Here is a 288,358-nt window from a genome sequence, read left to right as displayed (position 1 = left end):
GTAAAACAATGTCTCCTCCAGGAGGTCATCCAGGCAAGCAAGGACAAAGGTTTGAAGTGGGGAGAGACCAGAGGGAGTTCTGTGAATGCTAGATATAGGATTCAGGTTATTCCTCATGTTTTCCAGCTGTTCGTGTCTCCTTTACTTCACTGCCTTTCTTCTTCCTGATAGCCTACCATGTAACTTGAGATTCAGAGGAAGATACAGAAGAAACGGCCAAAGTAAGACTATTACTAAAGTTCCTGCCATACTTAAGTCATATCCCTAGAACAAATTCCTTGTTCTGCGTGATTCCCAGTGATTCAGCTGCTCTGATTGAACCCTTACTAATAGAGGAGATAATTTTGCCAGTCATGACTTGGAAAGAAAAAAATTTTTTTTTTTATTTTGAGAAGTACTGAATTTTGTATCCTTAGATTAAGAGAGAATCTGAGATCATAGTAGGCAAAACTTGTGCTTTCAAATGTTACTGAAGAGTAACAATATACTAAAATTAGTATCTTATCCTGGATTCCTGAAAAACACAGAGTCTCAGATAAGGAGTGAGATGCTAGACTGTGTGTGTGTGTGGTAGGGTGTGACTGGATGAGGTAGGAATTAGGGAATGATCTTAGGTATAATATTTGTATTTGGAGAGTGGCGTCTCTCCCTGCTTCGTGATCAAAATGTAAACTGCTTCCCTCTGTCATATTCTTCTGTCAAGATGTCCTGCCTCACCTTGAGCCTGGAGGAATGAGTCAGCTGTCCATGGATGTAGACCTCTGAAACCATAAGCCTCCAAATAAACTCTTCCTCCTCTACAATTGTTTTGATCAGATATTTTACTCACAGTGGCAAAAAACTGACTAAAACACCAGAATTCCCTGGATTCAGCTGCATTGTGGAGGCTAGGGGTGAAGAAGCAGTACCGCAGGACATGTGATCAGTTAGCTTCAGCAGTGATGGAGCTGCATCTTCAGAAGAAAAAAGCAATTGAGGGAACCTGATAGGGCCAGTGACTCCACGTCTATAAAGAAAGTTAAGGTATGTGCTTCTTCCTGATGAACGGCATTGGATAAGCCCAGTAAGCAGTTCCTTGGGTAGCACTGGAAAGAAGTTAAAGAAGTGGGAGCTAATTAAATGTTTAAATACCTTGTGCTTAATAATAATAGTAATAATAATAATAATGATAAAAACACTAAAGTTTACCTGAAAAAGTCAGGATTAAGGCAAAGATAGCTACTAGAATAATGATTACTTAACATTTCTCTACAGAAACTAGTCAGTATATTTATAAGAGAAATTATCAGTATAAAAATTGGATGTGATAGAGTATCACTGTTTTTAGGTAGTGTAATTGTATCTTGGGAAATGTAGTAGAATTACTGAACTATCACAAATAAGAGATTACAGGGAGATGGATAGATACATAATTAATAAGAACAAATCATTGTTTTTTCTTTATTCAAAAAAATTATAGGTTGAATCTACACTATGAAATGAACAAGAGCTATAGAACGAAAACTTTAAAAGTCTACTTCAGACAGGAAAAATAACATACAGAAAAACAGAACAGCTTCATAGGATCTGGATAGGGAGATTCAATATCACAATGTTTCCAACTCTTACCAATTTAATTTATAAATATAGCACAATCCTAAGAAGAATTAAAATGAGGTTTGTAAACTAGACAAATTGATTTTAAAGTTTTTTATAACAAAAAAAATAAACAAAAGTAGACAAATTGTGAAGAAAAACAATATTAAGAGGGACCAGTTCCATTAAATATTCAATTATATTATAAAGCTGAGGATGTAGCTCAATGGTAGAGTGCTTGCTTAGCTTGTGTAAGACCCTGGGTTCAATCCCCAAGACTGTAAATAAATAGATAAATAAAACTATATGAGTAAAAAGAGTGTAACATACTGGTTCATGAATATCAGAAGGCATTTTAAAGTTCAAAAACAGACTCAAATATATATTTTTGAATTCAATATATGGTGAAGGTTGAATTATAAGTCAGTGTGAAGAGATTTATAACTAAATGAGAGAAACATTGGAGGAGAGATACCTACTCTTCTCACTGAAGTAAATGCCACTCAGATCACAAATTTAAATATAAAAAGAAAATTGGAACTCTGAAAATATGAAAAAAATCTGTACCATCCTTGTTAATCTCAAAATGAAGGAGGCCTTCCGAGAAGGAAAATTGACATAGGGTTACAGAAGGCCACCCACTGCCTCAAGGTGGGATGAACTCCACCTGGTTTGTGCTCCAGAGATTCTACAGGACCCCTCTTCCTATCCAGACTGTTGCTCTATCCCCATCTCCTTTTCTTGAGAGCATTTCCTAATAAATCATGTAGACAAGAATCTCCATCTAGGACATACTCCCAAGGAATCTGAGCTAAACCACTGCTGAGTTTACTGTCTGTTAGAAAATTTTTTTAAAATAAAAGTTAAAATAAAATAAAACCTATGTTCTGAACCAAGCTACAGGTTATTTTACTGTTGAGCATATCATGGTTATTTGTTTAATTTGTTGAGATCCAATGTAAGTCATGTGAATTCCCTCATAAAAACAAGCCAGTTAACTTAAAATGGGCCTCAAGCATGGTCAAGTTCTGGTCCACAAATCCTTTATTAACATAATCAAATCACTGCTATTTGAGGAGAAACTCCAAAATGGTGAAAATCTCTTCTATGGTATCAAAACCAAGAGACTAATGAGTGGGGAGAAAGGGTTCCATCAGTTTTAACATTCCATTAGTTCTAACTTTTGATGTTTGGAACCATGGACCAATGAGACTGGAGACCATAAAATCAGGAGACTTCAATATTAAGAGATTTTAACTACAAAATCTATGTTTGCTTTCCTGTACAAATCCCTTATCCCTGCTTTCTCAGCAAAATTATGTAAAACTTTTGAGCAGATAGGATTATATTTGCATTTGGGGATCCACTAGGTTTAAATGAACATGCCAGCCCACAATTGTTGAAAGTTTGACTGATTTTTCCTCATCCCAGTATAGACAGCTATTCCCTGGTATAAAACCAACCTCCATCCTTTAATCCTCCACTAAGGGTTCTTCCTATTGGTGTTCAGTTATTTCCATTTTCTTTTTATCTATAACTCTTCAATAGTTTTGAAAAAGAATATGTGCATTAGGTTTATCTGGCAATTTCTTGTTGTTACAATGTTATATATTTCCTTTATATCTTTCCACATTCTAACAAGCAGTAGTACCCCAGCCTACTTCAAATTATGTCTAACATTATTCTAGAAGTGTATACAATACAAGCATAAATAAAAAGCATAAATAGGTAAACAGAAACATGAAAAGGATAAAGCAAACTATTATTTAAATATTATCTGAATGAATACCAGACACTTAAGACAATCACATAAAGTGACAATTAATTGAATTTGAAGCTAGTTGAAAGACAAGATAAGTATTAAAAAATATTTTAAGGACTATGGTTGTGGCTCAGTGGTAAAGCACTTACTTAGCATGTATGACACACTGGGTTCAATCCTCAGCACCACATAAAAATAAACAAATAAAGGTATTGTGTCCATTTTCAGCTAAAATTCTTTTTAAAAGAGAAGAAGCCTTGACAATGTTTTTTAAAAAAATTTTACTCTATGACACAAGCAACATAAAAGAAAATACAACAAAGTAGCTAATCAATAGCAATTCCTATGGCATAAACAAATATATGAGAATAAACTTAAAATATGAGTGATATCTTTATGAAGACGACCCCAAGTAATATTAAAGATTTGAATAAATGTAGACGCATACCTCCTTGCTAGACAGGGAAGTTTAATAATGTTTCAATATTTCCATTTTTAAGGAATTACTTTATAAATTCAATACATTTTCAATCAAAACTGAGTATGCTTGTAATTTCAGATAAGGTGATCAAGGAAGATATCACTGAGAGAAAATACTTGAGCCAAGAACTAAAGAAAGTGAGGAGGCAACGAAGAAGAGATCTAGAGAGAAGCATTCCAGCTGGAAGAGACATGGAGGCCCTGAAATATGCAGAAGCCCTGAGAGATTGAAGGAACAGTGCAGCTGGAATTCAGCAAATGAGGGAGAGGGGCATAATGGGAGGGTAATAGGAATGAGATCTGAGAGGAAATGGGGTCAGTTCACATAGTCCAGTGTCAGGCCTTTGCTGTGAGTGAATTGGCAAATCCATGGAGAGTTTGAAGCAAAAGAGTGATGTGGAATGAGCTGCATTTTAATAGGATCCATTTCATTGCTGAGTTGAAAATGGTCTGGTGAGTGACAAGGATAAAAGAGGGAAGAACAACTAAAAAACTGTTATGAAACTATAATAAAATTAAAAAGCATTAACACACACAATTAGAAAGGAATAATGTGACTATATATAACTAATAAAGATGTTATATATAAAAGACAGAGGCAATCTTTAAAAATTAAATAGAATACAAGCTCTTTGACAATAAAGGATATATATGACAAAATCCACAGCTAACATCATACTTAATGGCAATAATTTCTGCTAAGATCAGTAATAAGACAAGAATAGGAATAAGATCACTCTCTTCTAAACATTCCATCCAGAGCAATTAGGCAAGAGAAAGAAGTAAGAGGCATCTAGCTGTGTGCAGAGGCATGTACCTGTAGTCTTAGTTACTTGGGAGGCTGAGTTAAGAGTACTGGTTGACCCCAGTAGTTCAAATTCAGCTGAACAATGTACTAGGACCCACATCTCTTAAAAAATTTAATTAATTTCATCCAAGCTACTCAGGAGACTAAGGCAGGAGGATCGAAAGTTCAAGGCCAGTCTCAGCAACTTAGCAAGACCCTGTCTCAAAATAAAATTGAAAAGAGCTGGGGCCATAGGCCAGTGTCAGATCACTTGCCAAACATACATTTAGATTCGATCCCCAACACTAAAAAATGGCATCCAAACTGGGAGGAAAGAAGTTAAATTATAACTGTTTGAAGATGACTTGATTGTATAGATACAAAACCCTAAAGGCTCCACCAGAAAACTGTTAGAACTAATAAGTGAATTAAGTGAAGTTATAGGATACAATAAGTTGTATTTCTCTACATCAACAGTGAACTATCAAAAACAGAAATCAAGAAAATAATCTCATTCAATAGCTACAAAAACAAAACAAAAATGCTTATGAGTAAATTTCAGTAAGGAGGTAAAGAACCCTATGCACTGAAAACTATAAAACATTCATGAAAGATGTTGAAAATTACATACAAGTAGAAAGATATGTCACATTCATGGATCTGGAAGAATTAATATTGTTGAAATGTCTATACTACCAAAGCAATATCCATATTTAATACAACCCCTATCAAAATGCTAATCACAGAAACAGAAAGAACAGTTCTTAAATGTGTGTGGAATCACAAAAGACACCAAATAGCCTAAGCAATCTTGAGCAAAAGGAACAAAAACTAGAGACATCACAGTATATAATTTCAAAATTCACTTCAAAACTATTGTAGTCAAAACAGCATCATACTGGCATGAAAACAGACACATAGATCAATGGAACAAAAGAGACTAAAAATAAATCCACATCTTTATGAACAATTGATTTTTGACAAATGTGCCAAGAACAAACAATAAAGCAAGAATTTTTTTTAAATAAATGGAAATGGTACAAAGGGATATCCACATGCAGAAGAATGAAATTAGATCTTTTTCTCAAATCATGTACTAAAATCAATTCAAAATGGGTTAAAGTTCTAAATATAAGAACTAAAATTACGAAACTACTAAAAGCAAACATAGGGGAAACACTTCAGGACATTGGAATGGGCAATGAAGTTTTAGAAATAACCCCTAAAGTACAGGTCACAAAAGCAATGATAGACAAATAGGATTAGAAGAAACAAAACCTTTTTTGCACAGCAAAGGAAACAATTCATGTAATGAAGAGACAACCTATGGAATAGAAGCAAGTATATGAAAAGCATACATTAGATAAGGAGTTAATATAAAAATATCTAAAGAACTCAAAATCTTAATAGCAAGAAAACAACCAAATTTTGATATGGGCCAAAGACTTAAATAGACATTTTTGAAAAGAAGACATACAAACAACCAACAGGTATGTGAGAAAAGGCTCACTCAGTATCAGGGAAATACAAATTATACCCACAAAGAGATAACCCTCTCAGAGTTACTTTAGATTAGGAGTGAAGGGAGAAGAAGAGGTATGGAAGGATAGTAGAATAAAACAGACATTATCACCTCATGTACATGTATGATTGCATGACCGATGTGATCCTACAACATGTACAATCAGAAAAATAAGAAATTATACTCCATTTATGTATGATTTACCAAAATGTATAAAAGCATTCTACTTTCATGTATAACTAATCAAAAAAATTTTAAATTTTGCAAAAAAAGAGATACCCTCTGTTTCAAATTGTAAGGTCAATTTTCAAAGTGACAAAATAAAACAAGTATTAGCAGAGGGGTGGAGAAAAGGGAACTCTTACTGTTTGTGAGAATATAAATTAGAATAATCATCATGAAGAAAAGGATGGAGGTTCCTCAAAAAATTAAAAAGAAAATTATCATATGATCCAGTAATTGCACTTCTAGGTAAACACCCAAAACAAATGAAATCAGTATCTCAAAGAGTTATCTGCACTCCTATTCATTCGCAATAACAAAGAAGTAGAAACAATCTGTGTCTATCACAGATGAGTGGATAAAGAAAATGTGGTGCATATGCAAAATGGAATATTAGTCAACCACAAAAGAGTGAAATCTGTCCTTTGTGACAACATGGGGGGAACTGGAGATTATTACTTTAAGTGAAATAAGTCAGGCACAGGAAGAGAAGTGCCATCTGATCTCACTCCTATGTGAAATCTAAAGAAGTCGATGTTGTTCTCAGAAGTTGAGAGTAGAGGAGTGATGGTTAACAGAGGTTGGGGCCTAAGGGGATAAGAGGGAGCCAGGGATGGAGAGGGATGAGTTGATCAGTGGGTCCTTATAACAGTTAAATAGACCAAGAAGTTCTGGAGTGCTATTGCACAGTGGGGTGACTGCAGATAGCAAAATGTACTATACATTTCAAAATGCTAGATGGAAGGATTTTGAAAGTTTCACCATAAAGAAATTATAAATGAAGAGACAGACATCTTTAACCTGATGTAAACACTTACACTATGTGTCTGTGTATTGAAATATTTCATAGCACATGACCAATATATATAATTTTTGTATTTTTATATATTAGTAAAAATAAATTTTGAAAACATTAACCCTGTAGTAATATAAAAGGATAAAAGAAAGTCTACCTCTGTAGGGATACATGGTAACATTTCATTTTTTATAAAGTGCATTAAACTGCATTGCATATTGATGTTCATAATTAACTGTTTAACCTACACTTCTGATGTGTTATATTTTTATAATAGCTATGCTGTCAAATTTTCTCTGAAATGTAGTACAATGTTGCAGAAGAGCAGGCAGGGACTTTTGCCTCTTTTGCCTTCTTTCAAAGCAGATTATTAATATTGGAACTTATACTGAAAAGTCTGCATCAGCCTTCAGTCTTTTTTTAGTGTTTCATTTTATACTTAATTGACAAATAAGTGTATATGTTTGTGAAGTAAAATATGAAGTTATGATTAAGTCAGACTGATTAACATCATCAACTACCATGTATTTTCATCTCTTCTTTGTGGTAAGAACATTTAAAATCCACCCTTCTAGCAATTATTGCTTTCTGGTGTGCACGTTTATTTTAACTTCCCTGTCCTCTCTGTAGAATACCAAGGACTGGTCGTGGGAATAGACTTCTCCAGGTGTAGCAGATAAGGGATATATTGTCTATAGTTATTTCAAAACAGCAATAAGGCCTCTTCAGAGTCTGGCTGCTTTTTATTATTACCCTGCTACAGCAATCCTAAACAATGTTAGTGACAAATTTACTCCTACTCCAACATATTTTGTATATGCCCTAAATAAAGGTTGCAGCTATGACTGAGTTTCAACAATTTACATGTAACTTCAAATTAACACAATTTTATACTTAAATAAATATTATATGTCCTTAGATTTTAATTCAGTGACTTCTCACTTACACAGTTGCTTCCCAGGCATGTGTGAACTCAGACGCAGGCATTTGTTGGGAGAGTCATTTCCAGAGGCTACAGACCTCTGCCTTGCTTCCAGCACCATTGGTCATCATCCTCCGAGATAACTCATATTCCTGCTTTCAAAGAGTAGACTTAAAATAAATGAAGACAATGAGTGATTGTAAAGACCAAGAAACAAAACTTGAATTATTCCAATTTTATCATTCTGTACAACCACATTGAGTTTTTATGCAGTCTTAAAAAGTTTAAAACTGAAATGGCAAGGCATAATTTGTTCAGTACAAATTTATAGACATGAAAAATATGTAAGTATGTATGAAATATGTCTATTTTATCTTATGATCATTATCAGAAATAATTGTGTCAAAAAAAGGAGGGAAGATATTTTATAAGTCTCTACTCTGGGGTCAAGAACTACACATACCATGCTCACTACCACCTTCTTTCCTTGCTAAATCCTTTTAATCAACATGTATGTTATAGTTCAGATTTCCATTACTAGATATTCTGAAAAGACACACATACAACCCAGATTATTTTTGTTACAGAACAAAGCATCAAATTAACATTTAACTTAGGACACAGAACTAATTTTAGAAAGAATTATAACTATATAAGTAAATTATAACTGTATAAGTAAACTTTTTGAGTAAATATGTGTACATATATGTAAAACACAAATATTTGTAAATGTTTATATACGTATTATATATCTTCTTGGAAAAATAATAACATCCCTTTGAATAACTCTTAGGTGAAGAAGAAATTGAAAGTCAAAATATGTAATGTTTAGAAATGAGTAACGGTATGATGTACATATTCAAATTTGTGAAATATGAACAAGGAAGATTTAAAAGGAAAATTCAGAAACTTAAATGTCTTTATTAGAAAACGTAGCATGTTGATAACAAATGAATCAAACTTTTAATTCAAAAAGATAGAAGGACTAGTAACTATATTAAAAAGAAAGTAGCAATTGATAAAATAGAAAATATTTTCATGAAGATAAAAAAAATTCTAAGATTTAGTAATAATTTATAACTACCCTACAAATTGATAAAGAAATAATAATTTAAGTGGATTAGTAATGTGAAAAGGCAAGAAATGTTTAAGTAAACTTATTTGAAATCAATGAATTTCAAACTAAAATAAGAATTTTTGAACATCCAATGATAGAAAATCTGTGGAAAATGTGATTTCTAACACATTGCTGATGGAGTTTGAATTGGTACAGCCTTTTGGAAGAAAATTTATCAGTACTTGTAAGCATTACAAGTGACCATACCCTGTTGATCCAACAGTTCAATCCAAAGCAATAAGTTTTACAGAAAGACTTCTTTATATATTCACAAAGATATTTGTAGAAGCAGATTTATTGCATCATTCTTTTTATAGTAAAAGCAAATGAAAGAAATTACCTAGAAGTGAGCCATTTCCAGCTTAGGAGTATTATGCCTCCATTAAATAGAATAATGCAGACTCGTACGTAGCAAAATAAAAAACCCTTATCCCCTTATGTTCCTAAGCATAATATTAAGTGACTAAAGTCAAGTCGTGGGGAAAAAAAATCCATACACTCTGATTTTATTTTTGAACTTAAATTTTTGAAATGCAAATAAATATGTATATTATAATAATTATATGGAAAGCAATCTAGTAGAGCACACAGCAGTTTCCTCTTGGGATAGCATTGGAATTGGGGTAGGAGGATAATAAAGAATTTCCATTTTTCATTTAATATATTTCTATATTATTCATAATTCTTACAAGAATTATTGATAAATAACTGCAATTATGAAATATATATTTCTAATTTAAAGGCTAATGTAAGAGCAATCAATGGAAGGCAGTCCTAAAGATAATATAAAAAACAAGATAATAGTAACCATTTCTAGAAGCAGCTTAACTGAGTTCAAGTCCTGCTATTGTGCAATCTTGGAAGGTAAACAACTTCTTTTGTCTCTATTTCCTCAGCAGTGAAAGAGGGGTAGTTATGATATCTCTCATAGGATCCTTTTGAGCATTATTTGAGTTAATGTGTAAAATTCTCAGACTAGTGTCCAGCAGATATAGAGCACTTAATGCATATATGAAAATAGTGCTAGTTATTAAAGTCAAGGGAGGAGCATTTTTCCACAAAAATGTTTAATTTGTCAAATTGGGATTGGAGGAGATGAAACAACTGAGGTATTCTTTTCACATTAAAGAGGACTGAAATCAAAGGAATAATTACAGTTGAGTCCCCAAATTAATAAGTTAAAAATAGGTACACCAAAAAACATTGATACCTTAAAAAAGTATACAAGAAAAAAAATGTGATGGGAATGTAGATTAATTTGTGGGAGCAGGAGTGAAGGAAATGTCTTTAGAATAAGAATGTTCAGTATGTTCATTGCAAAAGGAATCAGTGGAATGTAGGAAAAGGAATCAGTAGACAAAAACCTAAAAGGATGTTGTGAGGTAAAAGTGATTGATGGAAAATGGTCCCAGAAGCAACAGAAGGGAGATGAATGAGTAGCACAGTAAGAGGTTATTGAGAAGTTTTATTTCCAATTAGGAATTAAGGCATGGTTCAACATTCAAAAACGCCAAAGCTATCATAGCATTATAACTCTATAGTTTGAAATCTTTTCATTATGCTAAGAATACTTACATTGCCAATATGGAGACGGGCTGGTACCACAGTAGCTTAGGAGATGACTGGTTTATCACACTGAATGACAAATTAGGACATTAGAAGGACAGGAGAAAAATGCAGAGGCTCAGAACTATTGATGAAAGTTTAAAAGAATTGTGGAGTTATGAAGAAAAGTTATGGAAGCTTAAGAAAGAGTGTGCTAAATCAATCAGTCACAAGAAAAGAAAGTTTCCAAACCCTTCTCCAGTACAGGGTTGAAATTGGTGAAATGAATTATTTATATAAATGTCCAATGAATGTAGACATTATTTTTAGTTCTATCATGTCTTTTAGTGTTTTTGTAGTATAAAACATATGTGTATTTTGTAGTATTAAATACTACAAAATATTATTTGTATTTAACATGTATTTAACTTATTAAATTGTATTCGATCATAACATAATGCATTTGCTACTGTTTTTAAAATAAAGACATTTAATATATTTGTGGATTCCTACATTTTAGAGTCTAATTTGTTTTGAAGATTAGAAAATAGAGCAAAACTTACAGGCAAAGTTTCCCCAACACTATACAGCTAATACTATTTGTGTCTGTTGTGTTCTAAATCCTAGGCAAAAGATGATGTATAAGGAAAGGCAAGACCAGAGTGAAGAGTAAGCCTGGGGAACCTGGGGTCGGGGGAATATGGGGCATTTGCTCCTCCACCTGTTCTGACCTGCCTTTCCCAGGAGTACGACTGTTCTAATGAAACCTATCCCCTTTTGAGGAGATATTTGGGAAGGAGTCAGATGAAGAAAATGGACAGACACAAGGGGGAAATAAAAAATAGTATTATATTACTTGGTGACAAAGAAATGTACTTATCTGGGTATCTGTATGGATCCTTGAAGCTCATATGGATGTATCTCATTTCAAGTAAACTTGGAATACTAAAATAATGTTTAATATGTGCAAAATGTAAACCAAAAAGTTATTATTCACTATTTTCTTTCAATTGGCAAGAGACCTTAGGGTACTCAACCTTAAACTCCATCTACATATAATGCATTCAAATGTCTCAAATTCTGCCCAAATTCCAAAAGAAAAAAACAAAGCAATACTAAATACAGGTCAGTTATAATATACCTGCACTTCTAAAGATCTAATGTAGGCAAGAATGAATGACAGTTTTACAAGTTTAATTACCTTTCTGGTGGGTAGAGTGGTTTTTCTGAGTTATTTAAAAAGTATAATTGGGAGATTAAAGGGAGAGGAAGTTTCTGCTCAACAAGTGGGTTGGTAGAAATTCAAAGTATTTTCTTGCTTTGTCACCTCTAAAATTCAGAAAATGCCTTATAATATACATTTGAATATCTATGTCCTTTTCCTGTTGTTAGATCTCTAACATTTAGCGTGGAAACTTTGCCAAGCTTTATCCCTTTTTGATATCTAATTAAACCTGATTTAGTGGAGAATTTATCAGTGTGCCTTTTCCCTCATATTTCATTTATGGATATGGACAGCCACCCATTTTTACCATGCGTTGTATGTTGAAAGATCAAATACATCAGCATAATTTAGATAAAACTGAGCCCTATAAATTCCCACTGGATACAAGACCACAAATGGAAACAAGAGTAAGGGCATGTTCAATGACATTAAAATACAACTAATTTAAAACACAAAGGAAATACGTTTCTATGGAGTGCCTAATAAATCTACAGCACTCATTTCCACAGAATTTTAGTGAGCCGAATACCTCAGCAACTTTCAAGAAAAAAAAAAAAAAAAAAAAACACATTCACAGCCTAGGAACAAAATATTTGTGGCTCTAAGACTCCACAGACTACCAATTAAAATGCTTTGTTTTGGAGTCAAAAAAGACTCCAAGCAACTTTCTAGATTAATAAAAACTCCTTGATAATTAGAGAATGTGCTATAGAAAAATATCTTTATATTTGGAGTCTTTGTTTATTGAGTTAATTTATTTCTGGGCTTATTTTAAATGGCAGTGAAGTCACAGATATGGTCAAAATGTTTCTTGATTATCTTTGAATTGATTACATGAGTGTATCATCAATATAATAAAAGTAATGACTGAAGACTGAATGATATATAAAACAATATTTTTTATGATAGAGCAAATATATTTGTATGAGAGTATTAATGGAAGAGAAGGAAAAGAAGATAAAAACAAGAGGATGAGAGCTGGAGGGGAGAAAGAAAGAAACAGAACAGGACTGGATGTGATAGTATGGCTAGAGCCACAGAGTGGTTCAGGACCAAATCAAAGAAATCAAGTTTTTCTAATTAAAAAACAAAAACTTTATTTTTCCTCCATTATTACTGTTGTTTCTTATTGCATGCTCTTCCACATAATGTGGATCCCAATATGTATTTTATATGTATATGTTTTTTGTGGGTTTTTTTGGTACCAAGGATTGAACTCAGGGGCACTTAACCAATGAGCCACATCCCTAGCCCTTTTTTTGTATTTTATTTAGAAACAGGGTCTCACTGAGTTGCTTAGCACCTCATTGAGTTGCTTAGTTCCTCACATAAGTTGCTGATGCTGGCCTTGAACTCGCAATCCTCCTGCCTCAGCCTCCCTGGCCACTGAGATTACAGGCAATGTGCCACCGTGCCTGGCTCCAATATTTTTCTTTTAATTCCTCCTCCTATGCTAGCAATTACCAAAGGAAGGAGACTTATGTGAGCTTACCTTTATCCAGATACCTTCTTAAAAGTACCCCTGAGGTTAAGAAAGCTAACTGTCCCTTCCTGAGAGCCTAAGATTCTGAATGCCATTAGTGAACTCTATACAATTACAGGCCTATGATCATTTCATTAATTAAAACATTAAGTGAACAATCTACTATATCACCAGCACTTCAAAGGGCTCTAGAAATAAAACAATGAATTGTCTAAAATCTCCATTTTCATGGCACTTATACTTTACTGAGAATAGAAAGGAATGAGAGAGAAGGTAGATTATTAAAAAATAAAGTTGGTAATACTATAGAAAGATGGTTGTAAATGCAATAGAGAAAAATGAATAAGGAAATGTGAGTAGAGTATATTTGTAAGACTGGGGCAGGCAAGGGTGCAGTTTTAAGTAGAATAGTCAGGAAAATTCTCACTGAAAAGTTTCACTTTGAACACTACACAAAATAAGAGAATGTCATTGGACTAGCTTGAAAAGAGCATTCAAAGCAGAAGGGAGACACGGAATGCAAATCCCACAGGCAGAAGCTTGTCCGGCATGTTTGAGAAGAACAAGGTCAATGTAGCTTGATCTGGAAAAGCAGTAGGACATGCTTTGGGAGACATCATGGGGAAAGGAGATAAGGTACAGAATGTGCCTTGTGGACCCAGATTACAACTCTGGATTTAATTTGAGAAAGATGGAGGTCTTTGGAGGATATTGACAGGTTGTATTATAATCCAACTTGTGTTTTAACAAGATCATTTATTCTTACTTCCTATGTAAATGAATCTGAAGCTCTGAGTAAGTAGATGTACGGTAGAAGATATAGAAATGAAAGTTTTGGTAACAGATGCAGAAGTTAAAACCATGAAGGTTGATGGAAATTTACAAAGAAACCGTAAGAGAAGAACAATAAGATAGAGTATATGGGAGCTTGTTGAAAAGTAATTTGTAAGGGGTGGAAAGAAATAAACTAATGGAATCCAAGCAAGAACTGCTCAGAAAAATATGAAAAGAAACATAAATACAAGAGGTAAAGAATGTCAAGCTTCACTAAGAACACAGATAACCTTAACTACCATGAATTTGGACCAATAAAATTATATGGTTGTTGCATTCATTCAGCAGTTCTTCTAGTAGCAGCATAGAAATTAGATTACAGAATTAATTTAGGGCTGTTGTTTGGCTAAGCAGGTGTAATAAAAAATAAGAATATCAGTTAATTGAGATAGTGTAGATATTGGTGAGAGTGTAGATATTCAGTTATGTGGTTCTGTACTGGTAATAGCAAATAAATAAATAAACAATGAGGAAATGTAGGAATCAAGAACTTGAAGAGCAGATTTAGTAAGAATGAGGTTGAAACTGAGGAGAGTGAAAAGTCATTATAGAGTAGGATTTTGATGTTTAAAATTCTTAGTGTGGAACACAATATAAAGTAATATAATTATGCAAAAAAAGCAATCAAATTAAAATTTGATGTCTTTGTTTAGTGGATCTTAGGCTATAGAGAGTTTCACTTCATAATACAGATCAGATCTCACTGAATTTGTTTTGTTGTTGTCATAAAATCTCAAGTTAAAGTACTCCTTTCCAGGTGCTTTAGTTAGAGATATATGTTCCAGCATATGCCATCTGACCACTGTACACAAAATTGAGAAGCCCAGTGTGGGAAAACTACCCCTAGTTAACAGCATCCTCTTTTACAAACTCATTTCAGACTGGATGTTAACATTTTATTCAAACTTGCATCACTCAAGGAAGTTCATAAAAGTTTTGACTGTGATTAGTTCTCCAAATACTATTTGAGTGTTTCTCGCTCAAAACAGTCTGAGTTAAAAACATTCATACCTATTTAGTAAAACCAAGAAAATCAGACATAAATAAACATGTGTTTGCTACCAAATATAATTATAAAGATGGATAGATATAGGTAATCAACTTTTAATTTTAAACTTAAGCAGCATATCTCTCTTGGAAAATACTAACACAGTTGTTTAGGTCTGCTCATGCTTTTCTGACTTTTCTGTATCTTTTTTCCTAAATTGGCAGAGCAAGTTCTGCAGGTATAATTTCTTTTAGGGTGAATGCTGAAGCAAATTGCTTCACTTTCTCTTAGGCCGAATGCACTACTTTGAGTTTGTGTCTAGCCCCTTTAAATTCCAGTCACTAAGTGTGAACTTAAATTTTCTGCTTCACACCAGTTTTACAGGTATTTAAGTCTTTCTTGCTGTCAGTGAATGTTCACTACTTTAAAGCTCTGCATAAAATCATGACATAATGACCCAAAAGATTTCTTTTGGTCATTAGTCTCCAAGTGTCTCTCTCTCTAATGTAAACCTACAAAGGAAGAGTTTGTACCTCCCTATAATTAGAGTGAAATCAAGATTTTATGGTCCTCAAAGCCAATACTCCCTAAAGTAAATCTAGCAGCATAAACTTCTCCTTTTTCACTTTAAAACAAATATCCATTTTCTGCAGCAAATAGAGAATTCATCAAGAGAAAGAAATTCTCATAAAAGCTTAATTAGATGTTAAGAGAAATAAGCTAAAAGAATTAATAAAAGGGAAGATAATTTGGGCATAAATTGGTGAATAATGTCAGTAGAGTGTTAAAATAGGGAGTAAAGTTATGCAAAAAGGAAAAAAAAAAAGGCAGAGAAGAGAAAAAGAAGCAAAGTCCTAGAGATGTAGAAAGAGAAAATGAAGGAAAAAAAGAAGACAAAGTGCAGTAAATTTTGTAGAAATAATAGAAATCTTCTACCATTGTAGCACAGTATTATTTTAATAATAATATTTTAAATATTAAATAGCGGGATAATACAGAATGTTTTCTTATTAAAGTTCTGTTTACATCCCATTGCATTCTTTTTGTCTGATGTGCTGCCATTTTAGTAAAATTGCCTATAAGACTCTTCCTTATATCATTGAATAGATTATTTCATATAGATAAGTTCATATGAAAACAGAGTAATCATATAATATCTCAAATACAGTGTGCATTAATCAGAATACTCAACTTTACTTGGGTAAACACAGTTACCATGCCAAAGTTTTATATTTTATGAATGCTTGACTGTTTGATCAATGTTATAGGATTACCCACTCATTTAAAGTATTGAGATATCCTTCCAAAATCTAAAGATTTTTTCCTTATAACTGTATGCTCAGAATTATGCAAATAGAAAAAATTTAGGCAGCATCTTTAAAAATAAATAAATAAAGTATCTGATTGTGATTGCTGTTTTGTAGGTTCAGACATTTTAATGCATTCTTTCTTGGAAAAAAAAATAGCAATAACCAGGGACAATAATTACAGGCAAAACTTTGCAACAGCAATTGCCTTGAAAAGGAAACAAATATTTCCCTCCCCACACGCAAGAAAAAATACTGTCCATTCCTGTCAGCCTTTTCAACCTCTTTTGTGTTCCAAGAAATTGCGAGTAATGAAAACAGGGCAGAGCCAATCAAATGGGTGTGTATACTAGTGCACTGTGAGAGTTGAAAGCTCTGCATTTAAAATAAGGTTTATGCATAATTCATAGGCTATGCATGTTTATGTAAATTACCAAAGGCGGAAGTGTATACGAAACCAGAATCTGAGGTAAAATGACGATGTTATAATATACTGCTGGACTTGCATCTTACCAATTCAACAAACCCCGTTATACTATTCTTGAAAATTACATCATATGCCAGTTCACACTAGGAAACCTAATATAACTTCGAGGCTTACACACATTGTATATTTCTCAACATTTCTTTCAAATTCAATATATCATTAAATGCTAAAACTGAACCATACATATTTCAGAGGGCACAGAAATAAGATGTACACATAGATTCCTGTAAATGAGTGTTATATAAGTAGAGGGAAATAGAAACAGTGCCTAGAAATTTAGTTTAAAAATAACACAGTTTTTAATGTATGGGGATTTCCAGTAATGGGGAGGAGAACAAAATGAGCCCTTCCTTCTTCAGAAATAAAGCCAGTGGATCTTGGGCCTAATATCATAATTGCAAGGCCACCTCCCACCTAATATGGAACACAGGAGTGGTCTCTGGCTGGCAACATTTAGCTCAGACTCATCTTCTGGGTTACAGTGTTCTTTTGAATCAGTCATTGTGGGCTGCCAGCAGAGAAGACTAGCTCATTTGCATGAACTCTCCACCTCCTGGTCACCCCTGAAAATCTTGCCAGCTTAGCACTGAATTGGCAAAGCAGCATTTTTTAAAAAAAGAAATTAATAAATAAGGGCTTCCAAAGAAAACATTGTCACTGAATTAAGTCCAATGCACCTGAAATGCATTGCTCTGTTATCTTTTCAATTGTTACAAATATAGCAGACATTTTAAAGTCATTTCTGTTTATTCCCTTCCTAATGTACTCTGTGAACCATTTTTCACATATGTTAACGTACTATATGCAAATGGCGTTTAATGTGTTTTACTCACAGAATGCATTTACAAATCATTTTGTGTGTGAGGGAAAGCAGTTGCTTCACTTCTGCATGTAAAACTGAAAAAGGAGAAGTGTATATATCACTATGTTTCTAAAATGAGAGAATATTTAAATGGAATGAAGAAAGCTCACAGATGCTGTAATAGAAATTGTCTGTGTACCTAATTCACCTATTAGCACCTTTTTCTCACTTCCTAAACCTTCGAAATCTAGTTGCTGAATTCTCTCTAAGAATTTTAAGCTCCTGTCATTTAAAATAATTATCCTTTCCATTATTTATGCATAGGTCCACATGCACCATTCCTCTTAGAAAATCAAAAGAAAAGCTAAGAAAGAGCAAACACTTCTAGGTGAAACAAAAAATTAACTAAAACATTTGTGCTTCATATAATATAGCAGTAACTGGGAATAATTTTACACACATCTAATCATCATGTATATTTTATTCATGGCATTTAAAGACTTTCAATTAATTTGCAACATAATTTGTTTTATTTTAAATAGTTCTCATACCCTAAATAATATAAAATCACCAGGTATTAAAGTGTAGAATAGGTTAAATACAGAAGATGTATTAAAATTCAATTTTATATAATATATAACCCAAAATGAACATCTCTAATTATTACAAAATTATGTGCAGAATGTGTACAGCATAATGCTTTTATTCTTCTAATTTATAAAAATAAGTTCCCTAACTGGTTATTATTTTTCTTCCACATATAGAATGACTGGGAAAAATGCTGGCAATTACTCTGTGAATGGTGTTCCACCCTGGCATGAAGCTATGACTAATTTGCATATAGCATTGTTGGAAATGAAGCCTGTGACATACAGATCATCATCAACATTGGGAATGCACACTGCCAACTGTACCTCCTCATACAAATAGATACTGCCACTTATGGATCAAAGGGAGTGTTGCGACTGCAGTCCTTAGCTATTAAAACACATCACGCTGCAGGAATTTTAAATGTGGTTTATAAGTGGGGCCCTTATCATTAGAAGGATATTTTTCCTTTGTTATGTAAACAAAAGGAATTTTCTTATAAAGTTATTCCATGAAAATATTGATTTTTTTACCTGCATTGTCATATTTTCCCTTAAAGAAAAAAGCTAACAGTACAAAAATAAAAATTTGTAATTATTTGATATGTTAGTAAACAGTGCTTTGTAGTTTTTCATAATAGAAAGACAGTAAAGTCTTCTTTAAATTTTAGAATGAGAAAAAACAAATTGTGGTTACAATCCACTAATCTTTAAGCAATGGCTTAGTAGTTTCCATGGTGACATGAATCTACAAACATAAACTCAAGTGAGGCAACTTTTACCCCATGTACCAGAAAGAAAAAAGGCAAGAGAGAATTTTATTTTCAATTACCTGCATAATTATCTTCATTTTGCATTTACATCACTGATTGGCTTATCTTCTGCTACTCATCTTTGTATTTAAAAAATCTAAACATTTTTGTTCTGCAAATTTTAGAAGTCTAGATATTTTTATTTGTTCTTTTTAGTTATACATGACAGTAGAACTCCAGATATTTTGAGTACAACATAATATGCACTTATTATTTCTTGATATTAAATAAAAGTTTTTTGATAACAAAACAGTGAAATGGTTATAGAACTTGAAGAGATTTAAGCTCTCAGCAGTAAGATATTTCTCTACCAAAATTTTTGAAAGAGGGTCCATGAATGCATTAGAGATTTTATATCTGCCTTCTGGGACTATCTACAGCAGATTGTTTCTTTATGTTATGTGTCAAGACTTGCATGTTGAGGCATACACAGTTGGTATGCACTAGAGTACAGTTTAAAAAGTATGCTTACGAGATATTTCTAAAATGTCCTCACCTACCTTTTTGTGGTCCTCTAATTTTCATGAAGCTTCATTGTGCATTTTTTTTTATTTATTTAATGAAGAAACTGGGTGATTGGTAATGTTCGATAAGAGGAAAATCAGTCAAATGTGGACAAGGCTGGCCTGGTAAGACTGAAATGAAGTATGCTTTTGGATGGGTAATAATTTCCAGCTGTGTTCTAGTTTAAGAAAATGTCCAACATTACACTCCGTAGCTTTACTCTGCCACACATTTCATACAGGTAGTATTTTTCAGATGACACCAAGTTAGAAGGGGTTGCTAACACCTCAGAATCAAAGATCAGAATTAAAAGTGACCTCGATAAATTGAAGAAACAGCATGAACCAGCTGAAAATACTGGTTAGCCACAGTTCCTACAGGGGAAAAACTTCTAAGCTAGAATTCATCATTCATTTATTTATTCATTCATCAAATAGTTATTGAATAATTATTGTAGGCTCCAAACTGAATATCATTTAGTATAAACACATTTCAAGTTTGAAAGTCTACCCTTCCTTCATTTAATGATTGGCTCCTTTTAGAAAATCAGTGCCTTTCAAAATTGTGGGTTCATATGTCATGCAGAACTGATAGTCTTGAGAAGAAAAACATAAGGAGGTCGAGAAATACAGCATCACATGGATATGTAGATATACAAATATACACCCCTCCTCATTATTTTTGAAGATAAAATAAGTCATACTTAATGTTTAACTTTGGGTTACTACAGGGTTATAATTAAAAAGATATCGTACTGGTTCAATCTTTCGATGCCAAAGTTCAGGAATATTCAGTGCATATTTAAGAATCTGATTCCACTAGTGTCTTACCTGTGTTTCCACCCTATCTATGTGGAAGAAGGTAATCATCTATACCAGTTTCAATAGGGCAGTTTACCCCTGCTGCCTCAGAATAATAATTAGTCTTTCATTTACAGACGTGGTCAATTCAAATAACAAATAATGTGCCTTTCATGCATTGAGGTGTCTCTACAACTGTACTTAAGTTGAGTCTTTTTTGTGTTTATTTTTTATTAATGCATATTAATTATATAAAATAATGGGTTTCATTGTGACATATTTATACACATATATAACATACTCTGATCATATTCATTCTCCTATTACCTCCCCTTTCCCTCTCCTTCTGATTAAAAAAAAATCTGGGAATATAACTCTATGGTATAGTTTACTTGGGTTCAATCCCCAGTTCCAAACAAACAAACAAACAAAAAAGACAAGCATCACATGTTTTTTTTTTTTCTCCTATATGAATTCTTAAAAAAAAAAAAAGGTGGACATGAAAGAAAGGAGAGGATATGAAAAAGCTGAGCCTTTTGATGATGTCAAATAAGATGCCATTCCCACACTCTTGACAGGTCACTGAATACTGGGGGAGACATAAATATCAACAGAGTCTTTCAGGGGAAATCAGGACCTAAAGGAAAAGAAACCTTCATACAAAGTTATAGATAAAAGGGGGTTAGTATTCAAGAATCCATTAAAGCTGTCAAATTTGAGAACACAGGATATCAAAGCCTAATTAACAACTTATCAGACACAGTTCACCTTTGTACAAAAACCACTTTAGATAGGTATAAGTAACTTCAAAACCATGTTCCAGAGCCTGTGACAAAATAGGCAGAAATGATAATGGTATATGTACCAGTAATACCATTAAATAAATCATACATATACATATGGTATACACACAAATGTAAATATTGAAAAAAATAACACTCTTCCAGTCCCTTATTTTATCCATCCTTGAAATAAACAATGTGTATGTTTTTATGGTAACAAATATTTTATAACTGTTCTCATAATGTTTATCTCCTCTTATTTTTATAACCTTAGGTATGAGGAAATAAAGAGTTAAAATTTTAAACAGTCACTGATATGCTCTCTAAAGCAATTATTCCTTCTGTCACCAAGAGATAAATGTACTACCACAAGACATTACAAATGTGCTCTTCCAGACTCTAATACAAATTACTGTCAGACCACACCACTTAAAGTCTTCCCCCTCTTATTTAGTAAAGACAATCTCTTGTGAAATTTTTTTGCAAGAGAAGAAAATATCTTGCTTTGATGATTGTTGAACACATTTTTAACAATTTTTAACCTACTTTAAATAACATTAACTGCTTATTATTAACACCTAAAACCATTCAATACTGAGACTCACAGACATTCAGGAACAAGTTTGTGAAGAAGAGAGGTTCTAGTGCCAGGTGAGTTTTCTATCATCTGTTACTGTAGAAAAAGCAACGAGATCAATGAAAGGAATTCCAATGTTAGCTCTAATCCTAAACAAGCCTCTGAAAGAAGAATTTATTGCAAAAATTATCCTAAAGTTTTACCTCAATTACAGTCTCCTCCCCAGAAGGAATTATCTTAGCATCATTCAGAGCCTATCCATGAGACCATGAATATACAACTTATAATAATAATAATAATAATAATAATAATAATAATGTGATCCTTAATGAAATATTTCTTCATCTACCTTCCCATGCAGGAATGGGAACGTATCACAGTTCTATATTTCCTCCTGACTCTCTGTGTGGTTACTGATGAATGACTAGATCTTTCTGCTCTCATCTGTTCACCCATTAAAAGCAAGAACTGTGTTTTGTGGAGAGTTTGTGTTGAACCAAAGTCAATAAAAACTTTGAATAACAGTCACATGCACCTTCTTGATGTGAAATTATTCCTCTCCATCTGCATCCCAACTCATAGCCTGCTCCTACGATCACAACGTGAAATGTTACATCCCAGACCTCATGTCACTTCTATGGTCACACCCTGTGAGTTGCTCCTAGTTGTGCTGGGTGATGATGTCAATCTTTTTCATCACAATTAGGACCTGCTTGACCAAGTGTCTTTGCCTAATTTCTCTCATCCCATGCCTTGCTAACATTCATCCCATGCCTTGCTAACATTCAACCTCTACTCTAGTTGCAGAGGGCTTAGGTCAGTTTTTAAAAACACCTAACCCTTTCCCAGAGAAAGGCTGTGCACACATTGTTCCCTCTTCCTGGAAAGTACTTCTCCCCAACCTTCACCAGGGCTGCCACTTCACCCTGCTTATCTCTGTTTAACAGTCACCTCCTCATGGATACCTTTCCTGATCCTTATATACACTATCTCTTTTTATTGATCACCTCAGTAATCTGTATTTTTTAATAGTATTAATTTATTTTGTGTTAACCTTATTTGTCCACTACACTAATGACCCTCCAAAGGCAGGAACCACATCCGTATTGTGGGTCTGGTGCTTGTATTACCTGCACTAAGCCCAATGTCTGGCACACAATCATTTGAAACTCTTTCTCCTAAAAGCAGATGGAAAAATAGTAAATGGCATAATAAGCAAGGGAGAAAGCTGGCATTCCACATGCATGGACATGCACAATCACAGACAGACAATGGAAATTATGCATTAAAGAAGATAAAATTATGCTTTAACATCTAAAGAGGAAGAGAAAGAGTAACCCAGCTCTTGAGAATACCATGCTCTCCAGAACACCCTAAAACCTTTCTACTTTGGGTTTCCAAAACTCTGGAAGCCAGTAATTAAATGGCAGGCAGAAGACCACCAGATCCCACATCAGGGAAACTGATTAACCAAAGAGAAAAACACCCACAGAAACAGACAGTTGAGAATCATGCAGCCAGGTCTCTGTCTAATCACCACATAATGATGCTCATAATTTCACTACTCCTTTCTGTGCATCAGAGTTTTCAATCATTTGCTTGCTTCTATTAAATATAAACAGGCAATCTATGGTTTGAATAAATGTGAAGAAAACCTCTATAATAACAGCTAAAAGAAACAAAGCAGAAGGGAGTTGGGCATATAGCTTGTTGGGAGACCTGCCTAGCATGTGCAAGGCCCTGGGCTCAATTTCCAGCACCTAAAAATAAAAAGAAAGGAGGAAAATAAAGAAAATGGGGTGAGGGGAAGGACTCAGAAAAAAAATTCATTCACTAAAGGAAACATTAAAATCTTTCCCTCAGAAAATGTTATACCTCTTAAAAGAAGAAAAAGGAGAAGCAAGGGGAGGAGAAGGAGAAACTGCAGCAGCAGTGGCAACCTCAATGAAACTGTCATTATAAGTAACGAAATGCTATTAAAATTAACATATAATAAAAATGAAATACTCAACACAAAAGTTGGTTGACAAAACTGCCAAAGGTAGAAGAAAAGCATATAGGATGGAAAAGAGGGAATAATAAATTTTGAGGACAAGGTAAAGGTCAATATAAAAAAAACAAGAGTTTGAGAGCAAGAACAGAGAGAGTAAAAGTAAGATTATCAACGAACTGATACAACAAAAGTACCTATGAAAAAAATGACAAATACCTCCAAATTGAAAGAGCTCTTCAAGTATCCAGCAATAATAGATGAACATGAACTGCATCAATGCAACTAAACATGAAATTTCATCACCCTGGCAAAAATGCCTCAAAAGCTTCCCAAAATAATAGGTTTTAAAAATAGGATCAGAATCAGAATTACATCAGACTTCTGAAAAGGAATCCAGAGAAGCAGTGGACCCATGCCTTTAAAATGTGTTGGACAGAAGCTCTTCAACATCAAATGTTTTAACCAGCCATATCATCACTCAATTATTCAAGTAGAATAAAGACATCTTCAGATGTACAAAAACTCAAAAATTAGGTTCCATGCACCTTTTCTCCAAAGTCTACTATGGGATGTAAACTATCAAAGAAAAGATAGTCAATCAAGAAAGAGGAATGTGTGGAAGCAAGGACATGGGAGACTAACATTGCAAAAGTCAAAGGGAAGTCCCAGTATATAATTGTACAGAAGCCTCAGAGAGCAGCAGTACAGATGGGAGCAGCAAGGCTGGAGGACTAGAGAAGAACATCTTAGAACCTCATGAAACCAGTAGACTTTCTTATGTATAGGAAAGAATTGAAATGAAATTTATACTTTGGTCACAGAGTTTGCGATAAGTGAAACCTGGAAACCATGGAAAGTTTAGCAATGAAAGATGAATTTTTCATCTATAGGAACTAACAAAAAGTTGGCCAACATAAGAAGTGTGATCAAAAGTTCCTTATACTGCAAAACTACAAGTAGTATTTGCATAGTAGTGACATAAACAAAAATTCCAAATACAGAAGCTGCTAAAAAAATGAACTCAGCTATTTTTGTCTCATGGGATGGCAGGGCCTACATTGACAGATCTTGTCACCTTTTAAATAACATGCAACCCAAACCAAACATGCTTGCAGGCACCTAAAGTCCACTTGGTGCCAATTTAGGACTTCTGGCTATTCTGATTGACCCAGAAACTAGCATGGTCACGTTAGCATACACAAATGAAAGCTAAAATAAGGCTATAAAATCAACAATGGAAAACAAAGATTCTTTTCACTCATGCCCACCTGGAGGAAGCCAGATTTCTTCTCCATTTTAGCTTGTATATTAGGAGAACAGCATGGGATTCTTATAACCACTCCAAAGAAGAAGTGATCATCTTCCATTTTGTATTACCTCTGTATCAAGTATTTGTCACATTTTTAATATTAATCATTCTCCAATAAAAAATACATATTTTTATGTATGCTTTACCCAAAGTCTATAACCACTTTGAATGCAGGAATTATTTTTTAAATTGTGTATCCTCAATAATAATTTATTATATTCATTGATCATTTGCTGTTTACCAGGCTTCTCTTATACTAACTTCATATCATTTAATATCCATGGTATCCTATAAGATGGTAACTATAAGACTGTTACCATCACCATTTTACTAAAGCATAGTGCTTAGCTTCTAAATAATCATTTAAACAGTGCTGTTGAGTGAATGTATGAACAAATGTATTTGGATAGGACATCTAGATTAGATATTCAGAAAATCTGAAAAGATACATCACTTTTTAGGTTATCTATCAAAGTAACAACAGTAAGGTTCTTTCTTCACCTGTGACTCTGCACATGCCCATAGACAAGGGCAGGCAAATATTCATGTGGGAGCCCCTTGGCAGGAGACACAGCTCATCATATGTGACTAGAGACTTAAAGTAGTTCCCCCAAAGTGGTACAACATAGTGGTCTTGACTGGTAAATTTGGAGAAAGCATGAGAATATATGTTAACTAGTGGTTATTTTGAAAGTACAATGGAGTTTAAAAGTAAAGAAATTATATTGCTAAATGATTCAACATTTTAAGATCATCTTGTGAAAACTTGACACATGCTGTTTTAGTCTGATTTAACCCCAGAAGCACAGTCTGAGACAAAGGTTTGATGTAGATCAGTAGTTTGGAGAAATGATTCAAGGAAGAGGAATGGGAATGCCAGAAATAGAAAATACACATGAGAAAAAGACCATGCAAAGTTTAGGTGGTTTTAGAGTAGCCAGTCACGAGGGCTCAGTCTTCCTGAGGAAAGATGTAGTGAATCTCAGAATCATATATCCAAGACATAACAGAGAGATGTATTTGTTCACCACCTCCCATTGGTCAAGAATTGTGCCCACAGGATGTTAACTCTTTTGTACTTTTACATGCCTCAGAATGAACAACCAAGCCCTGTAGGCATTCCACAAGGCCATAGCAGAGAAATCCTATACTGAAAATAAGAGGCAAATGGGGCAGCTAAATAGGATGTCGTCAGACTATACATCCAAACAAAACAAGTGCACCTAAAAGATGTGATGGTCTGGTAAAGTTTTATGGATGTGCCAACCTCATACTATTCTCATAAACTAAAAATTTCAGAGATTTAAAAAAATGTTAATGCATGTTTTTAGTTAATTAGTTAATTTAAAAAATCTATAAAGTCTACATTCTATATGAAGCATTAAACCTGGAGTTAGGAGGAATGTTAGAACAAATAAATACTACAGATCCTGTATTCATGTATTTTTAAATTAAAATGAGCATAAACATGAATGTATGTGAATAAAAATGGAAAATACAAATAGAAGTAATTAAAATGCTGAAATTTGTTTATTTCAGATTGTATAGATTCCCAGAGTTTAGAGGAAAAAGGGGTCAAAATGCCAAGATTGTTAAGCAAGGCATTGCAAAAGAAGTTATGTCTGCACAGACCTCCTAGCATGAGCACCTTTTCATGAATGGAAAGATAATTTAAACTTACTCGTGATAGTAATACTGCTACCCACCCACATTTTCTTGTGGGAGAACAAATCTAACTGTGAACACTGAAGAAAACATAGTAGGTTTTTTACCAGTTGATGCCATATTGCCCAGTATTCAGACCAAAAATTTGTTTATCTAAGATGACCAAAGAAGTGTGTGCATGGAAGAGAGAAAGGAGAGTTGGGGGGAGACCCAGAGAGAGAGAGAGAGAGAGAGAGAGAGGCAGCTTTGACGGACCTATCCAAAATATTGTGATTTGAAATTACTGGATCAATCTAATTTAATTTGTGCACACATATAAGTTTGTGAATTTATACTATAATTTTAATTCTTTGGACTTTCGGTCTTATTCTGGTCCTGCAGCAGGAGATTTGTTTCTTTCTAGACACAACAGTGACAACCAGGAGTAGGCATCTGACTCAAGGCCCACTAATGAGCACCAGCAACCATCTGTGACATGGTCTTCTGTGAAAAGACAAGCAAGTCCATTCAACAACTCATTCCCAAAATACTAAAATTAAAAACTCAACCACTTGCCACTTGTAAGTCATGAAAAAAGTACCATGAGTTAGGCTAGGAAAGCAATGTAGTGAAAAAATATTGACTGTTTAGCAGAGGACTTCAATCAGTGGAGTGGAGCATAATGTGGATCCGCAGTTTGACAAAAGCTCAAGAGGCTGAACGAGCTTAGATGCTGACCCAGGACAGCCCAACACCCACTCTAACTCTCAGCCCTCTCTAATTAATATCTTTTAAGTGTTTCTTCAACTAAGGGGAAAAGTGAAGAATTAAATGTATAAATAAAGAAAGTATGGGACAGAGATCATCTTGTGTCCAGAGCAGAGATTTTGTGTTGAAACTAAGAGGAAGTAGGTTAAATGCTATGTCAAGAACTTGGGAAGTCTGGCTTTGGGACCATTAATCATGAAAAAATCTTTTCCATATTTGGTTTGAAAATTTTTCACAAAGTTTAGAACAGGGGATCACGGGGCCTTGACCTTTCCTACCAAGATATTTACACAAAACACAACAGCAGAAGAAAAGAGGCTTAGAATAGTCTAAAGAGTCACACTTTCTGGGGAAATCATGTCTACTTTCTATTTCATAATAGTTCTATTGGTTATCAAAGAAAACCATTCCTTATTGTTCTAAATAAGAACAGTCACGTTTGGATAGTCTTTTAATAATCACATCCCAAAGAGGTTTCTATCATCTCAACAGATCACTTACTTGGAGTTTGGTTATAGGTTGAAAAGTCCTGTGAGGTAGTTCCTCATAAGATCAAGTGAGTTCTAACTTATTAGAATTGAATCAACCCCCCCCCCCAAAAAAAAAAAACCAGCCAATACCCAAAACTCAATATATATACTACATATATATACTACTTTACTTAACTCTTACCTTCACACTTAAAATTCCTCCAAACTATACATTTATAATGGTTAAAATAGTAAACTTTACATTACTCAAATATTAGTATTTTAAAGATAAACGGGCTTTGTTCAAAAAAAAAACTTGAGTTGTTTCCTTCTCTTACAATCTGAGTTTTGGAACCCACTGATTGTGAAAATGACTAATTAATTAATTAGGACCTGTTCGAAGAAAAAAGACATCTTTGACCTAGGTTTTCTAAAATTAATAGGTAGGATAAGGCTACAATAAGACAGACATTGAGAATTCTGTTAGTATTACCTTAGGAATGTATTTTAAATAAAATAAGCTTAGCCTTCAACACATCTTTATTTTTTGAGGTCTTTATTACCATTATGAAGAGAGATAAAACAAATAACCGAGTAAAACGTAGAGGAGACAGGTGATAATTAAGAGTGGAAAAAAATTAACTGGGTTCAATTCTAAGTACAAAAAAGAGAGAGAGAGAGAGAGAGAGAAGGAGAGGAAAGAGGACAAGAAGGGGAGAGAGAGGGGTGGGGAGGGGAAGGAAGAAGAATAAGTAGAAGGAAAATGAGGAGCGGGGAGAGGAAGAAAAGAAGAAGAAAAGGTAGATGCCAGAACACTACAATGGGGAGGGAAACCTCTAAAACTTGGTGCTATATTGGAAGAGACAACAAGTGAGTTAAATATCAATGACAAAGAACAAGATTCTACGCTACGTTTAAGGAGACGCAAATGTGATGCGGTAAATAAAAAGTTCTGGAAAAATACACTTCTAATCAACAGTAACAATGAAATGGTATGAAAAGGAAATTTTCACATTTCAACTTGTACACAACTATATTGTTTTAATTTTTACAAGATTTTAGAGAATTGCTTTTGTAACTTTTAGAAAAGACTATAATCTTTTAAAATTGACTTCTGGGCTAGAGATGTAGCTCAGTGGTAGAGCAACTGCTTAACATTATGTGGAGCCCTGAGTTTGATACCCAGCACTGCAAAAAATAAACAAATGAATGAATAAAAATGAATAAAAATTGACTTCTCATAAACAAATGCCAATATATATGTAAATGTGTGTATGTGTATATTATACATGCCAAAGGGAGTACTGTATACACTCTGCACCTAATATATATTAAAAATCCCTCTAAGTCAACTGGTGCAGATATGAGTGGTTATAATAGCTACATAACATTGCATCATACACATGTGCAGAAATTGTTCATTTTCTATTGATAAACATTTGTTTCACATGTCTTTTGGCCATTATACATTTTTGTTCATGATAGATAGATACTTCTCAACTTACACCTGGTAAACTCATCATAAGCTTAAGTCAGAAATGCACTAACACAACTAACCCCCAAACATCCTAGCTTGGCAATGCAGCACATGTCTAGTATCAGTTGATTACCCTCATTATGACATGACTGCCTGAAAGATGCAGCTCATTGCTGCTCTCCAGCAACACAAGACACAAGACAGTACCAAATGGCATATCACTAGCCTGGGAAAAGATCAAAATTCAAAATTTGAAGTTCAATTTATATTAAATGTCAATCTCCTTTGCACTATCAAAAAATGGAAAAGTCTTAAGTTGAACCATGGTGGGTCAGGGATCATCTATGTATGAATATATATATATTTCCTTATAGGCATGTACTTCCATCCTAGTGCTTCTGTCCTTGGCATAGATTGATAAAAGTGAGCTTTGGGGACCAAAGTTCATGAGCTATTCTCAATTTTAATGGCTATTGACATAATTTTTCTCAGGATAATTCATTTTCTACCAGCAAACATCCTCCTAAATTCCAGCCACCAGTAGGTATCATGTCTCTGTAAGTTTTGCCAGATACAAGTAACTTGTTTTTTATATTATTTTGCATTCTCTTACATTAAAAAAGTTGAATATATATAAATATTTGATTATTGGACACCTTGAAATTACCTATCTGTGATAATGGCCTTCGTAGTCTTTTTTTTTCAATTCATCTACCTTATATCATTTTGTTAATAATTTATGTCATATTACAGACACATTTATTTATATTATATTATTTATCTTATAGATAAGTTTAAATTATAGATCATTTGTAATTTGCAATATTTTCAGTTTTGCTTTTGATTTTACTTTGGTTTTGGTATCTTGCCATTTTTACAAATTTTATGCAATTCAATGTGCATAGTTTGGGAATTCTTGAATTCCTGTCTTGATTAAAAGAGTATCTACTAAATTTGTATTGCTTTTATACTCAGGTGTCACTTGGTGTGAATTTATATTCTGTATTTTACATAAATGAAGGGATACTCTATCTTCTCCCAAAGGAATAGCCCATTGTGCCACTTATTAAAAATGTACCATTTCCCCATAGAATAGTAAACCTTTTTCATATATTAAAGTGCCATATCGTTATAGTTTAATTCATGGCATGAACAATTGGGAGACTTTAATGCATAGCTATTTGGGAGACACTTGTCCAAATGATTGGTGCCCAATGTGGCATATTTGGGAGGTGGTAGTACCTTTTGGAAATATAGAAGGTCCTTGGATCATTGGGAGCATCCTTTGCAGGAGATCGTAGGATGATGAGCCCTTTCTCCTCTTTTTTGTTTGCCAGATGATGATGTTAGTGGTTTTGCTCAGCTACTCATTCCCACTATGATATGGGCATAAACTAATAAGGTCACCTAATCTTCAACTGGAACCTCCATAACGTAAATCAGAATAAACCTTTTCTCAAGTTAATTGCCTTGGTATTTCATTACAGTGAAGGAAAAGTGAACTAATACACATGTGTATTAGAATTTCTATTCTCACTCATTTTCTTGATTTGCTATATATTCACTAGGATTTTTAAAACAAGTTGAATTATGATTGTGAATATTACTATTATTTTTAATGTTTAACTTTTTTCCATTTACCATAATGTTTGCTGTTGATTTTTAAAGTGTAGTTTCTTCAGTTTTATGGTTGAAAAAGTTTCCTTTGAGACTTTTGTACAAACTTGACTAGCAGGGCTAAACACAATTTGATATGGGCCAGAAATCTTATACAAGAAAAAAACATTCTCTTGAAACAACAGATACTTCTGTTTTTTATATGCTTCGCCATAAATAGTCTCTTTCTGTCCTGAAAGATATAAAATTTTTACAAGTTCATGAACTTGAAAGAAAGCCTTATTATTGACTAGTCAGATTTAAATAACTGTCCCAAATGATGAAATTTGACTATTCTCTGTTCTCAGTTATTAAGTATGGATCCTCTATATTTCCTGACATCAGGATCAGCTGCTTAATTTGTGGGGCTAAGTGCAAAATTAAAATATGGGGTCCCTTGTTCAAAAAGCAGGAAAATGTATCATGAACATTACTAAAACACAAAATATTTGCCTTTTCCCACTTTATCTTCTTTGACCTGTTAAGATTTTTTAATTTACTCTTCAAGGTCATACTCTTTGGGGCATAGCAATTTTCTTGGTGCAGAAAGACACAGGTACCCAAGAACTGGGCTTTGATTTGACCTCCATGGGGGCCTTTTGGTTGCCATTCTCTCAGCCAGTCAGGGGCCAGATAGAAGCACCATGTCCCATGTAGGGGCAAGAAAGTCAAGCCAGGGGTCTCCCTTTTACATGAGGTCCACTGCTACAGCTCACAGCAGAAGGTTAAACCCCCAAAGAATAAAACACTTTACCAGATTTTATTCAGTACTCGATGGAGGTGTATGTAGGCCTTGCCCCCAGGAGATATGGGCCAAAAAGCATTGTGGCATTGACACTTGTCTCCTAGAACTTTCCCAAAGTGCCATGAGGCCCAGGCACTTCTTGACCTTTGTCCAGGCCCAGGCCAGAGAGAAGATTAGTAGTATCCAGATTAGTATCCAGATAAGGATAGAGAGGTGGATCTAGGAGCAGAAACACAGGAAGCTGAGAATTCCACTAAGGAGAAAGAGGAGGTGTAAAAAGGCAGTGTCAGGCAGGAGTTCCACGTGACCACAGACTTCAAGTCCTTTGCTCTCCCCTTCCTGTCACGTATATTCTGTTATCCTATTGGCCTTTACTTCAAAAACACAAATTCAAAGAAAAAATTATCAAATGAAAAACATTGAACCCCAAACTTGTGACCCTTCTGAGTGTGAGACACTATACAACTACAGTAGTCCTGTGCCCATGAGGCTGACCCTGCATGGCAAAATATTTTTTAAAAATTAAAAAATAAAAACGGTACCACAGTCAGTAAGATACCAAGTAATTTTACAACAGAGCTTATCATCACTCCAATAACAAGTCCTTTATGAAATCTGAACCTTATAAAAAGTGTTTTAGATAATACCATGGAATCCTAAAATCTTATATCAGGAATGTCAGGAGTTCATAAAATATACTCTGTTAATAGTCACTTGAATTGTACATACCACCTTTATTTGGGATAATTATCTTTCTTTTTTTTTTTTTAATGTGCTTTCTTACCTCTGGGATAAAAAAAGGATTTTAGTCAGCTTGTGATATCAAATGAGCTTTAAAAGTATCTCTGAAAAAATGAAAAAAAAATTTGAATAGACATTTCTCAGAAAACATTAACAAAAATGAAAAATGCTCAACTAATCACTGAAACCACAATGAGGTGTCATCTCATTCCAGTTAGAATGGCTATAATAATAATAAAAAAAAAATGCTGGTGAGGTTAAAAGAAAGGGAAACTCTTATATACCACAGATGTGAAGGTAAATTAGTACAGCCACTATGAAGAACAACATGGAAGTTCTTCAAAAAGTTAAAACTAGAACTACCATGTATGATCCAGCAACCCCACTACTAGGCATATAACCAAAGGAAACTGAATCTGTATGTGAAAGACACCCACATTCCTATGTTTATTGCAGCACTATTCACAAGAGCCATGATATAGGATTAACTGAAGAGCCCAATAGGAGAACAGATAAAGAAAGTGTAGTATATATACAGAAATGGAATATTATTCAGCTGCAAAAATGAAGTAAAATACTGTCATCAGTAGCAACATGAACAGAACTGAAGGACATTTTGCTAAATGAAATAAGTCAGATAGGAAAGACAAATACTGCACTGATACGTAGAAGCTAAAACAATCTATTTAATAGTAGAGAGTAGAAGCGTGACCTTTATAGACTAGAAGAGGAAGAGAGAGGAGGACAAAGATACCAAAATAGAGCTCTGTAGCACAGTAGGGCAACTGTAGTTTACAACAATTTATTATATATTTTATAAGAAATAGAAGAAAGGAATTCAAAAGTTCCCAACCTTAAGAATAGATATTTAAGAGGGTGGAAATGCTAATAGCCCTGATATGATTATTACACATTATATGAATGGGTCAAATGGTCACTCTGTACCTCATGAAGCTGTACAGTTAAAAAAGTGAATAATATTGAATGGGAAAATATTTCTCTGTCAGTCTTCTGAACAAAACCAAAACAAATCTTCATTTCTACCACATTTTCTCCACATTTATATTTCTATTTTACTGTTTTTATTAGGAATGGCTGCTAGATTTTATCAAATGCTTTTCAGCATCTCATATTTTTCTTCCTGTAATTGGTGATTAATTGGTTATTTTCTCACACTTTCCTGACATTGTCCTATCCTTGCATTGCTGGAATGCACCCTACTTGGTTATGACATGTTTGTCTTTGAAAATCTACTGGATTCTAATCTAAAGGATTCTTCATGCTGTTGTTCAGAATATTTTGCATTTGTATTCATACGTGTGATTGGTTTGTAGTTTTCTTCCTTAGTATAATTTTCAGGCTGGATTAAGTTTTACACTTGATTTATAAAATAAATGGAAAGTTTAAAGAGCATTTCAGTATCTATTATTTAAATGTAGAGACCTCAGTTATGCAGGCATTTTGTAGTGGTAGGTCTTTAATCACCTTTTCCACCTCTTCTGTGATTATTGATCTATTAGTAACAGTGTTACTTCCATTTGGATAAGTCTGGAGATATAGATTCTAGAATTTCACATTTGTTTCAACAGAATCACACATATTATCTTCTTTTTAATCTCTTCTGAGTATATATCTTACTCTCTTCCTCTCTTTAAAACTTTCCTAATTAAATGGTATAAAAGTTCACACACACACACACACACACACACACACACAAACACACACTCAAGGTGAGTGTATTGTTCAATTCCTCTATGACCTTGCTGACTTTAATATGCTAGATCATCATTTTTAGATATAGTGAAGTGCATTCATTTCCTTATTCTGGTATTATAATTGAACTATGGCTCTATTATATAAATTTAGTTATTTACTAATATATGATAGATACGTTGTCTGGCCATAGAGTTTTGTGGGGGTTTTTTTGGTACCAGAGATTGAATCCAGAAATGCTTAACCACTGAACCACATCCCCAGTCCTTTTTCAACCCTTTTAAAGCATTTTATATTTGGTGTAATGTTGTGTAAGTTCTTTATAAATTTTGGAGATTAGTGTGCTATCTGAAGCGCATGTAGAAAAGTTTTCTCCCACTCTGTAGTCTCTCTTTTCACATTATTGATTGTTTCCTTTGCTGAGAAAAACTTTTTAGTTTGATTCTATCCCATCTATTGATTCTTACTTTGATTTCTTGCACTTTGGAAGTCTTGTTAAGGAAGTCTGGTCCTAAGCCAACATGATGAGGATTTGGGCCTATTTTTTCTTCTATTTGGTGCAGGGTCTCTGGTCTAATTCATAAGTCCTTGATCCATTTTGAGTTGAGTTTTGTGTAGGGTGAGAGATAGGGGTTAATTTCATTTTACTACATATGAATTTCCAGTTTTCCCAGCACCATTTGTTGGACAGACTATCTTTTCTCCATTGTATGTTTTGTATGTATTTGTTGGACAGGCTATCTTTTCTCCATTATATGTTCCTTTGTCTAGTATGAGGTGACTGTATTTATGTAGGTTTGTCTCTGTGTCTCCTATTCTGTAACATTGGTCCACCTGTCTATTTTGGTGACAATACCATGAAATTTTTGTTACTGTTCCTCTGTAGAATAGTTTAAGGTCTGGTATTCTGATACCTTCTGCTTCACTTTTCCTGCTCAGGACTGCTTTGGATATTCCAGGTCTCTTATTCTTCCAGAATTTCATGATTGTCTTCTCTATTTCTATGAGGAAAGTCATTGGAATCTTAATTGGAATTGCATTAAATCTGTATAGCACCTTTAGTAGTATGGTCATTTTGACTATATTAATTCTGCCTATCCTGGAACATGGGAGATCTTTCCAATCAATAAATGGACCAAGGAACTGGACAGACACTTTACAGAATAAGATATACAGGTGATTAACAAATATATGAAAAAGTGTTCAACATCTCTAGTAATTAGAGAAACAAATTAAAACAACTCTAACATTTCATCTTACTCCAATTAGAATGGCCATTATTAAGAACACAAGCAACAATATGTGTTGGTGTGGATGTGGGGAAAAAGACACACTTGTACATTGCTGGTGGAGTTGCAAATTGGTGCAGCCACTCTGGAAAGCAGTATGGAGATTCCTCAGAAAACTTGGAAAGGACCCACTTTTTGACCCAGTTATCCCACTCCTCAGTTTATACCCAGAGGACTTAAAATTAGCATACTACAATAACACAGCCACATCATTGTTTATAGCAGCTCAATTCACAATAGCTAGATTGGGGAACCAACTAGATACCCTTAAACAGATGAATGGATAAAGAAACTGTGGTATGTATACACAATGGAATATCATTCACCCATAAAGAAAAATAAAATTATGGCATTTGCAGGTAAATGGATGGAATTGGAGAATATCATACTAAGTGAAATAAGCCAATTCCAAAAAAAACCAAAGGTCAAATGTTTTCCCTGATAAGTGAATGATGATACATAATGAGGGTGGAGAGGTCAGAGAGGAATGGAGGAACTTTACATTATGTAGAGGGAAATGACAGGGGGTGGCAGTTGGGGTATGAAAAATGGTGGAATGAGACAGACGTCATTACCCTACATACATGTATGATTACACAAATGGTGTGAATCTACATCATGTACAACCATGGAAATGAAAAATTAAACCCCATTTGTGTATAGTAAATCAAAATGCAGTCTGTAAAAATAAAATTAATTACTTAATTAATTACTTTAAAAAATAAAATAAAATAAAATAAAATATTTTATTCATAGACAAGTCTCACTGGGTTGCTAAGTGCCTTGCTAAATTACTGAGGCTGGCTTTGAACTCACCATTCTCCTGCCCCAGCCTCCTGAGTCACTGGGATTACAGGCATGTGTGCCACTATGCCTGGTTTGTCCATAGAGCCTTATAACAGTATCTTTTTAAACTAAGTTTTTTATCATTTACTAATGTATCTCTTCTCCAACTTAATGCTTATAATCCTAAATTCCACTTTCTTTAATGTTAATATCACTGGTATGCTTTCCATTTGATAATTCTGGAATATCTTTTTCATTTTTTTATCTTCAACTTTTCTTTGTATTTTAAGTGTGTCTCTTATAAATAATTTAGAGTGGATTCTGATTTTTAACTTAGTCTAAGAGTTTGTGATTTAAATAACTGTATATAACATATTGATACTGCATATAACATGCAACTATATTTCATCCATCTTACTTTATATTCATCTCTATATTATTATTTTTTACTTCTTTTTCCTAATTTTTTCTGTTTTCACAGTTTCTGTCTATTCTCTGTTACTCTTTTAGTATGGAAGTCCCACAGGGTTTTTCTAGACCACAAACGATTACCCTCCTTTCCTCACAAATACTTATTTCTCTACTATTATGTCCAATAAGATGTGGCCTTAGATTCAGTGTTCTTCCCACTTCTCATACCTTTGAGAGCTTTGGTTATTTTTACTTCTCAACCTCTTCCTTTTCTCAAGCTTCTTCTCAAGGGCTAACTCTTGCTGAATTAATTTAATAATTTAATCCCTGATAATCATTTACAGTGTATTATTTTTATTTAAGTTAGTTTTTAACATTTAGATTGCACATTCCTAGTCACTCTTTCATGAACCACTTAACTTATAATTTCATATAGCACAAATGTAAATATGTGAATTTAATACACATTATAATCTGTTTTATATCATATATAGCACATATTACACATGTAATCTATTTACCACTTTTTCTCATTTTTTTCCCATATTTTGAAGTTTGTTGTGACTTATTAATGCTGGTTAGAACCTGTGTATTTTCTTCATAAAGGTATGTTGATACTCTAAATTCTTGCATATTTTCAAACACTTTATTTTACTTGGTCAAATGAGCAATAGCCAGGCTGGGTTTAGAGTTCTCTGGTTGCAATTCTTTTCTTCCTGCAGTCCTTTAGAATGCTTGTAGTATCCACTCGAGGATACTGGATATGTAAAAAGCTTTTTGTCAGTTTGATTCTTTCTACATGGCTTCTTCTGTTTGGAAACTTGTATAATTTTCTCTTTATCTTCACATTTGAGAATTTTATCAGTTTATATGTGTACCGTTGCTCCATTCTGCCTGGAAATAGACTTTCCAAAATAAAACTTCAATACTTTTTTCAATGTAGTTTTTTTCCATCATTTGTTGAATTATTGAATGCCCTTTATCCTTTTTCTTTCAGCCTTTATCTTTTTCTTTTTTTTTTTTTTTTTCTTCTTCTGGGCCTCTTTTTCTCTTCTGATTTCTGCTCTCTAGTATTTCTATTCTCTGTGTTTTGAAATATTATTTCCACTTTATATTGAAGGTCACTGTAATTGCATTAATGAGCATCATTTTCTCATTCAATTCATTTACCAATTTTTTTTGTTACAAAAATTTTAGAGTTTTTACCTTAGTTTCAATTTGATAAAAATAAAGTGACTATGTGTTGGACTCTCTTTAGGTACTGTGCTTATCTTGTGTTTGTGTAATGATTTATAGAGTTGAGAGTTACATAAAAATTAATCTTTTTAAAAACTGAACAATTAAGTGATAATTAGCTCATTCACAATGTTATTGTAACCACCTCTTTCTAATTCTAGCACATTTCCTTCACTCCAGGGTAAAATCCTTTACCCATTCAGCACTTTCTCCTCAGGAAACCACTTACATGTTTTCTCTCTCTGGACTTATCTGATCTGGATATTTCATATAAATGGAATCATACAATATGTGATCTTTTGTATCTGAATCATTTACTTAATATAATGTTTTCAGGGTTTTTCCATGTGTAACCTATATCAGTACCTTACATTCTTTTTAATAACTGAATGATATTCAATTTTAAGCAGACATCAAAATTTGTTTACCCATTCATTCGTAGATGAACATTTACACTATTTTCACGTTTTGACTTTTGTAAATATCAAACATGTAATTTACAAATATTTTCCCCATATTGGGCTTTCTTTTTCACTGTCTTAATAATGTCCTTTGATGCAGAAAAGTTCTAATTTTGTTAAAGCCCAATTTATTCTGTTTTTTATTGCTTATACTTCAGATGTCATAACAAAGAATTAATTGCTAAATCTAATATGATGAAGATTTTCCTGTTTTATTCTGAGTTTTGCTGTTTAAAATCTCTTATTTAGTCTGTTGATCTATTTTTGAGTTAATGTTGTTAATGCTGTGAGATTATTACTAACATTATTCCTTTACATGTGGAAATCCAATTCTCTGATCAGCATTTATTAAAGAGACTATTCTTTCCATATTTAATGGTCTTGGAAAGACCATTGGAAGTTGATTGGTCATAGTCATATGACTTTATTTCTGAACTGTCAATTCTACTCAATTGATCTATGTGTCTATTCTTAAAATCAATATCACATTCTCATGATTATTACAGCTTTATAGGAAGTTTTGCAATCAAGTACAAGTCATTTAACTTTGTTTTTTCCTTTTTAACATTGTTATGAAATTCCATATGATTTTGAGGAATGACTTTCCCCTTTTTCAAAAGGTCACAGAATTTTAATAGGGATTGCTTTGAATATACAGATTATCTTTGAGTAGTGTGATATCATACCAATATTACATCTTCCAATTAATTAACACTAAGATATTGCTACTTATTTACTCCTTCTTAAACTTATTTGAGTAATGTTTTATGGTTCAGCATACAAATCTTTCACCTCTACAGTTAGCAGTCTCTATAGATGCAAAACCATTAGGATATATCTGTAAAAAATATCCATTCATGAAAGGTAGTCTAAATAATCTACTTGTTGCTTCAGGACGCTTTGCTACCTATACACAAGCTATTGTCCATGCCGGGGAAGAATTTTTCAACATACTCCATCTGGATCTGGAAGAGTTTAAAATTTCTTAGGGCTGCATCTCTCCTCTCCTGTGCCTGCCAACATAGCAGAGTTGACTCAGGAAAGGTAGTTATCTGAACTGGAATTAGAAACACACTTAGGGCAATAGTTATTTCAGCTGTCATCTCCCGACTCATATAAATCTATTTATCTATATACACACATATATAGATATCTATCTATATGGATATAGATATACATATATATGTATATGTATATGTAATTTTTTCGTAATTCTAAAGGACAGTTTTGTAATGTACTGTATCCATCCTTTTTACATTGATATGTACCTTAGAGTTTTAAGTGGGAAATATGATCAATTTAGAGAAACAATATACATGGATATCTTTTCATCCATTCATCTCAACTCTTTGCTTACCTTAAATAAATAATACAATCAGGGGTTTCAAGATGGCAGACTAGAGGGTGGCTGCATTTCATGTTGCTCCAGGACTCAGGATTTAAGAAGAGGAGATATTGAGAGACTTGGGACCAACTCAAAGCCACCAGGTGAGTCTCTCCCAGTGGGGAGGTGTCCCAGATGGGGCGGTAGTCCCGGAATGCAGGGAACTTTGTGAAGTAGAGTTGCCCAACGAGACACCCCTTCCCCTGCTGGAGCAGTGAACTTGGACAACTGGGAGCATTGTAGAGGAGGCCTCTCAGCATGATGCTGGGACTCAGAGCAACCCACCGGGGCTCCGGGAAACTGCCCAAAGGAGGAGGCATGAGGAACCGCTCCTGAACACCCGGGGGGCTACCTGGAGGAGGAGGAGGAGCGTGGTGGGTCGCTTGGACTCGGACCTACAACACTGGAACACCAGGCAGCTGCTTGAAGGAGAATCCTTGCAGTGAGTTGCTTGGATTCGGAGTGACTATACCGGAACACCAGGAGGCTGCCCTGAGGAGGAGGAGTGCGGAGGGTCACTTGGACTAGGAGTGACTGCATCGGTGCTCCAGGTGGCTGCTCAGAGGAGGGGCCACAGAGCCAGGCGATTAGGTGCAGAGCATGGTCCCAGGACCTAGGTGGCTTCTTGGTGGAAGAACCGCACAGAGACAACCTGAGGGGCGGAGAAAAGGTTACAGGACGGTGGGCAGCTTCTCTGATGAGGGGCAGCCTAAGGAGACTCTTCTGTGCAGGGTGAGGCTCCCAGTCCCAGGAGGTAGGTCCAGGCCCCAGGGAACATTGCAGAGGAAGGCTGCCCAGCCCAGGCGAGAGTTGTGGATTGAGAGGAAACTCTAGGAGGGGAACTGACCAGTGAGACCCCCCCACCAGGTGAGTCTTCCCTGCCAGGTGAGATTTTCCCACAAGGATGGTAAAACCAGAGACATAGGCCCAAAAAGGCCTTGCCTCAACCCACAGCCTAGTTCCCTTTTGGATGACCACTGTGCAACAAGTGGAGGCACCTCTGCCCACTAGCAGGGAATATACCCCACCTGAAGGCCACTACTCCTAGAGAGGCAGCTTCCTTGTGGAGCACTGCATTATCAACTTCCTCCAAGACTTCAGGCTACTAAAGGATAAGAGGGGATATACTAGAAATCTTCAGGGACACTATAAGTCAATAGAGGAAATCTGCAATATCTCAGTGATCCACTGATACCTGAACAATATGAGAAAACAAGGGAAGAAAATGCCCCAAACAAATCTAGATGTTACATCAATAAAATCCAACGACAGCATGGCAGAAGAAATGACAGAAAGGGAGCTCAGAATGTACATAATTAAAATGATCAGGGAAGCAAACGATGAGATGAAAGAGTAAATGCAGGCATTGAATGATGAGATGAAAGAGCAAATGCAGAAATTAAATGATTGCACCAATCAACAGTTAAAAGAGCAAATACAGGAGGCAAAACATCATTTCAATAAAGAGTTAGAGATTTTGAAAAAAAAACAAACAGAAATCCTTGAAATGAAGGAAACAATAAACCAAATTAAGAACTCCATAGAAAGCATAACCAATAGGATAGAACACCTGGAAGACAGAACCTCAGATATTGAAGACAAAACATCTAATCTTGAAAACAAAGTTGACCAAACAGAGAAGATGGTAAGATATCATGAACAGAATCTACAAGAATTATGGGATGTCATGAAAAGGCCAAATTTAAGAATTACTGGGATTGAGGAAGGCTTAGAGAAACAAACCAAAGGAATGAACAATCTATTCAATGAAATCATATCAGAAAATTTCCCAAATCTGAAGAATGAAATGGAAAGCCAAGTACAAGAGGCTTATAGGACTCCAAATACACAAAATTACAACAGACCCACACCAAGTCACATTATAATGAAAATACCTAACACACAAAATAAAGACAGAATTTTAAAGGCTATGAGAGAAAAGAACAAAATTACATTCGGGGAAAACCATTACGGATATCAGCAGATTTTTCAATACAGACCCTAAAAGCTAGAAGGGCCTGGAGTAACATTTTTCAAGCCCTGAAAGAAAATGGATGCCAACCAAGAATCTTATAACCAGCAAAACTTACCTTCAGATTTGACGATGAAATAAAATCATTCCATGATAAACAAAAGCAAAAAGAATTACAAAAAGAAAGCCAGCATTACAGAACATTCTCAGCAAAATATTCCATGAGGAAGAGATGAAAAACAAAATTGCAAATCAGCAAATGGAGGAACTATCCTAAAGGAATTGTCAAATAAAAGAGAAACCAAATCATGTCAAAAAAAAAAAAATGAGCCAAATAACTGGGAATACAAATCAATCTCAATAATAACCCTGAATATAAATGGCCTGAACTCATCAATCAAAAGACATAGACTGGCAGATTGGATTAAAAAGAAAGATCCAACAATATGTTGCCTGCAAGAGACTCACCTCATAGAAAGAGATACCCATAGACTAAAGGTGAAAGGATGGGGAAAAACATACCATGCACATGGACTCAGCAAAAAAGCGGGGGGATCCATCCTCATTTCAGATAATGTGGACTTCAAGCCAAAGTTAGTCAGAAGGGATAAAGAAGGACATTTCATACTGCTTAAGGGAAGCATAAATCAGCAAGACATAAAAATCATAAATATCTATGCCCCAAACAGTGGCTCATCCATGTATGTCAAACAAATCCTTTTCAATTTCAGAAACCAAATGGACCATAACACAATAATACTAGGTGATTTTAACATGCCTCTCTCACCACTGGACAGATCTTCCAAACAAAAATTGAACAAAGAAACCATAAATCTCAATAACACAATCAATAATTTAGACTTAACGGGCACTTATAGAATATACCATTCAACAAAGACTGAATACACTTTCTTCTCAACAGCACATGGATCCTTCTCTAAAATGGACCATATATTATGCCACAAAGCTAATGTTAGCAGATACAAGAAGATAGAGACACTACCTTGTTTTCTATCAGATCATAATGGATTGAAATTAGAAACAAATGAAAGAGTAAAAAAATAGAAACTACTCCAACACATGGAGACTAAACAACATGCTATTATATGATGAATGGATAACGAAGATAACAGGAAGGAAATTAAAAAATTCTTAGAGGTAAATGAGAACAAAGAAACATCATATCAAAATCTCTGGGCCACTATGAAAGTAGTACTTAAAGGAAAATTTATTTCATGTAGCGCATTCAACAAAAGAAGAAAAAATCAACAAATAAACGACCTAACACTACAGCTCAAAGCCCTAGAAAAAGAACAGACCAACACCAAAAGTAGTAGAAGAAGGAAATAGTTAAAATCAGAGCTGAAATCAACAAAATTGAAACAAAAGAAACAATAAAAAAATTGACAAAATAAATAGTTGGTTCTTTGAAAAAATAAATAAAATTGATAAACCCTTAGCCACACTAACAAAGAGAAGAGAGAAAACCCAAATTACTAAAATCTGGAATGAACAAGGAAATATCGCAACAGACACGACTGAAATACAAAACATAATTAGAAGCTATTTAGAAAATCTATACTCCAAAAAAATAGAAAATTTCGAAGACATCAAGAGGTTTCTAGAGACATGTGAATTACCTAAACAGAACGAGGAAGACATACACAATTTAAATAGACCAATTTCAAGTAATGAAATAGAAGAAGTCATCAAAAGCCTACAAACAAAGAGAAGTCCAGGACCAGATGGGTTCTCAAGTGAGTCCTACAAAACCTTTAAAGAAGAGCTCATTCCAATACTTCTCAAAGTATTCCATGAAATAGAAGAGGTGGGAACCATCCCAAACTCATTCTACGAAGCCAGTATCACCCTGACACCTAAACCAGACAGAGACACATCGAGGAAAGAAAATTTCAGACCAATATCCTTAATGAACATTGACGCAAAAATTCTCAACAAAATTTTAGCAAATCGCATACAAAAACATATTAAAAAGATAGTGCACCATGATCAAGTGGGTTTCATCCCAGGGATGCAAGGTTGGTTCAACATCCAGAAATCAATATTTGCAATTCACCATATTGACAAACTTAAAGTCAAGAATCACATGATTATTTCAATAGATGCAGAAAAAGCATTTGATAAAATACAGCGTCCCTTCATGCTCAAAACACTAGAAAAAAATAGGGATAGTGGGAACATTCCTTAACATTGTAAAGGCCATCTATGCTAAGCCAATGGCTAATATCATTCTAAATGGTGAAAAACTGAAAGCATTCCCCCTAAAAACTGGAACAAGGCAGGGATGCCCCCCTTTCACCACTTCTATTCAACATTGTCCTTGAAACTCTAGCCAAAGCAATTAGACAGACCAAAGAAATTAAAGGGATACGAATAGGAAAAGAAGAACTCAAACTATCCCTATTTGTTGATGACATGATTATATATTTAGAGAAACCTGGAAATTCCACCAGAAAACTTTTAGTTCTCATAAGTGAATTCAGTAAAGTAGCAGGTTACAAGATCATTGCTCATAAATCTAATGCATTTTTATACATAAGTGATGAATCTTTGGAAAGAAAAATTAGGAAAACTATCCCATTCACAAAAGCTTTGAAAAAAATAAAATACTTGGGAATCAATCTCACAAAAGAGTTGAAAGACCTCTACAATGAGAACTACAGAACACTAAAGAAAGAAATTAAAGAAAACCTTAGACACTGATCACCGACCACCAGTGGAGCACCAGCTGCCTGCTGTTGCCTGGAAGTTCACTGTTACAATACTTGCAGGTTTGATTACATGTGGCTGCTGCCATTTTGAGACAACAGCCAGGCCTCATAGGACCCCTGGCCAGACTGACTGAGCCCCATCTCCAGGATCCCTCAGCCCAATCGATCACTCCCTGCCTCTGGGGCCCTCACATCGACTGACTGCTCCCTGCCCCCAGGACCCCTAGACCAACTGACTGTGCTCTATCACCGGGACCCCAGACCTACTGATTGCAACTGGCCTCTAGGATCCCACAACCACACCAAACACACCCGACCTCCAGGACCCCTGCCCGACCAACCGCATCCCGCCTCCAGGACCTCCTGCTGACCACGGCAACACCCTGCGCTGCAGCTCCCCATTTGCCAACACATTTTGGAGCCAGAGCCGCCATCTTGGATAATCCTGGAAGCCATAGCTCCGATCTTTAGGTGGAACAAAACCCATCAAGAGACGCCTGCTGGAGACTTGAAGCTCATTGTCAGGTTCCTCTCATGCATCAGGCTACTGAACTCTGGGAAGTTTCATTACTATATGACTATTATACTGTAGATTTTCTTTTTTCTCCTTATTGAAAAAATTCAAGTTTTTATGTCTTTACTTTTCTTGCTCTCTTTTCCTTTTGTGTACCTGTTCCCTCAGAGTCTCTTTCTCCCTTTTTTGCATGCTAACATCCAGTTTCTTTTGATTACACTCTCACCCTTTCTATTATCTAGAACTTTTGTATATTCTTTTCTTATCCCATTAACAGCCACATTCTACATCCCTCTGCATCCTCTTTGTCCTCCATTTGAAACTGCAGACCTTATTGCAAATCTGTTTGTTTTACTGAAGAAAATATTTGAACTCTTTCTGTTTATTATGACAATTTTGTTATTGTCCTCATAGGGGCTATGTGGTCTAGGATTGCATAGTGTCTGAATTGGGCACTGCTAATATTGATCTCCCCTTAAAGAAAGAGTTTTGGAAACCTATAGGGACACTGTAAGCCTATAAGGGGAAATGTGAAATACCCCAGATCTGCACTGCTAGAGGGGAAGATACATAACAACATGAAAAAACAAGGAAAGAAAATGATCCAAACAAATCTAGATTCTATATTAATAGAATCCAATGACAGTAGGTTAGAAGAAATGTCAGAAAAGACTTCAGATTATACATGATTAAGATGATTCATGAAGCAAAGGATGAGATAAGAGAGCAAATGCAGGCAATGAATGATAATACCAATAAGCTGAGAGAGCAACTGCAGGAAGCAAAATATCATTTCAACAAAGAGATAGAGATTCTCAAAAAAAACCAAATGGAAATCCTTGAAATGAAGGAAACAATAAACTAAACAAAAAACTCAATGGAAAGCATCACCAAAAGACTAGACCACTTGGAAGACAGAACCTCACACAATGAAGACAAAATATTTAATCTTCAAAATAAAGTTGCCCAAACAGAGAAGATGGTAAGAAATCATGAACAGAATCTCCAAGAACTATGGGACATCATGAAAAGACCAAATTTAAGAATTATTGGGATTGAGGAAGGCACAGAGATACAAACCAAAGGAATGAACAACCTATTCAATGAAATAATATCAGAAAATTTCCCAGACCTGAAGAATGAAATGGAAAACCAAATACAAAAGGCTTACAGAACACCAAGTGCAAAAAATCACAACAGATCCACACCAAGGTACATTATAATGAAAATGCCTAACATTCAAAATAAAGATAGGATTTTGAAGGCCGCTAGAGAAAAGTATCAGATTACATATAGGGGGAGACCAATAGGGATAGCAGCCGACTTCTCAACCCAGACTCTAAAAGCTAGAAGGGCCTGGAACAATATATTTCAAGCTCTGAAAGAACATGGTTGCCAACCAAGAATCCTATACCCAGCAAAACTAACCTTCAGATTTGAAGATGAAATAAAATCCTTCCATGATAAACAAAAGTTAAAAGAATTTACAAATAGAAAGCCTGCACTACAGAATGTTCTCAACAAAATATTCCATGAGGAGGAAATGAAAAACAACGTAGGTCAGCAAAGGAAGGTACTATCTTAGAGAAAAACCACTCAAAGGAGAAACCAAGCCAACTTAAAAACCAAAAATAAGCCAAATGACTGGGAATACAAATCATATCTCAATAATAACCCTGAATGTTAATGGCCTAAACTCATCAATCAAAAGACTTAGACTGGCAGATTGGATTAAAAAGAAAGACGCAACAATAGACTGTCTGCAAGAGACTCATCTCATAGAAAAAGACATCCACAGACTAAAGGTGAAAGGATGGGAAAAAACCTACCATGCACATGGGAAAAAACCTACCATGCACATGGACTCAGTAAAAAAGCGAGGGTTTCTATCCTTATATCAGATAAAGTGGACTTCAAGCCAAAGTTAGTCAGAAGGGATAAAGAAGGACATTTCATACTGGTTAAGGGAACCATAAATCAGGAAGACATAATGATAGTAAATATTTATGCCCCAAACAATGGTGCATCCCTGTACATCGAACAAATCCTTCTCAATTTCAGGAATCACATAGACCACAACACAATAATTCTGGGTGACTTTAATGCACCGCTGTCACCACTAGATAGATCTTCCAAACAAAAACCAACCAAATAAACTATAGAACTCAATAACACATTCAATAACCTAGACTTAATAGACATATATAGAATATTCCATCCATCAACGAGCGGATTCACTTTCTTCTCAGCAGCACATGGAACCTTCTCAAAAATAGACCATATGTTATGCCATAAAGCAGCCCTTAGGAAATGCAAAAAAATAGAGATACTGCCTTGTGTTCTATCAGATCATAATGGACTGAGAATAGAAATCAATGACAAAATAAAAAACAGAAATTACTCCAACACCAGGAGACTACAAAATATGCTACTGAATGAAACATGGATAACAAAAAACATCAGGGAGGAGATAAAAAAAATTCTTAGAGGTCAATGAGAATGACGATACAACATATCAAAATATCTGGGACATTATGAAAACAGTACTAAGAGGAAAATTCATTGCATGGAGCGCATTCCAGAAAAGAAATGAAAAGTCAACAACTAAATTACCTAACATTACAGCTCAAAGCCCTAGAAAAAGAACAGAATAACAGCCAAAGTAGTAGAAGACAGGAAATATTTAAAATCAGAACTGAAATCAATGAAATTGAAACAAAAGAAACTATTCAAAAAATTGACAAAACAAAAAGTTGGTTCTTTGAGAAAGTAAACAAAATAGACAAACCCTTAGCCACACTAACAAAGAGAAGGAGAGAGAAAACTGAAATTACTATAATCTGTGATGAAAAAGGAACTATCACAACAGACACCACTGAGATACAGAACATAATGAGAAGCTACTTTGAAAATCTGTATTCCAACAAAACAGAAACTACCGAAGACACTGACAAATTTCTAGAGACATATGCTCCTCCCAAACTGAACCAGGAGGACATACACGATTTAAACAGATCAATATCAAGCAATGAAATAGAAGAAGCCATTAAAAATCTATCATCCAAGAAAAGCCCAGGACCAGACAGATTATCAGCCAAGTTCTACAAGACCTTCAAAGAAGAACTCATTCCAATACTTCTCAAAGTATTCCAGAAAATAGAAAAGGACAGTACCCTACCGAACTCATTCTATGAAGCTAATATCAACCTCATACCCAAACCAGGAAAAGACACATCAAGGAAAGAAAATTTTAGACCAATATCCTTGATGAATATAGATGCAAAGATCCTTAACAAAATATTGGCAAACCGTATCCAAAAACATATTAAGAAAATCATGCACCATGATCAAGTGGGGTTCATCCCTGGAATGCAAGGATGGTTTAACATCCATAAATCAATAAACGTAATCCATCATGTCAATAGACTTAAGGATAAGAATCATATGGTTAAATCAATTGACGCAGAAAAAGTGTTCGACAAAATACAACACCCCTTCATGCTCAAAACACTAGAAAAAATAGGGATCATACAAACATACCTTAACATTATTGTAAAGGCTATTTATGCTAAGCCCATGGCTAATAATTCTTAATGGAGAAAAACTGAAACCATGCCCTTTAAAAAAGGGGACAAGACAGGGATGCCCTCTTTCACCACTTCTATTCAACATTGTCCTTGAAACTCTAGCCAGAGTAATTAGGCAGACCAAAGAAATTAAAGGGATACAAACAGGAAAAGAGGAACTTAAGCTGTCACTATTTGCTGATGACATAATTCTATATTTAGAGGATCCATAAACCTCCTCCAAAAAACTTCTAGACCTCCTCAATGAATTCAGCAAAATATAGCAGGCTATAAAATCAACACACATAAATCTAAAGTATTTTTATACGCAAGCGATGAAACATCTGAAAGGGAAATGAGGAAAACAACTCCATTTGCAATAGCCTGAAAAAAAAAAAAAAAAAAACTTGGGAATCAATCTAACCAAAGAGGTAAAATATCTCTACAATAAAAACTACAAAACATTGAAGAAATTGAGGACGATCTTAGAAGATGAAAAGATCTCCCATGTTCTTGGATAGGAAGAATTAATATTGTAAAAATGGCCATACTACCAACAGTGCTATACAGATTCAATGCAATTCCAATTAAAATCCCAATGATGTTCCTTACAGAAATAGAGCAAGCAATCATGAAATTCGTCTGGAAGAATAAGAAACCCAGAATAGCTAAAGCAATCCTTAGCAGGAAGAATGAAACAGGGGATATCACAATACCAGAACTTCAACTATACTACAAAGCAATAGTAACAAAAATGGCATGGTATTGGTACGAAAATAAACAGGTAGATCAATGGTACAGAATAGAGGACATGGACACAAACCCAAAAAAATACAATTTTCTCATACTGGACAAAGGGGCCAAAAATATGCAATGGAGAAAAGATAGTCGCTTCAACAAATGGTGCTGGGAAAATTGGAAATCCATATGCAACAGAATGAAACTAAACCCATATCTCTCATCATGCATGAAACTCAACTCAAAATGGATTAAGGACCTCAGAATCAAACCAGAGACCCTGCATCTTATAGAAAAAAAGTAGGTCCAAATCTTCAACATGTCGGCTTAGGACCAGGCTTCCTCAACAGGACTCCCATAACACAAGAAATAAAAGCAAGAATCAATAACTGGGATAGATTCAAACTAAATAGCTTTCTCTCAGCAAAGGAAACTATCAGCAATGCAAAGAAAGAGCCTACAGAGTGGGAGAAAATCTTTGCCAATCATACTTCAGATAGAGCACTAATTTCCAGAACATATAAAGAACTCAAAAAACTCTACACCAAGAATACAAATAGCCCAATTGACAAATGGGCTAAGGAAATGAACAGACGCTTCACAGAAGAAGATATACAAGCAATCAACAAACATATGGAAAAATGTTCACCATCTCTAGTAATAAGAGAAATGCAAATCAAAACCACCCTAAGATTCCATCTCACCCCAATTTGAATGGCGATTATCAAGAATACAAGCAACAACGGTGCTGGCGAAGTTGTGGGGAAAAAGGTACTCATACATTGCTGGTGTGGCTGCAAATTAGTACAGCCACTCTGGAAAGCAGTGTGGAAATTCCTTAGAAAACTTGGAATGGACCCACCATGTGACCCAGCTATTCCACTCCTTGGCCTATACCCAAAGGACTTAAAATCAGCATACTACAGAGATACAGCCACATCAATGTTCATAGCTGCTCAATTCACCATAGCCAGATTGTGGAACCAACCTAGATGCCCTTCAATTGATGAATGGATAAAGAAACTGTGGTATATATATATAATGGAATATTACTTAGCCATAAGAATGATAAAATTATGGCATTTGCAGGCAAATGGTCGAAATTGGAGAATATCATGCTAAGTGAAATAAGGAAATCTCAAAAAACCAAAGGATGAATGATCTCTCTGATAAGCAGATAATGACAATAATGGGGGGTGGGAGGGGTTAGAGTTAGGGTTAAGGTTAGGGTTAGGGAGGGGGCAAGAATGGAGGAAGAAAGGACTGTATAGAGGGAGAAGAGGGGTGGGAGGGATGGAGGGGAAGGGATAAAATGGCAGAATGAATCAAACAACATTACCCTATGTAAATTTGTGATTACACAAATGGTATGCCTTGACTCCATGAATAAACAGAAATAACATGTATCCCATTTGTTTACAATAAAATAATAATAATAATAATAATAATACAATCGTAATACACCATAAAAATATATATATTAGTCCTTTGATCCAAGTAAACAATGAATTGAGATTATTTCCACCATCAAATTACTTATTTTAGTCAATGAGTAGTAACAAAGCATACTGTGCCTTGGAAGATGAATTCCAAAACACAAAATTAGGAACTACAAAATCTCTTCTATGTATTTTCTCCAAGAAAATTAAGAATTTATTTTTTGTTCCCCCAAAATTGTAAAAGAGAAAAGTCACAAAAAATAATGCAAGTGAAACTTTAAAATAAATTTATTAGAAAAATTGACCTAAATTCATCAGAACCAGTTTTTATAATTTGAACACACATTGTATCACAATGTTAGTAATTTTTATGTCAGTGATTCTTAAATGGCATTTATTTTTTGGTTGGCAATAACAAATGGTTTGTTGCAAGCCCCCTAGAACTATTTTTTTAATGTTATTAAAAATTCATGCATTCAACTTCAATAAAATCTATTACAAGGGATTTTTTTTCTAAATCCATTTTTCTCTGATTTTCAAAGTTATGAACCATGTCTTGATGTTCTAACTCATCACACAACCTACATTATTTTGATCATCCAACCACATCAATATGTAAATGACATATTCTCCATAACTCATACCTTTACAAGTGCGATAATTTTGGAATTATTTCAAATCCTGTTTTAAAATGTGTTAAGCCTGTAAGTTTCACCCTTTTGCTTATAAGCCACTTATTCTTATTCATCAACATTCACATAGCATATTTCACCTGATGGTAGGTGGATAAGTACCAATTTAAAAAGTGGCTATCAACAAGACTGTTTTATTTGTAATTTACTGATAAGTCAGTTTTAAATACTTATTTATACTTTGTGAGAATTTTCTCTTTCAACAAGAAATATAAAACCATTCTCTAACTAGTAACTCAATATATGAAATAACTGAAAGATTTTGCTTGCACAGTCGTGATATTCTAATTATCTAATTTTAAATTTTAAAAAAATTTTTATTTTTGCAGATCTGGGGATCGAACCCAGGGCTTCATCATTCAAGTGCTCTAACACTGAGGAACATTCCCTCCCTTAAATTTTAAAAATGTAAAGACACTTATCGCGTTCCCTCTGCCCACAGAGAGAGACACGACAAACGTCTGAAGCTTTGGAAGTTTATTGCGTACAGTCTTCCTTTCTTTCCTTCTTATCTATCCCTTTCTCTCGCTCTCTTTCCCTCTCCTGCACTTTACTCTTCTCCCGCTCGGCTCTCGCCTGCTCCAGCCGCTTCGTTTCTCCCGCCCGGCTCACGCCCGCTTGCACGCCTCTACTCCCAGCTTCTACTCCTACTTTCAGTTTCTTCTCTCTTTTCTTTCTCTTGCTCTCTTTCCCTCCGCTTAACTCTCGCCTGCTCCGGTCGTCCCGCTTCTCCGCTTCTACCCCTACTCTCAGCCTCTTCTCTCAGCTTCTTCCCTCAGCTTCTGCTCTCAGCTTCTGCCCTCAGCTTCTGCTCTCAGTTTCTGCTCCTACTCCCAGTTTCTTCTCTCAGCTTCTTCCCTCAGCTTCTGCTCTCAGCCTCTGCTCCTACTCCCAGCTTCTTCTCTCAGCTTCTTCCCTCAGCCTCTGCTCTCAGCTTCCTCTCTCAGCTTCTTCCCTCAGCTTCTGCCCTCAGCTTCTGCTCTTACTCCCAGCTTCTTCTCTACTCCCCCGCCCATCAAGCTTATATACACTCCAACCAATCAGGGGAGAGCACACAAGGTAAACGCGCGGACAGCTGCAGGTATAGAATAGGTAAACGAGGGGGGCATGCTCTAATCACATCGTTAACTAGCCAATCATTGGAATTCGCTGGTTGTTTACTGTGTAGCTGGCCGCTTTTGGCTCAGTGCCAGGCGCCATCTTGACCGTGCTCAAGGCTGGGGGTCCCGGAAACCCCGACAGACACTGTCAGTTATAACAACTTTGTCATCACTTATGCATACACTTAGTCGTTTTTTTTTTAAAAAAATGCACTTTAATGTCCATTCAAATTGTTTGCCTGTACTTGCAATTTTAGTAATATTTTTCTGCTTGCTGTTGCTTTTTGCTTATGACAACAGAAGGAATATGCAGTCAGCCATCTTTTTCTATAGTTTCTGCATTCACAGATTCAACCAACCACAGGTTGGAAATATTCCAAAAAGAAAATTGTATCTGTGCTTTACATATACAGGTATTTCCCCATCACTATTCCCTAAAGAAGACAGTATAATAATTTCTTATATATTATTTACACTATGTTATGTGTTAGTAATATTATCATGATTTAAGGCATGTGGGAGGATTATGTAAGTGATATGAAAATACGATGCTATTTTAAAAAGGAACTTGAACATCTGTGAATTCTGTTTTTTTCCACACGGTGTCCTGAAACCAGTACCCCATGAGTACTGAAAGACAAGCATGTCGTGATTTGAAAGTGCAATCCAGCTACAAATTTTGGGAAATTACTCATGCCACACTTCACAATGAACACAGTACAACCTATTGCACAGAATTAGACTTCACTCAAAGTTTTCCCAAAATAATTTGTCAGCTAATCAGCCTACACATATTTATAACTCAAATAATTTTTAAATAATTTTAGCATAATAGTAATGGTTTTTATTGTGGAATTTTAGAAAATTAAAAAAAAATTATAAAGAAGCTAATGTTCATCTTTAAGTTCATCACCAACTATACATTTCTTTTTTTTTGTTTGTTTGTTTATTTATTTTTAACGTTTACATAGGGTAATGATGTTTATTTTTTTTCCCTTCACCCCCACCCCTCCCACCCCTCTTTTCCCTCTATACAGTCCTTCTTTGCTTCATTCTTACTGCTCTCCTTATTCCAAACCCTAAACCTAACCCTAAACCTAATGCTAACCCCTCCCACCCCCCATTATATGTCCTCATCCGCTTATCAGCGAGATCATTCGTCCTTTAGTTTTTTGAGATTGGCTTATCTCACTTAGCATGATATTCTCCAATTTCGTCCATTTGCCTACAAATGCCATAATTTTATCATTCTTCATTGCGGAGTAATATTCCATTGTATAAATATGCCACAATTTCTTTATCCATTCATCAACTGAAGGGCATCTAGGTTGGTTCCACAATCTGGCTATGGTGAATTGAGCAGCAATGAACATTGATGTGGCTGTATCTCTGTAGTATGCTGAGTTTAAGTCCTTTGGGTATAGGTCAAGGAGTGGGATAGCTGGGTCAAATGGTGTTTCCATTCCAAGCTTTCTGAGGAATCTCCACACTGCTTTCCAGAGTGGCTGCACTAATTTGCAACCCCACCAGCAATGTATGAGTGTTCCTTTTTCACCACATCCTCGCCAACACCTATTGTTGCTTGTGTTCTTGATAATCGCCATTCTAATTGGGGTGAGATGAAATCTTAGGGTAGTTTTGATTTGCATTTCCCTTATTACTAGGGATGTTGAACATTTTTTCATATATCTGTTGATTGCTTGTACATCTTCTTCTGTGAAGTGTCCGTTCATTTCCTTAGCCCATTTGTTGATTGGATTATTTGTATTCTTCGTGTAGAGTTTTTTGAGTTCTTTATAGATTCTGGAAATTAGCGCTCTATCTGAAGTATGAGTGGCAAAGATATTCTCCCACTCTGTAGGCTCTCTCTTCACATTTCTGATAGTTTCCTTTGCTGAGAGAAAGCTTTTTAGTTTGAATCTATCCCAGTTGTTGATTCTTGCTTTTATTTCTTGTGCTATGGGAGTCCTGTTAAGGAAGTCTGATCCTAAGCCAACAAGTTGAAGATTTGGACCTACTTTTTCTTCTATAAGATGCAGTGTCTCTGGTCTGATTCCAAGGTCCTTGATCCATTTTGAGTTGAGTTTTGTGTAGGGTGAGAGATAGGGGTTTAATTTCATTCTATTGCATATGGTTTTCCAGTTTTCCCAGCACCATTTGTTGAAGAGGCTATCTTTCCTCCATTGCATATTGTTGGAACCTTTGTCTAGTATGAGAAGATTGTATTTATTTGGGTTTGTGTCCATGTCCTCTATTCTGTACCATTGATCTACCTGTCTATTTTGGTACCAATACCAAGCCGTTTTTGTTACTATTGCTTTGTAGTAGAGTTGAAGATCTGGTATTGCAAAACCCCCTGCTTCCCTCTTGCTACTGAGGATTGCTTTAGCTATTCTAGGTTTTTTATTCTTCCAGATGAATTTCATAATTGCTTGCTCTATTTCTGCAAGGTACTTCATTGGGATTTTAATTGGAATTGCATTGAATCTGTATAGCACTTTAGGTAGTATGGCCATTTTGACAATATTAATTCTGCCTATCCAGGAACATGGGAGATCTTTCCATCTTCTAAGGTTTTCTTTAATTTCTTTCTTTAGTGTTCTGTAGTTCTCATTATAGAGGTCTTTCACCTCTTTTGTGAGATTGATTCCCAAGTATTTATTTTTTTCGATGCTATTGTGAATGGGGTAGTTTTCCTAATTTCTCTTTCTGAAGATTCATCACATATGTATAAAAATGCATTGGATTTATGAGCATTGATCTTGTAACCTGCTACTTTACTGAATTCACTTATGAGTTCTAAAAGTTTTCTGGTGGAATTTCCAGGTTCCTCTAAATATATAATCATGTCATCAGCGAACAGGGATAGTTTGAGTTCTTCTTTTTCTATTCGTATCCCTTTAATTTCTTTGGTTTGTCTGATTGCTCTGGTTAGAGTCTCAAGGACGATGTTGAATAGAACTGATGAAAGAGGGCATCCCTGCCTTGTTCCAGTTTTTAGGGGGAACGCTTTCAGTTTTTCACCATTTAGAATGATATTAGCCATGGGCTTAGCATAGATTGCCTTTATAATGTTTAGGAATGTTCCCACTACCCCAATTTTTTCTAGTGTTTTGAGCATGAAGGGATGCTGTATTTTATCAAATGCTTTTTCTGCATCTATTGAAATAATCATGTGATTCTTAACTTTAAGTCTGTTGATATGGTGAATGACATTTATTGATTTCCGAATATTGAACCAACCTTGCATCCCTGGGATGAAACCCACTTGATCGTGGTGCACTATCTTTTTAATATATATTTGTATGCGATTTGCTAAAATTTTGTTGAGAATTTTGCGTCAATGTTCATTAAGGATATTGGTCTGAAATTTTCTTTCCTCGTTGTGTCTCTGTCTGGTTTAGGTATCAGGGTGATATTGGCTTCATAGAACGAGTTTGGGAGGGTTCCCTCCTCTTCTATTTCATGGAATAGTTTGAGGAGTATTGGAATGAGCTCTTCTTTAAAGGTTTTGTAGAACTCGGCTGAGAACCCATCTGGTCCTGGACTTTTCTTTGTTGGTAGGCTTTTGATGACCTCTTCTATTTCATTGCTTGAAATTGGTTTATTTAAATTGTGTATGTCCTCCTCGTTCAGTTTAGGTAATTCATATGTCTCTAGAAATTTGTTGATGTCTTCGAGGTTTTCTTTTTTGTTGGAGTATAGATTTTTGAAATAGCTTCTAATTATGTTTTCTATTTCACTCGTGTCTGTTGTGATGTTTCCTTGTTCATTCCGAATTTTAGTAATTTGAGTTTTCTCCCTCTTTCTCTTTGTTAGTGTGGCTAAGGGTTTATCAATTTTATTTATTTTTTCAAAGAACCAACTATTTATTTTTTTAATCTTTCCAATTGTTTCTTTTGTTTTGATTTCGTTGATTTCAGCTCTGATTTTAACTATTTCCTGTCTTCTACTACTTTTGGTATTGGTCTGCTCTTCTTTTTCTAGGGCTTTGAGCTGTAGTGTTAAGTCGTTTATTTGTTGATTTCTACTTCTTTTGTTGAATGCACACCATGAAATAAATCTTTCTCTAAGTACTGCTTTCATAGTGTCCCAGAGATTTTGATATGATGTGTCATTGTTCTCGTTTACTTCTAAGAATTTTTTTATTTCCCTCCTGATGTCTTCTGTTATCCATTCATCATATAATAGTGTATTATTTAGTCTCCAGGTATTGGAGAAGTTTCTGTTTTTTATTCTGTCATTTATTTCTAATTTCAATCCATTATGATCTGATAGAGTACAAGGTAGTATCTCTATCTTCTTGTATTTGCTAACAGTAGCTTTGTGGCATAAAATATGGTCTATTTTAGAGAAGGATCCATGTGCTGCTGAGAAGAAAGTGTATTCGTTCTTTGTTGGATGGTATATTCTATATATGTCTGTTAAGTCTAACATGCTGATTGTGTTGTTGAGATCTATAGTTTCTTTATTCAATTTTTGTTTGGACGATCTATCCAGTGATGAGAGAGGTGTGTTAAAATCGCCAAGTATTATTGTGTTGTGGTCTATTTGATTTCTGGAATTGAGAAGGATTTGTTTGACGTACGTGGATGAGCCAATGTTCGGGGCATATATATTTATGATTGTTATGTCTTGCTGATTTATGCTTCCCTTAAGCAGCATGTAATGTCCTTCTTTATCCCTTCTGACTAGTTTTGGTTTGAAGTCCACATTATCTGAGATGAGGATGGATACTCCAGCTTTTTTGCTGTGTCCGTGTGCATGGTATGTTTTTCCCCATCCTTTCACCTTTAGTCTATGGGTGTCTCTTTCTATGAGATGAGTCTCTTGCAGGCAGCATATTGTTGGATTTTTCTTTTTAATCCAATCTGCCAGTCTATGTCTTTTGATTGATGAATTCAGACCATTAACATTCAGGGTTATTATTGTGATATGATTTGTATTCCCAGTCAATTGACTCATATTTGTTTTTGACATGATTTGGTTTCTCCTTTATTTGGCTATTCCTTTAGGCTAGCGCCTCCTGTTGCTGATTTGCATCGTTGTTTTTCATCTCTTCCTCATGGAATATTTTGCTGAGAATGTTCTGTAATGCTGGCTTTCTTTTTGTAAATTACTTTAGCTTTTGTTTATCATGGAAGGATCTTATTTCATCGTCAAATTTGAAGGTAAGTTTTGCTGGGTATAAGATTCTTGGTTGGCATCCGTTTTCTTTCAGGGCTTGGTATATGTTGTTCCAGGCCCTTCTGGCTTTTAGGGTCTGGATTGAAAAATCTGCTGATATTCTTATTGGTTTCCCTCTGAATGTAATTTGATTCTTTTCTCTCGCGGCCTTTAAAATTCTGTCTTTATTTTGTATGTTAGGTATTTTCATAATAATGTGTCTTGGTGTGGGTCTGTTGTAATTTTGTATGTTTGGAGTTCTATAAGCCTCTTGTACTTGGTTTTCCATTTCATTCTTCAGATTTGGGAAATTTTCTGATATTATTTCATTGAATACATTATTCATTCCTTTGGTTTGTTTCTCTAAGCCTTCCTCAATCCCAATAATTCTTAAATTTGGCCTTTTCATGATATCCCATAATTCTTGTAGATTCTGTTCATGATTTCTTACCATCTTTTCTGTTTGGCCAACTTTGCTTTCAAGATTAAATAATTTGTATTCAATGTCTGAGGTTCTGTCTTCCAGGTGTTCTATCCTATTGGTTATGCTTTCTATGGAGTTTTTAACTTGGTTTATTGTTTCCTTCATTTCAAGTATTTCAGTTTTTTTTTTTTTCAATATCTCTAACTCTTTATTGAATAGATCTCTTGCGTTCCGTATTTGGTCTTTTAACTGTTGATTGTTGCGATCATGTAATGCCTGCATTTGCTCTTTCATCTCCTCCTTCAATGCCTGCATTTGCTCTTTCATCTCCTCATTAGCTTCCCTGATCGTTTTAATTACGTACATTCTGAACTCCCTTTCTGACATTTCTTCTGCTGTGCTGTCATTGGGTTTTATTGATGTAGTATCTAGGTTTGTTTGGGACATTTTCTTCCCTTGTTTTCTCATATTGGTCAGTTGTCAGTGGGACCCTGAGATATTGCAGTTTTCCGCTATTGGCTTATAGTGTCCCGGTAGATTTCCAGTGTATCACCTCCCATCCTTCAGTAGCCTGATGTCTTGGAGGAATCTGATAAAGCAGTGCATCCGAAGAAAACTGCCCCTAGCCCCCTACTGGTTCCACGATTTGGAACTGGCTCTGTGCTGAAATGCTCTCACTGTGGGCCTGCACCATGCAGCTGGCCGTGTGGGAGGAGCCCACTGCCAGAGTGTGGAAGGCTACCTTGGGAAGACTCTAGCTGCCCTGCCCGGCTCCAATAAGCCACCTCTATCTGGGCCTGCCACCCGGGCCGAGCTTTATCCAGTGGGCAGACTCACCTGTGGCTCTATTTCAGTCCGAGTCTCTCAATGCCTCCCCTTCTTAACTCCTGGGTTCTGGAGCGACTGGGGGTGCAGTCTCCCTCTAGGCCGCCATCTTGGATCGCCCCGTGAAGAGAGCCTGCAGCCGGAGTGGGCAGAGCTGCCTGAAGAGGTCTCTGGCTGCCCTGCCCTGATCCCAGAGTCTGCTTGCGGATCGAGGCTCTCCGTTGGTTCGGGGGCTTCTGGCTGGTTCTATGTAGAAAGTCTCTCACTGGGCGGTCAGCTCCGAGAAACTAGCCTTGAACAGCACCTCCCACCGCAGGGGTCCAGACTACTTGGGGAAGTCTCTGGCTGCCCTATCTGGTCCCCGAATCTGCTTGCATGCCGGAGTACGCTGCGATGCGCTGGCTCCGGGACTCGGAGCTTGTTCTGGTCAGAAAGACTCTCACTAGCGGGCCAGTTCCGTTCCGAGAACCTGGAGAAGCTGGCTGTGTGGGCGGGGCCCACCGCCAGAGTGCGCAGGGCTGCCTGTGGATGACTCTATCTGCCCTGCCCGGCTCCGATAAGCCACCTCTATCTGGGCCTGCCACCCGGGCCGCGCTTTACCCAGTGGGCAGACTCACCTGTGGCTCTATTTCAGTCCGAGTCTCTCAATGCCTCCCCTTCTTAACTCCTGGGTTCTGGAGCTACAGGGGGTGCAGTCTCCCTCTAGGCCGCCATCTTGGATCGCCCCGTCTACATTTCAATGTATATTTTCTTATACATATATACACACAAGAACCCCCAAATCGAGATCCTACCATAAATATTATTTTGAAGGCTACTCTCTACACTATGCATTATAAAACTTTTAAGCACGTTGGTGCTTTGTATAAATTTAAATAGTAATTCTATGTATATATAATGTTAACCATACTATCATTTCATGCCCAGAATAATAAATGTGTTTCTTACAAATACACACCTTGCTTTAATTTTGCCTACATACTGGTAAGAATTTAATTCTTCTTCTAAGAAATTAATAAGAATTAGTACATTAGTGGCTTAAACTGTTAAGAGGTATAGCTTTTCAAAGGAGAAAGTCTTTTTGATTGTTGTTTTCTAATTATTATTATGTATCAGCATTTTAAGAAATGTAAGCGTTCATGAACAAGATGGGTTGAGCTAGTACATATGTGTTTGTTTTTGGTTTGTATATTCTTTGTTTTAAGGTGTTTTTGGAAAGGTAATTCTAAATGATGAAAATTACTTAAGACCTCATAAGTCTATAAAAGTTATTAGGTCATGCATAAGTAGGTAGTAAATTTTGTTTGGAATCCAATTTACTCAAAACTTTATTTTATAAAGGATATTAAGAAATTAGCTATGATCCCATTAAGGAGCTGAACTGTATGTTTGTCTTCATCCTCAGTGCCTAACAACAATTTTTTTTCTTATTTTTACTATGGCTGTTTCCATTGTTGTTAATAAAATTAAGAAAGCTGCCTTCTTACTCTATCACTGTATTTCTTCTCAATAATTTAAGAAAACTGGTACATAATTTGATGATCCCTGTTATGGTTCAGATATTGAGGTGCCCCCTAAAAGTTCATGTGTGAGATAATGCAAGAATTTTTTTTTTTATTTTTTAGATTTCTTAATTTTGATTCATTGTACATAAATAGGGTACAACTTTCTCTGGTTTTACACAAAGTAGAATCACACCACTTGGTTAATCATACAGGTACATGGTGTAATGATATTTGTCTCATTCTATTATCTTTCCTTCCACCCACACCCTCCCCACCCCTCATTTTATACAATGCATCCTCCATTCTTGCCTCCCACCCCACGGTTATGTGTCATCATCCACTTACCAGAGAAATCATTCAGTCTTTGGTTTTTTGGAATTGGCTCGTTTCACTTGGTATGATATTCTCCAATTCCACCTATTTACCTGCAAATGCCAAATGCCATAATTTTATTCTTCTTATGGCTGAATGATATTCCATTGTGTATATATACCACAGTTTCTTTATCCATTCATCTGTTGAAGGGTATCTAGGTTGATTCCCCAATCTAGCTATTGTGAACTGACTTGCTATAAACATTGATGTGGCTGCATGACTGTAGTATGTTGATTTTAAGTCCTTTGGGTACAGGCCAAGGAGTGGGATAGCTGGGTCAAATGGTGGCTCCATTCCAAGTTTTCTAAGCAATCTCCATACTGCTTTCCAGAGTGACTGCACCAATTTTCAACCCCACCAGCAAAGTATGAGTGCTTTTTTCCCCACATCCTCACCAACACCTATTGTTGCTTGTTGATAATAGCCATTCTAATTGGGGTGCGATGAAATCTTAGGGTAGTTTTTAATTGCATTTCTCTTATTACTGGAGATTTTGAACACTTTTTCATATATGTGTTGATTATAGATTTTCTTCTGTGAAGAAAATCTGCCCATTTCCTTAGCCCATTTATTGATTGGGTTATTGTATTCTTGGTGTAAAGTTTTTTGAGTTCTTTATAAATTCTGGAGATTAGTGCACTATCTGAAGTGTGTGACAAGGATTTTCTCCCACTCTGTAGGCTCTCTCTTCACATTGTTGATTGTTCCCTTTGCTGAGAAAAATCTTTTTAATTTGAATGTATCCCATTTATTGACTCCTGCTTTTATTTTATTTTGTGTGCTATGGGATTCATATTAAGGAAATCTGATCCTAAGACAACATGATGAAGATTTCAACCTACTTTTTCTTCTGTCAGTTGCAGGGTCTGTGGCCTAATACCTAGGTACTTGATCCACCTTGAGTTGAGTTTTGTGCATGGTGAGAGAGAGGGGTTCAATTTCATTATGCTACATGTGGATTTCCAGTTTTCCCAGTACCAATTGTTGAACAAGCTATCTTTTCTCCATTGTATGTTTTTGGGACCTTTGTCTAGTATAAGATAACTGTATTTATGTAGGTTTGTCTCTGTGTCTTCTATTTTGTATCATTGGTCTACCTGTCTATTTTGGTGCCAATACCATGCCCTTTTTGTTACTATTGCTCTGTAATATAGTTGAAAGTCTTGTATTAAGTGATATCTCCTGCTTCACTCTTCCTGCTCAGGATTGCTTTCGCTAGTCTGGGTCTCTTATTCTTCAAATGAATTTCATGATTTATTTCTCTATTTTTACAAGGTACATCATTGGGATTTTAATTGAAATTGCATTGAATTTGTATAGTGCCTTTGGTAGTGTGGCCATTTTGACAATATTAATTCTGCCTATCCAAGAACATTGGAGATCTTTCCAACTTCTAAGATTTTTGTTAGTTTCTTTCTTTAACATTCTGTAGTTTTCATTGTAGAGGTCTTTCATCTCTTTTGTTAGATTGATTCCCAAGTATTTTCCTTTTAATGAAGCTATTGTGAATGGGGTAGTTTTCCTAATTTCTCTTTCAAAGAATTCATCACTTATGAATAGAAATGCATTAGACTTATGAGTGTTGATTTTTATATCCTGCTACTTTGCTGAATTCATTTATGAATTATAGAAGTTTTCTGGTGGAAATATAGAATCATGTCACTGACAAATAGTGATAGTCTGAGTTCTTCTTTTCTTATTTATATCCTTTTAATTTCTTTGGTCTGTCTAATTGCTCTGGCTAGAGTTTCAAGGATGATATTGAATAAAAGTGATAAAAGAGAGCATCCCTGCCTGTTTCAGTTTTTAGAGGGAATGCTTTCAGTTTTTCTCCATTTAGATGATGTTGACTGTGGGCTTAGCATAAGTAGCCTTTACAATGTTGAGGTATGTTCCTACTATTCCTATTTTTTCTAATGTTTTGAGCATGAAGGGGCACTGTATTTTATCAAATGCTTTTTCTGCATCTATTGAAATAATCATATGGTTCTTAACTTTAAGTCTGTTGATGTGGTGCATTTCAATTATTGATTTCCAGATGTTGAACCAACCTTGCATCCCCAGGATGAAACCCACTTGATCATGGTGCACTATCTTTTTAAATATGTTTTTGTATGTGGTTTGCAAAAATATTGTTAAGAATTTTTGCATCTATGTTCATTAGAGATATTGATCTGAAGTTTACTTTCCTCTATGTGTCTTTGTCTGGTTTTGGTATCAGGGTGATACTAGCTTCATAGAATGAGTTTGGTAGGGTTCCCTCCTTTTCTATTTCATGGAATATTTTGAGTAGTATTGGAATGAGTTCTTCTTTGAAGGTCTTATAGAACTTGTCTGAGAATCCATCTGGTCCCAGGTTTTTCTTGGTTGGTAGGCTTTTGATGACTTCTATTTCATTGCTTGAAATTGATCTGTTTAAATTGTGTATGTCCTCCAGATTCAGTTTGGGTGGATCATATGTCTCTAGAAACCCGTCAGTGTCTTCGAGATTTTATATTTTGCTGAAGTATAGATTTTCAAAATAACTTTTAATTATGTTTTGTATTTCAATAGTGTCTGTTGTAATATTTCCTTTTTCATCATGAATTTTAGTAGAGTTTTCTCTCTCCTCTTCATTAGTGTGGCTAAGAGTTTATCAGTTTTGCTTACTTTTTCAAAGAACCAACTTTTTGTTTGGTCAATTTTTTTAATTGTTTCTTTTGTTTCAATTTCATTGATTTCAGCTCTGATTTTAATTATTTCCTGTCTTCTACTACTTTTGGTGTCAATCTGTTCTTTTTCTAGATCTTTGAGCTGTAATGTTGATCATTTATTTGTTGACTTTTTCTTCTTTTATTGAATTCACTCTATGTAATGAATTTTCCTCTTAGTATGGCTTTCATAGCATCCAAGAGATTTTGATATGTTGTATTGTTGTTCTCATTGACCTCTAAGAATTTTTTTTTTTAATCTCCTCCCTGATGTACCCTGCTATCCATGCATCATTCAATAGCATATTATTTAGTTTCCAGGTGTTGGAGTAGTTTCTGTTTTTTATTTTATCATTGATTTCTAATTTCATTCCATTATGATCTAATACAATAAAAGGTATTATCTCTATTTTTTTGTATTTGCTAAAAGTAGTTTTGTGGCATAACATATGGTCTATAGTGCAGGCTTTCTAGCTGTAAATTCTTTTAACTTTTGTTTATCATGGAAGGATTTTATTTTGTCATCAAATCTGAAGTTAAGTTTTGATGGTATAAGTTTCTTGGTTGGCATCTATTTTCTTTCAGAGCTTGAAATATATTGTTCCAGCCCCTTCTAACTTTTATGGTCTGGGCTGAGAAATCTACTGATATCTGTATTGGTTGCCCTCCATATGTAATCCCCCCCATATGTGTTTTTCTCTCACAGTCTTTAAAATTCTATTTTTATTTTGTATGTTAGGTATTTTCATTATAATATAACTTGTGGATCTGTTGTGATTTTCTATATTTGGTGTCCAGTAAGCCTCTTGTATTTTATTTTCCATTTCATTCTTCAGATTTGGAAAACTTTCTGATATTATTTCATTGAATAGATTATTCATTCCTTTGGTTTGTATCTCTGTGCCTTCCTCAATCCCAATAATTCTTAAATTTAGTCTTTTCATAATATCCCATAATTCTTGGAGATTCTGTTCATGATTTTGTACCATCTTTTCTGTTTGGTCAACTTTGTTTTCAAGATTAAATATTTTGTCTTCATTGTCTGAGTTTCAGTTTTTCAAGTGATCTAGTCCATTGGTTATGCTTTCTACTGAGTGTTTAATTTGGTTTATTGTTTCCTTCATTTCAAGGATTTCTGGGTTTTTTTCAGAATCTCTATCTCTTTATTGAAGTAGTTTTTTTGCTTCCTGCATTTCCTCTTTTACTGTTTATGGGTGTGAGCATTCATTGCCTGCATTTGCTCTCTTATCTCATCCTTTGCTTCTTGGATCATTTTAATCAAGTACATTCTGAACTCCTTTTCTAACATGACTTCTATCATGCTATCATTGGATTCTGTTATTATAGCATCTACTTTTGTTTGGGACACTTTCTTCCCTTGTTTTCTCATGTTGTTTGTGTTTCTTCCCCTCTAGCAGTGCAAATCTGAGGTATTCCAGTTTCCCCCATATGAACTTATAGTGTCCCCACAGGTTTTCAATACCTCACCTTAAAGGGGGAGATCAATATTAGCAGCACACAATACAAACAATATGCATCCTTAACCCAAATAGTCCCTGTTAAGATATTAACAGTATTTTCTCTATAAACAGAGATGATGGTTCAATTATTATTTACAACATAAACAATAGGTTTGTAATAAGGTCCACAATTTCTAATAGTGAACAAAGAGGATGGGGAAGGGTGTAGGATGTAATGTCATTGAGATCAGATGTGAGTCTATAGAGGTACTACGTCATTGGAATAGTGAAAGTGGAATCAATTGGTTGTTAGCATGAGAAAAGGGAGAAAGAGTCTCCAAGGAAACAGATAGATAAGAGGAAAACAGAGTGAGAAAAATAATAAAAAAAGAAAAGTAGGAATAAGAGTAATAATACTACTAATAAAAAATTCTATAATAAAACTATACTGTACTGTTCAAACCTCCTAGTCTTCAGTAGCCTGAGGCCTGAGAGGTACTTGATAACGTAGTGTCGCAAGAAGGGAGCTGCCCCACTAGGGATGGTGACCTCCAGGTCGGGAATAATCCATGATAGCAGGCAGAGGCAACCCCACGTGTTGGTAGATGTCTAGCCACAGTTCAGGAGCTAGACCTCATGGGGTGCAGGCACTACTGGAGACTGTAGTGAACCTGGGTGTCACTGGAGACCACAGGTGGTGGGCCTGGACTGGGGTCACAAGAATTTTTGGAAGTAAAATTATTAGATTATTAGAAGTGTAACCTAATGAGTGGATTAATCCATGATATGAAAGATACCTCTAACATAGGTATTTTTGTACAGAAAAAGAGCCTAACATACATAGGATGCCTATTAAAATGCTCTTATCCTAGATATCTATATCTTAATTTTAAGAATAAATGAACTCACAACATTTCTGGCAGATTTAGGCAGTGGGAACTGGAGCAAAGTGGAGGTGATGATAGAGTGAATATCTTAAGTGGAAGGAGAGCCATTAAGTAAAACATTGCACATTAATGGACATAATCACATGCTACTATTTCCTCCATTTCACTTTTGTTTTCATGACTCCAGCTTAAGCTGGCCATCTTCAAAGTATCAGAATTAGTCAGTCAGATTGACTCTACCTAACGCTCTTAGTGTATAACTTTGAAATTCCCTAGGATATACAAGACTGTTGAAAAATATTAACCCTACAGAACAAGATTTGTCAAATAACTCTCACACTGATGAATTCTGATATTCCCCTAGTGTAAGTCATAACCCACTTAGCATAAATACTTAAATCTATATAACTTTTGCCATTTTGCCATTAAGTTTGACAACATATACAGCCTCTCTCTTTTCCTGTATTATTGTATAACCTAACATGAATTTAAAATTGAAAGTTCAGTCTTCAAAGTCGCATATTCTTTGACCTGCACTTGGCATCCCTTGGGTGACCTGAGTTTTTGTGAGGAACTAAACCCTGTTGAAACACTGTAAAGTCTGGTGGCATTACAAAAATGCAAATTATTGACATCAAGTTGAGACTTATTTCTAGAAGTGAGTAACTTATGAGGAACATAATGGTTCGTGTGGCTTATCTGAAATGTGATTGTAATTATTCAGGTAGTCTTTGTTCCAAACATCTGTTCATTGACAAACTGAGTCAGATATTCTAACTCTGTGAAAATAGTGGGTCTTGCCTATGAAATTAAAAGTGTTTCTAATTGCATCTCTTGTATAGTTGATATAGCTAGATTTCTAAGTCTAAACAGAAAAAGGATAACCATTTAATTAGGCACCTGATTGCCTCCAAACCTTAACATTTTTAAGCAAGAGGAACATTTCAAAATCATAATGTCTAGAAATGCTTGGATATTATAATGTACAGAAGTGGTTTTCTTAAGCCAGAACTCTTCCTCCTGTTGCATTATTCTGGTAATAGCATTCCTTCCTTTTGTAGATTTTTCCTTCATCATTCCATTCAAGTGTATCAAGGATGGACTTCCATGAGTATACCACTTTCCTAGCCTAAACTGGGTGGGTACTTTACACATCCTGACCCCCCCCCCCCCCACTTTTTGCTCCATCCCTGAGTCTACAGTTATTTTTCTAACACCAGCTTGAGGTAACTCAAGCAGAACCAGAGGACTTTAGTAGAACATAGTTGAAGATTTTCAGGATCTCTTTTTTACCTCTTGAATTATTTAAGAATGGTCTAGAGCCATGTCCCTAATGTGGGGAAAATTCATCTGGAATAGCAAAAAAAAAAAAAAAAAAAAAAATCAGAAAGAATCAGACATAAGAGTCATTGAGAGGAAGGAAGAAACTTGACAGGGTAAACTTCATGAATTTCATGATATTTAAGTCTATTTCACCCTTGTCTTTGCTGTGGATTGGCTATATGAGATCATAAATTCCTTGTATCTTCTTGAGTTAGTTGTTCCAAGGTTTTGTCACTTGCAACTGTAAGAGATAAAGGCATAGTTGGATATTGGAAAGTCACAATGATTTTCCCAGAGTCCTAGTGGCTTCTCATCAGCCTTTAAAAGGTTTTAAAAGGCATGTATCTGGAGGTTTTCAAGATGGCGGACTAGAGGGCAGTTGCATTTCACATTGCTCCAGGACACAAGATTCAAAAGAGGAGATAGTGAGAGACTTGGGACCAACTCAAAGCCGCCGGGTGAGTCTCTCCCACTGGGGAGGCATCCCGGATGGGGCGGTAGCCCCAGAAAGCAGGGAACTTTGTGAAGTAGAGTTGCCCAGCGAGACAACCCTCCCCCCGCTGGAGCGGTAAACACGGACAACTGGGATCATCGTAGAGAAGGCAGCTCAGCACAGCGCTTGGACTTGGAGCAACCACTGGGGTTCCGGGCGGCTGCCTGAGGAGGAGCTGCGTGGCGAGCTGTTTGGACTCAGAACGACCACTTCTGAACACCTGGGGGGTTGCCCGGAGAAAGAGGAGAAGTGCGGCGGGTCGCTTGGTCTAGGAGTGGCTGCATCAGAGCCACAGGCGGTTGCCAGAGGAGGAGGCAAGTGGTGAGTTGATTGGACTAAAAGCGACCGCTCCTGAACACCGGTGGCCTGCCTGGAGGAGGAGCGTGGTGGGTCGCTTGGTCTCCGAGCGACCGCTCCTGAACACCCGGGGAGCTACACCGAAGAGGAGGAGGAACAGGGTGGGTCACTTGGACTCGGAGTGACTACCTAGGGCTACGGGCAGTTGTTGGGAGGAGGAGACGCGAAGTGAGTTGCTTGGACTCCTAGTGACTGCATCGGAAACCCGGCGGCTGGCCGGAGGAGGAGGTGTGTGGCGGGTCTCTGGGTCTCGGAGCTATTGTACGGGGCTCCAGGTGGCGGCTCAGAGGAGGGGCTACATAGCCAGGCGATTAGGTGCAGAGCAGGGTCCCAGAAACTAGGCGGCTTCTGGCTTGAAGGGCCGCACAGAGACAGGCCTAGGGGCGGAGTGAAGTTTCCAGGACTGGGGGCAGATTCTCTGAGGAGAGGCAGCCTAAGGAGACTCGTCTGTGAAGGGTGAGGCTCCCAGGACGTAGGTGTGGGCCCCTGGGAACATTGCAGAGGGAGACAGACCAGCCCAGGTGGTAGTTATAGATTGAGGGGAACCTCTAGGAGGGCAACTGACCAGCGAGACCTCCCCACCGGGTGAGTCTTCCCTGCCAGGTGAGGTTTTCCCACAGGTACAGTAAAACCAGAGACACAGGCACAAATAGGCCTTGCCTCAGCCTAGTTCTCCGTTGGATGACCATTGGTCAACAAGTGGAGGCACCTCTGCCCGCTAGCAGGGAATATACGCCACGTGAGGGTCACCACCCCTAGAGAGGCAGCTTCTTTGTGGAGCTCCGCATTATCAACTTCCCCTAAGACTTCAGGCTACTGAAGGATAAGAGGGGGTATACTAGCAATCTTCAGGGACATTATAAGTCGATAGAGAAAATCTGCAATATTTTAATGACCCACTGATTCCTGAACAATATGAGAAAACAAGGGAAGAAAATGCCCCAAACAAATCTAGATGTTACATCAATAAAATCCAATGACAGCATGGCAGAAGAAATGAGAGAAAGGGAGCTCAGAATGTACATAATTAAAATGATTAGGGAAGCAAACGATGAGATGAAAGAGCAAATGCAGGCATTGAATGATCGCACCAATCGACAGTTAACAGAGCAAATACAGGAAGCAAAAGATCATTTCAATAAAGAGTTAGAGATATTGAAAAAAAACCAAACAGAAATCCTTGAAATGAAGGAAACAATAAACCAAATTAAGAACTCCATAGAAAGCATAACCAATAGGATAGAACACCTGGAAGACAGAACTTCACACACTGAAGACAAAATATTTAACCTCGAAAACAAAGTTGAACAAACAGAGAAGATGGTAGGAAATCATGAATAGAATCTCCAAGAACTATGGGATATCATGAAAAGGCCAAATTTGAGAATTATTGAGATTGAGGAAGGCTTAGAGAAACAAACCAAAGGAATGAACAATCTATTCAATGAAATCATATCAGAAAATTTCCCAAATCTGAAGAATGAAATGGAAAATCAAGTTCAAGAGGCTTATAGGACTCCAAATACACAAAATTACAACAGACCCACACCAAGGCACATTATAATGAAAATACCTAACATACAAAATAAAGACAGAATTTTAAAGGCTGTGAGAGAAAAGAACCAAATTACATTCAGGGGGAAACCAATACGAATATCAGCAGATTTTTCAATCCAGACCCTAAGAGCTAGAAGGGACTGGAACGACATTTTTCAAGCTCTGAAAGAAAATGGATGCCACCCAAGAATCTTATACCCAGCAAAGCTTACCTTCAAATTTGACGATGAAATAAAATCATTCCATGATAAACAAAAGCTAAAAGAATTTACAAAAAGAAGGCCAGCATTACAGAACATTCTCAGCAAAATATTCCATGAAGAAGAGATAAAAAACGAAGAAGCAAATCAGGAAAGGGAGGAATTATCCTAAAGGAACTGTCAAATAAAGGAGGAACCAAGTAGTGTCAAAAAATAAATAAATAAATAAATAAATAAATAAATAAATAAATAAATAAAATTTTAAATATGAACCAAATGACCGGGAATACAAAACATATCTCAATAATAACCCTGAATGTTAATGACCTGAATTCATCAATCAAAAGACATAGACTGGCAGATTGGATTAAAAAGAAAGATCCAACAATATGTTGCCTGCAAGAGACTCACCTCATAGAAAGAGATACCCATAGACTAAAGGTGAAAGAATGGGGAAAAACATACCATGCACATGGACTCAGCAAAAAAGCTGGAATATCCATCCTCATTTCAGATAATGTGGACTTCAAGAAAATGTTAGTCAGAAGGGATAAAGGACATTTCATACTGCTTAAGGGAAGCATAAATCAGCAAGATATAACAATCATAAACATCTATGCCCCAAACAGTGGCTCATCCATGTATGTCAAACAAATCCTTCTCAATTTTAGAAACCAAATAGACCATAACACAATAATACTAGGTGATTTTAACACGCCTCTCTCACCACTGGACATATCTTCCAAACAAAAATTGAACAAAGAAACCATAGATCTCAATAACACAATCAATAATTTAGATTTAACAGACAATTATAGAATATACCATCCAACCATCTCAGCAGCACATGAATCCTTCTCTAAAATAGACCATATATTATGCCACAAAGCAAATGTTAACAAATACAAGAAGATAGAGACACTACCTTGGATTCTATCAGATCATAATGGATTGAAATTAGAAATAAATGAAAAAGTAAAAAACAGAAACTACTCCAACACATGGAGACTAAACAATATGCTATTATATGATGAATGGATAACAGAAGATATTAGGAAGGAAATTAAAAAATTCTTAGAGGTAAATGAGAACAAAGAAACATCATATCAAAATCTCTGGGACACTATGAACGCAGTACCTAGAGGAAAATTTATTTCATGGAGCGCATTTAATAAAAGAAGTAAAACTCAACAAATAAACAACCTAACACTACAGCTCAAAGCCCTAGAAAAAGAAGAACAGACCAACACCAAAAGTAGTAGAAGACAGGAAATAGTTAAACTCAGAGCTGAAATCAACGAAATTGAAACAAAAGAAACAATACAAAAATTGACAAAATAAATAGTTGGTTCTTCGAAAAAATAAACAAAATTGATAAACCTTTAGCCACACTAACAAAGAGAAGACGAGAGAAAACCCAAATCACCAAAATTCGGAATGAACAAGGAAATATCACAACAGACACGACTGAAATACAAAACATAATTAAGCTATTTTGAAAATCTATATTCCAACAAAATAGAAAATTTCGAAGATATCAACAAGTTTCTAGAGACAAATGAATTGCCTAAACTAAACGAGAAGGACATACACAATTTAAATAGACCAATTTCAAGTAATGAAATAGAAGAAGTCATCAAAAGCCTACCAACAAAGAAAAGTCCAGGACCTGATGGTTTCTCAGCCGAGTTCTACAAAACCTTTAAAGAAGAGCTCATTCCAATACTTTTCAAAGTATTCCATGAAACAGAAGAGGAGGGAACCCTCCCAAGCTCTTTCTACGAAGCCAATATCACCCTGATACCTAAACCAGACAGAGACACATCGAGGAAAGAAAATTTCAGAACAATTTCCTTAATGAACATCGACGCAAAAATTATCAACAAAATTTTAGCAAATCGCATACAAAAATGTATTAAAAAGATAGTGCATCATGATCAAGTGGGTTTCATCCCAGGGATGCAAGGTTGGTTCAACATCAGGAAATCAATAAATGTAATTCACCATATCAACAGACTTAAAGTTAAGAATCACATGATTATTTCAATAGATGCAGAAAAAGCATTTGATAAAATACAGCACCCCTTCATGCTCAAAACACTAGAAAAAATAGGGATAGTGGGAACGTTCCTTAACATTGTAAAGGCCATCTATGCTAAGCCCATGGCTAATATTATTCTTAATGGTGAAAAACTGAAAGCATTCCCCCTAAAATCTGGAACAAGGCAGGGATGCCCTCTCTCACCACTCCTATTCAATATCGTCCTTGAAACTCTAGCCAGAGCAATTAGACAGACCAAAGAAATTAAAGAGATACGAATAGGAAAAGAAGAACTCAAACTATCCCTATTTGCTGATGATATGATTGTATACTTAGAGGAACCAGGAAATTCCACCAGAAAACTTTTAGATCTCATTAGTGAATTCAGTAAAGTAGTGGGATATAAGATCAATGCACATAAATCCAAGGCATTTTTATACATAAGCGATGAATCTTCAGAAAGAGAAATTAGGAAAACTACCCCATTCACAATAGCATCGAAAAAAATAAAATACTTGGGAATCAATCTCACAAAAGAGGTGAAAGACCACTACAATGAGAACTACAGAACACTAAAGAAAGAAATTCAAGAAAACCTTAGAAGATGGAAAGATCTCCCATGTTCTTGGATAGGAAGAATTAATATTGTAAAAATGGCCATACTACCAAAAGTGATATACAGATTCAATGCAATTCCAATTAAAATCCCAATGATGTACCTTACAGAAATAGAGCAAGCAATTATGATATTCATCTGGAAGAATAAAAAACCCAGAATAGTTAAAGCAATCCTTGGCAGAAAGAGTGAAGCAGTGGGTATCGCAATACCAGATCTTCAACTCTACTACAAAGCAGTAGTAACAAAAATGGCATGGTATTGGTACCAAAATAGAAACGTAGACCAATGGTACAGAATAGAGGATACGGACACAAACCCAAAAAAATACAATTTTCTCATACTAGATAAAGGGGCCAAAAATATGCAATGGAGAAAAGATAGCCTCTTCAACAAATGGTGCTGGGAGAATTGGAAATCCATATGCAACAGAATGAAACTAAACCCATATCTCTCACCATGCACGAAACTAAAATCAAAGTGGATTAAGGACCTCGGAATCAGACCAGAGACCTTGCATCTTATAGAAGAAAAAGTAGGTCCAGAGCTTCAACATGTCGGCTTAGGACCAGACTTCCTCAACGGGACTCCCATAGCACAAGAAATAAAAGCAAGAATTAATAACTGGGACAGATTCAAACTAAAAAGCTTTCTCTCAGCAAAGGAAACTATCAGCAATGCGAAGAAAGAGCCTACAGAGTGGGAGAAAATCTTTGCCAATCATACTTCAGATAGAGCACTAATCTCCAGAATCTATAAAGAACTCAACAAACTCTACACAAGAATGAAAATAATCCAATCGACAAATGGGCTAAGGAAATGAATAGACACTTCACAGAAGAAGATGTACAAGCAATCAACAAACATATGGAAAAATGTTCAACATCTCTAGTAATAAGAGAAATGCAAATCAAAACCACCCTAAGATTCCATCTCACCCCAATTTGAATGGTGATTATCAAGAATACAAGCAACATCAGGTGTTGGCGAGGATGTGGGGAGAAAGGAACACTCATACATTGCTGGTGGGGCTGCAAATTAGTGCAGCCACTCTGGAAAGCAGTGTGGAGACTCCTTAGAAAACTTGGAATGGAACCACCATTTGACCCAGCTATCCCACTCCTTGGCCTATACCCAAAGGACTTAAAATCAGCATATTACAGAGATACAGCCACATCAATGTTCATAGCTGCTCAGTTCACAATAGCCAGATTGTGGAACCAACCTAGATGTCCTTCAATTGATGAATGGATAAAGAAACTGTGGTATATATCTACAATGGAATATTACTCAGCCATAAAGAATGATAAAATTATGGCATTTGCAGGCAAATGGATGAAACTGGAGAATATCATGCTAAGTGAGATAAGCCAATCTCAGAAAAACCAAAGGACGAATGATATCGCTAATAAGTGGATGATGACACATAATGGGGTGTGGGAGGGGTTAGTGTTAGGGTTAGAGTTAGGGTTAGGGAGGGGGGCAAGAATGGAGGAAGGAAGGACTGTATAGAGGGAAAAGAGGGGTGGGAGGGGTGGGGGGAAGGGAAAAAATAACAGAATGAATCAAACAACATTACCCCATGTAAATTTATGATTACACAAATGGTATGCCTTTACGCCATGTACAAACAGAGAAACAACATGTATCCCATTTGTTTGCAATAAAAAAAAACCCTAAAAAAAAAAAGGCATGTATCTAGCACATATGATATGCAATACACACAGATTCAGTGTTATAATAATTAAACAACTGCTCCCAATGATCTGTCTCAAGGAGAAAGTGGCATTTATGAAGATATTCATATCATGAGGTTTCTTTACATAATTTGAATCTTACTATATTTTAAGCAACTCAATAGCAAAAAACAATGAAACAAAAATATAATCCAATTTTTAAAATGGGTACAAGATCTGAATAGGTATTTCTCCAAAGAGGACCTACAAATTAATAGCCAGCAGATGTAAGAAAAAGTGTTCAATGTCAGTAGTCATTAGGGAAATGCAAATCTAAACCATAAGAAAATGTTATCTCATATAGTTAAAAAATAAGATAGTAAATGCTGCTAAGTATGTAGAGATGAGAGCATCTTTCTTTATACACCGTTAGTGGAAGTGAAAATTAGTATAGCCATTATGGAAGGCATTATGAACAGTCACAAAATTAAAAATAGAAATACAATACAATATAGCAATCGCACTTCTAGATATATATTGAACGAAATAAAAATAAGGAACTCAAAAAGAAATCTTCACTCTCATGTTCATTATAGCATTGTTTACAATAGTCAAGAAAGGAAAGCAACACAAATGGCCATCATTTAATGGATAAAGCATTGTAGTTTATGCCTGTAATAGAATATTATTCCACCATAAAAAAGGAAATCCTGACATTTACAGTAATGTGAATGAATTTAAAGGACACTATGCTGAGTGAAATCACTCTAACACAAGGATCTCACATGTATGAGAAATCTAAAATAGTCAAACTCACAGAAGTAGATACAGTGCTGGTTGTCAGGGACTGGGGAGAAAGACTTGATATTGGTCAAAGGGTAAGAAGTTTTAGTTTTGCATGATGAATAGGTCTTACAGATCTACTGTATAGCATATTGCCTATGATTAACAATATAATATCACATACTTTAAATTTTTCTAATGAAGTATATTTTATATAAGGATTTTTGCCACAAAATAACAATAAATAAATGAAGATGATGTGAAGAAGCTTTAGGAGGTGATGGATAGGTTTATGGCATTGATTGTAGTGATGGTTTCATGGGCATATACTTTTTTCCAAATGCATCCAGTTGTATACATCAAATATATACAGCTTTTTGCAGGACAATTATACCTTAATAAGGTTTTTTATTGACTATTTGTACTTATACAAAACATTACATCATTTCAACGTAATTACAAAAGCATGGAATATAATTTGCTCTAATTTATTCCCCCGTATTTTCCCTTTCCCTCCCCTCCTCTCTCCCCCCTCCCCATTCCCTTCCCTCTACTCTCTCTTCTATTTACTTCCAGGTTTTTTTTATTTTATTTTATTTTATTATTTAGTTAGTGTCTCATGGAATGAGGACTTTTAAAATTTAAGGTGAAATAAAATCTTCAAACAAATGAAAACTGAAACATTTGTCATTAGAGGACTGGCATGATATGCAATGGTCAAAAAATTTCTTTGGGCAGAAATAAAATGACGCCAGTGGAAAACAGGAACTTACACATAAAAACAGAGTGCACAAAATACTAAACATGGAGGTAAATACAAAAGACTATTTTTTATTTTATTTCCTTAAAAGATGGTTGATTATTTGATATACATTTATGGGGCTTTTGACATGCTTGTTTAGAAATAATACACATAACAAAATAACTTCAAGGGCAGTTGGAGTTTCAAAATATGTATGTTACAAATAGAGTGGTAAGATAAGATTTGAAGGTAGCTTGTGATGAGTGAAATTTAGATGGTAAAATTTTAGTACATCATTAAAAAGTCATAGAGCTGATAAAACAATAATGGGGATAAAATAAAATACTAGAAAATACTTAATTTAAAAATGAAAAAAAAAGAAGGAAAATGAGCCAGGAACAAATGAGTCAAATAGACAATAAATAACAAGATGATAGAGCTAAACCGGTAATTACATAAAGTGCAAAGTTTAAGTATACAAATGAAAAGGCAAGATTGCCATACTGAAAAAACCAAGGTTCAACTATGGTGTGTGCAATCTACAGGAAGCCACTTTAAGTATAAAAATATAGTCAGAAGTGGTAGTTTACACCTACAAGCCTACTACATGGAAGGTTAAGACAAGAGGATAGAAGTTTGAGGTCAGCCTTGACAACTTAGTGAACCATGTTCCAAAATAAATATCTTAAAAGAGCTAGGGACATAGTTTAGTAGTAGAGTGTTCCTGGGTTCAATTCCCAGTACTAAAAATATCTATCTATCTATCTATAAAGATACAAATAGTTAAAAGGAAGAGAATGTAAAGATAACATAACATTAAGCATAAGAAAGTTGGAGTGACTACATTAGTATTAGACAAAGATTTCAGTACAAGAAATTCTCGTAGTGATAAAGAGGAATATTTCACAATGATAAAGTAGTTCATTAACCAAGATAACATAATAATACAAATGTGAATAACCTAAAAAAGAACTTCAAAATAGATGAACCCAAACTGATAGACTCCAAAGGGGAAACAGACAAATTCACAATTGTAACTGACTATTTTACCACCCCCAGTCCACTCTTAGAACTTGGTAAAGCAAGGAGATACCATATTAGTCAGAATATAGATTTAAATGGTAGTGTTATACCACTTCACTTAAGTGACATAAGCATAACACTATACCTAACAATTGTACAAGATACATTCTCACACATTCTTGTAAAATCACATGGAATATTTATCAAGATAGGTCAAGTGGTGAACCAATTTAAAGGCTGAAATCTGACAGTATATTTTATAACTATAATGGAATTAAAATAGAAAACAATGACACAAAGATATCTGAGAAATCCTCAAATATTTTAAAATTAACAACACACTTCTATATGACCTATGGACTAAAGAGGAAATGACTAGAGACATTATACAATGTTTTGAGCTTAATGAAAATAAAAACATAATACAGTTGGCTTTCCATATCTGTAGGTTCCACATCCATGAATTCAAGCGACTGTGGATGAAAATTTTTCTTAAAAAATAGTTCATCTATAATAAACATATGTAGATCTTTTTTCTAGTCATTACCTAAATGATATATTATAATAACAAATATTTACATGACATTTACATTGTGTTGCATATCATAAATAATCTAGAGATAATTTAAAATATCCAGGAAGGTGTACATAAGCTATGTGCAAATAATATGCCATTTTATAGGGATTTTAGCATCCAAAAGTTGTGTTATCCTTGGGGAGATCCTGGAACCAATCCCCTATAGATACCTGAGGAACAACTATCTATTAAAATATGTGGGGTTTGAAACAGTGCTCAAGGACAAATTTACATATTTATTTTGCCTATGTTAGAAAAAGAAAAAAGAGTTCTTAAATCAGTGATCCAAGATTCAATCTAAGAAAGCATGAAAAGAAAGAGCAAACTGAAACCAAGTAGCTGAAAAGTGAAAATAATCAAGACTGTAAATGAAATGAAATAGAAAACAGTTAAAGAGAAAATTCGTGAAAATAACAACAAAATTATTAAACCTCTGACTAAAATGATCAAGTAAAAATAAAAACATAAATTATCAATATCAAGAAAAATGTTAACATTACTACAGTGTCTATAAACATTAAACTGATAATTATAAATAAATTTATATCAACAAATTCAACAACTGGGATAAAATAGATTCCTTAAAAGACACATATTTCTAAAATTTACTTAAGAAGAAACATATAACCTTAATAATTCATTATCTATTAAAGACTCTGAATTATTATTTAAAAACCACAACTTAAAAATAAAATAAAATAAACTCCAGGACCAAATGGCTTCACTGCTGAATTCTATCAAAAATTTAGAAAACAAATAATGCCAATCCTTCACAAAATGTTTATGGAGATAGAAAAGGAACACTTCATAACTAATGTAATAAAGATCAAAATGTAACTAGGATCAAAATCAAATACAGACATTCCAAGAAAAGTATTTGGCACACCTATATATCTTATGAAAACAATACTACAAATATAAATAAATGAAAGAATAAATAAAATACTAACTAAAATAATCCAGCAAACATGGAATTATATGTCATAATTAAGTGGGTCACATGCCAAGAATATATAATTAGTTAACATTAGAAAATCAATCAGTGTAATTCACCAATAAAATAAGAAAATAGGATGATTTTAGTAAGTGCAGAAAAAGCATTTGACAAAATTGGACACAAATTCATGAAAAAAAAAAAAAAACTCTCAAAAACTAGAGATACAATAAAACATCCTCAACCTGATAAAAGGTATCTACAAAAATACCTTACAGATTACTTTATTCTTAATGGTGAAAGACTGCATGTTGATCTCTTATTAAAAACTAAGACAAGGATAATTATTTGTATCTCTTTTATTGAATGTTATATTGCAGTAGAGTAATGCAAGAAAAAGAATTAAAAGACATACTGATGATCAATGAAAAAACAAAATTGCCTCCAAAACTCAATAGCAAAATAACAAACAACAACAAAATAAAACCTTATTAAAAAACAGCCAATAGACCAAAATAGCCAATTCTCAAAAGAAGACACACAAATAGCCAATAAGTAATCGGAAAAAAAAAAGTCAACATCACTATTCATCAGGGAAATACAAACCAAAACCACAATGAAATATGACCTCATCCTAGTAAGAATGGCTATTATCAAAAAGACTAAAAATATATGTTCAGTGAGTATGTGGAAAAGGGAAACCCTTGCACTCTATTGATAGGAATGTAAATTAGTACAGACATTATGTCAAAGAGTATAGAGATTCCTTAAAAACAGAACTATCATGTGACCTACCAACTGCACTTCTGGGTTAAATACCCAAAGAAAATGAAATCAGTATCTCAAAGAGATATTTTCACTCTCAAGTTCATTCATAATAACCAAGAAGTAAAAACAATCTTAGAGTTCATCCACTGATGAATGGATAAAGAAAATGTTTATAATAGACAATGGAATACTCTTTGGCCCTAAAAAAGAAAGAAATCCTCTCACCTGTGACAACATAGAGGAGACTGGAAATCATTATCTTAAGTACAATAAGCCAGGTACAGAAAGAGAAGCACCAACTGATCTCATTCATATGTGGAATCTAAAAAAGTTGGTCTAATTGAATTTGAAAGTAGAAGCATGGTTACCAGATACTAGGAAGAGTATTAGGGAGGGAGGGATTGAGACAATCCAATCAGTGGGTATTAAGTTACAGTTAGGAGCAAGTAGTTAGGAAATGCTCTTGCACAGGAGTTGATGATAGATAACAATGACGTACTGTACATTTCAAAAAAGCAAGAAGAAAGAAATTTGAACGTTTTTATCATAAAATTGATAAATATTTGAGGAGGTAGATACATTTAATCTGATTTAAGCATTATACAATGTATACATATATCAAAACATAATACCCATCGATATGTACAATTTTTGTTTTCTGTATAAATGTGAAAATAAATTGAAATTTTAAAAATAATCCTGCCTTTATTTGCAAATGACATGAGTATTTAATAGAAAATTCTAAGGAACTGACAAAATAGTGTACCAAAATTAATGAGTTTAATAAGTTGTAGACTACCAAGTCAATATGTAAATTTCAATGGAATTTCTATAATTGAGAATGAAAAATAAAGAACTAAAATTTGAAAAAATAATACCACTGATAAGAGCACATAAAAATCATTAAACATTTAGGAATAATTTTAACACATATGTGAAAGATCTGTACAAAAAATCAAAAGAAATGGAGATATAAATAAAACTGATTTTTGTGAATGGGAATACTATGTGCTGTTAATTTGTCAGTTCTCCCCAGGTTGATTTATAATTACTTTAACCAATATGGTAACCATTAGCCACATATGTATTGAATAGCTTTATGTGGATAGTATGAATTAAGATGTGCTGTAAGTGTATGAGATTTCTGACTTTGTACCAAAAAGTGAAATATCACAGCAATATTTGTATATTGATCACATGTTCAAATGATAATATTCTTACATACTAGGATAAATGAAATAGATTACTAATATTAATTCCACAACTTTAAGGGTTTGGATTTTTAAAATTATTTTTACTTTTTTAATGTGACTACCAGAAAAATTTAAATTACATATGTGGCTCATATATTTTGATTTGGATTATTTTGATTTGGATCACATCCCCAATGACCAGCATCAATCTATAGGTTGAAAGTAATTTCAATCAAACCACTACAGGCATTGTTTTATAAATTAGAAAACTAATTATAAAATTTTCATGAAAATGCAAAGAACCAAAAATAACTAAAACAATTTTTTAAAGAACAATGTTAAAGGACTTACACTCTATGATGAAGACTTATTATAGAGCTATAGTCATCAAGATAATGTGGTGTTTAGCATAAGAACGGATGAATGGATCAATGGGACAGAGGGGATATTGCCATGTTTATGAATCTCTAATAAAAGCCAACTTGAGCTAGGTAGTGGCTTGCATCTGTGATCCCAGCAATTTGGGAGGCTAAGGCAGGAGGATCACAAGATCAAAGCTAGCCTCAGCAACTTAGCCAGGCCTTAAGCAACCCAGTGAGACCCTATCTCAAAATAAAGAATAAGAGGGGCTAGGGACATGGCTTAGTGGTTGAGCGACCCTGGGTTCAATAACTGGTACATCTCTTCCCGCCCCCCCAAAAACCAATTTGATCATTAAACTCAATTTGTTGATTTTTTTCTTTTGACAAAACTAAACATAAACTCTAAAATTATAATATTTCTGGAAAAAGACACAGGGGGAAAATGTTTGTAGCATTGAGATCAGTGAAAAATTCTTAGATATGCCCAAAGTACAAACGACAAAAACAAAAAAAAATGATTAATTAAACATCACCAAATTTTAAAATTTTAAATTTCCACTCTATGACAGATACCACTGAAAAAATAAAATGCTAGCCACAAACTGAGAAAACATACTTGTAATAAGTATACCCAATTATGCTAGTAAGCTGTCCATTACTATTTTTAAAAATACCTGAAAGTAATGACTTAAAAAGAGGAAAAGTTATTTTAGCTCACAGTTGACCCTGTTGCTTTGAGCCTGTTGTGAGACAGTACAACATGGCAGGAGTATGTAAAACTGCTTACCTCATGGAAGCCAGGAAGCAAGAGAGAGGGGGAACCATCCCCTTACAGCTGCAAGACTTCCAGGCAGGCCCCATCTCTTCAAGATTCCACCACCTCCCTGTTGCAGCACCATGGACTAGGGACCAAGTCTTTAACTAAAGGACCTTTGAGGGAACACATATGCAAACCATAGTGCTAATTAAGGATTGGATCCTTATAGAATATACCAAAAAAAAAAAAAAAAAAAAAAAAAACTGCTAAACTCAATAATGAACATGCAATCCAATAAAAATTAAGCAGGGATTTTAATAAAATATAGCAAAAGATGATAGATGTTAAATAAGGAAATAAAAGATGTTCACTATCTTAGTGAAATTCAAAATGAAACTACAATGAGATATAACCACGAACCCATTAGAATGGGTAAAATATTTAAAAATTGATTATACTCTGTGTAAACAAGAATATGGAGTAATCAGAACTCTTCTACATTGCTGGTGGGATGTACAGTGATACATCTGTGGCAAACAGTTTAGTGGTTTCTTAGACAGAATAAATTCTTAACAATAACATTTTCTTTTATTCTTCTGTTTACTTCTTCATTAAAATATCTCATCTCACTTTGTGATTTTGTTCCATCTCCCAATATAGCAACAATGTTAGAATAGAGTCAAATTTTTAGAGAAAAAAAATTAGGAAACAATCTGAATACAACTTTATAAACCTATGAAACCGATGGTTTTATAGCCACTATAGAATAATTTTGTTATAAAGAAGAAAGGAAGAACCCCCACTCAGAGTTCCAAGCTACTGATGCATATCTATTAAGAAAAAGTTGCTTTTGTCTACAGTCTGAGAAATAATTTCCTGGCAGCCAAGTATTGTAACCTACATTCTAGATGGAACATCTCTGTAAAGGAATGAAAATTCCATCTCTAAGACAAATTACTATAGCTATTGTCTTTTCTTTCCACAAGAGAAAATAAAGCTATAGAATCTCATGTCATAAATACATGGATCATAGCTTGTGAGTTTTGTAACATTTTACCAACTATAAAAGAAGTTTAGTGAAGCTAAACATGTGTATTTTTTGGTTACTCTTTTATACTATCTTCAAACTATTATCTGTCAGTAGCCAAACAAAACTGTGCATGCTAACTGGAGGTGAGAAAGTTCAACTTGTTTATCAAGAGAGAAATATTTTATTGCTTATGTTTTCCAGACTGAAGCAAACTGATAAGCTTTTAAAGAGGAAATCCACTCATGCTAGGAATATGATAGGAGAAATTATCTTTAGGTTTAACCTTCTTTCTTGGCACAGGCATAAAGAATAAAATTTTCAAAATGCATTCTTTTCTATCACAAGCTAACAGTTCACATTTCAATACATTTAGCAAGTAAAGAATAGCCCCCAAAGTCTTCAAACTGTGCTGGCATTTTTTTTTAAAGTGTCTGTCCTTGTCACTTTTATTTGATCATAGGACTGCAATGCTCACAATTCCAAACTGAACTATAACCATAGTTTTACTCCAACTTGCTATTTGTCTTTTGGGGAAGTCCTTTCATTTCTCTGTCTTACATTTATGTCTGATAAGAAAATGGGATTAAAATATACCATACCTTAAGGTCTTCTTAAAAATATATAGATATTGAAATAAAGAACAAATGGTTTCTAATTTCATAATCATGCTTGTCAATGTCCTGTACATTATAAACTTTCTAACTTTGGATAAATTTCAGTGTATTCACTCTAACAGGACACTCCCTTACACTTCTTTTTCTTTTCTTCTTCTTTTTTTTTTCTTCTTTCTTCTTTTCTTTTTCTTTTGAAACATGCTATGTGTCCAGTGGAACCCATACTTCCCCCTCCCTGGTCTTTGATAAGAATGTCAATACATTATTTTCTTATAAAGAAATTTTAGAAAGAGGAAGAACTACATGAATAGCTTGGTGATTGAATAAGAGCCCACTCTTAGTTTCATTACTGATTGGAATATTTACAAATAATACAAGTGTTGTGGTGACTTTATTTGAACACAGAAAAGACAATTGATTACTCATGTGGGATAAAAATGGAAATAAATCCCTATAGATTACCATAACCAAAAGTTCATTACTGAAGGACTAAAAATGAAAATGAGAAGGATAAACCATAAAGGTTTCAGAAAAATTTATTTATGCTCTCAAGATAGGGAAGAATTGCTTGAGCAATAAACAAAAAGTAATTATAAAAGAGAAGACAGATCAACTTTAATAATATTTAAGAACTTCTGTTCAAGAGACACACAAAGAAAGTAAAAAGTTACTGTAAACTGTGACAAGATGTTTGCAACAAATAAAGGCAAAGAAGTTAGTATCTAGATACAAAAAAGAAAAGAAAAACTCTGTCAAAAAAATGAGACCAAGACTCAGTAGAAAAATATTCCAAAGAGAGAGAAACCCCAAGCTTTTCATAGGTGAGAAACATGGATCCCTCATAAACATAAGAAAAGAAATTCATTAGTGATTATTAGTTGTTAGAAAAATGTAAATTAGAAATACAACTTGATATTTTTTGGCACCTACAATATGGGCATAAATTTACCAACTGATAACTGCCCACAATACAAATCATGGAGGAATCCTAGACATTGTTGACAGGAATGTAAATTGACACTACTACTTTGGAAAACAATTTGCGTATTGTAAATCTGTGAATAATCACATCCTACACCTCAGCAGTTTCAGACCTGAATATAGAGCATCTCTCTAGCATATGTGTAAGAGAGATATACAAGAGCCACAGAGTTAACTACAGCAAAATATTTGGAAACAAACTCAATCTTTTCCACAGAAGAGAGAGGTACGTGTATGTATAGTTGAGGGTATCTCCCTGCATTAACTCTCCAACAATTTCCTTCTGTCTTGCTCTTGCCTAGAAGGTCATGTACTTCCAAAAAAGGTCAAGACAGAAAAGCAGAGAGAATCCATAGGCACTTGAGGTAGTGCTGTGGTCCTGTTCATAGTAACTGTCCACCATAGTCTGTAGCTCACATAGGAGGCATGCTTAGAGGAAATGACATGGAGCACAAAAAGTATCTACTACCAATATACACTTAGCCAGTCTAGAAACAGTGTCTGTACCTTATCCATTCCTCTATTTCAGCTCCTTGTATAGTGTGTGGAATATTCTAAAGATGAAACATATGTGTGACCAGCTGTTTTATTTTAGCTATGAAACCTCCACTCCAACTGCTGGAGTACTGTAACATAATTTGAGAACTACTGGGCAAGAGCAGCATTCCTTGTCAATTTTTCACGATAAACTTTTTTAATGGTTAGCATGCTTAAGACTACAAGGCCACATTTTCCTCCAAGACAAAAGGAAATTCCTGATATTTTCCCTGTATTTCATGCAGATTCTTGCTTTTGTTAGTATTTCCTCTACCTAAATGCCCTCTCCTTCCCCCACACCATGAAATTGTAAATCCCAACTATTCATTTGAGGTGAACTTGTGTAAATGGCCTCTTCTGAGTAGCTAGGTAGAGCTTTGTTTCTGGGTTTCAGTCATTGATGCATAAACAGAGAGATGTCTATCACCTCTGGTACTGCCTCATAAAAACTTTCCATACATAATCATCCATGCTCTTTTCCCCTCTAAAATGAATGAATAAATAAAATTTGACAAAAGAAAAAGAAAAAATAAATAAATACAGTATCTGTGCTCTTCAGAGGTTCTTGAGCCTTAGCCTAGCAATAATTAGTCTCAGGGAAAATGATATTATGGAGAGAGTAAAGAAATATCTTAAATGTTAAGGCTGAGATGCCAGCAAGGAAGACAAAAATCAGTACCAACCTGTCAGCTATCTAGATTTGGTGCAGTAAAAGTGCCAAGAGGTTACATGTTATGAAGTATATAAAAACTAATCTTAGAATAATTAGAGCAAAATCAATTGAAATATTATCAAATATGGGGTGAAGGATGGAGGCAAACTAAGCTAAAATTATAAATAATATTTAAAAAATCACAAAGAAAAGTGTCTGTAGATCTGATATGTAGAACTTAACAAACAAAATATCAGACATAAAACACTTGGACAAAATTTGCCTACTTTTTTTTACTCATAGTAACATGGAATTATAATTACATTATTTTAATTAACCACTCTTTTCCATTTCATATAATAAATTATTTTTCTTTTTGGTAGCTAAAACTGAATGCCACTAGTATCAATATCAACAAAAATAGTGAATAAATTAAAGAATCTGATTCCTCCTCATAATGCAAAACTTGAGAAACAAGTACATGCTTGCAATTGGCAAATACAATTTACTTTCCTGGGAGCTATCATTAAAACAGACTCCTTATCTTACTAGTCGAGTCTGAATTGATACTGGAAAACTACATAGCATTGCCATAGTTAATACTGTAAAACTTCTTTCTGTTCAGAATATAATCTTTGAAAATGCATAGACATTTATCACCACTTTGGATTCAAATTTCCCCTGTATTTCATGAAGATTCTTGCTTGTGTTCGTATTTCCTCTATCTAAACACCCTCTCCTTCCTCCCCACCACCCATTTACCAAAGAACAATTCAAATCTATTTCCTCTGGGAAGCTGATCTTTCTCCTTTCCAGATTCCTCCAACTCTTAGCTTTGGAAGAAAATCTCCCCTTGCTCAAATCTCTCAAAATTCTGAAACTTCCATTTCATTATTCTTTACCATTCCTTTACATGCAGAATTCATGATTCATTTTAGAATTCCAACTGTATTTAAGACAAGTAATGCACATGTGGTAGATGTTCTAAAATAGGTTATGGGTCAACAAATTAAACAAATGATCCTACACAGGTAGCTAACATATATTATTTTTTGCTACTTGCTTCTATGCCTTACAAACCATTTTAATCCATACACATGTACAAATCTAGTTCTTCCATTAGTCAAATCCATTTTATACAAGATAAATTTTCACTGTACTTCACAAATTGCTTAGTATTAATCATTGGCAATTTGGACTTGTCCATATTATTTAATAAGAATAGATTCTCAGAAATGTCTAGGATTGATAGGAGTAATAAATGATAATGGACAGAATCTCCAAATAAAACACTCGTCTCAACTTTATTTTTGAAAATAGCTTATAAATGAGTGTGTGAGCACACACCATTGTTTCTTATTTATTCTAGATCTTTGTGATTTTAACTTCATCTATGGAAATTATTGAAAACTTAGTTATGATTCTTATTAGTCAGTCTTTCTGAAAGTGATTTCTAAATATTACAGGAAATTGGAAGAAAAAGAAAGCTGCTTGCTTCAGTCAGTTTGCAGAGATAAACAACTCATCCTTCCTTTCTGTATTTCTTCTTTGTAATGTTATTCAGAGAAGGAAGTATGTCTCTATAATCAAGGAGCCTGAAGTAAAACCTCCTTTGAAAAACCTACAGTTTCCTCGGTATAGTTACTCTGAATTCACACAGTGTATGTTCACATTTCAAAAACTGGCTATAAAGAAAGTCAGCAAAGTGTTGGTTTTTGTGAGATATTTTTATTCTAGGATGCTAATATAACTACCTGATATGTTAAATCTGAAAAAAAAAAAAGAAGTCTTTCCAAGAATATTTTATGATGTGAAAGGAATTCACTAAGTTTGCCATTGGTTTCTAATCTCTATAATCAAATTGTCACCAACTTGATTATGGTCAATGGGAAGAACTTAGGATAAGTTTTTATAAACATCTTTTTCAGGAAGACCTAATACTGAAACTAGGAAACATTGTCAGGCTATGAATTTTTCCATAAAACTCAAAAGAGAAACTTTTTTTTTAATTTATTTTTTAATAAAATCATATAGGATCAGCATCTAAACCGTTTATGGAATGGAACCTCACAAGCCTTTGATAATATTTTGTATTGTAAACCTATGCTGTTCAATATGATACCCACTAACCACTTGTGGCTACTGAGCTTTTTAAATATAGCTAATTCTAATCTACAGGTGCTGAAATGTATGTTTTAGTCAGTTTTTTCACTACTGTGACTGAATGATCTGACCAGAACAATTGTAGAGGAGGAAAAGTTTATTTGAGGGTTCAAGGTTTCAGAGGTCTTAGTCGGTAGAAGTCTGACTCCCTTCCTCTGGGCTCCAGGTAAAGTCGAACATCATGGCGGGAAAGTATGGCAGAGGGAGCAGCTCACATAATGATCAGAAAGTATAGACTCCACTCTTCAGATACAAAATGTATACCCCATAATCATGCCTCCATTGAACCACTTGCTCCAGTCACATCCCACCTGCCTCCAGTTACCACTCAATTAATCCCATCAGTTATTAATTCACTAAACCTTCTTGCATTGTCTCCCACGTGAGCTTTTGTGGACACCTCATATCCAAACCATAATAATGTAAAATACAAGTCAGATATTGAAGATCAAATGTAAAAAAATGTAAAATATCTCAATAATTTTATATTGATTAAATATGAAAATGCTAATTTTTCAGACATGTTTATTATTAACATTAGTTTTACCTGTTACTACTATTATTATTTTGGGCACTAGAGATTTAACCCAGGGGTACTTTACCACTGAGCTACATCCCCAACCCTTATTTATTTTAAGACAGGATCTTCCTAAGTTGCTGAGGCTGACCTTAAACTTGCAATCCTCCTGCCTCAGCCTGCCAAATTGCTGGAATTAGAGGCATGTGTCACCACACTCCAAAACCTGTTAACTTTTTCTTTTTGTAAATGGAACCATTAAATTTAAAAATTTTTTTAAATAACTTTTAACAATTTAAAAAATTATATAGGTAGCTTCTTTTTGTGACACATTATATTTTTATGAGACAGCATTTTACCTATACCTTTACCTAGTTTTATCTAGTTTTTTGGTACTCTGAATTTTACCACCTCTAAGTCAAGAAATTTAACAAAACAATGGGTTATGATTGCTTTTCCAAATCAGATCAGTGTTTGAGAGACAATAGCTTGTCAAGTGATCATTTCTTTCATCAATAGTTGCTTTCACATATCACGATTGTTTGTTTTTTAGTTAGACCATGTGCAATACTAACTTAACAAAATTATGCCTGGTTGTGTGGTGTGAGATACATATAAATGTTAGAGAGTGCTGACCAGCATATTGGAGAGCCATATTCAGCATGCTACTTCACATTTAACAATGACTAGTAGTCACATCAAAACATTAATGCTCTAATGTCAAAATACCAATAAGTGAAGAATTCAGAAAAGAAATGAAGTACTTCAAATAAAATCACTTTAAAGAACTAGAATTGAGTTGTTAAATTCAAGTGACACTCTTGCTTTTCTTATCATATGACTTAATCTATAGATTGATTTTTAGTCATGGGAGTAGAAAGGATCATTTTTAAATGTTAAAGATATAATGGGAGTTTCTCTTATAATGTTTTAAAAATCTGGCTTTTGACAGTTCTTTACTTTATGTGGCTTGGAGAGAAGTAACTATTTTCCAGCATCATCTAATGAGAAGCATAAACACAATGATATATTAATAGAAAAGATATGGTGTCAAAGCTTCCTACTAACATATTAAAGTATATTGCATACTCATCAAATTTCCAAATTCTTTTCAGACAGTAATCATTTGCTGTAATTCCATATCCTAGAAATGATTCAATATCAGATACTTAGCATGCACATCATCTGTCTGTGTTATTTAAACCAGAGGAAAAGGGACATGAGTAGTGAATAAGTAGTGGGGCTCCCCTTGCATGGTTATTGTTGCTAGGGAAACGACTTTCTTCTAATCCTTGTGTTCAACTTGTCCATTCCACTATCTGGCATCATTGCCTCTTTAAGAGGGCAACATCACAGCATGGCATAAGAACAGGAAACAAAAGGGACAAAAAAAAAAAACACAGTACATTGCCCTGCTGCATACAACGTTTCTCAGAAAATCTACATGGTAGGGACTTCTGGGAAATGAAAAGCAGAGCCAATCCCCTAAAAACTGCTATGTGCACATGTGCTAGTGGTACTACATTCACACATACAAGTATGCAAAAACATCAATTTCCAAGTCACACTTGTGATTGCAGAAGAGAATATAATGTGTCGGGCCTGGACAGGACAGGGCTTGGCAGATCAGCATCCCAGGGCATGCTGGGTCAGTAATGGAGCCCTGTGATCTTCCTGAGAAGCAGAGTCACTGGCTAGCAATATGATCAGTGAAGCGACTTTGTGGAGTATATTCTGAGAACAAGAATAAGGAGAACTGAGATCCCCCAGGTCCTGGGGTCTGGCTGAGGCATAGGACACACAGCTGGTCAAATCAGAGCATCCTCATGAGTGAATAAAAGGAAAGCTAGCATGAGCTGGTAAAAGAACCATAGGCCACAAAGGCAATTGTTGTTATAAATTCAATATTAGTTTTCTCCTGGACATCTTATCTACACACTAAAAGATCCAAACTGGCTCTACAAAACAAACAAAACCTTGTAAAGTGATAATACATAGTAACTCATTTGAATGAATACAATTAAAAGCACATTTCTATTATCATCTGTGAGAAGACATTAAATAATCAGCTCCTTTACTGTTTTTTGTTTTACTCTGTTTTCAATATTTACTGCATGTGTACTCTGTAAACATTTGTTAAATTAAATCGATTTTATAAGATGGTATAGCAGAGGGTAAACAATGTCTATCCAATTCTGAAGTCAGCAGGTGATAGAAAAGAATTGCAGCTATAGCAGATAATTATGCAACTAACTCAACTACAAGGCTACAAAAAGTAAAATAAAGTATACTACAGTGATCTGAAAGAAGTATAACCCAAAAGATACTTATTATGAACCAGATGCACTAATGGTATACAGTTGGTATTAGACCATGTTCAAAGACTATCCAGGGACAGTCAGCTTCCTTTACGCTTTTATAAACCATCACACATGAGTCTTAACTACCTTATAAAGTACATATATTTCTATCTTCTTGAATGATCATAGATGGTAGTACTTGGATATTGCTACTATAAAGAGTGCCTGTGAAGACCTCCAAAAATAGCCATACTAATATAAGAGGTTGAGTTTTTTTCCCCCCTAGGGTCTCAAAATCACCATTCTGTGCAATCCCGCAATACAACCACCAGAATGTCACCTCAAAATATAATGGCAATTTATCTATTGAATATAGAAAAACAAAAGCAAGTTGTCTCAAGTTCTATATCACTGAGACCCAGAATTCATCCATCAATTTCTTAAATGGCTTTATAGGCAATGTTACAAAATAGGAAGAAGCCTCCAAATTCTCCTACTGTAAATATACCCAAATTGCCTTCCAAAACTTACATTTCACGTGTTTATGTAATCAGTTTATAACCTTAGTGAGTTTCTAGACTCAGATACAGTAAGATCTCTGAGAGAAAAATCCAAACGCATTTTTAAAGAATGGAAAATAGTAAACTAGCCCAGATGTGGTGACACACACCTGTAATCTCAGATGCTTAGGAGACTGAGGTGGAGGATCACTTGAGCCCAGGAGTTTGATTCCACCATGGGCAACACGGTAGGACCTCTTCACAAAAGAAGAAAAAAGAAACTGAAAACATTAAACTGCTATTACTGATCATTTTTCTAAATAAATACTATGTTCCCAGTGACACAAGACCAAATAAAAGAATTTCCTTTGCTTTAGTCAGCTTTTTCACCACTGTGGCCAAACAACCTGACAAGAACGACCTAGAGGAAGAAAAGTTGAGTTGATGTTCACAGTTTTAGAGGTCTGTCTATAGATGGCTGAATTCACTGCTCTGACCTCAAGATGAGGCAGAACAACATGGTAGAGGGTATGGCAGAGAAAAGCAGCTCAGAACATGAGAACAGAAAGCAGAGAGAGCTCTGCTCACCAGGGACAAAATATATACCCTAAACACACACTTCCATCAACCAACCTCCTTCCAGTCACACCTTACCTGTCTACAGTTATCACCCAGTTAATCCCCTCAAGTGGATTAATTCCCTCATTACATTAAAGTTCTCATAATTCAATTATTTCATCTCTAAACTTTCTTGCATTGTCTCACACATGAGCTTTCAGGGGACTTCATATCTAAAACATAACACCATTTTTGAAAATTTGAAAAATTAGTTGCAAATGTGATGAATATTCAACCTCCTAAGTAGCTATAAAAGAACCATCCTAAGAGTCATATAACTATTCATACCAATAGAGGAAGAGAGAATAAGAGGCAGATAATATTTGAAAGTGTGACCATAGCTGTTCTCTAAAGTGCAGCTTTTGCACTGTAACACCACAGAGAAACACAAGACAAGTTGCATTCTTTCAAGTTTTCTGTTCTTATTTTACTCCATAATCCTATCATTTAACAGTTAGGCATGAACCACAAATTCAATTTAGTAACTTAGTTCTAATAGCTAATGAAGTATCAACTCAGTGTTTGACCTGCCAGGACTCAGTGTTTGAGCAACCAGAAGTTTCCATTCATGAAATCAAATGTGGCATGGGGGTGGGGGGTTCTGGTAAGCTTCATGAGAGAAAGTACAGCATGGTGGAGAATGGATTCAGGAAGCAAAAACGCCTACAAGAGAGAAAGGATATGAGAGAAAAGACTGAAGACCTATTTGGAGTGTTCTTGAAATGCTACAACAATGCAAAACTTTTGGGTCTCAGTTTTATAAGAATTACACATAATAATAAATATCCATGATATTCAGGCAATGAATTCCTCAAATACAATGTTTTTTGTAAAAAAGGAAAAGCTAAAGAAATATCACAAAACAATTCCATAACTTGAAAGAATTTAGTATCACCACGTTCATGTGCAACAGTCAGTTGTACCCTACCTCACAGTGGCTGTCATCTGTTAGTGCATGTAAGATCATCCTTGCATCCTCAGGCTGCAGATTGGGCAATAACCAAAGTTAACTAACTTGAGAGCTTCTCTAGATTCCTTCTGCCTTCTATACTTTTCTTTTACTCCAAGTAACCCAAAGCCACATTTTAATAAGTGACCTTCAACAAACTGAATAATTTCTTCAATACATGGGTATATTTAAAAGCCTTGGAGGATTTAGCTGTAATAAGTAGTCCTTGCAAATATACGGTCTTATGAAGCCTTTGAAGTCTCTAAAAACTTCCCTTAAATAGCCTCAATTGAAGGTTTGGGCTAGATGATTTACAGAGCCCCTTGCAAGGCAAAAATCCTATGATTCGGAATCAGCAGAACTAGCTGGATATTACAGCTTAGTGTCCTTAATATGGCTTCCCCGTCTTGAAGAATATTTTTGGCATAAAATAGGCCATTCAGATTGTTCAGCTATTAATTATGATTTTATGCCCAGTCTTCAACCAAACAAGGCAAACATTTTTATTCTCATCTCCCCAGTTTAAAGAATGTTCTGGTGAAAGTTTTTCATTAATGTAATTTAGAGAACATGGCACAGTATTGAGAAGCCAAAAATGTTTTTGGTGACTTTGGTTATCACTTGCACACTTCAGGACTTGTATTTTCCCTTCAGCAAACTCTTGAACTTTATTTAAAACTCATATATTCCACATATATTTCTGTTGATTTATTAATATGTTAGAAATAATATAATAAAATGTTGCTAATTTTTAATTTTTCAGTTAGATATGAAAAATATCACAGAAATGTTCTCTGGTTAGATCATGTTTATACTAAATACCATTTTTTAAAAATTTTAGGAAGACTTTTTATACTAATTACTGCCTTTCAAATAGTAATTGCATACTTAATCATGTATAGCATCTAGGACATGATTTTTGGAGAAATAAAATTTTACAAATAATCACAAATAATACATGCATACAGAATCATAATCAATAAAAAGCATAAAAATTGACACAAAATTCATCTACTGAAATCAACCAACTTAATTATCAATTCTTGAAGGTCAAAATGGACTGCTTGATTTAAAAAATTGTCAAAAACATTTTAAGAACCATTCTTGCTGGCTGTGGTGGTTCACACTGTAATCCCAGCGGCTCAGGAGGCTGAGGCAGGAGGATTTCAAATCCAAAGCCAGCCTCAGCAATGGTGAGGTGCTAGGCAACTCAGTGAGACTCTGTCTCTAAATAAAATACAAAATAGGGCTCGGGATGTGGCTCAGTGATTGAGCGCTCCTGAGTTCGATACCTGGTAACCACCGCCCCAAAAAAAAGAACCATTCTTTTTCAATGTATTTAATGAAAATAACTCTTAAATACATATAATCAATCTAGTCTTTTTTCTTAATGTTTATATCAGGCATTATTTTATATGCTATATTTTATATGCATATTATTTTATATGCATAATAAATTATGTACTCGTCACAAAAATCCTCTGAGGTACAGTCTATTATTATCTCCATTTATTGAGAAAGAAACTGAGACACTGTCACACTGAGTAATTTATTCAAGTTTCCACAGTCAATAAGTTGCAAAGTTAAGCTGTACTATATTAACTCATAAAATAACATTCAAAGAAATTGCATTATCATGATATATTTTAGAATGCATTGATATACATAAAAAATAAGGAGTTTAAACCATGTTGTAACTTAGCTTTCAAAAGTTTGAGTATTTTGAAGGTTTTGTTCAGAAGGATATATTCATTTGACAGTTGTCTCCATTCCTCAGGGCTCAAGTGAGGCAGAATATCATGGTGGAAGAGTGTGGTGAAGGAAAGTGACTCAAGAAATCACTCCAGGAAGCAGAGAAAGAACTCTGCTAAACAAGCACAAACCCCAAAGACCACACCCCCAGGGACCTACCACCTCCAGCCACCCCCTACCTGCCTACAATCACCACTCAGTTAATCCCTCTCAGGAGATTAATGCACTGACTGGGTTAAGGCTGTTAAAATCCAATCATTTCACCTCTAAACCTTCTTGCATTGTCTCGCTCATGAGTTTTGGGGGGACACCTAATACCTAAACTATAACGATATTCTTATTTTATAAATCTAGTTAAGAAGAATATTCTTGGGCAATCCAAGATGGCAGCCTAGAGGGTGACTGCACCCCCAGTCGCTCCAGAAACCAGGAGTTAAGAAGGGGAGACATTGAGAGACTTGGACTGAAATAGAGCCACAGGTGAGTCTGCCCACTGGGTAAAGCTTGGCCCGGGTGGCAGGCCCAGATAGAGGTGGCTTATCGGAGCCGGGCAGGGCAGCTAGAGTCTTCCACAGGCAGCCCTGCGCAATCCGGCGGTGGGCCCTGCCCACACAGCCAGCTTCTCCAGGTTCTCGGAGCAGGCCCGCTAGTGAGAGCCTTTCTGACCAGAACAAGCTCCAAGTCCCGGAGCCAGCGCAGTATACTCCCAGCGTACTCCGACACGTAGGCAGCTTCAGGGACCAGAATAGGGCAGACAGAGACTTCCCAAAGCAGCCTGGACCCCTGCGGTGGGAGGTGCCTTTCAAGGCTAGCTTCTCAGACCAGACCGCCCAGTGAGAGGCATTCTACATAGAACCAGCCACAAGTCCCCGACCAACGGAGAGCTTCGATCCGCAAGCAGCCTCTGGGATCAGGGCAGGGCAGCCAGAGACCTCTTCAGGCGGCTCTGCCCACTCCGGCTGCAGGCTCTCTTCACGGGGCGAACCAAGATGGCGGCCTAGAGGGTGACTGCACCCCCAGTCGCTCCAGAACCCAGGAGTTAAGAAGGGGAGGCATTGAGAGACTCGGACTGAAATAGAGCCATGGGTGAGTCTGCCCACTGGGTAAAGATCGGCCCAGGTTGCAGGCACAGATAGGGGTGGCTTATCAGAGCAGGGCAGGGCAACTAGAGTCTTCCCAAGGTAGCCTTCCACACTCCGGCAGTGGGCTCCTCCCACACGGCCAGCTGCATGGTGCAGGCCCCCAGTGAGAGCCTTTCCGCACAGAGCCAGCTCCAAACCCTGGAACCAGTAGGGGGCTAGGGGCAGCTTTCTTCAGATGCACTGCATTATCAAATTCCTCCAAGACATCAGGCTACTGAAGGCTGGGAGGTGATACACTGGAAGTCTACCGGGACACTATAAGCCAATAGCGGAAATCTGCAATATCTCAGGGTCCCACTGACACTGACCAATATGAGAAAACAAGGGAAGAAAATGTCCCAAACAAACCTAGATACTACATCAATAAAACCCAATGACAGCACAGCAGAAGAAATGTCAGAAAGGGAGTTCAGAATGTATGTAATTAAAAAGATCAGGGAAGCAAATGAGGAGATGAAAGAGCAAATGCAGGCATTAAATGATTGCACCAATCAACAGTTAAAAGACCAAATACAGGAAGCAAGAGATCATTTCAATAAAGAGTTAGAGATACTGAAAAAAAAGCAAACTGAAATCCTGGAAATGAAGGAAACAACAAACCAAGTTAAAAACTCCATAGAAAGCATAACCAATAGGATAGAACACCTGGAAGACAGAACCTCAGACATTGAAGACAAATTATTTAATCTTGAAAACAAAGTTGACCAAACAGAAAAGATGGTAAGAAATCATGAACAGAATCTACAAGAATTATGGGATATCATGAAAAGGCCAAATTTAAGAATTATTGGGATTGAGGAAGGCTTAGAGAAACAAACCAAAGGAATGAACAATCTATTCAATGAAATCATATCAGAAAATTTCCCAAATCTGAAGAATGAAATGGAAAACCAAGTACAAGAGGCTTATAGGACTCCAAATATACAAAATACAGACACGAGTGAAATACAAAACATAATTAGAAGCTATTTTGAAAATCTATACTCCAACAAAACAGAAAACCTCGAAGGACATCAACAAATTTCTAGAGACATATGAATTACCTAAACTGAACGAGGAGGACATACACAACTTAAATAAACCAATTTCAAGCAATGAAATAGAAGAGGTCATCAAAAGCCTACCAACCAAGAAAAGTCCAGGACCAGATGGGTTCTCAGCCGAGTTCTACAAAACCTTTAAAGAAGAGCTCATTCCAATACTCCTCAAACTATTCCATGAAATAGAAGAGGAGGGAACCCTACCAAACTCGTTCTATGAAGCCAATATCACCCTGATACCTAAACCAGACAGAGACACATCGAGGAAAGAAAATTTCAGACCAATATCCTTAATGAACATCGACGCAAAATTCTCAACAAAATTTTAGCAAATCGCATACAAATATTTATTAAAAAGATAGTGCACCACGATCAAGTGGGTTCTATCCCAGGGTTGCAAGGTTGATTCAACATTCGGAAATCAATAAATGTCATTCACCATATCAACAGACTTAAAGTTAAGAATCACATGATTATTTCAATAGATGCAGAAAAAGCATTCGATAAAATACAGCATCCCTTCATGCTCAAAACACTAGAAAAAATTGGGGTAGTGGGAACATTCCTTAACATTATAAAGGCCATCTACGCTAAGCCCATGGCTAATATCATTCTAAATGGTGAAAAACTGAAAGCGTTCCCCCTAAAAACTGGAACAAGGCAGGGATGCCCTCTTTCACCACTTCTATTCAACATCGTCCTTGAGACTCTAGCCAGAGCAATCAGACAAACCAAAGAAATTAAAGGGATACGAATAGGAAAAGAAGAACTCAAACTATCCCTGTTCGCTGATGACATGATTATATATTTAGAGGAACCTGGAAATTCCACCAGAAAACTTTTAGAACTCATAAGTGAATTCAGTAAAGTAGCAGGTTACAAGATCAGTGCTCATAAATCCAATGCTTTTTTATACATAAGTGATGAATCTTCAGAAAGAGAAATTAGGAAAACTACCCCATTCACAATAGCATCGAGAAAAATAAAATACTTGGGAATCAATCTCACAAAAGAGGTGAAAGACCTCTACAATGAGAACTACAGAACACTAAAGAAAGAAATTAAAGAAAACCTTAGAAGATGGAAAGATCTCCCATGTTCTTGGATAGGCAGAATTAATATTGTCAAAATGGCTATACTACCTAAAGTGCTATACAGATTCAATGCAATTCCAATTAAAATCCCAATGATGTACCTTGCAGAAATAGAGCAAGCAATTATGAAATTCATCTGGAAGAATAAAAATCCTAAAATAGCTAAAGCAATCCTCAGTAGCAAGAGCGAAGCAGGGGGTTTTGCAATACCAGATCTTCAACTCTACTACAAAGCAATAGTAACAAAAACGGCATGGTATTGGTACCAAAATAGACAGGTAGATCAATGGTACAGAATAGAGGACATGGACACAAACCCAAATAAATACAATTTTCTCATACTAGACAAAGGTTCCAACAATATGCAATGGAAAAAAGATAGCCTCTTCAACAAATGGTGCTGGGAAAACTGGAAAACCATATGCAATAGAATGAAATTAAACCCCTATCTCTCACCCTACACAAAACTCAACTCAAAATGGATCAAGGACCTCGGAATCAGACCGGAGACTCTGCATCTTACAGAAGAAAAAGTAGGTCCAAATCTTCAACTTGTTGGTTTAGGATCAGGCTTCCTCAACAGGACTCCCATATTACAAGAAATAAAAGCAAGAATCAACAACTGGGATAGATTCAAACTAAAAAGCTTTCTCTCAGCAAAGGAAACTATCAGCAATGTGAAGAGAGAGCCTACAGAGTGGGAGAATATCGTTGCCAATCATACTTCAGAAAGAGCGCTAATTTCCAGAATCTATAAAGAACTCAAAAAACTCTACACCAAGAATACAAATAATCCAATCAACAAATGGGCTAAGGAAATGAACAGACACTTCACAGAAGAAGATGTACAAGCAATCAACAGATATATGAAAAAATGTTCAACATCCCTAGTAATAAGGGAAATGCAAATCAAAACTACCCTAAGATTTCATCTCACCCCAATTAGAATGGCGATTATCAAGAACACAAGCAACAATAGGTGTTGGCGAGGATGTGGTGAAAAAGGAACACTCATACATTGCTGGTGGGGTTGCAAATTAGTGCAGCCACTCTGGAAAGCAGTGTGGAGATTCCTCAGAAAGCTTGGAATGGAAACACCATTTGACCCAGCTATCCCACTCCTTGGCCTATACCCAAAGGACTTAAACTCAGCATACTACAGAGATACAGCCACATCAATGTTCATTGCTGCTCAATTCACCATAGCCAGATTGTGGAACCAACCTAGATGCCCTTCAGTTGATGAATGGATAAAGAAACTGTGGCATATATATACAATGGAATATTACTCCGCAATGAAGAATGATAAAATTATGGCATTTACAGGCAAATGGATGAAATTGGAGAATATCATGCTAAGTGAGATAAGCCAATCTCAAAAAACTAAAGGACAAATGATCTCGCTGATAAGCAGATGAGGACATATAATGGGGGGTGATAGGGGTTAGCATTAGGTTTAGGGTTAGGTTTAGGGTTAGGGATAAGGAGAGCGGTAAGAATGAAGGAAAGAAGGACTGTATAGAGGGAAAAGAGGGGTGGGAGGGGTGGGAGGGGTGGGTGGGGGAGGAAAAAAAAATAATCAAACATCATTGCCCTATGTAAACGTATGATTACACAAATGGTATGCCTTGACTCTATGTACAAATAGAGAAACAACATGTATCCCATTTATATACAATAAAAAAAAAGAAGAATATTCTTTCCCTAAAACATTTCATCACTTAGACTTTATTCCACACATTAGAGAGGAGTCATTAAATTCAAGAATTTAAGGTAATTAAACTCCACCTCTGGAAGGGAGAACCAAAAAATTTAACATATTTTAAAACCACATGTGAGGAAAAATTTAATCAATAGAAAAACTTGAATGTAGAAAATTGTATACAGCTTTTAATGCGTAATTAAATGAGTAAATGCATGAATCAGTCTACTATAGATTCATGATCCACTGGAGATCCTATGTCTTTCATTGTGCTGTTCTATCTCAGAGTTAACTACCTAAATGATATATATCCTTTAATTCTCAGTTCAAATATCACTTCCACCATAGCTTCCTATTAACTGAAAATAGGTGCTCTATTATTATAAACTCCTATGTTTTTCTTGATTACTTTTTTTGATATTTATCTGATTAAGTATCTTTAATCAGAACTCTACAGTTCCTGAAGTCAGGTATTAGGCTTGGGGTTTTATGTATTCTACACATGACCTAATATACATATGTGTGCACGAGCATACTTAATCAAATAAATGATTTGACTGACTGATCAGGCAACATCTGGATGATTTTTCCTGCCACTAGAGCAACACTGTTATGATTTGAAAAAGCGTGCAGGAAGCTAATAAAAGCATGATGGCTTAGTAAAAATGTTGGTGAGGTAATATATCTCTTGAACCTAAATTTAAGTACCAATAATAGTAGACTCGTTTGACCTATAAATTTTTGTTGGTTTTCTAAACTCAAATGTCATAAAATCCACTTAATAGAGACAAAATGTGCAATAACTGTGTGTTTTTAAGAATTTCCTAAGCTTTTATATTACAGAAATTATCCAAAATAGTACTAGATGCACCATTGGGGAAAGAAAAATTTGACAGTTGATTTTAGAGGCAGCTTATTTTAAAAGTTTTAATTGGTATGAATATATCTTTCGATATGAATATATTTTATTGTATATTTAAAAATAAAATAAATACCACTTTGTTTTAGTCAGCTTTTTTGCTGCTGTGACCAAAAGACCTGACAAGAACAATTTTAAAGAGAAAAAGTTCATTTGGAGGCTGACAGTTTCAGAGATCTCTGTCCATAGAAGGCTGGAGATCTGTCCATTCCTCTGTCCATTCCCCTAGACTGGAGATGGACCAGAACATCATGGTGGAAGGGGATGGTGGTGGAAAGCAGCTGGGAACATGAGAAGCAGAGAGAGAACTCCACTCAGCAGGACAAAATAGAAACCCAAAGTCATGCCTCCAGGGACTCATCTCCTTCAGCCATACCGTACCTGACTACAGGTATCACCAAGTTAATCCCTATCAGGAGATAAATGCATTGATTACATTAAACCTCTTATAACTCAATTATTTTATGTCTAAACTTTCTTGCATTGTCTCACATATGAGCTTTTGGGGGACCCCTCACATCTAAACCATAACACACTTCAAAGCCATGATTGTCACAGCTTTTGGTGGGTTTAAACAAGTATTTCAATTTTAAAAATAATAACTATCAATTAAAATATTTAATAATATGCAATATAAGACATGGCCAAACCTATGACTAAAGCTTGAGAAACATGTTTTAGAGAACAAAAATATTAATCTAGCCGGGCATGGTGGCACATGCCTGTAATCACAGTGACTTGGGCGGCTGAGGCAGGAGGATTGTAAATTCAAAGCCAGTCTCAATTTAGTGAGGCCCTAATCTATTTAGTGAGACCCTGTCTCAAAGTAAAAAAGTATACAAAGGACTAGGAATGTGGTTCAGTGATTAAACATCCCTGGGTTTAATCCCTGGTACCAAAAAAAAAAAAAAAATTAATCTAATTCTCTTGTAATGCTAGAGATCAAACCCATGTCCTTGTGCATACTATCCAAACACTCCACCACTTAGTTATATCCCAGTTCCTTAATCTAACTATTCATTGAAATCTAAATTCTTACCACTACTGAATCAATAACTGGGTCTACTGGTGTGCTAGTCAGCTTTACATCACTTAAACAAAATACTTGAGATAATAACCTACAGCCTTATCTCTTTATATAGTTCTGATTTTGTAAAAGCTTAACGTTTTATGTCTTCTAAGAAATCAAATAGGAAAAAGATAAAAGCTAAATAAAAAGGGAATCAAATGAACCCATTTGTATTTCAAATTGATAATCACTAAAGAAAAAAATGACTGCATATGAGTAACTTCTAAATGCAGTATTCAGACTATATACCTTCAATGAAATATATTTAAGGAGCAACGGAACTGCAAATAAACCTTAAACTTGACTTGGTAGGTTTTATGGTGATGGTAATAATAGGATAATTGCAGTCATTCCAAAACTATATTTTGTATAACACAAGTCCAAGGAATGCATAAATATTTGATGTGTTTAGGAACCAGTCTTCTCTCTGTGGGAGAAAGTAGATACAGAGCAGAAATGGAGAAGAAAAAGAAAACTTGTAGTGTTGGATTAATAGCAGTCATATTCACATAAACTCTTAAATATACATGAAAGTACTCTCTGTATCCACTGAATGACCCTAGAAGCAGTAATCTCAGTTCCAAATGAGCACATAAAACACTCAGATCTAAATATCTTTTAAAGAAATCAGGACTTTCAGAAAATAACTGAGCCAAGTGTGGTGGTGTACATCTGTAATTTCAGCAACTCAGGAGGCTGAGGCAGGAGAATTGAGGCCAGCCTTAGCAATTTATCAAGATACTGACTTAGCAAAACCCTGTTTCAAAATAAAAAATATAAAAGGACTGGGGATATGGCTGAGTGGTAAAGTGCCCCTGGATTGAACTCCCAGTACAAAATCAAAAACAAACAAACAAACAAAAAAAAACTCATTCTGGTCTGAGGCAGTCAAAGTGTTCGTTAGCATGGAATATCTTGTCCATGTCAGGGAGATAGGAAGTGTCCCAAAAATTGAACAGTGAACTGTCAAGAGGACACCACAGAACCATTTAAAAAGGCTCCTCCTATGAATCAAATTTGGATAATTGGGGCATTGAAATGAGTAATGACAGTTAAGTATAATGTTGAATTTTAAAACCCATATGTATATACTTGAAAATTAAACAAAATGAGGGCATAAAGAAGAGGTCTTATTTAGAATTCTTTAGAATACCAATTGCACACTGTATTAGGCATGATAAGAATTTTTTTAATTCTTCATTTTACAAACACCATTATGATGATTGCTTCAGGTAAGAATTAACAATGAATGTTAAAATCATCAGGTGAAAAGTTGATGAGAAATAGAATGCTAAATACCTGAGTCATTTCATTTGTCACATTATTAATGACAAAGTAAAAATGGTACATTTTTATTGGAGAAATCTTTAACCAGGTGATCACCAATGAGACAAGTAACATTGTGTGCACTGAGATAAACATCTCACAGAGATAGCCATTCTACCTAAAATGTTTAACCTAATATAATCTCTCTTTTTTTGTTGTTTTTCCTCTTTTGGTACCAAGAATTGAACGTAGGGGAGCTTTACCACTGAGCCTCATCCTAACCCTTTTGATTTTTTATTTTGAGACATCCTAACCCTTTTGATTTTTTATTTTGCTTAGGGCCTTGCTAAGTTGCTGAGGCTGGCTTTGAACTTGTGATCTTCTTACCTCAGCCTCAAGAGCCACTGGAATTATAATTGTGCTCCACCCCACCTGTCTAATCTAACCTAATCTTGAAGAAACAAAAATACAAATTCAAGTTTTGTATCTGTTTAGTTTTTGGCAACATGGTTACCATAAGGTTTACATAAAATCTCTTATGGTTCTGACAAGTTGATAAGAACCTAACTTTGATATCAAACAAAAACCCTCTTTGTCTTCTTTAATCTAAAAAACTTCTCAAGCAGACTATACTTTTCTTACAAGTTCTTAGAATATTCTCTAGAGTAGATTATATGTCAGTCGACAAAACAAATTTTAATAAATTTAGGAATATTAAAAACATATATAGTATATTTTAGGACCACTAAGGTGTGAAACTAGAAATCAATAACAGGAGGAATTTTGGATAATTCAAAACTGCATAGAAATTAAACAACATATTCCTTAAAAAAATAACTCAAATGAGAAAATTAAAAAGTAAATGAAAATGAAAATGCAGTATACAAAAACTTATGGGATGCAGCAAAAGTGGTTCTAAGAGGGAACTTCACAGCATTAAGTGCATATCCAAAAAAAGAAGACTTCAAATAAACTAATGTCAGTAGCATGTTCCTATACTAGCAATAGACTATCTGAAAAAGAAATCGAGAAAACACACCCATACACAATAGATACAAAAAGATAAAGAAAACATTTAGGAGTGAATTCAACCAAGGAGGTGAAAGACGTACATACTGAAGAAAGAAAACACAAATTAGTGGAAAAATATTCACAAATAAGTGGGTCAGAAGACAATATTGTTAGAACAACTACACTACTGAAAACAATCTATAGATTCACTACAGCTTTTATCAAAATTTCAGTGACCTTTTTCACAGAAATAGAAATTCTCAAAGTCATATGGAATACAAGACACCCTAAACAGCTTAAGTAATCTTGAGCAAAAAGACCTAAATTAGACACATCACACTACCTAACTGCAAATTATACTACAAAACTATAGTAGTCAAAACAGCATGAGGGCAGTAAAATAGACACAAAGACCAATAGAACGGAATAGAAAGCCCTGGAATAAGTCAATAGATTTATGGTTATTCAATTTTTGACAAAAATGCCAAGAACACACAGTAGAGAAAAGATAACCTCTTCAGTAAATTGTGCTGGGAAAACTCAGTATCCACATCAAAGTAGACCCTTATTTCGCATCATATACAAAAATCATATCAGTGTGTATTAAAGACCTGAAACTGTTAGATCAATAAAAGTAAACAGAGGAAAAAGTCCCATTACAATTATCTGAGCATTAATTTTTTGGATTCCGATCCCAAAAGTATAAGCAAAACAGTGAATACAAACAAAACTATAAAGCTTTGTTAAGCAAAGGAAACAATTAGCAGAGTAAGGAAACACCTATGGAATGGGAGAAGTATATGAAAACAATACAGCTAATTAGAGGTTAGAATCCAAAATATATAAGGAACTCCTACAACTCAGTACCAAAAATAAAACAAAATTTAAAAAACAAATAACCTGATTTAAAAATTGCAAAGGCAACCCAGGAAATAATAAATGTTTGGAGTGATATACATGCCTCCTCACCCCTGACTTGGTCATTGCACATTCTAGATATATAAAAATATCACACTGTACCCCATAAAAATATACAAATATTATGTGTCAATTAAAAATTTTTAAATAAAAAATTTTTTTAATAAAACCTAATCAATTCTCTGCTATCTTGTGACTTTCTCTCCACCGGAGATAATCAGTTTGAAAAGCATCAGGCAGAGGTAGAATTTGTCCAGTCCCTACATTTGCCAGGGCCAGCACAGCTTCCTTAGCCTGAAACATAGGACCATGAAACCTGTTATTCCACTGAAGTATGGGATGACCTCTAGTTAAACAAACCCTTTGCCATTTCAGTTCCTAAAGCTTGCTTGCCAGACAAGTCCTAAAACAAGAAAAAAAAGCAAAGAACCTGAGTAGATATTTCCCAAAAGAAGGCATACATACAAATAACTGAAAAGTATATGAAAAAATGCTCAACAGAATAAATCAGCAGAGAAATGTAAATTAGAACCACAGTGAGATATCTCACACTTGTTAGAATGGTTATTGTAAAACAACAACAATAACAACAACAAAAGACAAAAAATATCCAGTGTGGCAAGGATATGGAGAAAAGGGAAAAAAAACACATGCACACTGTTGGTGGGGATGGATGTAAATGAGCACAACTATTATGGAAAACAGTATGGAGGTTCCCCAAAAAATTAAAAATAGAGCTACCATATGATTCAGCAATTCACTACTGGGCATATATATACAAAGGAAATTAGTTTCATTTGTCGAAGAGACATCTGCACTCCCATGTTTACTCCGATTTTATTCACAATAGCCAAGATATGGACGCAACCTAGGTATCCATCAATAGATGATTGGTCAAAGAAAATATGATGTACATACACAAGGGAATACTATTTATCCTGAAAGTATATCCTGTCATCTGATAACATGGATGAACCTAGATAACATTATGTTAAGTGAAACAACCAGTCACAGAAAGACAAATACCTCATGATGTTATTTACATGCAAAATTTTAAAAAATTAAACTCCTAGAAATACAGGGGCAGGGTAGGGATGGAAGGGTAGAAGCGTGGGGGAAATGTTGGTCAAAGGATGAAGAATTTCAGTTAGATTGAAGAAATACATTCCAGAGATCTATTGTAACAACATGGTGAATTAATAACAATGAATTGTATTCCTGAAAATGTCTGAGAGTAGATCCTTAAGTGCTCTCATTACAAAAAAAAAATGCTAAATATGTGAGGTAAGACATGTTAATTAGCTCTATTGAGCCATTCCACAATGTATACATATTTCAAAATGTGCTGTGCATTTTAAATCTGTGCAAATTTTCCAATTGTAAATTTAACAGTTAATTTTTAATAAAAATAATAAAATAAATATGTAAATTAAATTACCACTTTTGAGTTATTTACATCAAATAATTACGATACTCTAAGACAAATTAAAGGTGAGAAATGTTGATTTAGGTAAAAAGAAAAAACAAAAAAGACAAGCAAACAACATGAAATCTTTGAATTGTGATTTTAAAAACACAGTTATGAAGGGCATAATGAGGATAAGTGGAGATTTTGAATACCGACTTGTGTATTTGATAATAATGTTATTGTTAAATTTCCTGCTTGTGATAATTATGTGGGTTTTATGTAGAAGAATGTCTTAGTTCTTAGGTGTTACGTGCAGAAATATTTAGGGGTAATATTTCATAATTTAGAGTATTTTGGAATAATAAAAACATATTAATGCTTATATAATGAGAGCTGAAACCAATGTTGCAAGTGATGTGGGTGTTGATTTACTATTCTTATGGATATTCTCTGGGATTGATATATTTTTCAAAATAAGTACTGTGGAAAAGTTTATTCCAGAATCCCACTCCCATGTTTTTGATTTATTTGTTGGGAGGTATAGGCCAAGTATGGAGATTTTTTTGAAATGACCTAGATAATAGTTAGGTTGAAAACCACTGCAATAGTTCAAAATTATTATTTTAAAATTTTATGTGGGGGGTTGGAAATTACCCATCTAAGCACAGCTTCTTGAGCTCAAACTATAAGACAACATTTTTGTAAGTACCTAACATGTATTAATTGACTGCATTAATGAATAGCATACAGGCCTTGAACAGATATTTGATTTTACTCTTTTAATCACTTTTATAAGATGTACAGGTAAGTGATTAATCTGTTCTATAAACCCAAAACATTCTAAACCCATAAATAAGCACAGATCATTTAAAAGAGCATCTGCCTTGACTAGGTAAACTACTAAATCAGAAAGTTAAAATTTGAGAACATTATGTGAAAAACACTCAAAATTATATGCAGTCATGCTATGCATCTCTGAAAAGACAAGACTTTTTCCACACAAAAATATATTTATGCAAGAAAAGAGATGACAAATTATGTAGTTATCCCAAATACGAGTGACAGAAATATAAATTTCCGAAATCAATAGCTTACTAAAATAATTAAACTTTATTTTGACCTTCATCTAGAATAAAAGAGTAAAGATGAAAATTTCAAATTTAGTTATATTTTATGTTGCAATTTTTTAAAGTTTAGTGGATGATATTATATCAGAGTTACTCTATATCTCCCTGGCCAAGTATAAAATTTAGATTTCATTTGGTCCTAATTTCAGAGATTTGTGTGACTTGCTATGGGAAAATTAGACATCATCTGAAGCTGTAATTACATTTTATTTTTGCCCTGACATTTGTCAGCTAGTGAATGTTCTTGCTCTTTCCATGTTTTGCATGTCAAAAATTAAATAAATTAAACAGTAATATTTCTATAAAAAGGAAGGGTATAAGAAGAATGGAAATGAGTGCTCTTCGATTTAACAGTTTCTCAAACTATCTGTGGACATTTTTAGTCTTGAACAACATATTACTTCTTTATTATTATTATTATTATTATTTCAATAATTAAATTTTTCATTAAACAGAAACTTATTCTTTAATAAGAGGCATATAATTGGTCCACCCTTTACTACAATTGTGTTTAGTGAGTTCTAGTTTCAAAGGTAAAATTCAATATGAAACTTAGAGCTTATCTTACACTGTTAAGCACACAAGGAGTCTATATGTTCTAATATAATCATTTTTCTAATTTGACCAATACCTCAAATATTATTCCCATTTGTACATCAGCAAAACAATTTAGTTTTGTACTTGTTGACTACAGAAATTAAACCTTGCTCCTCTTTTCTGACTCCCTTCAATACCATTTGCGTGCCAAAACCAAAAAGGAGAACAATGCATTGAAGCAATAAATGATTTGGCTTGGTTATATACAGCTAAGAAAGCAGCCACAAAGAAACATGTTCTGAGGCTGAGGCAGGAGGATCATCAGTTAGAGTCGTCTAGTCTGGGCAATTCAGTGAGACCCTGACTCAAATTAAAAAATCAAAAGCGCTGGGGATATAGCTCAGTGGTAGTGTTTACTAGTACATGTGAGGCCCTGAGTTCAATCCCCAGTACTGCAAAAAAGAAAAAGAAAAAAAAAAAAAAAACCTGAATCAATTACTTTCTTATACACAGTAGCCTTAGGAAATATGATTTGGAAATGAGGGAGTAAATTAACAAAATTAATGCCACTACACCATGGTTGCCTTGAAAATTTTAGGGAGGGAAAACAGTTCTCTTCTTCCTTGTGGATTTAGCTTTTCCTATCCTTGATCATCAGTATTTGCCACTGGGGAGGCTTTCAGAAAGAATGCTTGCCAAGGCCACACCCAGTCTAGGCCTTTTCATGAACTTTCCATGAGGCATGCCATGTGAATGTCAAATCTAAACTGTCCTCACTTATCCCCCATAAGGTTATTCTAATTTATACTTGAGAGAATATACTTCCATGAACAGGGAAATTAGATTTTGGAGTAAGATTAATCTTTGTGTGTATACACACACACACACACACACACACACACACACACATATATATATATATTCACATACCCATATATATACATATCTATATGGAGAGAGAGAGTTTCTTACGATAGGTGGAGAGATTGACAAGCAGAAACTCTTAGAATTTGGAGGATAGCATGAGGTTGGAAGCTGCGACACTTCCCTGAAAGGCTTTTCAAGAAAGGTAGAAATTCTTGGGCACATTCCCTTTTGACTTTGGGAAAACCATATCTAATATACTCATTTACAACTTTTTCCCCTTGCTTTCAGTTTTCTTTAATCCTTTAATAAATTCAAAATGATTTTATAATTGTAAGGGTCGTGATGGAAGTAGGAAGGAAGGAATATGGCCACAAAGACAGATTGTATCTGCAACGCTTTTACCATAAGTATCTTCTGAAGAGGAATTTAGCAGGTAGCGCCATTTCCCTGAGGGGGCCTAAATTCCATGATAAGACTTAAATTAATAGTAAAGCCTTGTGACATCTGGTTTTCTATTGTGTGTCATTACTTGTGTGCCCTTTCTCATCTTCCTTGTGGTATGTTAGATATTGTGAAAAAAAAATTTAAACTGATTTTTTATCATTGAAAATGGAAGGGGAAAAAGAATTACAAAGCAATAGTATAGAATGTTGATCTTGTGTTCCTAGAACTCATTGAATTTACATTCCCACCAGTCTTCTATACATGAACATAGATTTTCTTAAAACTGTGGTTAAAACCTTGGAGATTGTAACAATAAAATTATATTGTCTTTTTTTTTTTTGGTTTGGGGGGGGTACCAGGGATTGAACTCAGGGACACTCAACCACTGAGCCACACCCCCAACCCTATTTTGTATTTTATTTAGAGATAGGGTCTGACTGAGTTGCTTAGCACCTCATTTTTGCTGAGGCTAGCTTTGAACTCACAATTCTCCTACCTAAGCCTACTGAGCCACATCAATGTTTATAGCAGCTCAATTCACAATAGCTAAACTATGGAACCAACCCAGATGCCCTTCAACAGATGAATGAATAAAGAAAATGTGATATATATACACAATGGAATATTACTCAGCCTTAAAGAAGAATGAAATTATGGAATTTGCCAGTAAATAGATGGAACTGGAGAATATAAGTGAAATAAGCCAAACCCGAAAAACCAAAAGCCAAATGTTTTCTCCTATAAGCAGATGCTGATCCATTGTTGGAGGAGGGCGGATAGAGAAGAATGGAAGAACTTTGGATTGGGCAGAGGGGAGTGAGGGGAGGGGAGAGGGTGTCGGGATGGGAAGGATGGTGGGATAAGACAGACATTATTACCCTATATACAGGTATGATTACACTACCAGTGTGACTCTGCACCATGTACAGACAGAGAAATGACGAGTTGTACTCCATTTGTGAACAATGTGTTAAAATGCATTCTGCTGTCATGTATAACTAATTAGAACAATTTTTAAAAAAGAAAAAGAAAGTATATTGTCAAAGAAACCAAACTTGCCAATCATTTAAAGAAGAATGCAAAATGGTTTTCATTTAGGAAATATTGCTTTTAAAAAAAAGTTGATATGAGTACAAATGAACCTTAAATAAGTGACTTGACCACAACACACAATTAGTAACTAGCAAAGCAGAAAGTCTGCTCAGTTTCATCTAACTCCAGGACTCTTGTTGTTCCCCACTCTGCTGCAGCACCCCCTAACTGCATAATGCCAGCCTATATACTTGTGAGATCATAATGAATCTATCAGTTCCCTAGGATCTTGTAGAGTGACAGGAAGCCTTGCTGAATCCCTGGGGGCAGGTTGTGACAGCATTATTTCTTTCAAAAATGTGGAGCAGAGTTGTGCTTATCAGTTACCAACCATATAAGGATACTAATACTTTTTGTTTTTTACTCAGGATTTTGAAAGGGACACAGAGGCATAAAGTCTGACATGCAGTAAGATCCTTCTGCCTGTAGCCTTGAGGAACTGTGAAATTTAGGTAGTTAAAAGGTGACTGGCAGGAGGATCCATTGTGTTCTCGGCATTGACATATATATCAGAATGTTGGGTAACAGTACAATTTTGAATGTAGGATATAGATTTCTTGTCATATATCATGTTTAATAGATATATTTAATATTCACTATTGAATATTAAAATTATATTCCCTTGAAGCAATAGAGGCATCAAAAAAGAAAGAAAAATGACATGTTATCTTTTTTGACATGGTGAATATTGAAAAAGACTCAGAATAAATACTATCTAAATCATGACAGGTGTGCCTGGGGAAAGCTCAAGGTTGTTGCCAAAAGCACAAGAGCATCAGATGAGTCCAGTAAGCCTTATTCTGTTTGTGACTGTGACACCAAATACGTAACCAAGGACAACTTTAAGTCATTCACCTTAGTTTCCTCATCTGTCAAAGGCAGATATTTATATGATCTATATTTTCTCATGACTTCTTGTGAGTAGCAAATAAAATTATAGACTTGACTACAGCAAACTATTACAAAAATTCAAGTTGGTCTAATAGTTTAATGGAATAATCTACTATAAGCAAATTCTACTTATTAATCATGTAATTCTAATTAATAAAGAATAGATTAGCTGAATTATCCATTCAAACCTAGAAAATGCATGTATTTAAGCAGGAGCAAAAGAAATATTGAAACAGTATGGATTATAGTCTCATGTACTGATTCAATTCTCATCCCAATGATGTGGAATACTTGGGTTTTCAACATTGTATCAAACTCTTTGGTAAGAATTGGCAATTTAAAGGAAACATTTCCAATTAACATTAAATTCTGACAGGTGCAGTGTTTTGGAAGGGGAAATGGAGCCAAGAAAAACATTAGATTAGTTTCTAAGTCTAAAAATTTACTAATGTAAAAAGTTGTAATTGAAGCAATAAAATTATGGCTGTAGGATATATTTAGTGTCTTAGTCTCTTTGTGCTAGTATACCAAAATACCATCAAGTGGGTGCCTTATCAACAACAGAAATTTAATTCTCACCATTCTAGAAGCTGGGAAGTCCAAGATGAAAGTACTGGCATATTCAGTGTCTACTGAGAGTTCATTTCCTCATAGCACCTTCTAGTTGTGGCCTCCCATGGTAGGAGAGAGAACCAGCTCCCTAAGGTCTCTTTTAAAATGGACAACATTTAACAGAAGGTGGGTGGTGACAGAAGGTGTGATGTGACTAAAGGAGGTAGGTCACTGGGGGCATGCCCTTGAGGACTATATCTTGTTCCTAGCTCCTAACCCCCTCTTCTCTCCTTCTCTCTCTTTCCTTCCAAGCTGCTATGAACTGAGAAGTTTGCTGTGTCAAACCCTTCCACCATGATGTTTCTGCCTTGAAATCAGCTGACCATGGACTGAGCCTCTGAAACTATAAGCCAAAATAAAACTGTCCTCCTCCAAGTTGGTCTTGTCTGGTATTTTAGTCACAGTGACAATAAGCTAACTAACATACTTATCCTTAATGTGTCTCTTGAAATTTTCTAAGGCCTTCTCTGATGCCTAGTTGTGGCCAGAGCCAACAGTGCCTATCAAACAGAGTTCTTCAAATTCAAATCATGAACTTTAATACCTTCATTTTATTCCCCATTTTTCCATTTAGTTGAAGTATCCTACACTCTTACAAGTCATGTGTTCATAAAATATCTCAGGAGGCCTAGGACTCATGTTGTTGACAGTATCCTGGAACCTCCTAGGTGGCCCTTGTTCTAGGAGATCTGATTGAAGAGAGGATGTTTCCTGATGGTCAGTATACCATTCCATTTGCAGGTTCATACAGAATGGCACCAACAAGCACCAGATGTTAGTTAATGCTATCATAAATATAAGACAAGTTTAGGGCTCTGGGTTACAAAGAATCTACTGCTGAACATTGGATTTGATCTGTGTATGTGTGTTCTCATTCATCTCTGTTTTGACCACTGCATCACTTTTGATATAGCACCAAAAGTTGTGCTGTACCCCACATTCCCTTGACTACTGACCATCTACCCCTCTATAGGTTCCATGACAATTATCTGGCAGTCCTCTACTACTTATCTAGTCTAAGGGATTTGGATCAATACCCACTCTTGTCTTTGATCAATGTGGTAATACAATACTTTTCTGGAATCAATTTCTTCAAACATTGGACCATTTATTTTTGCTTCCCCATTTCCCTATTCCCTAACCTCTCACCTAGTCTATCTGCTGGTAACAATGTGCAGAACGAAGAGAGGCAGTCAACATTTAAAGACAACACATTCTAGGAATGTAGTGATTATAGTCTAAAGATTTCAAGAGAAAACATGATTAGAAGGCATGTTTTTCTATGTTTATTTCATAAAATCACAAATGATAAATTTATCCTAAGTGGAAAATGAATTGCTTACATTTTTTTTTTCTGTATAGTTTAGGTAAAGATTTTGTTTGTGTTTCTCATTAAGAAAGCATAGTAATAGCATTTAAGAGTGTCTTTGGAAGTCAATAATCATGGGAGGCACTGTGGATGATGCAAAGTCATGAGCAAGTATGTAACCAGAATTAAATAAATGGTATTGAGGAACTGCAGAGGCAAGATCTATAATTTCAACATAAACAGGTTTCAACAAGCCATGGTCTTGTAAGTAATAGCAATGTTAATGCCTTTTTCTCTCAGTGGGAGACAGAAAATTAGCCAGGAATGGAACACTTGACAATAAATATGAAGAAATGGTTGCTGGGGTCTCAACAGGAAGAGATAATGCCTAGACACTATTGGGAAAGGCTATCTGCCATGGCCTGAGTAGTCCCTGCATGATCTTGCTTTGTGTGCTACATTCCAAGCTTTATCCACTCCATGATAGCGGAGACAAAGCGTTTCTGTTACTAGTTGCTGGATCCTTGGTGATTGGGTTCTCTCCTACAACCCACTGCATGTGCAGGTGTATTCTTAACTCATTTCGTTCTCTTGGCAAGATGAATCAATGCAAACAGGCTGATGCTCACAACTATTTGCTGTCTTGTGAGCAATTAACTCCTTTGTCTCTGACCTAGGATTCTGATCTTCCTCTAGCATTCTTGAAATAATAGCAACTAACTTGTTAGACAGAAAGTAGAATAAACTCTTAGAACCTTCATCATTTGTGGCTCTTTCTTTCTTTCTTTCCTTTCCCTCCCTCCTTCCCTCCCACCCTTCCTTCCTTTCTTCCTTCCATGACATTTACTGCAAAGAATTTTCAAAAAATCCCTATTCATTATTCTAAATCTTCATCAATATATCAGTGTGACTCAGATGGACCTGTGAATTTCATAAGATATTTTAAAATCAAATTAACCATATACATAGGAACCTGAAAAAAAAAAAAAAAAACATTTTCTCTTGTCTCTATTGTCCCTAGGGATGGGCCTGGATAGGTTCCCATTTTTTGAATGGTTACATATAGGAGAAAATGTTGACTTTTCATATCATGAAACTAATAATATAATTGTAAACTAATTATAAACTAATAATATAATTGTATGTATTCATTATTTGATTTTCAAAGTATATGTTGTATAAGTAATCAAGAAAGATAATAATAATAATTTTTTATTTAATTATTATATGACAAGCACTGATCAAATGTTTTATTCATTTTCTCATTTAATTCCAAAATACTATTATTCTCAATTTTCAGCTAATTAGCATATCTAAAATTTCATCCTTAGTTAATATTTTAAAACAATCTACTTAAAGGTATGGATAGAGGTAAACTTAGTATAAAGAGGGTGTTAATGGAGAAAGTGAGTGTATTTGCAAACATTTCCAAAGAACACTGGATCCACTTAGGTCGAATAAGAACAATCAAACCAAGAATAGCAAAATCCAGGGTTTCCAAGGACCTCAAGAACTGGAACTAGCAATGTGAACATCCCCCTCAGGATTCTAATTCTTGTCCTTCCTTCAGTTCCCCCTTGTCTTTTTTTCCCTTTGTCTGCTTAGAACTCTTAGTCCAAGGCTGAATTATTGCCATTGGCAAATAATTAATATACTCACATTTTCACCATCAGAGACAAAGGGCTCATGCCTCTAATTTAGGTTTAAATTCTCAGGAAGACTTTGTCATGACATGTCAGATGCCCGCTCCTTGGAATAATCACTGTGTCACATGTACTATGATTAGGAACTACTAAATGTAGGGTGTTAATCCCGGAAGAAGGGAAAGATACCAAACAAATCAAGTGAAGCAATATCTATGATAAATGGAGTCCATCTTAACTTTAAAATTATGAACTAGCCATATCAATATCATTGGTTTCTTTTGGAAAAAAATAAAAAAGGCTAATTGTGAATTGTTTTCCAGGTATGCAACTTGAATACCACCTAGGGAACCAGAACCCACAGAGCTAAAAGCCTCCTACTGTTTATGAGCATGGCACAGAGGTTTACAAAAAAACAAGCAAAAAAAAAAAAAAGTGCTCTGTACAGCCAAGAAGTATCTGCTAAATACACTGTAGTTGTCAGGGATCATCAACAAAAAGGGAGTCCCTGATAGGACCAATAAAAGCATTAGAATTTGTTATTTATCTTTAATAAAGAATTATATAACATCTATTCAATGTCATAGAAGCACTAATTGTTTCAGCCACATGTTTGAATTTACATTAGAAAAGCAAGATCATTTGTTTAGTATTGTACATAAATATCCATATTCGTATGCATTTTTAAAGTCAAAGTGTTCTTTGCAATGATTAACACTTTCAAAAACGTATTTTCACAAACTCGAAAATTTTGGAAAACTCTTTCACTACAGGGCATTTAGAAGACTACTTCTGAACACATGACAGGACAGTATTTTTATATGACTGTACCCATCTCTAATACTGGCATCCGTTTATTAGAGCAACTTTAAGATGTGTATGTCGAATGATTCTAACACGTCAAATGACTCACTTGGACATAAGATACATGCCATTGTAAAATCTCAGTTTGAAGGGATGATTAGGGACACATTCCATGATGTTGACATATAAGTACCCTCAACCAATTCCATTTCTGGAAAATTAAAAAAACAAACTATACTGAGATAGATATCCACAGTCTGAAAATAAAGACCAAGACACTCTGGTAGATGCTAATAACATATGTCATCCAGCAGGCATATATAGGAGGAGCTATTTTAGGGCTGGATGTCTCCTCCCTAGTTTCCCTGGAATGAGGGCCATATGCCCTTACTGGGTCTCAGGCACTTTCCACTTTATGAGCCCCTTACTCCATACAAATAATCACCAATTATATTTTATCACTGCATTGTCATAAAGATGAATACAATACTACTTTACATGAAAACATTTTCTTTGACCTAAAAGTTTGTTTTTTCTGGTTTACAAGACATTAAAACATATTCATAGACCCTGAAAGTACTGTGTTCGCTAGACACTATGCCTTTTGCAAATTGGAGAAAAAGGACCTGAATAAAATCCCACCACTTACTTCTCAAGAATATTCAGTTTTGAACTGGATGCAGTGGCACAAGCCTGTAATCCCAGTGATTTGGGAGGCTGAGACAGGAGGATCTTGAGATCAAAGTCAGCCTCAGGAACTTAGTGAGGCCCTAAGCAACTCAGTGAGACCCTGTCTCTAAATAAAGTATTAAAAAGGACTGGGGATTGATTAAGCCCCTCTGGGTTCAATCCCCAGTACCAAAAAAAAAAAAAAAAGAATATTCAGTTTTGAAACTGTAGTTCAGTCTATGCCATATCATAGACTGTGTGCCTGATCTCATCTAAAAATGTAGGTCAATCAGATCATGGCATTTCTAGAATAAAAATCGTTGTAAGAGCAGATTCTGAGTGACTGGTCAATGGGTACAAGGACCCACTCATTTAAACATAATATTTGCACCATCTCCCTTGCAAGCAGTCCATTCTGTTGCCTTAAATACAATTGTTAGAGTTGAGAAATTTAGACTGAAAAAAAGTACAATGTAGAAGCAGCTGTTCCTAAGAAAGTTTCAAATGTTATCTTTGAATTGAGTTATTTAGCAGAACATATGAATACGTTGGCAGAACATAGTGTCTTCTTTAAAATATATTACACATTTGTTGGTTGATTAGATGCCATATTCTATACTGTTAAGTCACTGCAAGATAAGTAAACACTGCCAGGCATTTGACAAAAGTAAACATTACTGTCCTAAATAAGAGAAAGCCATTTTACATTATTCATTTAGCCTTTCAATAAATATTAATTAGCCTACTGTATTCATTGCTAAGAATATGAGCACAAGCCTGGAGGAGTGAGAAAACCTGTGAAGTTTAGAAGCCCACAAGCAGTTCTGTAGGCTGGGTCACTGCATGTGTTGGGGATTGGAGGATGGTGGTAATGACACCAGAGAGGGAATTGTTTGCCTTGTCAAGGAGGTTGATGTTACCCTAAAGTTGATGAGAAGTCAATGAATGATTAGACTGCAGGAATGGAGTGATTAAATTTATAATTGAAAAAGATATCTATAGTGGTAGTATAGAGAGTGGGTTTGCACCCTTGCCGTCAGGATGGAATCACCTGTGGAACCTTTAAACATGTCAATGGTCAGACTCTACCCTAGAAAGATTTCTGTTCAATTAGGCTAATATAGGACCCCCAGCAAAACTACTTTTAAAAATTGCCCAGGTGATTTCATTGTGCAGTCAAAGTTGGAAAAACCACTGCTACAGAAGACAGATTGCAATGGAAAAAGATGGCACTATGCTAAAGTGAGAGTTTGTAAGGATCTAAACTAATAGTACCAGAGAAAACTGCATGCAGAAACAAGAAATTTGGTGGGTTGGATTTACCATGAGTTATTTCAAAATCATGAGTGCAATAAAATTGGTGTCTCCAGGATCTAGCCACATGGCTCCACCCTGTGGATAAACTGTGATGTACCAAGGTGACTGCCTCTCTGCTTATGATGGTGGTTGCTGTTAGAATGAGGATAGTAGTAAAAATAAATTAAAAAGTCAAAAATAAATGTGTTGATTAAAAGAAAAAATGTGTTGACACTTTAAAATATTTAGAAATAAAGTACTTTATTAAAAACTGATACAATGCTTCACAAGTAAAATTTCTTTATAATTTTTCCTTGGGCATACTTATGACAAAGGTAAGTATATTTTTAATTCCAAAATTTATTAAATAGTGAAATGTTCTCATATAATTTTGTTTAAAGATAAATGTTGCTCTGAGGACTTTTGAAATGCCAACCACTTGTAACTGCTTTTTATGTCTATCTATCAGATTCTTTCAAAGTAGCTTCATAATCATACTACTTTTATTCTTGAGATATACTGAAATAGTCCAGGGAGAAATTTAAACTGATTAGAAGAGCAAAATAAATTGACTAATTTTTATGACTACAGAAGTTTCTCATCTTATTTAACTACTCACATAATTCTCTTCAAATGCAGGAATGTATGATGTTTAATGGCAAAATAAAACATTTTCATAGTCTGTAAACTTTCATACATGATTGGCTATTGCAATTTATCAATACCTCTTCAAGCAAATTCTGAAAATGAGATTACTAAACTAGGAAATTAACATTGCATTTCTAATTCACCAGCGTCCAGACAATTTGCACAGTAAGCAGTTTTTCAGTTCATAATTAAGGTGTACTCTTCATCTCAAGGCTTGAATCAAATTTCAATTTCAATTCCATAGTATGATTTAATATACCAATCCAAAGACTTGGATTTCATTTCAACACTGTTTTTGTTCTGGAAGAAACATAATCCTCACCACCAATAGTAGAGAAAAAAATTAGTACTAAAAATATGGTCACTGGAAAAGAGTATCATCTCACTTACTGTGATGACATCCTATCAATAACTATTTTTTCTAGATGTGGGACAGTAATTAACTTTATAAATAGTTTGAGAGCATCTGCATATGTAAGATACTATGTGAGCCTAATGGACGATCAATGTCTAAAATCAGGATCCCTATTTTGATGGAGTTTAAATCTTTGGGAAGAATTAAGACTGTCACACATTTAACATCAAATAATAAGGCAACACAGAATACATTTAAAGGTAAAAGAGTGAAAGAAAATGCAATGAGGAAGAAATCACAATAAACTGAAATAGTGTAGACAGAGCATAGAAAGAACAGGATTGAAGTAAGAGGAACCTAGAAGAAAATGGAGTAGGCAGGAGATCAAGGTATGGTAGTCGGGGGCTGTAATGAGAGTGAAAATTAGATATAGACATAGTCTTCAGTCTATCGACATTGGCCTCACCCAGTACCATGATGGAAATGAACAATCCTGGCTCTGACTTACTGAATCAGAATCAACATTTTAACAAGATCTGCAGGTGATTTATATGCATACTAAAAATTTAAAACACTCTCATAGGACAATAGTGAGCAAAATGTTCTCTATAGAGAGTCAAGTAATAAATATTTTAGGCTTTGCAGGTCATATGGTCTGTCTCTACCTATGAGCTCTGCTGCTGTAACATGAAAGCAGCCATTGAAGACAACGCGTATACAAATGAGTGTGGCTATGTTCCAAAAAAACTTTATTAGTTGTTGTGATGGTTAATTTTGTGTCTATTTGACTGAGATGAGAGAGTACCCAAACATTTCATTCTAGGTGTGTCTGTAATGGTACTTCTGGATGATAGTAATATCTGAATCAGTAGTCTGAATGAAACAGGTAGCTCTCTGATGTGAGTGGGCTTCAGTCAATGTGTTGAGGAACTGAATAGACAAAAAAAGGCAAGAGTAAGGTAAGGGAGAAAATGCTTTTTTTTTTTTTTTTTTCCACTGTATTTTTCTTTTACGCTGATTAAAACTTACGTCATTGGTTCTCCTGGTTCTTAGGCCTTCAGACTTTCACTAAATCTACATGACCAACACTCCTGAGCTCTCTCTTGCAAAAGGAAGATCAGAGCATAGGCCTTCTCAGCCTCTATAACTGTGTGAGTCATTCCATATAATAGGTATATGCATAAGAGTACTGGTAGTTCATGGCATGAACTGATATTGAAAATACATAAAATATCTGCATTGGATACTCCCAGCCAGTTATAAGAATCAAGAGTTGGGTGACTTTGAATATACTCTATTAAAAAACCAACTGACCAACCGACATAATGAGGGTGACTGGTTGCTCCAATGTCACTGGACAAAGAGATGAAAGAGAAATATAGCATGAGTTTAGAGGTTCATTTTCTCTACTTAGTTACTACACTAATGATCTGACCCTTATCTCCTATAGATGCAGAACTGAGACTACTGAAAATCAAATGCAGAATCTAATCCTTTGGCTGACTGAATTATAATTCATGTTGAACTGCAAGTCTCCCAGGATGCCTACTTTAAAGTGAGAGCACTGACTGGGAAAGAAATTTAGATTCTATAAGTTGGGATGGGGATGTGTGGGAAGACCTGAATGAAATTGGGGACTTGAATACCTAAATTCTGATGAGTCTTTGTCAATAGAAGAGATCTCCCCAGTGGAGCATCTCTACCCTCTCCCCATGTGGTAGTAGCCTCCCACTCCCATAGGTATCAACATCTCCATCCTAATATGAGGGGATTAACCCTGTTCTGTCTGAGTGAACTGTAATGTCTTCCCTTGAGGTAGCTATTATGCAAATTATTTTCAGTACACACCCTCTACCACCCTTCTTGTCTTTGTTTCTAATTAGATTCAAATTCTAGTATGTCCCCAACGTGAGGTACAAAGTGTAACACACAAGGAAGTATGCTACACTTCAGAACTGCTTGAGTTTTCTAATTTATACATACAAAATCCAGTAACCATGTATGGGAATGAATACTAGGAGCATAGGATAATGTAGGGAATATAAAGTTGGATGAGGCCAATTTTATTAATTTGGGATTAATAAGCAGAGATTTGCATTTATTGCTGCAGCTCAGAAAGATAGAAGGGTCTCTAACTTGTGAGTTAAAGAAAACGTGTTCCAAAAGATGGCCCACCATGAGTAAATTGGAAATGCTGGGTTTGTTTTAGTTTAATACAGGAAAAAAAAAAAAAAGAGAGATTCGAAGGAATACTGGAATGGCTTTGTCATTGAAGACCTATTCATTCATAGAATACATAGCTTTCACTAATACTGTGAGAGATGAATTGGTGAAGGGGATCACAGCATCCTTGAAGAATTTTGTGATGGCTTTTCTCTCTAAGCTGTACCTTGCAGTGAGAACTACACTCACTCTAGATATGGGTTTGCCTTCCCTGCATTCAATTCTTCTGTCAAAACTATAATCCATGAATTTATACAATGCCTTATCCACTGATACAATATTTCACACAGCATTGCTTTTGACCAAGGAACTCACTTCATAGCCAAAGAAATATGGTAATTGGTTTCCTGCTCATGTAATTTCAAACCAAAGTACCTGATTTGATCAAACAGTGGAATGGACTTTTGAGGACTTACTTATAGCATCAGCTATGTGGAAATACATTTCAGGACTGGGCAAAATTCTCCAGAGAGCATGCTTGAATTAGTAATTAATACATGTATATGTTTCTTCCATAGCAAGGATTCATGGGTCCAGAAATCAAAGGATGAAAATAGTCATGGTGTCACTCACTATTACTGATAATGACCTCCTAGAAAAATCAGTCCTTTCTTTTCCTTTAACATTATGTTCTATTGACCTAGCAGTATTATTCCAAAGAGAGGAATGCTGCAATTCAAGATGGCAGAGTAGAAAAAGGCTGCATTTTTATTTGCTGTGTGGCTCAGAATTCAAGCAGTGGGAGTACTATTTCTCAGCAAGGTGGGCGAAAGGAATTTTATTAAAATTCAACATTGTACAGTCAGAGTATCTTAGAACCAGAAATTTGATACATTGAATGAAGAATGAAGAATACTTTGGAATTAAATTGAGTTTCAGCAGTGGCAATGTGCTAGTTCACCACACAGAAGAAGGACACAGAAAGGAACACAAAGGACATATTTAGTACAGAAAAACCTGAGATCAAAAAGGCAGTCTGTACTTAGCTGACCCAGAGCACTCTTCTGGTGAGCTGGTATTTGAAGAGTGTTCTGTTTCTCAATTGGCCTTGGACAGCTGAGGCAGGAGCCATCCTGAGGTGGCCACGTTGCAGCTGCTGCTGCAGGAACTGAGAAATCATAGAAAACACTACCATACTGTCCCAACAAGTACCCAAGGGGATTCAAGTTGAAAAAGTGAAGAGGAGCATAACTTACTTTTCCTTTGAGTCTAGTGGTTCACATGGTCAAATGAAGGGAATCTGAAGAGGTGGGTGTGAATACATGTAAGAACTAAGCCTGGGAAGACTGGATTATGGGCAGCAGAATGTGTGGAGTATTGGCTCCCATGAGTATAATTCTTGGGAGGTTCCTGAGATCCAGACTTCCAGCAGAGCTCAGAGTCTTGCCTGGTCCTAGGGGTATGTCAAACTAATCTTTCCAGAACACATACCACCCAACAAAGCCCCTAAGTCCTGATTAGACCTAAACCCCAGCCAATGGAACTCCTCCCGTAGAACTCTGCAGCACTACCCTGGGAATGCATTAAAACTCCAAATGACAGTGATTCCCATTCCATTCTACCTTATACGGATGAGAAGGGAAGCTCAGAGTTATTTCAACCAGCTTCAGTCATAAGCCATTCCAAGTGGCAAATCAGTGAACAACACAAAAAGTGATTGGGTTAAAAAGCCTAGCCTTCTCTCTCTCTCTCTCTCTCTCTCTCTCTCTCAATCTCTCTCTCTCTCTCCCTCTCATACACAGTTCTAGAGGACATGGAAAGAAGGAATGTTTGGCATAGGCAGTGATCATCCAAGCTCATTGACTATTTTGACCATCTCATGGAGACAATTCCCTCATTTTTCATTAAGAATCTTTTTCCGTGTGTGTGTGTGAGTATGTGTGTGTGTGTGTGTGTGTGTGTGTGTGTGTGTTCTTGCTGTGCTAATTGGTTCATGACCATATAGAAATATTTTGTTTTCTTGCTTTTAGCATTTTAGCCTTTACTTTGTTTCTCCCATTTTTCATCCTCCATCCTTATTAACATTACCTGTTACTTCTCTTCTGCCTCCTCTCTTCTGTTCACTTTTTGAAATTGTTAACCCTTTTCTACCTTCCCGTCACATTTTCTTTTCTCTTAGTTGTATTTTTGCCATCTTTTAGAACTAATTGGTTTATAAAATTCCTGTCCCACCATTCATGCTGATGCAGTTATTACTATTGTGGATGACACAGTTGACATTTGTTGTTTGCTTTAATGCCAGATCTAGTTTATGGTTACTTAATTTTGTTGTTGGCAACTGCCAGCCCTACCATTTCTGGTTTTTTTGTGGTAATTAACATTGTAGATGTCATAGTAGGAAACAGGTATTTATTGTAATACTGTATATTGTTTGCATTGGTTGTTGCTATTGTTTGTTTCCGCCATTCTGTGATATGTTGGGAAGCTACAGGGAAACTATAAGGTCACAGTGTAGAGACTCTACTGCTGAGTTAAACTCAGCCAAGACAGCACACCTTGTTTCACACAGAAATTAATGACACTCAAACTTCAGTTATATTTTAATAAAAGACTAAGAAGAGACAAAAATGCAAACTAATGACCATAATCCAAGTACAAAAGGCTAAAAGTAGGTCCTCTGCTACAGCAAAAACAGAGAAAATTGACACAAAGTTTGCAGATACCACACCTACAAAGGAGTCTCAATCTAGATCGCTCTAGAACACTTTGGTAAGTGAAGATAATGTCTTGAAAAGGTTCACACATAAGAGTGGAACAGAAATCCTTCCTAAGCAATGCATAAAACTCAACACAGGAATATAAGAAATATGAAAAGACAAGGTAACATGACACCTTCTAAGAGTCATAATTCACCAGCAACTGAAGAGGATGAAATAGCAGATAAAGAATTCAAAAGAATAATTATAAAAATGATCAATGGTTTCCAAGATAACACAGAAAAACAACTAAATGAATTTTAAAAATCAGTGCAGGATATAAATGAGAAATTCAATAAGGAGATAGAGATATTTAAAAAGAACCAAACAGAAATCTTGGAAATGAAAGACACAATAAATCAAATAAAATGTTCAGTTGAAAGTCTTTCTAATAGAGTAGTCCAAACTGAAGACAGAATCTCAAATCTGGAAGTGGCCAGCCTTGAACATTCTTACAGTATTAAAGAAAAGAAAATAAGTAACCGTGATCAGAATATACAAGAACTTTGGGAAAAATAAGAGACTAAATTTAAGAATCACTGGAATTGAGGAGGGTTGTGAGATGAAGGTTAATGGAATGGATAATCTCTTCAGGGAAATAATAACAGAAAAACTTCCAAACTTTATCAAACAGATTGATAAGCTCTAAGTCAAATTAACAAAAAAGAGAGAGAGAGAGAGAGAGATGACCCAAATTAACAAAATTAGAGATGAAAAAAGATAAATTAGCACAGATATCACAGAAATCCAGCAATCATTAGCAACTAGTTTGAAAATTTATACTTCAAAAAATTGGAAAACCTAGAAAAATTAATACATTTTTGACACATATGTCAAAATTGAACCAAGAGGACATAAAAAACTTAGACAAATAACTTGTAATGATAAAAAGCAGTAATAAAAAGTATTCCAACAAAGAAAAGCCCAGGGCTAGATGGATTCTCAGATAGATTCTCAGCTGAATTCTACCAGATCTTTAAAGACCAACTAATGCCAATACTTATCAAATTATTCCATGAAATAGAAAGGGATAGAACACTTGCAAATCCATTCTATGAAGCCAGTATCACACTCATACCAAAGTTGGACTAGGACACATCCAGGAAAGAAAACTACAGACCAATATCCCTGATGAACTTATAATAATACTTAATATGCTGTTAACAAATCATTTTCAGCAACATGTTAAGAAGACTGTACATCATAACCAAGTTGGTATTATTCCAGAGATGCAAGAGTGGTTTAAAATACCCAATAAATATAATTTAACACATAAATAGAATTAAGGACAAAATTATTTAGTCATCTCAGTAGATGTAGAGAAGGTCTTCAACACCTACTCACAGAAAGAAAAAAAAAAACACTGAAGAAACTAGGGATAGAAGGAATCTACTTCAACATCATATGAGCTAAGATGAAAAACACAAGGCCAACTTCATAGTAAATGGGGAAAATTTGAAAGCATCCCCTTTAAAAACTGGAACAAGACAAGCATGTCCACTCTTACCACTCCTATTTAATATAGTACTAGAAATTCTGGCCAGAGCAATTAGACAAGAGAAAGAAATAAAAGGAATGAAAATAGGGAAGAAAGAATAAAATTATCACTGTTTGCAGATGATACTATCCCATACTTTGAAGATAAAAAATAATCTCCACCAAAAGACTACCAGAGGTAATAAGTTCAACAAAGTAGTAGCTTACAAAATCAACAGACAAAAATCAATAAACTTCATATATGCCAACAACAAATCTACTGAGAAAGAAATTTGGAAAACAATTCTATTCACAATAGCCTCAAAAAAAAATACCTAGGATTAAATCTAACCAAGAAGGTGAATGATCGCTACAATAAAGAATATTGAAGAAAGAAATTGAAGAAGGCACAAGAAAATGGGATGACCTTCCATGTTCATGGATAGGCAGAATTAATATGATTATAATGGCCATACTACCAAAAGCAATATATATAGATTCAATGTGATCCCCATCAAAATGCCAATGACATTCTTCACAGAACTAGAAAAAATAGTCCTAATATTCATTTGGAAGAATAAAAGAACCACAATAGCCGAAGCAATTCTAAACCAAAAACAGTAATGCTGGAAGCATCACAATACCTGACTTCAAATTATACTATAGAGCTATAGTAACAAAAACTGCATGGTACTGCCATAAAAACAGATACATAGACCAATGACACAGAACAGAAGTCACAGAGACAATCCCACACATCTACAATCATCTGGTGCCAAAGAAATACATTGAAGAAAAAATAGCTTCTTTAACAAATGGTATAGGGAAAACTGGCTATCCAGATGTAGAAGAATGAGACTATACCTTTATCTCTCATCCTGAACAAAAATCAACACCAAATGGATTAAAGACCCAGGTATTAGAGGAGAAATTATGCAACTCCTAAAAAAAAAATAAGATCAACACTCCAACATATAGGCACAGGAAGTGACTTTCTTAATAGAACACCTAAAGTTCAGGAAATAACATCAGGAATTAATAAATGAGATGGCATCAAATTAAAATGATGCTGCAAAACAAAGGAAACAATTAGTATTGTGAAGAGAGAATGTATAGAATTGAGAAAATCTTTGCTACCTATTATTCTGATAGTGAATTAATGTCAAGGATATATGAAGAACTCAAAAAATGGAACACAAAAAATAAAATAACCAAATTAATAAATACATAAATGAATTAAATAGACACTTCCAAAAAGTTCAAATACAAATCATCAACAAATACATAAAAATATGAAATAACATAATCAGAAATTAGAGAAGTTCAAGTCAAAACTAAACTGAGATTTCATCTCACATTAGTCAGAATAATAAATGCTAGAAAGAACGCAAAAAAAAATGGAACAATTTTAAACTGATGGTGGTACTGTAAATTGGTATAACCACTATGGAAATTATTATTGCGGTTCCTCAAAAATCTAGATATGGAACCACCATATGACCCAAATATACCACTCCTCAGCATTTATCCTAAACAATTAAAGTGATCATACTATAGTGACACATGCATACCCATGTTTATAGCAGCACAATTCATAATAGCCAAGTTATGGAACCAGCCTAAGGTGTCCATCAGTGGATGAATGGATTTAAAAATGTGATATATATATATTTATACACACACACACACACACACATACACATACACACACAGTGGAGTTGAATTTAGCCATAAAGAAAGATGAAATTCTGTCATTTGAAGGAAAATGGATGGAACTAGAGACCATTATGTTAAGCAAAATAAGCCAAACAAAAGTTCAAAGGTTATATGTTTTTTCTCATATGTGGAAGCTAGAGATAAAAAAGGAAGAGAAAGGTGGAGGAGTGAGAAATCTTATATAAATCAAAGGTAGAACAGTAGAGAAAAGGGATGAGGGATGGGAGGTCTGGAGGGAGGGGAGGTCTGGAGGTCTGAAAGTGCTGGGGAATGACACTGGACAAATTATATTGTTATTTTGTGTGCATGTTCAAAAATGTAATTAAAAATTTTATTATTATATACAACCATAATGCACCAATAAAACAATGTGAAAAGGGGAAAAAAGAAACTAAACCCTAAGGGGGGCAAGAATGCTGCCACTAGTAGACACAACAATGATTCCATTAAGATCCATAATATGACTCACAAGGGAGGTATTATCATCTTCCATCAACTAGCGGAATTTTGTGAGAGGTTCAAGATCACCCAAAGGGTAGGTGGCAGGGTCAAGACCCAAACTGACAGCTATCTAATTCCATTATGCCACTTGGCTTCCCTCTAAAGCAATTATAGTTGACCCTCTGTATCCATGGGTTCTGTGTCATTCGTGTCTATGTGGAAAAAACAATTCCATTAAACTAGAAGTTTTAAATCAAAACTTTGGACTCTTTGCTCAAATACTTTGGACTCTTCAGGCCTCTGAATCAATAGGCAAAGATAAAAGTTATTATGCTGACTGAGGTGATTGGTGATGATTACCAATGGGAAATTGAATTGCTACTCCATAATGGAGGTAAAGAAGAGTATGTCTATAGTGCAGGAGATTCTTTAAGGCATCATTTAGCATTACATGTCCAGTATCTAAGGTCAGTGGAAAATTATAGTTTAATACATGCAGAATAGTAATATCCCAGGCCCTTTTGAAATAAAAATTTGGATCTCCCTATCAGTGAATGTGTTTGTTAAGGCAAAAAAATTGGATTATGGGAGAAGGTAGTAATAAATATCAGCTTCAATGGTTTGACCTGTTGTAGAAAGGAAGAGTATAATTATTTTGAGTATTCTTTTTTATTTTGTTATGAATTTGGATGTTTTAGATATGTGTGTATATGTATATGTGAAATACAGAGATATGTGGATATGTATGTTTTCTCCCTCTTTTATTCCATTATCACATAGAATAAGATATAATGACATCATAATAACATTTAATTATTCTTAATATTACATCATAGTACTTAAGTCATAGAATAACAAGGAAAGTAAATACTCAAGGATTTTATATCCTTTTCTGAAGAAGGGAGCAGTATATATTCAATTGTATGTAGGATAGATGTATCATGTTAAGTAAAATTATGACTTTACCTTTGTTCATTTGAAGATTATGAAGATTAAGTAATTTAGAAAATATATATTGGTTCCAAGTTAACAATGGATTTCTGACCATTAATTCTATGTGTCAACTCGATGAGATGGTGGGGTGCTCAGATATTAGATTAAACATTGTTCTAGATTTGTCCTTGAGGGTGTTTATGAATGATATTAAAATCTAAATCAGTAGCTAAGTGAAACAGATTGCCCTCACCATGTGGGTGGGATTTATTCAATCTGTTGAAGGTCTAAGTGGAACAAAAGTTGGAGCAAGGGAGAGTTGATTCTTTTTGCTGATTTTAAGGTGGGGCCTCAATCTTCTCCAGAACTTGAACTAGAGCTTCACACCATCCACTCTCCTGAGACTCCAGTGTGCAGGCAGGAGACCATGGGACTTCTCTCCATGATTTAACAAATGTGTGTCAATTTCAACTTTTTATATATTATATTATGTTATTTTATATTATGTTATATTATATTATATTATATTATATTATATTATATTATATTATATTATATATGGTCTGTTGGTTCTGTTTCTTTGGGGAACCCAAACACAATTATGGACACAAAAATTTGAATTTCTCCTTAGCTTGCAGGTCACACAAAAACAGGCACTGGCTCAATTTGGTCTGTAAACCACACTTTACTGATTCCTGTATTAGGATATAAGCAGTCAATAGAAAAACTGAAAACAAGCTAGCCCTTCAATTTTGTTTTATCATCTAAATTCTAGATTCTAAAATAAGAGAAGGAAAGCAAAAGAGGTTGATAAGTTTTATTACTCTATAACCAAAGATTATTTTAATCTGTGGTGGAATTAATTGTTTCTTCACCCTTTACAGTCAATGAGAATGTGGTTATTTCCATTGTTTTTTTAAATGGATATTAAATTTCCACTATGGTTCTGAGTTGTGTGTATGGTCCAAAAGTGATTTTTTTTTTTCCCCTCTTATAAGGAATGAAATTACAGTTTTCTTCAGTCAATCTAACATTAAAGATGAAGAGTCTTCATAATAAAGTCATCATTCTACCCATCAACCAGACTTAAAAAATCAACTGAAGTAATGATTCTCAAAGTGTGGTCTGTGTTCTCAGTCTCAACCTGAAACTAGAAGGAAATGCAAATTCTTGGGTGAATCAGAAACTCTGCAATTGTGTTTTAACAAGCTCTCCTAATGAAGCTGTTGAACACTAAAGTTTGAAATCCACTTGAGAGAAATATTCCTAGGGCTGTCCAGATCTAATAGAGTCGAATCTCTGATTTTGTAACCAAACACAATGAGTTCGCCTCTTGGTGAGTGCAAAGTCAATAAGCACAACCAGGAGATGAAAGAATGAAGAAAGGCTTACTGCATCAAGTAAGGAGCTCCTTAAAGACAATTCTTAGAGCAGTACCCCCTTTGAACAAAGAAAATGTTATAGTTTGGATCTGGAATGTCCCCAAAAGGCTCATTATTGATGACTTGGTCTACAGCTAATAGCACTATTGGGAGATGGTGGAAGCTTTAGGAGGTCTCATTGGAGAATGTAGGTTATTACATTCAATCTGTTAGAGGTATAAAAAGAACAAAATATGGAGTAAGGGAGAATTGACTCTTTGCCTGAATGCTTTTAGGTCATTGAGGGTTTGTACTTCAAGGGTATATCTTGTTCTTGCCCTGCCCATTGGTCCACACCACCACCACCACTCTGACCACCATGAGGTGAGCAAGTTTTCTACCACATACCCCCTACCAATATGTTCTACCTCACCATAACCCCAAAATGATGGAACTAAGAGACCACACATCAAAATCTCTGAAATCATGAACCATAACAAATCTTTTTTCTGTTAAGTTTGTTTCTGTCAGGTGTTTTGTCACAGTGATGGAAAGTTAATTCAAAAAGCAAGGAACTTAAAAAAAAAAGCAAGGAACTTTTATACATATTCATATAGAAAAGACTTATCATTACATATAGAGGGAAGCACATACCTAAGCATACTCAGTTCAATGCCATGTCATATTTTTTAAATAGCAGATGGCAATGCCTTTAAATAGAAATTTAATATTAGAAGGAGCAAAGTTTACTCCATACTGTTACCTAAAATCTCAGAGTGATTCAGGGATTTTTACTGGTTCCTTGTAAGGTGTTTTGGAGGGCCTTAGCATAAACAAAAAATAATTTGAAGGGACATTAACAGCCACTTAAAGGACTAAACCCTCCACATTCATGTTACTGTTTGGTTGTGAGGTGCCCCCAAAAGTTCATGTGTGAAACAATTCAAGAAAGTTTATAGATGAAATGGTTATGAGAGCCTTAACCCAATCAGTGACTGAATCCCCCTGATGGGATTAACTGAGTGGTGACTGAAGGTGGGTAGGATGTGACTGGAGGAAGTGGATCATTGGGGGAGTGCTTCTGGGGCATATATTTGGTGAGCTGAGCTTAGTCTCTCTCTGGTTTCTGATCATTGTGTGAAGTGCTTCTCTCTGCCTCACTCTTCTGCCATAGTGTTCTGCCTTACTTTGGGTCCTGAGAAATGGAGTTGTTTGTCTATGGACATCTGAAACCATGAACCCAAAAATAAACTTCCTCCTCTAAAATTGTTCTTATTGGGTCTTTTATTCACAGCAGTGAAAAAATTGACTGTAATAGTCAAATTTCTGTTGCTGTGACAAAATATCTTGAGAAAATCAACTTAAAGGAGGAAAGATTTATTTTGGCTCACAGTTTTGGAGGTTTCAGTCCAAGGTCACCTGGCTCCATTGGGCCTGAGGTGAGAGAGAATGCCATGGTAGTGGAAGCATATGGTGGAGTAGGCTACTTACCTCATGGCAGACAAGAATCAAACGAGGGAGGACAAAAAACCCTCAGAAGCATGTCACCTGCAATATACTCCCTCCAACAATACACTGCCTCCTAATGTTTCCATCTCCCAACATGTCATCATCTAGGAACCAAGCCTTTAGCACATGGTCTTAGGGGCAATTTAAGATTCAGACCATAATTTTCTTCACCTGCCAAAGTCTCCTGTTCATCTCACATTAAAAACTGCATTCAGTCCATCTCCAAGAACACCCAAGGTCATAACTGTTCCAGCACTGAAGAAACAGCCAAGTTCAAAGTATTCTCTGTGATTCAAGACAAACTCTTAGCTATGAGACATGTAAAAAAATAACAGGTTACATGCTTCCAACATACAATGGCACAGGGTAAACATTTCCCATTCCAAAAGGAGGGAATCAGAGATTATCGATAAGTCAAAAGTAAGACCAAAACCAAGTAGGGCAAACATCAAATCTTATAGCTTCATATCCCACATCTGTGGCATGGTGTGGTGTCATGTGAGCTGCAAAGAGCTTTGGCAATCGCCCTTTATGACTTCCAAGTCACTGTAGGAGGTGGTAAGTCTGTGATTATGACTTTAGATCCTGAGTTCTAAAATCCTACATCTATTGAATCACAAATGGAATATTTCCACGCTATTGAATTGCTATAAAACTATATTGAAAATGATCATGTGGTGCTATGTATCATAACTGCATTTATTCTTTCTTTCTTTATTTATTTATTTTTATTATTATTGTATACAAATGGGATACATGTTGTTTTTCTATTTGTACATAGAGTCAAGGCATACCATTTCTGTAATCATACGTTTACATAGGGCAATGATGTTTGATTCATTATTTTTTCCCTTCCCCCCACCCCTCCCACTCCTCTTTGCCCTCTCTACAGTCCTTCTTTCCTTCATTCTTACCGCTCTCCTTATCCCTAACCCTAAACCTAACCCTAAACCTAATGCTAACCCCTATCACCCCCCATTATATGTCCTCATCTGCTTATCAGCGAGATCATTTGTCCTTTAGTTTTTTGAGATTGGCTTATCTCACTTAGCATGATATTCTCCAATTTCATGCATTTGCATGCAAATGCCATAATTTTATCATTCTTCATTGCGGAGTAATATTCCATTGTATATATATGCCACAGTTTCTTTATCCATTCATCAACTGAAGGGCATCTAGGTTGGTTCCACAATCTGGCTATGGTGAATTGAGCAGCAATGAACATTGATGTGGCTGTATCTCTGTAGTATGCTGAGTTTAAGTCCTTTGGGTATAGGCCAAGGAGTGGGATAGCTGGGTCAAATGGTGTTTCCATTCCAAGCTTTCTGAGGAATCTCCATACTGCTTTCCACAGTGGCTGCACTAATTTGCAACCCCACCAGCAATGTATGAGTGTTCCTTTTTCACCACATCCTCACCAACACCTATTGTTGCTTGTGTTCTTGATAATCGCCATTCTAATTGGGGTGAGATGAAATCTTAGGGTAGTTTTGATTTGCATTTCCCTTATTACTAGGGATGTTGAACATTTTTTCATATATCTGTTGATTGCTTGTACATCTTCTTCTGTGAAGTGTCTGTTCATTTCCTTAGCCCATTTGTTGATTGGATTATTTGTATTCTTCGTGTAGAGTTTTTTGAGTTCTTTATAGATTCTGGAAATTAGCGCTCTATCTGAGGTATGAGTGGCAAAGATATTCTCACACTCTGTAGGCTCTCTCTTCACATTGCTGATAGTTTCCTTTGCTGAGAGAAAGCTTTTTAGTTTGAATCTATCCCAGTTGTTGATTCTTGCTTTTATTTCTTGTAATATGGGAGTCCTGTTGAGGAAGTCTGATCCTAAGTCAACAAGTTGAAGATTTGGACCTACTTTTTCTTCTATAAGATGCAGGGTCTCTGGTCTGATTCCAAGGTCCTTGATCCATTTTGAGTTGAGTTTTGTGCAGGGTGAGAGATTGGGGTTTAATGTCATTCTGTGCATATGGTTTTCCAGTTTTCCCAGCACCATTTGTTGAAGAGGCTATCTTTTCTCCATTGCATATTTTTGGCCCCTTTGTCTAGTATGAGAAAATTGTATTTATTTGCGTTTGTGTCCATGTCCTCTATTCTGTACCATTGATCTACCTGTCTATTTTGGTACCAATACCATGCCGTTTTTGTTACTATTGCTTTGTTGTAGAGTTGAAGATCTGGTATTGCGATACCCCCTGCTTCACTCTTGCTACTGAGGATTGCTTTAGCTATTCTGGGATTTTTATTCTTCCAGATGAATTTCATAATTGCTTGCTCTATTTCTGCAAGGTACATCATTGGGATTTTAATTGGAATTGCATTGAATCTGTATAGCACTTTAGGTAGTATGGCCATTTTGACAATATTAATTCTGCCTATCCAGGAACATGGGAGATCTTTCCATCTTCTAAGGTTTTCTTTAATTTCTTTCTTTAGTGTTCTGTAGTTCTCATTGTAGAGGTCTTTCAACTCTTTTGTGAGATTGATTCCCAAGTATTTTATTTTTTTCGATGCTATTGTGAATGGGGTAGTTTTCCTAATTTCTCTTTCTGAAGATTCATCACTTATGTATAAAAATGCATTGGATTTATGAGCATTGATCTTGTAACCTGCTACTTTACTGAATTCACTTATGAGTTCTAAAAGTTTTCTGGTGGAATTTCCAGGTTCGTCTAAATATATAATCATGTCATCAGCAAACAGGGATAGTTTGAGTTCTTCTTTTCCAATTCGTATCCCTTTAATTTCTTTGGTTTGTCTAATTGCTCTGGCTAGAGTCTCAAGGACGATGTTGAATAGAAGTGGTGAAAGAGGGCATCCCTGCCTTGTTCCAGTTTTTAGGGGGAACGCTTTCAGTTTTTCACCATTTAGAATGATATTGGCCATGGGCTTAGTGTAGATGGCCTTTATAATGTTAAGGAATGTTCCCACTACCCCAATTTTTTCTAGTGTTTTGAGCATGAAGGGATGCTGTATTTTATCGAATGCTTTTTCTGCATCTATTGAAATAATCATGTGATTCTTAATTTTAAGTCTGTTGATATGGTGAATGACATTTATTGATTTCTGAATGTTGAACCAACCTTGCATCCCTGGGATGAAACCCACTTGATCGTGGTGCACTATCTTTTTAATATATATTTGTATGCGATTTGCTAAAATTTTGTTGAGAATGTTTGCGTCGATGTTCATTAAGGATATTGGTCTGAAATTTTCTTTCCTCTATCTGTCTGTGTCTGGTTTAGGTATCAGGGTGATATTGGCTTCATAGAACGAGTTTGGGAGGGTTCCCTCCTCTTCTATTTTGTGGAATACTTTGAGGAGTATTGGAATGAGCTCTTCTTTAAAGGTCTTGTAGGGCTGGGGATATAGCTCAGTTGGTAGAGTGCTTGCCTTGCAAGCACAAGGCCCTGGGTTCAATCCCCAGCACCGCAAAAAAAAAAAAAAAAAAAAAAAAGGTTTTGTAGAACTCGGCTGAGAACCCATCTGGTCTCAGACTTTTCTTTGTTGGTAGGCTTTTGATGACATCTTCTATTTCATTGCTAGAAATTGATTTATTTAAGTTGTGTATGTCCTCCTCGTTCAGTTTAGGTAATTCATATGTCTCTAGAAATGTGTTGATGTCTTTGAGGTTTTCTGTTTTGTTGGAGTATAGATTTTCAAAAGAGCTTCTAATTATGTTTTGTATTTCACTCGAGTCTGTTGTGATGTTTCCTTGTTCATTCCGAATTTTAGTAATTTGAGTTTTCTCCCTCTTTCTCTTTGTTAGTGTGGCTAAGGGTTTATCAATTTTGTTTATTTTTTCAAAGAACCAACTATTTATTTTGTTAATTTTTCCAATTGTTTCTTTTGTTTCAATTTCGTTGATTTCAGCTCTGATTTTAACTATTTCCTGTCTTCTACTACTTTTGGTATTGGTCTGCTCTTCTTTTTCTAGGGCTTTGAGCTGTAGTGTTAAGTCGTTTATTTGTTGATTTCTACTTCTTTTGTTGAATGCACACCATGAAATAAATCTTTCTCTAAGTACTGCTTTCATAGTGTCCCAGAGATTTTGATATGATGTGTCATTGTTCTCGTTTACTTCTAAGAATTTTATTTCCCTCCTGATGTCTTCTGTTATCCATTCATCATATAATAGCATATTGTTTAATCTCCAGGTATTGGACAAATTTCTGTTTTTTATTCTGTCATTTATTTCTAATTTCAATCCATTATGATCTGATAGAGTACAAGGTAGTATCTCTATCTTCTTGTATTTGCTAACAGTAGCTTTGTGGCATAAAATATGGTCTATTTTAGAGAAGGATCCATGTGCTGCTGAGAAGAAAGTGTATTTGTTCTTTTTTGGATTGTATATTCTATATATGTTGGTTAAGTCTAAATTGTTGATTGAGTTATTGAGATCCATGGTTTCTTTATTCAATTTTTGTTTGGAAGATCTATCCAGTGGTGAGAGAGGCGTGTCAAAATCACTTAGTATTATTGTGTTGTGGTCTATTTGATTTCTGGAATTGAGAAGGATTTGTTTGACGTACGTGGATGAGCCAATGTTCGGGGCATAGATATTTATGATTGTTATGTCTTGCTGATTTATGCTTCCCTTAAGCAGCATGTAATGTCCTTCTTTATCCCTTCTGACTAGTTTTGGCTTGAAGTCCACATTATCTGAAATGAGGATGGATATTCCAGCTTTTTTGCTGTGTCCGTGTGCATGGTATGTTTTTCCCCATCCTTTCACCTTTAGTCTATGGGTATCTCTTTCTATGAGGTGAGTCTCTTGCAGGCAGCATATTGTTGGATTTTTCTTTTTAATCCAATCTACCAGTCTATGTCTTTTGATTGATGAGTTCAGGCCATTAACATTCAGGGTTATTATTGTGATATGATTTGTATTCCCAGTCATTTGACTCATATTTGTTTTTTGACATGATTTGGTTTCTCCTTTATTTGGCTATTCCTTTAGGCTAGCGCCTCCTGTTGCTGATTTGCATCGTTGTTTTTCATCCCTTCCTCATGGAATATTTTGCTGAGAATGTTCTGTAATGGTGGATTTCTTTTTTTATTATTATTGTAAACAAATGGGATACATGTTGTTTCTATGTTTGTATATGGCGTAAAGGTATACCATTTGTGTAATCATAAATTTACATAGGGTAATGTTGTTTGATTCATTCTGTTATTTTTCCCCTTCCCCCCCACCCCTCCCATCTCTCTTTTCCCTCTATACAGTCCTTCCTCCCTCCATTCTTGCCCCCCTCCCTAACCCTAACTCTAACCCTCACACTAACCCCTCCCACCCCCCATTATGTGTCATCATCCACTTATTAGCGATATCATTCGTCCTTTGGTTTTTCTGAGATTGGCTTATCTCACTTAGCATGATATTCTCCAGTTTCATCCATTTGCCTGCAAATGCCATAATTTTATCATTCTTTATGGCTGAGTAATATTCCATTGTAGATATATACCACAGTTTCTTTATCCATTCATCCATTGAAGGACATCTAGGTTGGTTCCACAATCTGGCTATTGTGAACTGAGCAGCTGTGAACATTGATGTGGCTGTATATCTCTGTAATATGCTGATTTTAAGTCCTTTGGGTATAGGCCAAGGAGTGGGATAGCTGGGTCAAATGGTGGTTCCATTCCAAGTTTTCTAAGGAATCTCCACACTGCTTTCCAGAGTGGCTGCACTAATTTGCAGCCCCACCAGCAATGTATGAGTGTACCTTTCTCCCACATCCTCACCAACACCTGTTGTTGCTTGTATTCTTGATAATCGCCATTCTAATTGGGGTGAGATGGAATCTTAGGGTGGTTTTGATTTGCATTTCTCTTATTACTAGAGATGTTGAACATTTTTCCATATGTTTGTTGATTGCTTGTATATTTTCTTCTGTGAAGTGTCTATTCATTTCCTTAGCCCATTTGTCAATTGGATTATTTGCATTCTTGGTGTAGAGTTTGTTGAGTTCTTTATAGATTCTGGAGATTAGCGCTCTATCTGAAGTATGATTGGCAAAGATTTTCTCCCACTCTGTAGGCTCTTTCTTTGCATTGCTGATAGTTTCCTTTGCTGAGAGAAAGCTTTTTAGTTGGAATCTGTCCCAGTTATTAATTCTTGCTTTTATTTCTTGTGCTATGGGAGTCCTGTTGAGGAAGTCTGGTCCTAAGCCGACATGTTGAAGCTCTGGACCTACTTTTTTTCTATAAGATGCAAGGTCTCTGGTCTGATTCCGAGATCCTTAATCCATTTTGAGTTTAGTTTCATGCATGGTGAGAGATATGGGTTTAGTTTCATTCTGTTGCATATGGATTTCCAATTCTCCCAGCACCATTTGTTGAAGAGGCTATCTTTTCTCCATTGCATATTTTTGGCCCCTTTATCTAGTATGAGAAAATTGTATTTATTTGGGTTTGTGTCCGTGTCCTCTATTCTGTACCATTGATCCACCTTTCTATTTTGGTACCAATACCATGCCGCTTTTGTTACTATTGCTTTGTAGTAGAGTTGAAGATCTGGTATTGCGATACCCCCGCTTCACTCTTTCTGCTAAGGATTGCTTTAGCTCTTCTGGGTTTTTTATTCTTCCAGATGAATTTCATAATTGCTTGCTCTATTTCTGTAAGGTACATCATTGGGATTTTAATTGGAATTGCATTGAATCTGTATAGCACTTTTGGTAGTATGGCCATTTTTACAATATTAATTCTTCCTATCCAAGAACATGGGAGATCTTTCCATCTTCTAAGGTTTTCTTTAATTTCTTTCTTTAGTGTTCTGTAGTTCTCATTGTAGAGGTCTTTCAACTCTTTTGTGAGATTGATTCCCAAGTATTTTATTTTTTTCGATGCTATTGTGAATGGGGTAGTTTTCCTGATTTCTCTTTCTGAAGATTCATCGCTTATGTATAAAAATGCCTTAGATTTATGTGCATTGATCTTATATCCCGCTACTTTACTGAATTCACTTATGAGATCTAAAAGTTTTCTGGTGGAATTTCCTGGTTCCTCTAAGTATACAATCATATCATCAGCAAATAGGGATAGTTTGAGTTCTTCTTTTCCTATTCGTATCCCTTTAATTTCTTTGGTCCGTCTAATTGCTCTGGCTAGAATTTCAAGGACAATATTGAATAGAAGTGGTGAAAGAGGGCATCCCTGCCTTGTTCCAGTTTTTAGAGGGAATGCTTTCAGTTTTTCACCATTTAGAATGATATTAGCCATGGGCTTAGTGTAGATGGCCTTTACAATGTTAAGGAATGTTCCCAGTATCCTTATTTTTTCTAGTGTTTTGAGTATGAAGGGGTGCTGTATTTTATCAAATGCTTTTTCTGCATCTATCGAAATAATCATGTGATTCTTGACTTTAAGTCTATTGATACGGTGAATGACATTTATTGATTTCCTGATGTTGAACCAACCTTGCATCCCGTGGATGAAACCCACTTGATCATGGTGCACTATCTTTTTAATATGTTTTTGTATGCGATTTGCTAAAATTTTGTTGAGAATGTTTGTGTCGATGTTCATTAAGGATATTGGTCTGAAATTTTCTCTCCTCGATGTGTCTCTGTCTGGTTTAGGTATCAGGGTAATATTGGCTTCATAGAATGAATTTGGGAGGGTTCCCTCCTCTTCTATTTTATGGAATACTTTGAGAAGTATTGGAATGAGCTCTTCTTTAAAGGTTTTGTAGAACTCGGCTGAGAACCCATCTGGTCCTGGACTTTTCTTTGGTGGTAGGCTATTGATGACTTCTTCTATTTCATTACTTGAAATTGGTCTATTTAAATTGTGTATGTCCTCCTCGTTCAGTTTAGGCAATTCATATGTCTCTAGAAACCTGTTGATGTCTTCAAAATTTTCTATTTTGTTGGAGTATAGATTTTCCAAATAGCTTCTAATTATGTTTTGTATTTCAGTTGAGTCTGTTGTGATATTTCCTTGTTCATTCCGAATTTTAGTGATTTGGGTTTTCTCTCGTCTTCTCTTTGTTAGTGTGGCTAAAGGTTTATCAATTTTGTTTATTTTTTTGTAGAACCAACTATTTATTTTGTCAATTTTTTGTATTGTTTCTTTCATTTCAATTTCGTTGATTTCAGTTCTGAGTTTAACTATTTCCTGTCTCCTACTACTTTTGGTGTTGGTCTGTTCTTCTTTTTCTAGGGCTTTGAGCTGTAGTGTTAGGTCATTTATTTGTTGAGTTTTACTTCTTTTATTAAATGCGCTCCATGAAATAAATCTTCCTCTAAGTACTGCTTTCATAGTGTCCCAGAGATTTTGATATATTTCTTTGTTCTTGTTTACCTCTAAGAATTTTTTAATTTCCTTCCTAAAATCTTCTGTTATCCATTCATCATATAATAGCATATTGTTTAATCTCCATGTGTTGGAGTAGTTTCTGTTTTTTACTCTTTCATTTATTTCTATCTTCAATCCATTATGATCGGATAGAATACAAGGTAGTGTCTCCATCTTCTTGTATTTGCTGACATTAGCTTTGTGGCATAATATATGGTCTATTTTAGAGAAGGATTCATGTGCTGCTGAGAAGAAAGTGTATTCGCTCTTGGTTGAATGGTATATTCTATAAATGTCTGTTAAGTCTAAATTATTGATTGTGTTACTGAGATCTATGGTTTCTTTGTTCAATTTTTGTTTGGAAGATCTGTCCAGTGGTGAGAGAGGCGTGTTAAAATCACCTAGTATTATTGTGTTATGGTCTATTTGGTTTCTAAAATTGAGAAGGATTTGTTTAACATACATGGATGAGCCACTGTTTGGGGCATAGATGTTTATGATTGTTATATCTTGCTGATTTATGCTTCCCTTAAGCATTATGAAATGTCCTTCTTTATCCCTTCTGACTAACATTGGCTTAAAGTCCACATTATCTGAAATGAGGATGGATGCTCCAGCTTTTTTGCTGAGTCCATGTGCATGGTATGTTTTTCCCCATCCTTTCACCTTTAGTCTATGGGTATCTCTTTCTATGCGGTGAGTCTCTTGCAGGCAACATATTGTTGGATCTTTCTTTTTAATCCAATCTGCCAGTCTATGTCTTTTGATTGATGAGTTCAGGCCATTAACATTCAGGGTTATTATTGAGATATGATTTGTATTCCCGGTCATTTGGTTCATATTTAAAATTTTATTTATTTATTTATTTATTTTTGGACACATCTTGGTTCCTCCTGTATTTGACAGTTCCTTTAGGGTAATTCCTCCCTTTGCTGATATGCTTCTTTGTTTTTTATCTCTTCCTCATGAAATATTTTGCTGATAATGTTCTGTAATGCTGGCTTTCTTTTTGTAAATTCTTTTAGCTTTTGTTTATCATGGAATGATTTTATTTCATCGTCAAATTTGAAGGTAAGCTTTGCTGGGTATAAGATTCTTGGTTGGCATCCATTTTCTTTCAGAGCTTGAAAAATGTTACTCCAGGCCCTTCTAGCTTTTAGGGTCTGTATTGAAAAATCTGCTGATATCCGTATTGGTTTCCCCCTGAATGTAATTTGGTTCTTTTCTCTCACAGCCTTTAAAATTCTGTCTTTATTTTGTATGTTAGGTATTTTCATTATAATGTGCCTTGGTGTGGGTCTGTTGTAATTTTGTGTATTTGGAGTCCTATAAGCCTCTTGGACTTGATTTTCCATTTCATTCTTCAGATTTGGGAAATTTTCTTATATGATTTCATTGAATAGATTGTTCATTCCTTTGGTTTGTTTCTCTAAGCCTTCCTCAATCCCAATAATTCTCAAATTTGGCCTTTTCATGATATCCCATAGTTCTTGCAGATTCTGTTCATGATTTCTTACCATCTTCTCTGTTTGTTCAACTTTGCTTTCGAGGTTAAATATTTTGTCTTCAATATCTAAAGTTCTGTCTTCCAGGTGTTCTATCCTATTGGTTATGCTTTCTATGGAGTTCTTAATTTGGTTTATTGTTTCCTTCATTTCAAGGATTTCTGTTTTTTTTTTTTCAATATCTCTACCTCTTTATTGAAATGATCTTTTGCTTCCTGTATTTGCTCTTCTAACTGTCGATTGGTGCTATCATTCAATGCCTGCATTTGCTCTTTCATCTCATCATTCAATGCCTGCATTTGCTCTTTCATCTCATCATTCAATGCCTGCATTTGCTCTTTCACCTCATCCTTTGCTTCCCTAATCATTTTAATTATGTACATTCTGAGCTCCCTTTCTGTCATTTCTTCTGCCATGCTGTTGTTTGATTTTATTGATGTAACATCTAGATTTGTTTGGGGCATTTTCTTCCCTTGTTTTCTCATATTGTTCAGGAATCAGTGGGTCATTAAGATATTGCAAAATTCCTCTATCGACTTATAATGTCCCTGAAGATTGCTAATATATCCCCTCTTATCCTTCAGTAGCTTGAAGGTCTTGGAGGAAGTTGATAATGCGGAGCTCCACGAAGAAGTTGCCTCTCTAGGGGTGGCGACCCTCAGGTGGCGTATATTCCCTGCTAGTGGTCAGAGGTGCCTCCACTTGTTGACCAATGGTCATCCAACGGGGAACTAGGCTGCGGGCTGAGGCAAGGCCTGTTTGTGCCTGTGTCTCTGGTTTTACCGTCCCTGTGGGAAAACCTCACCCGGCAGGGAAGACTCACTCGGTGGGGACGTCTTGCTGATCAGTTCCCCTCCTAGAGGTTCCCCTCAATCTACAACTACCGCCTGGGCTGGTCTGTCTTCCTCTGCAACGTTCCCAGGGGCCCACACCTACCTCCTGGGCCTGGGAGCCTCACCCTTCACAGGTGAGTCTCCTTAGGCTGCCTCTCCCAGAGAATCTGCCCGCAGTCCTGGAAACTTCGCTCCGCCCCTAGGCGTGTCTCTGTGTGGCTCTTCCAGCAAGAAGCCACCTAGCTCCTGGGACCCTGCTGTGCACCTAATCGCCTGGCTATGTGGTCCCTCCTCTGAGCCACCACCTGGAGCCCCATACAATAGCTCCGATACCCAGAGACCCGCCACACACCTCCTCCTCCGGACAGCGGCTGGGTTTCCGACGCAGTCACTAGGAGCCCAAGCAATTCACTTCGCGTCTCCTCCTCCCGCCAACCGCCTGTAGCCCTAGGCAGTCACTCCAAGTCCAAGTGACCTGCCCTGTTCCTCCTCCTCCTCCTCGGGGTAGCTCCCCGGGTGTTCAGGAGCGGTGGCTCCAAGACCAAGTGACCCACCACGCTCCTCCTCCAGGCAGGCCACCGGTGTTCAGGAGCGGTTGCTTTTAGTCCAATCAACTCACCACTCGCCTCCTCCTCTGGCAACCGCCTGTGGCTCTGATGCAGTCACTCCTAGACCAAGCGACCCGCCGCGCTTCTCCTCTTCCTCCGGGCAACCCCCCAGTGTTCAGAAGCGGTCGTTCTGGGTCTAAACAGCTCACCACACAGCTCCTCCTCAGGCAGCCGCCCGGAGCCCCAGTGGTTGCTTCGAGTCCAAGCGCTGTGCTGAGCTGCCTCCTCTACGATGATCCCAGTTGTCTGTGTTTACTGCTCCAGTGGGGGGAGGGGCGTCTCGCCGAGCAACTCTACTTCACAAAGTTCCCTGCATTCAGGGGCTACCGCCCCATCCGGGATGCCTCCCCAATGGGAGAGACTCACCCAGCGGCTTTGAGTTGGTCCCAAGTCTCTCACTATCTCCTCTTTTGAATCTTGCCTCCTGGAGCAACATGAAATGCAGCCGCCCCCTAGTCCGCCATCTTGAAACTCCTCCCCTGGCTTTCTTTTTGTAAATTCCTTTAGCTTTTGTTTATCATGGAAGGATCTTATTTCATCGTCAAATTTGAAGGTAAGCTTTGCTGGGTATAAGATTCTTGGTTGGCATCCATTTTCTTTCAGGGCTTGATAAATGTTGTTCCAGGCCCTTCTAGCTTTTAGGGTCTGGATTGAAAAATCTGCTGATATTCTTATTGGTTTCCCTCTGAATGTAATTTGATTCTTTTCTCTCGCGGCCTTTAAAATTCTGTCTTTATTTTGTATGTTAGGTATTTTCATAATAATGTGCCTTGGTGTGGGTTTGTTGTAATTTTGTATATTTGGAGTTCTATAAGCCTCTTGTACTTGGTTTTCCATTTCATTCTTCAGATTTGGGAAATTTTCTGATATTATTTCATTGAATAGATTGTTCATTCCTTTGGTTTGTTTCTCTAAGCCTTCCTCAATCCCAATAATTCTTCAATTTGGCCTTTTCATGATATCCCATAATTCTTGTAGATTGTGTTCATGATTTCTTACCATCTTCTCTGTTTGGCCAACTTTGTTTTCAAGATTATTTTGTCTTCAATGTCTGAGGTTCTGTCTTCCAGGTGTTCTATCCTATTGGTTATGCTTTCTATGGAGTTTTTAACTTGGTTTATTGTTTCCTTCATTTCAAGGATTTCAGTTTGGTTTTCTTTCAGTATCTCTAACTCTTTATTGAAATGATCTCTTGCTTCCCGTATTTGGTCTTTTAACTGTTGATTGGTGCGATCATTTAATGCCTGCATTTGCTCTTTCATCTCCTCCTTCAATGCCTGCATTTGCTCTTTCATCTCCTCATTTGCTTCCCTGTTTGTTTAATTATGTACATTCAGAACTCCCTTTCTGACATTTCTTCTGCTGTGCTGTCATTGAGTTTTATTGATGTAGTATCTAGGTTTGTTTGGCACATTTTCTTCCCTTGTTTTCTTATATTGGTCAGTGTCAGTGGGACCCTGAGATATTGCAGATTTCCTCTATTGGCTTATAGTGTCCCGGTAGATTTCCAGTGTATCACCTCCCATCCTTCAGTAGCCTGAAGTCTTGGAGGAACTTGATAATGCAGTGCTTCCGAAGAAAGCTGCCCCTAGTCCCCTGGTTATAGGGCTTGGAGCTGGCTCTGTGCGGAAAGGCTCTCACTGGGGGCCTGCACCGTGCGGCTGGCCGTGTGTGAGGAGCCCACCGCCGCAGTGTGGAAGGCTACCTGGGGAAGACTCTAGCTGCCCTGCCCTGCTCTGATAAGCCACCCCTATCTGTGCCTGCCGCCCAGTCCATGTTTCACCCAGTGGGGGAGACTCACCCTGTGACTCTATTTTTGTCCAAGTCTCCCCTTCTTGAGTCCTGGGTTCTGGAACGACTGGAGATGCAGTCACCCTCTAGTCCACCATCTTGGATCACCCCGTGGAAAGAGCCTGCAGCCGGAGTGGGCAGAGTCGCCTGGAGAAGTCTCTGGTTGTCCTGCCCTGATCCCAGAGGCTGTTTGCGGATTGAAGCTCTCCATTGGCGTGGGGACTTGTGGCTGGCTCTATGTAGAATGCCTCTCACTGGGCGGTCTGCTCCGAGAAGCTAGCCTTGAAAGGCACCTCCCTCCGCAGGGGTCCGGGCTGCTTGGGGAAGTCTCTGGCTGCCCTGTCCTGATCCCTGAAGCTGCTTGCGGGCTGGAGCATGCCGCGCTGGCTCCGGGACTTGGAGCTTGTTCTTATCAGAAAGGCTCTCACTAGGGGCCTGCTCCGAGAACCTGGAGAAGTTGGCTGTGTGGGAGGGGCCCACCGCCGGAGTGCGCAGGGCTGCCTGTGGAAGACTCTAGCTGCCCTGTCCTGCTCCGATAAGCCATCTCTATCTGGGCCTGCCACCCGGGTCGAGCTTTACCCAGTGGGCAGACTCACCCGTGGCTCTATTTTAGTCCGACTCTCTCAATGCCTCCCCTTCTTAACTCCTGGGTTCTGGAGCGACTGGAGATGCAGTCACCCTGTAGTCCGCCATCTTGGATCACCTGCATTTATTCTTAATTGATATAAAAATGGAGACAGTTGAAACAGAGCACTCTAAACTGTGGTTGTAACAGAGTTAAGGTCAATTTGTGTATTGGATTAACAGTGATCTTTTTAATGCAGGAATTACCTTCATGTTGACCACATACATCTGGCTAATAGAGGGAATACTGTGTCTTAGGACTGAACCATGGCTGGTTAGAGCTGAATGAACCAGGCTAAGGGTTATCTTTTCAATTCAAACCAATAAAGGTCTCACCTACCTTAGCACCAAGTGTCAACATTCAGGGATCAAAAATCTTATTACACAGGTCTTTATTGGATCCAACTAAAGAAAAAAATTTATAGTAGTTGTGAAAGATGGTAAAACAGATTTCAAAAAGAGCCAAGAAAATAGGTACAGGGATCACTGCAATGGAGTCTTGTAGTGGGGGAGAGAGATTGGACTCTATTCGGATTCCAACAAAGACAAAGAGGGTTTTATAACCATGGAGCAGGGTGGGGATCAGGATGAAAAATTTCTAAGAGAAAACATTAAAGATAAAATGTTTCTGGCTAACTGACTTGACAGGATTACTGCTAAAGGATCATCAGAGATTGAGAGCAGTGAGATGCTAAGGGCTGAGGGTTTTCACTAAAATGACTTAAAGAATTCCCTCTCCCACTCAATTCTATAATGACAGAAAAGGAAGCTCAGAGTCAGGCCTCCTCAAAAGCAGGACTCACAGAAGCCTGAGTAAAGTCAGAGAGAATAATTATCAATCCTATTCAGGGTCACTGTAACTGAAATGATACTGTATTTGTGCATGTTGTAATAATTTTACTACACCTGGGACAGAGAGTACAAAATAGTCATTCTTGTATCCTTATGACCATCATCACTACTACCTAACAATTAATACAAGGACTTTAGTGGTGATTTATGCTGATTTGGACATGACTTTAGAGAAGTTACTCTTTAGTATGTTGTTAAGCCTTCTTTACAATCAAGACTTTTTGATTTTGAATAGTCCTAAAACAGAAGAAAAAGCATTTCAATCTTAGATGAATAATATTTTTAAAATAGTATCTCTCCTTTTTATTTACTTTCCTTTAGTTGCAGTCTGTTTCAGAGGAACCAGGTATTTGCTATAGGCAACTCTTTGTTTTCTCTTAGTTGTATCCTGACAACTGGGAATAAAAGTAGAAAATTATTTTAGAGCCAAAGTTAATTGTGTGTTTGAGAATTGCAAAGGGATTAATGGTTTTAGAAAACTTATTGCAAAGCTTTATTTAAAATGTCAGAAACCCAGTCAGTACTGAAAGGATAGGGTTTCATGTCAGATTTTAAAATAAGAAGGATATTGTTTTTGTGATCATAGATGTGGTTTATTTTCTCCTGTACACCATATTTTTCTTGTCATTCCTACTCTACCTGAAAAATATGATCAATGTTAATTTTTATCCTTTTTTATTTGTGTTCCTGAATCAGAAACTATATGGACATAAGTACACTAATGTGTTTGGTAAATAAGAACTATAAGCAGATCACTGAATAAGATATTTTATTTGACTGCAAAATATTATTGGTGACTACCTGCCCCCACCCCCGCCACCTTTTTTCTTTTCAAACGAGTTCTTGCTATGTCACTCAGGTTGGCCTTAAACTGGCAATTTCCTACCTCAACCTCTCCAGTTGCTGGCTTTACAGGCACACATCACCATGGCCAATTCTCTCTTACCCTTCTAATTTCTGTTTTCTTGTACTCTGAGCATCAGGAAGTCTGAGCTTTTTACTTTCATTGTTTCCAAAATATTAAGATTGCTAGAGTAGAGTCTGAAGAAGAGGGAAGAGTGTCCTGGAGCAAGAAAGAGGAATTCCTGACACTACTCTCATAGAAAACTTTGGAACACCATGTGGGTAAGTAGAGAGCATTTCTGTGGTAGCCAACAGATGACAATTGCTCTGCAAAGCCTGACCTCCACAACCCAGGGATTAGATGTAATGCGTGTAGTCAAAATATTAAGAATCTGGCTAAAAATAATACTGGAATATAATTTAAGAGGCACAAAGACATTGTGTTTACCTTTAAAAGTCACTGAAGTCCTTCCTGTTAAGAGTTTGCTGCTGGGTAATGTGTAATGAAATAGTAATATTTTCATCGTCAAGTTGTAAATTTCTCTATTACTTTTCAGGAAGACTAGATTCTGTTTGTTTTGTTTATTTGTTCCAACCATCTCCATTTAGTAACAGGAAAATATGACTTAAAGGTGGAGTGGAATGGAGGGTGAAGGGGAATTGGCCATATATTGATAATTATTGGGAATATGTTTCTCTATATACTTTATTTTTGTAAAATAAATTAAATATAATAGGAGTGAAACACTACCTGCTTTTTTTAAAACTATACACAGAAATAAGTAAAGGCACCAGATTCTAAGTCCCTATTCCAGCTTCTGCTGTAAAAATAGCAAAGAAACAAATCAGTGCTCAGCCAGTTCAAAAAGAAAAAGAAAACGTCATTCAGGCCAGTTGACTATGACATTGACATTCAGCAATTTTACTGACATAACCATGAAAATCATATTCTGCTAACTCTCCCAAATGCCCCTTTTCATTTGCCTTGGCATAAAACTAAAGTGTTGTCAAATATCTTTCAGAAAAAAATAAAGAGAATGGTATGGTACATGTAGCTGTCATGAGTGTAAGATTTCACACATTCAATTATTTAGATTACTTCTTTTCCTGTCCATCTTTTGTGCCTTTCATTTTTCTTCTTTTAAAATTATTCTTTCCCCATCATGCCACGTTTTAGATTGTCCACGATTCATTGGACTCCTTACCTGCCATGTCCTTTTTTAGCACCAACACATTTTCTCCTTCTTTCTCTTCTTAGCCAATTTACTACTCCATATATCAACAATGGTTGAGAAGTACATGGATCTCCAATATTATAAAATACAAATAGTATAAGTTTGAGGAGTCCGAATAACTGTGACAAACTCTACTCTTAACTACACCCAACAAAAAGAAGTTCTCCCATTCTTAATCCTCTAACTACATTTTTACGGAGGGCAGCATTGCCCTCATCTTGCCACCTCACTTAGCTGAATGGTTCTAGGTTTTGTCATTTTTATCTGATTTTTATTTTTCCCTTTTTAGAAAAACTACTTGCTATAGGGAAATCCATCTTTCTGACTGTACACTTGATACACAGGAGATAAGGTAGCCTAAATGGGACAAAAGTCAAAACTAGTAAAGGTTTTTGGGATCCGTATAAATTTGATATCTCAAATGCAGTTTTAAAGTCGTAATAATAAAATGTAAATCGTTTAAGCATTAATGATAACTTATAATGCTAAGATTCTCTAGAAGCAATAATGAAGATGGGAATCTCAAGAAAACATTAAAACTGCCATACATTTTGACTTCAAAGATAGAAACGGGGAGAGGATTGACTATTAATCAACAGAAAGGTAAGGGGAAAAGCACAGGGAAAGGTCACCTTAGCAGCAGAACAGTAAGGACCAGTCACATTCACTGTTTTTAGTTTTCCAACCATGTTCCATTCCCCGAGATTTTTCGTAATGCTCCAAGAATTCTTCCTTCCTTGGCCGCCACACTCATCTTTAAAAGAGCTGGGAATGCTTCGGTTTTAGAACCTTTACTATTTTCGCTCCCCCTGACATCCCTCCAGATGACCAGTTTACTACTTTCTCAACTCTTTCAAACTTTTTCTCAAATGTAATTTTCCCTCTGAGACCAATATTTAAACACTAACACTCTCCCAAGCTTTTTCCCACTTCTGATTACCTAGTGTGAATTTATCAACCTACTCCAACGAATATTCTACATCCCTTATGGATATCCTTGCCTGTCGCTTCTTTGCCTGAAAAGGGCGGAGCTAAGTTAAGGGCCCACGGACCAGAACTAGCGGGTCCTGAGGTTCCGCCCACCTGTGTCAACAGCGGAGGGCTGAGGAACCCTGAAGACACGCCCCTCGTAGCCCGGCTCCGGAAACGCCTCGGTAGGCGGGCTGGGCACGTGGTCGTGACGTCAGCGCGCCCGCGCCAGCCGACCTGACGCCCAAGGCTTCCGCGGGATCCTGTTGGGGTCACGTCTGCTTCACACCACGGTGTGGCTGTAATTTTTCTTCTTTTTTTTTTTTTTTTTTTTTTTGGTCCAAGCTTTCTGAACCTGGTCCTGGACGCCACGATGTACCACAACAGCAGCCAAAAGAGACATTGGACTTTCGCCAGTGAGGAGCAGCTGGCGCGTCTGCGGGCCGACGCCAATCGCAAATTCAAATGCAAAGCGGTGGCGAACGGGAAGGTGAGGTTTCAGGCGGCCACCCGCCCTGCCCCGGCCTCAAAACTCTGAGTAGTTGTGGGATCTCTTTGGGCTTCCAACACAATCTCTCTTCGTCCCGCTACCTCCTCCGCGGTGCGGAGTTTTTATACAACAAATTGGCGAGCACCATGCCAGGTTCTGTGGGTACGGAGACTAGCAACGCAGTCCCCATAGTAGAGAGGCAGATTGACTATGTCTTTGTAAAATGGCGAAGAAGAGCCCGTAGATACTGAGGTAGCGCAGGGCAAGAGCCATTCACTTGTCAGGGATGTCGAGGAAAGCTTTTCCCAGTAGTTGATGCAAAGAAGATGGGAAAAGAACATGCTCGACAAACAGCTGCAGGTGCAGAGGGGACAGTCAGAAGCTGCAGTACGGGTGCACGGAATGCTTGTGGACATTGTGGCTGAAACTGAGTACCTGTGCAGCAATGGCCTAAGTAGGCAAGGAATTTTTAAGCGGAAGTAAGGAGTTTGAAATTTATACAAACACTATGGAGAACTTTTAAAGATTTTAAATGAGAGGTTCATCATATCAGTTCCCCGTTCTAGAAAAAGGCATCTGAAAACCTGGAGGTGAATGGATTTCATGAGGGAGGGAGACAGGAACCGTCAAACCATATGACAGAAGATGCTTTGGACTGTGATCTCCTAGCCAAGCCCCTTCTTGTACAGCTCTCAGCCTGATTTAATCTTTCTTACAAGCCCTCGCTAATCATTCTAGCACTTGCTTCACTCCTGCAAGTGTTTGATGCCTCCAAGCCTGTTGCTATTGACCTACTTTTACACTTAACTGATTTCATATATTAGTACTTATATTAGTTTGTTAGGGCTTTTTAAAAAAATCACCAAGAACTGGGTAACTTAAAAAAATAGAAATTTATTGAAACATTTGCTGTTTTTAAACTCAATTTGTTTGACACAGTGATTGAAAAAGGGGTGTTGAAAACTTGCCATCCATTGAAAATGTATATCTTCTTTTGAATTTACAGTTAATGACATTAAACCTGTGAGCATGTGCTGTATCATGATTGTTTATGTATTCATGAAGCACTGTCCAGCTGACATTCTGAGAAATGTGATGGTATAGTTTTAGTTTACTTGGTATTTTTATAAAGATATTTTATGCAGTGCTTAGCAAATCTGTAAAGAGAATGATGAGTGGCATATTTTCCTCTGTTGCAGTTTTAAACCTGATTTAATCTGGACAGAGAAAACAGTTTTACAGTTAATTCACCGAATTTACACTGTAATTTCTGCTCTAAAGGTTCTCCCAAATGATCCTGTCTTTCTTGAACCTCATGAAGAAATGACACTCTGCAAATACTATGAGAAAAGATTACTAGAATTCTGTTCAGTGTTTAAGCCAGCAATGCCACGGTCTGTTGTGGTAAGTTATGGTGGTAATGAAGTATGATGTCTTTCAACTGGCTTATGGAATCTGACTTCTTCTAAATTTCTAAATTCCCTATCCATGCTAATTTTTTAAAAAACTCACCTTAGGTTATATTTGTTTAGTTTTTGTCATATGTTTTTCAATGAAACCCTTGAATTATGAGTTTCTGTATCATATCTCATGAAGTATTTCAAATCTTATAGTCAAAAGAATTTTGAGGTCTCTGTAAGTCATAACATCCTCATTTTATAGAGAAAAAGAAAATTTTCTCTCCAAGTTCTCAACTAGTGTACAATAGAATTGGGAACAGAACAGAGACTAGTACTTTTCAACTGTGTCACACTCAATACATGATTGGAATAATGCATTAATTGTTTGTAATCATGTCCTAGCTGAAATTTATGCCACAAGATTTTTTTTAAACCTTCATTAGTAGAAGCTGGGGATTTATCTTTGACTTAAAAAATGCCTTCTGGTTATTTCATAGGTATAGTTCTTAGATCCCTGTTTGTTATTGATGGAACAAGTGATGGTAAGGAGAAATAGGTAGCTGAGATTAAAAAGCTGAATGTGTAAAATATTTTTACCTTATTATCTCACAGGTTCATTGTAAAGCACAAATATGAAAGTCATTATATATTGTTAAAGTTATACCATGCAAATAACTTATGACCCAGATAGAGTCACTTTCTAGGTGTCTCCATTTTTATAGTTGAAAAAAATTGAAGTATATTAAGATATGAGTCCAAAAGCGTTTTTGATATTTCTTAATTCACAGATATTTATCTGAGACATCAAAGATACACAAAGAATTTTAGAATACTTTATTAGTTTCTATCTTGAAATTTGGCTGTTTCCTATTAAAGGAAATATAAAATGAAGTAGTAGGTTTAAGTGATTTGGGGATGAAGAAGCAATCCTTAAATTATGTGAAATTTGTCTTTGTGCAACATGTTTGGTGAAGAATAGTTTTATATAAAATGACAAAATTTTTTAAAAAAATATTTAAAATGTAATATTCTTTTTTCTTTCATAAAATAGATTAAATGGTTATTTCATTAGTTCTAGCCAAGTAACATATTGGTTAAAAATATAGACAGGTCTTAGTTGAATTCAGCCCTGTTCTTTATTAACTGTCTGAATAAGTCACTTAACCTTGTTGACACTCAGTTTCCTTTTCTGTAGACAGTAATACTTCACCAAGTTGTTGTAAGGATTAAAATAGAATAATAGTTCTGTGCTTGGCACAGAGTGGGACAAATTCAGTAAATAGTAGGTCCTGCTTCTACAGTTGAGTTTGGCAGCAGTGATCACAATTATATCACAGATCTGCTATGTCATATCTTACTGGATTAGTGGATTTAGAGAGAGGGCTTATTGTCCCAACTGTGATTTTTGGTCAGAATTTTTCCAACATTGGTTGGTTAATTTGTGACCATTTGTATTTTTCTGATTCTAGACATTTTTTGGTACTCCTTAATTCTAAAATAAATATACACATTTTAAAATCCAGTGTCCACAAGAGGGATTACCTCCGAGGCTTGCATTCAGATGGCCACAGGGAGGGAAAGAATCCTCTAACTATGGAATTTTCACAGTACTTCATCACAATTTATTTTGATTAAAGGAAAGTTAGCATTTACTGATATTTGTCTGGAGAGCATTTTCAGAGAAACGGTTGCACAAATAAGTTATTTTTCATAAAATTTATCATGTATCACATACAAATAGATCCTACTGATATCTATTTTTTTTAATCTTAGGGTACAGCTTGCATGTATTTCAAGCGTTTTTATCTCAATAACTCTGTAATGGAATATCACCCACGGATAATAATGTGAGTATAAGTTTGTCTAGTTTTTTATATTCATTAAAGATGTTTATACTGTGAACATTTGTGTGTGAGGCGGGCAGAGAGGCAAGAGAATTCCTCATTAAGGGCACTTTAGATTGGCATTCTTTTTATTTATTCAGAATTTAAAATCCTTATTTACTTTTATATCCTATAATACAGATATATATTATATAATATAATAAGTTCAGATAGTTGTCCAAATTCACATTGTTTTTCTCAAACTATTTCCCTAATACTGCTTTTTTTAGTTGCACTTTTGTTCTCCCAGTTGCTCAAACAGAATCATTTATGGTGATTCCTTGTTCTCCCCATGAATTCACAGATCCTGTAACTTCATTTTCATTTCAGTTAAACAGAGTTCTGTTTTGTTTCTGCTTTGCTAAGCATCATGCTTATTAATGAAGATAAAAATAGTGTGAGACTCAAGACAAACACATTGTTCCTACTTATTTTCTCTTTTTCATTCCCATTCCCACCTGTCAAGCTCAGGTCCTTGGCCTTTTGGAACTTCCAAAAGCTCTCTGCAGTACCTTTCTTTTAGTTTTTTAACTCTGAACTCATGTGGTAGTCAGTTGAATTTTATAGGTTTTTCCATAAGCTCATCATCCCCTACTCAGGTGACTTCAGACATTTCCACTGATGGCCTTCTGAAATATTCTTTTAACCTTTTTTCCATAGTCTTATGGTATATACATATACACTTTACTGTTTTTTAACTCTTTCATGTACATTTCATGATACAAACTACTCTTCTTTTTCAGTTATTTTGTTTTTCCAGATTCTAGGTTGAACTATCTGAAACTACCCTTGAGTCAATGATGGCTGAATATCATGGCAATATTAGATCTAATTTTATGGTTTGTATTATGTCTGTTAATGGATAGAAGTTGACCTATTTTTTTTCCTAATTTTCTGCAATGTGTAACATAATGACTTGTATATATTAGGCAATTTTAGAAAGTACCTTGAGAAATAAAACAATTAGCTATTTCTCAAAGTATATGCATGTGCCTCCACTCTTCCTTATTTTTCCTCTAGGCTTACTTGTGCATTTTTGGCTTGCAAAGTAGATGAATTCAATGTGTCTAGTCCTCAGTTTGTTGGAAACCTGCGGGAGAGTCCTCTTGGACAGGAGAAGGCACTGGAACAGATTTTGGAATACGAGCTACTCCTTATACAACAGCTTAATTTTCATCTTATTGTCCACAATCCTTATAGACCTTTTGAGGGCTTCCTCATTGATATAAAGGTAACTTATTGATATGACATAAACTAGTGAATGTACAGCTTTCCTATTCTTTTAAAGAATCTAAAATTTGATAACCTTTAATCATCCAAAATTTCTCTCTACCTGCATTTTAGTATGAACAATATGAGAAACTAGGTTACTCCTTTAACAGTAGGTTTGTTTATACCAACATCACCAGAAAGTAGTGCATCGTGCTATGACTTTATGATGGCTATGAAACCACTGAATGATAAGAATTTTAGCTCCATAATAATCTTCTGAGACCATCATTATCTATGTGATTTATCACTGATGGAATTGTTATATAGCACATCACTGTATATATAATTTAAACAGTTGCTCTTTGAATATGTAGCTCTTTGAAATATAACTCTTTGAAGTGGGAAAAGATGAGAAGATTAAGAAAATGTGGTAATTGGTAGAAACAAGTTAGAGAGGTTTTTGTTTTGTGGAAGACTAATAAATGTTTAAATGTTCATCCAGGGAGCTAATAGTGAGAGAAAGATTAAAGGAAAAGTGAATAACTCAAGTTTCTTTTTTGGAAAAAAAGAAAGAAGAGGTTGACCTGGGATGCAAAGGAAGAATTATCTTTAGAGGGAATAATAGCCCTTCTCTTTAATAAAAGGAAAGAGGAAAGTATGGCTGAGGATATTGTTAGGCCTGGAGATTTGGTAATGGAAGGAAATAGTGCCTTTCTTTGTTAAGAGCAAAAATAATTTTCTGAGAATGATCAGTTTTTCTGAGAATTATCAAAGATATTGAGACAGGTGGGAATGTTTACCATACTCACTGAAAATGGGAGAGCAAATTTTCTATGAAAATATCATTGCTAAGTAGTATTTAGAGACTTACTTCATGTCATTAAACATGAATTTGTGGTAATATTATCAGACTTGTGGCTGGCTGTATGTTTTTCCCTGGTACTACCCAGAAGTCTGGGTATAGTTGCAAATCAAAAGGTTGGTTGGAATCTGATGTGGTTGATGTTAAGTAAGAAATGTGTTGGCAGCCTATTGGAGCAGAGAATTCAGGAGGGAAGTGAGGGCGAAAGAACAGTGGTGAGTGGGAGCAATTACAGGGATTGTGTGTCCAAAGATTCTGAGGAGGGACATCTGTGAAGTATTAAGCCAATGTACTGGGGAAGGGACGTTAGTGCTCAGAGTAGAGTGAATCATCATATCAAAGGTCAGGCATCTTGAAATAATGATAGGCCTGTGTGGATTGCACAATTTTGTTCCCAAGTGTAGACAAGATTTCATATGTTTGAGGTCTTGATTATGAATATCTGTTATAAACAAGAAGGCTTAAGATTTAGGGTTCATCTTAAAGGATATGAGGATTATCAGGAAATTTGAGTTCTTCCATATATTCAGGGCCTATTCCAAAAATAATTCCGTATGTTTTTGGAGAAGTCTAGTAGGTTCAAGAATCATTTCCAATTATGTCTTCCCAGAAGTAAACATGAGAAGAAATTTCCTATCAAAATGTGGTAGCATGATTCTTAAATGTGGCCTTATATCTGAATCACCTGAATTGCTTGGAAAGTCTACCTGGGAATATGCATTTCTTGGGTCTACTTTAAATCTACTTTGAATCTCTAGGAGCTTCTTCATCCCTTCTTTCCCTTCCTTCTCAAGTGGAAAAGGATAAAGAGAAGGGATTAACATAAATTGAAAATAGCATCAAGTGCTACTGTGCTGGGAACTTTTGGTGTTATTTTAAAGCATGTATTTCTTAATGAGGTTGTATTCAGAAAAGTTTGAAAAACACTGAGCTAAAGGATAATAACAGAGAAGACAAATGTTAAATATTCAGAATTTAATAACTTAAATTTTGCTACATTCTAATAGTACATACAAAATAATCTCATATTGAAAGATCATTTCTTGTGGTATATAGAAAAGGAGTTCTTTAGCATTCTGTATTAAATACTTTCTGGTTAATATAAATGTTTTTGAATGGTAAGTACTCTATTAAACTCTCAAAAATGATAACGTTTGCAAACTTTCTTTCTAGACCCGCTATCCCGTGTTGGAGAATCCAGAGATTTTGAGGAAAACAGCTGATGACTTTCTTAATAGAATTGCATTGACTGATGCTTACCTTTTGTACACACCTTCACAAATTGCCTTGACTGCCATATTGTCTAGTGCCTCCAGGGCTGGGATTGCTATGGAAAGGTATTATTTTGTGTTTTATCTGAGGTCAGATTTAGTCACTTGATTTAATTTTTAATGGAGTTCAAAATTTTAAGTAAGCTTCTTTTGTGATTATAGTTTTATATATTCATTGTAGCCTCTGAAAAGGTTGCTGAGGGAAGAAATGAGATCAATTGCCTTGTAAGGAAGCCTTTTAAAATTAAGCAAAGTATTGTTGAATTAAGAAAAAATGCTTATGACGAAAGTAAAAGTAAAACAGATAATCTTGAAAAGATTGATATCTATATCAATATATGGCCAATCTGTGAGTTTACGATCTGGTAAGCAACTTGAGTATAGCAAGTGTATCTGCTTTATTTTAATCATTGTTGCTATGCTGTTAAGCATATATGAAACATGGAATTCAGTAGAGATTTGTGGAAAGAATAATACTTTAGGTGATTTCCAAATAAATTGTTATTGAACCATAAATAGCTAACAAATAAATTACACACTGAGACCCAAGCTTTATGATAAGCTCTTTATGTGAATTAAATTCACTTGATTCTCACAACAGTACTTTGTGTAAAGATATGTTATAGATTATATCCATAAATGGATTTAACAGTACTTGGCTATAATTTGTTTAATTGGAGAGGAGGAATAATGATATACCATACATATTTGCTATTCTCAAGGTGCTTACCAGATTAGACTATTTTTTACTTTCTGTATTTTATTTATTTATGATCTTTGAAATTCTATTGGTTTCATTCCTAGAAATAGCTGAGGAAGAAAGATAAAACTTTTTAAACTTTTAACTGTTTCATATGTTTATGATGTGTTATCTATAATTTTGAAATTCATTGACAAGGTGGCAGCAAGTGCAAACAATTTTATTTCAGTAATTCTCCCACTTAGTAGAAGTATTTATGTTCCCTTGTAGAATAAAGGATTTTTGCCTCAGACATCTCTGGGGTATTCCACATATCACAGTATATATACCATGTTACTTTTCTAAAACATGAACAATTACAAATTTTTAAATACATCTGCATTCAAAATAAGGGATTGTGGGCTTATATATTTTTTTATTTATGGTTTGCTTCTATGCAAAACAAACTCAGCAACTATATATAAATATGTACATTTAATCATAAAATGGTTTATACTGCATTTGTTTACTAAGCCGTATTGATTGTGTGCGTTGTAGGTACTGTTGTGAATTGTACTACATTTTAGGAGTGTGAAGTGAACAACATATAAATCCGTGCCCTACTTAGGAAAGATAGCCATGTAAATTGTTTTTTTTTTTTTTTTTTAATTTTTTTTAGTTGTTAGTGGACCTTTAATTTATTTATTTATGTTGCAGTGCTGAGAATCAAACCCAGTGACTCACACATGCTAGGCAAGCACTCTACAACTGAGCCACAGCCCCAGCCTGCCATGTAAATTGTTGATGTCTATGGAGTTTAAGTGTGGAATTTTCATTTAATAAAAGCTAAACCTTTTTCCCACAATTTAGATAGCCAAAAGTTTCATTTAATCTGTTGAAGCATTTTATGCAGTGTATACTGCAGTTTTCCTCCAGTGAAATTTTAGTGATATGAGAGTTATGTGGTGAGATTTTTAGTTAAGCACCCTAAGGTCCAGATTACAGTTTATTTTAGTTTACTTATAATTCCAAATAGAAAAAATTGGAATTGTGGTACCCTGGTCTATTGCAGATTAAATAGGTTTTTATGACATTCTTAGGGACTGTAGACATGGGACATTATTTTCCCCTATTAGGGAAATACTTTCTCTTCATTATAAACTTAAACGTGACTTACAGACACTCTTGGGAAATGTGGGAATTGCATTTACATTTATTGCTAAACAGATAGGCTCTTGTGCTGTTGTTAACATTTGGGACAGTGCCTCACATGACTACTCATAGAATGTTATTTTGGGGTTCTCTTTTTGGTGGATATAGAGCTTTATTTCGCATCTACTAATTTGACTCAAGGTATTCTTAATTGCCTGTGGATTTTTAACAAATCAAATATTAAAAGTCTAATTCAGAATTGAGATTGGGTTTAAAAAGATTCAGAGGTAGAGAGTCTGGCCAAGTGTATCACTCTTAAGTTTAAGAAATTAAAAGGAGGAATAAAAAAGAAACAAAGGAATGGCAAAAAGTGTGAGGAGTTTTAGAAAGAAGGGGAAAGGAAATAACTAAATTAAGTTATTTTGAATCATTTATGACCAGAAATGCATTAGTTGTCAAGAAAGTTATTGATTTCCATATCCAAAATTAGTTCCCATAATAGGAAAAAAAGGTGTAATACCAAATTTACAAGTGTTGTAAAACCTTGTAATAAAGTTTAAATAATCTGAATAGTTTAAGAGATATATAGCAACCACAGTTCTTTCTTCTTTTTTTAAAATTTTTAATTTTTTTCATACATATATATAGGGTAATAATGTCTGTCTCAGTCTACCATCCTTCCCGTCCCCACCTGCCCCACCCCTCCCTTCACTCCCCTCTGTACAATCCAAAGTTCCTTCATTCTTCCCCACTATGGATCAGAATCCATTTATCAGAGAAAACATTCGCCCTTTGGCTTATTTCACTTAGCATTGATATTCTCTAGTTCTATCCGTTTACCTGCAAATGCCATAATTGCATTCTTCTTTAAGGCTGAGTAATATTCCATTATGTATACATAACCACATTTTCATCTGTTGAAGGGCATCTAGGTTGGTTCCATGGTGATGTGGCTGCATTGTTGTAGTATGCTGATTTTAAGCCCTTTGGGTATAAGTTTTCTTAGGAATCTCCATACTACTTTCCATAGTGGCTGCACCAATCTGCAGTCCTACCAGCAATGTATGCGTGTACCTTTTTCCCCACATCCTCACCAACACTTATTATTGCTTGTATTCTTGATGATAATTGACATTCTGACAGAGTAAGATGAAATCTTAGTTTTAATTTGCATTTTCTAATTACAAGAGATGATGAACATTTTTTTCATGTTTGTTGATTGATTGTGTTTCTTTTTCTGTGAGTGTCTGTTCAGTTCCTTAGCCCATTTACTGACTGGGTTATTTGGGTTTTGAGTGTTAAGGTTTTTTTTTTTAGTTCTTTTTATATCCTGGATATTAGTGCTCTATCTGAGGTGCGTGTGGTAAAGATTTTTTCCCATTCTGTAGACTCCATCTTCATGTTATTGTTTCCTTTGCTGAGAAGAAGCTTTTTAGTTTGAATCCATCCCATTTATTGATTCAACAGCAGTTCTTAGTGTTTTTGTAACTATTTTCCCAAGGGAAAAACTAATACTTTTTTGTATTCATTTGAATGACTTCTTATGCTTTGAAAATCTGTTCTCTTAGGCTTTTATCAAATATGGATCAATTTTGGGTATATTAAACTTCAGACTGAGTAAAAACTTAAATATACAAATTGTATTTTCATACTACTATAGTGGTTCTGAGATAAACAGGTAATTAGACTTTGTATCACATTGATGGAAAAGTACTGACACCTTTGATTTGGACTAAAGCATGGGTGATATTGTCATTGGTTTGAATGTCTCTTATTCACAAGAAGTGCAATTATAGGTAACGTGATCTTGATACTCAAAAGAGAGAAAATCCTTACTAATGCCAAATTCTAGGTCTGTTACCTTTAAGCTTTATGATTTGGTCAACTCCAAGGTCATGATTTGTCTATTACTGTAATTAAGATTCCTTATCCATCAAATGAATTTAAACTTCCAGAAAGTCTAAATCAGATACTATAAATATTGACTATTATTGCTGTTTTCATACTGTTTTCCGTTTGAAAGCTATGCACTATAACATTTAAGTTAATTAACTTTGAACAGTGAACATCTTTTAAGCTAATGAGTTGTAGTAAACCCTTGAGACTATAATAGCTGTAAATTATACTTTTATGGGGTTCAACATATTATGTAATCTTTAAAAAATAAATTTTAAAATTGCTTTTGATGAAATGAACATGGAGGCAAACAATTTATGATATCATATTCTCTGATATGCTGTTTTCAATAGATTAAAATTGTTTTCCTTTCTTTGCCAGTTATTTATCAGAGAGTCTAATGCTGAGAGAAAATAGAACTTGCTTGTCACAGTTACTAGATATAATGAAAAGTAAGTAAAAAATACAAACTATTCTATTACAAAGCTGTTTTCTGAATAAATATCTATATGGTATTTAACTTAAGATAACAGATTTTTGTTTAGATTTACCTTTACTGGATTATTACAGAAGCATTAAAAATACATTGGTGGGGATTGTGGCTTAGTGGTAGAGCACTCACCTAGCATATGTGAGGCGCTGGGTTCGATCCTCAGCACCACATATAAATAAATAAAATAAAAGGTATTTTCCATCTACAATTAAAGAAGAATTTTTTTTTTTTAAGTTGGTGAACAGATAAAAGGTACATAGAAGGAAGTAGTCTTCAAACATATATCAGGAAAGTGAAAATCAGATTCAGAAGGAGATTTGAGTCAGCAAGAGCCTTTTAAAGTATACACAATTATGTGACAGGCACTAAAACTTAAGGATAACATTTAAATTCAGCATGTCTGTTTTGTAGATAAATCAGTTTTAACTAGCTAATGTGTCACTTGTTGGTCATTTTGTTAGTTGATAATAACAAAGGCCATGGTTCTCAACTGGGGATAATTTTTGTAATGTCTGGAGACATTTCTGTCACAACTTAGAGGGTATTAATGGTTAACAACATCTAGTAGGTAGAGGTAAGAATGCTTCTGAACATCCTACAGTGTACAGGAGAGCTCTAGAAAGCAAAAAATGGCTTCCCAAGAGAGATCCATGTTCTATTCCCTGGTTACCTTGTATGACAAAAAGGAAAAAAAAGTGAGATTGGGGGTATGTGTAGATAATTTAAGGATTTTGAGATGGTGGCATTGACCTGGATTATGGAGGTGAGGACTAAAAGGTTCCTTGTGAGAGAAGGGTAGAAAAAAATTTGACAATCTAGAGATAGCAGAGAATTTGAAGATGCTGGTTTCGAAAATTGTAGGAATGCGGCCACAAGCCAAAGAATGCTGGCAGCTACTAGAAGTTGGAACAGGCAAGGAATGGATTCTTCATTAGAACCTCCAGATAGTTGCCCTGCCCATACCTTAACTTTGGCTGAGTGAAACTGATTTCAGACTTCTGGACTACAGAACTTTGAGAGAATACATTTTGGCTATTTTTAAATGCCAGGTTTATGGTAATTTTAATAGCAGTCTCAGGAAACCAATATAGATCTTTACAAAAAAGAATAATTCAGCCCAAAATATCATTAGTGCTAGTGTTGAGAAACCCTGTTTTAAAGACTGAGTAGAATCTCTGCCTAATTGATTAGCTGGAGTAGCCACGCTTCTTCATTCTTAATTCTTGCCCATGACACACTGATTGCTCGCTTATGGTTATTGGACTAGGGTTAAAAGTTAGTTCTTTTGTTCCCAAACTTTTTTGTGACTATTTTTATTAATTAAATTTGTAATTAAACTATATGTTGACTAAACTGATAAAATATAAGATTTCAGATCTTGATTTGGGGTGACAGTAAACAGATATATATATTTTTATGTTTATTTTAAAGGTAGGATGCTTTTGGACATGTTGATTTCACTTAATTCTCTGAAGTGATGATCTTTAGGGCTGAGGTCTTCCCTCTTTGAGAATGATGAATTAGGTGTGAATCATAAGCTGTAGGTCTTTAGTTTTACCACCAGAGGGTTCACTTTCAAAGCTAATTGTTATTTGGCCAGATATCCGGATCACAGTAGAAGGGAGCCTTAAAGATACACCACTATACTCATTTAAAGCTTTATTACTGATTTCTCAGTACCTTTATTTTATTCCATTTATTTCGACAGGAAAAAAATAATTCTTCATAAAATATTGATTTTGAACAATGTTAAAATATTCATAGGTTTAACACAAGTACATTGAATTCCAAGTACTAATTCAGTTGAAAACACTGCTTTGCTTTGTTTGCTTATGAAATAAATCAGTAATATAATTACCCATTTGGAGCACATGGCTGGCTAATAATAAGCCTAGATCTTTGGTTTATTACACTTGAATAACAAGATCAGCTAGAGGATTTTTTGTTTTGTTTTGCAGTTGTAAAGTTACTGATAGTTTCCTTTTAACCTAAAGGAAGACATGATGTGGGGTTTTTTGTTGTTGTTGTTGTTGTTGTTGTTTTTGGTCGAGTCAATGGGGATTGATCCCAAGGGCACTTCACCACTGTGCCACTAAGCTATATCCTGATTCCACCTTCCACCCACCCCCGGCCCCCTGCACCTGCCCCTGCCCCCTTTATTTTAATTTTGAGACTGGGTATTGCTAAATTGCCCAGGCTGGCTGGCCTTGAATTTAAAAGATCCTCCAGCCTCAGACTCTTGAGTGCTGGAATTAAAGGCAGGCACCATCATACCCAGCTTGACATTTTTTTTTTTTACTGTACTTAAACATCCCTTCTTTATTATATGTTACATAGTAACAATTTCTTTTGTAAACAAGAAGTATACTCCTTGACTACCATCTTTAGAATAGAATGTTATGAATATGGTTGGTTGTAGAAAACAAAAGTATGCTCACTGAATCATGTAGGAATTTTTAAATAGAAAAGCTAAAAACTAAGCAAAAAGTGAACATGGTAGTATTTGCACAAAATTAAAACAAGTGGATTATATAGCATGCTTATCTTTATGTGGTACATGGATGAGATAAAGAGCAGACAGCCGTAAGTTACTGGAATTAGAATGGTGCTTCTTAGATTTCAATCCACAATAACAAATACTGTTAAAGAATAATCACGTTGAATGTTTTTTGTAGTTTGCTATAACAAGATGGGAGATTATTATTCAGCTCCCTTTACCAAAATAATTTATGACTCAGTGTAAATCCTTTTTTATCTCCACATAGGCATGAGAAACTTAGTAAAAAAGTACGAACCACCCAGATCTGAAGAAGTTGCCATTCTAAAACAGAAGTTGGAGCGATGTCATTCTGCAGAGTTTGCACTTAGTGTAATTACGTAAGTAGATATAAGGGTTATTCAGATACACTTATAACTGTTACCTAGTCCAACTGGTCTTAAGAATAATTTTATTGTAAAAGTTTGTTCATGTGGGAAAAACTGGCTTGTCAATCAGATTTTTTTTTTTTTTTAAACCGAGTACATGTTTCTAATAGGATTAAACATAATAATTGGTTTGGCTTCCCTGTACAGTTCTTATTCCTTCCTACTATCACTAATGTCTTTGGCTTGTAGGTCTTTTCCTATTCTTTTCCTCCTTGTGGGATATTAGTAGGCAGTCCTACAGAATTCCTGAGTCTTTTCCTGCCATTTTAATCTTTGGTCTTGTCACAGGTCTGATATTTGGTCTGAGGAACAAGCATATGGTTCCAGACTTATTTTTATCAGCTAGAGTAGAAAAATTTAATAGTTTCTTTCAGTAACAAACTATATTAAAGATAGAATCAATAGGAAAATGTGCTGTTGGATCTTTTCTTGAACCCATGGGAACATTCTTAATGTCTCTTAATTTGTAGGCTAATATGGAATCAACATAAAATTTACATGTTTTGTATAAAGGATTCACTTAAACTTTAGATGATAGGAATGGTGAAACTAAAATATTTTATATCTTCTGTGGGCTGCTTTCTAATTAGACATTTCTTCTGCCTTATTTATTATTAATTGGGAGTTAGCTGTGGCATCTTAGAGTTAAGATGTATTTGAAATATTTTGATCCCTGTATTTGGTGAATATATTTTAATGGATGTGTATGAAAATCTAGACTAGCATTTCAAAACCTTCAGAACAGATATATGACTCAGAATTCCTTAACTGTACAGTTGTAGTAGGGGAATATCCAGGAATATATGGAATATGCAGATTAAAGGAGTATTTTATTTATTGTTTTATTTTTTGGTACCAGCGATTGAACCCAGGGGCACTTAACCACTGAGTCACATCTCCAGCCGCCACCCTTTTTAATTTTTTTTTTTTAAAGTTGCTGAGGTTGGTAATGAACTTGTGATCCTTCTGTCTTGGCCCCCCAAGCCATTGGGATTATGTGCCACTCTGCCCAGATAAAAGACTATTCTATTATAATCATAGTTATAACTTCAAAGCATGGCTTAGTATAGACCTTGAAGTGTTAGAAGTAAAAACACATTGACCTTAATAAACAAAAGTATTACAGCTCTCACTGGGTTTTCAAGTTGATTTTGAAATGGGCTGAAACCAGGAATTAGCAGATTGTGGCCTACCAGCCAAACCTGGCCCCCCTACCTGTTTTCTTTAGAAATACAATTTTATTGGAACATAGAATACACATTAGTTTACATATTATTATAGCTGTATTCATGTCATTGCAGGAAAGTTGAGTGGTTGTGACAAACTGATTATATAGCCTGCAACAACTAAAATATTTACTTTTTGGTTTAAGTTTTTCAGCCACTGCTTTGGACTTGAACTATTCTTGCTGAGCAAACTAATCCAAAATTCCTGACTGTCAAGAGTTTTACATTTTACTCCCAAGTTATCACTTGTTTTCTGACTGATTCTTCATGAGTACTTGAGGACTACTTCTCAAATTGTCAGTATTTTTCTAAAAAATTCAAGACATACTTTTATAAAATAAAAACTATTTACTAGAAAAAGGAAACATACAAAAATATAAGTTTAAATTTTATTATGAACAGTCAAAATTGTTCTGTTAAATTGATAAGAAAGTTTCTAAATACACAATTTCTGTACTACTTATCTCACTGCAAACTGAAACAGTTCAAGAACCACACTATGGGTAGCATTACTTTAAGACAAAATATTTGTTCTTTGATCTTCAAATTTTTTTTTTTATTACACAAGAACTATATTGTCAGTAAGTCAATCAAGACAGGTAAAGCCAAAGCTCCCTTTGATCAAAACCCAAATCTCAGCATCTCAGAAGTAACTTATTGGTTGGTATTTACCTTTGCCAACCTTTTATCTGTGTGTGTGGGATGTGTGTGTGTATGTGTGAGAGAGAGAGAGAGAGAGAAGTATTTTTGTTTTCCCTTTGTATGTCATCCTACATATTGTATAACACTTAATATCATTAATCTTTAACTTTTGCCAGTCTGGGTGAAAAAAACTATCACATTAATATTTTAATTTGAACTTCCTGATTACCATGAGGGATTAGTATTTCTATGTTTAACATTTATATTTCTTGCATATTGGTTATTTATAAAACTTTCCCAGCTTTCTTATTTTTTTTTTTTTTTTTGGTAATTCTTTATAACATTTTGCTTTTTGTTTAGCTGTTAAAACCACTTAGACTTGCATATGGTAAATGTTTTCTAAATATTAATTTTTCTCCCAGACCCCTTTAGAATACTTCATGTTTTTCTCACACTGAACTATTTTTTGACAGATAAATTCCTATGTATCCAGTCATTTCTTGCCTGCATGAATCATTGACGTATAATATAATAATTAATAACATGCTTTTGATTACTTTAGCTTTTAGTTACCTTTTATGATAACTAAGAAAAAAAAAATTTTTTTTCCAGATTCTCTTTGCTCTTTTTCCCATATTCTTTCCTTGGTCAGTGGTAGAGTGGCACGTTCCAAGAAGGAAAAAAAAAAAAAAAAATTAGAACTGCGTTCAATTTAAACATTGATTTTAAAAGTATTGTCTTTATCCATAATACTTTTTCTTTTTACTTATCCAAGCCCTGTTCTTCATTACATAAAATTTCAAAATACCCCTGTTAGTTTATTACCAGTTTATATTTTTTAGTTTCTGTTGCCAGTACCAGATTGCTTATTGATAATTGCTTAATTACAGGAAGAAGAGAAAGGGCTATGAGGATGATGATTATGTATCAAAGAAATCCAAACATGAGGAGGTATGTTTACTACAAAGTGAACTTTAACTCATCTTTGTTATACATTCTGGTATGACATATAGTTGAGATTTATTGTTTGTGAATATGACAGAGGTTTAGGTTTTCCAAGTCTTCATTTTGTGCATACTTCTTTATGTACACTGTCCATTATTTAAGGGATTTTTCTTGCTTGCCTTAGCCTGTTCTGAAGCAGTTAAATAATTATTTGGTGAAGATTCCTTCCTAAGTTCCTAGAAGGCAGCACAAGTTTTTGTTTTATTTTTTATTCTTCAAGAATTCTTCCCTTGTCCCTTTTCTTCAAAATGGGCAAGTCAGAGATAAAATGAAAAATTAGAGACAGGAGGTCGCAAATATAATCTGTACTCCCAATTAGTGGTCTGGTGAGAATACCAATATTACTACGAAGATCAGTCTACTGTAAACTTTCCTAGTTTATCTTCTATAAACATAGGAAAAAGAATATTTTCGTAAGGGAGGAAAGGAGGTAAAATACATCTTATCCTTAACAGGTTTTCTTTTGTTTTGTTTTCCTTCTTAGGAAGAATGGACTGATGACGACCTGGTAGATTCTCTCTAACCATTTGAAGTCAATATGTCAGTGCTAACTAATTAGCAGAAGTAGGAAGCGTATATGGCACTTTACTCAAAAAGTAAAATGTGAAAATATCAAAATATATTAAACTTTTTGTTACTTATTTTCCTTTTGTAAAGTAGCTTTGTGTAAAATAAAATGTCTTTATAAAAGCCAGAATGGAAGAAATAATCATGCCCCACCATAACTATCAAATTATTCTTCCTGTGATAACTAAATTAAAACTATAATGTGTTTATATATATTGTTTTAAACAAAATGTGATAAGCAAACCTATTCTTTTTAAAAAAGGTCTTCACAAAAACCATAACTTAGTAGTCACCTTTAAAAGTGCTAAGGAGTGTGTTTTGCCCTCTGGAAACCTTTATAAATGGCTTTTTAGATGCTAGCCAGATATATTATTTGTGCATAACTACCAAACTGCACAACATACTGTAGCTGTTACTTGGTAATGACAGGTAGTCATCCTAGGTAGTGAAATTTTTTGTCCTCATTTAATTATCAGAAAACATTTCATTTCCAAATGTATTTTTTTAAAAATCAAATATGTATTCTTGAGTAGCTGTCTAGATAAGCATTTTTAAATTGCCCTAGATAAGTAATAAAAAATTATATATTCAGTTGTATAATCATTCTATATCACCTATATGTTTATCCAAATAGGTGTTACAATTATTAGGAATTTAAGAATAAATATGTTTAAGAAATGTGATGTAAAAATACAGACTATGGTACCAAATGACTTTGGTATGTATCAGGGCCGCCTCTACTTTGCCATTGACCTTTTAAGTTATTAAACTACTGTGTACCAGTTTCCCAAGTTGAAAATAGGAAGATAATGCCCACTCCTCATAGGATTAAGCAGTGTCTGCATATGCTAATACTCAGCTGCCCTGAATCTAATTCATTGTAAGAATACACACACTTCAGACTTGGCGCATCCCAGGCTGCACTTCCTATGAAGGTAGGTAGCAGTTTACTTTTGTCTTGGTATATGACAGCAGTATTTACTATGTGCATATTTATCTCGAATAATCCTTTAGATTTTAAGCATGAGGTTTTGGGTTTGTGTTTTGTTTTGTTTCCTTCTTAAATGAAGGGAATAAAATTGATGAAATGGGACTTTACAAAAACAGTAGAATAAGCCGAAGCTTATAGTTCTTCAATATAATTCAAGTTAAATAGCATTATGCTAGATATAGAATTGCAAAGTGTTCACAATTTATCTCTTCCTTTCCTTTCAGATCAATAAACTTTGGCATCAGAGCAAGGTCCACATTTATCTCTGAAAATTTCCTACCCAGCCCCATTAAAAAAAATGTTTGAGAGATTTCATTTCATCACTGACCACCTAGTTACTACAGGGCCTATAAAGGTAAGTAACAAGTTTTCCATTCCAATTTAAGAGAGTCTCTTAAATCTTTCAGATTTGTGTTTTTAGTAAATGGTAGGAAAGGGTGAAGCATTTCAGTCTACAGAATGACAGGTAGATTTGTATGGCTACAGACTGAGGTATGACTTAATGGGAGGGAACTAAAATCCCTTGAACTAGAGTTGAGACCTTTCGGCCTGTTAAAACATGTTAGGAAATGTGACTAGTCCTTATCTCTTAGTCTCTCTTCTATCTTGTAAACCTATAGAAAAGAGACCAGCTGTGGAACTCTAGCCAGAAAATAGGAGAAATTGAAAATAGGAAGGAAGCGATAGGATACAGAGATAAGAAAGGTGAGAATGAAATGCATTAATTTCAAGGAAAAGGAGTACAGGATATATTTTTTTATATCATTGGTGAACTGTGATTGAAGGTACATAAGCCAACTGCCTCTGTAAAAATAATTGCCTTAATAATTGCTGAAAACAATACTAAGTAGCCATATTTTAAACCTTTAGGGGCTGGGGTATATCTCAATGGTAGAACACTGCCTACTTAGCATGCACAAAGCCTTAGGTTCTATTTCTAGCACTGCAAATAAAAAATAAACCCTTGACTACAAATCAACATCTTCACTCATTCTTATCAAAGGAGTAGAATTCAAGTGTTGCTCTTAAAATCTAGGCCTTTAGAAGACTTTTCTTTACTGTGTGAACTGGTAGTCTTCATACCTTGCTTGCATCCTGTCTCACTCAAAAACTGTTTATTAATGATAGCTCATATCTTATCTCCCCTGCCCAAAATAAGGAAGGAGATGTAGCGCTCTGTGTGTGTGTGTGTGTGTGTGTATATATATATATATATATATATATATATATATATATGGAATGAATAAATGGAACCCTTTTCAAAAGAAACCATTAGCAAAGATACTGATGAAGTTTCATCTTCTCCCTGGGCTTTGCTCTGGTGCTAAAGTTTGAACTGTCCCTAAAGGAAGAAGAAAATAATGAAATTAAATGCTTAGCTACATTTAGGTAGAAGTAATCAATTGTACAAGATATCCCTTGGTTTTATTTTAACTTAACCCTTGTGAATATTTCACAAAAATACACAAACAAGCAAATAAAACTATACAGTCAAACTAAATATCCAGCAGATACAACAAGTAGTCAGAAGATCAAAGATGGATAAGTTGTTAAGTGGCTGATGAGGTTGTCTGCACAAAGGGGTAACACAGAAAAATCAACTTGAAATTAACAAAAGCATTCGAGTTTTTGTTTTGTTTTGTTTTTTTACAAAAAGAAACTGATAATCTATAAAATGGTTGACAGGGTAACGTGCATTCTTCAGTACAATGACCAGTAATATTTACTGAATTCAAGCTATTTACTGTTGTAAACATTTAACAAAAGCATTATGATCTCTAAATACAGTCTTTGACAATTCCAACAAAATAAGTGGTATGTTTAAAAAATAAAGCTGATGAGCAATAGATCAATTCTATATATTTTCTTTCAACAGTTCCAGAAAGAGAAATAGCACAGTATTTTTAAAAAGTGTACAGCAAAGATTGTTCCTATTATAATGGCAAACTCTGGAAACTGTAAATATAAATGAAGTCATTGAACAGTCAAATGGTCATATTCCTAAACAGGAAGGAATTACAGTAAGAACAGTCTGCAGTCCAGTTATACGCAATTGTCAATAGAGAATGCTTTTTCCTCGTCAGTTGTTTTCAGTTCTTTTTCTGAGAGACAGCAAAACTTTGGCAATTGGTGTATTGAAAACATATTTTCAAAGTTCAAGATAGAGTCATAGCATTTTTTGTGAAAGGTGGTCCGTACACCAAGGCTCAGAATTTGGTAAAGATTCCATGTGGAGAAAGTGCAAATATCCTGCACAGATAGCTTACAAAATGGCTGGCACAGTTATTTACCAACAGAATCTTGGGTTTTGTTTGCATAGCTCACACATCACTGGAATGTGGAAAGGTGTGCTATTTTTTTGGCAAGAGCAAAGGAGACAATTATACTGATGTGAATTACCATGTTGGGCATGCTGAATCCATGCAGATCACCGAGGCAAAGGCTGCTACCTGACATCATTGGTTTTTGTATACTGGTTTTGTTTTTGTTGAAGCAATTCTGTTATAGCCAGAAGCTTTTTCAGTACATGCTAGATAGAAGGAAACAGTGTAAAAGTAATTAGTAAATAAATGAAAGCCTGGTCTGAAATTCAAGTTGGGAATCTGGATTTGAAAAGAGCTACATCAAAGAAAAGGAGTTCATAAAACATATTCATTAATAATCTATTATTCAGAACATGACTGAGTATCTTTAGTTATATAACCAAGATAAAAGAATAACAGAAATGCATTTGTGTTTTGTTGTCTCCTATCTTGCCAGAACAGTCTCTGAGATAGATCATCTGATCAGAATACAGATTTGTCATTAAAAACCTAAAGTTAAGGGGCTGGGATTATGGCTTAATCGTAGAGCACCTGCCTAGTACATGTCAGGCACTGGGTCTGATCCTCAGCACCACATTAAAGAAATAAGTAAATAAGATAATTATGTCCAGCTACAAAAAAAAAAAAAAAAAGCCTAAAGTTAAAAAAATTCTAAAGTAGAATTCTAATGAGGGAGACTGTAAAACTGTTATCTAAAATTGGAATAAAGAAAATCTTGAAGATTCTCAAATCTCAGGTTGAAAAAGACCTGAAACTAAACTCATTTCTTTAATTTCTTTTGCAAAATCCCAAATGATTATCCAGTATAACGATAACGTTCACTATCTCCTGAAACCATGGAAGAAAGGAGTCAGACATATGTAGTATGTACCTTGATAAAACTGCCCCCACTTAACTTCTGAAAGTAGCCTTTATCTCAGGCCATTCAGAACATAATTCATTTTGTTCTCTTCTTCAAGATAAAGAGGAACTGGAATTTGAAAGAACTTATTTGAGTAGTATTCCAATCTGTATCTGTTGATTCTACTATTATCAACTAGTATTTCTTAAAGTGTGAGCTATGATCCACTAGCATTTAAATCCTTGTAAGAGCTTATTAGAAATGCAGTTTCCAAGGCCACTCCAAAATCTGAGATGGAATTTGAAAACATAATCTTTCAAACTGCCCCAATAATTCTCATGTGTTTCATAATTTGAGAATCACTTTGGCTGTGTACTCTGTGAGAGACAAACTGAAATAAAAATTTTAAAAAACAATTTTATCAACTCACTTGCCATTTTCACAGACATTTGAAAGTGTATGAACACAATCATTTTCTAGTAGAGTTAAAAATTTAGACTTGAACAAAATTGATATTTGGCAGTATCAAAAGTGCATCATCTTAGTCTGGGCCCTTCTTTGTTTGCTATTTTTGGATTATGATTCCGATTCTTAAAAATTCAATATAACTCTTAAAATGTTGATCAGAATTAGGCTATTGACTGCATCTCACAGTCTTAGGCTGCTACTTGGCTTAAGCGTTAATAAAACATCGTTATTAATGGTGACTGGCAAAAACCTACCTGCTGTGCACCACGCTCATTACTGAGTGTTCTCAGTTCATCTGAATGAGCCACACAAATCTCATGCAGTGCTGCTAAATCACGGGACAGGTCAGTTCTAGAATGCTCTGTAGTGTCCGGAAGTTCAGGTACATTCTTTAAGGGAATCATAAAACTGCATTTAGAAATACAAATCTTTATAATTTCTTCTGAAATGTTCTTAACTGGGTATAGTAGACAGAATTTTTAACATAATAACCTCTTAAAATTTAATATATTTAAATGTCAAAAGTTTTAGAATTGTAAGCGTTCTTATTGAAATAATTAGCATTGTAAGTTCTGATAAAAATGTGGATTTTCTAACTTCCGTATTCACACAAAAGCCAGGATTCATTTTCTTCCACAGCATAGCAAAACATGGCACAACAGTGTTAATCTTAAACAATGGGTTTCCTACAAGTTAGCTGCATATCTGTAAATAGTTTTTTTTTTTTTTTTTTTTTTAATCTAGAACATATGCTAGATAGGAGTATAGGTATTAGCTGCTAATCTGGTAAATGCATTTTATGGAACTACAGCAGTTTGTCCAAATTGATCAATATATACGTAGGAACTAAATTATAGTACAAAAATCTTGTCAGTTTTGTAATTGGGAAATATGCTCAAAACAGTTGCTAATGTGTCCAAATAATCTTGTTAATTATGGTATCTTTAAGGTTCATGAAATAACTTGGTCATTATAATAAGTTTATAGAACTTTTCTATTAGCACTAAATGCCATTATTTCAAACCTTGAAATAAAATTTAACATGGGCTTGGATTATCAGTAGCCTTATATAAATCCATCTACCTCTTTAGTGATAGTATTTGCTATACATTCTTAAAAATTAGAAAATAGTTTTTCATGGTATAGAAATACATTTAAGCAGAACAACATTCTTATTGACTTATTGATTTATTCATTCAGTGACTAAAGGATTATAGACATGTACAGCTTAGTAAAAGAAAAAAAATGTAAACCAGTCATAGCAACAGTTACATATCATAAATATGCAGGGGAAAACTGAGGAAGCAGAATAGAAAGAGATAATGTTTTAGGAATTTGAATTATGCAGATGAATTTGAATGATTCAGGTATTGAAGGAATAGAAGAGAATGAGGAAACTGGAGGGATATCAAAATATTGCCAGCTATGCAGCCTAACTAGAAGAGTGATAGAAAAGATGGACTATAGATACTTATGATTATGGAAAATAAATGGAATCCAAACCATGAATCTAAAAACCTAGAAATATAGCTTAGTCAGTCAGCCTTAAACATTGAGCATACATTTCCCAAACAGCTCCTTAAAAACAAAAAACCTTTTTCTCTAATCACTGACCAAGTATATTTCTTGGTAGTTCTATCGCCAGATTTGCTCAGGAGTTCACAAATAGTATTTATCATTCACCCTTTTATTTCTCAGTTTCCTTATAAATATAGAGCTATGGCTATGCACACACACAGGCACGCACGCACGCTGGGGATTGAACCTAGGGCCTGTGCTTTCTCACTAGTTTTTATACCTGACTTGCAAACTAGGAGCCCTCAGACAATTCTGATTTGTTTGCCTTGGTGGTATGGTTGCTACTTAAATTTTTAGCTGAATCTGAATGCATTAAAGCAAAACATGGGTGCCTTAGACTCCTTCCTAGCATTCCTTAAGGTCATACATTTGGCTCAGTTCGCACATAGATAGATGCTATGCTTCTAGTTTCTGTACATGAACTGAAATACTAGCACTGACTTTAAAACTGATTCAATCTGAAAAATCTTATGTAATCCAGAAAATTTAACTTTACTAAGAAATGCAGGGTCTTAGAAGTTATAACTATAATCCCCATTTTAATTTTATAATCAAGTTTCATTATATATAAAGGCCAGCATGAGGCATAGGTAGAAACACTGATTGAAGCAAAACACCAAATCCACATTTTACTCCTAGAAAAGCCACAGGAACATTCATTCTCTAGTCTGTTTACTTATTTAACCTGGTCAGAACTGTGGGTTATCCATCTTGTTTCAAAAAAAGATAAAAAGACATAAATATCACAGTTACTAATATGGAATAGCTAAGAGGATAATGAACAGCAAGACAGAAACTGAAATATTACACAGGTAGGTAAAAAGCCATAATAGTGTATGCTTAGCATAAACCATGTAATGCAATTTAGTCTTTATAACTTACACAAAAATGAAATCTGTTTAACTTATATTAGGATACAAAATCTTCTTAAAGATTGTTGAATTGATTGATTGTTGTGTCTCAAAGTACTTGAAAATTATATACATACCCCAAGTTCATCTAAAAACATGATCATTCGATGTTTGTTGCTTTTGATGAATGGATTGACACCCTCCATATAAGGCTCCTAAAAAAATTAAAAGGAAAAATTTACCATATGCATCAGAAACAAACAACTAAATGAAAAACTATACATGAAGCAAGAATTCTTAGAAATCTAATGTCCATAGTAGCAGTTTATAGGAATTAATCACATGATATAAACTGTTATACTAAGGGAATCTGAGGTATTTTTAATGAAAGAATGAGAAGTTCTGGACCAAAACACAAATCATAACATTAGCCTAGTAGATTCAAATTTACAAAGTAATTACTGAAAAATCATCTAGATGTTAGAACCAGCTGCAATTCTAAGAAATTTATAAAATACAGTGTAACATTCCATAATATTAAAATATATGATTTATAAACTGTCTCAGGATTCAGATAAGTTCAAAGGTTAAATCGTGTATATAAACTCCTTTTCAAACTAAAATCCAATACTTTAAAATATGCTATAAAACATGAAACAATTAATATTAATACATCTTAAAATGAACAAGAAATTCATTGAGACTCAATACGCGACTCCAAAGGTGTAGACATGAACGTATAAGAGTAATGAAATGAGACACAAAGTAACTTTATGCCTATTACATGGGGAAAAAATGAAAATACCTGCTGAGTTTCAGCAAGGCTGTGGGGAGCAAAAACATCTGAGGGCAAAAGGTGTTTTGGGGTATCTTACATAGCAAAAGCTATAGCATATTTATTTCAATTTGTAATCCTCCCTCAAAGTTCAGGAAATAAGTGGACAAGCTTGAAAGGAAGTATATAAAATGATACTTGTTATAGCAATAACAGTAACAAGTAGCCATTTAAATATCCAAAAGTGATTTACTTCCATGTATGGAAAGAAGTTTGTCACATATTAAGGGCAAAAACAGGTGATTTATGATCCCAACCAGAACATTAATAGTTGTTATTTAGTTTAATCATGTGTTTTTAAACTTATCTGAATTTTAATATTTGTTTATTGTGACGTACATAGTAAATTGACTTTACTAAAAAATTTGTTCAGTGATTTTTATATTTAAAAGCAAGGGAATTTGTTTTCTAATAATGGTGAAAATGATGGTTTTTACCATATAAGTATCTACTACTTAAAATTTATTTGAGTTATATTTTATGGCTTTTATCATGTCAAGGTTTCATTCACAAATGACTTTTTAAAGTATCATTGTTTTTACCTTAGCTCCAAATTCCACAAGATTTGCTAAATTCTGCACAGATTTAGCCACTAATATCAGTGTTCTTGCAGCAATAGGAGATGGAGAATCTATAAGAGAAGTGGGCACAGCTAATGACACTAAATCCAAAGATACTTTCAGGTAAACAATTCTAAATTTAGTACTTTGGTATTTCTTTGTTATTAAAATAGTAACATTCTTCTATTCAGAACTCAATGTTTGAAAAGTACCTGATTTGTCCAAAATTCAAAAGAACTTGAGTTAAAAAGGAAAAAATGAATACACTTACTGTGCTTCTAGTTTTGCAAAAAGGGCACTATGAAGCTCAGAAACTACAAACTTGTTGATAATATTTCAAAATACCTCAAAAAGATTTTAATTGCTAAAGACAATCACTCCATATATCTTTCACAACAATTCACAAAGTTAATTTCAAACCACTCAGCAATTTGCAGTATAAGCAACATCTGGCTCCCAACTTTATTTGCAATCCACTAAGTATAGATAATTCACTTTAAAGAGCAAAACAAAGGTAGTCTGGGACCTCCACTTTACTTTGAAGAGAAAAGCATAAAATTTACTAATAAACTTCAGAAATATTTTAAAGCTCAGTTAGGAAACACTTGAATATAAATGAAAATTATTTATAGCTATGAAAGTAAATATAAAATATAAATATTATAAGTGGAAATATTAAAATTAAAATAATTATTTACCTGAAAAATTCTATAGGTAGTCTCCCTGACTGCTTGATTTTTTTAGATTATAATCTTTGTATCTTAAGCAGCTGAGCTGTAAATACTGTTGAGTAGCAAATAAGAGGCCAACATTCACATAAATCTCTCCAAAAGAATTCTCAACCCTTAAGTCTTAACAGACTCATAGATTTAATCATTTTAATAGCAATAAAAGATAATTGCTGGGATGTGGTGGCTCTAAATGTAAAAATTAAGATATTCCAAAATATTTTTAATGTAGTTTTGAGCTTCAAATTATTAGAACAGGCAGGTGCAATGGTGCATCCCTGTAATCCCAGAAACTCAGAAGGCTGAGATAAGAAGATTGCAAGTTTGTGGCCAGCCTGGGCAATTTAGTGAATCCCAGTATCAAAAAATAAAACAGCTGGGGAGGTCGTCAAGCTGTAAAGCACCCCGATCAGGTTCAAACCCCAAAACTGCAAAAATTGTTTTAAATTATAAGGATAAAAAAGGATCTGATGTCCTCTATTAATAAGGGCTCAAAATTACATCTGAAGTTCTATCACATTTCTTTCTTTGAAAGAAGCCTACAGAAGTCATTCCATAATGAACATGTAGATAATAAGAAAAACTGAATCACGTTTATTGGTGTTTAAAAAGACATCATATAAATTTCAATGGAAGGAACCATCTCTAACATATACAAACAGCACTACTATGACTCTAGGTAGAATTTTAATTAGATCTTAAAAGAAAATCAGGTGTACATCAATTGAGCGTGGACTGAGCACACAAAAGTTCCCAACTTGCAAAAGCCCAATTACAGTCTGTAAAATGTCATAAGAATTTGAGACACAAGTAGGGACAGAAGGAAAGTGAAATGTGTATAATTCTGCCATATCAAGCTTAAAATAGTAGATGGAAGAAAAGCTAAAAGGCAAAATAGAAGAGGTAAAGAACTGAAAAATGAAAGGGAAGGGTGCTTTATACCAAGTCTTAAAATTTGATAATTTTTCAAAAACAAAATTTAAGAGTATTCTTATCAAGTAATATAAACTGTTTGCTAATTTTATTTTCATTTCAAAATTTGTCAAAAGCTAATTACCTGAGATGATATTAAACATCCGTGGATTCAGGATGGCAGGACAGATAAGCCGAAGAAAAACAAAACCACTAAATGGGAGGGAAAATTTTTTTTAGAAAATAAATATAAACAGAATTGTTAATTCTCATAGAACCACAATCTTTACTCCGAATTAACGCTGAACAGCCCAAAGATAGTTTAAGAAAACAGTAAATCGAAGCACTGTATTTTAAGAAAGGTATATCTCCTTCTTGAATATATATTACCCAGTTTCTCCAAATTTGGGTTTTAGATTAATTTGGGGAATATATTAAGTTTCAAACAGCATTTACTGTCTTAGCCAAGAATTTGAGATGCTATAGTAGTACAAATAAACTCTTCGTAGATGTATAGTTTTGAATTCCTATTACTCTTTCTTTTTTATACACAAAACACCCCAGTAAAGTCTGTTATAAATCAACTTGGTTGTTATAAATTGTGTTGATGAGTCATAAAAGTGGGAATCCAAAGGGACTTCTTACTGGTAAATGAAAAGTGTTTACAATAAATAGAATGATGAAGAGTTCTTAATAAAGAACAGAACATTATGAATTCTATCTAAAGTTTATAAAAAGCTGTCAAGTTACAAAATAATAATAGCAAAAATCAGTATAAAAGTATATGGCATAATGATAGCTATTATATGAGATTTTACCTGCTACTTTTGCTTGGGGAACAATGTAATGATGTTAAGAGGTAAGCTTATATAGATATATTCCTACTGTACCTCCTTCAGTCACTAAGTACCAAGATGATGTATATTGTCCTATGGGTTATTTTCTTTTAGGATCCATACTAATATTTAACCTTTTACTTGACCTATGTAAAGACAAGCATTATTCCCCAGATAGTTTATAAAATTCTATCTAGAGATTATCAGCACAGTCTGTTATTTGTTGAGGAGATAACCCAACCTTTGAACATATTCTACACTGTTATTTTTAGACTCTTAGAAAATAAAAGCTATTTCTCAAACAGCATTTATAGCAATTATAAGACTAAATAAATCTTTAAATCTGGATTTCTTTTAAATGAACTTATTAAGGTTCTTGCATAAATTTACTTGAAAACATTTCAGTACTTAAGTAGGATCTGTGAACCTAAAACCTAACCTGGCTACACTGAACCATGTAAGAATGCAAGTGTACAGACCTACTTTGTTAGTTTTTAGAGATTATTTAAAATTTGAAAGGGATATGTAAGAACCTACACATATTTAAAAGCTTACCAAGAATAGAAATTATCATCTTGGGCATGGATGGCCCCTGAAACACCTTGTCGTACTATATCAATCAATATAGCAGAATTTCCTACTGTGCTTAACAGTTAATTTCCATCATACAATAACTCTGCTGAAATAGTTTGTAATCCATTTCCTCCCAGTCACCCTTAAAGCCAAAAAATAGAGAATTTATAATTTTTAAATATATCATAACTAATCAAGAGAGTTATTTTGGGGTTATTGTTTTTTGTTTGTTTCTATCTTTTCGTAGTAGTGGTAGGGAGTCTAACACAGGACTTTGCACATGTTAGGAAAGTACCCTAGTACTGAACTATAAGTACCCCTAGCTACCCAAGAGAAACTTCATGTGTGAGAAAAGTAGAAGCCCTTGACAAAATTTAGATTGGAGAGAGGACTAATATACATTTCAAAATTAATTGTCTAATACTTGTGTCTTTTAGTGAGTACCTAACTTTTTTTTGAGAGTAATATAACTGACAGTATATATCCGACATAATAAATTAGAAAACTGCTTCATTTTCTGATGTACCATCAATGATATTGTATTGGTTGGGATATGCTTCTTACTGTACAGTGAGCAAGCTTTGAAACAGGAGGCTTTGGCTGAAGATCAGCCCAAAGTCAAAGACTGTGTTACAATTAATCAGTATATAAATGGTTCAATTACTGTTGTTCTCTCTTAGCACCAAAAGTCTCTTTCTCTATATATGTGTATGAATACATAAACATATACAGGTACACACACGCATACACACAAAGTCACTGTGTGCTGTACACAGTGTTGTAACAAATTAATTGATGAGCCTTACCTAACAACTCTTGTTCTCATGGTGGTATTTGTAGGCCATTTGTGTTGAACAGATTTCTGTAAACACCCATATATATATCTCAGTGTCCTGCCAAAATAACACAATCATCTCAATACAGAAAAAAAGTAAAAAATACTGATCTCACAGCAGCCAAAAGCGTTACTCAAATATACCACATTTTAATTCAATTGTCCTTTCCCCTAAAAAAAGTATTTTGGCAAAAGTAATAAACACATTTAACAAAAGGTAAGGAAAACATAATCCAATGAGTTTATCATCGCCAAATTTTTTTAGATGTTGATAGACCTTTATTCTACTCATTTATTTATATGTGGCGCTGAGAATTGAACCCAGTGCCTCACACATGGTAGGCAAGCACTCTACCACTGAGCCACAACCCCAGACCCTAGACTGCTTATCTTTAATGAAAGTATGAATCAAATATTGGAATGAAGATAGAGAAACTGTTGTGGTACAAGTTCTGTGGAAAACCACACTGACTTGTTAAAACTACATCTACTTGAATAAGAAAGTTCACTAACACTGGAGGCCCTTCAGCAGATATTGAATGATACTGAAATCTTATATACGCTTTTTATTTTTTATTTATTTTTTTCTTTTTTCTTTTTTATTGCAGTGCTGGGGAGAGAACCCAGGGCCTTATACATGCTTGGTGAGCACCCAACCCCACAGTCACATTTCGACCCTCTGGTATACATTTATACATTTTGAACAAGAAATTCGAGCGGACTAAATAGATTTGTCTTTAATATCTCCTTAAATCTGAAATGAAAGGCCCCCTTTATTCACTTCCCAAACTACTAGATAAGCCACGTGTAAATGCATGGTTTGTTTTCCAAATGTAAATGTTTCATTTTGCTTTCTTTAAGAATATTTCTCTCTGGATACTTTCACTCTTTCCTTACGTACAGTTCACCTTATGAAGATTTAAAACTATAACTTTTTCAGAATATAATATCAGGAATAGACAGCTTATATACTTTTTTTTAAAAGCCATTTTTCAAAACACAAGCAATTTCTTATCAAATGAAAATTTTACTACTTACGGTGGAAGTATTTCTGAAGCCATGAATATTTTCTCCACAAGCTCTGAAAGTATGTTCAATAGGTGTGCTAAATTAGTGTTCACATCTTCATTTTTTTCTAACTTGGATGGACTTAACTAAGAAGGAGCAGATAAATATAAATCAAGTTTGGCAATGATAAATGCAAGTAACTCACTGTGTAAAGAGTTATTTTCAAGATTCTCCTCTATTGTATCAATCTTTCCTTTTTCCTTTGCATAAATGGGAATTTTAAGTAGTTGCTCTATGGAACTTCTAATAGACTTGCTACCATTCATTCCCAAGTACTCAACTGAAGAGCAAGCAGTGATTACTGAATTGTATTTATCTGAATAAAAAAACTGACTACATAAAATCTGAATGGGATGGGACTTAATGGCTAATGAAAATACCAATGCCTTAGGCAGAATCATAATCCTTTCTGAAAACTGGATGCTTGAGTTCTGGTCTAGTGTCAATAGAGTGTTTTTATCTATAAAAGTATGAATTCCCTCTATAGTTCAGGGACTCCCTACAGACTTGATATATTTCTGTGTCAACTTTCATGGTTAGACTTACTATAGCATTACCCCAGATTTTCAACACTAGATCACTCACTTCTTCCCTTTATTAAATAAGAACAACTTAGTGCAACATTAACTTTAAAAAAATTTTTTGTGTGTGTGTAGATGGACCTTTTTGTGTGTGTGGATGGACCTTTTTTTTTTTTAATATGTGGTACTGAGAATTGAACCCTGTGCCTCACACATGCTAGGCAAGCACTCTACCACTGAGCCATAATACCAGCCCCATAATTAACATCTTGACAGTTCCCAGCATTTAATTCCTTATTTTGTATCAATTCAAAAAGATATTATCAGACCACACGCAGTGGTGGTGCATGCCTCTAATCCCAGCCACTTGGGAGGCTATGGCAGGAGGATCATGAGTTCAAATCCAGCGTCAGCAACTTAGAGAGGCACTTAGCAAATCAGTGAGACCCTGTCTGTAAAATTTTAAAAATATGAAATAGGGCTGGGGATGTAGCCCAGTGATCGAGTGCCCGAGTTCAATGCCTGGTACCAAAACCAAAAAGAAAAGGTATAATCGCAATCTTTCTTTTTAATTACTCCACCACAAAAATAATAAGAAAACAGCCATGTGAGTTTCTCACCATCTTAATGGTTTATTATAAGTTCACATTGAAGCCTTTAGTCATACTAAAAACATGATTTTATGTGCTTTTCTCATAATCTCCATTCCCCGAATGACCTTGTAAGGACAAACCTACATGTTATATAGTGTTATGTAGGTTTTACAGGTTAAACATCCCTAATTGGAAAAGTCAAAATCTGGAACGCACCAAGTTACCAAACTTTTTGAGTGTTAACATGTTACCACAAGTTGAAAATTCCACACCTGACTTCCTTTGGTGCATATTAGTCAAAGCAGGAGCAAAAATATTGTATAAAATTACCCTTGGGCTAGTATGAAGTATACAAATAAATTTTATGTTTAGTATTTGCCTCCCATCTCCAGGATACCTCATTGTGTACATGAAAGTAGTCTAAAATTTGAAGAAAAAAAAAAAAAAATCCCAAATCTGAAACCCTTCTGGTCCCTGGCATTTTGGATAAGGGATATACAACCTGTTCAATTGAAGGCCCTAAAAAACTCAATTTATGTTATGCATACTTTCAGAAAGGAGTGTATTCTTATTCATTAGTATAGCAGGAGAAAAATCAAAATATTTTCATGAATTTCTAGTGCAACTTAATGGTTTCTAATTTCAAAATAAAGCACATGTGTGGTGCTTGAGAGTAAACTCAGTATATTACACATTCTAAGAAAGTGTGTTTTACAGAGCTACATGCTACACCCCTAGTCCTAAAGTACCTCTTTTTTAAAAAGTGTTTTTTACATTTTTATATATGTACTACATAATGTATAACTGATTTGATGAATAATTTCAGAAAATATATTTTCCTATGCAATTTATTATGACAATTACTACGTATTAATGTATGCTATTTGCTGAAATATTTAAAGCATTAAATTCTTACCTCACAAGACTGTTTACTTTCCATTATCTTTAAGATGGAGTCTTTCAAAGCATGATGAACAAATTGTGTAGCAGTGGCTTTCATATATTGCTCCATCAAGGTGCTTGCAAGTGTTGTGGCTCTAAATAGGGTAGTGGCTTCATCTACACAAACATTCACATTAGAAGATTATTTACAGAGTACTCTACTAAGGTGACCAAATTGGAAATTAAATGAATTTATTTTTCTGCAACAGTTTTAACCATTTAAATGCACTATGCAGCACTGAAATACTGATTATAATGACGTAATTTTAACAACTCTTGTAAAAGACTTTTTCATGTGTGTGAAATCATTAGATCATAAACAGGAAAAGGAATGAATACCATCATGCTCATGTGAAAACATGGAACACTCAGAATGGTTATATCACTTGCCCCAGATCAGTTAGCCAATTAATCATAAGACTGAAATCAAAAAGAGCCTGTTTTGGTATCTGATTTTATGCTTTGAAAATCTGAATCCATTTCCAAATAATAACATAAAATCTAAGTATAAATTATTAGCTATATATAATTTTAGAATCACTGTAATAAAATATATTATTGAAAATAATATGGAAAATTATGTAAAATATGTACCATCACTTTACCTACTCCTTAACAAACACATTTTTTATAATTTTTATGATTAGAAGGAAATAGTTCTAGACTTTGCAGTGTATTTAGGGAACTTAGAAGCAAGGGCTGTTACTGAATCAAAGTACTAGGGGGAAACATATTCTGGCATTATTAGTAAAGCTGTTAAAAGCACTGTGTGTTCAATGGCCTGGGAACTACTATAGAAGCCAGAAATAAAATGTAACCAACATCAAACTTCCATGCAATGAATTAGTAAGTAAAAAGACAATACAGTAAGTATACTAAACTATTCTTAATAGTGAAGCTCTATGGGCCACTGATCTAGAAACAGAAATCACTTTCTTAGGTCTTGTAATACATACCTGTCATGACAAGAACATATTAGAAACATTAGCCCCCCCATATTAACCAACATAAGGAGTTCCAGTATTTCAACTGCAATTTTTAAAAAATACCTTTATTTATTTTCGTGGTGCTGAGGATCAAACCCAGTGCCTCACATGTGCTAGGCAAGTGTTCTACCACTGAGCCATAACTCCAGCCCTCAATTGCAATTTTTAAATGAAGAAATAGAAAAATTTACTTTACAATATGATTTAATTAATATATTTGAAGACAGACCCAAATATTTACATATTTATATAACATATAAATCTAATTATTAACCCAGTTTTTACACATCCATACTTACCTTCCATGCTTATTTCTCTGTCATTTAGTGTACATAACAACAATGATTCAAGCTTTTCATGAAGAAAAATCCTCAGTAGGATGCTAGCCAATAGTGTTCGGTCTTGTCCACATACATGGGATAAAGCATAGACTACATGAAGTTCTTTTTGCAATATAAGCTAAAAATGACATTAAAAAACATGGCTGAAAGTTCACAGCATTACATAGTCTTGGTGAGACTAATATGAAATAGGGTTTTTTTTCATGTTATATTTAAAGTATGTCCACTGAATAAATTTATTTAAAAACAGTAATGAGTTTGTTGCCCACATTTTTCTTATTTCTTTCTTTGGTACTGGGGATTGAACCCAGGGGCTCTTTGCCACTAAGCTACATTCCCAAGGCCTTTTAATTTTTTATTTTGAGATGGGTTCTCACTAAGTTGTTCAGGAGCTCACTAAACTGCTGAGACCAGCCTTGAACTTGTGATCCTCTGGCCTTAGCCTCCCAAGTTGCTGGGATTACAGGCATGAGCCACCACACCTGGTCACATTCTGGTCTTTTAACATCAAAATTATACTACATGATTTTTAACCTCTGGCTACCAGTGTGCCACTAAGTTTGAAATTACTATATTTAACTTAATGGATCTTTTGTTAAATGGTAAATGTTTCTATTAAGAATGTCATTAAAAATAATTAGACTGGCAAATAACATAATACCTCTTTAAATTCACTGTATTCTTCTTCTGGCATGATTTTTTCCATAGAATATCGTGCTCGTACACGCAGGGATCCTGGTTCAATACCTTTTAGTGGTATGTGCGAGCTGAGCAGAAACCATTCATCTGTGGCATGTCCTTTTTGTAACCGGCTTAATTGGCAGCGCATAAATACTTTGAAAGGAAAATGAATTACTTCATCAAATTTTCAGTCTTCACCATATTGTTACATGCTTTTCATTAAAGGAGTTTTCTATAACAAATTCAATACTTAATAGCTTACTTCATTCATTTACTGAATGCCTACTGTGTGCTAGGCTGTGATAGGGGCATGGCATATAAAGATGATTAAGACATGGTCTTGAAAGAAATTGATTATGGTATAGTGTGATAAGTACTGTAATAATGGTTAATGCTTTTTAAAGAAATACTATCTAATGCAGCCTACGAAAATTAAAAATCCATTCCAAACAGGTAACCCTTGAGCTGATTTGTAATAGGATAAGTGAAAAAGTAAAGGAAAAAAAGAGATATTACAGTCCAAATAGGAGGTATGGCTTTCCTTCTCTATGATTACTAGGGTTTTATCATGAAAATAATGGGGAACCACTAAAAAAGTTACATTTAAATATTTAAATGTAGGAATGTAGGAATTACAGAATAAACATTTTATAGACAAATTCAGGCTTTGATCTATCAGTTAACACATATCACTTCCCTCCCTAAGCTTGAGTTTTAAGAAGGTATTAACCTAATTCACCCTAATGTGAATGTTAAATCCCACTGCCATCTGTTCTAGCAACAGGCTGGGAAGAAGTGTACTGCTAATACAAGAACCAGAAACATTTGGAGATTAGAGTGAACAAACAACATACTCTAGTTTAAAGAATTTGTTTTAATAGAGTACTTTTTTACCTAGACATGCTAAGTATAGGAGAGTAGGAAAAAGCTAAAAAGATAGAAAGGAGGAAGGGGAGGGGAAGTCCCACAGAAAAATGACCACTGTTACCATTTATTTGTATTTTGTTGTTTGTTTTTTTTTTTTTTTTTTTTTTTTTTTTTTTGCTGGGGAAAGGAGATGTCTATTTTAGTTTTAAGGGCTTAAGTTCACAATATGTACAATTTAACTACTTTTCTTCCTTAGATACATCCTCTCAATAATCTATACTTTCAGATTATAGTGAGGAACTATCTCAAATTATAGTACTTGCATTTATTTTTAATTTTCATTTAAGATATGTCATTATGATGCTAAAAATATATAAAAGATGCTATTTTCACCTTAGAAAGTTTCTATATCAACTTACAGATATCAGGATCTTTGCTTTTCTTTGTTTTATTACTAAGCGTGATTTCAAATCTATTGATGTCAGGAGGAAGATCACTACAGAAGCAAGGAGAAAAAGAATTAACAAATGTTCTAACTACTTGATTTCTTTAGTTTTAGTGCTAAAAAAACCCTCAGTTTCTGTTAAAATCTCAAGTGTGCTAGAATAAAAACTAGACTGACAACATATTTTATTATTTGGTATACAGGAATATCTACAAGCAATTTACGCTTTCCTACCACCTTTTAATTTCTTACACTACCAATAATTCATTCAAATAAATCATGGAAGCCCTAGTAACCATTTTGTATGTTTTTGGACTTATCAGTAATGCTAATTTATATTAATAATTAGATGAAAAAACCAAGGTGAACAAATGCAACACAAAAACATTATCCACTATTAAAACATCTAGACTTGATTCCTTGTTCTGACAGTTGAGATTATAGAGACTCTCCCCATCTTAAAAAGGAAAGAAAATACAGTATGGTGTTTAAAAAAAAAAAAAAAGTGATTTAATGTAATGATAAAATAAAACTTACTCAAAGACAAATTCCTCTGACCACACTGGGTTTTGCCCTTCCCTTGCATGAGTTTTTGCTACTTGGACACTATTCAAGTAGATATTACAATATGGATTAGTAAAATGTTTTACTGGGAGTTTGTGAGCTTCTTCAATATGTAAAACAAGGCTGCTGACCTGAAGAAAACACAAAAATTATTTCCTCAGATTTTAAGAATTGTGCATTAGGTTTCTAAAACAATTATTATGAAGTAAGAAAAAATAGTGACTTGTTTTTCTGCTTTTCTTTTACATGACGTACTACAAAATGCAACATTTAAGCATTTAAAATAATCTTTCTCACTTAAAAACTTCAACTAAAAATGCAATTTTATTTCATAAGTTATTCCTGTTCTTGCAGAGTAATGAAATATACCTTTTCTACCATTAAAAAAAACATACAGAGAAAATGAAGTTAAGGTTTCTTTATTAATGAGTAGACACCTGGCACTACCAGAATCAAAATCTTGAATGTTATAAAATGCTAACTTCACTGAAAGATTTTATTACTACAGAAGAGAATTTCTCAGCTAAAAAATAGTTTTCAAACACTATGTCTGCCTTCTGATTTTATAGAAAAGGATACAAATCCAGGAAGCTTAGTTACTTATCAGTGTTAGTGCCAAGACTCAGATCATCTACCTCCTAGTATCAGGTCATCTTTTTCTCTTGTCATCTACTTGTGTGACTTTCTGTTTGAGCTTTGCCTTTCTCATATATTAAAACATGTATAAAAGCCTACACTGAAGGTTTTAAGGACTAGAAATAGTATACATATAGCGCAGAGCAGAGTACCTGATGCATAAAAAAGGCTCACGGAATATTAGCTGTGGTTACATTATATCCATAAATGATAAGTTCATGGCTAAATAAATACACAATAATCCAATAAATACACAATTTGCTCTTATTTGCACAGGTTCAATCCAATTTTCCATAGCTTACAAAATGTTTAAAGTTTTTATGTTTTAATGACATATGGTGATTATGTATATGATTAAATGTTCTTGCGAGAAGGGCCAGACTCTGGATTACAGGAACTAGTTACTTAAATATTAACCATTTATCCATTTCCAGTAGAACAGAATATTAAATTTGACAAGTGTATTAGAAATTCTTTAGTCAATAAATATGTATTGTATTAAGCTTTCTCAAAACCCCAATAGTGTCAAAATTTGCCAGTTTTTCCCCCAAGAATCTAAGGATGACTATGAAGAAAAAAAAGCTAAAAACTGGAGAGTATAAAGTTGCTCTCACATACCTAGAAAAAGAGAAACCCTAGCTAAACTTTCCATCAATCAAAGTATAGGCCTTGTTAAGGTTTCTAAGAGTTATACAGTAGGTTTCAGAAACAAGTAAAATATAGTAAAAATTCCAAAAGTCAGATAACCCTTCAATAATACTTTCAGTTCTGCCTTTTTGGCATAGGCCAAAATAATTTTTTGAAGGAGAAAAAATTCCCAAATAGTTGCTTTTCTTGGTTTGAAGAATAGACTAAGAACCAGATGTAGGTATACAGAAAGCATTCTTTCATTAAGAAATAACTACTGTGTCTACCACTAAAGCAAATGGGAGTTATGCAGCTTTAAAATGCCTGAAAACATTAACCTCTCTTCAGAAATATTGCCCAAACTAGTTAAGATAGAAACATAAAAAGATAAAGCACAGTAAATGAAATATAATGAAACATGACAATTACAAATCAAATAAAGTTTCACCTGACGAAGGCGTTTATTAGATGTTCCTGGACTACTTTTCCGTAAATTGCAAAATGCCTGCAGACCTTTCATCCAGTCCTACAAAAAAATAACATAGCATTTGAAAGAAATATACATGAATTTATTTGGTTTCCAACTGTCAATTTATTTTCTTCAAATTAAATGTTTTTCTTTCTCTGGATTTCTATTTCTAGTCTAGAGTACACTCCACTTTATTTGTGCCCAAAGGAGTGAGGGAAAAAACCAAATGTGTGTGTGTGTCTGTGTAAAAAATTGCTTGAGTTTATGTAGAATCACTACATTAATTTTAAGTATACCAATGAGTGGCCAATTAATTAACCAAAAAATAAAATTTACATTAAAAAAGTGTTTCTCCTCAACAAGTACTACCTTGGAGGAAATGTCTGTGTGTAGTTAAGCTCTTAACATTTAAGCCCATCTATGACACAATTTAAATTGACACATTTTATGAGAAGGCCAATTTCAAAACCAATTGATAATGTGATGACTGATATGACAAGCATTCTAATTCTTTACCTCAGACCACAATATGAAAGTAGAAATGTGTAAGTGGGTTGGGTTATTTCTAAACCTTTTAAATATAACATTAGATTTTAGAAATCATTTGGCCTTATATTTAAATTATAACTACATTTTAAAATGTTTAAGTATCTACTGTTCTGGAAGAAGAGCCCAATTTAGTATTATTAAAAATCTAAACATTTACTTTAGCTTACAAATTTCTGGAAGGCTCTGTACTGCTTTATTTCAGTTTTGTGTCTGGTTTGTTGGCTCCTTCAATGACTCTGAATGGTCACTATTTAAAGAATATGAAAGTAGAGAAAATCCAATCCAAATCAATTAACACAACTTTCAGAAATAGAAAATAACCAGAGACCCCACAATGCAACAAATCAACAAAATAAATATTTTTCTTCCTCATGACTAAACTTTTATTTTCAAAACTTGGGTTCAACCACAGAAGAATCATTCATTTGGACTTTTTATGGTACATGGAAAGTAAGAATATGGAAAAAGCATATAAAAACAACGTTTTAAGTGAGACTTGGGAAAAAAAACTGAAATGTCATAAGATGTGACACATCTTTTTTCAGAAAGAAAGAAAATGACAAAATATCTAGAAGATAGGATACTGACATTTAAATTTCTATTCCTAAACTGATTTCTAACATTTTAAAAACTAAGTTACTAAAATGTTTTGAGCCCTACTTTTCTCATCTTAAAATTAGGAATACATACCTACAAAACAAAAGTTTATGGCACTATTAGGGAAATAAGTATTTGAACTATTTTACAAAGATTTGAAATATGACAAATTATAAGCTGTAAGACTCATGCATCATATTTTTTCTAAGTCTGATAGTTTCACAGTTTTTGAGTCAGGGGCCCATACTAGGATCCAAAGGCATTTTTTATTATTTGTTTGGGTTTTTTAAAATTTTATTTTAAATAGTACTAGAGATGGAACCGAACGATACTGTACCACTAAGCCTCACATCCAGCCCTTTTTATTTTGAGAAAGGGCATCAGTTGTTGAAGATGGCCTTGAACTTGGGCAATTCCTGCTTCAGCCTCTCCAAGTTTGAAGAGCATCTGCCTTATACACATGGTTAGCAAATTTGTTCTACTTCTAATAAAGCCACTTTGTTTTGCCTCTTAGCCATCTTTAAATTCCTTCCGTAGATTAAAAGCAGAACTATATCCATATTTGTACAAAATACAACTAAGCATGCCAGAAATATTAACGTTTAAAGAAAATATTTTAAAAGGAGACTTTTGAAAGCATTTCTTCAAAGACTTACTTAAAATTTTTAAAAGTTACAAGGATATTGCATATGGATTAATAGCTAATGCTAAAGTAGATATTATATCTAGACCAAGAGAATACATAGATTAAAGAAAATCCTAAAATATTTTTCCTCTTGATGTTTGAACTTTTTTTTAGACACGGGTAAACAACATGTGTTAGCAAAACTAACTGACTTAACTTTGGATTGCACTGAGAATATCTATAACCTTTAATGCAGAGAGGATTTTATATGAGCATTCTCAGATTTGACATTATAGTCTTGTTTTTTAGGTGGAATTTTTTTTTTTTTTTTTTTTTTTTTTTTTTTGTGCTGCTGAGGATTGAACCCAGGGACTTGCACATGTGAGGCAAGCACTCTACCAACTGAGCTATATCCCCAGCCCAACATTATAGTTTCTAAATTACAATTTTAAATAAAAAATAACCCTTCACTGCATTTGTTTCTGCATTTCTTTAAAAAAAATTTGTTTACACATGAAAGTTATCTTAAAATCAAAAGATGATTAGATTTCAGACACTTTTATCACTTTATAATAGTAGTTTTCTATTCTAATTTAAAAAGAAAACATGGGCTAACTGAAAGGTTTCCAGTAGTTTAAGAAATAGGATCTTACCTCTGCTTGTTCTGGAGTTTCTCCTGCAAAGTAAAAGATGTAATGTTCTTCACTGAAGTGCTGAACTACTATCTGAAAACAGTTTGGCCTTTAAAATACAAACAAAAAATATACTAAGAAATTTAAAATATTTCAATTAACTTTTTAAAAAACCAGTACATGATTTTATAACATATAAAACAGTCTTGATTTAGAGAAACAATATCCCCAGTACCAGAACATTATTAAAAAAGAAAATGTCACCCACATATATTTTAGAAAATCATAAACACTACTGAAATTTTATCAGTATTTCAAAGTGTAAAAGTATTATGCAAATACAAACTTTTCCTATGTGCTAAAAAAAGACTACAGTGTTATTAGAAAAAGTTCTTACTGATTATCTCTAAGTAGATTGAGTGATTTTAATTATCTTATTATAATTTTCTATATTTTCTTTTTTTTACAAACTGTTTCCCCATTGGCTAAAATGAAAATATCATCTTTCACATATTGCTTGTTCTTAAATTTAAATGACCTATCTGGTGTATAACAAAGTTCATGTCTTCCTTTAGTATGTATTACTAGAAATCATTTGACACAAAAAGTACTTAGTTGATAATTTATACCTTTTGAAGGGGGTATATGCTATCTTTATAAAACATTTATTAAGTAAGGGTTACATATTTTTAGAAATCAATGTTAATTCAATTTGCTGCTTTAATCAAAGATTTTATCTTATCTTTTGGTTAAAACCAAAGTTAGGCCACAGCAAAACTATAGCAAAACACCCAGAGAAAACAAGTTCAACACCTGTTAGACAAAAAGCATCTTTTTATTCTTTGGGAATGTCATAAAGTAATAATGGAAAAAGGGAAGCTAAAAACTTTTGAAAATAGTCTCTATGTATAATATTATTCTTTAATATGGAATTCAGGCCTACACAGATACATACAGAAGACCATTTTCATATTGCTTATTTTCCAGAAGGAATTCTTTGTTTTTTGTTTTTGTTTTTGAGACAGGTCTCCATAAGTTGCTTATGAAGGCCTTGCTATTGCTGAGGCTAGCTTTGAACTTTCAATCCTCCTGCCTAAGCCTCCCAGGCTACTGAGATTACATGTATGCACCACTGCACCCAGCCAGAAGGAATTCTTGATGTAAAACTTTTAAATGCTCCTATCATGAAGCCTCATCATCAGTCATAAACGGAATTTTCATAGACCTTTGGTTCCAAGCATTCATTTACTGTTTGGAATACTTCATCCTGAATATTTTGGGTGTTTCTCAGAATAGACAGTAATTTTCTTCTAAGTATTTCTGTAAGGTATACAGAATTATCTGTCTGTAGTGAAAATGTAATCTCTAGATATATGCACAATTATCTTTTAATTCACAAATGTGTTTACTGACAATTCTGAGTAGTAGTAGTGATGTCTCTTATTTTTTGGTCACAAACAGAATTGGCAGTTTCCACGAAGACTAGCAAAACAAATAATTCTCCAACTCTTTGTAAAGCATTCTTGCTTCAGCTTTAGCTATTAACTGAATGATCTCATAACAAGCCTCACAAGTTTAACATGGTACTGTAGGAACATATCTATGAGAAAAGAAGAAGAGGTGGGGTGGGAGAGAAGAAACTTTCTCATTTGGAGTTTACATTTCAACTTTTTTTCCCACAAGGAGGTATTTAGTGGTATTGGGCCAGAATAATGTGTTTTGGCATCACTGACTTATTTAGAAATGCTTATACAAATAAAATATTTAGGGTTAAGAAGAAAAAGATTCGCAGAGAAAACATTCAACAAAATACCACACCCTTCCATGCTCAAAACACTAGAAAAAATAGGGACAGTAGGAATATACCTCAACATTGTAAAGGCTATTTATGCTAAGCCCACAGACAACATCATTCTTAATGGAGAAAAACTGAAAGCATTCTCTTTAAAAACTGGAACAAGAAAGGGATACCCTCTTTCACCACTTCTATTCAACATCGTCCTTGAAATACTAGCAGAGTAATTAGACTAAAGAAATTAAAGGGATATGAATAGGAAAAGAGGAACTCAAAGCTATCACTAGTTGCTGATGACATGATTCTGTATTTAGAGGACCCAAAAAACCCCACCAGAAAACTTCTAGACCTCATAAATGAATTCAGCAAAATAGCAGAATATAAAATCAACACACACAAATCCAAAGCATTTTTATACATAAGTGATGAAACATCTGAAAGGGAAATGAGGAAAACAACTCTGTTCACAATAGCCTCAAAAAAATAAAATAAAATACTTGGGAATCAATCTAACCAAAGAGGTGAAAGATCTCTACAATGAAAACTCAGAACATTAAAGAAATTGAAGACCTTAGAAGATGGAAAGATCTCCCATGTTCTGAGATAGGCAGAATTAATATCATCAAATGGCCTGGCCATACTTCCAAAGGTGCTATACAGATTTAACGCAATTCCAATTAAAATCCCAATGACATTTCTCATGGAAATAGAAAAAACAATCATGAAATTCCTCTGAAGAACAAAAGACCCAGAATAGCCAAAACAATTCTGGGCAGGAAGATGATGCAGGAGACCTGCATCCAGACCTTAAACTCTACTACAGAGCAATAGTAACAAAAACAGCATGGTATTGGCACCAAAATAGACAGGTAGACCAATGGTACAGGATAAAAGACATGGGAGACATAGCCACATAAGTACAGTTATCTCATATTAGACAAAGGTGCCAAAAACATACAATGGAAAAAAGATAACCTCTTCAACAAATGGTGCTGGCAAAACTGGAAATTCATATGCAGTAAAATGAAATTAAACCCCTATCTCTCACCCTCTACAAAACTCAACTCAAAATGGATCAAAGATCTAGGAATTAGGACTGAGATCCTTCATCAAATAGAAGAAAAAGTAGGTCTGAATCTCCATCACGTTGGCTTAGGACCAGACTTCCTTAACAAGACCCTCACAGTGCAAGAAACAATGCAAGAATTACTAAATGGGATAGATTTAAACTAAAAAGCTTTTTCTCAGCACAGGAAACAATCCATAATGTGAAAGAGAGCCTACAGAGTGGGAGAAGATCTTCCACACACACATCAGAGTACTAATCTCCAAAGTTTATAAAGAACTTAAAAAACTTTACACCCAAAACAGAAAGAACCCAATCAATAACTGGGCTAAGGAACTGGGCAGACACTTCACAGGAGATATACAGGTGATCAACAAATATATGAAAAAGTGCTCATCGGGACAGAGGTTGTGGCTCAGTGGTACAGTGCTTGCCTAGCATGTGTGAGGCACTGGGTTCAATTCTCAGCACCACATATAAATAAAGAAAATAAAGGTCCACTGACAACTAAAAAAATAAAAATTAAAAAAAAAGTGCTCATCATCCCTAGTAATTAGAAAAATGCAAATTAAAACCACCCTAAGATTTCTTCCAACTTCAATTAGAATGACTATTATCAAGAACACACGCAATAATAAGTGTTGGCGTGGATGTGAGGAAAAAGGCACATTCATACATTGTTGGTGGAGTTGTAAATTAGTGCAGCTACTCTGGAAAGCAGTTTGGAGAATCCTCAGAAAGCTTGGAATGGACCCACCATTTGACCCAGGTATCCCACTCCTGGGTTTATACCCAAAGGGACTTAAAATCAGCATACTACAGTGATGCAGGCACATCAATGTTCATAGCAGCTCAATTCACAATAGCTAGATTGTGGAACCAACCTAGATGCCCTTCAATTGATGAATGATAAAGAAATTGTGGTAGATATACACAATGGAATATTACTTGGCCATAAAAAAGAATAAAATTATGGCATTTGCTGGTAAATGGATGAAGTTGGAAAATACCATGCTAAGTGAAATAGGCCAAGCCCAAAAAACCAAAGGCCAAATGTTTTCTCTGATAAGTGCATGACAGTATATAATGGGGGGGGGGGGGGCAGGAGGAAGAGAAGAATGAAGGAACTTTGGATGGTATAGAGGAAAATGGGGTGGGAGGGAGTAGGGGACAGAAAGATAGTAGAATGAAACAGTATTACCCTATGTATATTTATGATTAAATGAATGGTGTGAATCTACATTGTGTACAACCATAGAAAAGTTATACCCCATTTGTGTACAATGAGTCAAAATGCAGTCTATAAAAATAAAGATTTTAATAAAAAAAAGATAAAGAAGAAAAAGGATTTACTGGGTTTAACAATCCAAGTTTAGTATATATATTAAATGTGGCCTAGTAAGTGGGTTGAATTATCTTTAATTAGGCTACTGTTTTATCCTGTGCATCTAATGACTTTCTAGCATTATCACCAAATTGTCTTTTATAGTGGTTTCGAAAGTATCTGTACATTAAAGTCGATTGTAACTGGGCTTGACAGGGCATGCCTATAATCCCAGCAGCTGGGAGGCTAAGGTAGGAGGATCTCAAGTTCAAAGCCAGCCTCGGTAACTTATTGAGGCCCTAAGCAACTTAGTGAGAACTGTCTCAAGATAAAAAATAAAAAGGGTTGGGGATGTGGCTCAAAGGTTCAAGCACTTCTGAGTTCAATCTCTGGTTCAAAAAGAAAGAAAAAAAAAAAACAAAAAACAATTTTCTCACAATGAAAAAATACCTAAATTAGTTATATTCCTTTCAAGAACTCATATTTTACAATGAAAAAATTAACTTGTATTAATAGACAAAATGTAAAAACAAATTTATGCATCAAACACTAAAAGGAAATATCACTAATGACTGACCCAAAAAAGTTAATTAAATAATATTCAGAGTATTTGAGTGATTTAATGAGAAAATCAGCGGTAAATAATGAAGTATAGCCACTGTGCTTTCTGTCTGCAAATGCTATGCACCAATTCTTTTGTCCTAATAAAATAATGATCTAATAGATTATAGAGGGAGTCATATAATTTTAAGTGTTACAGGTTTAAAATGTAAAAACTTTTTTTACTATTTTAATTACAGTAACATTGTAAAATTACTAGAATCTCTAGGGGTACTTATAATGATTCATAGCACACTGGTTGAGAAGCTCTGCTTAACTATCCCAAAGAATTCATATCCATCTCTAAAATCACCTACTTCCTAGTATAGCTAGCCCTCCATATCCATGGGTTCCAAACCCACAGATTCAAACACATATCCAAAATTACTTTTTCTAAATTATGTCTGTAGTTACTATACTGAAAAAGTACAGGATTTCTTGTCATTATTCCTTAAATAATAGTTCAACAACTATTTATTACATATCATTGATATTGTATTAGGAATTACAGGTAACCTAGAAATGATTTCAAATGCACAGGAGGATTTATTTAGGTTCTACGCAAATACTATACCTTTTTGTTTGGGGGTTTTATGAGAATTTTTGCAGTGCTGGGAATCAAAACAAGAGTCTTGTGCATACTAAGGCAAGTTTCTACCAATAAGCTACATTCTCAGCCTTACTATGCCATTTTATATAAAGGACTTAAGCATCTGTAGATTTTGGTGTCCAAGGTGGTGGGGGAAGGGTAAGGGATGGGGGGGTGGAACTAATCCTTTGGACTTATCCAGGGACAGGCTGTACTTAGTACAGTTGCCTCCCAACATCTCATCCTTGTTTAGCACTAATCAGTTGCCTCCCAACATCTCATCCTTGTTTAGCACTAATATAGTTAGTGCTAAAATACATTACTTGATATTGAATACTTTACAACACACATATAGTAAATATAGCAGCCTTATTATTTGTAGACCAATTCCAGCAGCAGGGCTAGGCACCAAAAGGCCTCCCTCTATCAGGGTAATCTCATTCCTCTATAGTTCTGAGAATGGTTCTGAGGTGCCTGTATTCTCAATATTTTCAACAGTTAAGGAAATGAATGTTTACCCATACCCTGTCTCTTTCTAGTTTGCCACTTTGCTATGTAGGAAATTGGTTTTGAAGAAAAATACAACACACAAAAAGAAAGGCAGGCAGAGGAAAACTAGAGAAAAGAAGCCAACCAACCACATTTGAAGGCCAAGATTACATATAATATTTTTTCTAATGGACACAAAATTATACATTTTTATGGAATACCATATGGCCATCTCAATGTATACATTTACTGTTTAATGTTAAAATCAGTATAAGCATATCTGTCTCAAATATGGATGACTTTTTGAAGGAGCAAACATTGAAAATTCTTTCTTCTAGCTTTGTAATACCCTGTATATGATCTATACTTATCCTACTATGCAACAGAACACAAGGAAACTTTTTTCTCCTAACTGTAAAACTTCATACCTGATAATGGCCTTTCTGAAACCATCTTTTCCTCCCACTCCTCCCCAGCCTCTGGAAACTACCATCATACTACCAGCTTCTACTGAGATCAGCATTTTTAAGATTCCACATATTAGTGAGGTCATGTGCCATTTTTCTTTCTGTGCCTAGCTTATTTCTTTTAACATAATTCCCTCTTGTTCCCTCTGTCAGGAATGCATGATATTCCATTGTGTGTATATATCACATTTTTCTTTATCCATACACCAGATGATGGGAACTTAGGTTGTTTCCGTTCCTGAGTTATTGTGAATAATGCTGTAACAAACATGGGAGTACTGATGTCTCTTAAACATACTGATTTCATTTCCTTTGGTTATATACCCAGCTGTGAGACTGCCAAATCATATAGTTTAATTTTAAATTTTTGAGGAATTTCTGTAACAGCTATATTAATTTACATCCCACCAAGAGTACTGTAAGGGTTACTTTCTTTCTCTCTTTCGTAGTCTTCCTCTGTGGGTAAGTGATGCTGCCTAGTTTGGTTCTTAATTAATTTTCATGTGTCCATTATAAGTTTTTACTTTAAGACTACTATGAGGCTTACAATAAAATATCCTTTGATAATAACAAACTTTTTAAATGACAATCACTTCATAGAGTTAGGAAAACAAACGCATAGATAAAAAATAGTAAAAAAAATTCTACTCTTGCACTTTATTCCTCCTCTAATTTTGAATTTTTGATATCCCATTTCACATCTTTATATTATCTCTGAACATACTAATGTACTTATTATTTTCAACTGTTTTGTTTTTCAGTCTTCCTACTAAAGACATCGTGATTTATATACCATTTTTGCCATATTAGCACATTCTGAAATTCTTTGTATGGTTAATCGTACCACAAAGTTTTATACATTCTGATATTTCCTTCTTATTCAGCATCTCTTTTCAGTTTGAAGAACTCCCTTTGGTATTTCCTACAGGACTATTCTGGTGGTGATAAATTATCTTAGCTTTCAGTTGGGAATGTCTATCATTTCAGAAGGACAGCTTTGCCGAGTATAGTATTCTAGTTGGCAATTTTTTATTTTTTCCTTCAACACTATAAATATCTCTTCCCATTCCACCTTGGTCTGTGATTTGTGCTGACAAGTCAACTTTCAAGCAAACTGATATATCATTATATATAATTTGGAATATATATAATTATATATATATAGTTTTATATATATATAATATATATATAATATATATATTAAATTTTATATATAATATATATATAATTTTTTTTTCTCTTGTTGCTATCGGAATCCTCTCTTAAACTGAGAGTTTGATTATAATGTCTTGGCATAGAATTAATGAGTTTAAAATTTATGATCTCTGACCTTCCTTTTCCCCATATTTGTGTACTTCTCTAGGTTTGTGAAGATCTGTTATTCTTGCTTTGCATAAATGTTTTTACCTCTCTGGCATTTTCAAATCCCTCTTGAACCCCAATAACCCAAATCCTTGCTCTTTTAATGCTGTCCCATAGTTTCTGTGAGCTTTCTTCATTTCTTTTTTTTTCCTTCTCTGACTGCATTTTTCAAATAGCCTGAGAGCTCAGTGCTGCTTTCTTCTGTTTGATCAATTCTACTAGTGTCTTCTGTTGCATCTTCCATTTAATTTATTGTATTTTCAACTACAGGATATCTGTTTGATTTTTAAAAATGAATTCAATCTGCCTATTAAATTTCTCCAATAGGGGCTGGGGTATAGTATAGCTCAGGGGTAGAAGGTCCTGGGTTTAATCCCCAGCACCACCATTCCCCGACCCCAATCCAACCCCCCCAAAAAAACTGGCAAATTACTAAATTGTTACTGTGCCTTCCTAAATTTCATTGAGTTTCCTTAAAACAATTATTTTGAATTTTGTGTTATAAAGTTAATACATGTTATAGATGCTAAATGGTTGATTTCTGGTACATTTTCTCCACTAGGTGAGGTCATGGTTCCCTTTCAATGGATGCTTTTTGATATCTGACAGTAGCTGCAAACTGAAGGACTAGAAATTTACTCCGGTTTTCACAATATGATTTTATTTGTGTCTGTACTTCCAGAAATTCTAGGTAAGCTGTTTACTATATGTAAAGGTTAAATGGGGCCCAGCTATAAGGTTAGGGAAGAGTAATAAAGAGGCAAGCACACAGGATGGCGAAGAGCAAGAAGTGCTTCCCGTGGGAAAGCCAGTCCAATTTATTATCTATTCCAGGGTCATATCAAGTTACCTAGGTTACACAGTGCAGTTAGCTTTGCGCATGTGCAGATCACATAACTTGCTTGCTTCTTAGAGTCCACTACTACCAAAGGTTATTATATAAGATAATGTGTCCAGGCCTCAAGGACAGAGGAGTTGCAGAGCATTTCTAAGCCATTCAAACAGAGCGCCTTTTGTCCTGAGGAGTTTGCTCGACTCGAAGGACTTTTGCTCCTCTGTACATTGACTGACCTGAAATCCCTACAACAATATTTTCTGACCCTGTGATCAATGCACTATTTCCAACACTAGATATTGCCCCAAGCCCAAGTTTGTTACAAATTCAAGTTGGTTACTTTGTTCAGCATGGACTGGAGGGATGAATAAAAAGTCCTCATGTCTGTAAGCCTCAAACTAGGACCAGGTCCTGATGTCTTGTCCATAGTCACTGGTCAGACACCACGGGATTCTGCCAACCACGCTCCAAAGAAATGACTTACACCTCTCTCTTCTTCCCCCATGCAACGACTCTCTCCACATTGTGCTTCCTAGGGCTGGGGAAAAGATAAGTAGGGCAGGCCACCAAGACCAGTGCTGCAAAAAGGCAAGACCAAATCCCCATGATCTATTCAGTCTGAGACCACTGCAGGCAACTAGAGGTGCTGTGGACCAGAACACAAGTTTTCCCACCAGGATAATAGGTCTCCACCTAATGCCAGGGTAGGTCCAGAAGCTCTAGGATTGGGTACTGGCCAGGGAATAGGGGCTGATGAGTTCTGCCAGGTGTTGAGTTTTGATGTAGAAGGCCCAGCATTGAATTCTAAGGCAAACTCCCGTGCTTACTTCTGTCCTAGCCCCCAGTGGTTGAAGTAGTTCTGCCTGCTGTGCTGCTGGAAGTTGGGGAAAAGACTGTGAAAGCAGACACTTGGCTGCCAAGGCTGATGTTAAGCTGGATGGCATCTGAGACTCAGCTTCAAGGACCAGTGCAGTCCTAGATAAAGACTTTAGCTACACACTGTGACTGGTGATGATGCAGGCTGAAACATGGTCCATCCCACTGAGGTCTTGGGTTTTCACCTAGTGTTGAAGTAGGTTTAGAGGCTCTGTCTGTGGGCAATGGTCTGAGAGGAGGAGCCGGTGGGAATCTGCCTGGTACTGGGTTCGAAGTCTAAGGTCTACACTTAATTCCTTTTCCCTCCCCTAGCAGGAGGCATCTCTCCCTTTTCTGCACTGCACTTGAGATAGGAATGACAAGAGCAATTTTTTCTTTCCTGCCTCCTTCAATGTATGCTAAAATGAGGTGCTGTAACATTTCACCTATTTTCCTTAGCTTTTGTGAAGGTACTTCTGTGTGTGAATAATTATACACATTGATGTTTTGGTGCAGAGACGACGACTGTGGGATCTTACTCTGCCATCTGTCCCATCCCCTAGATTCCCCTATTAAGAAAGGGGAAAAACCTATGTTTTTTGGAACATTTCTTTTTATGACATATTACAGAGTGTTCAGGAAAAATTAGTATGAAAGTCACATGAATTTATAAAATACTTCAATAGGTAGAAGTGATGAGCACCTCTACAAAGACTCTAGCATCAAGTACTGATAAAGCTAATGGCAAAAGGTAAAAGCCATTTTTCTTAAGCAAAAATCTGAATATAATTACAAACTGGATTTGTCTTGTAATGATTGGGATTTAGCTTATAAATTTATATTTAATTTTAAAACAAAAATCTTGAAATCAATATATAAGAAAAAATTTTAAATTCAAATCTGAAATATTTTCCTTTTTTTACAACTATTTTTTAACATTGAGTTCTTTGGGAAAATGCCTATAGTTAGCAGAATTAAGTGTGCCTAGTATAATCAGATGCACTGAAGTAACAGAGAAAGTGACAAAATTCAGGGATACATAAAAAGACTCAAGTCATTCGAAGGATTATTAGCAGAGGCAAAGAGAAACAGGCTATAGACTGATCACTTCGAAGATTTTTACCTAATACAGTGGAATATGATTTTAAATGCAGGTTATTCTAAAATAAGGAAAACAAAAATTACTCTATAAAATAAGTCTAACATTTTTAGATGATTTTATGTTCTTAAAAGCATTTTTTTGTGCTTTAAAATGATGTGAATGCATCCATAATTTTAATAAAACAATTATAAAAGAAAAACAGAAAACAGTCTTACCTGCCAAAGAGACTATCATGAACAACATAGACAGAACAAACACTGAGATCTATTAATCCTTTTGGTTTTGTAGCTCGTTTTTCACTTTCAAAATAAATAAGTTGGGCATCACTGCCCTCTAAGATAAAATATAAATTTTTCCAACGTTTTCCTTTGCCTGTTAAAAAATAATTGTTTTCCTTTAGCCAAACACGAATTTTAAAATCATATACAGAATGATGAAAATTAAAAACATTTCAATTTTTATTACAAAAATTAAATAATATACCATTATATCAGAAAGTTTCTATAACTTCTTTTTTAAAATGCCTTACTGCTTATCTTAATGAATCACAGAGCAAATGACAAAGATATTTTAACTATATCTTCAGAGATTTTATTGTGATAAAATGTTCAAATTCTTACTTGGGCATAATACTTTATTCCAGTCTTAAGGAAAAAAATTCTTCCACTAAAACACCACTCCATTACCCACTTCATTTCCTCAAATCGCCTTAATGTCAAAAATAAAAACCTCAATACCATGAGTGTGCCAAAGTGACACAAGTAGTTTTTTTACAAAAAAAGAAAAAAAAAAAAAAAAAAAAAAAAAGGCCTGGGGACAGGGAGCAAAAAATGGAACTACCTGAGAATTTAAGAACATACTTGGCAATATGTAGGTTTGTTTTCTAAATCCCAAGTTGGAAATGTAGACAACATACACATACACAGTTTGAAGGATATTTAAATGTAAGCTCTAAACAAGTGTCAACTTACTAAATTACAATTAAAGTTTTATGTCCAGTATTTGCAATTCCTTTATCAAATGCATTAATAGCAAAATACTAAATCAAATCTTTATTATAAAAATTCACTTACCCTTTTTCAGAAGGTAACCTTTCTTAACAATATTTTTATAAAAGGCATCCTTTGTTTTACGACGAATTGTATTATAGATTTCCTTGCCATCCACTGTATCATTAAGTACTTGTTCTTGATCCTGAAGTTTAAAAATATTTAAATTATTTCATGAATCCTTAATCTAAAGGAGGAAAAAATATACCAAATCAACAATTAAAAACCGGAGAAAGTGTTTTAATACTAAAATCTAGATGTACATAACAGATAAGGGATTCTTTGTTTTCCAAAGAAGTTCTCAGAAAGATTTCCTTATCATATTTCAAGAAAATGGACAATTTTCCCAGAAATGTTTCCATACCATTGTCTAAGAACATGTTTCATGGAAGACAAATAAGCCATTTTCAACACCCACAGTCAGTTTGTTGTATTTTATAGCAAATGGTGTTTTGAAAACATGAATTTGTCCCAACATAACTGGTAAATTAGTAGCCTGTCTGATTGTAAAGCAATTATTTTTTGCTTATGTACTAGTAAGAAAAACTGTGTGGTATGTCTGTCACACCATCTATCTATCCACACCTGGCGTTATACTTCTGATAATTCTCATTCTACCACTTCACAATTTTCTCATGTTTCAACACTTCTAAAGGCCACTTCCACACATAAACTTCAAGTTCTTAATCAAAAGTGTCATATTTATTAATAATATTTATATTTTTCTTAATCATTTAGGATATTTAAAGTTATGCCATGTTTTTATTAGGAACCCTGTCTTTTGATGTGTCACTGATGAAGTAAGCGTTCACTTTCCTACCCTCCAAGCCCTGTGGTTTTTATCACTTGATTTGGAAAAATGTTGTGATTTTTAGGAATGCATATATCTCATTATAACACAGCTGATATTGATCACTAAATTGCCCAGATAACACTAAGAATTAAAGAAAAAAGTGCCTTCAATCATGATCTTCCCAGAATAAATCAATCTTCAATTTTACTATTGGGGTCCAGTGAACTCAATTTTAGTATTTTGGTTCCTTTTTCAACCAGTTCTTATATTTGCAAGAATTGATATTTTATGAATTTCAGTCTTAAAGAGACTATGAGTTCATGTGTTCTGGGATTTTTGTGATCTTCTTTTTCCTGTATTTTGAGACATTCTATTATTTCATCATTCTTTATTTCATCATTACTCAATAATTATTCCCAAGTATGCTAAAAAAATATACTAAAATAATAAGAAAATAGAAGCATGAATTACCTAGAGCAGAGGTGGCCAATTGTGGCATGCATGCTAAATAAATCCAGTTTACCATCTGTTTTGTACCGAAAGTTTTACTGGAACACAACTGTGTTCATTTTTCACATATTATATGTGGTTGCTTTCAACTACAAAGGCAGTTTAGCAGTTGTGACAGATTGAATGTCCACAAAACCTAAAATATTTACTATCTGGCCCTTTACAAAAAAACTTTGCCAACCTCTGGCTTAGGGAATGATGCAATACTGAAATAATCAACTCTATTGCATCATTCTTTTATTTTTTTACTATGTTGCCAAGTATTGCAGCATCTCTTGCAAAAGGATAAAAGGCCACCTTTGTTGTCTTTTTATTAGCTTTCATGGAAGAAAGTTAAAAATTCAGAACTCTTAATTATCTGCTTTTAATGATAAAGAGAAAAGATTGGCAGACATTTATTAAAATAGGAAGGTGAATTTAAAGGAAGAGCTCCACTCGACTCCACTGTGATGGTAGAATTGATTTTATGACCAAAATCTCAGACTGTGATTCCTCACATGATTATATACTTTAACAGTTTTCTCCAATGTAAGAATCAATGAGTGAGCCATATTATTTCTAAGGGGAAAAAGGGAAATATGATGTTCTCATCTAGTTAGCAATTTTATAGGAAAGACATTATCATGCAATATTTTGTGATAACCTGGATTATCCTGTTTTGCTAAACAATAAATGAAAGTGAGTCTTGAAATTTTTGTGCACAGAATTTACTTAATATGAATTTTAAGTAGAAAAATGCTGAAGGTACTTTGCATAGAAAAGGTTATTAAAAGAAAATAGCTGATGTAGAAATTTAATTCCCTGGAATAATCAATCTAATTTGGTATTTATAAACCTGAACACAACAATTATCTTATACTTATGGAAACAAAGAAGACCATACTCTCCAACAAAATTATAAGCCTTCAAAGTTTTCAAAAGCATTGCATTTGATGAGATGAGTACAAGAAAGAACCATAAGCTGGAAGAACCCAGGAGCAATATATTTCAAATCTGCTACCAGTGTTGTATTTTTATGATTAAAGTGCAAGACGAACCACAGTAATTATAAGCAGGATTTGGTAGAAATGTATCTGAAATCTTACAAATATAAGATGGGTATGTTCCAAATACACATAAAAAAGCTAAAGAGCAATTAATTGCATTCAAAAGACTTGTCTATTTCAGGAACATAAACCTATATAAGCAAGAAAATACAGAACAAAAAATTGCTAAACTTCAGTTTCTATCACATTTTCTAAAAAAGTTGTTTTGGTTTATTTCATTTCAGTTGTTAATACTACTCTCTTCCTTTCCCTCCTCCCACCCGAACTCTTCCCTCTACTCCGCTGGTCTTTGTTCTATTAATTTATTTTTTAATTGGTGTATTATAGTTATACATAAAACTGGAATTCATTGTGATATATTCATATATATACATAACAATGGAGCAAATTATGCTAAATGCATTTATGAATGTGTCAAAATGAACCCCACAATTATGTATAACTATAATGTACTAATAAAAAATGTGTGTGGAGGGAGAAAAAAGTTGTTTTGAGATTATCTCTTTATTCTTAACCATACAAATTATGTGTAAAAGTACTTAAGAATATAAAAAGGACAAAATGGTAAATCATGATGACTGCTTTCCTGGTAATATAAATTTATACTTACCAATCTTTATTTCAGTTGTAATATACTATTTAGTATTAGCTGCAGAATGGGTCATGTTTGTCTTTAAGACATACTATATTAATATTTGGATTTAAATACCTGATTTCAAGATAATCTGTTTATGTTTTTAAAAAATTAAGGTAAGGTATGATATGCTAACCCCCAAAATGCTAAAGTATTCTAATATCTTAGAAGACGCTACGGGGCAAAAAACAACTTTGCTTTCCAAGTCCTAGAAAAATCAGTTGAAGATGGAATGGAAGGTTTCTCTGGGTGTTCTATATCTCAGCCTACTCTCTACAGTTCTGGAGAGGGAGGTCACAAATCTGATATAGTCCTCCCAAAGCATAGAAGATAGTCTGATTAGTGAGAGTCTGATAGCCACTGAAACAAGTTTTTGCACGTTAGGTATGGCAGGCACCTGAAGCCAGACTTCAATTGCAAATCTTGCCTTTGTCACTTAAGGGCTAGGAAAACTCCATTTAATAAATCAATACAATAAATGTTTGCTGATTGTCAGGCAACTTTCTAAATTTTTGCTCATCTGTTTTGTGGTACTGGGCTGAACCCAGTGGGTGCTTTACTACTGAGATATGTCCCAGTCTTATCTTTTGAGACAAGGACTCACTAAATTACAGAGGCTGGTCTCAAATGTGCAATCCTCCTGCCTCAGCCAGGGAAAATGGTGGGACTACAGGCATGCGCCACTGTGCTCAGCTCTGTTCTAGTTTCTGAGATACAACAGTGAACAAATCAAAGGTGTCTACCTTCATGGAACTTATATTCTAAGCAGGGAAAGATGATAAGTGCTTTATAAGGTAGCATAAGTTGCAGTGACATATCTAGGTATCTAAATAAGTCTCATTATGATGCTAATTTTTGAGCAAAAACTTGAAAGACAAAAGAGTTATTAGGCAGTTGGATTTTTGAAAGAAAATTTAGGGCAGAATGAAAAAACTAGGGACAATATCCTAAGGAAGGAAAGAGTATGACATTTAAAAAACAAGCATCACTAAAGCAAGTAAGAATGGAACGTCTCAGACAAGGATAGTAGAAGGAGATGAGTTTAAGAGAACTAATGAGACATCACTGTAGAGCCCTGTATGCCACTGTAGGGTCTTGGGCTTTCACTCTGACTGAAATGTAGAACATCTGCAAGTGTTAAGCAGGAGTGACATGATCTGACTCACATTTTAAATGGATCCCTCGGTCTTTTGTGTGGTATAAGGGGACAAAGGTGGACACAGTGGAATGAAGTCAGTTTCTGGTGTTGGTCACATTCTAGATATGTTTTGAAGGCAGAGTTAGCAGGATGCTCCTGACAGGTTGGATACAGAGTACAGAAAAGAAAGAAGAGTCAAGATGAATTTAAGGCTGTAAGTAATTAACCTCTTTGGTCTAAGTTTCTTGATTTGAAAAATAGTGCCAACCTCATTAAATTGTTAATTAAAAGAATTAATATGTATAAAAACCTGTGCTTAAAATATGATGCTGAGTAATTTTAGTTATTTTTATTGTGGGGTGTGTTATCTTAAAAGGATTGCTATTTTTTTTCTAGAGCCTATCTCAAGAAGCGTTAGTTCTAGGACCTATCTAGGACTCTACTATTTCCATTCTACCATCTGAGCCTGAGTCTGGGAATGCAGGTCACATTAGGATAGGTGAGCTGATTTTGCTAGTCAGTTTGATCATCAGCAAAAGAATATCACTGCCTTTGTGTTCTCCGATAGTGAGAATCCTGCTAAAAGGCTAGGTGAATGTTTGATTCCCCAAACTTCTGCTGTAATGTGCTTTCACTCCAGGACCAAAATGATAGACTACACAATGGTTCCCATGTAGCAATCAAACTGCTTTATAATAAACATTAGCTGGTTTTTAGGTATTTAATACTTGATAGACATTCTGCAAAGGACAGCAATTTGAGGCTTATTTAGTTATGAAAAAAGACAAATAAGAGAGGGGTACTTTATTTCATATAATTCTTAAAGCAATCTTGCAACATGTTATTCAAAGTGTTAGATATCACATCTACTAATTTTTCTACCTATAAATTATTAGAAAACTATATGCAAAGATTCAGGATGGAAATTTTTATTATTTAATGTGTGGACAAATATAATTTATGGACTTATAAAAGAAATTAAAATCATCACTAACTCAACCAGTCAATATGAATTAGAATTTAGAATACAGCAATGTAACTGTATGGCAAAATCTGTCATCTGAAGATAAAGGCACTTGTGACCCCTAATAAAAGGCCTCAGCAGTGGTTTCTAGAAAGCATATACCACACTATGTTTTTATAAAGTCTGTTTTACATATAATTGGAGCAAAGAGCCAAGCTTTACCAGAACTACCAAAAAAAGTGGTACACCTGTGTTGACTATAGTTATTAGAAAGTTCTCATAAAGGAAGTGAAACCAAAGATTGATTTTAAACTAGCAGCATTTAGAGACTGACATGAAGATAGGAAGGAGTATGAAGAGATTTTAAAACATTTAGTAAAAAATAACATACAGGTAGAATAAAGTGGTTGCTTCATTCTGGAGAGCAGAGTCGTTCATTCAACTAACACTTATTTAATTATTTAATGATGTCAAGTACTATTTGAGGCATAAGGAAAAACAATTCAAAGGGGGGAAAAATCTCCACTAAAAAAACTCCTTATATTCTACTAGAAAAACATGAAGAAATGAAGGAAGATATAATGACAAGATTATGATGATTCTTGAATTTATGCTCAGCTTCAAAATAATGATTTCTCACTTGGTAACTACAATGAGTTATAGATACAACCATCTGAAATTATTTGAGGCTAACCGTTTCTCTTGTGTTTTGGATTTAACTCACTCATGCCTTCTCTAAGGCCTTGTACATCAGATACTGCCACTACATATCCCCACCCATCACTATTACTTTCCTCTTTACTGTAGTCTCAGTTTACCAAGAGTATACAGACATACTTAAACTCTTGCTATAATATTATAGTCAAAAAAATAAAAAATTGAAACCCATCTGGGCAGTAGTCCTCTTCTATCATTATGTATATTTTTTTTCACCACTTTACCTACTGAGCTTACCTAGATAAATCTGGTTGTGATTCATCCATGCTACCTCCACTTTTGCCTCTAATAACTCACTCCTTGACCCAGTGCTACTTGGCTTCTGCCCCCATCACATTTATATTCTCAAAAAGCTACCAAGGACTTCCTAATTAGCTAGAATCAACACAGATTAAAACTAAGAAATTCTCTTAGAGTTCATTTTTTTGAAGAGTATCAATAAACTAAATTTTATTTAGTTTTAATTGAATGAATGCATAACATATCACCAAAATGCACTTTAAAATACAATGCTAATTACTGCAAAAAGAAAAATAACACTGACCTGCATTGGTACAGGATCCTTAAGATAATATCCTTCAACAATCTGTTCTTTTCTATAGTGATCTATGATATCCCCAATGCTGTTAAAATAAAAATAACATAATTGGTTTCACAAAATATGTATATCTTTTAAAATACAACTAAACCCTGTTAGCAAGGATCATCTATTCACAAGGGTTTTTTTCAAAGCATATAACTTGAATACATTAATAGAATAAATTATCTTACATTATTTAAGAAAAACAAGAATATTTCTAACATAGGTTCACAGGTCAAAATAAGTGAGCCAGAGATTCTAATTTCCCATTGACATCAAGTGGACAGCCAAGTCAACAATATCACACTGAAAAAATGATTAAATGGTCATATTTTTGTTGATTTTTATCAGAGTACTTCAAACATACTGAGTATTAAGAATTGATAGGGGAAAATGGCATTTATTTAGGAAGTAGAGTTCAGGTAAATTAACAACTTTTATTATGTAAATATTTACATATTATGCTTTCCCATCAGATGCAGTTAGGTCATAAACACATGAATAGTAAGTGAGAGTAAAACAAAGGAGAGGAAAGGGAAAGAAAAAAAAAGAGTAGAGTCAGGAGCTATTTTTACCTGTATGATTAGCACTGTACCAGGAAAGACTTACTGATGATTCTGATAAAAAAGTGTTATGAACCATTCTAAATATTTGGGAAATATTATAAATAAAATAAAAATAAAATGATATAATGTATTTTGACACAAATTTTTGCTTGCTGTTGAGTTTTTTAATATATAAAAGTGTTTCTTTATTACCACTAGACCATTATATTGCCCTGAATATTTAAATCCTTGAATTTTAAACCTTCTTTTAATATGAGGGAGGAATGGGTATTTTTAAGGCAGCTAATAAACATTTCTCCAAACAGGTCTTGTTTAACCTACCCCTTGATTTTTTTCCATTATCCTTCCTATTGATACATGGAGTATGTGTGTGTGTACATCATAACTGGAGTATATATGTGTGTGTGTGTGTATATGTAGAGCTCCAAATATATCTTTCCTATACTACAAAATTAATTTAAATCAAATACAAATAATGTTCTAAAGCAAAACTTGAAAACTAATAAAAAATGATTATGAAGATGAAATAAATATCGGAGGCAGTATTTAACATAAGGCAGAGGGGTGAGGTAAAAATGAAACAAGTAAAAAGGTATTATCATAAAAAGGAGATATATAATGTACACACACACACTGGGGATTAAATTCAGGGGCATTTTGCCAGTGAGCTACATTCCCAGCTCTTTATTTTTCATTTTGAGACACGTCTCACTAAGTTGCTTAGGGTCTCACAAAGTGGCCTCAAACTTGTAATCCTTCTGCCTTAGCGTCCTTAGTTACTGGGATTACAGGCATGCATCATCACACCCAGCTGTTCATAAATTTTTAAAGGAAAAATGTAGTACTAAATAAACCCGAAACTGTTAAAAGAAAAAAATTTGCACATATAATGGAAAATAGCAGATAGGGAGTGGAGCTGTAGCTCAGTGGTAGAACAGTTGCCTTGCATGTGTGAGGCACTGGGCTCTATCCATAGCACCACATAAAAGTAAGTAAATCAAAAATAAAGGTATTGTGTCCATCTACGACTGAAAAAAAATCTTAAAGAAAATAGCTAGATACTGCCACAAAGACAACTATGTGTTTTAAAGTAAAAAAAAAAAAAAAAAAAATCAAATCTATAAAAATTAGTAAATATCAAAGATTTCTGGATCAGTAACTATAAAATGCAATCTATCTCGTGTACCTCAGTATTACAATTTAATGCTTTCCATGAGCTCAAGGAATACAGCTTGGGATCTCTGTTACGAAGTACATAGTTCAGAATATCCAGGAGCAAATTTTTTATAAACTTACTGGTGAAATAAATGTGAGTTTCTAAAGACAATAATTCCTATAATTTCACTTTAGTACTTATAAAAGTATGTGCCACTCTTGTTGAAACCTACATAAATGTTAAAAATCTTCAAGGTTTGACAAAAATCCTTCCTTTTTCCTCTTACCATTACCTGAATTACTTTATTCTGACTATTGTGCCTATTTGTACATTTATCGCAGTTTGTATACATCTTTCCTAACAGACCTGAGCACTAATAAAGCCAAAATGGTATCTTTTTCTTTAATGTGTATGTATAGGATCTATACAGTGTATTTCACAAAGCAGATTATTTAATAAATGTTTACTAAATTAAATTTGCAAAATTCCTCCACTATTTTCTAAAATTTTGAATATAGGAACATGAGTGTATGTCTCAACAATTTCTAAATGAAACAGACAGAACTGCCACCTCTCTTAATTACAAGACTAATGTACTGTTAGTTAATGGGGAGACATTATAGCAGAGTATGGCTGTGTCAGACTTACTAAATAATCTTGTTTTACTAAACAATGTTAATAAAATATTTCTAAACAATGTTAAATCAATAAGATGTATCTTCCAAGGAATTGTTTCTGACATGCTGAAATGGAGTATATAATTCCAAGACAGTAATAAAAACTGCCATTTTCTACTTATCACAGTTACATTTTTGGTCTTCCTTTAAAACAAAACAAAACAAAACAAAAAACTAGAAACTAAGACATCTGAACTTAATAAGAAATAAAAGTCAAAGATTTGGGGTAAGAGTCAAGGCTACTAAATTACCATGTATTTAACTTAAAAAAAAAAAAAAAAAAAAAGGTCTTCATTTTGCAGCCAGACTAATAATTCCACAAGAGTTGAGAAAGAAATATACTTCAAATTCTTTCCTTCTTATTCCATGTTGGTCTTTATCAACAAAGACTACCTTTATACATTTTACTGACTGTCTTCAATGGTAAGAATTTCCATTGTTGCAAAACATAGGTATCCCTAAGGAAGTTTATCAATAACCAATCTTACAAAAAATAAAAACAAAACTTATGAAATTATTTAATCCTAAACAAATCTTAATTTGAACATTTATTCAATTAAGAATATTTGTTTTCAATTTATAATTTTATGTTGTTCCAAATCTCTAGAAAACTAAACAATGAGAAAAATTAATTCATAAAGTGCTCAAATTGTAGCCACCTGGATTTTCAGTGAGGATGTCTACATTCCAGACTGTAATGTAGAATGTATTTAAACACAGCTTATATATAATATGCAAAAGGGTCCAACTGCCTGGAACTATCTCATTTGATGTTTTAGAATTGTCCACTGACCCTCTAGTAGGGAACCAGAAGAATCTGCCATTGGATTTTTTTGTTTTATTTTCCAGATGTACCAGCTGCTAGATCTGCTTAAAGGTCAAGCTGAAAATAAGAGAAATTCTAACTGGGATGGAGAATGATATAGTGGAATTAAGATTTTAAGTAGGCATATGTCAATATTTAAAATAAGATTATGCCAACCTTCAGAGGAACAAAATGATGCTAGAGAGTATGAGAAAACATTTCATCTAGAAATGAAGAGATGACTTTTTCTTTTCAGAAAAAAATACTGGCATGCTATCATATGGTTTCCTTTATTATTTTACTTCCCTAATCAAGCAACTAAAATTCATTCTGAGTCTCAAGACAAGAATTTACTTGGAAGATGAGAAGTCAGAACCAGTTGTGATGTATAAAAACTACTGATTTGAGAACAGTCCAATTACATGGTAACATATGTATAAATCTCAGGTAACTCCTGAGGCAACTTTTTTTTGTTTTTGTTTTTGCTATTAAAATGACTCACTGATAGAAGAATGTAATATAATTTCATTTCCTTAGATTAGATGCTTTACTTCTCCTACAGACAGTGTATAGATTTAGCAAATTAGTTACAAATAGCTTGTGTATAAATAATTTTCTAAATCAAATTATTTTGGAAGGAAACAGGTTATTTTTTATATTCATGTTTAATACTATGTAAGTATCCTTGGATATGAATACTACTAAATCATAGTAAGATGTGAGGAACTTTTATATAATTTTGAATCTGATTTATTATCAATATTCCAATTATTTTTGCCAAAGTAAAAGACAACATTTCTCAAGATTTACCTGTTATAATATCGGCCTCCCATCATAAACTGATTGTTTGGTGTTGGACATATTTTAAACCGCTGAATATTTTCATTGGTCCGAAAATAAAGTGAATAATCACCAGGAGTATTATCTGAGGGCCTCACAAGAAAACTGCAGACTTGGCCAACTGTAAAAATTAAGCTGTTAGTTTTATTCCCTAATTATCAAATAAAAAAGAAAAGATGTTAAGCAGTATAATTACAAAGTCATACCATATATAAATTTTCACCAGCAACTTTCTATCTGTCTCTCTCTCTCCCCCTCCCTCACTCCCTCCCTCTTCCTCTCTCTTCCAGGATTCCTTTTTTGGTACTGGGGATTGAACCCAGGGTTGCTTTACCACTGAGTAATACCCTCAGTCCTTTTTTTTTTATTTTGAGACAGGGTCTGCTAAGTTTCTAAAACTGGCCTCAAACCTGTAATCCTCCTGCCTCAGCCTCTTGAGTCTCAGGGATTACAGGCATGTACCACTGAGCCCAGCAGGAACTTGTTTTTTAAGAAGTCTTTTTTGTATTTCCTGGTTTATGCTTCATAGTCACCCACAGTGACTGGCTACTAAATCCCAGATACTTCTTACAAGCTTTATTTCATAAAAATGCAAAATGGTAATTTTACGGCAGTAACTTCTGGTCTATAATGTCTGTAACTGTCATAACTTGGAAAGAACTACCTAACCACAAAAAAGGGGATAGTGACTAAAACTGTTACATTGTTTGTAAATCCTCTTAATAAAAACATTCTAAAAATAAAACCAGTTTTGTCTTCAAATAGTCTATACTTTATCAGTGTTTTCAATTAATGATTAAAAAGTAAAGGCTATTCACCAGAACCACACACACAAAAATTACTATAATAGAGGAATAGCACCAAAAGCTTACTTTCAAAAGTAGATTCAAAACAAGTGAAATATGAGTAATTATCAAAAATCAATAGTCATGTACTACACTTTATTCAACAGTATAATCCTAAAAATACACATGAAAGCAAATTATCATACATTAAGTATCTTCAAATCAACTTTAGATAAGAATTTTCACATCTTCAATTAGCAATGACTCTTTGTTTGTTTGTTTGTTTGTTTTGTTTTGTTTTTTGTTTTTTTGGTGCTGGGGATTGAACTCAGAGCCAGCCTTGACAGGCAAGCACTCTACCAACTGAGCTATCTCCCCAGCCCAGCAATGACTCTTAATACTGAGATGCCTTGCCTTTTCTCTGTTTAAGTTCTAATGACATGAAAAAGATTAGGACTTATTTTTAGGAAAACATAATGAATATTTAGAATATCAGATGCAATTCTGTGTAAATTATTATTCATAGTTCTAATCTAGTCATGATGCTTGCAATCTAGTAACTTCATGTTCAATACAAAGAAAAACTAAAACTCCTTAAACTGAATCTTCAAGGGCTTAATAATACAAAGTAAACACAAAAGTTGCAGAAACTGTGTAATGTAATATAAGCTAAAATGAAAGTGCTTCTAATTGGATACAAAAACTCATAGTGACAAAAAAACAGGATACTTTGTTTCTTCAAGAATTTAAGATAGGAATTACATGCAAAATTGTACATGCAAGTCCTATGTCCAGTTTTCATGGAACAAAATTCCAGATTCTCAAAACAGCACATGACTCAAAATACGAATTAATGTAAGAAATTAAGTTTTCATATTAACATGTAAAACAAGAAGGGGTACTCCAAGTACTGAATAGTGGTGCAAGTTCTAAATATGAAATTAAAAATTCACTAAAATACAAATTTTTGGTACCACCTTGAAAGCAGATGGCATGTCATTGTGGTTTGGTATTTGGTCTGCATTATTACAATACAGTAATATCATGTTCTTTAATTTATGTTTTGAACCTACTTAATGTAGGTTAACTATATAAGGTCTTCAAGTAGTGCCTCAAATCTTTCAAAAGATTAAGTATTAATTTAAAATGTAATAACTTATTGCATTTTAAAACAATTAAGATCACATCTTTGATAAACTTTAATAATCTGAATAATGTTTAATAATATCACATCCTTAATCATCAGTAAGAGAATCTATTTTACCAAATATAGAATCTATCAAGCAATTCTTAAAGAACTAAAATTTCTAAATTATATATTATAGATTAAATTTGTCTTGTATCCTTTATAAGTTATGGTTTACTGAAGAAACATTTGGTAGTTAAATTAATTTAGCCTTTAATACTTAGTAAGAATAAAAATGACAGGATGGCTTTTATAAATAATAAACCTACAGTACAAGTCAGTCTTACTTTGTGTTTCCTTACATCCATAAGAGTTTTGAGATACATTAAAATTAATATATTTTAAGTAAGGCTCAATAATATAATTCCACAAGTGTACAAAGATGAATGCAAGAATGTTTGTTGTAGCTGAATGAAAAAAAGAGTGCCAACATACCACCCCTCTATTGGGGCCTGGTAAATTATGGTATTTATAGAAAACTTATGATTATTAAAAATGATAAAAATTTATATCTGCAGATTTGGACTGATCTCCCAATATATACACTAATATGGAAAAAAGTTTTTACTTGTTCCTATAAGTGTGTGTGTATGCATAGGGGTAAGGAAGGGAGATACACATAAACACAGAAAACTTCTACAAACATACAAAAAAACAATTATCACCATGTGTTACACCAGGGGAAAGGGTACAGGGACAGAGGCTAGGGTAAAAGAATAATACACTTTGTGGAATTAGACACCACATGTATGTTTCAAATAGAAACAAACAAAATACCAGCTTCTCAGTACTAGGCAAGAAATTATAATATGCATAAACATTAATTGAATGCTAAAGGCAAATACAGTGCATGAAAATTGGCTGGTTCATTTTTTAATTCTTTTAAAATAAAGACTTTAAAAATGTAAGTGAATATAAAAGTACCTGTCATTAGTAAATTATAAGCTTCTTGTTTGGAAATCTTCCCATGGAACCATCTTAAAAAGAGAACAAATTAAATATATGAATCAAAAGTCCTTTTGGTTGCTATCAGATGTTCAAAACTAAAAATCAACATACTTGTAATTCAAATGGAAATGCAAAATAAATGCAAAGCAACTGATCAAATTATTTCAGTTCTAATACATTGCTACATTTTGTAAACTATTATGCTTAATTTCAACAAAAATGGTAAAACTAGGAGCTACCAAGTATAACCCACAATTTCCATATTAATTACCAATAATAATAACAATGATTTTAAACTTGATAATGTCTGCTATATGCTTACATCATAATTAGCTCTTTTATCTTTTGGGGGGCAGAGGGAAAAAAGGGATAGTACAGGTAAAGCCCACCCTAGAACTGCTCCATAAAAATACTTAACATTAATTTTCTTACATTTCTCATAATGAATTTTCAATATTCAATAATTATAATAAGCTCTCTCTTCCAATAAAATCAAAATGTTGATGCATACTTTACTGAAAGCCAGTAAATAAGATTGGATGATGAGAACAAGTGAATGCCAACATTAAGTACTAAAAGAAACGGACACAGTGTTCCTAATTTTATGTGAGCTAATAGCCTATCAAACTAGATTGGTATTTTGTATTTTAAATTCTGAAGTTAAGCTTTTAGAAATTAATATAAGTGGCATTGTGAAAAGTATATATACTTTTTTCACATAGTAAAAAAGCATATATACAATGACTAAAGCACTCCAAACTGCCTTAAAAGGTAGAGAGGTTCCATACGCATTCAATATCAGTTAAATGACCATTGCTAAAAATATTACAGCTTGATTTCTCTATTTTGAGGAAATGTCAACTAGATGATCTCCAAGGTCAATCCTATGTTTTTATAGCTGGTGAAAAATGAAAATTCACAGAGGAGGGTGAAAAAGCAATAGATATTCTAAAGCCCAAATGGCAATATCTTTTTCTAAAGTTTTTTTTATATAAAACTTATGTAAGTCAAGCGCATGGTTTACACAAATAATAAAGATGAGTACTTGCTCTTAAGAGGTTCCCATTCTACTTAGGAAAAAAAAGACAAAAATAAAACAACATACAAAATATATCAAGTGCAGTGAGTGGTATGTTCCGAGGGCAGTTTGGGAACAACAAAGAAAGGCACCAGTTCTTTGGAGTGTGTAAGAGTAAAAGATGAAGGGAAATTCACTGAATACTGAATCATTCAGTGAAGTCGTAAGTCATATATCAATAACTGCATAATGAATGAAGAGGAATCCTGGCCTGTAAAGCAGATTAAGCAAAAGCATAAAGGAAAACAACAGGATTATGCATTTGAAGACCTTCAAACTGCAGAGTATAAAACTAGAAATGACAAGTAATAAGACTAGTAAAAGACACAGTAGACAGATCACAGATGGTCTTTTTAGGTTCTGTGAAGGTAAATGTGGTGAAGAATTAGTTAATTTTAGGTGAGAAAGTGATACCATCACATCATGTATATCATTCTGTGTACTGGAAGAAAGAATTTGAGGAGTCTAAAGGCTTGGGGAGACAAACTTGAAGGTTATTCCTGTATCAGGTACTAATAAGAGAATAAAGGGCCTGTTGAATACAATTATTTAAGATTAAGAAGAAGACACACATTTAAGAAATATTTTAGGAGATAAAATCACCAGAACTTGGTATCTACATCATGGACTCAGGGAGCTGGAAAAAAACTCAGCCAGTTATACCATCTATTTAATCTCAAAGGGAACTACGTGTTACCAAGGATACTTTAAAGGACTTAAGATACTTTACTGCCACAATCTCTGTCATAAGAAATTACAGGGTTTGAATACATATAAAATTTAAAAAAACACTGCAAATTTAGCTCATGCTAAATGCCCCTTAAGAAATTATGAAATTTTTAAAAATGGGAGACTTAGGTTAGAAAAGACTACCCACTTAAAGTGGAATTCATACTTGGACATCACTGGAAAACTGGATGTAGCCTCAAATATTTACGGCATTTTACCTATATTTTTAAAAATAAATCTACACTCTTTTTAAAAGGCAGATAAAAAGGTAGATTTATAGTTTCTCTTAGAAATCAGGAGGATTTCATTCTAGACTTATATGCTTGAACATATCAACTAGACAGGTCACATTACAATAGATAACAACTTTCCAGTTTTCAGTCTCCCACAATCTTCTCTTAATACCAAGGATAAAGGTCAGCTGCCATTTATCACCACTCTTAAAAGGTCGTTTTCTGACAAGAGGGAACAGTTCTATGTGCCTTGAGCTGTATCAAAGAGGGAAAATAATAAAAATCATGATTATTGTGTTTGGAGAAAAACAGCCTATATATGTATATATGCATGTTTGTGTGTGTGTGTGTGTGTGTGTGTGTGTGTCTGCGCGCGCGCGCGCGTGTGTACACGTGTCTCCCAAACTTCATTTGCTTACATTATCTTTCTGAAACTAACATATTCAACTAGTTATAGTCTCACTAATGCAGTTCCTTTTGTAGTTACAAAGAACAAAAGGAAAAATGAACACAGAAAATATTTCATATATTCTACTTAAGGAAGGGCATGAAACTAAAAGTAAGGTGACTGAACATACAGTATTCAGTTTAGTGTATTTCTGGTTACAATAGTTAGAAAATAGAAAAAGCAAGTATTTGAGGCAAGCTTTCAATTCCATCCATAAATGCTAACAGGACAGCTAAGGGGGAAAAAACATGTTCTTCTGAAAAGATATTAGAAGATTAACAGTCTTAAAATAATATGAATAAGACAAAATTGTGATTAACGGTTAAAATCTTTTAAAGAAAACTAATATATATATAAAATCAGTCTAAAGTGATTATGAAAAGAAAGAACTTTCTTGATCTTACTAATATTATGCAGAATTCTAACCTCGGGGTAAAGTTCTTTGACAAAAAGAAAAAGAATGTGAACCCAAAATATTAATAAGAGGTGTGGCCACAAAAACAAGAAATAAGAAAGAAAAAATGAGAGGAATTACGATATTCACTAATGTTATTAATGTAATGTTTACCAGTTATTAGTTTCATGATATAAGAATCATACACAGGTAATAGGCCACCATTTATTTAAAAAATAAAACTGTAGTACTAGGAAAAAGAAAAGCATTTACATATTAGTTCTCTGAGCCAAATTTAAAAAAAAAAAAAAGTAGAAGTCAGTCCTTTTGGCTTTTAAAATATTTTTGGCCAGTGTTCCAATTAGTAGCTTTACAATATACATATTTTCTTCCTTTTAATAATTAACAAAAACTCACATTTTGCCTTCATGTGGATCTTCTTCCCGGCCCTAAAGAAAAGACAATAGGAAAGTATTTTATATAATTAACTATTAATCAACTTTTATTAAAATTCATAAAAATCCTATCTTCAAACACATCTCCACGATACTCTTCATATTTATGTGCATATGAGAAAAGACTTATAAAGAATTACCTCTCCAGAACTCTCTGGCTTACACTTCTCACCTTGTTGCCATTTATCTAACTCCTCTTTTCCCCTTATATCAAACTACTTCTATAGCCCAACTACAATACAATTACCTCCATGTTCCACCCCACCACTCCAATCTGAATTCATCGGTTTCAACTGTAGCTTTGCTCTGCATTAAGAAAAATCAAACCAAATAAAAACAATTTTTAAAAGCAAACATTTAATGCCTCTTTCCAATCTATAAACACCTCATTCTGCAACTGAAGTTCTGGACCAGCCTCACTCAGTCCACTTTTCCTGTCTCATACTACCAATTCTCTAGGTACTTATACCACGATCACACCTAAACTAACCATCTGTTAATCTACATTTTCTCACCACTTCACTTTTTTGTTGTTATTATAATTGTTTTTCTTAGAATGTCCTTTCCACTCACCACTACCTACCTATTAGATAAAACCTAAACCATCAATGCAGGATCTATCTCAAATGCTACCTCCTTGATGAAACATTCTGAGCCCCTAAAAAGTAAAAACAGACTTTTGCTTTGAATACAAAGGACATCTTTTGAAACTTACTTTATTCTATGTCAGTTTTCTATGATACAGTACAGTTATTCATTCCATAATAAAGGCTATAAGCATCTCAAGTCCTAAATATCTATGTTAACACCCATCATCATCACCACCACTACCACCATAAGTACAAGCATAAGGCCAGTACACAATTTTCATTGCATATCTATTGAACTATAGTCTTAGTACCTAAAGTACCTGGCACTGAGTTACCAATGAATAAATAATGAAGGAAAATAATAGAAAAATGGTCTAGCTATACAGGACTTATGTCTTTCAATTGATCTCACTAAGTATCTAAATAGAATGAATTCCCTCACTCATTGAATGCTAGCTGTATGCAAGACAGTATGTTAAAAGAAACAACCGTACAAATAATAGCATCATCACAGCCCTCTTTTAGAAGAGGTTTATACAATAAATTAATTTTATACAGGTAATAGAATACAGAACTAACAGTGCTATGGAAACACAGGAGGAAACAATTTAGTCTAAGAGAATCTAGTAAGTCATAAAATCTCTGTGAAAGAAGGAGGGACATCTGAACTTAGCTGTCGAAGATGAATCACATTTTACAAGGCAACCTTTAATGGCAGGAGTGGCAAGGAAGAGGGAAATGTATAAGCATAGGGACATTCATTACTCAACAAAGATTTACTCAATGCCTACTAATGCCAGACACTAATCGAGGCAATGGGGATGTATCAGTAAATGAGAACAAAATTCCACATACATTCTATAAAAGTATAAACATGCTTGAAGAACAGTAATTAGAATTCAAGAGAGGGAAATTTCTTAAATATAGCTACTAAACAAATGCCTGAAACATCTTCATTGTCTAGACAACGTACAAATAGCTTTTTGACATATAAAGAATTCACTAACTTCTAGTAAAGCTCATTGTGAAAAATCATTCTAAATATTTGAATAAAAATGTTTGTAAGTTTAACCTGGAATTATTCCACTAGTAATTTAAAATATGACTATATTCATTTTTAGCAGCCATATCACACTATTTATTGATACTGAATTATTTATCTTTTCCATTCCTTGTATTTATGTAAGGAATGTATGTATATACCCTTTATCCCAAACTGGGCTACTTTTTTTCTACAGGTAATGGGTAACTTTCACTTTTCCTTATTAAAATTTATCTTGCTAAATTTGATCCAGAATTCCAAAAGTTCAAGAAAAGTTCAATTATACTTTAATTTCTTTCAATAATCAGAATAGGGAAGAATGTGTTATAACAGGAAGAAGGATTCCTAACATAAAAATTCTACCTAAGAAATTTTATGGAACAACCAACACAGACAGAAAAATGCTTTAGTTTCAACATTTCTCACCTAAGCAGAATAAATATCTCAACTACTGTAGAATACAAAATACTCTTCTGGGGATTAGGAGTTCTAATCCCAGCTCTTTCACTAAGTAACAAGTGTGTAATCTATCATACCATTTCAACTCCTTCCACCTTTCCTCAGTGTGTTTTACTTCTGTTCTGTGAACTAAGACATATTTGCTAGAATAGGCAGACAAATAGTAGCAAAGTATATTTCACTGACATCTTCCTGGAGCAATAATCAAAGCACAGGCTTCAGTATGTTATCAACCCTGTGGCATAATTTAAAAACAGGAGCTTTGAGGGTTATAAATGATCACCAAAAGCCATCTTCTCTCTCTAGACAAATATGAAAGGTAAGAGTAGATTTCAGAATTATAACATAATGTTTAATGTATTTCAGTGGTACTGAACACAGTCTCTGAAGTACAGATACAGCTGAATTCTATCTCAAAATGGATACAGAGGATAATTTTTACTATATGCTAACATGACTAACAAAATATTATGTGACAACAATGAAAAGAAGGGGAATTTTCAAAATGTAGAATCATGAGGTAATTAATGTGTAATATAAGAGAATTTTTCCAAGGTTAAATTATACATATATCTGGAAAATAAACAATCTGAAACTAAATATGTATAACCATTAGGGATTCCACTATTTAGACATAATTTCATCTATGAGGAAGCCTAAGAAGGCAAAAGTGGATCAAAATAAGCACAATGTTAACATTTTTAATTCATAATTTCTGAAAACTGGCACCAAATATTATAACATTTAGCTTGTTTTTTAAAACAAGTAGTGTTTATTAAGAGTAAATACATTTTAATGAAAAATTCTTCATATATTAATTAAAAAGTCTTTCATAAAATAACTTCATTTACAGCTAATTACCTGAAGTATGAACAAGTTCCCAGTTTTAACAAAATATTTGGAATGTGGATTTCAGAATTAAAAAAATAAAACTTACCACCTCTTCTACTAGGTCTTCAACAATAAGGCCTTGTTCATCTGTCCTTAGATTTGTAACCCACATCCATCCATCTTCTAATTCATTATGAACAATGAACATATCTCCTTTTAAAAAACTAAAATGCCAATTATAAAGTTATTAAAGTTAAAAATTTTAAACATGGTCATTTGAATATTTATATACCACTACACACGGACATATGATATTGGAAAAATGCAAGGGATTTGAGTCAAAATCCTAGATTTTTGTTCTATTTCTGTCATTATCTATAACCTGAAGACTGTTAATAATCTGAATCTTAATTTTTTCAAGTGTAAAATGGGTTTATAAGATTACCTACACTATCTATATCACTGGGTTATTATAACATTCAAATTAAAATTATTATTTGTAAACGGTCATTGATTACATGTTTTGCAGTTTTGGGGGTATAAGTCCAAAGAAAATCAAACTGAAAAATTTTAGGTTTAAATGTTATTACGCTTTCAAATGTATGTTAGATATAAAAGTAAACACAAAATAAATATAATTAATATATAATACATATACATTTACTTCAGAAAAACTTAGATAAACAAAATTAGCTTTGTTATGTAGATGTTTATATCAACTAATATTTTTCTAAATAAAACATCAGGGCCAAATAAATTATTCCTTTCTAGAACCACATTAAAAAATATTCTGGTGTATTGTGTGCATGTACAAATATGTAACAACAAATCCCATCATTATGTACAACTATAGTGCATCAAAAAAATTGTGGGGGGGGGAGGAAGTACAGATATCACAATGAAGTCTACTATTACACATAATTAAAATTTTCCAACAAAAGTATTTTTAAAAACATAAAAATTGAAGGAAATAAATAAATGAAAATTCTGGGTTTAAATGAACATTTGACAAAACTTTTATTAAAAAATGCTGGGAATGTAGTGCAATGATACATCACTCATGTTTGAGGCCCCAGTATCACAAAAATCAAATAAAAAAACAAAAACTGGTTGTGGTAGCACTTCATTGTTATCTCAGTTACCTAGGAGGCTGAGGCAAGTTCAAGGTGAGCATAGGCAATTTAGCATGACCCTGTCTAAATAAAAAAGGTTGGGGAGCTAATTGTTAGAATTTTTCTGGGTTCAATTCCCAGTACCAAAACAGAACCAAAATATGGCAAATTTCATTTCTTGGTTTAAAGTGGTCATAAGAGTATTTTTTAGTTTTTTCAGTTTCAAGTTGTTACTGTTGCTATGTAAACTTTATGGCACAGAAAAACAAAAATTTAAAAAGTAAAACGTTTACTTGTATAAACCTAAGGCTCATTCTACATTATTTTGCATTTGCCCCCCAAAATAAGCTAAAGTATTTCATTAAATCTCATTCATTTTCAGACATTTTTATTTCAAAAATAAATTTAAAGGTATGCACAAATCTATAAATTACTTATGACTTCAAAAGAATTTATATCATCAAATTAAAATTTATACATTCTAACTCTTGTTTAAATTCCCATTTTCCTAGAGCAGTAATCCCCCCGCCTTCTTTTTTTTTTGTCATCTCCAGGACCCCTTTACACTCCTAGAAAACATTTATGTATATGAATTATATTTTTATTATTAATATCTATTGATATTTACCATATTAAAATTTAAAACTTAACTCTTTTTTAAAAATTTTGTTTTGTATCTGTAGATGGACAGCATGCCTTTGTTTATTTTATGTGGTGCTAAGGATCAATCCCAGTGCCTCACGAGCACTTTGCCACTGAGCTATAGTTCCAGTTATAAATAAGTATTTACTTTTTTTTTTTTTTTTTTGGTACTGGGGATTGAACCAAGGGCATTTTACCACTGAACTACATCTCCAGTCCTTTTTATTTTTATTTTGAGATAGGGTCTCCCTATGTTTCTTATGGCCTTGCTAAGCTGCTGAAAATGGACTTGAACTTGTGATCCTCTTTGCCTCAGCCTCCCAAGTCACTGGGATTTCAGGTACATGCCATTATGCCCAGATTACTAATTCCTTTAATAATATTAATGTATTCCATTATGGAAAAAAATTAAAAACTCTTGACTTTTGCAGGTTTAGTGGGAATATCATTGTCTGACATTTTTGCAAATCTCTTAGTGTCTGGTCTAACTGAAAACTGATGGATACTCAAATCTGTTTCTGTAATCTATTATAATTTTTTGCTTGAAGTACATTAAGAAAATATGGCTTCACACAAGTATGTAGCTATGAAAGTGTTAATTTTAATAGAATTTTCATATCATTGTAGATATTCTATGATACCACATCAGAAACTCAACAAGTGGTACCTTCTTGAGGATAAGCTGTAATATGAAATCTAAAACTATGTATCAAGGAACTCTCTGTACATTCTGGGAACAGCCATTGTTCTCCTTTGCACTTTGTTTGGATCTTTTACCTGTGCATAATTCTCTAACATCATACACTGATCGTAGCCTGGCACGATGGACACCCTATTAATTCTAGCAATTCAGGAGGCTGAGGAAGAAGGATCACAAATTCAAGAGCAGCCTCAGCAAGTTAATGAGACCCTTCACAAAATTAAAAATCAAAAGGGCTGCAAATGTGGCTCAGTGGTTGAGTACCCCTGAGTTCAACCCCTGATACCAAAAAACTAAAAATAAAATATTAACTTTATTCGTCAAATTGTTTGAGCTACAGGACACCAGATTTAAAATTATTTCTGAGTTTGAGAGTATCTAAATAAAATTAGCATTTAAATTAGTGGACTACCCTCCTCAATGTTGGTGGGCATCATCATAATCCTTTTGAGTGTCTGAATAGGGGAAAAAAAAAAAAAATGAAGGAAAAAGGAATTCCCCCCCTTTTTTTTCTGCCTCACTGGTTAATCTGGGACATTTCCTGCTATCTTCTCCTGTCCTTTGACTGGAATTTCCACTGAATCACAGGTTTTTAGGTGTTTGGACATGGAATAAATTACCCCATTGTCTTCCCTGGATCTCTAGTTTGCATATGGTAGATCACAGAACTTCTGGGACTACATAATTGTATGAACCAATTCATCAAAATAAATCTCCTTCTCTGGAGAATTCTAGCTAATACATAGACCCTCTGAATGGGTATCAAGGATTCTCTGATTTAAACAGAACACACTTTGAGAACCTACTACATGATCCCACTGGGAATTGACAAATTTTCTAAAACTCCTTAGTTTGAGGTTCAGCTCAGATCTCCCTTATTAAATGCATTGGTTCCTTTCTCTTTTTTTTTTTTTTTTTTTTTTAACTGTCCTTTTAGGCAAAGATCACAAGGTATGGCTAACATCTGTTATCAGTCTAACAGTTAAGCCAAACCAGTAGTATGAAACAGTAACAAACCCCAAAATAAACGCATTTTTGTTGTATCCTATTCCCTCAAATTCCAAACCTTTTCTAATCTAAGAGTAATAAATCTTCAATGTCTACCTCATTAAAATGCCTACTTCAGGTGTCTACTACACGAGAAATACTATAAAATACCTTATTTCATCAGTGTCTGGTACTTTTGTGTAAGGCAGAATGGCTCGCACACGCCTTCTATCTTCTACTGGCTAGAAACCATTAAAAAAAAAAAAATGAAGATTTACAAAAGATAAATCATCCTTCTCTCAAAGTCAAAAGATATATGTCTGAACAAAGTTACAGCTAATAAAAGTTCACATTATACACTCCATAGTATCACTCACATTAATTTTAACTGACAAAATATTCAGAACCTAAAAATATTTGATGCTCTTGTTTTTATAGAAATTCTTTCAAGTCTAACCAATATGTGTTTTATCATGTAGTAAGAATGATTATTTAAACTACATGCAACATAAAATTATCTTTGTCATGATGTAGAAGGTATTTCAACTTTTATAACAATTTCCCAATTAGCACTATGAAATCATAACTGCTCCAAATATATTCAAAAATATTTTTGAGGCTATGAATTTTTAAAATGGAGTTACTTAATTAAATACAAAATTAAAGAAAAAATACTTTTTCAAAAGAAATTATTAGCTTTGTTCTGACATTATAACCAAAATTAAAATTTAATATAACAAATGCTTCTTGAATTATACATATCATAAACTAAATGAGTAAAATTCATTATTAAAGTAAAATGATAACGTTTCAAAGCCATTTTAGTTAAATTCTACTCACCTCTGGTGGTGCAACTGGATAAAGTAGTTTTTCTCCTTTAAGCAAACAAGAAACGTGACTATAATAACCTATTAGGTCTGACAGTGAAGAAAAACGTCTTCCACCGATGTAGTAATCACCACACATAGCAATAATCCTGTTTGGACAGGAAAAAAATACAGTATAACAAAAATCTTATAGCCAATTTTTTTTTCTGTGGTTCTGGGGATGAAACCTAGGTCCTAGCACATTCCAGACAAGCACTGTACCACTAAGCTACATCTCCAACCTACAGAGTCAATTTTAAGATCAAGTTTAACAAAGAAATTATAAAGCCATAAATTTCATATTCTTTTAAGTACATCCCTGTTTTAAAAATATCATTTACTAATATCTTAATCTTAGGCAAATTACTTGGGGTTCTTTCTTTTAAAAAAATACATATATACATATACATGCACTTGATATGAAATACATATCACACTTAAAGACTTCAATTATATAATTCAATCAAATATTGGAAAATTCACCCCTTGATATCTCCCCTTCATTTTCCATATTTAAGATTAAGTTAGTAATTTTAGTATGTTTTCTCTACCTAAAATTCATTCAAAGATATTATGAAATTTATATGCACTTTAATAATTTTACCTAAGAAATTATTATACTATAAAATATTAAATTATATATTGTGTAAAATTATACTTTATATAAATATTATGTAAGTATGATAGGACTCTTAAAGTTTATTTTAAAATCTAAACATATAATTTCACCTAAGAAATTATTATACTATCAAATATTAAATTGTTATTGTTTGTGTAAGATTATACTTTATATAAATATTGTGTAAGAAGTATGATAGTACTTTTAAAGCTTATTTTAAAATCTAAACATCAAAGATACATGATTATTTTATTAGTTAACATTATAGGTTCTATAGTCTTAAGTCTGTACTTAAACTTATACATTTATTTCAGCTTTAAACTTTGTTATCAGAGTTTATTTGTAATTCTTTGTACTTTAAAAGTGGTAAGTATATTTGGGGATTAGTAAAGTAATAATCAATAATCATGTTTTTAAACAAAAAATATAAACCTTTCAACAATGCTTATTCTAAATCACTGATTAAATTATTCAATTGAGAACAAGTTTTCTCCTCTATTACTTAAATGTCAGTGGGTCATTCATTTTTTCAAAAGCAGGCATCAAAATAACTATACTATGCAACTTCACAATAGGAATAAAGACTTACCTAAAATGGTTGACAACATTTGTTTGGCTAAGAAATGAAAGTACAAAGGATCCTGGCCTCCGATCACTCTCTCTTATAAGGTAGCTGCCAGACTTCCCTGCCTGCCTGAGGCGTTCTTCTGCAATAGTTCGATCAAGTTTTCCATGATACCACCTAGAGGAAAAAGATAAAGAGATTAGAATAAAAACAGCAACCATAAAATTACTAAGCTGACTGAAAATCATACTACAAATTTTAAATACCTACATGTAACTTAAACATGTATATTTTACTATGAACCAGTTATTGCAATTTAAACTCAATTGTTAACCTCTTCTCAGTCTCTCTAAAAATATTCATTTACTCACTTTTAAGTTTGCTCTATAAACTCAGACCTAATCATCTCATATACAAACCTCTCCTAGGGCTGGGAGTATTGTTCAGTGGTAAAGTGTTTGCCTAGTGTGTATGAAGTACTGGGTTCAATTCTCAGCATCACAAATAAATAAAATAAAGGTTCATCAATAATTAAAAAAAAAAATTAAAAAAAGAAACTTCTACTTTTACCCATCTTCCTACCTCCAGGTTCATCCATTCAAATTACACATACTACTAAAATCAATTAGAAAAATAAAAGATAAATGGAAATTATTTATGTACAACTCATCTATGTATTAAGGAACCAATACTTGACATTAACAAGGCACATGGAATTTATGAGAAAATAAAACTTTAGTCAAGAGTCTGTGCACTATGATAGGAAAACAGAATGATGTTGTCAAAGGCTGTGGTATGTTTCCTTCCTTCCTCCCTCCCTCCCTCCTTCCCTTCCTTCCTTTCTTCCTTTTCTTTTTATCCCCCCTTTTCTCTTATTCCTTCTTTCCTTCTTTTTAGAGCTAAGGACTGAACCCAGGGACACTTTACCACTGAGCTACATCCCCATCACTTTTTATTTTTTAGTTTGAGATAGGGTCTCACTAAATTGCTGAGGCTGGCCTATGGAACTTAAGATCCTCCTTCTCCACCTCTGGAGTCCCTGGGATTATCCAGACTGCTGTTTTAATTTCTTATTTCTAAATAAACTGATTATTCCCTTTGATTCTGAGATGATCTACTCCATGACCATACATTTGAACTCAACTTCCCAAGTTTATTTAAAAAAACATGAGGGGAATAAAAACCACCTTTGTCCCTTTAAGCTTCAGACAGTCTATTTAAATGACTGGCTATAACTAGACTACCCATGCTTTGAATCTATGCCTATAAAAGCCTCATAAATTGATATAAACAGAAACATACTTAGAAATAAATTGTTACATAGGCTTGGAATGCAAACATATAAAGTAATCATGAAATATTCTTAACATTGTTTTGTATGCTAGCTAAACTTATCCTTAGGTATCAGTAGTCTCACTTAAAATATTCAGAGAAAAACCAAAAACATAATAAGTGAATTGTTATGGTTGTATGTGAGATAGCCCCCAAAAGTTCATGTGTGAGACAATGCGAGAATGTTTAAAGAATAAATGATTAGGTTATGAGAGTCTTAACCCAATCAGTGAATTAATTCCCCTGATGGCATTACTGGAGCAGTAACTAAAGACAGGTATGATGTGGCTAGAGGAGGTGCGCCCCTGGGGACTACCTTGCGGGTATATATTTGGTAGCTGATGAGCAGAGACTCTCTCTTCCTAATCATCATGTGAGATGCTTCTCTCCACCACACTCTTTCACCATGATGTTCTGCCTCACCTGGAGCCCCAAGCAACGGAACCAGCTGTCTATGGACTGGGACCTCTGAAACTGTGAGCCACCAAATAAACTTTTCCTCCTCTACAATTTTTCTGGTGAGCTCTTTTAGTCACAGCAGCAAAAACATAAATGACAAATAAAACTTATTATACTACTCTATTTTTTTATAAGCCTGCTGTAATGAAAGATTAGTCTTGACTAGGTTTAAACCCAAAAACACAAAATTGAGAACTTCTCCAAAGAATTTTTTCTGGTTTTCTTCTAAAAACAAGCCTTTTTATTTAGAGGACTGTGCATAAGATTGCAAATAAAATAATGAGACAACTATACTGTCATTATAACCTAGTAAGAAAAACGTAATTATAAACTGTTAATATAGAGAAAGAAGAGGGAAAAACAATGTCTTATTATCTCATTATCTTAAGGTGATTTGACAAAGTAAATTTTACTTTCAGGAGCTATTTTATTTTTATCACTTTTTTTTAATCTAAAAGGAAAAGTTACGACTAGAAATAGCTGGGTGCGGTGGTGCACACCTGTAATCCCAGTGGCAAAGTCAGGCTCAGCAAAAGCAAGGCGCTAAGCAACTCAGTAAGAGACCGTGTTTCTAAATAAAATACAAAATAGGACTAGGGGATGTGGCTTAGTGATTGAGTGCCCCTGAGTTCAATCCCGGGTTATCCTCCTCCCCCCAGAAAATACTAGAAATCACTAAAGTTCCCTTTGAAGAGTTCGAATTTAATGACAAACTACGATAGAAGTTTGAAATCTCAGACTACAAATTTATTTAGTTGTGAAAGTATGAAACAGTCTTAGAATATAAAATACAGTTTTTATTACCTAAGGCACTGGAGATATCCCACAGAGCAGATTTATAAATCAAAGGAAGACAAAATTAAGAACAATTTTAAGCAGGCCATTATTTTTGTTTATTATTTTTGTTTACTTAAGTTTGTTAAATTTCTTCTGGTTTTTTTTGGGGGGGGGCACAGGGTTTGTTGGGTTTTTTTTTTTTTTTTTGCACCTTTCTTTTACTGAGGCTGGCTTTGAACTTGGGATCCTTCTGTCTCAGCCTCCTGATTTCTTCAGAGTTTTAAGCAAAATATCAAGATTAAAAGATTTTATTTAATTGTCACTTTGTAAATTTAGCATGGGATGATACAAAAGTTAATGGAGTATTACACAATTTGTAGCTTTCAGTGTTTACATTTATGTATGTGAACCTTTAACATTAAAATGGGTAATCAGGGCTAGGGTAGAGCTCAGTGGTAGATTACTTGCCTGGCAAGTGAAAGGCACAGGGTTCTACCCTCAGCACCACAGGAAAATCAACAAATAAAATAAAGGTATTATGTCCATCTACAACTAAAAAAGTATTTTTAAAAAATGGGTAATCAGTTCAAAATAGACATTAATCTAAACAGCTTTTTTTTCCTGAATATTGGTGATTTTCTTTAATGCCAAAAGTATGTAGCTCTAAATACACAAAGCAAAATATGTCGATTCTTGATTATGATGATAAACTGTGATTAAATTATCCAACAATCATCTTCTGGCATATATGTAATTACTTGATCGGCTCCTCAAAAAGTTCTAAATTATTTCAACTACTGCAAACCTCTGGCTGTACTGAGAAAACCAAATAAAATTAAGTACGAAAATTTTAATTATCATTGTTGTTTCCTTCAAATTATCATGGTGAATCCTAGCAACAAAAATATTTTAAATGCTTCTGCCCAGACACTTGTAATTTATTTTTAAAGCATAAAAAGCACTTTAACTAAATTGATACATGAGGTCTGCATCCCATTTAAAAAAAAATGGAATAATAATTAACATATTAGATCTTTTTAAAATGTCACTGAAATTGCACATAGCAATATGATATGCAACTAAAACAAATATTTTACAAATAAATACAGTAAGGTAGGATTTAATTCTGATATTTCACAGATTCATAGAACCCAAGTAAATTTCTATATCAATTAAAACTATACATTGGTTTTACTCAAAAACAATGTTTCTCAATCTTTTTTCATCCATAAATCTCTTTTTATAAACATTCAAGAGATTCAGAAACCCTCAGGTAGGAGCAGTTCCTCATAATTTATTTTCTATTTAACTCCAGAAGTCAAAAAAAGTGCTACTTTTAACTTTCTTATATCTGTAACAGAATTTTATTTTAGATACAAAATGATATGGAATATTCTTTCTCAAAATATAGCCCCAATAACAAAGATATGACATTCTCCAAGAATGGACTGTTCCCTATAGATATCTGTCTAAAACATTCAATTTTTTAAAACATGCTAAGCTTTCTGCCTTTGCAAGCAGTTATAGCAGCATTACAAAGAAATGAAAGAAAACATAGTCAACTCCACTTGTATCCAAGTGTCTACAGTTAAGACCTTATTTTATCTCTTTAAGGGTAGCTTGCTGATGATTGTTTTCAAATAAATTGTGGGGGGAATTCAATTGGGAGCCAGATTATTTAAAATTCAAACACAAGCAAAAGTACCATATTAGAAAATAAGGAAATTTTGAGTATAATATGAAATTACTAAAATAATGGTAAGCCCAATCAACTAACTTTACAAATCTGCCTACATTTATGGCAGTTGTTAACTCACAGACTGTACCTGGATCATAGCAATAATTTTGAAAAGAGTTTCCTGAATGGGGGAAGAAGTGTTAAATCATAAGACATAATGATGAAAAACGTAAGTTATTTAGTTCAACATTCTTGCCGATGTAAAAAAAAAAAAAAAAAGTATCCACCAAGTTCAAGTTCTGATATTTGAAGACTATTATTCATGTCTAAAAAGAACATGAAACCAGGTTAGGCTAATACAACTCAAAGAAGGATGGTTATATTGATACCCCCTAAACTTGTTCAAAAAGAAACTAATAGACCAATAGAAGACCTAGTCTTACTAGAAACGAACTGTTAGAAAGTTTCTTCATAGCTATGAGCAAAACTGTATATTTTTATGCACCATTACCATCACTTATAAAATAGGGAAAATACTTGATTCAATCTCAGTATAAATTAAATACTTATTCTAAACTCCTTTCAAAAATATGAAAAAAAATATTACATATATGGAGTTAAGAGTAAAGACTGGAGCTTTCAATCACAGCTCTGCCACCTACTTGCTGCAAATTACTTAATCTGAGTTCCAGGTTCCTCATTTATAACAGGATGTAGGATAATAGAGCCTATCTCATAAAAGGTTGGCTTGATATTATGGGTCAAGCATCCACAATCTAAAAATCTAGAATCCAAAACACTTGGAAATCCAAAACTTTTTAAACACTGGCATGACACTCAAAAAGTTTCAGATTTTAGAACGCTTCAGACTTTGGATTTTGGATTAAGAATGATCAACCAGTTGTCTATGCAAAACCTGAAAAACTCCACAAAATCTGACATAAAACTCTTTCCCAAGCATTTTAGACAAGGAATACTCAACCTGTATTATTAAAAGAGCTAATACATATAAAGATGCTTAGACGAGTGACTAATATATAGCAAAGGCCCAATAAATATTAATTATTATTAAACCAATATCAAGGCAGAATGAAGGACACTAAAGGATATAAAACTAAGTAGAACTTTATCAATGAAAATCTCAAATTTTATGACTGCTGCCTAAAGATGATCAAACTGGAAATCACCTTAAGTCCTAATTATCTTCCTATTTTCCAGTCTTGTTTACTGTCCATTTAATTTTGGGAAAAGAAGACACTAATCTTTGTTTCTATTAAGGCATTGATTTTAGGAGAAAACGTCTGTCAAAACTTGATTTGGAGGCTGGGGTTGTAGCTCGGTGGTACAGTGCTTGCCTAGCACATGTGAGACACTGGGTTCAATCCTCAGCATCACACGAAAAAATAAATAAATAAAGGTATTGTTTCCATCTACAAGTTAAAAAAAAACTTTTAGATTATATATATTAATTAGGGTGGGAGGTGCCAACATATTCATAAACTAGAAATTCTTCCATTTGTCTTTGCAACTCTACAAGGAAACCCTTTAAACAGCCCTGCTTTTTTCCCAAGGTGCATATATTCTTTGGAGAGATGGCAAGGATGATATATATTTTAACTACTGTGACTTAAATTTGTCTAATATAACACTTTAAAAAAATATTTAATATTTTCCTATTTTAAAAATAAATTCTCCCTCTTATTCCGTGTGTCTCTCTCTTTTAAGAAAGATGGGGAAAAGAAAAAGTAAGTTCAAGAAGTAAAATACCAATACCCTTAGCCAGTTTTGTATATTTTTGAGAAATCTTACAGGTAGATATGGGGTCCCTAATTTCATTTTCTTAGAAACACAAATTAATTTATCTAAGATAGCATAACATCCAAAATAAAACTACACATTACATAAATTAACAATAAAAGGGACATCTTAGGTAAGTTGTAGGAATCATTCTACTTTTAAATGTCAAATCACATTAATAGTTTTGATTAATGTGTGCTGTGTACTGCTAGAGTACATCTGAGGGACCTTAAAGGGTACTTTTCAATCTATCTTACTGATTAGAATATAGAAATCTATACAATGAAAAAGCAACCAATCTGAATATAAACATACTTCATTCAAATTGTACAATAATTTAAAACCAATGTGACAATCCTAAATGGAAACTGTCCACCACAGTAGAAAACAACTAAAATACTGCTAATATCAATAATTTACTTTTTCTAAAAAGGAAAATAAACTGAATTTCCCTTTTACTTTTCATTATGCTCTTCCTTTTAGTTATATCACTGGTAGGCACTAGGTTTTTGTTGTTATTACATATTGAACCCAGGGTCTCACCCACGGGTACTCTACCACTGAGCTACATCTCTAGCCTTTTTTAAAAGTGTATTTTGAGATAAGGTCTCCCTAAATTGCCCAGGCTAGTCCCAAACTTACCATCTTTCTGCCTTGGTCTCCCAAGTAGCTGGGGTTATAGATGTGCCCCCAAAACCCCGTTGACACCAGAGTTCTTATAGAGAAACACATGCAGAAATCCAATTGCCAGGAATTTCCTCTCAAATGAATCAAGTGGTTGTATGCCTGATCATAAAGTTTTTCTGTAACTCTCAAAATCAGATTTTCTTACATATGCTTATACATGTCTTTTCTGAAATTAAACTGGTTATTTCACTCTGCTGTACAAAGTATATATATTTGCTAAGACTATAAATCTAAAGTTTCTGTAATTCCCTTTTAACAAACAGTTCCTATAGTCTTTATAGGCTGAGCTGAAGGTAAACACAAATAGTAGCTGGCAAAGATTTTCTCCCATTCTGTAGGCTCTCTCTTCAAGCTCTTAATCATTTCCTTTGTTGTGCACAAACTTTTTAATTTGAAGTCATTCCACATATTCATCCTGGTTTCATTTCTTGAACTTTAGGAGCCTGTGTCAATTTGTTGGGAGTATTGACCCAATGTTTTCTTCTACCAGTTGCAGTGGTCTAATTTCTAGGTCTTTGGTCCACTTTGAGTTGATTTTTGTGCAGGATGAGAGACAGGGAATCTAGTTTCATTCTTCTACATATGGATATCCAGTTTTCCCCACACCATTTGTTTAAAAAGTTATCTTTCTTTCAATGTATGTTTTTGGCACCTTTGTCAAGATCAGATGGCTATATTTATATGGACTTGCCTCTGTGTCTTTTATTCTATTACACTGGTCTTCATGTCTGCTTTTGTGATAGTACCATGCTTTTTTTGCTCCTGTAGCTCTGCGGTATAATTTGAGATCAGGCATTATGATGTTTCCAGATCATTCTCATTACCCAGTATTCATTGGCTATTCTGGATCTTTTTTCCTTCCATATAATTTTAGAACCATTTTCTCTGATTCTGTAAAAAATGTCATTGGATCTTTTCCAGGTATTCTTCCCAAATCAAATTAATATTGAGAATAAAGAACTCATAAAACTTAACACTCCAAAAATAAGCCAATCAATAAATGGACAAATTATCTAAACAGACATTTCTCAAAAGAGAAATACAAATGGCCAACAAATATATGAAAAGTATTCAACATCCTCAACAGAGAAATGAAAATCAAAACCACAGTGAGATTTTATCTCACTGCAGTTAAAATGGCAATCATCGAGAATACAAATAATAATAAGCTGGCAAAAACGTGTGGAAAAGAATACACTCATACATTGCTGGTAGGATTGTGAATTAGTACAACCTTGAAAGCAGTATGGAGATTCCTCAGAAATCTAAAAATGGAACCCCCATATAACTTGACCCAGCTATCTCACTCCTTGGAATTTATCCAAAAGAACTAAAATCAGCATACTACAGTGATATAGCCACATCAAAGTTTATAGCAGCACTAGTCAAATTATGGAACCAGCTCAGATGCCCATCAATACATGAATGGATTAAGAAAATGTGGCATGTATGTGTGTGTGTGTGTGTGTGTGTGTGTGTATACACTCAGCCATAAATAAGAATAAAATAATGGCATTTGCTGGTACACGGGTACATCATACTGTGTGAAATATGCCGGACTCAGAAAATCAAGAGTCTGTTTTATATGCAGAAGCAAGAGCAAAATAAGGAAAAGACGGTGGTTGGAGAAGGGATTAAATATCATAAACATAATGAGAACATCAGTAGAGTAGAAGTAGATCAAGAGGGAAGGAGGAGGGATGGGAAAAGAGCGAAAAGAAGGATAAATTTAACAAAATCATACTGTGGACATATATAAACATATCACAGTAAATTCTACCTTTATGTATATGTATAAAGCATCAATCAAAAATAAATAACTGAAAGGAAGATCAGTAGAGTAGAGGGAAAATGGGGAGGGAAAAGGAGAGGGAAAGGGGTACGTGAGAGGGAACTGAGGACTGAAATGGAGTAAATCAAATTCCATGCGTGTATGATTGTGTCAAAATGAACTTAAATTTTTAAAAATTTTTAAAAGAATATAAATAATAATTATTAGTGAGAATGTGGGAAAGGTACATATATATCATTAGTGGTGCTGCAAATTAATACAACCACTTTGGAAAGCAGTATGGAAATTCCTAAAGAGATGAGGAATGGAACCACCACTCCCTGGTATTTATCCAAAGGAATTAAAATCAGCATACTATAATGATACATGCATACCAATGTTTATAGAAGTGCAATTCACAATAGCCAAGTTACAGAATGAACCTAGGTATTATCAACATACAGATAATGAAAGTTTTGTATATATACACAACAGAGTTTAACTCAGCCATAAAAAAGAATGAAGTTATGCCATTTGCCAGTAAATGGATGGAACTAGGGAACATCAAGTTTACTGACTCAGGAAGTCAAAAGCCAAAAGTTCTTTCTCCTATGTTGAAGCCGGGATGGAGGGAGTAATTTAAAAAAGGGGGGGGGGGAATCTCATCAAAATAGATTTTGGTGACCAACTGGACTCGTTTGGAAGACCAATAGAGTAGAGGAAGGGGACCAAGACGGAGGAGGGGAGGCAATGGGGAACAAAATTCACCAAATTATGTTATGTCCTTGTATGAATATACTACAATGAATCCCACTACATGTATATTATGTTAATACAGTAATTAAACAACAACAATAATAATAATAGAGGGAGAAATAGAGTAGAGCAAGCATATCAGAGGGAAGGAAGAGGAAAAGGAAAGTACCAGGGAATGAGACTGATCAAATGTTGCATGTTTAAATATGGCATAATGAATCTCACTATTATGCACAATTATAACATGCCAATAAATATTTTTTAATGTTAAGAAAAACTAACTTCTTAAAATGAAGGGAAAAGTAAAGAAAATTCATATCATACTGAGTTCTCATATCACTATGCATAGAGACTGAAATTAGGTTACTGGTAAATTCATTTGAACATCAACTAGTCTAAGCAAAATAAGCATAGTATCCCTTAGAACAACTATGTACATTACTTAAACTTGAGAAAAAATATTTGTATGTATATGTTGGATATTCTTGGTATGTTCAAGGCAGGTGTCAAGAGTGTGAGTGAGAGAGAGAGAGAGAGAAAGAGAGTGAGTGTGTGCGTGTGTGTGTGTATGTACATGTGTGAATGTATTTATGTATCTCAATCCAAATTAGTAAAAAGTTAAGAACAGAAGTACATTTTCTTTTTTTAACATTTTTTAGTTGTAGATGAAAAATTTAAAAATTTTATTTATTTATTTTTATATGGTTCTAAGAATTGAAACCAGTTCCTCACACATGCTAGACAAGTGCTCTACCACTGAGCTACAACCACAGCCTCCAGAAATACATTTTTTTTTTTTTTTTTTGCAACAGATAACATATTTACAGAGTCCAAAAAAAGGTTTTGTTTTTGAGGGAGTATTTCTGAAGAACAGCACTGTCCTATATGTTCTATCCACCCAAAATTAAGTCAGATGAAAGACTATATCAAAAAAGTGAGGATCAATATAATGCATGTGTTAGACAAAAGTTTATACTGAAATTCACTCAACCAAGATTGTACCATTTTTCACCACCTGTTAATTACCATCATCCTAGAAAGATAATGAAGGATAGAAAAAAATCACACCTCTCAAAAATATGCAGTAATCAAATGTTAAAAGGGAGAGACACAGAAATAGTACACCACAACCTAGCAGAAAGCTAAGATCAGGTCCTACATCACATCTTCTGATCTCTTTTATCCGTGTACTCGGAGTTCTCAAAAAAAGCTGCTAAGTTTTACAGTTCAGTTTTTCTTAGAACTTCAACAATTATAATGTCATGCTACTCAGTATTTGAAGAAAGGACAAGGAAATGACTTGTGACCATCTGGTAGAATGCACTGTTACAACATCACAGTAAACTACCTTGAAGTAATCCTTTACTTCGTAAGAAATTTTTTTTCTTGACAATGTTCGGTCTAAAACTTTTGAAAGTGTACTGGTTCATTAGCTACCTAATGCAACTAAAACATTTCTTAAACTTTATTTTAAGATATATCTTTAAATCACTGAACTTGAAGGTTAAAAAGCAAATTTAATATAACAATACTTTTTATTATTTAACATAGAGTCTTGGTAAGTTGCTGAGGCTGGCCTTGAAAATGTGATCTTCCTACCTCAGCCTTCCCAGTAGTGGGGATTACAAACATGAGCCACCAGTTCCTAACAGTACAAAAACTGATGTAGAAACTGAAACCTAAAGATTAGTGACAACTTACTGGGAATAAGCAAAGAATCAAGAAGGTAGGTAAGAAGAATATCACAGGCAGAGAGAAAAGCACAGACAAAAGTAGTTTATTGATCTATCAATAGATATATGAACATAGTACTTCAAATATTCAAAATATACCTTATAAACCTAATTATCATTTAAGAGGAAATGGAAAGAATATAAGCTTTCAAATTAGAGACTTGTAATCTGAGAAATACACCTCACAGAACATTTTAAAGTTCAAAATATTTCAGATCTACCCTCTAAACTGGTCTCAGCAACAACCCTATTAGGGGTGTGAAGGATGGATATTATCTACTCTAGCACTCAAACTTCTCCAAAATGTGTCTATTATTCTCCTATGTACTCTGTATTCCAAACATACTTATTAATCAATGACTTTTTAAAGAACTTACTTTGTGTCAGGCACTGTTTTAAACATTGGTTTTTCTCCCTATATGCTTTCTCATTTTTAATAAATGAAAGTGAGAAAAGTATGCTGTACTCAAAGGTCATCCTAAAATTAAGGCATTTTCTATGGACTTCAGTTCAAACTATAACCTCTATGAAGATAATTCAAAATTTCCCTCTCTAACTTATCTCCTAAGCTCCAGGGTTAAGTTACCTGTTAAGAATCTTAACCTTGAGGAGAATACAGCTGCATCTAAAAAATTGCAGCCTCTACAAATACACACAAACGCATACACCTGCTACTCTTCTTTAATCATTTATATTTTTTAATGGCCACCAGCATCCTTCCTAGTGCCAAACTCAAAACTTCAAAATCAATTTTGATTACTTCCTATCTTCCTAACCATAAAGGTATTACCCACTTACAGACTGTACTTCCAACATCATTCAGATTATTCCTCAATTTTCCATTTCTTCATGGACTAATTCGGGCACTCTTTCCTTTTCATACTGTTTTCACCTTTTCTGCAACTGTGTGAAAATGATCAGTTATTAAGGAGAACGATCATCCTTTCCTTAAAAAACAGAAGAGACAAAAGAGAATGGGTAAAAAGATATTATTTGCAATCCTGGAATGGAAAAGGTCAAATACATAGTTGCCTGAAGGCAAAAAGTAAAGAAAATTATTTTGAGATAAAATTTCTGTAAAGGATGAAACCTCAGTCTAATTCTAGTTTAATTTTTTAAGATCTCAAATAAGCAAAGGGATAAATGAACTTGAAAATACTCAACTCTCAAAATTCAACTCTCTCAATAAAGTAGTAATCAAGGACATGAAGAAGGAAATAGTCCTTCAATAGTCCTTCAGTATGTTAAAATGCCAAAGAAACTCAACAAATACACTAGAAGTCTGGAAGATACCAACAAATGGTCTGCAGAGCCACTGCACCCAGCCATAATAGCTTTTGTCTGTACCATTAAGAGTGACTGTGATATGATTCTTTATTCATTTTGAAGAGTGAATAAGACAACTAAAATATAATTATTTTAATATAAAGCCCTCTGTATTTTAAATAATTTGGAAACACTCTGCCTTGCCCCAAATGTCACCCCAAAAAGTATATTTAAGGAGGTTTTGTTTAAGATGTCCAAAACAAACTTTAAAAGGAGAGTACTATTTATATAATCTGGGTCACAAATGTGTCATTTTTTTTATCCAGTGTCATGATAAAAAGTGTTCAACAATGTAAATCATTTCTAACTCTCCATTCAACTTTAAAGACAGTACTGCATTTCTAATAGCTGCTGATCTTTCAATCTGGATATCTCAACTAACAATTCAATTCAACACATTAAAAAAATGATCTCATATTCTTCCCACAGCCTTTCTCTCCCAGTTAACTTTGTCATTTACATCAATCAGGTCACCCAAGCTATTAGAACATCTACTGCTGTTTTCTAAGGTTAAAAAAATACATCTAATTCAATATACTATAAACATCTCATGAGTTATCTTTGTCTCACTCCTCTATTCTATTTCCCTCATATCCAATCAAAAAGCCTTTTCAGTAATCCCACCTTATCAATGCTCTTTCTCCCATCTTTTCCTTTTCCTCTGTCTATATCCTTCCTCATCATGTCCAGTAGTAATTCCCACAAAGGATCTTCCAGTTTATTGTTCATCTATCACCTTACACACCTGTAATATTCTAATATTATGGCTAAGCTTTAAATCACAAATCAAAAGCTGAACTGGTCCCACTGCTTATAAAATGAAATCCAAACTAATATCATGGTATTCAGTAATCTTTATGATTTGGCCAGTTTCCACTGGACTACTCACCACTTCCTAAACATACCGATAATGCACTTTCAAGCTGCTATCCCTTTGATCATGCTATTCCTTTAATCTGATGTGCCCTTATTGCCATTTCTCTGCCTAAAGAAATTCATCTCATGATTCAGTGCCTGGCTAAAAGTGCCATTTCCTTGACTGTTCACAATTCATTTTATGTCCCTTGCTTAGTTCTTACACTTCTGGGGGACATGTTTTTGGCTTTCTATTAGTCATTTTCATCACTAAATCAAAAGGTACTTGAGGACACTGGGAACATGCAAATCACATTCACCATTCTCTATCACCTGGCACAATGCCATGAAGATAGCAGCCCTTGCCTACACATAAATTCTAAAGTCATAATCCATTACACATTATCTAGTCAAATTGAAGAATGTCTGTGTTCTCCACTAAAATTATTTCCTCAGCCTGCATAGTCCTCCCATCCCACTGTAGAGAGCTTTAATTCTTCCCTCCTCAGAATACCTATGCTTCCAGATAAGAGTCAGAATTCAACTTCTCAGTAATATCAGCTAAAGACTACCTTTCCCCGAAGTGATGTTTAAAACCAGAATGTCATCTGATCACGTCAAATTTCTCTGTAGAAAAAATGTGGTAAAAATATCACTCACTTAGACACCTCAAGACCCCCTACTTTGAATTCTCATAATATCTGTAACCAGTACAACTTAAAACTGAGAAAATTTAAAACTTATTTTAAATAATTTAAACATGAATTTTAAAGTAACACATGATGGAGTTACTGTTAATATGGCTAATATATTACTTATGTAAAACATTTTTCATAAAATTAGGTAAAGAGTAACACTTTTACATTTTGCACAACTCTTTAACATCTAATTTAATAAAAAATAGCTAGATTTTCATATCCATTTCTGCATTTAATCTGTTGCTGTACATTTTGTTGTTTCACAGTATTTAAAGATATAACCTAATAACTTTTAACTTAGATGAAATGTTCAATCTGACCATATATAAAACATCTATACTCCATTCCATTAAATCCACAGGTCTATCATTTACTCATACATATTTTGTAGCATTATGCAATGGTCACATGAAAAATAATGGTTTGCTGAGCTATGTAGATTTTCCAGATGTTGACATTTCATTTACAATACCAAAGCATCATATTCCTTATATCATCATTACACAAATACTGGATATTCCAAAGAAAGGCATGGCTCTAGCCCAACTTCCAGGAGTTAGCACTTAAGGCTTTAAAATACTCTGCTTAATAAGAGTGGTTTTGTTCACTGGGAGCCTTGATCCACACCAGACAGTTCATGCTAACACTGTGACTTATGGTTGGGGGCCTTGGTCCATTCAAAATCAGTTTCACATCTGGAGTCAAAATGATGGCATAACAAAAGCAAGTTACTAACATAAACCACATGGGTGCTTCCGGCCAACAGAATCAACCCCCAATAAAAATCCTAGACACCAAAGGTCAGGTGTATTTTCCTGGTTGTAGATATTGCATTAATATTGTCACACATTGTTGCTGATAAAATTAAGCACTGTCCATATGACTCCAGAAGAACAAAAAAAACTGGAAGTTTTTATCTAGTCTTTCCTGAACTCTGCCCTATGAAACTTTTGACCACTGCTGATTTTAATTTCTCTTTACTGTAATAATGCTTTATTTAGGTAATAGTTTACCAAACTATAAGTATACTGCTGGGTTCTGTTAGTCCTGTTAGCAAATGACTAAACTTGAATGTGTAGTCTTAGGAACTTCCAAAAATATCAATTTCATAGAAAAGTCATTAAGTTCCTAAATTCTTAGTTTCAGATACAAGGATTCCAAAATTCTAATTTTTGCCTGAAAGCTTGAATTTTGTTTAAAATTGTGAAATACTGTCAGTTCTTTTTCAAGAAAAAGTTTGTCAAATACTCAAGTCTTAAAAACCACTTTGTCAGTAACTCTTTAACATGAAACTAGAGAGCCATAAAGTGGCTATTTCAGCTCTCAACTCAAATAACCACATAACTGCTTTTCCTCAAGACATTGCACTTCCACATGCAGCATATATGTATTTTCCTTTCAAATACGCAGAATATTAAGCAGACATATACTGCAAGATTGCAACTGCAATATACTGCGCTGCATGGAAGAGGTTCCCTGTCTCCTTCTGAAATTTTTCCCCTAAGAGAATGGCTTTCCTAACTCCACCCTATTCTGTCCATTACATAAGAAGCTCCTTCCAGTCCTTACCCCCTTTACCTGTGTATTATAAATAAAAGAGAGTTGGGAGAGTTGTTGTAAGAGGTCAGAGTGGGTATAACCAGACCTGTCATGCCCCCTCTCATTTAAAAAGAGTATTGGCTCTTGTGTGTTTATTGAGTTGACAAGTTTTTTGGGGCAACAGAAAAACTGCCAACATTCTCCTCTGGCAGTTAACCCTTTTCTTATCCATGCAGGATGTGGCAGAGAGGACCCCCACAGACACCCTTAAATTGAGGCTGGATTTTTTCTTTTTCCCGTAAGTATGTGGCAGCAAAGAATACGATGACTGACTAGTACAATAAGGTGTCAGTGAATTAATTTATAAGAAGGCAACAGAAATTTTACCTCCCATCATTTTGTACCACCAGAACAAATGTCAAGAATGGAAAAATGACAAATAATGCCTTAGTACTATACAATTCATTTGACTTTACAAATCTCTTGAAAGAGTCTCACAGAACCCCAGGATTTGGAACAAACAGTTTAGTGAAAAAAGACTAAACAAGACTTAATTGCAAGAAAGCTATTCCAATTGCTCTTTTGAATAGACTTAAATCTGTCAGCTTTCACACAAAAGACCCAACCATCTTCAATATTATAACCAAAATATTAATTTAATTCCTTTCCTTCTATTTCTTTAGGTCAAGCCCACAAGCCTCCACTAGTTATAGAACTTCTGACTGTCATTTTAAATACAATCAATCAATTCTGTTATAAAAAACAAGTATAGAAATTTTGGAAATAAGTTATTTCCATGTAATTTATTACTTCAACAAACATTATATTTTATTGATACACTCAGATTTTCTTATGCTTCCTAGCTTTGGCAGCATTCTGCTTACAAACCTTTTGATGATCCATCCCAGTCTCTTCAAATTACTAATTTTCCTTGACTAAATCATGGAATTCTTTTTTCTTTATAGGATTCTTTAAAATTCCTTTGTAGTTGATGGTTTGCTATGTTCATTACCTTTCATATAATTTCAGCAACTACTTAGGAAAGTTTTACAAAAAACTCCAAGTTATTCACAAAAAAAACAAAAAACAAAAAACAAAAAAAACCAAACAAGTATGAAAAAGAAAAAAACAACTTAAGGAAAAAGACCAGTTAATTATCACCTAGTTCATCTTGAAATTCAACCAGTTCTTAACATTACTTGCCACAGTCCACAACCTAAGTCTGTTCTCTGGTTAAGACAATGTATCTCTCCTTCCTCTTTTTCCCCTAAAATGCTCCTCCCATGTCACCCAACAGGTAGCAGATCTTTCTACTAGTATGTATACATCAATTCTAGGAAAAAAACCCTATCACATGTAAAACTTTACTATGAGAAGCACATTACAAAAGTATTCAGTAAATATTGCTACAACACACATGCTTAAAAAATAATCAATTTATATTTCCAAACCATACCAAAATAAATGCCAATTAAAGATTATATTTATCAAACTATAAAATGTTTATATGTAAAATATTGGTATATACAAAAATATTTGCTTAACAGATTAAAAAAAGATCTGACAATACAAAAAATATGCCAAAATGTAAGTAGGAAGTGTACATGTGCTCATATATATGCAAGGATCATCACTATAGTGTAATATCACTGGATTAGATAAAGCTTAATTATTTAACCACTAAAAATAAAGGTAAATAAATTATGTATATCCAATAGAAAACTGTGTAGCCATTTAAGAGAATAAAATAATTCAAACATACCTAAGTATACAAACTATGCCTTATATACTACGATATACTACCTTCAAGTCTATGCACACAAATTTCAGTGAGTCCTATCTAGACTACCCCCTCTTCTGGCACTCCCAATACCCCATTATTCTTTTACTTTTTTGCCATCGCACTTATTACCTTTTATATTACATACAATTTATTCTTTTATGATATTTATTGCTTTTCTTCTTCTGGAAAAATGCAGCCTATAAGGAAGCAGGTATCCTTATCTATTTATTCATTCACCCTAAGCATCTAGAGAGGAGACCAGCATTAAGTTTGAAAAAAATCATCTGCTAAATAAACGTACAAAACAGTGGTCAATAGTTGACCACAGAAAGTATATTTTGGGAACTAAGAGGCAATAAAAGGAGGGTCTTTTAATTAAGAAATACATATGTATATATTCCATTTTTTCCTGTGCATAAAAGCATACTGCCTATTGAAAAACATTTTTTTGGTGACTGGGGGAGGGGGCAGTGGCGATTGGGAGGAAAGCTGTGGATTGAATCTAATACCCTGTGCATGCTAAGTATGTGCTCTACTACTAAGCTACCCTCACAGCCCCAGAAAACTTAAGATTCCCCATAACACAATTACATACTTTATACATATACAATAATGTATACAAGTTATACATATGCATATATCAATACATGTATATATACACAATAGCAATGGTTACTACAATAAGATCAGGGAAGAAAGGAGTGGATACTTTCTTCCTGCATTGTTAGTTTTTAAACAAGAGGTATAGCATAATACTTGTCACATTACTTACAGCAGAATAATCCTCCAACCAAGAAAAGCTAGAAAAGGAAAATAAAATACAAAAATAAATAAATAAAAAGGTTGGCTGCTTTTAATCATCTAAGAGCTGTTGAGGAAATCAGAACTTCATGAATCAACATTTCAGAAAAAGTAGGAACCTCGAAAAGTAAGGTGCCATTCAGCAACCACTTGATATTTTTTCCTCAGAACATTGTCTACTGTGGTCGCAAAGCAGGAGGCTGAGAATCCATGCAAAAGACCCAGATCTTCTGCCTGGATTATAACAGGAAGAAAAGAATCCAATTGAATTTTCATCAGTCTCACAAAGTTGGTGGAACGAATATTAAAAGATGTAAAGGGCCAGGATTTAAGCCATAAAAGGGAGAGAGAGAGAACTGAACCATAGGCTGAACTATTTCCCCTCTAGACACCTTCAATGAATTCTGAAGCTACACTGATAAGAAATGAAGCAAACCCTATACAGCAAAAAAGGAGTATGAAATTTTGTTATCCAGGTGATCTGATTGCATTCTATCAGCCTAACAGAAGGAAAAAGTCATCTTTTATAGCAAACTATCATTCAGATAGATATTCTATAAATTACTGAACACAATGTCTGGCATTTAATTAAAACTTAACAGCACGCCAAGACACAGGACACAATGAGGGACAGGGGGAAAGAAAATAAACAAAAGTATAATATATTTAGAAAAAAACAAAAATTTGTTTTTTTGAGAAATAAAATCAACAGATCCTAGCAAGACTGATAAAAGATGAAAATGTCACAAATTATCAATTTTTCAGAACCACAGGTGAGTGACTTTTAAAATTATAGACAGAGGGCTGGGGATTTAGTTCAGTTGGTTCCATCCCCAGCACCGCAAAAAAAAAAAAAAAAAAAAAAAAAAAAAAAAAAAACATATATATATAGACAGAGACTTTAAAACAACAATTAATTGGGGCTGGGGATATAGCTCAGTAATCCACCACCTGCCTAGAGTGCCTGAGGCCCTGGGCTTAATCCACAGTATTGGAGTGGACCCAATAAGAAGAAGAAACAGCACATGAGCACACACCATCATCAAAACATATCACAGCAAAGTTGCTAAAAACCAAGAACAAGACTGAATTACAAAAGTGATCAGAACAGAAAGACATTATCTTCAATGAAATAGCAGTAAGAATTTTTGCTAACTTTAAAAAAGTACTCCAAGTGAGACAAAATGGAGTATCTTTACATTTTCTAAAGAAAATAACTGAACACAGAGACAATATCCTTTGGAACGAGAACAAGTACGCTTTCAGATAAACAGAAAGCAAATCTGTTGGCAGTAGATGTTTACCAAAAAAAACCTAAAAGAAGCCCTGTAGGCACAAAAAAAGTTCCTACAGAGAAGGGTAGAAATGCAGCATAAAATGAAAGCATCAAAAACAATAAAATCATGGGTAAATCTAAATGTACACTGAATTTATAAAAGCAATAATAATCATATTTAATATGTACTAAAGCATACCTACAATGAAAATGCAGGACAGTAATGTAAAAAGCAGGAGAAGGGTAAGGAGGATTCAAGTATCCTAAGCTCTTAAAATTGTTAGGAAAGTGATAAAAATAAAAATTTTCAATGGACTATAATAAGCAAACAATATATGGTGTAATCTCTAGAATAATTACTAAAAGACTAAGATTACCAGACTGTATAAAAAAAGAAAATCCATTTAAGACAGAGACATCTTAAAAAAGAATGCAGAAATGTTGAAAAGGATGGAAAAAGTTATATCACACTATTGCTAATCAAAAGTTCATGTGTTAAGCAATGCAATAATGTTTAAAGTTTGAATCGTGAGGGCTGACAGACCACATCAGCGATTTAATCATTCGTTGGATTTTAATAATCTGAATGGATTTAGTAAAAGATTATGAAAATTATAGGCAAGTGGGACATGGCTGAAGGAAGTAGGTCACTGGGGGTGTGTCCTTTGTGACTGTATCTGTCGTTAGTCCCTTCCCCTCTCTACCTCTCTGTCTTTGGTTCCCAAATGCCATGCACTGAGCCATTTTCCTCCACCACACCTTTCCAACATGATGTTTCTGTCTTGGAGCCAGTCAACAATGGACTGAATCTCTGAAACTGTGAACCTCTGGCCAAAATAAACCTTTTCCCCTCTAAGTTCTTGTCAGGTATTTTGGTCATAGCAGTGAAAAGCTAACTAACAAAACAAACAAGATTTTAAGACAAGAAATATTATTAGAGGTTATAAAGGGTTTTTCACGATAAAGCGGTCTTTTCATTGGGAATTTAAGCTAATTCTAAATGTGCATAAACCCAATAACGCAACATGAAAATATGTAACTTATAAATAGAACTACACGTAGTTCTAAAGAGAAATGCATACCAAAAAAACCCTGAAAACCAATATATCCACAACCATAGTGGAATGAGGCACTTTATATATTTTATATATATGTATACGCTTTATATATTTATATATATTTTTCAGTAGTGCATAGAAGATGCAGACAAAAATATAAATTCCTTTCAAGTGAATATAGAACATTTACACAAAAATGACAAGCTGAATCAAGCAAGTCCCATTTCAAAGGGCTGAAATCATTTAGGGTAAGTTCTCTAGACTTTATGGAATTAATCAAGAAATCATTTATCCTTCCCAAAAAATAAAACTTCTAAAGCTCCCAACTATTTAAAAATTAAGTATTTTATTTCTTAATGACTCTTGAATAACAGAAGAAATCAAAATGGAAACAGGTCATATATCAATATGTGACATGCAGCTGAGCCTATACTTTGAGAGAAATCTGTAGTATTAAATGCTTACATTAAAGAAAAAGAGGCCAGACAGAGGTACATACCTATAATCCCAGCTATTTGGAAGACTGAGGCAGGAGGAACACAAGTTTGAGAATGGCCTGGGCAACTTTGCAAGACCCTACCTGTTACAAAATAAAATTTAAAAAGCTAGGGATGGAGCTCAGTGTTCGAGACCCTGGGTTCAATCCCTAGTACAAGGAGCAGGAAGGGAGAGACTGAGAACAATTATTTAAGGATCTACCTCAAGAAATTAGAAAAAGAACAAAAAGCTAAACTGAAAATGCAGAAATAAAACAGTAGAGAATAGAATTAATGAAATCAAAATTATAAGTATAAAATAAAACTTTAGGAAAAAAAGTTGGTTTTTGGGAAGACTAATAAAAATGGTAGATTTTAGCAAGGCTGGACAAATGAAAAATAAGGTCACAAATAATCAATTTCAATAATGAGAAAGAGATATCCTACAGATCCTACAGAAGAACAATCAGTTATACTATTATATGTCAAGAACTACTGCAAGCATAGACAAGTAAATCAACAAGAAAAATCTGTAAGTAACACTCACACACATATATTACCGTTGATTTATGACATAATTGAGCCTGAAAATGATGGGCTTTTTAGTTTATAGAAACTGGTCAACTGAATTTTTTTTTCTTTTTTGTTAGCAGGGCTTGAACCCAGGGGTGCTTTACCACTGAGCTACATTCCCAGCTCTTTTTGTTATTTGGAGACGAGGTCCTCGCTAACTTGCTGAGACTGGCCCTGAACCTGCAATCCTCCTGCCTCAGCCTCTAGAGTTGTTTGGATTACAGGTGTGTGCCACGGCGCCCGGCTTGGTTATCTATATTTTTAATAAGTGAGTCTTGACCTTTCTTGTTCTATACACATGAATCAATTTGATACTCATAGTACATCTAAAAGGGAAAGATAAAAATATAAAGCTTCTATGAAAAAATATGTAAATGCATTCATATCCTTATGGCATGCAATGATTTCTTAAGCTTGACAAAAATGTACCAATCATAAAGGAAAAAATCTATTAAAATTAAGAATTTCTGTTCATAAAAACAGCAATAATACAGTTGAAAGGGCAAGATGTAAAACTGAAGACATCTTTAACATGTATATCCACCAAAGGACTCACAGATGAAATCAATATGACAAAAAAGAGGACAAACCAACAGAAAACTGGCGAAGACATGTAAAACTACTTTATAGAAGAGGTTATCCAAATGGTCATTAAACATGTGAAAAGATACATATCTTCTTTAGTCAGCATATCAGGAAAACACAAATTCTAAATACAAAGACTTTTACCACCTGCCAACTACAACCACTACCATGAAAAGGATAAACAATATTAAGTATTGACAAAAGCGTGGAACAACTTGAACTTTAACACATTGCTGCTCAGATGTGAACTGGCATAAACACTTTGCAAAACTATTTTGCACTCTCAGGCTTATTATGTAACATCCTATGATCCAGCAATTTTGATCCAAGGTATATTTAACTAACATAAATGTATACACATGTTCATCAGAAGTCACTGCAGGAAAAACTCATAGTAATGCTATGTGTAATAGACAAAACTAGATGCAGCCTAAACTTGACATCACCATTAATAGAGATAATAACACACTGTGGTATAGACACATTGTAACACTACAAGCAATGAAAATCAATGAAATAGTGCTATAAGCACCAATGTGGATAAATCTCATAAAACTAACACAGTTAATGAAGTAAGACACAAAAGAATATTATATGATTCAATTAAACAAAATTCAAAAAGTAAAAAATAAACTACAGTATAAGAAGTCAGGATTCTGTTTACCCTTGGGAGAGTTAGTATGGGTATCAGTCTAGGTACAGACACAAATGGACATCTGGCTCCTTGATTAAAATACAGACTACACATGTACCATCTGCTTGTTCAAATTCATTAACATTCGCAATAAACACTTAAAATGCTATGTTTAATGTGTCATACAAATAAAAAGCACACTTAAAAGTGTAATTCTAAATACAAAAAAAAACCTTCATCAGAAAACATTTAACATTATAAGGGAGCACACTTAAAAAATATTAGAGTTAGTGTGCGTGTGTACAAAACAATTACTGGGGAATCAAATATATATATATATACACTAAATACTTCAAAACAGTGCACTGTCCAGACATAATCTTTCCCCTCATATATCTCATCATCTTGTACTGAACTCCCAATACTGCCTTATGTTTACATAAGTCAACATTTTGGTAACTTTTGTCAATTCTTTCATGTTTTGTTCAACAATTTAAAACTTTAGTCAGCATTAGCAGCTGAATTCAAGGGTGACACAGGCAGGCCCTAGTCCTGCTTCATTTCTTCTGTCTTTACATGCCTCATATTCACTGAGGACAGAGATATAACAGGAATCCATGCTTCTATTCATTTAGCATGTGTATTTTTATACCTCTCAGGATTTTGTCGCTATTTTTCACTTTCTATGTTAATTATTATATAAACTTCAATAACATCACTTTTTAAACTTTTCAAAAAAACTCTGAATAGTTTATCTTCACATAAAAGTTCTTCCATCCTCAGTATCCTTACTCTAGAACTCATCATTTTAGCATGCTTAGAACAAAACAATCAAAATTATAGATATTTCAAACACAAATGCATGTGATTTTATTCAAAAATTTTCTGTTATGTTTCTATAATTGTCATTAGTAAGCAGAATAAGCTTCTTGGCTAAGAAGGCTTTCCTATTCCCTTCAAATCTAAATAAGTACTACTAAGGTATCTTTTCTTGCTCCACTGGTCATCTCTTTGGACTATAATGTGTGTCCAAAAAAAAAAAAAATTACAGGAAAACAACATGATTTCTTGGCATTGATGTCTCCATATAAGTGTTAACACTCCACTCACTTACATATTTGATTTCCTTGCTCTTTCAATATTTATATTTAGGTTTCCGCTGGGCATGGTAGCAAAAACCTATAATCTCAGTTACTCAGTGGGGGTGCTGAGGCAGCAGTATGACAAGTTTGAGCCACTTAGTGAGACTCTGTCTCAAAATTAAAAAAATAAAAAGGGCTGGATTCAACGTCCAGTACCACCAAAAATGTATCTTTCTGATTCTTGTGACAATTCACAGCGGTCTCACCTACCACCAGAAGATAAGTGTCAAATGTTTCCCTTCTATAGAAACCACATACAGTGCTTGCTCTACAGCACATAAACTAAAAGTTAGAATGATACAGAGGAAAATCAGCATGGCCCCTGCTCAAAGATGGCATGCAAATTTGTGAAGCATTCTGTATTTTTTAAGTATTCGTATGACACCCACACACACAGAGCTAACTAAAATAATAGGTCAATTTACCTGACAGTAATAAGTACTTCGCTACATATGTAAATCAAAATATCAGGTAATATACCTGAAATTTATATAAAAAAGTAAAAAGAACCATATATAAACTTTACATGTAAAATACATATTATTAAGGTCTTTTTGAAAATTATTAGAACATCAACATCTCTGTGAATTTAAAAGATGCTACCATTATCCACAAAAGGAAATGCTGAATCATGATAAAGTTATTTTTCAATACAGTAATTCACTAAAAGCATTGAAACAACAAACAGGTTTTCCAAAGCCTACACTATGGGTCCTTTTACTCCAAGCACCAGGTAGAAAAAAACTTATAATTGCTATTACAGTGTTTCTCAAAACATGCTCTGTTCACTAAACATGAAAGTTTAGGAAAAGCAGAGTTAAACAAAAAGCAGTTTAATATATTTAAGACTTTTAGAATTCTCCTGCTAATGTGCATTCTTGTTTTACGAAAGGAAAAAAAAAGCAGACTTAAAATGCAGAAGTTACCAAATTATGTAACTGTTGAAAAGGTCAAAGAATACAAATTCCTTTCACTACACAATGAAGTGCATCATTTAAGAAATGCTGTGACATGCTCATGAAACAGTTAATACTTGTTAATACTAGTTCCCTCTTTGTTCAAAACTCTCTTCTGATAAAACATCTACCATATTTTTCTAGGTTTCAATTAAATATATCAACAAATATTAAAAATAAAACATCACTTTCAAATGTACTGTAGTAAAAAGAAGAAATGCAAGCTAAATGACTGTCTAAAAAGGACAGTTAAATATTTATAAACAGGAATTTTTTAAAACCTACCAAATTTCATCTTTTTGCTAGTTTGAAAAACCTGTTCCCCTTACTTTGCTATCTCCTCTAACAACCTTTCTTTTTAATTTTTTTTTATTTAGCTTTTAATTTTTTACAAACTGCATTTTAATTCACTGTACACAAATGGGGTACATAATTTCATTTCTATGGTTGTACACAATGTAGATTCATACCATTCATGTACTCATACATGTACACAGGGTAATGATGTCTGTCTCATTCCACTATTTTTCATACCCAACTCTCATTTCCTTCTACATATTCTAAAGTTCCCCCATTATTCTCTCTTTCCCACCCCCCCCCCGACCCCCATTATATATCATTCTCCACTTATGAGGGAAAACACTGGGTCTTTGGTTTTTTGGGCTTGGCTTACTTCACTTAGCATGATATTCTCCAATTCCATCCATTTATTTGCAAATGCCATAATATTATTCTTTTTTATGGCTGAATAGTATTCCATTATGTATATATACCAGAGTTTCTTTATCCATTCATCTGTTGAAGGGCATTTAGGTTGGTTCCACAATCTAGCTATTGTGAACTGAGCTGCTATAAACATTGATGTGGCTGTGTTATTGTAGTTTGCTGATTTTAGGTCCTTTGGGTATAAACCGAGGAGTGGGATAACTGGGTTAAAAAGTGGGTCCATTCCAAGTTCTCTGAGGATTCTCCATACTGCTTTCCAGAGTGGCTGCACCAGTTTGCAACTCCACCAGCAATGTAAAAGTGTGTCTTTTTCCCCACATCCACGCCAACATCTATTATTGTTTGTGTTCTCCATTCTAAATTGGAGTAAGATAAAATCTTAGAGCTGTTTTAATTTGCATTTCTCTAATTATTAGAGATGTTGAACACTTTTTCACATATTTATTAATTGCATGTGTGTCGTCTTCTGTAAAGTGTCTGTCCAGTTCCTTGGTCCACTTATTGACTGGGTTCTTTGTATTTTTGGTGTAAAGTTTTGTAAGTTCTTTATAAATTTTGGAGATAAGTGCTCTATCTGAAGTGCGTGTAGAAAAGATTTTCTCCCACTCTGTAGGCTCTCTCTTCACATGCAGACCAATGGTACAGAACAGAAGACACAGACAAAACCTCATAAACACAGTCACCTCATACTAAACAAAGGAGCCAAAAATATACAATGGAGTTCAACAAATGGTGTTGGCAAAACTGGAAATCCACATGCACTTAAATGAAATTAAACCTCTATCTCTCACCCTGCACAAAACTCAACTCAAAATGGATCAAAGACATAGGAATTAGACCAGAGACCCTGTACCTAATAGACAACAAAGTAGGCCCAAATCTTCATCATGTTGGCTTAGGATCAGACTTCCTCAACAAGACTCCCAAAGTGCAAGAAATCAAAGTAAGAATCAATAAATGGGATGAACTCAAACTAAAAAGTTTTTTTCTCAGCCAAGGATAACAACCCTTCTTTTAAAAGCCTTTCAAATTCCCACAAACCAATCTCTTTCCAATCCCTTTAAAAAATAACTTAAAGTTCCTTCCAGCCAGGTACAGTAGCACGGGTCTGTAATCCCAGGGACTCAGGAGGCTGAGTCAAAAGGATTCCAAGTTCAAGGCCAACCTCAACAACTTGGCAAGGCCCTAAATAAGCAACTAAGGGAGACCCTGTCTCACAATTTAAAAAATGAAAAGGGCTGGGAATGTGGCTCAGGATTCAACACTCCTAGATTCAATCCCTGGCACAAAAATAACAACAACCACCCTCCTTTTAGCCAAATCCAGATTCCTATCTGGCAATAACAAAGTTAGAAGTCACCACTCCATTCTAACAAAAAAGTAATAAGGTAAAACTGAAAAATCAACACTCTTGTTAAATACTTCAGAAAACTGAGAGACTGGCAGATACAGAAAATCACAACTTATCAGAACTGAAACCCATAAGAAAACCCACAGAGAAACTTCCCTGGGAACCAATGCCAGAGTAGAGAAGCCTCAGTTTGATTAAGTCTGAGAGTTATAAACTCCAGGGAACCCAATCATATGGTTTCAACTCCAAGAACCCTCCCAGGTACCACAGTAAACATAGAAGACACATCTCCCCATGCTTGTGGTTTGGAGAAGGGGAAAGAGGAACAATTTTAAAATATACTAGAGCATTCTATTTTAACAAGGCCTGCCTTCAGGAAAAATGAATTTACCAAAGTCAAACATACATGTAGGAAAGGAAATACACAACTCCAGGTCCCTTTAGCGACATACTATTAAAAGGCAAAAATCACAGATTAAAGAGATAGCAAAAGCATCAAAACCAGACATGTCAAGGGATTTAGGAATTATTAGATGGGGAATTTTTTTAAAAACCATGATTAATATGCTACATGTTTTAATGAAAAGGGAAGACAACATTTAAACATATGGATAATGTAAATAGGGAGATGAAATTGTAAGGATAAAAAAGTACTAGAAATCAAAACACTAACAGAAATAAAGAATGCTTCTAGAAGACTGATTAGTAGACTGAACACAGCTGAGTAAAGGATCTGAGCTTACATTTATCAATAGATACTGTTTCCAAAAGTGAAAAGAAGAAAAAAACTGATTTAAAAAAAAAAAAAAAATCTGAAACAACTACCAAAGGTCTAATGTAAAAAACAACAACAAAAAAAAAAAAAAAAAAAAGAAAGAAAAACTTTCATTAGTGCATTTGAGCAAAATATACTAGTTGGGTTCATTTTGACATAATCATACACGCATAGAATTTAATTTGCTCCATTTCAGTCCCGAGTGCCTCCTCTTCTCCCTCTCCACTTCCCTCCCCCTATTTCCCAAAAAATATAATTTCTGTATAATATGAAAAAGAGAAGGTAAAGAAAAAGATACAGAAAAAATACTTGAAACAATGACTGAGAATTTCCCCAAAATAATGTCAGATCCATAAAACTCCAAACAAGATAGATGCCCCACAAAAAAACACATCTTTGCATATCACATTCTAGCTTCAAAAAAATCAAAGATAAAGAAAAACATCTTGAAAGAAGCCAGAAGTGAAAAACACTTTACCTAAAGAGGACCAAAGATAAGGAACTGCCTGGCATCTCAGAAACAATGCAAGCAAGAAAATGGAGTAAAATATTTAAAGAGTTAAAGAGGAAAAGCACACCAACCTAAAATTTTGTACCCTGCAAAATTATCCTTCAAAAGTGTAGGATAAATAAAGACATTCTCAAAGAGAAAATGAATAGATTTGTTGTCAGTAGATCTGTCTTGCACAACATGTTAAAGAAGCCCATCAGAGAAAAGAAAAATGATATGGGTTTCTATCCATTCTGATCTACATAAAAAAAAAAGAAAGAAAGAGCACAAAAGAATGTATAAGCAAACCTAAAAGGTAAAATAAAATATTTTTTTCTTAATCTAACGGGTTAACAGTTTGTTCAACATAATAGCAACGAAGTATCCAAGTATGCAAGCTTGTAAATAGAACAAATGCCTGACTCCTAGGATACAAAGTACAGAAAGAGGTAAGTAGGAATATTTTGTTACTCTAAAGTATTTGCACTACAGATGAAGGAGTATAGTATTACTTGAAAATGGATTTGGATGTTATAAATGTATACTGTAAAATCTCAAGTAAACACTTTTTAAAAAGCCTTTAAAATTGTAATTAAAATGCTGAGGGAGAATAGAAACATAAAATATTCAATTAAAATCACAAAGAGCAAAAGTATGGAAGATAAAAATGTACAACAAAAAGGATAACTCATAGAATAAATGATAAAGATGATGGATATTCATCTTACTACTCTACACATCAATAGTCTAAATATATTAACTTAAAGACAAATTGTCAGAGTGGATTAAAAAATGAGACTCATATGAAGAAGAAACCCATTTTAAATATAAAATATGTGCAGATCAAAAACAAAGGAATGGATAAAATACACCATGCTAACACTAATCAGAAGAAGATAGAAGCAGGACACAGTGGTGTATTGTCTGTAATTCCAGCAACTCAGGAGACTGAGGCAGGAGAATCACAAGTTCAAGGTCAGCCTCAGCAACTAAGCAAGGCCCTATGAAAATTAGTGAGACCACATCTCAAAACAAAAAATAAAAAGATCTGGGGATGCAGCAATGGCAAATTGTCCCTGAGTTAAATCCCACTGACCTGCAAAAAAGGAAGACAAAACAGACGTCACTATTTTAATTTCCTACAGAGAAGACTTCAGGGCAAGCAAAGTCATCGGGGATACAAAGGAGTATTACATAGTGATCAAGGGGTCAGTAACCTAAGACATATGTTTGTTAATGTGTATGTGCCTAACAAAATTAAAATGCATGAGGAAAAAACAGAACTGCAAGTAGAAATACATGAATGCACCATATAATTTAGAATTCAACATGATTCTATCAAAAATTGATAGACAGTAGGCAAAAAATCAGTGACTCAACAAATTCTCAATCAACTGAATATAAATAACATCTATAAATGACTTCATCAAACAGTAGATTACACATTCTTTTCAAGTACACAAGGAACATTTACCAACATGGCCCACACTCTGGGCCATAAAAGATACCACAACAAATTTATAGAAATAGAAACCCACAATATTTTCTATCAGACCACAATGGATTTAATCTGGAAATCAATAACAAAAACAAAGCTAGAAAATCCCAATACATGAAGATTATACAATACACTTCTTAAGAACACATGGCTCAACTACAGACCAATCTCTTTCATGAACACAGATGTGAGCATTCTCCCAACAAAATACTAGCAAATGAAATCCCACAATGTATAAAAGGAATTACACACCACAATTTATCAAGGCTGATTAAAGATTTTAAAAATCAATTAATGCAATCAATCACATCAACAGGGTAAAAATGAAAAATCACAAGATATCAGTGGATACAAAAAACCACTTCCACAACTAGATAAAGAACATTTACCAAAAAATTCTATAGTAAGCATCACACATAATGGTAAGAACCTCAAAGTTATCTCACTAAGATGGAGAACAAAGCAAGATTTGCCTTACCATTTTATTCCTCCTACCACTAGTTTTAAACATAGTACTTGAAGCAATGGCTAATGCAATAAGATCAAAAAAAGAAAAAAAATTTTAAGTAAAAGGTATACTGACCGAGAAGAAATAAAACTACCTTTGTCCGATAAAGACGTGTCAGATGACATGACTGTCAATGTAGAAAAAAGAAAAAACACCTCACAGAACTAATAAGCAATTATAGCAAGGTTGCAGGATACAAGAGTTAATGGCTTTCCTATATAAACCAACAATGAAAAAGTGAAATCTGAAAATTAAAAACACATTACCATTTATAATAGCATCCAAAAATATATATACAAAATAATTAAGTGTAAATCTAAATAAAATAGGTACAAGATCTGTATGAGGAAAACTACAAAATTCTGATTAAAAAAAAAAGCAAAGAACAACAAAATAAATGAAGAAAAAGTCCATGTTCATGGATAGGGAGACTCAATATTATCACAATGTAAGTTTACAACCTGCTATACACATTCAATGCAAACCCAACCAAAATCCCAGTTGGTTAGTTTGTGGATATCAACAAACTAATTTTAAGGTTTATATGGAGAGGAAAAGATCCAGAAAGGCCATTTTAATATTGAAAGGTAAAAACAAAGTTGGAGAGCTGGAAATCACACCATAATGCTACTGTAATCAAGACAATGTGGTATTGGCAAAAGAATATACAAGTAGGTCAACAGAATAGAGACTCAGACTCAAATAAATATAATCAACTAATCTTGACAAAGGAGCCAAGGAAACACAAAAGGAAGCAAAGACAGTCTTTTCAACAGATTATGCTGGAAAGACAGATATTAAAAAAAAAAAAAAAAAAAAATAGAGCCTAGACACTGACCTCATTTCCTTCACAAAACTTAACTCAAAATACATCATAGATCTAAATGTTAAAATTAAAACTCCTGGAAGAAAAACTAAATAACCTTGGGAAGGGTGCTAACCTCTTACATAAAACATAAAAATCACAATCTATGAAAACAATCAATAAGATATACTTCATTAAAATTAAAATTTTCTGCTCTGTGAAAGACAAGAGAATAAAAAGACAATTCACAAATTAGGAAAAAATATTTGCCAAGACACATCTAATAAAGGACTTATTCAAAAATATACCAAGAACTCTTCACTAAGAAATCAACCTGCTTAATAAAATGAGCAAAAGACCTGAACAGCCATCTTACCAATTACATACAAAGATGGCAAATAAGCACATGAAAAGATATTCAATATCATGTAATTAGAAAATTGCAAATTAAACAAGCTAACACTGTACACCCAATATCATGTAATTAGAAAATTGCAAATTAAACAAGCTAACACTGTACACCCATAAAAAAGTCCTGAAACTAAAACACTGAAAACACAAAATGCTGAAGGATGTGAAACAACAGAAATACTCACTGCTGGTGGCAATGCAAAATGGTACAGCCACTTTGGAAGAAAATTCGGCAGTTTCTTTCAAAAAAAACTAAACACAGTCATATTATAAACTGTGATTCTGAAGGTTTGGTGCCATGTGTGGTGGTATTAAGAGGTAGTGAAACCTTTAAGTGGGTCTTGTGGGAGGTAATTAGGTCACAGAGCATTGTCACTAGATGGGATTAATAATGGTTTCCTATAGTACGTGAATTCTCTCAAGAACAGGTTGTTATAAAGTGTGGCCACTTCATGTAGCTGGCCCTTTCTACATAAGACCATTTTTTCTTCCACTTCTCCTTCACTTTGTGATATAAGTCAAGGAGGCTCTCACCAGAGGTCAAATAGTTGGGATGCCCAATCTTGAACTTTCAGCTTCCAAAACTATAAGCTAAACCTCTGTTTTAAAATAAAGTGTTCCCCCTCAGAAATTTTGCTATAGTAACTGAAAATGGACTAAAACACTATGCTAGTTAGAAACAGGGTTTCTTAATATCTGCTCAAAATAAACTGAAAACTTTTTAAGTCCACATAAAAACCTGCACATGTAACTGTTTATGGCAGCTTCATTCATAATAACCAAAACTGGAAGCAATCAAGATGTCCTTCAGTAGCTGAATGGGTAGATGGTTGTACATTGAGACACTGAAATATTATTCAGTGCTAAAAAGAAAAGTACTATCAAGTCATGAAAAGACAGGGAAGAATCTTAAGTACACATTACTAAGTGAAAGAAGCAAATCTTATAAGGTTAAATACTATATGATTCCATCTATATTACATTCTGGGAAAAGGCAAAACTATGGAAATAATAAAAAAAAGAAGAGTAATGACCAGGGATTTTGGGAGAGGGAGGGATGAATAGGAAAAATATAGATGATTTTTAGGACAATGAAACTATTCTGTGTGATACTACAATGGGGGATATACATAACATTTGTGAAAACCCACATGTATACCACCAAGAACGAACCCTAACGTAAACTATAAACTGTGTGATAACTGATGTGCCAATGTAGGTTCATCAACTGTAACAATGTACCGCTGTGCTGTCAAAAGTATGAGAGGGTGTAGGTGGACCAGAGAACTTAGTGTGATAGGTTGGGTGTATATATAATGGGAATTCCATACTTTCCCTACTTTTGCTGCAAATCTGAAACTGCTCAAAAAATAGTTCATTAATTTTTGAAAAGTGAGTTAAGGGAAACAAACATTCTTTTCTGCCTATCCAGAAGTAGTCACCATTTTACTTAAACTGCATTCCTCTGACCATTAGGTTCATTTGCATCCTCCTTGCCCTGTCGGGTTGGGGGGTGGGGGGGATCACTGCAAAACATGAAACAAAAGGGAAAGGTGTTAGGAGCAAGAGTTTGACTCAGAACTAGCCATTTAACTTGCTGGTTGTCAGATGTCATTAACAATAGCCAAGGTGACTTAGTGTATGCAACTCAATCTGGATTTAGTCAAATTTGAAAAATTGACTTAACCTAAGGTTGTTGATCTATTCTAACAAAGGTCACAAGTGATTAATAAAGAAACCACAAGGCCAATTAATCCATTAATAAAAAATAAGCCTGTTTATATCTCTGCCCAGCTTAATCTTCCCAGCAAGCTTGCCAAAGGGGGATGCCAAACTATAATCATTACTTGTGTAATGGCAAATGTCAACTAGTAAATTTCAAAAACATAATTAATAGGCCAAAAAAATTAACACTTCACAACATCATTACAAGAGGATAATAAATGATTCCAGTAAAAACCATCAATGGATACTGAAACAACTGGGTATTTATTGATTATTTATTACCGAAAAAGAAAAAGGTACCTTTTATAATGGCAAAATCTGATAGAAATCACTGTAACCAAGCTCAAACTTATGTACATCATTAATAGGACAACTGACATCTGCACCAGCATGTTATGCATTAAGAACTCATGACCAATGGAATATTTCTGCCAGGAATGGTTAACCTGAATCTAATTATGAGAAAGCAATCAAATATTGAGATACATTCTGGGGGGTGGGGGGAATCCGTTCTGGATTCTTCAAAAATGTTAATGTCATGAAAGAAAAAAAAAAAAAAAAGAGCTGAAGGACTTGTTCTACATTAAAGGAGACTAAAGGGACATACAATTAAATGCAATTCGTTAAAATTAAAAAGCAGATATAAAAGACATTATAACAACAATTAAGAATGTTCACATAATATTATATTGATGGTAAATTCATTATATTTGGCTATGAAGGCTATTTCCTTATTCTTTGAAAATTCATGAAGATTTAGTATTTAAGAGAGAAAGGACAAAAACTCTAATACAAACAGCTCAGAATAAATAATACATACAGATGTATAAAGAAAAAGATAAAATAATAAGGTGAAATGTAAAGTTTAGTAATGGATATATGGTCATTTGTTATAGTATTTTTACAACTTTGTTGCAGATTTCAAATTTTTTAATACAAAAACTTGTGGGAGAGTTTACTTACTGAGCACACAAAAACTTGTGGGAGAGTTTACTTACTGAGCACACAAAAACTTGTGGGAGAGTTTACTTACTGAGCATGCAGTCTGAACAACAGGATAAAGATAATTCATCTATATAATGAAAACATTTATATAAAAGTAAAATAATAGTAACTGCAACCAGAAAGACAGGTTTCTTCCTTGGACTGAAAAGGCCCACTGGCTTGAATGTATGATCACTGACAAGCTAACACTTACTAAGGCTCCATTTTCTTAACCTGTCATGACTATATCTTTTGCTACAATTTCCATTATTTAAATAAGTCAGTACCACTAAGAAGGTTACTGTGGGATCTTTTTAACTAGAAAACTTCAGTAATGTATCACATATTGATTTAATTGATATTATAGTTTAATTTTTTTGTGCAAATACTTCTTTCCAAATTTGTTTAATGAGAACATTGTTGTCACTGGGGATAAATCTTCATTTTCTGTGATAATACACCACCTTCAGTAATGTCTCTGATATATTCAGAAAAATTAAGGTTTTGTTTTGTTTTTGTACTAGGATTGAACCCGGGGCACTTAACCATGAAGCTATATTCCCAGCCTTTTTTCTTTTTTTTTTAATTTTGAGACAATAAATTTCTGAGACTAGCCTCAAACCTAGGATCCTTCTACCTCAGCTTCCCGAGTTGATGGAATTACTGGTATAAACCACTGTGCCCAGCAGAGGAATCAACATTTGTAAGATGATCAAGGTAGAGAGAAGGGCATCTCAGAAGAAATAGGAATTTTCTTCATGAATTTTCTAGGAATAAGGAAACAGAGATATAAAATTATACAACTTAAAAGAATAACAGTGTAGTATTGAAGAAACAAAGTACTGAAAAACAGGGTAAAGGAGGCTTTAATATTTTTATTTCATTATGCAAGTGTCAAAACATTGGGTCAAGATACTAACTTACTAAAATCATGATCAGCAATTTGTTTAATGAAGGGAAATAGAGGATAACAGATACATCAAAAGTCGTAAGGTAAGTATTTGGGTCAAACTTGTTTCTTTTGCATGTGTGTTGGGTCACAGGAGTAAAATCTACTTCTTTTGGTGAGTCATCATCAAAATTAGGTTTGAAAGCTACTATTGTCTAGACAATGGAGTTTAAGAAACCATCTAAGATTTGTCTTTACATGATCATGCTGGAAGTAATATAAAGTGGTTTTTGAAATTCAATTTAGTTGCTTTCCACCAATTTTTGTTTTCAGAATAGAACAAAATTAAAATAATAGGAAGCATCATGAATAGTAATTAAAAAGGGTATTTTTCATTAAATTTTGGTTTCTTTTTAATTTTGACACATATTAGTACTGTGTCACAATGTATAAGGCATTTAATATTCACTTGAGTTGAGATCAAAACATTTTGAAAGTCATTAATAATGAGAGCTATTAATTGGCTGAAGGAGACATTAGGAACAAGGAGAAAATTAACAGACTACTTCAATAGGAAGAAAGAGCAAATGAGGGTTTCGAACAAAAATTAAAAGAAATGTTAGATTAGAAAGCAATTTAGGAGGTAGAATACAACAATCTTGACAAATGATTAGATCAGAATGAGAGAGGAGAAAAGAAATCTTAAAAATAAAAAATTGTTTTTAAAGGTTAAGAAAAAGATTGCCTTCTATGGATTCCACAGATCTACACTACTAAATATAAGCCTTTAAGATGGCATTCAAAGACTAATGCATAGGTTCCCCCCAAGGTATTGTATTCAACTTTCTTCTTCTATACTCCATCAGGAGCCCTGTGCACAGGGCAAATACCATTTCCACAAAACTTAACTCTAAGCAATTGAAAAGTACATTTCTCCACAGTATTCTAAGAATCTATATGATTTCTAATACTAAACTGTAATGTTACATTATTTAATCATATTAAATAAAATAGGACCTTAAAAACAGTACCGATGCCAAAACTTTGTTATTTTCTATTCACTTTGGTCAATATTTCAAAAAATGGCTTCATGATAAAAAAATTCTGATTCTAAGATCATAAAAAGAGGATAGTATTATAGAATTCTAATATTTTAACTAGAAGATTCAATCTGCAGTCTGAGGTTTGTTTTTTCTTCCATATCCCAAGAGAAAATAATCAGATTTATACAATAAATTAATGCAAACACATAATTAACTCCTTTTTAATTGCCAACAACAGCAAAGACAATTCTTAAATGATTCTATTAAAACTGTATTTCTCCTACCACCAGCTTTCAGCATTGCAAGATGCCCCATAAGTAATACAAGTACAGTAGCAATCCCACTCTACATATGTAGATTGCCTTTCTTAAGTCAAGTAGGAACTAGTAATAAAATATTCCTAAATATTCATACGGTCACTACTTAACCCAGTGATAAGCAATTCCTCTAAATCTGTGCTTTGGCAGTCACCCTAAATCACAAATAAAGTAGATAAACAAAAAGTTAATTATGTACCTGTCCATCTACACATGTAGAGAGATACCTACAGTCACTTAAGCAAGATAATATGGAAAAAATTCTCTATACAGTTGTTGCCCAATAAATAAGTTAACAATGATTTAATTTAAAAAATACTCTCTTCAAAGAAGATAACGTAAGAAAACAAAGCAAAAAAAACAAAAAACGGGCCTATCATTGCTTCCCATTCAACCTTTTTTTTTTATTGTAAACAAATGGGATACAAGTTGTTTCTGTTTGTACATGGCATAAAGGCATACAATTTGTGTAATGATAAATTTACATAGGGTAATGATGTTTGATTCATTCTGTTATTTTTTCCCTCCCCCCCACCCCTCCCACCCCTCTTTTCCCTCTATACAGTCCTTCCTTCCTCCATTCTTGCCCTCCTCCCTAACCCTAACTCTAACCCTAACACTAACCCCTCCCACCCCCCATTATGTGTCATCATCCACTTATTACCAATATCATTCATCCTTTGGTTTTTTTGAGATTGGCTTATCTCACTTAGCATGATATTCTCCAATTTCATCCATTTGCCTGCAAATGCCATAATTTTATCATTCTTCATTGCGGAGTAATATTCCATTGTATATATATGCCACAGTTTCTTTATCCATTCATCAACTGAAGGGCATCTAGGTTGGTTCCACAATCTGGCTATGGTGAATGGAGCAGCAATGAACATTGATGTGGCTGTATCTCTGTAGTATGCTGAGTTTAAGTCCTTTGGGTATAGGACAAGGAGTGGGATAGCTGGGTCAAATGGTGTTTCCATTCCAAGCTTTCTGAGGAATCTCCATACTGCTTTCCACAGTGGCTGCACTAATTTGCAACCCCACCAGCAATGTATGAGTGTTCCTTTTTCACCACATCCTCGCCAACACCTATTGTTGCTTGTGTTCTTGATAATCGCCATTCTAATTGGGGTGAGATGAAATCTTAGGGTAGTTTTGATTTGCATTTCCCTTATTACTAGGGATGTTGAACATTTTTTCATATATCTGTTGATTGCTTGTACATCTTCTTCTTTGAAGTGTCTGTTCATTTCCTTAGCCCATTTGTTGATTGGATTATTTGTATTCTTGGTGTAGAGTTTTTTGAGTTCTTTATAGATTCTGGAGATTAGTGCTCTATCTGAAGTATGATTGGCAAAGATTTTCTCCCACTCTGTAGGCTCTTTCTTCGCATTGCTGATAGTTTCCTTTGCTGAAAGAAAGCTTTTTAGTTTGAATCTATCCCAGTTATTGATTCTTGCTTTTATTTCTTCTGCTATGGGAGTCCTGTTGAGGAAGTCTGGTCCTAAGCCAACATGTTGAAGCTCTGGACCTACTTTTTCTTCTATAAGATGCAAGGTCTCTGGTCTGATTCCGAGGTCCTTAATCCATTTTGAGTTTAGTTTCATGCATGGTGAGAGATATGGGTTTAGTTTCATTCTGTTGCATATAGATTTCCAATTCTCCCAGCACCATTTGTTGAAGAGGCTATCCTTTCTCCATTGCATATTTTTGGCCCCTTTGTCTAGTATGAGAAAATTGTATTTATTTGGGTTTGTGTCCGTGTCCTCTATTCTGTACCATTGATCCACCTTTCTGTTTTGGTACCAATACCATGCCGTTTTTGTTACTATTGCTTTGTAGTAGAGCTGAAGATCTGGTATTGCGATACCCCCTGCTTCACTCTTTCTGCCAAGGATTGCTTTAGCTATTCTGGGTTTCTTATTCTTCCAGATGAATTTCATAATTGCTTGCTTTATTTCTGTAAGGTACATCATTGGGATTTTAATTGGAATTGCTGGCTGGTCCAAGTGCAGTGGTGTTTACAACTAATTGATCCCATTCAACTTTAAGAAAGTTATTTTTATCACTTTGTGAATGCCTGTACAGAGGCAACAAAACTCCATTCTGTATTGCCTGAAATAACCTTACAGAATGCATGTATATGTATGTATCCAAACATTTTCAAATAAAATGTTTATGCCAGTGGACTATGATAATCATATGCATATGTTTAATATTTAGGACAACCACTAAGAAAAACATTGCAAAATGACACATTCAAAAACACTCTAGATAAGTCAGTATGTAACCCTAACAAATGTTTAAGGATAAATGAAGAACAGAAAGACAGAAAATAAAATACAAAATGGCAGACTGAAGCCATAACCTATCAATACTAAAACTGATAAACCTTTAGCAAGATTGACAAAAGGAGAGAAGATATAAATTACCAACATCAGGAATAAAAAGGTTATATCACTATATATACGGTAGCCATTAAAAGAATAATTAGGGAATATTACAAATAAGCGTAAGCTCACAAATTAAATAAATGAAAATAAGTCAATTCCCTCAAAAACCACAACTAAAAAACTCAACTAAAACAAAGTATGAGTAGTCATGTAACAATTAAAATAATGAATTCATAATTTAAAATGTTTTAAAAACTTGGAGAGGAAAACATAAAACCCAGGCCCAGATGGTGAATTTAACCAAATATTTAAAGAATACTTAATAAATATTTCATAAATTCTTTGACAAACTAGAAGAGGAAAGAAAACTTCCTACATTATACTACTAGGCCAGTATTGTTCAGATATTGAAACCAGAGATAGACAGTTAATATCATATGCTTAATGTTTCAATACTGAATCCTGTCTATTTAAGACAATTAACAACCCATGGCATGGATGTCCACTCTCACCACTTATTCAACATGGGCAAACATATCAGAAACAAAGAAAACTGTTCACATTTACAGGTGACATGATTATATAGAAAATCCCATGGATTCCATAAATTCCTAGGAACTAAAAGGTAAGCTTGGAAAGATCGCAGGACACAAGACCGAAATACAAAAACCAGTTGAGTTTTTTTAATGATATTCTATATACTACAAACATGTAGAAATTAAAATTAAAACCACAATAACATTTACAAAATCATTTTAAGTAAAATAAATTAAGTATAAATGAAACAAAAGATGTACAGGATTTATATACTGAAAATTATAAAATATTCATAAAAAAAGAAGACTTAGACTACATGGAGGCACACATCCCACATCAATAAAGACATCAATTCTCCCCAATATCATCTATAAATCAATGCAATTCCTATAGGAATTTCAGCAAAGATTTTGTAAACATGGAATAGCACATTCTAAAATTATATGTAATAAATACTAAGACATAATGAAAAAGGATAAATGGAAGAAATCACTCCACTTGACACTGGAACTTATTATTTATAATAACAAGGGTAATCAAGTGTGATACAATAGTCTCCCCCAACCTCAGAGGATATGTTAAGACCCCCAGTGGGTAACTGAAACCAAAGATATCACTGAAGCCTATATATACTACATTTTTATATACCTATGATAAGTGTAATTTACAAATTGGCACAGTAAGAAATTAACAATAACAAATAACAAAATAAAACAAGTACAAAAATATATTGAAAAAAGGTTATTCAATACTTAAAGAATTGTTAACTTCTTGGATTTTTGATTTAGTATTTTAGACCACAGCTGACTGCAGGTAAAAATGAGGAAAGTGAAACAGGGTAAATGCAGACTACTATATAGTTAATAGATGGAGACACACAAATTGATGGAACAGAATAGAAAATCAAAATGTAGACCAACACCAATATGCCTACCTGATTTTTGACAAAAGTGCAAAAGCAATTCAATGGAGCAAGGACACTTGCTTTTTCAACAAATGGTGCTAGAGTAATTTAACTACAGTAGGCACAAAAAGAGAACCTCAATTTAAGCCTCATATTTTATACAAAAATTAAGTCATTATGGATCATGAACTTACTATAAAACATAAAACTACATAACTTTTAGAAACAGTAACAGGAGAAAATCTTTGAGATCTAATCTAAGCAAAGAATTCTTAGAACTTACCTCTAAAAGAACAATCCATAAATGAAAAACCTGATATATTAGGCCTCAACAAAATAAAACTCTTGTTCCACAATAGACCCTATTAAGAGGAAAAAAAGACAAGCTACAGACTTGGAGAAAGTAGGAGCAAAGCACACATGCAACAAAGGACTAATATTTGTAATTTATAAAAAAAAATCAAAATTCAGCACTAAAAAAAAATCCTATTGGAAAATGGGCAAAAAAGAGGAACAGACATTCAGCAAAGAAGATGTACATACAGGTGGTAATAAGCATGTGAACAAGTCCTCAACATTATTACCCACAAGCAAAATGCAAATTAAAACCACAATGAGATATCACTAAACATAGCGGAATGGCTAAAATAAAAAATGATGACAACATCAAATGCTGGTGAAGATACAGAAAAAGTGAATCATTCATACGTTGCTGGTGGGAATGTAAAAGGATACAGTCATTCTAGAAAACAGACTGGCAGTTTCTTCTAAAGGTGAACATGCAATTACCATAAAACCCAGCAGTTATACTCTTGGGCATTTATCTGAAAGAATGAAAACCTTGTGTTTACACTCACAGAAAAACTTACACATAAATTAAATAGTAACCAAAACTGGAAGGAATCCAAATGCAGCTGAACAAACTGTGGTATGTCTATATCATGGAATACTACTCAGCAATGAAAAGAAGCAAAATTCTGATACATAAAAAAATTTGGATGAAGGTGGAGGAAATTATGCTGAGTGACTAATGACAATCCCAAAAGATTACATATTATATGATTCTACTTATACAACCATCTTTAAATGACAAAATGAAGAACAGATATATTGATTGCCAGAGGTGAGGGAGAAAAATAAGGAGAATTGTTATAGAAATGCTGCACAAGGGATCCTAGAGGTGATGAAACTTTTCTGGACCTCCAATATGATGATGATTACATGAATCTACGCATGTTATAAAACTGCACAGTACTAAATACACACAGATGCATATGCATGCATACACCCAAGTGAGTGTATAAAATGAGCAATATCTGAAGAAGCGCATTATATCAATGTCAATTTCTTGGTTTTGACACTGTACTATTATAGTTATACAAAATGTTACCAATGAGGTAAAATGGGTGAAGGGTACATGTCTGGATTATTTCTTAAACCTGCATGTGAATATATACTACCTCAAATGAACAAACAATTTAAAAATTGAGATGAATATTTTAATAGATAAACAAGGACAATAAGTGTCTTAAATAGGAATCCAGTCTAGTGAGTTACACCAACAAAAAAGACCAAATGAGTTAAAAGAGATCTCTACGTCTTACCCTTAGATTAACACAGACATATTAGAGAAAGAAAAAAAGTTTATATTAATATTGAAAATATTAAAAGTAAATTAATAATTGATAACATTATAAGTAAATATTAAAAGTAATATTGAATGTTGTAACGACAAACACAATAAGTACAGAAAACTTGCTGGAGTCATATCGTGTCCATAGAATTTTCCATTGCTACCACAGTCACATGTAAAGATCTTTCTTAAAAAAAGATATGAATTTAAATAACTTTCAATTTTTCAACATAGTTATAGCCAAGAGATGTCATAAAAAAGGAAGGTAAAGTAAGGTAACTTTTCCTACAGTAAGAACTCTATTCAAGTAGTAGATGCATTTAATCTGTTCTAAACGTATCCAAATCCATGCTTAAATATGCAGAATTAACCATGTGTTAGTCTGTTCAGGCTGCCATAGCAAAATGCTATAGTCTGAATGGTTTTAACAACAGAAAAATTTTTGCACAGTTCCGGAAGCTGGAAGTTGAAAGATCAAAGTGCCAGCATAGTCAATTTCTCCAGAGGTTTCTCTCTTTCACTGGTAGATTATGGGCTTCTCAGTGTCCTCACATGACCTATTCTTTGTGCATGCACACTCTATGTTTCTTCTAATAAGGAGACGATTCCTATAGGATTTGTGAGCCACACTTTATGACCCCATTAACTTTAACTACCTCTCTAAAGGTCCAAATATAGTCACATAGGGGCTTAGACCCTCAATCTTTGGAGGGAAAGGTGGGCATAATGTAGTCCCTAAGACCCAGTTGACTACCAACATTCTTATGTATTGTTTTGTATGGTATATATACATATATGTGAGGTACTCTATGTACTCAAAGGGAACAAAGCAAAGGAAAAAGCATAGTAAGTATTGAGCATACCCAATCTGAAAATCTGAAATCCATTCAGATTTCAAATTTGGGATGCTCAACTGGTAAAGTCTACACAGATATTCCAGAATCTGAAACATTCTGAAATCTGAAACCTTCTCAACCCAAGCATTTAAGGTAAAAGATACTTAACCTATATTTGCATTAGAATCCCAGCTCCATTACTTAGTTTTCTCAATATTAAATATTAGGATAATAGTTATTTCCACAGTATATTTGTAAGAATTGAATATCTAGTTGTAAGAATTGAATAAGATATCTATGTAAAATGCCAGACATCAAAAAAATGATTAGCAAATCAGTGTAGTAGGCCTCTGCCTTCTAGTCCTTTTAAAAAAGGGAAACTTACTACAAATTCTACTCAAATCTAAACATATCTGAAAAATTATGAGATCAAAGTCTATCTCAGTTCTTATAAGAACAAAGTCTATCTCAGTTCTACCACTTTCTTGCTATATGAACCTAAGCAAGCTGTTCTATCTCAGTCAGCTTCTTCTGTACCTAGGCAATAAAAGTGTTCCCTTAATCACTAAAATGCATATAATACCAAACATGAATGTTTCAAAAGGTAATCAAACATTATTAAATTCTAATTAAAATTATAGTATGAAATTTCAATATCATTCTTTCATTTACTTTCTTTCATCCTTCAATTCTTCAACAAATATATTCTGAATTTATAAAACTTACCTGTACAATGTGTCTGTAATTTTTATCATCTTATTTCTCTGAATCCTTCATTTTTCAAGTTCTTATATCATTTATATCACATAGTATTCACTGCTTCACTCATTAAATCATATAATCACTAAATGACTAAAATTATACTCCAAACTCTGTTGAGATAAGCTATATTAAGATGTTATCATTAAGTTGTACACAGTAACAACTATTTTTAACTTAGCCCCAAACTGAATTGTATTGCAGGTAATTTCAAGATAGCAGACCCATCAAAGATCTACAATGAACCATATCCAGTATCCGTGTGTATTATTTTTGATTTCGAACTAAGATAATGGTAACCAAAAGACAATATGTATTATTGGGATATTTGACTCAAGTAATGAAAGACAACTTCTCATGTTGGGTCTAAGGAAGGAACTTGTATTTGTCTTCTCTCCCATCCCATCCCTCACCACTAGTATTCTAATATTATCTGCAGTAAATACAAATGAATAATACATGTGGTACACTATCTTTGTCCTCAAGAAAACTCATCTTCTCATATTTGTGTTCTTACAGTCACTACTCATACTAAATTTCCAATGGGTCGTAGGACTAGCCTTGGTCATTGAAAGATTAGCAAACATGAGAAACACAGAGGCTTGGTAAGTATTGGCACACTGGGGTTTATTCTTTAAGAACACTCCCTTGTTCTCTTAGAATGTTTCTTGCTATAAAAAACAAAAACAACAACAACAAAAAAACCATACTTCTTTAAACATAGAGGCTAGAGGAAGGAAAGGTAGAAGAGAAAAGCCCAGTGAAATGCCCAGCTACCCACCAGCTTTTACAGCCATCCCAGCTAAGGCACCAGCTTTATGAGTTAAGAAGCTGACTTGGAATTATAGCAAACGGATGACATGTGGAACAGTCACAATCAAGCCTTGCCTGAATTTTATAATCAAAAGCAAAAAAAAAATTGTTGCTGGTTTTGCAAATAAGTTTTGGGAAGCTACAAAACAACAGATATCCAAAACAAGTAAAGCAAAAGGAACAACAGTTCCTGTTAGGTAATGAGCAACAACAAAAGGTCAGTAGTAAATCTTATAGCTAATTATAATATATATTTTCTCCCCTAAAGTTACTGTTTTGGGTATTTTAGTGTTGTTGAAGGCATTCTGCTCATTTCTCTAATGAGACCAGTAAAGAAATAGAAGTAAAGCAACCAGAAAGGCCTACTCTTCATTTTCCCTTTCTTCTCCCTGATTTATGGTTGTTCTTGTTCTTTTTCTGTCAAGAAAGTTTGCCTGATTTACCCAGAGTAGCTTACCAATCATCCAGGCCAATCCTAACCTTCAGTTTTGCCCTGTACCTCAGTAACTACAGGGACCCCCTTTAACCTCCCTCCAAAACACAGGTAAAGTTCAGCAGAAACAACTCCTCACTAAGGACCTACAGCTTATACTCATTTAACTAATAATTCTTTTCGACCCAATATAATCCTTAGGCAAAGGAAATCAGAACCTATCACCTCTTATTCAAAAAATAAATTAAGCAGTAGGAAAATGTACCTGCTACTTTTCCTCAATGAATCTATTTATTCTAATTATATAAATTTCTTATTTTAGCCCCCATGGTCCTTTACTCATAATTCACTTATGATATTAACCTTACTCTAGCTTTAATTTAGTTATTGGTTTAATTAACTTCCTCCTACTAGAATTAAAATTTCCCTGGAAGAGGGACTCATTGAGAAAGGGGGCATTTTACTCATTGCCCATAACCCCTGAAGCACCTCTACCACTCATACAAATACAGTAAAAATATCTGAGTCCTAGTCAGCTACTCTGTCCATAACTACTCTTTGCAATTCTCACCACTACTTTTATTAAGAAACAATGACTCACCCATACTTACAATGAAATCAGTAACAAAGTTAATGAATGCTACATGTCCTAACATTAACCTTCAACAATTATTTAACTTAATTAAGCATGATTTTACTTTTGTATAGAGAGTAAAGTTATTTTTAAGGAAAAAAGGAATTATTTACAATTCCATTTTCTCTTCGTTAAGGACACAGGCTTTAGATGCCTCAATACTATTAGGTCCAGGGCAAGATCTAAGCCAGATGCCAGGCAAATAATATCAAAGGCAAAGTAGCCCTGGTGGTAACTACAGCAAAATGAAGAGCCAAGAACCCAAATAAAACTGGCAGCCACTACTCAGCTCTAATAATCTACTCTTAAGTAGGAAAAGCTACCAGGTTTAACCAAGTCCGTGGTATAACAAAGTCCTGTGACTTTTCAAGAGGTGACAGAAATTGAGGCTCCTTAAAATGTGACACCTTCCTATTTTTAAAAGATAGTTACTAATTACTAAATATTCCAAGTAGACTAAAAGCAAGCAATATATATTTGTGGGTTGAATTCTCATCAAAGGTTTCTGGTACTGCAGGCTAGCAGCTCAAAAATCTCTAAATTATTGAAGGTACACTAGGGGAACAATTCCCATTTATCATCACTCCTTGATCCTACAGAAAAGTAACAAGGACTATGAAAAAAGTTCCATAAAATTACAGAGTACCACTGACAAACTTCTTTAATTTACCTTTCTACTGAGAAAGAAATGTTAGCAGTTTTAGATACAGAAATTTTCATAGCAGAAAAAAAACCATAGGGAGAATATTTTTTATTTCAAAAAACTTGCAAAAAGGAAAATATTCAAAGAAGTTATAGTTAAACCTATACAAACATTTCCAATCTAAACCAAACTAATGAAAATGCTTAGTAATAAGCATGAGACTAATGATGCATCATGCACACAGACAAGCTACAAAATACTAATAGTGTTAATACATTTGCAGTGATCTGTCTACATAATGTCACTGGACTCTGTTGAGATCAACAGCATAAAACCAGCTGAAAACAAAGTTAAACATTTTCCCTGACCAGGGAACCCTAGTCTATCAAACCATTCATTCTCAATAATGTGACCTACACTTTTGTCACACTCACACTATCAATAACTAAAATGATCAGTTATTAGTAGTCAAATATTTATTTAGTCCAAGAACATTTCTTCGATTCTTTTTACGAAAGTTGACATTATTTAAACAAGTTATTGAGGTTCTTTCCTTCCATATAAAAATAAAAACAGACCATTTGAATATCACTTCTAAATATGTTTAACCTTTTGCTGGAAGCCCTTATAAAGTTAAAATAAAGTTTTAAATAAAATCAATCATGGTAGGCTTGCCTTTGGAGTTCAAAACAGCTCTAAAACAGTTACCTAAGCCAGTGTGGAGGTGGCACCTGTAGTCTCACTTACTTGGGAGAAGGGGCAGGAAGATAACTTTAGTCCAGGAGTTTGAGGCCAGGCTAGGCAATATACTGATCCCATATCTCAAAATAATAAAATACTTATTAATAAAGGAGTCCCTCTAACAAAAGAAGTAATAGGCAACCTATTGACAATAAAATTATATTACTGTTATTTGGGGGGATTATTTATTTATTAGAACACTTACTATGTACCAGGCACTGTGTTGAGTAGTTCAGAATTCTCATTATATCTTAAAAATAACCATATAAGAGAAGTACTATTATTATCCCTATTTTACAGATTCAAAAACTGTCCTTTCCAACTGACACAGCAAGTAAGACTGACAGGATTCCAGCCTAAATCTTGAACAACCTCACAATTTTCGGGCTTAACCACTACACTTTATTGCTTCCCAGAGCTCTAGGTTGGTATCTGAGTACATATTTTTAAAAGAGGGAGAGAGAGAAAAGGAAATTTGCATTTCTGAATGACAAAATGTTGTAACTATATTAGAAAATAGGCTGAGGATGTAGCCCAGTGGGTAGAGATTCTTGCCTGACATAAGCAAAGCCCTAGGTTTGATTTCCAGCACTGGAAAAAAATAAATACTAGACATGGAGGGTACTTTTTATAACATTAGCAATTCCTATATGCATAGTCATATTCCTAAATATTCTTATTCCTAAATATATATGATAAAAGTCTCACCTAATGAACTTCTCACAAACACAATTTTTCTAAGTACTCAATAATGTTTATTAAAAAGCTAATGGGAACACTTTGTACTTTCCACTCAATTTTGCTATAAACCGAAAACTGCTCTAAAAGTCTACTAAAAACAATTTAAGAACTACAATATGCTACATATGCCCAAGTCAATTCAGTTATGAAATGACATAATTCTTCCCGTATTAGAAGATGCATTTTGTTTATTATAACCACAGTACTAAGCATGTAATAAGCATTTAATAAATATTTGAATAATTTTCTCGAAAAGACACTAAGGTGTGTAAAAATGGAATTTTGAACACTTCCAGAACAATACCAAGAAAGTCTGTAATACAGATACATGTTGGAATAAAATTAGACCAAAAAAAAAAAAAGAACTCTATTAAATAACATGTAAGGAATACAATATTTCTATACCATGGTTGGCATAAATAAAATTACTTTTCCACCTTAATTAAGTAAAAAATGGATTAGTATTAAAGAATCTTTTCCTAATTCGATTTTTAAGTCCTTTCTAAATCCTCTAAAGAACCTTAGAAAAAAAATTTTTTTAATTGTCCATATGAACCAAATCGTTTTTTCCTAATATTAACTAAGGCTGTTTTCCTAATGTTAATTAAAACTGATGAAGTTATCTATCAAGCAAGTGTTGCTTATTACCACATCACATCTCAATATTTTCTTCTCATCAAGGTCCACCTTTATAAATACATACCTAGTTTCATTTATGAAGAGTACCAGTAAGGAAGAGATTCTAACTCATACAAAAGTGATCTATCCACATATTCTGAAGTAAACTATCCAAATTAATTTTCAAGTGGAATACTGTATTGACCACCAACAACGTGTGCTTAAGAGAAGCACTATGCGTTAATGGTTTTCTTCAATCTTGTACTTACAAAGTCTCAATATAAAAGTATTCCACAAATACTAATAAACAAATTCTATGGAACAAGTTACAAAACTGTTGGAAGTGTGGACCTTTAATCGCACCTGTAATTCACATAACAACTTTTTCTGATTTCTAGTGAGTGATCCAAAGACTTTTCTGAATCACTACGCTTTTAGTAGACAGAAGTTGAAATTTGCAACTTAACAAAAAGAAAGCATTCTGACCCATGAGTTTTCCAAATTTTATTAATATAACACTCATCTAAATATCTGTACTGAAGTTTCTCACTAAACACTTAGCTTCGACAGGGAACACAGGTTAATATTGGCTGTGACTGCCTTAACAGCTACAGGCTTGGTTGAATCCTGGGACACCACCTCAATTTGGAAGGGGCAAACCCATATCTGGTTCTCACTAGATACACATTTTTCCCATGCTTCCCATCTTAAAATTTTTACATCTTCCCATAGGAGCAATAAATACAGAAGACGCCAGGGAGTATGCCTGTAGGGAAGATGACTGATCAAATTAAATTCTGACCCATGAAACCTGAAGCTTCAAAACTTTTCTGAACAAATCACAGCTGAAAGAACACGGTAGGCTTTAGTCTATTCCCACTTCTTTCCTGGAGCCAGCTTCTCCAATCCATGAACAGAAATCATTACTTACTGGTTAGTTGGAGGAGCAGTCAGCGGTATGGCCACCTCTTCCTCCTCGTACTCTGGTCCATCCAGAGAGTCACCTTCGTCCACTGTGCCAAGGCCCGCGCCCAAACTGGGCAGCTGAGGCGGCGGCGGCAGAGGGGGAAATCCGCCGCCTGGCCCGAGGGTCTCAGAAGGCAATGAAATGGTCCCCCTGGTGAGAGCCATCTCTCCACTAGGTCCGGCGGCAGCAGCACCAGCCACGCCAGCAGCAGCGCCTCCCCCTGTCAGTCCAGCTCCCCCAAGTGCCCCCGCCGCGGACCCGGCACCTAGGAACCCTGACCCCAAAGCGGCTCCGCCACCCAGAGTCGCGACCACTTCAGCCTCCACCAGCCCAGGATAGGGGGTGGCTGCCACCGGCGGGGCCGCGGGTATCTTCACCCGACACACCGCCGGACAGGCGCTGGAGCCCGCTGCCGCACCGCCTCCTGCTCCAGCAGTCACCGGGCCGCCTTCCTCACTGCCGGCCTCGGCCGCCATCATGTTGAAGCCCGCTCTACCCTGCCTACCCTGCCCGCCCGGGAGCCCCGGGGGCCAGTAGGCCCCGGCTCCGAGCCGCCCCACCCAGACGCGTCCCCCCTTCAGCTCCCCAGGCGGAGGAAACAACAACAAAAGGAGAGAGTCCGCCGCCGCGCCCCCTCTTCGGGCCACAGCCCAAGATCAGGAGCTGCCTGGGATACGGGAAGCGAAGTGGGCAAAAAACGCAATGCCTGCACAAACGCCACCCAAACCTCACCTTGCACACCCACACTCACGCCCACACATTCACAGAAGAGGAAAACTTCCTGGCTTCAGTAAAGAGGAAGGGAAGCCCAGGGAAAGCGGCTGAGGCGGCTGCCGCTCCTTCAGCCGCCGCCACCGCTTCTTTACCACCCCAGTTCCGGCCACCCCCACCGCAGCCACAGCCGGTGCCGCTGCTGGGTCTGGGGCCACTGCAGCCGCTTCATCCTCCACCGGCTCGAGCCGCGAGGGGTGGGGAGGAGAAGAGGAAGGGGGGCGGGGTAGTGGGGAAACTGAACTGCTCGCTACCTGGAGCTCTCAGTTAGTGAAACCCGAGAGAAAGGAAGGCGGGGCAGGGAGGACTAGCTGAGGGAAGGAAGGGCGGCGGAGGAGGAGGAGGAGGGAGAGGGCAGCTTCTACGCAGGCGCATTCCCGTCGCAGGGCCTAGGGGCCGGGCCTGGAAGGAGGAAAGGGAAGAGTGGGGAGGGAAGGAAGCGGCGGGGACGCGCTCGCGGTCCCCTTCGGGTTCCGAGCGCGTGGCGACGCAGCCGCTTCTCCAGTCGGGCAGGCCAGTGGCGCGCGCCTGCCTCACCGGGCTTTGTTAGACGCGCTGAAGGATAGGGTACCTAAGAACGCGGCGGGAGTAATGGAGGAACCAGAATGCGGTGAAGAGGAAGGAAGGGAAAGGAGAATGCCCGAAGCTAGTTCCCACTTTCTCACTTGTAAAAAAAAAACCGCCTCAGCCGGCGGCACAGAAACTAGGAGGGGCGGGGAGTCTGCTGCAAAGGTCAGGGCAGTACTATTATGTTTTCTTCATTATTGTCTTTGCATTATACAAATCACCATATGACAGTTGCACACTAAAAAATAAACTGGATCCTGGGACTCAAGAAAGGAAACGAAGTGAATAAAGGAAGCCATATGAGAAAGAAGAGTGGAAATTTTGTGTAGAAATAGTAGCTGTAGAGTCACATTTCTGTCACTATATTTATATGTATGTTTTCTTTGCTCGCTGTCAAACATAGACGTATTTTCCTGTGCCATTACAAATCTGTCGGGTACTAAAGAAGAAAATGAAGACGAAAGGTGCCACAGAAAACAAATGAATCTACTTTTGTCCTGCTTTGTGCGGAAAAGAGTACAGGACATGATCTATGATGAACAATGTCAATGGACAGAGCACCTTTATGTCAAACCTCAAGAATGCCCCTGAGTGCTAGTTATATATAGTTACATAAAATGACATAATATTTGCATATATGCACATCCTCGCATACACATTAAATCATCTCTAGATTACTTATACTACCTAATACAATGTAAATGTCATGTGCAGGGTTATTACACTATATTGTTCAGGAAATTATTACATGGAAAAAAGTCTGTCCGTGTTCAATACAAATGCAATTATTTTTCCAAGTATTTTACACGCAAGATTGGTTCAATCCGGAAGATACAGAGGGCAGGTATTGTATATGCATTCATATAAGTGGAAAAAATCATTCCCATTGTTTGAAATTACAATACTGGTAATTTGCCCTTTGGGATTCATATACCATTCTTGTCTTTTAAATTCTCCCATGAGGCTTCTCACATTCAATACCATCGAATATTGATCTTTGAAGTCAATATTTTCTGTGCTAAAGATTATAAAACCAACAAAGGAGCACATTAGAGATAAGAAGGGACTAAAATAGAAACTCAAGAAAAGGGGAAATCACTATAAAGGAAGGATGGCAAGGTACAGGAAAAATATTTCCTTTAAAGATTGCATATGCCTTATTTACCTTGTCAGTGACAGCAAATGATAAAATAGAAGTATATGCCTCTTACACAGTATATTAACTGAGAGAGCAAAATGGATTAGTCCCAAGACCTGGACTTCTTAGAGGATTCAGATCAGCAATAATAGCCCTGTAACTTGTAAGAAAGGTAGGCCCCACCTCAGATCTTCTGAATTAGCAACTGTGCAGCAATCTAATTTTTAACCAGCCCTTCCAGTGATTGCACACTTACATTTCAGAACCAACGTACTAAAGTATAATACGATAATCAGAATGGAGGCAAGCAATACCTTTAAAATGTTCTGAAAGAAAGAATAGATGTCATTCATTAAGTTGTGGATAAGAGATGTGAGTTCCTATGCTCTGTGCTATTCTAGAAAGGAGATTAGGAAATGAAAAATAACAATGAAGCAGTTTCACAATCCTTAAGATAAGTAACAGTACTACTTCTTCCTGTGGACTTTCTGAGAACGGTTTTTCTTTTAAATGTAGACCCCCAGAGTCATGATATCATTAAAGTACCCACTGTGCCTGCTACCTAATGTATGAACCCCAAGTACAACTTCCCCAACAAATTTTCACATAACTGGTGCTTAAAAACCTACAGTGTGTTAGCATCCCAGTCCAACTCTTCAACCCCCATCACAACCATCAGCCATAGAATGCAGGACATTGAACTGTGAGATTCTCACCATTCCCTGGCAATCACTCATCTCTAAATGCTCAAACCCCATCTACTTGAGAGTCCGTCAGGATTACTACTGTAATCACATAATTACCTCCTCCTGTTTTAAAAATCCTTCCTCCCACCCCCAGTACTAGGGATTGAACCCAGGGGTGTTTAACCTCTAAGCCACATCCGCAGCCCTTTATTTTTTTCTTTTAAGACAAGGTGTAAATTGCTTAGACTGACCTTGAACTTGCAATCCTCCTGCCTCAGCCTCCCAATTTGCTGGGATTATAGGCATGCACCACCATACCCGGTCTGTTTTCAAATTTCTTTTGCACTTAAAGTTCAGTATTTAATACAGTCTAACATTTATTATACACTATTATATTGTTTTCCAATGACTTTTTAAGTATACATATCTACAGATCTTACTGCAAATATGACCTGTGGTCTACCTGTCTCCCTAGCCCAGTTCTAGGCATACTTGACACACTGCTTTGAACAGATCTCCATCCTTTCAAAATGTAGCATATCTAAAATAAAAGTCAATTAAATTTATAGATAATATTAAATAGGTAAGTATTGAAAAACAACAGTAGGCAAAAAGAGAGAAAAATTCAAAATACCTTTTACCTTTAGTAAAATAGTCCATTATATCTGTGATTTTAGAAACATTACTTGAGATATTGAAATATAGTTTTTAAGGAAGACTAATTTAAAATGCTGTGCAGAAACTTGTGCATGAAAAGAAACTGAAATTTTCAATTAAGAAAATAAAGTTTGCTTATTCTAATTTCATTGGTAACTCAAATAGGAATGTAATTTATTTCAAAAATATTTTTTGCAGTTTTAATACCACAAGTATGTGGAAAGGTAATTCTGATTTAGTAAAAGAGCTAAATTTTAGATTACCCCAAGGGATTTATAGCAGATGTATGATTAGTTTTCTGATGGGAGGATTGAGAAGTAATAAAAAGCTTACAACTGAGTCTGAAGAATCTCAAATAATGTCTCTGCCCTAGTACATCCTGAGCTATCTATGCAAACAGGCTTCCAAGTTTATCTGAATAGTGTCAAAAGATTTCATTGACCCAAAAATTTTGGAAGGAAGCCTTTGCTTCTAACCCTAACATCCCCACTGCATTTATTGACTTCTTTTAAAATCTCCTAGAGCACAATGGATTTCCTAATTAAAAGATCTTTTAAGAAAATAATATTTAGGGGATACAGGTTAAAGGAAACATTTCTATGAAAAAGTAAATAGTTCTGTAGAGATTACAGTACATATATAATAACTGAGTGGTAAAAAAATCATAAGCATCACAGAGAAATTAAAAGAATAGTCTAATATCTGAGGTTATAAAATAAACTTCAAGGGAAATTAGTAGGGACCCTCTTGAAACATTTAAACTTATGGTTAGAGAAGCTTAGATTGTTTAGATCAAAATACCCCTTCTTTTGAAGGATTAAAGAGTTTAAACTATTATATAGTTTATAATCGTTATACAGTTTATCTTCTTATCTTATTTTTCTGCATTTTACAGATTTTTTCTTATATATTATCAGAAAATTTTCCCCATTTATTATTTTAAGACTCTTCTGCATAACACTTTCCTCTGACCAAGAACATTTATATTTTTTTCTTTCTGTGCCTTGGCTTCCATGATTGTATTCCATGGTAGAAATAAAAGAGAAAGGAAGTGAAATGGTTTTAGGGCAAGAGAAGTGGAGTCAGGGTGGGTGGGACTTTAGTTCATATTTTCTTTATTTTTACATTCCCATTCTTTGCATATGTGTCAGCAACATTTTAAACATCACCTGAAGTATCTTCCAAAATCCAAGTAACCTTTGACCTTTTCACCTCAGGAATCCAGCAGTCTCTAGTTCTAGTTACATTCTTTGATCTACCTGAGAGTCTCCAAGTAACCTTTTCACCTAAAGATGATCAAATGCACAGTGCTTTTTAATTGTCTAAAATAACTTCAAAATGAAAGAGTTAGTGGGGTCTTGAGTTGTTATAGATAAATAAGGTGTGAGCTTTAAGTGCTTCAAAAGTAATGTGAGTAACATAACTTTACTAAACTATAAATAGTTTTCGATTTCTAACTGTAATTATTTCTTGACTCACGTATTCTGAAGACTTTTCAACTTCACTTGTTGAATCTTAACCCAACTTTTGTTTTTCAAGTTTCTTATTCATTCTTTATTGTTTAAAAAAAAATAAAATATAGGGTTGGAGCTGGGGCTCAGTGGTAGAGCGCTTGCCTCCCCGCACATGCAAGGCACCAGGTTTGATCCTCAGCACCACATAAAAGGAAATAAATAAAAATATTGTGTCCACCTCCAACTGAAAAATAGTTTTAAAAAATGAAATATACTATGTAGTATAAAAGCATGTCGCAGTAGACTTCTCAATCTTAAAAATTGTTTTCAATAAAAATGGAGAGACTATTGAATTGCTTGAGTCTGCTAATTTTGTGAAGTGAGATGGATTTTACTTTTGTTAACTACTGCTTCTTGCCATTCTTTTCATAAAAGGAAAAGAATTGCAAGGCAGGTAGAGATGAAGAAAAGAAAAGAAAAATAATTTCAGGTAAAAAAGGAAGTCTTTTGAATTGCATAATTTCAGCTTCATGAAATGTTTACCAGGTGTTGTTTTCTCATGGACTTATTTTTTGTTATTGGTTTGCAGACCACGTAGTTTAGTTGAATTTCCCCAGAAGCAGATATTGAGACTAGTACCTGAGTGTTATCCTGTATTTGAGTGGTCCCAGTAAATTTAACTAGGAGAGCTAGGAAGGGAAGAAAGCCAATATAGGGTATATTAATGAGCAGGTTACCAATATGAGCAACTTGGGCTCCATTACACTGGAAAGATAGCACAGAATTTACTTGACAGTTGTCACTCTTGAAGGACAAAGAAACTGTGGGTTTTATTCATATGTTCTCATTTGTCATTGGTTGAGGGCTCCTCCTAGAAGCCGCTCTTCTGCAACCCCTTCAGACTACCTTGTATGCAGTTTGAGAATCTTACTGGCTAGAAAAATCCCCAGGTGGAGAGCCACTGGTGCTTGCAGTAAGGGACCATTGGCATGTACAGAACAGGTGAGTGCCAAGCAAGTATGCTCTTAACACTGACAGTGCCTACTGCACTTGGATTTGACAACCCCATGATGAAAAATTTCTTTCTATTAAATATAGGTACTTTCGTTTGGAATGTTGTTATACTTGAGCCATTTATATTTAATTTATCCTATTCTCTGACCTACTAAGACTATTTAGCACAAGTGCCTAAGGAGCTTATTCAATGTTAATCATGGTGTGGTTGGCATGAGAGCTCCTGATTTCTTAGTAATGCATTTTGTCTCAGAGTAGAACTAACCAGAAGGAATGGTTTCTAATTATTGCTTGATTCCAATACATGTCTGTTCTTTTAATAATATGTATTTTCATTTAGACAATAAAATAGAAGCAAAAGTAGTTATGTGCTGGACACAGAATAGTTCATTGACTGCAAAATGGTAAAATTTGAGAAAAACTATCATGAATATTATGATAGCACCTTCGAGAACTAAAGTAATAAAATATTTTCATTAAAAGTGATCTTAAAATCAAGCCTTACATTTGTAGATATTTTTAAAGGTTTCAGAGTACTTTCTTGTGTACTCTTTCACAACTTTGAAAAAATTGGGCAATATTATTATCCTCAGTTGACAGATTTGTAAGGCTTTTGAGTTCCAAAGGTGTGGTCAGTTCATCTCAAGAGACAGATGTCTGTAAGGATTTCTGGAGAAGCAAAGCAGAACAAGAAAACTGTTCCACAATAAAATGTCCAGTATCATAGGGAACCGTAATAAATCTTATTGTTCAGAACCCAGAAGCAGCTCTTGGGAATTAGCAGGCATGCTCACAGCCACGTCTGAAGAATCATGACTGTGTTATTGTCTCCTTGGGTCACTATTCCATTCTCATGACTTAAGTGCTCCATCACTGTTTGACTATTCCTCCCAACATAGTCACTGCTTCTCCTCATTCTCCACCCCCAGTATCACCATCCCTCTCTCCATACTTCTCTACTTCTTGATTCCTATTTAGTAGTGGTTTTCACTACTTTTGTGTTTCTATTTATATTATACCAGGCCAGGGGTAAATGGTGAACCAAAATAAATGTGTCTTTGATCTCATGGAGCACAGAGTTTAAAAAGAGAGGTAAACAATTAACCAAGTAGCCACAGACATAAATGTAGTATTTGTGGGGGACTGGGGGTAGAACTCAATTGTAAAGTATTTGATTAACTTGCCTGAGGTTCTAGTTTCAATCCACAGTACCCCAAAATATAAAATAAATTAAAAGCTGTGTTTAATACTAAGATAAATTATATTAGGAAGAGAAGTTGAACTAACTTGAATCATAATAGTCTTTATGGCCACTTAACAGAGTCTTTGTTTGAGTGTAAACAGAGTATTTTGGTATATTAATGTAGACACTGTAAATCAGCCCCAAACCTGGAATGCTGCAACAGATTGTCTTAGAATCCGCTTCTTTCACTACTTGCTCTGTAACCCTAGAAGCGTTACTTAACCTCTCTGAGTCTCCACTTTCACATCTGTTAAATGCACGGATAAAAATACTCTTTGCTAGGTTTGGTTCCCCAAGAAGCAGACCCTGAAACTAGAACTGGAATTTAAGTTATTTGGGAGGAAATTCCAAGAAACCCAATTGTAGAGAGGAGAAGGTGAGACAGGGAAGGGAAGGAAGCCTACAAAATGTGCTTTATCAAACAGGTAACCACGGGAGGTGTGTGGGGAGAGTGTCATTTCCATGGGGTTACTATAGAAGACTATGTAAAGCATGTCTCAGATTTTTATGGAGACTTAAAATAGAAAAATAGTGAAACAAGGGAGGAGCTCAATAATTTGCATCTACAGTCATTGATAAAAGTCTTATTGGGACAATGAGCCTCACACACCTAAAATATAGCATAATATTACACTACAATGTAAATTCAGTACATAACTGTATCATGAATGGTATAAATGACAGCAATGCTGGTTTAGAAAAGACAGCTTGTTTCCTGGATTAAAAGGGCAAAGCTTTTCTTTGAGTACTGTTAACTCTCACTATTAACTTCATTAATAATAGAGGAGAGATCAGATCTCTCAAACAAAGAGACAGGAAAGATGAAGAAACAAAGTGAATATTTTTTGGTGGTAGAGAATAAATAAGTCAGCTTTACTAGAGTAGAAAATTTGTATTCAGAAAGGAATATTAAGTTGTAAGTTAGAACAAGGTTATGGAAAATTTTTAAGGCCAATCAGAGGCTTTTGGTTTTTATCTTGAGGCAGATAGGCAGCTGCTGAAGATTATTGAATAAAGCAGACCACAATAGAAACAAAAATCTATGAATGAACATTGAGTCTTAGATCTTGAAAAGGACATTGGAGTTTACCTAACGTAAGTCCTATGCAAATGCAAAAGACTTTTCTAGAAAACTTGTGACTTGGAGGAAAATTTGTACATTTTCAGTGAGTCAGTGTTAAGATCTGGCTGGCATAGCTATAAATGTTAGAAAGTTTAATCAGAAACATGGTCCAATCATTTTCTCACATGGGTCCTAGTTCATGTTTCTAAATCTATAAGTATGGAGTCCTTAAAATACTTGAAGCTAATAAGTTCTCCAAGAAAAATTTCTTACGTGAAAATTCTGGTTTTTTTCATAAGATTTCAAAAAGCCAGATGTGGAGGCCTCACCATCTTTTTTTTTTTCATCATTTTCCCCAGCACTGACCTAATCTGCTGGATTTGTACTGGAGTTCGAGGCTCCTGTATACCTTGGGTCAGTTGGGGATGTGAATCTGCCCTTGAGTCATCCGCTGAGGTCTTTCTTTAGATTACCCCCTCCCCAAGTTTCCTGTATTGATTTGTAAAAGCACTTTATACACAACATAGTTCAGGCATATATGTTATAAACAAATTTCTTCCCAATCAGTTGATCATCCTTCAGTTTTATCTGTTGTGATAAATGCTGCATACACAGGATTTTTTGTTTTCAAAAGCTACCACTTATTTCGTGTTTGACTTTAGTTTTTGACAACCTACTTATGAAGTTTCAAAAATAATAACCTATGCATTTTGCCTCAAATTTTTAGAGTTTTATTTATTAGAATTAGATATTATATTTATTTAGAACTAATCTTGATCTAGGATAAGAGGTATGGATCTAATTTTACTTAAAAATACAAATTTGTTGAAGATCAATAAGGACAAATGCAAAAAATATATTTTTATAGTATAGCCTTCTTGGTTATAAAAGTCATATTCACAACAGAATCTTCTATAAGGAGAATTTGTGGTGAGATAATTTATGTTCTAAGATTTTAAAGCCTTTTCAGGGAAATAATGCTTGAGGTCAAAAATCATGAGTGAACTATTTTTTTTTTTTTAAGAATCTCATTTAATCTTTTTTTTTTTCCTTTTCCATCCTTCTTTTTTTTTATTGTAAACAAATGGGATACATGCTGTTTCTCTGTTTGTACATGCAGTAAAGGCATACCATTTGTGTAATCATAAATTTACATAGGGTAATGATGTTTGATTCATTCTGTTATTTTTTCCCTTCCCCCCACCCTTCCCACCCCTCTTTTCCCTCTATACAGTCCTTCCTTCCTCCATTCTTGTCCCCCTCCCTAACCCTAACTCTAACCCTAACATTTATCCCTCCCACCCCCATTATGTGTCATCATCCACTTATCAGCGATATCATTCTTCCTTTGGTTTTTTGAGATTGGCTTATCTCACTTAGCATGATATTCTCCAATTTCATCTATTTGCCTGCAAATGCCATAATTTTATCATTCTTTATGGCTGAGTAATATTCCATTGTATATATATGCCACAGTTTCTTTATCCATTCATCAATTGAAGAACATCTAGGTTGGTTCCACAATCTGGCTATTGTGAATTGAGCAGCTATGAACATTGATGTGGCTGTATCTCTGTACTATGCTGATTTTAAGTCCTTTGGGTATAAGCCAAGGAGTGGGATAGCTGGGTCAAATGGTGGTTCCATTCCAAGTTTTCTAAGGAGTCTCCACACTGCTTTCCAGAGTGGCTGCACTAATTTGCAACCTCACCAGCAATGTATGAGTGTACCTTTCTCCCCACATCCTCGCCAACACCTGTTGTTGATTGTATTCTTGATAGTCGCCATTCTAATTGGGGTGAGATGGAATCTTAGGGTGGTTTTGATTTGCATTTCTCTTACTACTAGAGATGTTGAACATTTTTTCATATGTTTGTTGATTGCTTGTAGATCTTCTTCTGTGAAGTGTCTATTCATTTCCTTAGCCCATTTGTTGATTGGATTATTTGTATTCTTGGTGTAGAGTTTTTTGAGTTCTGTATAGATTCTGGAGATTAGTGCTCTATCTGAAGTATGATTGGCAAAGATTTTCTCCCACTCTGTAGGCTCCCTCTTCCCATTGTTAATAGTTTCCTTTGCTGAAAGAAAGCTTTTTAGTTTGAATCTATCCCAGTTATTGATTCTTGCTTTTATTTCTTCTGCTATGGGAGTCCTGTTGAGGAAGTCTGGTCCTAAGCCGACATGTTGAAGCTCTGGACCTACTTTTTCTTCTATAAGATGCAGGGTCTCTGGTCTGATTCCGAGGTCCTTAATCCATTTTGAGTTCAGTTTCATGCAAGGTGAGAGATATGGGTTTAGTTTCATTCTGTTGCATATGGATTTCCAATTCTCCCAGCACCATTTGTTGAAGAGGCTATCTTTTCTCCATTGCATATTTTTGGCCCCTTTGTCTAGTATGAGAAAATTGTATTTATTTGGGTTTGTGTCCGTGTCCTCTATTCCGTACCATTGATCTAACCTTTCTATTTTGGTACCAATACCATGCCGTTTTTGTTACTATTGCTTTGTAGTAGAGTTGAAGATCTGGTATTGTGATACCCCCTGCTTCACTCTTTCTGCTAAGGATTGCTTTAGCTATTCTGGGTTTCTTATTCTTCCAGATGAATTTCATAATTGCTTGCTCTATTTCTGTAAGGTACATCATTGGGATTTTAATTGGAATTGCATTGAATCTGTATAGCACTTTTGGTAGTATGGCCATTTTGACAATATTAATTCTGCCTATCCAGGAACATGGGAGATCTTTTCATCTTCTAAGGTTTTCTTTAATTTCTTTCTTTAGTGTTCTGTAGTTCTCATTATAGAGGTCTTTCACCTCTTTTGTGAGATTGATTCCCAAGTATTTTATTTTTTTTGAGGCTATTGTGAATGGGGTAGTTTTCCTAATTATTCTTTCCAAAGATTCATCAATTACGTATAAAAATGCATTAGATTTATGTGCATTGATCTTATATCCCGCTACTTTACTGAATTCACTTATGAGTTCTAAAAGTTTTCTGGTGGAATTTCCTGGTTCCTCTAAGTATATGATCATATCATCAGCAAATAGGGATAGTTTGAATTCTTCTTTTCCTATTCGCATCCCTTTAATTTCTTTGGTCTGTCTAATTGCTCTGGCTAGAGTTTCAAAAACAATATTGAATAGAAGTGGTGAAAGAGGGCATCCCTGCCTTGTTCCAGTTTTTAGGGGGAATGCTTTCAGTTTTTCACCATTTAGAATGATATTAGCCATGGGCTTAGCATAGATGGCCTTTACAATGTTAAGGAATGTTCCCACTATCCCTATTTTTTCTAGTGTTTTGAGCATGAAGGGGTGCTGTTATCAAATGCTTTTTCTGCATCTATTGAAATAATCATGTGATTCTTGACTTTAAGTCTGTTGATATGGTGAATTACATTTATTGATTTCCTGATGTTGAACCAACCTTGCATCCCTGGGATGAAACCCACTTGATCATGGTGCACTATCTTTTTAATATGTTTTTGTATGCGATATGCTAAAATTTTGTTGAGAATTTTTGCGTCGATGTTCATTAAGGATATTGGTCTGAAATTTTCTTTCCTCGATGTGTCTCTGTCTGGTTTAGGTATCAGGGTAATATTGGCTTCATAGAATGAGTTTCGGAGAGTTCCCTCCTCTTCTATTTTATGGAATACTTTGAGTATTGGAATGAGCTCTTCTTTAAAGGTTTTGTAGAACTCAGATGAGAACCCATCTCGTCCCGGACTTTTCTTTGTTGGTAGGCTTTTGATGACTTCTTCTATTTCATTACTTGAAATTGGTCTATTTAAATTGTGTATGTCCTCCTCATTCAGTTTAGGCAATTCATATGTCTCTAGAAACCTGTTGATGTCTTCAAAATTTTCTATTTTGTTGGAGTATAGATTTTCAAAATAGCTTCTAATTATGTTTTGTATTTCAATCGTGTCTCTTGTGATATTACCTTGTTCATTCTGAATTTTAGTGATTTGGGTTTTCTCTCATCTTCTGTTTGTTAGTGTGGCTAAAGGTTTATCAATTTTGTTTATTTTTTCAAAGAACCAACTATTTATTTTGTCAATTTTTTGTATTGTTTCTTTGTTTCAATTTCGTTGATTTCAGCTATGAGTTTAACTATTTCCTGTCTTTTACTACTTTTGGTGTTGGTCTGTTCTTTTTCTAGGGCTTTGAGCTGTAGTGTTAGGTCATTTATTTGTTGAGTTTTACTTCTTTTATTAAATGCGCTCCATGAAATAAATTTTCCTCTAGGTACTGCTTTCATAGTGTCCCAGAGATTTTGATATGATGTTTCTTTGTTCTCATTTACCTCTAAGAATTTTTTAATTTCCTTCCTAATATCTTCTGTTATCCATTCATCATATAATAGCATATTGTTTAATCTCCAGGTGTTGGAGTAGTTTCTGTTTTTTACTCTTTCATTTATTTCTAATTTCAATCCATTATGATCTGATAGAATCCAAGGTAGTGTCTCTATCTTCTTGTATTTGTTAACATTAGCTTTGTGGCATGATATATGGTCTATTTTAGAGAAGGATTCATGTGCTGCTGAGATGGTTGGATGGTATATTCTATAATTGTCTGTTAAGTCTAAATTATTGATTGTGTTATTGAGATCTATGGTTTCTTTGTTCAATTTTTGTTTGGAAGATCTGTCCAGTGGTGAGAGAGGCGTGTTAAAATCACCTAGTATTATTGTGTTATGGTCTATTTGGTTTCTAAAATTGAGAAGGATTTGTTTGACATACATGGATGAGCCACTGTTTGGGGCATAGATGTTTATGATTGTTATGTCTTGCTGATTTATGCTTCCCTTAAGCAGTATGAAATGTCCTTCTTTATCCCTTCTGACTAACTTTGGCTTGAAGTTCACATTATCTGAAATGAGGATGGATACCCTAGCTTTTTTGCTGAGTCCATGTGCATGGTATGTTTTTCCCCATCCTTTCACCTTTAGTCTATGGGTATCTCTTTCTATGAGGTGAGTCTCTTGTAGGCAACATATTGTTGGATCTTTCTTTTTAATCCAATCTGCCAGTCTATGTCTCTTGATTGATGAATTCAGACCATTAACATTCAGGGTTATTATGAGGTATGATTTGTATTCCCGGTCATTTGGTTCACTTTTTAAATTTTATTTATTTATTTATTTTTTTGACACAACTTGATTCCTCCTTTATTTGGCAGTTCCTTTAGGAT

At 34.5% G+C, this 288,358-nt stretch overlaps 2 protein-coding genes and 1 non-coding gene across 3 annotated transcripts; 2 read left to right on the top strand and 1 right to left on the bottom strand.

Annotated features, from left to right (window-relative positions):
* Window positions 1-148,235: 148,235 nt before the first annotated feature.
* Ccnh (cyclin H) lies at window positions 148,236-165,674 on the top strand. The gene is made up of 9 exons (XM_047555875.1): window positions 148,236-148,386; window positions 149,668-149,790; window positions 151,560-151,633; window positions 152,690-152,900; window positions 154,917-155,080; window positions 159,123-159,193; window positions 162,000-162,111; window positions 164,918-164,978; window positions 165,517-165,674. Exons 1-9 carry the CDS (start codon window positions 148,270-148,272, stop codon window positions 165,553-165,555), a joined length of 972 nt encoding a protein of 323 aa, XP_047411831.1. The 5' UTR covers window positions 148,236-148,269; the 3' UTR covers window positions 165,556-165,674.
* A 2,322-nt stretch (window positions 165,675-167,996) lies between these two features.
* On the bottom strand, window positions 167,997-275,658 carry Rasa1 (RAS p21 protein activator 1). Its single transcript, XM_047555874.1, has 25 exons — window positions 274,533-275,658; window positions 225,727-225,879; window positions 224,493-224,628; window positions 223,824-223,894; window positions 220,318-220,435; window positions 217,252-217,283; window positions 213,929-213,981; window positions 211,004-211,154; window positions 206,954-207,032; window positions 200,632-200,752; window positions 199,774-199,930; window positions 189,096-189,183; window positions 186,651-186,728; window positions 184,913-185,070; window positions 184,350-184,426; window positions 183,044-183,216; window positions 182,341-182,500; window positions 181,030-181,172; window positions 178,970-179,085; window positions 177,903-177,989; window positions 175,833-175,900; window positions 174,030-174,118; window positions 172,790-172,867; window positions 170,478-170,612; window positions 167,997-169,120 (listed from the first exon to the last, which is right to left on the bottom strand). The coding sequence occupies exons 1-25, from the start codon at window positions 275,045-275,047 to the stop codon at window positions 169,037-169,039; spliced, it is 3,120 nt and encodes a 1,039-aa protein (XP_047411830.1). The 5' UTR covers window positions 275,048-275,658; the 3' UTR covers window positions 167,997-169,036.
* Window positions 249,698-249,805, top strand: LOC124987698 (U6 spliceosomal RNA). The gene has a single exon (XR_007109227.1). It is a non-coding gene; the product is annotated as a U6 spliceosomal RNA (small nuclear RNA).
* Window positions 275,659-288,358: the final 12,700 nt, after the last annotated feature.

Source organism: Sciurus carolinensis, chromosome 6, assembly GCF_902686445.1.
Source record: "Sciurus carolinensis chromosome 6, mSciCar1.2, whole genome shotgun sequence".
Classification (NCBI taxonomy): Eukaryota; Metazoa; Chordata; class Mammalia; order Rodentia; family Sciuridae; genus Sciurus; species Sciurus carolinensis.
This window is presented reverse-complemented; position numbering and strand designations above follow the sequence as displayed.

Coding starts and splice junctions, on each gene's coding strand:
- Ccnh (XM_047555875.1), top strand. CDS start 148,270: ATGTACCACAACAGCAGCCAAAAGAGACATTGGACTTTCGCCAGTGAG. Junction 152,901..154,916: donor GCTTCCTCATTGATATAAAG/GTAACTTATTGA, acceptor CTTTCTTTCTAG/ACCCGCTATCCCGTGTTGGA. Junction 164,979..165,516: donor AGAAATCCAAACATGAGGAG/GTATGTTTACTA, acceptor TTTCCTTCTTAG/GAAGAATGGACTGATGACGA.
- Rasa1 (XM_047555874.1), bottom strand. CDS start 275,047: ATGATGGCGGCCGAGGCCGGCAGTGAGGAAGGCGGCCCGGTGACTGCT. Junction 213,982..217,251: donor GATCCACATGAAGGCAAAAT/GTGAGTTTTTGT, acceptor TCTCTTTTTAAG/ATGGTTCCATGGGAAGATTT. Junction 211,155..213,928: donor TTATAATTTACTAATGACAG/GTACTTTTATAT, acceptor TAATTTTTACAG/TTGGCCAAGTCTGCAGTTTT.